The sequence below is a fragment of the Arvicola amphibius genome, chromosome 4 (assembly GCF_903992535.2).
Source record: "Arvicola amphibius chromosome 4, mArvAmp1.2, whole genome shotgun sequence".
NCBI classification, from domain to species: domain Eukaryota; kingdom Metazoa; phylum Chordata; class Mammalia; order Rodentia; family Cricetidae; genus Arvicola; species Arvicola amphibius.
Window position 1 is genome coordinate 60,316,942 of NC_052050.1, and position 220,842 is coordinate 60,537,783.

General features: G+C 48.3%; 6 protein-coding genes, 1 non-coding gene and 1 pseudogene across 7 annotated transcripts; 1 reads left to right on the forward strand and 7 right to left on the reverse strand.

The window, feature by feature from the left end:
* Positions 1-8,443: 8,443 nt before the first annotated feature.
* Positions 8,444-31,043, reverse strand: Alkbh5 (alkB homolog 5, RNA demethylase). Its single transcript, XM_038325582.1, has 4 exons — positions 29,213-31,043; positions 21,626-21,706; positions 13,679-13,834; positions 8,444-12,747 (listed from the first exon to the last, which is right to left on the reverse strand). The coding sequence occupies exons 1-4, from the start codon at positions 29,983-29,985 to the stop codon at positions 12,570-12,572; spliced, it is 1,188 nt and encodes a 395-aa protein (XP_038181510.1). The 5' UTR covers positions 29,986-31,043; the 3' UTR covers positions 8,444-12,569.
* Positions 31,044-36,180: 5,137 nt separating this feature from the next.
* Myo15a (myosin XVA) lies at positions 36,181-91,007 on the reverse strand. The gene is made up of 65 exons (XM_038326982.1): positions 87,441-91,007; positions 85,622-85,704; positions 85,002-85,065; positions 84,454-84,563; positions 84,097-84,171; positions 83,788-83,878; positions 80,658-80,663; positions 80,323-80,426; positions 80,144-80,207; positions 78,624-78,737; positions 78,040-78,201; positions 75,514-75,627; positions 74,926-74,984; positions 74,723-74,846; positions 73,941-74,036; positions 73,532-73,663; positions 72,786-72,911; positions 72,120-72,197; positions 71,292-71,440; positions 71,163-71,208; positions 70,876-71,000; positions 70,213-70,330; positions 69,809-69,984; positions 69,356-69,440; positions 68,772-68,825; positions 68,586-68,675; positions 68,382-68,504; positions 67,867-67,962; positions 66,791-67,026; positions 65,382-65,545; positions 65,109-65,181; positions 64,734-64,925; positions 64,273-64,433; positions 64,084-64,178; positions 63,527-63,647; positions 63,344-63,411; positions 63,174-63,251; positions 62,825-63,005; positions 62,606-62,732; positions 62,267-62,372; positions 62,065-62,137; positions 61,150-61,271; positions 60,899-60,958; positions 60,364-60,439; positions 59,927-60,042; positions 59,723-59,841; positions 58,617-58,758; positions 57,974-58,085; positions 57,809-57,883; positions 57,270-57,448; positions 56,933-57,048; positions 56,651-56,723; positions 56,327-56,399; positions 56,042-56,115; positions 55,777-55,859; positions 51,389-51,519; positions 48,983-49,077; positions 48,690-48,767; positions 47,994-48,090; positions 45,786-45,946; positions 44,905-45,038; positions 42,821-42,954; positions 42,178-42,311; positions 40,387-40,527; positions 36,181-36,943 (listed from the first exon to the last, which is right to left on the reverse strand). The coding sequence occupies exons 1-65, from the start codon at positions 91,005-91,007 to the stop codon at positions 36,842-36,844; spliced, it is 10,533 nt and encodes a 3,510-aa protein (XP_038182910.1). The 3' UTR covers positions 36,181-36,841.
* LOC119813794 lies at positions 52,071-52,174 on the reverse strand. The gene has a single exon (XR_005285252.1). It is a non-coding gene; the product is annotated as a U6 spliceosomal RNA (small nuclear RNA).
* An 11,566-nt stretch (positions 91,008-102,573) lies between the features above and the next one.
* On the reverse strand, positions 102,574-115,393 carry Drg2 (developmentally regulated GTP binding protein 2). The gene is made up of 13 exons (XM_038328685.2): positions 115,248-115,393; positions 113,346-113,506; positions 111,037-111,126; positions 110,436-110,496; positions 109,670-109,760; positions 109,158-109,230; positions 108,973-109,063; positions 108,389-108,486; positions 107,947-108,023; positions 106,861-106,949; positions 106,217-106,275; positions 103,520-103,573; positions 102,574-103,196 (listed from the first exon to the last, which is right to left on the reverse strand). Exons 1-13 carry the CDS (start codon positions 115,309-115,311, stop codon positions 103,110-103,112), a joined length of 1,095 nt encoding a protein of 364 aa, XP_038184613.1. The 5' UTR covers positions 115,312-115,393; the 3' UTR covers positions 102,574-103,109.
* A 12,296-nt stretch (positions 115,394-127,689) lies between these two features.
* On the reverse strand, positions 127,690-154,944 carry Gid4 (GID complex subunit 4 homolog). Its single transcript, XM_038328580.1, has 6 exons — positions 154,408-154,944; positions 147,368-147,427; positions 141,665-141,772; positions 138,443-138,544; positions 136,364-136,494; positions 127,690-130,941 (listed from the first exon to the last, which is right to left on the reverse strand). The coding sequence occupies exons 1-6, from the start codon at positions 154,594-154,596 to the stop codon at positions 130,878-130,880; spliced, it is 654 nt and encodes a 217-aa protein (XP_038184508.1). The 5' UTR covers positions 154,597-154,944; the 3' UTR covers positions 127,690-130,877.
* A 202-nt stretch (positions 154,945-155,146) lies between these two features.
* Positions 155,147-175,366, forward strand: Atpaf2 (ATP synthase mitochondrial F1 complex assembly factor 2). The gene is made up of 8 exons (XM_038326035.1): positions 155,147-155,454; positions 163,390-163,434; positions 163,615-163,760; positions 165,377-165,474; positions 166,897-166,977; positions 168,075-168,187; positions 168,622-168,737; positions 174,861-175,366. The coding sequence occupies exons 1-8, from the start codon at positions 155,295-155,297 to the stop codon at positions 174,996-174,998; spliced, it is 897 nt and encodes a 298-aa protein (XP_038181963.1). The 5' UTR covers positions 155,147-155,294; the 3' UTR covers positions 174,999-175,366.
* A 6,857-nt stretch (positions 175,367-182,223) lies between these two features.
* Positions 182,224-219,005, reverse strand: Drc3 (dynein regulatory complex subunit 3). The gene is made up of 13 exons (XM_038326034.1): positions 218,931-219,005; positions 216,333-216,538; positions 210,723-210,839; positions 208,846-209,012; positions 203,086-203,236; positions 198,349-198,464; positions 197,640-197,752; positions 195,628-195,802; positions 194,111-194,242; positions 191,418-191,488; positions 189,411-189,534; positions 182,715-182,846; positions 182,224-182,406 (listed from the first exon to the last, which is right to left on the reverse strand). Exons 2-13 carry the CDS (start codon positions 216,490-216,492, stop codon positions 182,293-182,295), a joined length of 1,572 nt encoding a protein of 523 aa, XP_038181962.1. The 5' UTR covers positions 216,493-216,538; positions 218,931-219,005; the 3' UTR covers positions 182,224-182,292.
* On the reverse strand, positions 185,072-186,920 carry LOC119813540 (annotated as a pseudogene).
* Positions 219,006-220,842: the final 1,837 nt, after the last annotated feature.

Genomic DNA, 220,842 nt, shown 5'->3' on the forward strand with positions numbered 1-220,842 from the left:
GTCTTGACAGCAAAGGGCCTCTCTTGGTCTCAACAGGTTTAATGGTTTTAAGAGCTCCCTGAGAGAGGCACAGATATCACCCCCGATTCACAGAGGATGAACCCCGGAACAACCAGCACAGACCAAGACCAGACCCCACTGGTCACCAGCCATCACTATCAGTAGAAGCGACTCAGAGGCCATGACTGTTAGTCCTTGTCCTGCCCCAGGCTAGGTTTCCAGCTTTCAGCATCCTCTACCCTCAATGCTGAGGCAAAAGTTTAGCATGGTCCCTGAGTAACCAAACCCCAGGAATTTGACACGCCGTCACAAAAAACAAATAAACAAAAAACCCCGACAACAACAAAAACAACTAGTAACTCCTGTTGTTTGATTGCCAATAAGAATGATTTTTTAAAAATATTCTATTTATCCATTTATTACTTATTTATTTGTGATAGGCTCTCATTGGGTAACCCTGACTGACTGACCTGGAATTTACTACACAGACCAGCCTGGCCTTAAACTCAGAGTGGCCCCTGGAGTGCTGGGATTAGAGACATGTACCGCCACACCTGGCACCACAGCTAGCCTGTCCATTATATAGCCCACGTGTCCTTGATCTCATGGACTTCCTTCCTCAGCCTCCTCACATTCTGCTGTTACAGGGTTTACCACCAGGCCCAGCATCAACGTTCTTTCTTTTTAATTTAAAATGTATTTATTAATGTGTGTGATAGGTTTGTGTGCAAGCTCACGAGTGCCAGAGTGGCTATACTGTGTGGTAGGGGGACAGTTTTAGAGAGGTGGTCATTTCCTTCCACTGTGGGTCCCAGGGCTCAAACCTGGGTTGTTTACACACAGAGCCATCTGCCATCCTTTTTTCTTCCTTCCTTCCTTCCTTCCTTCCTTCCTTCCTTCCTTCCTTCCTTCCTTCCTTTTTTTCTTGTTGTTCCAGGCAGGGTTTCAGTGTAGCCCTGGCTATCCTGTAACTAACTCCCTTTGTAGACCAGGCTGGCCTTGAACTCAGAGATCAGTTTGCTTCTGCCTCCCAAGTGCTGGGTTTGCACCATTTTTTTTTCCTTTTTCTTTTTCGCTCTCTCTTTTTATCTTTTTTTAAATGAGGCAGCATCTCATGTAAACACAAACACAAAGACACATGAATAAAAATAATTATTTTAAAAAGTTGGCTAGCGCCGGGCGGTGGTGGCGCACACCTTTAATCCCAGCACTCGGGAGGCAGAGGCAGGCGGATCTCTGTGAGTTCGAGGCCAGCCTGGTCTACAAGAGCTAGTTCCAGGCCAGGCTCTAAAAAAAAAAGTTGCAGAGAAACCCTGTCTCGAAAAAAAAAAAAGTTGGCTAGCCTACCAAGACTAATATACCTTAAATCTCCCCCATGTTTTAGAACTTTTATGCAAAGGAATTCAACTTTTTAAAGATTTAATTAATTAATTTTCGGGGCTTTTTGAGCCAGGGTTTTTTTTCTCTGTGTGTAGTCCTGGCTGTCTGGGAACTCCCTCTGTAGACCAGGCTGGCCTCGAACTCACAGAGGCCTGCCTGCCTCAACCTCCTGAGTGCTACAATTAAAGGTATGCATTACCACTGCCTAGTTTAAGATTTATCTTTATCTATGTGTATGTTTGTGCGTATGTGTGAGCTGCATGCAGGAATGTGCATGTGCTTGTCACATATATGTGGGCGCCCATTAAAGCCAGAAGACACCCTGGGATCCTTCGGAACTAGAGTTACAGGTATCTGCTACCTGACGTGGGTGCTGGGAACTGAACCCAGGTCTTCGGGATGAGCAAGTAGCCAGTGCTCTTAACCACCGGACCTTCTCTCCAGCTCATGTGTAAACAAAATTTTACCAGGGGGAGGCAATGAAAAGATTCTGATTCCTGGGGCTGGAGAGATGGGATTGGATTCCCAGCACTCACGCGGAAGTTCGCAACCACATGTAACTCCAGTTCCAGGGGATCTGACTGACATCCTCTTTTGGCCTCCATGGGCACAATGTGGTACATAGATAAGCATACAGACAAAACACCTATGCACATAAAAATTAAGAAGAAAAAAATCCATGCTGGGCAGTGATGGCAACACGCCTTTAATCCCAGCATTTGGGAGGCAAAGACAGGCTGGTCTCTGTGAGTTCAAGGCCAGCCTGGTCTACAAAGCAAGTTTCAGGATAGCCAGGGCTGTTTTGTTTGTTTTTGTTTGTTTGTTTGTTTGTGAGAAATCCTGTATAAATTAGGAAGGGAAAAAACCCAACAACAATCAAGAACACAAGAACTCTTGTTTATACAACAGGTGTACTGCATTCCCTCAGCCAGGTAGCCCTGAAAGGTCAACCCCCTTCCCAACTCCCTTCATTTCCTTCCCACAGCTTTCCAGACTAGTTTGTCAAGAGCAGACTGTTAGGAAGGACTGCATTCCCCCTCGCATTAGGGACGAAAGCCAGAGAGGCCATCACAGTACACCCATTTCACAGAGAGCATTTGTATAACACTGAGGCTGTCTTTTAACACACGCTTCTCTGTGTAACCTGCCTGGACTTGTCCTCTTGATCCACTCTCTACCTCCCTATTGCTAGGGTTGTCAGTGCGCGCTGCCGAGCCCTGAGCCCCTTGTCAAATGCAGAACTCGGTGCCTGCCAGGTAAGCAAGCACCCTACCATCTGAACCACATCCCTATCTTAGTCAGGGTCACTGCTGCTGTGATGAAACACCATGACCAAAAAGGAAAGCGTTTATTTCACTCACAGTTCTGTGGAACAGTTTGTCATCAAAAGCTGTGAGGGCAAGAACCTGGAGGCAGGAGCAGAGGGCCATGGAGGAGAGCTGCTTACTCACTTGCTCCTGCATGGCTTGCTCAATCTGCTTTCTTATAGAACCCAGGACCACCAATCCATGGATGGAACCATCCACAATGGACCGGACCTCTCTCATCAATTACTAATAAGAAAATGCCTGGGGGCTGGAGAGATGGCTCAGAGGTTAAGAGCATTGCCTGCTCTTCCAAAGGTCCTGAGTTCAATTCCCAGGAACCACATGGTGGCTCACAACCATCTGTAAAGAGGTCTGGTGCCCTGTTCTGGCCTGCAGGCATACAGACAGAATATTGTATACATAATAAATAAATAAATAAATATTTAAAAAAAAAGAAAGAAAAGAAAATGCCTGGTCCACAAGAGCTAGTTCCAGGACAGGCTCTAGAAACCACAGGGAAACCCTGTCTCGAAAAACCAAAAAAAAAAAAAAAAAAAAAAAAAAATGCCCTACAGCCAGATTTTATGGAGGCATTTTCTCAACTGAGGTTCCCTCCTTTCTGATAACTTTAGCTCGTGTCAACTTTGCATAAAACTAGCCACCACAACCTCCAACACTTATAATAGTTTTTTTTAAAGATTTATTTATCTTTAAAGTTGTGTGTGCGTGTGTGTGTGCGTGTGTGTCAGGGTGGGTATGTGCACATGATGGCAGGTATTGGCAGAACCCAGGGTCTTCAGATCTCCTGGAACTAGAGTTGCAGATAGCTACGAGATTGCCAGTGTGGGTGTTGGGAATTGAACCTGGGTCATCTGGAGAAACAGGGAGTGCTCTTAACTGCTGTACTGTGTCTCTATCCCTGAGGCAGGTGGGGTTCTGCATGTTCTGAAGCAGCGTATATTTTCTTGTTAAGGTGGGTCCTTGCCACATAAGCTGCCAGCCTTAGAACTCGCAGCAATTCTCTTGCCTCTGCCTCCTCCTAAGTGCTGGGATTATAGATGTGAGCAATGCCTCACATCTATATGTGTTGTATTTCTTTCCATTTTATTTTTTGAGATAGGTTTTCATTATGTAGCTTTGGCGGGCCTCAAACAGAATTCTGTCAGCTTCTGCCTCCTGAGTGCTGGAATAAAAGGTGTGAGTTCCCACACCAGGCATGAAGTATCCTTTCCCCATGTGCCATCTCACCAGCCCTCTTTAATAACAGCTAAACTAAATCAAACAAACGACAAAACACACAAACCAGGTGAGATAGTTTGGGGGTACCTGGAAGCCGAGGCAAGAGGATTACTGCAAGTTCAAGACCAGACTGAGCTGCTTAATAAGTTCCAGGCCAGTTTGGACTACAGAGTGACGCTCAGTCGAAAGAAAGAGAGAAAGAGAGAGAGAAAGAGAGAAAGGGGGCTGGAGAGATGGCTCAGTGGTTAAGGGCACTGACTGCTCTTCCAAAGGACCCGGGTTCAATTCCCAGCACCCACATGGCAGCTCACAACTGTCTGGAGATCCAGTTGCAGGGAATCTGACACCTTCACACCAGCGCACATAAAATAAAGTTAAATAAACCATAAAAATATTTTTTAAAAAAAGAAAGAGAAATAAAAAGAGAAAGAGAGAAAGAAAGAAAGAAAGAAAGAAAGAAAGAAAGAAAGAAAGAAAGGAGAAGGGAGGGCTGGGTGCACAGTACGCAGCTCAATTGACAGGATACTTTCCTAGTATTCCAGAGGGCCTGGATTTAATTCCCAGCACTAATGTACTACGTGCTAATAAATGCATGTAATCTCAGCACTCTAGAAGTTTAACAAACAATTCAAAGCCTACAGAGCAGGTTGAAGGTAAGAATACATGCCTACTGTACATGAAGTGCTGGGTGTCATCTCCGGGACCACACGTTGCAAAATAATACACATAATCACCATCTACTGCTCAGGAACTGATCCCACAGAAGTGAGGGCTGCCAAGGTCTGGTGACTAGGGATGTTCCTCAGCTAAGCTAGCATACTCTAATGGAGTTCTCAGGGATAGGCACCTTAGAATATGCATATACTTCAACTTTAGTCCTTGTAGGAACAATATCCCCTCCACTCTAAAGAGAGTAAATGGAACTGAGCAGTGGTGGCGCGTGACTTTAATCCCAGCACTCAGGAGGCAGAGGCAAGCGGATCTCTAAGTTCAAGACCAGCCTGGGCTACAGAGTGAGTTCCATGATATCCAGAGATACACACGGAAACCCTGTCTTCAAAAACAAAAGAAACAAACAAAAAAACAACGAAATAAAACAAAAACAAAGAAGGGAAGACCTAGGATAGAGAAGCAACTTGGTCCAAGGTTACCTTGGTCTAATTCCCTGCAAAGGGAAAAGGAGAGGGTGATTCCTAAGTGGCAAGGAGGAGGTTCCAAGGAGCAGAGAAGGGCAGGGAAAAGGCCTAACAGTTATTTGGCTCGACCTCACAGGGGCTGGCTAACCCACACTTCTTCCAGGTGGTGTCTGGGGGCCTGGCAGGACTAGAATTCCTGCAAGCGATCCAGGAAGGGTGGGGTAGGCTGGTGTGAGAGGACGAGGGGGACACAAGGCTGGGTCAGCAGGAGGGCAGCAGTGAGTACCCCATTCTCCCAGGCATGCAGATAGGAGGGCAGGCCTGATACAGTGGCATACTCCAGCCAGAGGAAGCATGGGAGAGAAAGGCTAGGGTGGGCGCCCCCTCTGTCCTCACTTTACAGAGTGGGGAATCGGGCTCTCAGAAGGACCTTACCAAGGAGGATGGTGAGTTCCAGGCCAGACTGGAATAGATCCTGAGCCTCTGTCTTGAATTTCACCCTCCCCTACAAAGAAAAGGTCAAAGGTAGATAATTCAGTCATCCTTCTCCTCAGGTAGAATTCAGCTTGACATAGGCACTGCCTGGATAGTGACCATTTATTATCATTAGTGCATGCACCTGTAAGCACACGTGTATGCATGTGTGCATTTATGATGCAGGACTGGGGTACCAAAAGACATCTTTGTGGAGTCAGCTCTTTCTTACCTTGCATTTGGGTTCTGGAGCTCCAACTCAGATCAGTGCTCTTAGCTTCTGAGTTGAGCTTTATTTGATTTACGCTGTGAGCAAGCCCTAAGGCCTCGGACTGGGAAGCATCGCATGGGTGGACGGCTTTGAGGCTGTAGGGGCTGGGTGTTGGGTACTGTCACAGGGCTGCTAGGAAGTGGGGATGTATGCTTCACTCCTGTCTGCGATCCAGGTTCTAATCAGGTACTACCCCTGCCGTCTCCCCTCTCAGACCTTCATTTTTTCATTGCAGAACAGAGGGAGAGGGACAGTATTTCCCCCATTTCACACTTACCACTTTTTTAAAATTTTTTTTTTTTTGGTTTTTCGAGACAGGGTTTCTCTGTGGCTTTGGAGCCTGTCCTGGAACTAGCTCTGTAGACCAGGCTGGTCTCGAACTCACAGAGATCCGCCTGTCTCTGCCTCCCAAGTGCTGGGATTAAAGGCGTGCGCCACCATCACCTGGCTTCACACTTACCACTTACTCTATGCAGGCAACTACTCCTTTGAGGCTACACTAATTTTTAGTTTGTTTTTGCTTTTTTTCGAGACAGGGTTTCTGTGTAGTGCTGCAATTAGAGGCACGTGCCGCCACCACTCTGCCTAAGGCTCTGCTCATTGCAGCCAGAGAGGCTGCCACCTGCCCACCACCCAGCTGTAGATTTGACTCTAAGTGTGATATTAGAAGTTGTGGTGAGAATTGAATGGGACAACAAGTTAAGGAGGGAACCTCGCTCACAGTGAAAAAGAGGAAAGGGTAGAACATGGGAGCTGCACAGCGCACTCTGGGAAGCCAGTACTAAGAGGCACCCCCCAGTAACCAAGGAGCCTGGGTCCTGCCAGAGAAAGAGCTGGAGCCGTGCTTCCTGAAGCAGAAGATGCGGTAGGTACACAGCTTCCCTGGGATAGGGGGACCCATGTTGGAGGCATTCTTCACAGCTCTGTCCACAGCTCATGGGACACTTGTTGGCATCTGCTTGTCCCCAGGTTGTATACCATAATACAAGCACTAGCCACAAGGCCCCTGGCTGTGTAGAACAGAAGCAATGGTCAAGCCCAGACAGTTTATATGACCAAGTACCTCTGGGTACTTGGTATTCCTTGGTGCCTGAGGAGCAGCTGGACCTGGGTTTAGATGAGGGAGGACTGGCTGTAAAACACCATCACCTGGACTCTGCTGCCACACTAAGGGCATAGGGAGAACTGCAGCAATGAATGTCTGGTAGAATTCAAACCCAATAGGGCTCCAGGGCTCCAGCACCCACCCACACATTTGGGGTCCTCAGATTGCTGGCCTTACACTTCCTCGGTGCTCGCCAGTGCAGTGGCTTTCCTACTAATTTTGATTGTCTTCACAACAGCCATAGAATCCTCAGTCAGTCCACATTCCATCAAAAGCCTCCAAATGGGAACCCTGCTATGATCTGGAGGTAGTTGCAAAATTCAACTGGCTAAGTATCATGTTTTAGAGGCTGTAGCTCAGTGACAGAGCACTTGCCTAGTGCATACACAGGCTTCCTGCGCCAGTTAAAGCAGCAAAAGAAAACTGGGGACTGAGAATGGGACTTAGTTTTATTGTTTTTTCCTAGCATATTCCCCTTTCTAGATTTGGTCCCCAGCACTGAGAGAGGAGGGAAGAAAAAATTATATAAAATTGAAGTTACAGAGCTGGAGTGATGGCTCAGTGGTTGAGTGTCATAAGGAGGGAGCTATTTGTTTGTTCCTGGTCGCCCAGAACTGAAATAATCACACGGAAACTGTATTATTTAAATCACTGCTTGGCCCATTAGTTCTAGTTTCTTATTGGCTCTTACATATTAATGTAGCACATCTCCATTAATCTGTGCATCACCATGAGGTTGTGGCTTACCAGCAAGGTTTTAGCACGCCTTTCTATGGCTTCTCCTTAACTCCACCTTCCTTTCTCCCAGCATTCAGCTTAGTTTTCCCCACCTAGCTCTGTTCCCCTATAGCTCTGCTATAGGCCCAAAGCAGTTCCTTTATTTATCAATGGTAATCACAACATACAGAGGGAAATCCCACATCAGTTGAAAACACTGTCTGCTCTTCCAGAGGTCCTGAGTTCAGTTCCCAGCAACCACATGGTGGCTCACAACCATCTATAGTGGGATCTGATGATGTCCTCTTCTAGAATAAAGGCATACACGCAGATAGAGCATTCTTTTAAAAACTGAGAAAATTGAAACTACATTAAAAACTAAGACACTAATATTCAAAAGTAAAGATTTTCCATTCACATTTACTATTCTTTCCCCTGGAACCCATGATCCCCTTGCTTCAGTTTCTGAGTGCTGCGATTATAGGTGTACATTAGCTGCACAGTGCTATCTAAGATCTCTTGTTTTGTCTATGTACAGTGTTGGGGATTGAACACATGCTAGGTTAGCAATCTATCCATTTCTCTGTAATACCCAGCAAACAAGTAACTCAAACAGCCTGGTTAAAAACAGAAACCGGGTCTGGGTGGTTCTCAGCACACAGGTAGGACAGTTCACATCTGTTATTTCCAGCTCCAGGGGCTCTAACTACCTCTTCTGGCCTTCTTAGGCACCTGCACCCATGTGCGTAAGTCCTCATTAGACGTGCACAACTAAAAACAACTTCTTTAAAGAACTCAAACAAAACAGGTGAAATTAATTTAAATAATGTATTTTATTCAACTCAGTATGTCCAAAATAGTATTTCAACATGTAATCAATATAAAGTTATCAATTATATATTTTACATTTTTTTTTCATACTAACATACTAACTTCAGTTTCTGGTGTGTATAAAGCATAGCTCATTTGAAACTAGCCACATTTCAAGTGCTCAGAAGGCAGAGTCCAGTAGTTCCAGATTGGACAGCATAGGTCTAAACTTAAGAAAGCAATGAGCTGCTGGGAGCATAGTTAACATTTTACAAGGCCTAGAATTCACAAGGCCCTAGGTTCGATGGCCAGCACTAAAGAAAAAAATGCAAGCAAGCAATGGAGTAAATATTACGATCCAGATTCAATTTTAAAATAGTGCTGAGGCTGAGAAATTTTAATCTAATTGGTACATTTTTTTGAGGGATCAACAGGTCACAAGTTTTGTAACAATTTTTGAAGAAATAGCAGGTGGTAAGCTGCACAGTGGCCCCCAAGGCTGTTAGGTCCTAGCTCTTGGAAGGCATACATTTACTTCCACAAGGAGTTGTGTGGATCAGTGGTAGAGTCCTTGTCTAGCACTGGAGAGGCACTGGGTTCCAATCCCTGGCACTGCCACAAAAAGTGGAGGCCATGTAGCTGTGGATTATGTGGGTGTTCCTGTAACTAATTACAATGCCCAATTAAGACAGGGACAGAAAAACGTGTGCAGTGGCAGGATTGCCAGTTCAAGGCTAGACTGGGCTAGAGACCCTGTCTATACAAATACACACACACACACACACACACACACACACACACACACACTGGGGGAGGCGGTGCAGAGAGGCACTGAGAAGTATGTAGCATACAAAAGAGGCCATGTGACTATGGATCTAGAGAACTTGCTTCTTGACTGGTTAGAGCCATCCCAAGCTGCAAGCAGCAAGAATTGGTTTCCCACCAGAGCCTCAGAGGGAGGATGAACCAGTTTGTTTCTGTTGCTTTGAAATAGGGTCTCACTATGTAGCTTCGGCTGCCCTCATGCTCCCTGTAAAGACCAGAGTGACCTCAAGCTTGCAATATTCCTATGGCTTCTGCTGGGATTATAGACAAGCACCATGCTCAGCCAGCCACTTTGCTTTTTGAGACAAGGTCTTGCTTTTTAGCCCAGGTTGGCATTGAACTTTTAATCCTTCTGCCCCAGCCTCTGCTGGAATTATAAGCATGCACCACCATACCCAGCTAATTCTGTTGCTTTAAGCTCTTAAGTTTGAAGTAATGTTTTAGAAGCCACAGAGAACTAAGACAAACTCATAAAATGCATCTCCTTCACATGGTATCTGAATTACAACCAGAGATAGATCATGAATGAATCCCACACTTCAACAAAATGTCCAAGTGTTCTGTGGGCAACAATAGCTATAGAGATTTACAAGCACACTGTACATGTTATTTACACTTACAGTTAATGGGCTCTACTGCTGTTGTATTTATACATCATAGAACACCTTATATGCACCTAAGCATGTCATATTCAGGTTTCTCTCCTGCACTAGCTTGGCCTATAGGATACTTTATTTTTCTGAACTCTCTAGACCTGTTTCCTCCTCCATGCAACAGGGCTAGAGGAATGGGATGAGTTCCTAGGTGGTTAGGGCTGGAACCAGTTACTGTTGGAGCAAGTATTATCAAACAGGAAGGCTGAGACAGGCAGGGGCTGATGGACCAAAGCTCTTGGCCCAGTGCCATGACTGAACAGGCAAGATTCAAAGTATCAGGTGTGGGACTTGAGAAACCTGCTTAAGGCTATTACTTCATGCAGATGGGGGTACTATCCAAGTACAGACTGAAACCTAGGAGGTCCCTAGGCTGAGTCTCTCCCACCCGTTTGCCCCTAGGGCAAGGTGCCCAAGCATGGAGTGGGACCACTTCTGCAAAATCATGGTTGGGATGACATTTGGTGCTTTCCTCTCAGTTCCACTGTCACCCCAGTCCTGGTCAGTCATTCTATGGGCAGTGAAATGGCTTGACCAAGATTCCACATTGGCAATTTGACCAAAGTGGCTCAGATCACTGGAGCAGAGCTGGGTAGACAGAGATAGCTGGTAACGCCTTGGGATCTACATCACTAGGGATCCCAATAGACTGGAGTCCACTGAGGCCCAGCCTCATCCTCTCCTGTTTTGTCTACCAAGGTTCCGGCTAGGGAGCTCAAGAACCTGGCTACTGAGTATAAGAATTGTCATGTCATCTACCAGAGTAGCTCCATTTGTGGCATCTGCACTAGTCTGCAGCCTCTCTACTGGGCCAGGGAGAGGGTGTAGTTTCTAGAATTCAACAAGGCGTGTCCCTGGTCACCATGGTTTATGAAGACCACCCTCCTTGAAGGGGAGAAGGCAGTGGGTAAGGGCAAGTCTACCTTTAGCCATGAACCAAGAGGGACAATATTAGTAGCCACTGTCAGAGTACTGGAAGGAATAAATTCAATTTCTCCAAATTTAGTTGGAAGGTTAAGAAAATAAATTAAGGGACAAACCAAGGTCAAACTTTCTCTTACCACAGCATCAGACAATTTTTTCAAAATATATTAGATTTGTTTTTTATTGTAGAGCACACACATATTAGGGCAAAGTGCTGCACAAACAACTACAAATCACTTTTTGGGGAAAAGAGCAGTAAAAAAACAAACAACAAAACAAAAACAAAAATAAAACAAAAACACCCCAAAACCACAGAAGACCTGCAACTGCTTCAGTTATGCAGTCTCAACTTGAAGGCTCTCTACACTGGCAAAAGAATTCTGACCCCAAAGAAGGATTTCCTGCTGGCTGGCTGTTCTCCATCTCTGCAGCCATTGAGGCCCGAGGTCAGGCCTCTGTGCGCCTCTGGAGTGGTGGTGGCATGGTTGCTCAGAAGGCCTGTTTTTGGCAGGCTCAGTCCTTGTCTGGCTGCCAAAGGCAGTCTTAATGAACCTGCATCAGCAAAACCCTACAGCTTTCCAGGATCCGAGCAGGCAGAAACTGTCAAAGATTTTAACTTTCTATTATTTTCTATTATTTCAAAGTTCCTTCTTCAGCACCCATGCCCCTGAGGCAGACAAAGTACCAACCCAGTATGCAGGTCTGACTTCTGGCCTTGGATATAAGCTATACGTGGACAAGAGAGGACAGACACACCTTCTTAGATAGATGATATAGGGGAAAAAAGAACCAAGATGTCCAACTGACGAGAAAAGAAAAGGAGAAAGCCAAGAGACTAACGGGAGGGGAAACACCTCAGAACAAAAGAAACAAAGCCCTACCACACACCCCAAGTTCCCATAACCCAAATGCTAGACTGGAAGCAAATCAGTTCCTCTAGCTAGAAACAATTCCTACAAATGACCCACTGCAGCAAGTCTAACTGCCCCATACAACCACACACATATGCCTAAAAGGAGCAACCCAGCAAACAGGTATGCTCTAGGCAAGAGGTCAGGACCCCTGTGCTAGTCTCTTGACCACCTAGGATTGGTGGGCAGAGCAAGCTGGAGGGCATGCAGGAAGCCTGGGGACTCAGAAATGGGATGGCAGGGGCTGGTACTGTTTAAGCCTCATATCCAGCCAACCTGAACAGTGAGGAAAACAGGGTATTTGCATGAGCTTCCAGAACCTGGACAGCAGGTGAGATGTAGGGGCAGCAGGCCCAATGCAGGACCTGTATGGCTCCAAGAGACCTCATCCAAGCATGAGCATCAGTGGAAGAAAAGGGCTGGCAAAAGAATCACCTTTGTTTAAAACACTGCAAAGATTTACATGTAAAGCCCAAACAAGAATTCCTTAACCAAAACATTTTGTGTGTTTAAATAAACCTAGTCTGACACATTTCCACTTGAAGACAGCTGTCCCCACTGTCTCACTGGCTACTCTGGTATGAGTGTTCCCCTACAGAAGCTAACAGCCTTTTTCATCAAGGAGAAAAGCCAAGAACATAAGAACCCAGGTCTTGCGCCAATTCTGTTCTTTAGCCTTAATAGGCAACAAAGCAAGGAAAACGTATATAGGACCAAAATAACAAACAACAAAGAAAAAAAAAAAAAACACTCAAACGAAACAGAAGATGGGGCAGCTACATCAGGATTAGCCAGAGTTCCAGGTGGGCACAGGGCCTCAGTGTCTCCGCATCTTCACCTTGCGGGTGGGGCTGCCTGCTGCCTCTGGGCAATCTTCCGATGACTCATAGGACTTGCGCCAATAGTTCTCAGAGCTAAAGCTACCCCTCCGCCGGTGTGTGGGCAGAAGCACAGACCGCCGGTTTTCTTCTTTGTCCATCTCCAGGATCCGGGGTCTGCAAACAACGAGAACAAGCTGTTACCTGGGAAGTCAGGAGTGGTCTAGTCCTGCCACCATTGTAGGGGATTCAGAAGGACCCCATCCTTGGATTGGGTTACTCTTCTCAGTAGATCTGAATCCAGATGCACTAACAGTATTGGGGCCTGCCCACTAAGCGACAGTGGCCAGTCCTTTTCTTGGGAATGTCTTGGTCACCTTGTAGTGTATGCTTATTTCTGACTTTGGTGCCCAGTAACCTGTCAGGTCTGCTGGGCTGGGCTTTTATTACCTTAGGTTCAAACCCCCTGCAGGGTCCTGCCATGTACCTCTTACTTTCTACTTTCCTGTTTATAATCATCCCTGCAAACCCTGAAACCCCCTCTGTCTCTGAAACCAACATGCTCTTTTATGCCTCAAAACTTCAGCTCTTACTGATCTTCTTTCCTACAACACCCATCACACAGCTTTCTCATCCTTCTGGTGTCTTTTTGTTTTATTTGGTTTTTTTTGAGGCAGACTTTCCTCTGTGTAGCCTTAGCTGTCCTGGAACTTGCTCTGTAGACCAGGTTGGCCTCAAACTCAGAGATCCACTGGCCTTTGCCTCCCGAGTGCTGGGATTAAAGGCATGTGCCACCACTGCCCAGCCCCTTCTGGTGTCATTTTAAACACTACCCTTTCAGAAACCCTCTCCAAGAGATTCCTAGTTCACTTCTAAGTGCCAAGATGCTCTCTTTACACCTAAGTATAAACGTACAAATGAGTGTGCCCAGATGGAACTGAACAAGGCATGTCACGGAACATTTCTCAGAATTTCTGCTGAATCCCTTCTTCTAAGGGGATTACGTACTAAAGGACAAGGCTTTGAAGGAATGGACAACCTCAGGCTCCTAACTAGCCTTGAGGTAGACCATCAGCTGCAGTTAGTCTCTGTTGAGGGTTCTAAGTACCTGTGGGCCGCATCAGGGTCTGCCTTGCGGTGGGACCTTTTGGGTTTCAGCGCAGGGTCTCTGCTGTTTCCTGACAGGCGATCTGAAGCATAGTTGGGTGGCAATGTAGAGCTGCTCAGGGATTTTGTTTCCAAACGCGGTGCATCTAATCTTGTCCTGCAAAGGAAACACACACAGGATCTCAAAAGCTCCTCTGGTAATAAGTCCCATCAGAAAAGATCTATCCCCAGCAAAGACTGGATTGGCCTGTAAACCAGCAATTGGGTCTAGTGACTTCCAGAGAATCTTTCTCACTTTCAGGTCTAGAAGTGGAGAATGGGAATAACTTCTGTTTGGATACCTCCAATGTGTGCTATGCCTGCAGACAGACCTCAGGGCACTCTCTGATGGAGAATCACTGTCAGCCAATGATCTTTAAGGAGTGGGATCAGGTAAGGGCGTGAGAAAAACACCCAAAGTTCGTTCTCTGCGGTTCCTGCACTACACAGCTGAGCTTGGGACTTCTCATTCCTGTTTTGTGAGTTTGCCCCTCATAATAAAGAAAAATATAATAGGTCTATCTTTTAGCTAGCCTAGTTTTTTCTCGACCCTAGATAATTCAACAACTCTCAGCTATAGAAGGCAGCATTGCAGTCAGACTTGCAGTTTCTCTAGTAGCATCTACCCAATCCTCCAGTGGATTGTGGGTACACCAGAACAGATACCCTCATTCCTAGAGAAGAGCTAGAGAAAAGGAGACCCACCCTAGTTTCTCAAAGACACAGGGTCTTCATGAAAGTGGTAGAGCCCTGAAATGGAGAAAAGTCTAGCCTATTCTATACTCCCACCACATTCACTTAGCAGTGGCCCTTTGGGGAATGTTAAACAAGCAGAGACAGAAAGGGCTTCTGTTTATTTAATAACAATACATAATAATATATAACAAATATTAGTATATATTTATGTGATACTATATATCATATATAATAAACAAGTAATATTTATATTTTTATTATGTATATGAATGTGTTGAGGGGGTATCTATCTACAGGTATCCATGGAGACCACAGGAGTTAGATCCCCGCAAGGTATCTAAGGCAGAGAGGAAGTGTTCATTGTGGTAGAGCAGAGTTGCCTGGGGGGTAGCACAATACTGGGAGAGGGGGAAGCAGTCCACATTCACCATGCTCCACAAGTGGTGAGGGTCTCTGTGGGGGCAATAGCTTAGGCATGGTCAAGGCTAGGGAAACCAAGATCTAGCCACTCATACTCTCCAGAGGAAAGGAGCAGAGCACATCTACCACACCCACCCTCTGTTTATCCACATACTAACTAGGGTGGGGTCCCCTGTAAATATCTGGCTCCAATGGTAAAATAAGCCATTGAACTCAGGCTCCTACAACCTGTCATATGTGAATCCCACACCCTATTGCTCTCAGTGGCTTCCTATAGCCATCCAGGTTTGTATCAATCTCCAACTCATTTCTAGTCTGTTCCAGCATAATGGATGCCTCAGAGCTTGTGTTCCCTTTCTTTTTATTATGCAACTGGGGTCTCAGACATGCTAAGCAAGCCTCTATAGCATGGAGCTACATCCCTAGCCCAAAGAGCATCTTTGGCCAAATTACCTCAGACCCTGAGACTGAGACACTTCTGTCCTTGGATGAGGCCCAAACTTTTTGAGCGCGTCATGCACGTCTCGATAAAGACTCTCTCAACTTGCCCCTCCCTGTGAGCATTCAGTGACTAACTTCCCCAAAAGACACACAGATAAAGAGATCACTCAGGAGTGACCTGAGAGGTCAGATGGCTGTCAGATATGGCCACTGGATGCAGACACACAGACACGGTCATGGTAAATTGATTACAGACTGGAAAACAGAAGGGGCACCATTAGAAACAGACCAGAAGAAGCTTGGTGCACGAGGGCTGAGGGATCCACTGGCTCATGAGGCTTGGAGATATAGAGGCAACTTTACAAACAATTGTCACTTTCACAAGAATGTTTGGGGAGTTGCTGCATTATGGTAGCTGCAGGAGCTGGATATTTCCTGACTTCCCAGAATGATAAAGAGCATCACTGAAGACAGCACTTGGAATTACCTTGTGACTTTGCTCTCATTCTAGCATCCTTAGCTGTTATGTTTGTCCTTGAAAGAATATTATATAATTTAATAAAGGGGAAAAAATAGAGATCACTTGGGCCAGGTATAGTTCAGTGGTAAAGCATTAGTCCACTCATAAAACAAATTAAATTTACTAACAATAGTCCTAGCAGTAGTACATAACCCAGAATATAATAACCTTAGCTACCACTTGGCAAATGATTTCTAGCTGTTTCTTCCATAGTATTTCAGAACATTCTTAAGACCTACTTTATCAAAAGTAGCCTATTTATACTGCCATCTCACTTCGACTTCACCTAGTTCAATGGACAGTGCCACCTCAGCAATTCAAGTATTGTAGACAGACCCAGTGCAGCCCTAAAAACCTAGAGGCCACCAAGACCTGAAAAGCCACCCTGCAAGCCATCTCCTGAGGCATTAATGCTGATCTAAGCTCCTCCTTCACTTCTCCATCTGCACCAGTTAGTACCCTACACTTCCTGGCCTTGCAGCCACTGAGTATACCATTTCTGTCTTGCCAGTAGTTTCTAGCTCAGCAGTCAGATACACCAAGCCTTCCTTGATTCTCACACTAAAGTGGATATAATTAATTTTCATTTTTTCCCCCCTGGTGGGCCCTTAAGGGACATATTCTGTCCTTTTCTATCAGTGTGTCCTCTGCTTTCTGCTGTAATGGCATGCAAACATAGAAAAATCTATGGGTGTCTTACGGTGCCTATGTTAGATGCCTATATATAATAAAAACGTGGTAACTAGCCAGAAATATCTGCTCAAAAATCATCTCAATTACCAGGTGGTGGGTCTGGAGCTCGCCTTTAATCCCAGCACTTGGGAGGCAGACGCAGGCGGATCTCTGAGTTCAAAGCCAGCCTGGCCTACAAAGTGAAATCCAGGACAGCCAGGACTGTTACACAGAGAAACCCTGTCTCGAAAAACAGAAACAAAAAATAAAAACAAAAAGAATCATCCCAAGCAACTCACTTCCTGCCTGAACCCCCTTCCAAAGCCATACCTCCTACTTTTATAGTATATGAGCATGTGGCAGCAAGTCAGGGAGGAATACTAGGGGGCACATGAGGAAATCATGCAGATACTGGAACTCAGTCTGCAAACTAGGCTGGTCTTGAACTCAGAGATCCACTTGCCTCTGTTTCCCAAGTGCTGGGATTAAAGGCCTACACCTCCACCACCCAGTGGACTTTGCTTTTTTTGTTTTTTTAAATTTTTTTTTTTTTTAAATTTAGCAGTGGTGGCGCATGCCTTTAATCCCACCACTCGTAAGACAGAGGCAGATGGATCTCTGAGTTCCAGGCCAGCCTGGCCTACAAAAGTGAGTTCCAGGACAGTCGGAGATACACAAAGAAAACTTGTTTCAAAAAACAAAACATTTATTATTATCTGTATGAATATTTTGCCCGCATATAAGTATGCGCCTAAAGAAACTAGAAGACTGAACTGGAATCACAGATGGTTGTAAGCCACTATCTGAGTGCTGAGAACAGAAGCCAGTTCCTCTGGAAGAAAGCCAGTGTTCTTAAATGCTGAGCAATCTCTCAGAGCCCCACACAAAAGATTTGGTTACTTTTTATTATTTATTTTTTTAGTTAGATGTGGTGGCATGCATATTTAATTCCAGAACTTCAGAGGCAGGGGTGAGAGGTTCTCTACACAGAACCAGGTCACAGTTCATTAGGGATGTAGATACTTTAAGGTAGAATAAGATAAAGGGAAGAACCTCAAGAGACAGCTAGGGTGAGTACTTTAGAAAGACATCTAAACTGGGTGTGGCGGAACACACCTTTAATCCTAACACCGCGGAGGCAGAGGCAGGTGGATCTCTGTGAGTCAGAGGTCAACCTGCTCTACAGAGTGAGTTCCAGGACAGTCAGGGCTGTTACACAAGAGAAAGCTTGTCTGGAAAAATACAGACAGACATCTATGCCAATCCTTAGACTACCCTGGGTTGGCTGATGATGTTCACTATCATTGTGCACGTTGTATAGCATATAGTATATACCTTTGATATATGGTAAAAACAGCACTTTGTTTCTGTGAGCTTTCATTACAAAAATATAAGCCTTGTCCAACTATAAGAAAAAACAGGAAAATCCCACTGCAACATTCTTTTGTTTGTTTTTCAAGACAGAATTTTTCTGTGTTAACAGTCTTAGCTGTCCTGGAACTCACTTTGTAGACCAGACTGGCCTCGGACTCAGAGATAAGTCTTGCCTACTTCTGCCTCCCTGGTGCCAGGATTAAAGGCATGCACCATCACACCCAGCTTTGCAACGTTACGTAAAATATCCTGCTAATTAAGTTTGAGAAATTATTATAACTGTGAGGAGTAAAGTAACATGACAACTAGATATAACTCAGGATGCACCTTGGATGAGAACAGCAGACACATGAGAAAATTAAGTAAACCCAAGTGTGATGGCTAATCCCAATCGTCATTTTATTGAGATTTGGAATCACCTGGGAGATGAGCCTTTGGGCATGGAGGCTTATAGAGGAGTATCTTGATTGAGTTGGGAACACCTGCCCATTGTGGGTGGCACCATTCCCTTGGCTGAGATACTGGACTGTATAAAAAAGACAAAAGTGAGCTGAATACAGTCATTCATTGCTCTCTGCTTGCTTATTTTATATGAAATGTGATTAGCTACCTAAATCTACCACTAGGGCTTCCCTATCATGAAGGTCCATATTCTGGAACTGCTAGCAGAAATAAATTCTTTCTCTTTTTAAGTTACAACTGTCAGGAAATTTTATTACAGAAACAGGAAAACTAAGATACTAGGTAAATCTAAAATTATGGATGATGCAGAGATCTCCAATTCCCAGGCATGCTAACAAAGTGCTTTATCACTGGCTACATTTCTAGCCGCAACTGATTTCTTTTCTTTTGTAGTTCGTTTTTTAGAGAAAGGGTCTTGGTATAATGCCAGGCTGGTTTCCAATTCCTACGCTCAAGTGACTTGCCTTAGATTTCCAAGAAGTTGAAACTACAGGCATATGCCATTAAATATAGTATATCTGGTATACAGACAGTACTTACAGATCATCTATCTCTCTGTACTAGGGATTTAACCCAGGGCCTGGATTGCCAGGTAAACACTCTACCTATATCCTAAGCCCAGCATTTTTACTTTTTAGTTTGAGACAGGGTCTCACAAATTTGGCTCAGCTGGCCCTGAATGCTCTTTGTAGCCTAGACAGAGCCTACACTTATAATCTCCCTGCTTCAGCATTGGTCTCTTAACCACAACAAACATCTCACTAAATTTAAGATGTCAACAATAAAGGAAATAAAATACAAGGTACATGGGAATTCTAATGTTCTCACAATGTTCTACAAATCAAAAACTAGGGGGCTGGAGAGATGGCTCAGTGGTTAAGAGCATTGCCTGCTCTTCCAAAGGTCCTGAGTTCGATTCCCAGCAACCACATGGTGGCTCACAACCATCTGTAATGAGGTCTGGTGCCCTCTTCTGGCCTGCAGACATACACACAGACAGAGTATTGTATACATAATAAATAAATAAATATTTAAAAAAAAAAACAAAAACTATCACAAAACCAGAGTGTATAAAGCTAATTGTTTTTCTTTCTTTCTGAGACAGAGCTTCTCTTTGCAGCCCTGGCTGTCCTGGAACTCACTCTGTAGACCAGACTAGCTTAGAATTTAAGAGTGCCTCTGTCTCCCGAGTGCTGAGATTAAAGGCATGCACCACCACTGCCTGGCTGCTAATTGCTTTTCTAGTTCTACGTGTGGCACTGATTTTTAATTTCTAGTGCTGGATAAGCACATAAAAATATAATTCAAGGGCTGGAAAGATGGCTCAGTGGTTAAGAGCATTGCCTGCTCTTCCAAAGGTCCTGAGTTCGATTCCCAGCAACCACATGGTGGCTCACAACCATCTGTAATAAGGTCTGGTTCCCTCTTCTGGCCTGCAGGCATACACACAGATAGAATATTGTATACATAACAAATAAATATTTAAAGATATATAATTCAATAGCTGAAAGTATAATCCAGTATGAAGCTCAACAGTTTCCATTCCGAATGCATATTCTAACTATATATAAGTTCAGTGTCTTGTATAGTCCTTGGGCCTGGTTAAAAGCCAGAGAGTGTTAGATTCCCTGGGACTGGAATCACAGATGGTTGTGAGCAGCCATCTAGGTGTTGGGAATCCAAACCTAGTTTTCTGGAAGCGTTCCTAACAAATGAGCTAACTCTCTAGCCTTTTTGAGACAGAGTCTCTCCAAGGTAGTCCTGGCTATCCTGAAGCTATGTGAACCAGGCTAGTTTTGAACTTACAGAGATCCACCTGCCTCTGCTCCACCACACTTTTTTTTTTTTAAAGAAATGGCTTATTTTTATTTATTTATTAAGATTTATTTATTATGTATACAACATTCTGCCTCCATGTATGCCTGCATGCCAGAAGAGGGCATCAGATCTTATAGATGGTTGTGAGCCACCATGTGGTGGTTGGAAATTGAACTCAGGACCTCTGGAAGAGCAGCCAGTGCACTTAATCTCTGAGTCATCTCTCCAGCCCCCCCTGTAACATTTTTTAAAAAAATAACAAAATATTTAAAATTTAAAAAGACTTCAGGACAAACTACGTCTACCTCATCAAGCATAACCCGAGTCTACACACTAGATGTGCTTTGCTCACCTTGACACTTCAGAGACAGGGGCTGGGGGACCTTAAGAGTTTGAGACCAGCCTGATCGTAGTGAATTACAGGCCAGCCAGGGCAACATTGCATGCATCTAAAACAAAAACAAATCAAAAAACCCAAACAATCTACCCAATACAAAAGCAAGCAAGCAAGCAAGCACAAGCCTCATGTAAGCGAGGGTGGTCGAGAGCTCCTCTCCTACCTCTACTTCATAGGTGTCAACATTTCAAGAGTGCCTCACTATGTTTGACCAACTTTTTTTTTTCTCTCTCTTTTTTTCTTCCCTTTCTCTTATTTATGGCAGGTCTGCCTCCAAGTCCCAATCCTCTCACCTAGTGTCCAGTCACCAGATGCTGGACTACAGTTAGTGAGTTACCACACCCAGCTAGAAGAGGGCAGGTTATTAATGTCTGTAGTAGAGGGGAAACAGCCACAGTTACAAGCCAGCTAAATACTACAGCCTAACCTATTCTTGTCACCTCTCCTCATTCCTAGCTCCTTCTAGAAGTGAAAGCCTAGGCATTTTTAAAGTAGGCTGGTAAGGCACAGTCTAAAAATAATCATGGAAAGCCCACGTGATAAATCAGAATGGGTGTGACTACGTGTGCAAGGGTGTGAGGATTTAGGAAAGTTTTCTCCAAATCTTGTTTCAAAAGCAAGACTATGCCCAAAGGACTAGGGATAACTCAAGATTAAGAGCATGCACTATTTTTGCAGAGAACCTGAGTTTGGTTCTTAGCATCCATGTCTGGTGGTTCACAACTACCTGGAACTCTAGAATCAGGAAATCTGACTCCCTCTTCTGGACTCCAGACATTTACAAACCACGTGCACATCCCCACACACTGATAACACAAACATACAATATATATAATTAAAAATAAATCCTTAAAAGAAAAAAGTGTGCCAATAAATACCAGGAACATTTCTACACTTAATCTTAGCCAAAAGGCCGAGAAGCGATACCAGGAACATTTCTATACATACTGAACTCCCTAAACAGTCTGAGGATGTGAAATAAGAGAATTTGTGTCTTTCTGCTCTCCTAGATTACACAATGGCATGCAAGAAGTAGAGAGGTTAAGGTCCAAGAGGATTCAGACAGGCCTGTAGTTAAGGCAGAGGACGATACACATGAAGGTACTTACTTCCTGAGAATGATGACCGCTCGGCGTTCTTTAATGTCCTGAGGCCGTATGCAGTGAGTGATTTCATCAGCAGCATACCCACTAGAAAGAAACAGAACATGTCACCAGTAAGAGAGTAGACAAGACAACCAAAGTTCACGGGGGACAGGAATAGGACCAAATCTCATGGTTGTCCTCTGCATATTGAGAAGTTTAAGAATCTACATGGAATGAAAATATCATGTTTAAGCTCTAAGAAGTGCCTGCCTAGAAACCATTAAAGGAAAAACCTGGCCCAGAAGATTCACTGGTCACTTAAGACAAAGTCTGAAGCAGGAGTCTCCTAGCATAAACTAGAATCCTTTTCGTTTGCAGCTCTTCAGGCTAGGGTGTAGCTCAGAGGTAAAGCATTTGCTTGGCATATGTGAGGCTCTGGGGGTTTGGTCCCCAGCACTAAAACAAATATAAAAACAAAGGAACCCTGGAGGCACCTGGAGTGAAGGTGAGTCCTTGGTGAAGACAGAAAACTGCCGCTGGACATGTATAAAGAGGAAGCCAGGCAGCCACTGACAGCACAGAAATATAGGGATCTTTCCCACTTGGGAAAAAAACTTTCAAAAGCCTCTGGGGAGATCCAAAATTTTGAAGACAGCTATGTTTGGGATATTTTATGAATTTCCATCATAATGAAATTTCCACTTAACAGCTAACAAATGTGGCTAGATGACTATTCTCAGCTGGCATTCCTCTGATTTGAAGTTCCCGGAATAACTCTGATTATGAGCCCCTCACACATTCTCAATGAGCACCCTAAGAGATAAGATACTCCCACTCCAAGCTACTCCACTGAGCTGCAAAGATCAACACAGCCAAACACCTACCTGCCCAGCCTGATAGAAAAGCTTGCCTTCAAGCTTTCCCCTTTAGATTCCTAGCTGTTCCTGGGCCATATACCTTTTGTTTGTTTTCATTTTTTCAAGACTGTGTGTAGCACTGGCTGTCCTTGAATTCACAGAGATTCCCCTGCCAAGGCCTCCCCACTGCAAATAACTATAGTCCAGACTGGTCCCAAACCCACATCAATACTCCTACCTCAGTCTCTTGAATGTTGAGATTTCAGGTGTGAGCCATGTTATTATCATTGTATATTAATGACTACAGACTGGGCTGCAAGGTAGTTTTACATATTATACATACACAATCTTCTCAAAAAGAGCTAAGTTTAATGGCACATCTCAAAGGTCTGAATCTGTAGTGCCAGCCACATGCAAGGGTTCCTGATGTTTAACAAATATTGTTTGAATTGGCTATTATAAACATGACCAAGGGTCCCGACTTCTTATTTCTAATAGAAAACCACTTCTCTTAAAGCAGCTTGGGAGTAAATCCAGATTGTTTGCCAAAGCTTGACTGCTTCCATGTTCCCTGCCCCATCCTCCAAAGGGCTACAAAACAAACAAGCTATGCCCGGTTCCTGCCCTGAGCCAGGGAGCACTATACAGAACCACACAAGTGACCTTGACATACCAACCCCCTATATATGACCCTATATTTGAGTCTTATTAACACCAGTATTCTAGAATTTCCTGTTATCTGTGATAGCCCACTGTTTTTTCCTCTGGGAGAGGGAACTCTCAAAGAAGTCTTTTTTTCTTTTTGGTTTTTTGAGACCAAACTGAGGTCCACCTGCCTCTGCCTCCCGAGTGCTGGAATTAAAGGTGTGTGCCACTACCGCCTGGCCAGAACCCAAAGTTTTCCTGGTGAACTTAAGCAGAAAACGCCCAGTCAAGACTACAAAAGTGCCTTTTACTACTAAGAACCCTACTTGCTACAGGAGACACTGAAAATCTCACTCTGCCAGACTGAAATGTAATATGCCCTGGGTTCAGTTCTACTCTTGATGTGAAGGGAATTTCAATGGCTGCCTACTCCTGTTTTCACAGGAAAAGAAAAGAGGAATACCTTATGCTATTCAGCTGGTCTGTCTGTCTGGGCTGACTCCACGCCCAGCAACAATGCTTATTATGCCATCCTTAACCATCAACTGAGAAGAACTAGCTCTGTCACTCACTAGTCCATCTATCTCCTCTCTCCTGGTAAAATTTCCCTAAGCCTCTGTCCCAACTGATTTCCTCCATGCTACCCAACCACATTATTCCATGACTCTACTGTATTTGGAACAGAAATTGTGTTTTCCTTCTAAGACAACACTTTGTTCAAAGGTCTTACTCAACTCTGCATGCTGGACAAAAAATGAAATGTGTGTTAATATTCTACACCAAAACAATATCACTTTGAAGCCTCTAACTTTTTTTTTCCAAGACAGTGTTTCTCTATATAGCCTTGGCTATACTGGAACCCACTCTGTAGACCAGGCTAGCCTTGAACTCAGAGATCCACCTGCCGCTGCCTCCCAAGTGCTGGGATTAAAAGTGTGCACCACCACTATCAGCCTGGAGCCTCTATTTTAAGATCATCAAAACATCAAAACATCAACGAGCCTTTCCTTAGAGGACTGCACACAAATGAGTCTGAAAAACCATCACTAAGGAAATGTACAGGACTATGTATGTCTCTTCTGTGGACAGCCTTAGAGATGGAGTTGCTAAGGCTCATTTCCAAGATGGTTATCATTCTCAACTGTTCCATGTCTTGCGTAGGCCAGGGCGGACCAAAAATTAATGAACTGGACAAGGTCACAGCCTAATGCTAACCTTCCTTTGATGGGCAACTTTCCCTAGACAGCCCTCTTGAGTCTGCCTCATCACTGACAGGTTTGCAGGTAAAGGAAGCTGAGGGCTGATGTTGGGGCAGGACTGTGAACTCAAGCCTCCACAAGAAATGGCTTAACTTTAAAGAAGTCTTGGGGCTCTTTGGACATAGACATATCCCAATTATGCACATAACAAAATACTGACAGCAGTTAATCTCTTGAGACATTTTTAACTAAACTTCAAGAACTCAGTCATATTACAGAGATTCAATCTTTTCAGATAATTCTAAAGCGTCACTGGTTTTCTTTTTAGAACAAGAGAAAGAAAGGACCACTAAGTAACTTGTCCACTGCTGGTGTGTGCACACCTCCCAGCATTCACACTCAGGAGTTTCACTGTTATACATAGGTCGTTCAGGGATACATAGTCAAACCCCATCTCAAAAAATTTTTTGCCTATGTTCAAACAGCTAAAATAGCGATGCTGAAACTTCCATCAATTTTGCATAACCTTTTGTTTTTGTTAGCCAAACACGTTAAGTAAATTACAAATGAGAACAGAAAATCTCATCTGCGTTCTTTGGTAACGAGATTTAATTTGTCATGGGGCCTTGCTGGCCTCAAAGAATATGAGAATAAGTACCAGTCCTATGAGACAGGGAGGGTTATAGCGTACTGAGTGTTGCACACTAACTGCTCAGGCTAAAATGGCCAGCCAGTCTGTCCTGAGATTTTTGTGGCCTGTTTATTCTTTGCTTATTCTGAGTTTCCTGTTTGAGACCACAGCTCCCAGCTACTTTCTGCCTTGTCAGGCCTGGCAACACAAAGGGAAACCAATTTCAACAACCAACACAGCCCTTCCAGAGAGTGTATAGCTCTGAAACAGGAAAATTTCAAACAAGGGGCAAGTGAGATGGCTCAGTGGACAATGGTTCTTTCTGCCAAGTCTGATTACCTTAGTGTGATACTGGGGGCCCACAGGAAAGAAACAACTCCAAGTTGTCCTCTGATGCATCATCATAAACACACAATCACACACACAAATGTATATAACGAAAAAGCAATCCGAAAAAAGAGTGGCAGCCCAGGACTTTTCTAAACTATGTTAAGCCACAAAGCTAAATTCTGCTTTCAATCAGCCAAGAGAGGTCAGTTATTAGCCCCAAACTTTCAGGAATGCTTGATTGCTGCCTTCCCCCCACCCCCCGCCAACCAATGCTATTAACCAGAAGAGTCAAAAACTAAGCTCACCAGTACACAATGGATGGCGAGGTGAAGCAGTCAACCTAGACTGGTGGCCATGACCCAAGTCTCTGGAAAGGACTACAAAGCAGTGATTAAACAGTTCACAAGCAGTTAGTTTTCCAGGTGATTATTCTAACTAAAACAATTGGAGTCTGCTTTTAAAAATCACCTTATAAAGTAACGTATATATTGCTTTGCTTTATTTGTGCATGTGTGTGGGTGCACATGCACATAGGAGGCCAGAGGTCAACTTCAGGTGCCATTCCTCAAGCATCATTCACCTTGCTTTTTTTGAGACAGGGTCTCTCACTGGCTAAGGCTAGGTTGGGTGGCTAGGGAGTCCTGTCTCCACTTCTCTGGCTCTGGGATTACAAGTATCACATCTGGCCTTAAAGAAGAAAAAAAAAAGGGGTGGGAAATTTCTAGGGAATCAAACTTAGGTCCTTATGCTTCTAAGCACTAAAAGTTCAGTTCACCAACTGAACTATTTTTTCCAGTTTTGGGGTCTGATTTAACCTGCCCTATTCACTTTACAGAGTCAGGACAAACAATGTGGAATGAACTGACAGGAAGAAAGGTTAACAGATCTCTAGAGAACAGCATAAGAAAGGGACCCCTTCCATGCCCAAACAGGGAAGGTTACCAACAGTCAAAACCTGCCAGTTGGGTTTGGAAAGGAATGTAAAACATTCTGAGGTGGCCTGTGAAGCCTTGCTTTAATAAAAATGCAGGTTTAGACATCGGAGTCAAATGTCTGCCACTAATCAAAATATGTGTTAAACACCAATAAACAATTTTGCCATGGTGCCTTTGCTAAATACAGACAAGCAAAAAGGGAGCATCTTTTTTGCCACCAGCAAGTGAAAGCAGCAACTCCTAGATTGCTAGAATCCATCTACATCTACATTCATCTGTTTTCATCTAACCTGCAGCTTTAACACTCTCATCTCTGCAAAGTGGACCCATCAGGAAACATGGAAAAAGCATTTGATGAGGGGCATTACTAACAAGCAGGTGCTCATTTAACTGCAAACCAAGCCAGCAGAGTATGTGGGCAGGTTCTTGAAGATTTAAATTAGCAGGTGTGTCCAGAACCCTAGAACAATAGTTCTCATGTGGGGATGAAGCTGCCCTGCAACCTTCACCTGCTGGGACACCTGTCAATGTTTGGAGATGATTTTTTATTGTCCTAAAAAGTGTCATTAGTGTCTAGCAGATAAAGGCCAGGGATGCTCCTATCCATTCCCCTCCACTGCACGAACAGCTCTAACCCAGAAAAGAACTTATAAGCTCCATATATCAACAACAGTTGAGAAACTACTGTTATTACCAGGATAACCCCTACCAGAGTGGAACGCCACCTGCCTCACAGCAACAATGCTTACCAATGACTACATTCTAGTGCTGCATTTAAAGCTCTGCTACCATGTGATTCCACCACTCTGGCTAATTTCTAGTCATTCTTTAGTTCCAGCTTCCTCTCTCCCAAGAACTTCCAATATCTCAGTGAGTAAAATGCCCCCTCAACATGCTTCTATAATTATCTTTCTGGATTCTGATGACCCACCTAGTCTAAAGCCTCTACTGAGAATGAACTAAGTGAAGACTAAAGCCATGTTTCAAGATTCACCAATTCCCTAGCACCTTTCCCAAACAGAGCAGGGGCTAGAGTGCCTATCTTGTGTCATGCTATTAGACAACAAACCACCACATTTAACTACAAGACTTCAAACCATCTCTGTTATAGAGCTAAGAAAGCCAGCTCTGAGAAGATACCTACAGGAGCCCAAAGAAAGCTAGCCATAATGGCTCGCTTCTGCAATCCTAGCACTCTGAAAGCAGAGGCAGTAATAGTACTGAGTTGGGAGGCCAGCCTAGGCTACAGGGTGAGACTGTCTCAAAATAAACCCCCAAAGTAAGCTGGATTCAAAGCTTGGGGCAGCACTTTTCAGGACATGGCTGCACCTCCCACACTAACCCTGGGAGCCAAGTCTGAATCCCCAAAGGGTTGGAAGGGACTGTGAAAGCTTTAGGACTTTACTACTGCAAAGTAAAGACAGTTTTCCTGCTGATGCAATCTTGTTAATCACTAACAGACCTGAACATTAAGAATTCTAAGTTTTGCTTTTGAATCTAGTGTGCTGTGTAGGGGGAGTCTCAAAGTGCCTGAGATTTCCCCATCAAGCAGCTAGTCATTGCCAAACTTCTAGACAACCGTAAAGGTGTACGACCATGAGGAAAATACCCCACTATATGACCAAACAGCCTTTGTGTAAAGTCCATTCAGCGCCATGAAACTTCAACAAGGCAGAACCCCCAATCTTCCTTACACAGCAAGCTCCCTGGAAACCCTTTCTTTTGGAAGGTGGGTGGATCTTTTTGAGAAATGTCAAACTTAACCGGTTCTCTTCCCTCAGCATATAAGTGCTGAGCGTAGAGGCACACACTACCAGGCCCAGCTGGAAATCCCTTTTAAAAACATTTAGTCAACACATCCATCTGGAAGCACCATACACATGTGAAACACTTGAAACAGTTGTAATCTAGGCCTCATCTTGGGGATTAACAAAGTGCATTAGCCAGGCTTACCTTTTTTAGGGCTGGAAGGAGACAGCCCCCGAATAAAATTTCACTTCATATAAATCCCAGCAGCGTTCCAGCAGATGATTTACCCTGCTGGCCAGGGCACTGAGCTAATTCTTAGCAGGATCTGGGGCCCCAACTGGCCAAGAGCCTAAGATGTGGTCACCAAATCACAAGGCCAAACACCAGGTCAACAGACCAGCTGTATTTTGTTTTACTGATCCCAGTAACAGCTATGGCATTTCTACAAAATGCTCACAGAGGCCCAAAACTAAGAGAATTTTAAGAGCGCGCTGTACTTTTATTTCTGGCTAAACCACTAAATTGTTCAACCCCAAGAGTCATTTTTTCCCCGAGAATGGTGAAATCTGTCTCCCCTGCCCCCCCCCCAAAAAAAACCCTATCGAAAAGCTTAAGGACTCTGCCTGCATTTTCTTTTAAGGAATCCTCTATACTTTGTTAAACCACAAACAACGGAACAGAGATCACTTTTGGTTAAGCACAGGTTTTCTTTCTTTTTAAGATATGGAAATATCTTAAGTCCAAAACAGAAAGCGATCTGCTTAAAGCCACATGGAAAACACGAAGCCTTGAGTTCTTCTATCTCTAGGCCTCACAAAAACCTGGCCAATGTGCATCTGTAATCCCAGCACTTGGGAGGCGGAGGCAGGAGGAGACATTCAAGATCATCCTTCTTGGTGTAGAAAGTTGAAGGCTATCCTGGACTACCAGAGACCCCCATCTTCAACAACAAAAAAATGCAAAACAGGCACCATATACTTGGAAAACGGAGTTTTACGCTAGCCTTCAGAAAAGCCTCTCAGAATATAGATGAATTCTCAGATAAACTACTGTGACCACTTCAAACCTGCCTGCAGGTACAGAATTCCGTACTGGGCTTATTCCGCTAAGAGTTTTAGACACAAGATTCCTAAGGTCTGCACGAAAAAGGATGAGTCAGAACCACAAAAAGAACCGGCACCCATCAGCTGCGGCTTCCGGGATCCGGCAGGGTAGGCTTAGGCGGCAGGGTGCAGGGCCAGCCCCTCCTCCCAGGTGTGCGTTACCTGAGCACAGTCACGCTCCCCCTGCGCACCGGCAGAGAAAGCACAGGTTCCGACACCCGGATGGGCTTGAACTGGAACTTGCAGCCGAAGCAAAGGGCCGAGTCGCTAAAGAAAGACACGGACACGATCGGGCGCTCAAAGATGTGGATGGGGTCGACGTGGGAGACGATGCAGCCGCCAGGCTGGTAGTCGTTGATGACGGCGCTGTTGACGAAGCCCTCGGGGATGACGCGGTGCTCCACCAGCTTCTGGATCACCAGCTGATGCACCCACTCGGGGATCTCATCGACGTCGCCCGGCGGGTAGAGGCGCTCCTGGCCGGGCCCGCGCTTTTGCAGCTGGGCGCCGTAGGTGTAGCCCTCGCCGAAGAAGTACTTGTTGCGCAGGGGGGCCCGGTCCACGGTGTGCTCGTTGTAAAGGCCCTTCTCGGCGCGGGACACCACCTCGTCGATGCGGGCCTCGATCTTGGAGCACTCGTCCTGGCTGAAGAGACGGATCTGCCGGATCCCGCTCTTCACCTTGCGCGCCTCCTCCTCCTTCTGCAACTGCTGCTCCTCGTAGTCGCTGCGCTCCGGGTCCGAGTCCTCCTGGTACTTCCGTTTGGTGGCCCCGGACACCGGGTACGGCTCGGCGGCGGCGGCAGCAGCTGCGGCAGCGGCCACGGCGGCGGCTGCAGCCGCCGCGGCCTCCCGGCTGCCAGCCTTGTAGTTGTCCCGGGACGTCATGGACTTGAGCTTCTCACGCAGGTCCGTGTAGCCGCTGGCGGCCGCCATGGCCCCCGCAACTCAACTCTAGGGTCCTCCGGGGCGGCCCGGCATGGCTCTAAGGGGACGCGCCGGGGGGGGGGGGCGAGAGGGAAGCGGGGGGTCCCTCAGTGCCAGGCCGCCATGCGTGGCGGGGGGGGGCGTAGAGGAGCCGGGAAGGGGTCGAACCTCAGCAGCGGCCGGTCATGCAGCACAAGCGACAGCGAGGCGTCTTCCTCCTCCACCTTCTCCACGTCCCGAGAAGCAAGGGCGCCGGCAGCGCCTCATGCCGTGGAGAGCGGGCTTCGGCGAAGACTCGGCCAGACTCCGGGTCAGACCCTCAGACGCCCTGCCCGGCCCGCACTTTAAAGCTCTCCTCACGACGTCACCGCCTGCCCGCCCGACCTCCGACAGCGCCGCTCCTTAGCGGGCTTCTCGCGGCGCCTGCGCAATGCCAGCGGCCACGAGACTCCGCGCGCTCTGAGCATGCGCGCCCGTGCAGCCCCGGTCGGCAAAGGTGCCCGCGCAAGCGCACAGGCGGCCCGCTCGCCGTCCGCCGCCCCTCCCCCACCCACCGAAGACTTGGCGAGAAGAGCTCTCGAGCAGCGATTCGCCTTCACGCCGCGCCGCCTCCAGGACCGGAGGACTCCCCCGGCTGCGCTGTGCTCGCGGGGTCAACTCTGCCGCGCTGCCGCGTCACGGCATCGTGCGGATGCCCGCAGACGCCTCAGCTTCCAGCGCACAATCCTCGGGAACCACCACAACCCAGTCCGCCCCGTGACCGCCCCCTTTGGCGCTTCCACTTTCTTAATTGGACTGCCGGCCACGCGTTGGGCAAACACAGACTGGAGTTTCCAGAGTCGGTTGGTAAATCGTGCCTGTCAATCACCGGTCTCCTTGGCTACTGCGTCCATCACTTAATTAGCTTCGGGCAGAAGCTCGAGGACCCCTGAAGGGTGAATAGGTGGCTAAGTAAGTGCCTGACTGGAGTTCTCGGAGGAGGAAATCCCTGTAGACTCCCGTGAAGCTTCGGAAACAGTAGGAAAGTTTTCAGATTGAGGGCTGAAGCGCATCGGACCCAAACTCCGGAGCAAGTCAGGACAGCAACAGAAGCCGGAGGCGCGCACTCGGGGCATCCCACACCCTAGTCCCCGCCGCCATCGCTCCCGGGAGCGGACGTTCCACAAGTCACGTCCCGGGACTGCCCGCCGTGCGCGCAGCCGCGGGCACGCGCGCACGCGCGCACGGGCGTATCTTGTCTGCTGGGGGTGGTTCTATGGGGCCCTGTTTTTAGGAGGCGACGAAAGGGCTCACGTCTCACGGGTGCAGGTTTACCACGGATTAGCTCAAATTGGATATTCACTTCAGACACTTCAAACATTTGAACAGCGGTGTGTAAAGTGTGCCTGCCATCCCAGCACTGTGGAGACAGAGGTTGGAGAATAGCTCACAAATTGGAGCTCAGCCTAGGCTATATAGCGATGCTCTGTCTCAAAAACAACCACAACAAACCCAAGCAACAAGAAAGCCTGAAGCAGAGGGCAAGGGCTGAACAAAGGTGTGGCCATGCTGGAGACCCCTCCAGCAAATAGGTTTCTGCTCCCGACCTCCCCAAGACGATATCCAGCCGCTCTGCTTGGTTCCCAGTGCCCTTTCCACGCTGAGCTGCCGCCTCTTTGGTACTCCGTCAGATTTTCAGACACCCCGTCCCTCCTGGTCTTTGCCCATGCTGTCTGTCACCTGTAATGCCTGTCCATCTACCGTGCCTTTCCTTAGGTTCACCTCTTGTCTGGTGTGTAAAACCAGGAACCAGTATTCACCTCAAAAGGTGTTTGTGAGGATGAACTGGATCAGCAGAAGGATTGCTGATAGAGGGTCCGGACCTCAGTGTCCTAATCTGTATATGGAGGGTGACAGCAGTCTCTGCCGGAAAGTGGGGACAGTGTGGTAACTTGGTAAAGCCTGTGGGGTGGGAAGCCAGGACACTGGGGATCCAAGTCACCCTCCCTCCCAAGCAGCTAGCAAATAAAGGGAAATGGGACAGGCACACTGGGGATTCCCGTAACAGCCGCATGGACCCAAATGATGAAATGAGGGTGGAAGGGCAGCTGCAGGTGGTAAGGAGGTTGAACTATGGGCAAGGGCAGCTGACCTGGACTCTAGTGGAATCCTGCCTGGGCTGCACTTTGTGAACACCTGGTGGGTCTTGCACTTGAGCAATAGGCAGTTTGGCTAGGAGGTCCGAAGCTCTTTAGAAGTCCAGTTCTCTAAGCCTTTGATCTGCCTTTTACAGCTGCATGGTGGGAGCTCTTTACCCCACACCAGAACCACCTAACAAGTGACCCTCCACGGGTGTGGTGGTGCACACTTTTAAACCCAGCAGGAGTGGTGGCACAGAGGCTGATTTCCCGGAATTCAGGGCCAGCCAGTGTTACATAGTGAACTCTGCCTCAGAAAAAGAAGAGGGGACAATGACTCTTCTATAGGTGAACCCTCCAATTCCAGTTAACCATAGTGTTTCCTACTTGACTGTGCTCTTGAGTCAGGCTCAGATCCTGTGGGGAAAAGCCAGCCTGGGTTGAACTTCACAAGCCCAACACTGCCAACACTCCGGCAGCACCTTCTCAATTCTACCGACCTCTTTGGGGGATTCTAAGGACTGAATGAGTTAGTGAGTTAGTGTTTGAAGGGGGCCTGGCACATAGTAAAAAATAATTTGTTTTTTGAGACAAGGTCTTGCTATATAGGTGAGGATGCCTTTGCCTCCTAAACTTACCTTTTTGTATGTGTGTTCATGTGTGCACAGTGCATAAGTGTGTAGGTACATTGCGGGCATGCATACTTAAGGCCAACCTCAGGTGTTATTACTGGAGTGTTGCACACCATGTTTTGAGGCAGGGGCTTGGAACTTGTTAAATCTTGTTAAGTAGACTAGGCTGCTCTGGGAATCCTGTCTCTGCCTCCCCAGCTACAAGATTACAATTGTCCACAAAAAACCAAAAACAAACAAACAAAAAAACCCACTCGATTCTGGGATTGAAGTCAGGTTTATCAACTGAACACTCCTGAAACTCCTAAAATTACCTTTTAAAACAATGTAGGGCAGGAGAGATGCTCAGTAAAATACCTGCCATGTAAAACATGAAGACAGGTTCAGATTCCCTAGCAGCCATGTGAAAAAGCTAGGTAGCACGTGTCTGTAAGCCCAGCAGTGAGGCGTGGATGGGAGGTTTATGGAGACAGCGAAATCCCTGGAGTTCATTAGCCAGATAGCCTACTTGAATTGGTGAGCTCCAGGTTCACAACTTTAACATGGAAAGTAATCAAGGAAGACATAAACCTACAGCCTCAGGCTTCTGGCGTCCACACACACAGGCACCTGTTTTCACATATGCACACAGGAGTGCACGTACACAACAACAACAACAACAGATGTCCAATCCTAACCTCCATTTGTGTCCTATGCTGGGAATATTAATGAACACTTAGAATATCTTTGTTCCAAGCAAAACTCAGAGGGCAGCAACCAGCCAGTAAAGAAGTGGATCTGACTGCAGGCCTCTTTTGGCTCTTCAGTGTGGGCCTTCAACCACCCAGAGAGCACTCCCTTAAGAGTCCTGAGCAGGAGAGAGCTAGAGGCATGTGTCTGCCTGAAATTAGGGCAAGCCCAGTCCCTTGTTCCATAGGGGGAGGAGAGGCAGCAAAGAGGTCATTTTGGTTATTTCAGTGTCCTGAATTATGATGTGCATGGCTGCGCTTGCCTGAGCGCCAAGCCTCCATGAGTTTATTACTTTGATCTTCCATGCTGCCCAGATATCCCTCCTCTATTGTCCCACATTAGGCTGGAACTTTTTCTGTCCTGGGCCTCACCACATCAGCCTGTGCTCAGTCCTAGAACCTTGGCTAGGGGTGTTAAGGGAATGAAGAAGAGACAGGCACATATACACTAAAGCTCAGGTCAGGTGGGATTATGAAGGAATATTTTTGTAATGTTAGCAGGAGAAACAATCTAATCATAAGCCTTTTATAGTTTTAGGATGAACTGACATAATGGACCATATCCTTGCTGTCATTGTGGGTCCAGCACTCAGGAGGTCGGTCCTAATTCCCAGTTACATCTATTCTCATTTTAAGGAACTGTTGTCACACATATGTACTGGTAATCTATGTGACATTAAATCTGTCTAAATTGAATGCCTGTAGCCCACCCCAAATAGTTGAATGAATTTTCTGAACTCCAGGTGGTTAGACCAGTACCCCTGAAAATGAAAGGAGTCAGGTTTGGGAGAATGTGGCCAAGCCACTGGATGAAAAGGTAGTGGCCTGGGGAGATAAGTCCTGTGGCTTTTCCCCTGACTGGACTTATCTGCATGGATATGATTCCCAGACATCTCAGAAATTTTACTCACAGTTTCAGGGTGCTGTCATTCATTCATGGCAGAGGAGTCATGGCAGCAGGAGTTCTAGGATTCTGGCCCCCCACCCCACTCCACAGTGTTCCCCATTAGCTATGGAGCCTGTCCTGGAACTCGCTCTGTAGACCAGGCTGGCCTCGAACTCACAGAAATCCACCTGCCTCTGCCTCCTGAGTGCTGGGATTAAAGGCATGCACCACCACTGCCCGGCTAGCAAGTGACTTGTCAGGTGTTTTTCCACCAGTAACAAAAGAATTAATTACTACAGCTAGACACCAGGGCTAAGGAACCCCAAGCGAGCTACCCAGAGCCATGGTCCTTATGGTAGTGCTGATGTGACTATGCCTTGCATAGTTCTTGCCCTGTTTCTAGAGAAAGTCAGCCTCAGGCAGTAGCATGAAGTGAGAGCCTTAAAGTGAGTACATCAAAGTTCTTTCTTGACCCTCTGCAACATCCTGACTCATCAAGCCATAGTGTCCTGCTGCTTAGACATCCAAAATCTCCCCCAAATAGTCAATCCTCCATCCTCCGAGGTCATGCTGGAGTTTCACAGGCTGTAGACCAAAGACAGCCTTCCCTCAGGTCTCCCAGCTCCTTGCCCCCAGTTGTGAGGGCAGCAGATCCACTACTACTGGAAAGTTCTACCTGGCCCTTGGGATGAAACTCTGTGAATTCCCAAGCTGGGTCCAAGCTACTCTCAAAAGTTTTTCTAGCCGGGTGGTGGTGGCGCACGCCTTTAATCCCAGCACTCGGGAGGCAGAGGCAGGCAGATCTCTGTGAGTTCGAGACCAGCCTGGTCTACAAGAGCTAGCTCCAGGACAGGCTCTAAAGCTGCAGAGAAACCCTGTCTCGAACCCCCCCCCCCAAAAAAGTTTTTCTAATACCAGAGTCACCTGCTACTAGTGACATCATTTTAGGCCCCATGAGTTGGGACCTGTTCTTATCAATTGGCTGGTTCCATTCCTGGGATTGGTCCTGGTTTATAGTTATCCCATATAGTAGTTCCCAGGGCCTGGTGAGGTACTGAATGGCTGAATGAGTCTCAGGCCCTTCCTCTGGTGTCATGGATGCTGATGCCAGGCTAGTCCCAGTTCCCAAGCCTCTGTGTCTTCTACCAATCCCCCATCACCAGCACTTCCCATCCACGCTCATTCATTTTATTTATTTTTAAATTTTATTTTTTTAGATGTATGGGTATTTTGTCTGTACACATGTCTGTACATCATACATGTGCCTGGTACCCATGGACAACAGACCTTGTGGAACTGGAGTTATAGATGGTTGCAAGTTGCCATGTGGGTACTAGGAGTTGAACCCAGGTCCTCTGGAAGAGCAGCCAATGCTTTTAACCACTGAGGATCTCCCCAGCATCTTTTTTTTCTTCCAGACAGGGTCTTGCTATGTAGGCTAGGTTGACTTTGAACTCGAAGTAATCTTCCTGACTCAGCCTCTGGAGTGCTGAGATTACAGGTGTATGCCATCATACCTAGCATTTTTTTAAATTTATCCTTTCATTTATATGGCAAGTATTTTCCAAGGGCCTACTCTACATTAGCCATCAATTTAGGCTAGACCCTCCTGAAAACCCAGCAGGGAACCGTGGTTTCCTCTAGAATGTCGACTCCTCTCCTTCCCTTCTCTTCTTAGCAAGCTTTACTCATACAACCATAATGTGCCGACCGGAGGCTTTTCTCAGTCTTCCTAGCCCCACCGCCTGAGCTGGAACTTCTCTACTGCCCCACTCTTGTGCCATGGGTGGTTCATCCTGTGATGGAAGCTGGGACTGGGGCTACCAAAGGATTGTAGAGTGGAGGCCAAGGGTCCCTTGAAGGGGGGGGGGACAGATGTGTCTGCTGGAAATGCTGTTCACAGCAGCGAGTCTGGCACATCTGTGTCTACCTCCTTTCTCAGACTTGCTTGCCAGCCACTGAGTGATTCCACGGAGGATACTACTGCCAAGAATACTGCTTATTTGCAAAGAAATGACCAAGGGTCACAGGTCCAGGTTGAGGGCACCTGATAAGGTCACATGGAAGGCGGAGGTATGAAGCTGGAACAGATCTGAGTAACAAGCCCCAGAGAAACCAAAGGCGGGCCCCAATACATCTAGACTTCCGGTATGGGGCTTCCCCGGTATGGGGCTTCCCCGGTATGGGGCTTCCCCGTCAAGGGTGGTAGTCAAGGCAGCACCTGTCACCTCCTGGAGGTCCCGTTGTCCTGCTTTCGTCCTCACTGTCCGAAAGCCTAGCTTTTAAAAGTTACTTCTGCTAACTAACCCTTGGCTGCATCAGTGATTCTGTCCCAGCTGTAGACAGGTCCTCTTGGGTTCCTGAGGTTTTTCCTCCTGTCTTCTTTGGTCTTCTCCAAGGTTCTGGCCCTTGTCTGGGGTCACTGGTTCAGACAGGCCCAGCAACTACCCTCAGGCCACAGAGAAAATCTTCTAGTAGGAAGCAGCAAGAAGATAGGCCATGTCAGAGCAGGGTGATCTCACTGGGGGGCAGTGTAAGCCGCTCCTCCCGGGCACTGAGCATGGTCTCCACATGGACAGCCACCACACGACACAGCTCCAGACCCTGGGGGGGCGGGGGGGCGGGCACAGAATAGTCTCTTAACCTCCATCTCCAAAACAGAGATGTAGTTGGAAAAAGAGCAGAGGTCACATGACCTACTTGAGGATCCTTGTCCCCAGTTCCCTCTGAAAGAGCTGGTGGGCCATAGGCCGGAAGGGACAGCAAGCAGGGGACAGTGCATTGGGCATAATCTTTGCTGCTTGTGTTGTGTGACCTAAGGTCAGTTGCTATGCTTCCTTGAGACTCGGTGGCCTTATCGGAAGGGTTTGGGTTTACCAGACCCAGTTCAGCAGGCTTGTGGAGGGCTTAGATGGAATTTTGTTGTTGTTGATGATGATGTTGTTATTTTGAGACAGGGTTTCAATGTGTAGCCTGGACTCTCAGAGATCCTCCTGCTTCTGCTTCCCCAGGGCTAGGATTACAGGGATTATAGGCATATACCACCATGCCCAGCAAGGTTTGGTTTTGTTTTTTTTTTTTTTTTTTTTTTGACAGGTCTCATTGTGTAGCTTTGGCTGGCTTTTGAAAGTTGTAGAGATCTACCTGCCTCCACCTCCCAGTTCTGGGATGAAAGGGCATGCCACCATTCCTGGCCTAAGATTTCTTTTCCCTCTGAATTGGGGTTTTTCTGTGTAGATCAGGTTGGTCTTAAACTTAGAGAACCACCTGCCTCTGCCTTCTGAGTGCTAGGATTAAAGGCGTGCGCCACCACCTACTACCACTTAGAATAGTAAAATTCTAATTAAGTGTTTGTCACAGCACTGCAAGGCTGGCCAACACAGCTCCTTACAATCAATCTTTTTCCTCTTCATAGGCTGCTATGCTTGTGCCCATCTTAGCAGATATGGAAACAGGCTTAAAGGCAGCAGGAGTGCTTCAGAACACCCTTGCACAGCCTGAGACAGCAATGGCACCACACTTGGAAACCACCTCCTCCTGGGAGTCATCCCTAGTTGCCTCTTACATAGATCCTTCCCATTATGGATCATGATTAGGTAGAGGCTTTTTTTTCTTTTTTTTTTCCCCCAGATCTGAAATTGGAGCCAGGTGGTGATGACGCATGCCATTAACCCTAGCACTCAAGGCAGGTAGATCTCTATGAGTTCAAGGTCAGCCTGGTCTACAAAGCGAGTTCCAGGACAGCCAGAGCTGTTACATAGAGACACCCTGTCTCAAACAAAACAAAACAACACCAACAAAACAACAAAATCAGATCTGAGGAACTGGAGTTCTGTGAGAGCCAGTAGAGCAGGGGGTTCAGCCAGGTTTATTAAAGCATGCTGAACAAGATGCTCAATGGCTGTGTGTTGAATGAAGGCATGGATAAAAGACTGTGGCCTTCTATACATACGGGACAGAGATGGTAGCTTCTTTACAGGAGGGGACGGCAAGGAACTGGAGAAGCCAAAAGGCCTTTATTCATGTGTAGCCCATCTACTCACTCTCCCACCCTCCTATTCATATACTTATCAACCCAGCAAGCACACACTAGCATCTACTATGCCCGGCACTGTGCTGTCGTCGTGGTTCAACTAAGATGGATAAGGCCCTGTCCTCATGCAGCTGATGTTCTGGTGGGGAGGCAGGCAACAGGCGAACAAATGCATAAGTGCTATGCAGGGTGTGCTGAGGGCCACTGGGGCAGAGCTGGCGTGCCATTAGGGAGGAGGGACAAGAAAGGCTTTTGCAAAGAGGGGCTTTTATGATGAAACCTAAGTAAAGGGAGGGAGGGAGGAAGCCCTGTGAGGAATCCAGGAAGAGGGAATGTTTCAAGTGGAGAGAATAGCCAGGGCAAAGGACCTGGAGCAGGCAGGAGCAGATGACGTCAGCACAGGGGAGCTGAAAGAGGCAAGGAAAGTGAACTGACTGGGCAGGAAGAGAGAGAGAGAGGAGGCTGCAGTGGTGATAGAGAGCAGATGGATGGAAGGACAGCAGAGTCAAGGAGCCGCGGAGGGAGCCTAGGGCTCCGGCTAGAGCAGGAAAGGGAAGTATGACACGTGCGCTGCCTATTTTATGTCAGCTGGGCACGAATCAGAGTTATATGAAAGGAGGGAACCTCAATTGAGACAATGACTCTATAAGCTCCAGCTGGAAGACATTGTCTTATTTGTGATTGATGCCCTGGGGAGGGCCCAGCCCATTGTGGGTGGTACCATCCCTGGACTGGTGGTCCTGGGTTCTATAGAAAGCAGGCTGGGCAAGCCATGAAAAGCAAGCAAGTAGGCAGTACCCCTCCATGGCCTCTGCATCAGCTCCTGCCTCCAGGTTCCTGCCCTGTTTGAGCTCCTGTCCTGACTTCCTTCTGTGATGGACTAGAATGTGGAAGCGTAAGCCAAATGAACCCTTTCCTCCCCAGCTCGCTTTGGGTGGTGGTGTTTTATCATAGCAATAGAAACCCTAGCCTCCACTGCAGAGATAATTTTGAAAGCCCTGGGGGCAGAGAGGTTGCAGGGAAAGAAATCATGGCTGCCAGAGGAAGGAGAATGGGGGAGGCCGGGCAAAGGGGTGTGGCAGAAGGCCATCCAGGAACCTGGTCCTGCAGCACAGGTTCTCGAGGGCTCTTGCTAGTACAGCCAAAGGCCCAGTCTCATAGGGGAGGTGGTGGGCTAGAAAGGTAAAAAATGAGACCATCCCAAACCTTGTCCCTTTCTCTGCCTCAACCATGCCTCTGTTTCTGTCCTGATGCTAGGGACCATAAGATTTAGCCAGGAGTCTAGTTCCTAGTCTAGATGTCAGCTAGGCTAGAAGTCACAAGGAAACTTATTGTACCTTGATTCCAATCCCAGGCCCCCACAATCCACTTGCTGTGTCTCAGGCCAGGACAACTTCCTTAGATTTCCTGTGCCAAATTGTTCACTCACCAACCTTCTGTTGCTCCCTAGTGACCTCAGAAAGCTTCTGATTAGTATTATTTTTTCTCCTCCTTCTCCTTCTTCTCCTCTTCCTCTTCTTCTTCTTCTTTCTTTTCTAGGCAGGGTCTCTAACCCAGACTGGCCTTTGTAGCTAAGGATGACCTTGAACTCAGGATCTTCCTGTCTCTACCTTCTGAGGTTGCTGGGATTACAGGTATGTACCATGTATCACCACGTCCAGTTTTTGTGCAGCACCAGCGATCAAACCTATGGCTTCATACATGTTACACAAGTACTCTAGCTCCTGAGTTATACCTCCATCTCACAGAGTTCTATTTTAACATTCAAAGAGCTCTGAGGCCTCTATTTCCCTGGTGAATCTTCCTAGTACCCTACCAAATATATCGCTTTTCTGCAAACAACCTGGGTCTTCTCCACAGTGCCTCTTGAACTGTTTCCTGGGAAGGCCTGCACGATAACCACAGCTCTGTTGCCTGAACTGGGCTGTATGCTTCCTGGGGCATAGCCCAGACTAAAGTAGAATGAGAGAGCCAGAGTCTTAGGACAGGCTCTGGCTGGCGGGATTGGACTTACCTGCTCCAGCTGGAGCTGCATGGTACGCTGGGCTCCCACATCCCCCAGTGAGATCTCCACATAAGGGTAGCTGGAATTGGCCGTGGGCTGCTGAGTCCACGTGGACTGGATCTCCTTCAGGGGGATCTTCACAATTAGCTCCTGGGGATGAGGACAGATGGCAAGAAGGGTGAGGACAGTCTCTACTACACCAAACCTTCCCCCTGAAAGTTGTATCAAAAAGCAGAAGGCCCAGCCCTAGTTCCCCATACACTCATTGACTTTGTGACTTGGAGCAATTCACCTGACCACTCTGGATCTCAGTTTCCTCTCCAGGGGAACTGATTCATCACATACTGATGCTTCATGCCTGAGATACAAAGGACAGTGGGGGCTGGGAGTATTTCTGGGAACACCTGTATCCCTTTATCAAAGAGCTTGATTTCTGGTACCCATGCAGAGAAAGGCCGAGTGATGGACAGTCAGTACCTAAAGGAGACACCTTCAACTACTGACCAATGGGGATGCAGAGTGAGGAGTCAAGGCAGCTCCTTACCCCAGGAGAAGAAGACACACCTTTACAAGTGTGTTCTGTGTTGTCTCTCAGTGTCTCCAACCTGTACACCTGCGCCTTCCCCACCCCACTTACTTCTTCCAGTGTCTTCTAGCCTCACCTCTAAGCCCGCTCCTGTCTCCAAACTCACAACCCATGTTTGGTTTTTAAGAGCAGGAACTAAGAAAAGGATGGCAAGTCCAATTCTTTAACGCTATGGGAAGCTCTAATCCCCTGGAACCTGACTATATTTGGAAGTAGCACCTGTAAAGAGGGGGTTAAAGGACCAAGGATAGAATGCTTGCCTAGTATGGGGGTCCCTGGTTCTATCCTCAGTATCACAAGGTAGAAAGATACAAAGTAGGTATATGGTATATGTCTGTAATCCCATGTTGGAAAATTAAGTCTGGAGAATCATTTAAGGCTAGCTAGGCCACAGATTTATACAGCTCCCCTGCCCAAAAGAGGTAAATCAGTTAAAACGAGGCCACTAGGTTTGGCTCCATTCCAGCAAGACTAGTGTCTTTATAAGAAGAGGAAAGTTTGCCAGGTGGTTGTGGCACAGACCTTTAATTCCAGCACTCGGAGGCAGAGGCAGACAAATCTCTGTGAGTTCGAGGCTAGCCTGGTCTACAGAGCAAGTTCCTGGACAGTCAAGGCTACACAGAGAAACCTGTCTTGGAAAACAAAAACAAACAAAGAAACAAAAAGTTTAAACCGGGCGGTGGTGGCGCACGCCTTTAATCCCAGCACTCGGGAGGCAGAGGCAGGCGGATCTCTGTGAGTTCGAGACCAGCCTGGTCTACAAGAGCTAGTTCCAGGACAGGCTCCAAAGCTACAGAGAAACCCTGTCTCGAAAAACCAAAAAAAAAAAAAAAAAGTTTACTGTCTACAAGCCAAGGAGAAACCATAGCTCCCAAGCTGCAGAAATCTTGGAATTTCAACCTCCAGAAAAATGAGAAAATGACCTTTCATTTCATAGGGCTCTCAGACCGTGATGTGCAGCCCTGACAGCATGACATACTAGTCACATGCTCTTGGTGTGTTTTCCTACATGTCCCCTTCACATAGCCCTAGAGCGGGCCAAAATTCCATTATTCCCACTTTCCAAATGAAGGCTTTGTAGGAGAAGGGATTGGCTACAGACCACAGATGGAGATAAATGCCAAGCTGGCAATCTTTGTCCCTAAGTAGGTGGGGATACCAAAGGATAGAAGGGACAGGGCACAGGTAGGCAGGGCCTGGCAGAAGCCACTCACATGGGTCTTGGTGCTGAGAAAGTTGAGGCCATTATGGTTGACAGCGAGGATACAGGGGGCTGGTACTGTGATGTTGCTGCAGCTCTGGATGAAGAAGAAGGAGGAGCCGAACAAGGGAAAGGCACTGAGGAGGCCTGCAGTGTGGAGAGCCTGTTATCAGGACACCTGGGCCAGGACAACGGGACAGCCACTGCCCTGAGCTGCCAGCTGTCTGCAGAAACTGCTCTCTGCTCCACTCTGCCCAAACCTCTCTTCCTCCCCTCCTGGCCTCTCCCTGTACCACACCGTACCACACCTCCGAGTTCCTTCGCCTTTAGCCCTATGCCCAGCATCATTTCCAGCCCAGGTGATACTTTTAGGAAAGTGGCAACAAGTCTTTTCAAAAACTGCTTTTGTGCAAAGAAAATAGCATCTCCTTGGGGCTGGAGAAATGGCTCAGTGGTTCAATTCTCAGCACCCACATGGCACTCACAACTGTCTGCAACTCCAGGATCCAACACCCTCCCAAAGACATACATACAGGCTAAAACACCAATAAAATAAACACAAATAAATTGAAAAAAGAAAATAGTATCTCCAACCTCCCTCTGGCCACCCTCAGTTCAGCTCCCCCGAGGTCTCCAGCCTTCCTCCCAGCTCTCACCCAGGAACTGAGCACGGGCCTGGTGGGGGCTGAGTGCCTGAGTCTGCTGCCGGTGTTGGCTAACCAGGTTGAGCCAGGTGTCACTGGTTGTGGTGTGGTAGAGCTGGCCTGGGATGTACTCTTGAACTTCACGCCTGTGTGCAGAGGGTACAGGGTTTCTGAGCACCCACCCACCTATTGATCCCCACTGTGAAGCAGGTATGATACCAAGCAGAGGTGATTGCCATACTTCCCTGGGATACTAACTGAAGGGGGAGCATGGGAAGGAAATATGGGGTCCTTACTCACAAGTGGGGAAGTTGAGGCTCTGAGAGGTTCCCCAAGGGGTCCAAGGTCATACAGTGACAGAGAAGCAGTGTAAACAAGGTAAGGTGTGAACCCAGACTAGGTTTCTTAGTTCCTGGACCCAAGGAGCTCAAGGCAAAGGGGTGAAAGCACAAAGGTGGGGAGACTTCCAGGTGTGCAAAGCAGGAACCTGTGGGCGGAGTCCCTGGGGCCTTCATGCCCACGTCCCAGTTCCTGCTCTCACCCTCCTGTTGACATGTGCAGGCTGTCTCTGGACAGACGTCCTGCCTCTCGGGCATGTGGAAAATAGCACTAGCAGCCCTGGTCCATCCCACCTGCCCTGGGCTGCAGTTGGGGAAAGGGCTAGGAGAAGTTGAGGCAGCCCCTTCCCCTCTCAGAGTTCCCTGCCCTGATGGGGTAGGAAGCCAGAGGTAAATGTTGGGTTCCTCAACTGTTTTCCAAACTATTATCATTGTTATTATTGATGTGTGTTTGATTGTTGGTTTGGAGACAAGGTATCACTATGTAACTCACTATGTAGACCAACCTGACCTCAAACCCAGAGATTTGTTTGCCTCTCTCCTGCGTGCTGGGATTAAAGACATGTACCATCACACCTGGCTTCAATTCTTTTTTGAGACAAGGTCTCTCACTGAACCTGGTGTTTACTGATTAGCTAGACTGACTAGCCAGCAAGCCCCAGGGATCCTTCTGTCTTTACTTGCTGAGCAATGGGATTGCAGGCACATGATACCATGTATGGCATTCTCTGTGGGTGGTGGGACTCGAACTCTGGTTCTCGTGCTGGTGTGGCAGCACTTTATGGAGCGAGCCATCTCCCAGCCTCTGGAATTACACATTTAAGGGTTTCTTCTTCTTGTTTACAATCATTCCATGAAAAGTTCTTTGAGAATTTGGTGTGTTGGTTCAGGCCTGGAAATCTTAGTACTCAGGAGGTGGAGGCAGTTTAATGTTATCCCCAGCTACCTACTGAGGCCAGCTTAGACCACACACACACACACACACACAATAAATAAATAAATAAATAAAAAAGGAAAAACACTCCCGGCATGTGGTCTTGGGCAGTAGAGGCATGAGATACACATGGTAAAGTGGCTTGCCGTTGTTCATACGGGGCTTCTCAAAGTGCAGTCCAAGGGCTGGGAGGCCACAACCACTGCCACAGTGACGCCAACATGTCATTTGCCCTTCCCCACTCTCATCCTCTCACAAGTGAACTGTGAAGCTTCTCAGAGGCCACCGTGAGATGGTGGCAGACTGACGTCCGATGAACAGTGGTGGTGTCCTCGCTCAGGCACCACGATTAGTTTTCATTACATTCTACATGTGTTAACAGCTGTGCTAGTACTGCCAATGAGTAGGCAAACTCTGTTTTGATCTGTGTTTTGAGATCGGGTTCTCACTACGTTGCCCAGTCTAGCTTCGAGTTCCTGGGTCAAGGAACTCAAATCCTTGATCCTTCTGTTTCATCATCTCCAGGGCTGGGATTAGAGGCATAAGCCACCACACCTAGCTCAGTGAGTGTTTATGTGGCTACATCCTCATGGCTGTGTATAGTTTCTGCCCTACAGGGTATGTGTGTCGTGAAAGTTTCATTAATACTTAAATTTGTTCTAAGCTATTAACAGTATGTCGCAAGAGAAGAAAAGAGCTTCAAGGCCAGAAAAGCATCTTCCAGTCTAGTTGGTACAGAGGGGCAACTGGGGCTTGGCAGTTGTGAGAAAAGAGGGGTCGGGTGGTCTGCTCCCCACCATTGAGACAAGGGGATGGGTGCTCACACACTGGGCAGGTAGAAGTGGTCCTTGGCGCGGTGCTGCAGGGAAGCCAGCTTGGACACCTGCTGCATTTGTTGCTCACTGGGCTGGCTGGCTGGCACACTGCTGAAGAGGCCTTTCAGGTAGTCAGGCAGAACCTACAGGAAGCATTGGCATGAGGGGCTTCCAGACAGGGGCGCTCTCATTCACTGTCCAGGCTGCTGGGTCAGGCAATTGCTTTGACTCCAGTCCTTCCCACTTCTAGTTTATGGCTCATCACTTTCCTGGTTTGTGGGGAATGAGGATAGATGCATATGGGCTCTGAGTGATGAACACTATGAGGGCGTTTCCATGGTAACATGGAGAGAGTGGGCTAAGTAAAACAAAACATAAATAGTAGAGTGTGTGCAAGTGTTCACTAGATACATGTTTCTCAAAATTGAAACCCAAGGCAGACAGCGTGTCAAGCCAGACTTCAGAGTTGCATCTAGAGTTTCTGATCCTGTAGATCTGGGGCAGAATGTTAGTATCAAGCGTCTGCAGGTCCTTGAGTGAGCACAATACCAGGCTATGCAGAGGTAGGTCTCAACACTGTGTGACCCCAAAATGAAGTGGTTGTGGGTTTGAGAAAAGGTCTCTCAATGTAGCCCCAGCTGGCTTGGAGCATGCGCTGTAGACCAGGCTGGCCTCGAACTCCCAGAGATCTGCCTGTCTCTGCCTCCTGAGCACTAGGATTAAAAGCGTGCACCGCCACATCCAACAACGTGGCTGTGTTTTGTATGTGGAATTGCTACAGCTTTGGCACAAGTTCCACAAAAATCTGGGTTGTGGCATGTGTGTTTTGTGACGTGACAGACCCCCCCCCCCATTTTAAAGGGTTCAGAACAACAGAGAGGTCGCCTCACCTGATTGTAGTGCATGGTCACATACAGCTCATTCTCAAACTTTAGTGGCTGATCCCAAAGCACCCGCCGGAACCAGAGTGTGTAGCCACCTTCCACCTGCTCCATTTCTGAGGCCACGTCCAGGATGTAGGCCCTGCTGCTCAGTGGACACACGTGCTGGCCTACGGGGATAAAGAGGCATGGCTGGGAGAAGAGCATCTGTGGTGTGGTCGTGCATGGCACCAACCTGCCAGCTAAGAGAACTGTCACCAGCAAGGATGCACCTTCCTCATCAAGAGAACAAGCATACAAAGCAGGATGTCTGTGCACCAGCAAAGCGCTGGTGATCACAGGGGGATTTGCTCCAATCTGGAAAAATGAGTGATATCTCATTTCTCCCTAGGAATGTTCTGGAATGTCTGCCAGGCTCTGGAAAGGGCCTCAGGTTCTACACTGAGCAATCCCAGCTCCTTTCCGGAGAGGCTGGGACTACAGAGAAGCACAGTAGGCCTTAGTCATGAGACTTTCTGCAGCCCTCCTTCAGGAAAGCCCCCTTGCTGGACATCTGTGGTGGGTAAGGTCGAAGGCCTGAGCTTTAAGCTGGGACAGAGGTGCATACATATGCTTCCTCCTCGTACTGATGTTTCTGCTTCCTTCTCACTTCTTGAGTAAAACTGTACTACGGAGGCTGGTTAGCATGATGAGAAAAAGAGGTCCAGAATCCTAAGGCCAGATTGCCTTGGTTCTGACTTCCACATTGCAACCTTGATCAGGTCTCTGTGGTGTCTGAAAATAGTCCCTCTGGAGAGGGCAATGTCCTAATGCCGAGAACTTGTGACTATGTCACCTTTGTGGCAAAAGGGACATTTCAGAAGTGTTAAGGGTCTTAGATTACTGGATAGGACAAATGCAAGCACGGAAGATCCTAAAAGAGAGGCAAGAGGCTCAAGTCAGAGACGTGGGGAGAGGGGTTGGGGTAGGAGAAAGACATCTGGACTTCAGAGACAGGGAAGGAGTCCCAAGTCAAGAACTGTGGGCAGCCCAGAGAAGCAGGAAAGGGCAGAAATGGCACTGCCCCTGAAGCTTCCAGAGGAAAGCAATCCTGACCATGTTTCTAGTTCAGTGTCTCTGACTCTCAGAACTGTAAGACAATCTATGTTATTGTAGTCACTGGGCTTGTGGTCATTGTTACAGCAGCCACAGGAAACTAACAGAGCTTCTCTTGGCCTCGGTTTCCCCAACTGTAAACAGCAAAGAGGAGAATCTATGCTATAGAGTTAAAAACTTTATAGCATCATGCAGTGTGGTGCACGCCTTTAATCCCAGCACTTGGGAGGCAGAGGCAGGCGGATCTCTGTGAGTTTGAGGCCAGTCTGGTCTACCAAGTGCGTTTCAGTATAGCCGAACTGTTTCACAGAGAAACCCTGTTTCGAAAAACCAAAAAAATGTTATAACATTAGTGTCTGGGGTGGGGGCATTTCTCAGTCATAGACAACTTGCATGAGACTCTGGGTTGATTCCCAGTTTATCCCCCTCAAAAAAACCAAACAAACAACCACGGGTGTTTATACCATTAGATGCTTTGAATCATGTCTACTATATGCTCAATAAATGTTTGCTGTTCCCTGCCATCCCCTCCCCTCTGTCCTAGCTGGACCTGGGGTAGGAAGGCTGAGGCACTCATGAAGGGATAACCAGAGATGGCTGTGACTCCCAGTTGGTGGGAGGCAAAACTAGCCTAAAGTGGGCACGGAGCAAACTGGAGGGCCTTGGGGTTGTATGAGGTTCCCTGTGTACCCAGAGGCCCCCGAAAGACCTTAGGAGGGGCTTACATACTACTCGGAGGGCTGGAGGGTGGGAGCAAGTGCCCCTATGTGGGCTTCAGGAGTCTGGTTTTATGGATGAAACTTTCCCCAAGTGAAAGGGACTAGAGAGCAGCTTTTCTGACTGAGGACGCCCTGAGAGACCAAAGCAGTGTTCAGAGGCTCTCTCCTCCATGAACCCCAATCCAAAGGGAAGACAGACTTGTGCAAAACGTAACAAAGTAGGATAAACAAATGGCTTGGGGAAAGATCTCAGTGCTCACAGAGGTCCTCTCTCGGGGAGGTTAAAGGTTTCAGAGAAAGTGACCTTTGGCCTGGCCACTGGGACGGGGAAAGAAGCCCCGTGGCAAAAGTTGGGGCTGGGCCATGAAGGAGCCTAGAATGTTCAGTCCTCCTGGCTACTCACCACGGCTGGTGACGACAAAAATGACATACTCATCGAAGGCTTCAGGACGCGTCAGGGCCATCTCGGTGCAGAGCCCTTCTATTACATCCAGAGCCACCTGAGAGGCCAGAGAGGAAAAGCTGGTCCCCAGCCACTAACAGAGAGGCACAGAACTCTGTACTCAACCTGACAGAGCACAATTGTGGAACTGGCCCTTGATTTGCCTTTTTACATTCTCTGTGTGACTCTGGGCTATGTGACTCATAGCTTCTTGAAGTCTTGGTTTGCTTAGACTGAGTATCTATACCCACTCAGTATCTATAAGGTACCTATTGCAGGAGCCCCTGCAGAACCAAATTCCAGAGAAACAAGGCCCAATACTTAAAACTGTATAGTTATTTGCATGTGACCCATCATGTATCCTCTTTAGACTTTTGATCTCTGGCTGATGGTACCAGATAGAGTAGACTATTGTTGGACATTGTCATACGGAATTGTTTCGAGAAAGGCAAGAAAAGAATCTGTCCCAATGTGACTTTTCCCAAATATTTCCAACTGCAGATGCTGAACTCACAGTAGTGAAGGAGCAACTAACCTCAAGCCCTATCTCATGGGTCCGGGTGAGAGTCTCGGGACCACTGATGCTCACTTCATCCAACCCAGAGCCTGGCATCCCTACCCTTCCAGCTCCAGCTTGTTAAGATGCTCCTCACTTACAGTGCATGTTTTGATTTTCAGATGGCGTTCAAGACCTCCTGGAAGAAGAAAGAGCTGCCTCTTGGAACTTCGGCCTGCCTAGGGTAGATAAGCAGAAGAAAGTCGAAAGCCTGGACCCTATCACCCCCATGGAGGTCCCCATACCCAGAGGCATGTCTGGGCAGAAGCCATTAGGCACAGGGATTGACAGGAGCCATCCTCACACATCATGTAGCACACGTGACCTAGCAAAGGGTTCTGGGCAGAGCTCGTGGCTCCCACTCATCTTGACCCCAGTCCTGCTGTAGGCTCACCAGCATAGCTCGAAGTTCCATACTACTGGGGAGCTCCAGACGGCCCCCGAAACGCAAGGTCTTCTGCAGGTTCTGTTCACAGGCCTTGGCAATCCCTGTAGAGGCAGAGAGCTGAGGCCATGCTCAAGGTTGGCCAAGGATGGAAAAGGCTTCTCCTACCCAAGCCATGAGCCCCCTGCATTCCTTCAACAAGGAATAGGTCTTGTTGAGGAACATGATCTCAACATGATTCACCAAGATTAAGACCTGAAGTGTAAGAGCAGAATGCAAACCTATGTTTCACGGGATTATAAACTTGCCTTGGCTTTGTATAGACCTGGAGGTATCTATGTTCCTTAGCTGTTGACTAGGTTGCTCATCCTCAACTGGTTCAACAGATGACATGATGGTGCCCTGCCATCTCAACTGGGACTTCATGTCAAGTGCCCTGTCTCACTGTGCATCATAAGACAGATACCCCCACTGTCTGTGCTCCATGCATCGAAGCTAAGCAGTATACTTTCCCTGTCCACGGATGGAGTCAGGAATTCTTGGGCACATTCTTCAGTCATCTCCCATCTAGCCCTTCCTTAGTTATACACATCAGTTAATAATCAGAGGGAGATCAGAGGGGAGGCCTCCCTTATGTCCTCTATGGCTACAATCACTCTAATTGATTAAAGGGCCCTGATCCCTCTACTTTTTGAAGATAGGATCTCAGTGTGTGTACTCATTATTTTTTGTCAACTCGACACACACTAGAGACACCAAGAATAGGAAACCTCAGCTGAAAAAGGGCCCCATCATCCTGGTCTGTGGAGATGTCTATGGGATGTTATGGAATATTTGTTTAACTATATAAAGATGTGTTGCATTTACTTAATTATGTAAAGATGTGTTGCTGTTTTACCTTGCCTGCCTAAGGCACCTGATTGGTCTAATAAAAAGCTGATTGGCCAATAGGGAGGGAGGAGGTATAGGCAGGACTTCTGGGCAGGAAGAGTGAGTAGGGGAAGGAATTTAGGCTCAAAGGAAAAAAAAAGAAAAAGAGATGCTGGGGGCCAGCTAGCCAGACATGGAGAAAGCAGAAAAACAGGACATGCAGAATGAATGAAAGGTAAAAGGCTCTAAGGCAAAGCATAGAGGGATAGAAACAGGTTAAGTTAAAAGAACTAGTGGGACAAGCCTAAGCTAAGGCCAAACATTCATAATTAGCAATAAGTCTCTGTGTTTTTATCTGGGAGCTGGTTGGTGGCCCAAAGGAAATTCCAACGACAATGGGGCATTTTCCTGAGTAACGATTGGTGTGAGAAGGTCTTGCCCACTACAGTTGGTCCCACCCATGGCCAAATGGTCCTGGGAGGTATAAAAAAGGTGACTGAAAGCTAGGCAGTGGTGGCACATGCCTTTAGTCACAGCACTTCAGGAGGCTTAGGCAAGAAGGTCTCTGAGTTCAAGGTCAGCCTGCTCTACAGAGGGAGTTTCAGGACAGTTGGGACTACACGAAGAAATCAAATCTTAAAAAAAAAAAGCCGGGTGGTGTTGGTGTTTGCCTTTAGTCCCAGCACTTGGGAAGTAGAGGCAGGCGGATCTCTGTGAGTTTGAGGTCAGCCTGGGCTACAAGAGCTAGTTCCAGGAAGGCTCCAAAGCTACAGAGAAACCCTGTCTCGAAAAACAAAACAAACAACAATAACAAAAAACATGCCATGGCACTACTTCAGCTTCTATCTCCAGATTCCTACCTTGAGTTCCTGCCCTGGCTTCCCTCCATGGCATGATGGATTGTAAGCTATAAAATGAAACAAACCCATTTGCTCCCCACAGTTGGTTTTGGTCATGGTGTTTTATCATAGCAGCAGAAATGACAGCATGTATGGTATGTATTCCAAGCTGCTCTGGGACCTCTAATTTTCCTGCCTTAGTTTCCTGAGTGCTGAGACACATCACCATGCCTTGGCTATGCCTTAGAGTTGCTATGGAAACAAGGCCAGAAGCAGCCCCTTTCCTATTATGGCGGAAATAAAGCAGAGACTGTGCCACCAACTGCAGACCACTAAAGACCCTGGAGAAGTAAAAACAGGGTCCCTCTTTGGTGTTCTAGGTTCTTGCCTACCTCCTCCATTTCTCCTATATGTCATGCTCTCCATTTCTGGGTCTTGACTTCTGCAAAGTCCACCTGGAAATTCTTTCTGTGCAATCACTACCCAGGGCAATTCCTACTCCAGGAAACCTTCCCCAGACACACCCACATGAGATCAGAGGAACCACTGCACCACCTCCCTTGGGATAGCCATGAAAGTCTGCAGAACCATTTATATCTGTTCATCCTGCCTTGGCACCTGCCAAGGGCCAGGCTCTCTGGTTTGGCCAGCCCGGGGATGAATGTCCTGTCCCTACATGTGGGTGTCCCCACTCACGCCGCCTCACCTTGGAAGGGCAGTCCTGGAGTCCGGCTCACATGTTGGAGGAAGCGAAGGAGGTATGGATAGAAGACCTCAGAGCAGCCGTAGTAGGCAGCCATGATGTACAGCAGCCTCCAGCCTCGCTGACAGCTGTCCCTGGAAACACACAGGGGTCACGTCATAGGTGGCTTAGAGATGAACACAGGATCCAAGACTGGTCAGTTAGAGTTCAGATCCAAACCGGCCAACCCCTGTGACTTGAGCCATTGTGGTTGGTTCGAGAATGAACATGAGACCAGTCGAGGCCAATATTGCTAGATTTGGGGATTTCTCTTGAGAAGCAGATAAATATAGATTTTTCAATGTGGCCACATTTGAGAAGAGGACTAGAGGAGTCCTGGCATGAGGTTTGGGTTTAAATAGAAGGCCAGAGATGCAATCCTGATCAGCTGTCCATCCTTCATGATTGTCTCAGGCCCTGTCTGTCTTGCAAGGCAGCCTGACAAGTTGTTACGACCCTGGCATCTCCTTCTGAGAGGCACCTTTTCCCTCTGGCTGACAGCAAGCTTAGCCTGCTCTTTCTCCAGCCTGAGATTCCTAGAGAAATTCCAGAGTCTTGTCCATTGTTTCAGCAGTCTGATAGATAAAGGGGAGGAATTCCATTCACAGCAGTTATAATCCCCCAGTCTGGTCTTCTTTCTTTCTTTCCAAGTATGGAATGCTTCATAAATTTGAGTGTCATTCTTATGCAGAGGCTATGCTAATTTTCTCTGCATCATTCCAATTTTAGTACACACACACACACACACACACACACACACGTTGCAAAAACAAGCATTCCATTCTTTGTTTTTACATCTCATGTCCATGACTGAAGCAACTATCATAACCAGAATACAAGTAGGAACCAGGGTTAGAAGACATTCAGTCAGTGTTGGGCAGCCGTGTATAAGAATCAATCCTTTCCTCTTTTTAGAGATTGTGTGTGCATGATATGCATGTGTGGGTACGGATATACCACGGAAAGTATATGGAGGCCATGGGACAGTGTGTGGAGTCAGTTCTCTCCTTCCACTTCTGCATGGGCTCTAGGGAATGAACTCAGGTTGTCAGGCTTGCAAACCAAGCAAGCACTTCACGAGTCCTTGGCTCGCTGAGCCATCTTGCTTGCCCCGTCAGGACCATTCCTCAGGCTGGGAAGATGATAGCTGGTAAAGAGCTTGTTCTGCAAGCATCAGAACCTGAGTCTAGATCCCCAGCACCGAGGTAAAGCTGGGCATGGCAGCATGGACCAGCAACCCCAGTGTGGAGCCCTACCCTAGGAATCCGACTCTTGCCCACCTCTGCCACAAACTCCACTTCTGGACCTTTAGTCCTGAGCATCAGGAAATGAAATCCCTTCCCTGCACTCACCCCTAGGGTAATCCCTGCTCCATCCAGGAAGCCTAACCCTGGCCACTATCTGGGGGATGGATGCAGGTAGATGTTCCTGGAGCTTACTGGCTAAAACAGTGAGAACTTGGTTCAGTGTGAGGAACTGTCTCAAGAAAGGATGGAAGAAAGGAAGGAAGGAAGGAAGGAAGAAAAAAGAAAGAGAGAAAGAAAGAAAGAAAGTAAGAAAGAAAGAAAGAGAAAGATGAGAGAGGGAGGAAGGAAGGAAGAGATGAAGAACAATAGAGGAAAAACTAGAGTCGACCTCTGACCTCCATGTATGAATGCACAGGTGAGCACACACACACACACACACACACACACACACACGAGTGAGCGAGCGAGTGAGAGAGAGAGAGAGTCTTGTTATGAAGCCCAGGGTGACCTCAAATATAAGATCCTTCTACTTCAGCTTCTGATGTGCTGGAATTACAGGCAGGGGCCACTGTGCCCAGTGTGGCTTTTTTTCAACCCCCCCAGCCACCCCCATCTGAACAACATTCTCATCTCATTAACCTCCTTGCGGTTTGACCTCAACTATCCCTTATTGTGGGAATGACAGCTCTGTCTCAGTGGTTCTGATCAGATCCCTCATCCAGGGGCATGGCAAATGACAAATGTCAAGGAGTTAGTGCCAATCAGACCCTTTATGGAGAATTTTAAGCAGCTAAGAAGTATAAAAAGGCCGGGCAGTGGTGGCGCACACCCTTACTTCCAGCACTCAGGAGGCAGAAGCAGGTGGATCTCTGTAAGTTTGAGGCCAGCCTGGTCTACAGAGCGAGTTCCAGGATAGCCAGGGCTACACAGGAAAACCCTTGTCTTGAAAAAAAAAGATATAAAAAGAGTAGCTCTTAGGCCAGGTGCAGCTGGAGTCCATTGCCCGTTCTGTGATTATCAGCGCCTCAAGAGGGCTGTGTACGTTTTTTGATTTTATATTCACTCATGCAAGTGTATGCACGCCCTTGTACATATATGAAGGGCAGAGGACAACTTGCAGGAGTCAGTTCTCCCTTCTACCATGTGGGTTCCAGGGATTAAAGCCAGGCTGCCAGGTTTGGGGCAAGCATCTTTGCCATCTGAGTCATCATCTGCCCCCCACTCCTGCTTTGTTTTGAGACAGTCTCAGGTAACCCAGGCTGGCTTTGAACTCAGTCTGTAGCCAAGGACGACCATGAACTCCTGCTCCTTCCACTCATACTCCTGAGCACTGGGACAACCCACAGGCCACCACACCCAGGTTTTTCACAGGTTCTTTTTGTCATAAGTTGTATACTTCAGGGACTGGAGAAATGCCTCCTAGGGTAAAGGCAATTCCACCAAGCGGGGCAACCTGAGATCAATTCTGGGGACCCCCGTGGTGGAAGGGAAACCCAACTTTCATGGGGTTTCCTCTAACCACTGCACATATACTGTTGACGCATGCACTGTCACAGCTACCACCCTACCACGATATGTGCTTGTCTTCCCAAGTTGGACTTCAAGGGTGAAGTTTCTTTAAAATCCAAAATGAAGTTCACTTATTGCTCTGCCTTACCAAATAGAGCTAAAAAGCAACCAAACTGGAAGATCAGAAAAGTCCTGGAATATGGAGATTCCAGGAGTTGTGTGGGACTATCTGATCTTTCCTCTCCTATCCAGGGTCCACTTGCTTGAGTGGCTGACTTGGAAAAATTGCTACTGGAGTCATTATGCTCAGCCGCCCACTCTCAGCAGGCCATCTGAACAAGTAATGGAGAAATCAGAAAAGAGAAATCTTAGTCAGAGTGGCCACATTGGCAAGAGAACCCCCACAAGTGCCTCTTCTTAGATTTGAGAATTCCTGTAGCAAATTGAATCCAGTATGGCTTTTCTAGTGATTTCTGAGCTAAAAACATGTTCCCCAAAGCTGTCACTTTGCTAACTGTGAGAAAGACTATATGGGAATGCTATCGGTCTAGAGGAAAAGTAGGACTAGAGGATAGGGAAGCTTGCCGCGTTCCCAAATATTTGTTATTATTATTCTTTGTGTGTGGGTGTGTGCACATGAAAGCAGGTGCTAGCAGAGGCCAGAAGATAGAGCTGGATCTCCTGGAACTGGAGTCACAGGCATGCCAGCATGAGTGCTGGGAACTAAACTTAATTCCTATGGGAAGGCAGCAAGTATTCTTTTTTGTTTGGTTTTCAAGACAGGGTTTCTCTGTGTAACAGTTCTAGCTGTTCTGGAAGTAGCTATTATAGACCAGGCTGTGATGGAGGAGGGTCATCTGTCTATGTGTTACTTTCATTGGTTAATAAAGAAACTGCCTTGGCCCTTTCATAGGACAGAAAATTAGGTAGGCGGAGTAAACAGAACAGGATGCTGGGAAGAAGGCAATGAGGCAGTCGCCATGATTCTCTGATCCGAGACAGACACAGGTTAAGATCTTTCTCGGTAAGCCAACACCTCATGGTGCTACACAGATTACTAAATATGGGTTAAAGCAAGATGTGAGAATTAGCCAATAAGAGGCTGAAACTAATGGGCCAGGCAGTGTTTTAAAAGAATACAGTTTCCATGTAATTATTTTGGGTAAAGCTAGCCGGCAGCCAGGAGCTGGGCGGCGGGAAGAGGCCTCCCGAGTGCTGGGATTAAAGGTGTGCGCCACCACTGCCCAACAAGCATTCTTAACCTCTTGGCCACATCCCCATCCCTTGCTTTCTAATGGTATCTGGACCCAACTGTGCCTGAAAGCACATCCTGACTAAATTTCAGCTACTTGAACCAGCAGGGTCTCACTTTTGCTCAAACTACCCTGAGCTGGATTTCTGTAACATGCAGCCAAGAATCTAAACTTAAACATTATCGTTGCCTCTTTCATAGAGGAAGAAAGGGCAGAACGGCATGCTCCAGGCCAAGCAATTCCCAAAACATAAAGCGGGGACGAAGATGAGTGAGGCGAGGCTGGGGAGGGAGAAGTTCTGGGATGGGGGAGTGTGGGCACAGTGGGTCCGGAGGTGACTTACTGCTTGGAGCTGGTGTTGTCTGTGATCTGCTTCACAATCTGGCAGTAGCATTCGTCTCGCATGACCTCATGATCTCCGCAAAACTGTAAAAAGGCAGGCCAGATCATTGCCAGGTCAGGAAGTTCTCAGCCCTCCGTGCACCAGCAGGGTGAATTCATTCCTCTCTACACTGCATGAGAGGTTTCCCACTGCACTATAACTGGCAGATAAGGAAACCTAGGCACAGAGCAAGAAGGCAGCAGGAGGCTCATGCTTCAGGACTGACCTTCAGGAGCGTGCAGAGCACATCCAGTTCATTCTGGCCCTTCAGTGGGGCGTCTCCCATGAACCTCATCACAGCTGTAGGGAAGACCCATCCTGCTCAGGACCACCAGGCCCCCGCTGCCCATCCCAAGAGGCCCAAATGTCCATTTCCTCTCTGAGAGGCTGCGGCTGAGACAGCTAGAGGCTTCCGTTTTCTTCCAAGTGTCTCAGATTTGGGGAAAAGAAAACCCAGAACTAGAGAAGAGCAGTAATGAACACAGGTTATACAGTGCTGCATCCCACACACCTAGGAACATGTCAACCGCCATCTTGTTGAGATTGTTGTCACTGAGTTCAATGAGGGATTCCTGGATTGGGGCCTGTGAGGAGACCAAGGGGTTGTGTCACGATGGAGCTGGGACTCGGCAGAACAGAAGAGGACTGCACCGTGCCTTCAGGCTATATTATTACAGGAGGGCCCCCATCACAAAATAGGGACAGACACTGTGCTGCAGGGGCCCTGGCTCTGTATGCTGAGAGCCAGAGGCTTTCAATGGGCACAAGCATTTGCTCTAGGGGACAGAACGGGGATTTCTGCATCACCACAGGAAACTGAGGCACAGTCATGCACCTTAGTGAAGCAAAGCATGTCCTCCAGAGTTTTGGATTCCTGGTCCTCCTTAGGCTTCAGCTTGAGGCCGTCCCTGCAACAGATGGGCACCACTACCCAGTCCTGCCTCCCAGCCTTTGGCCACATCTTTGCCCCTTTCAGTTGTTCTACCGGCAGGAGGGAACCCAGACGCTGAGACTAAGGGGTCTCCGGATCCACCCACCAGAAGTGAGGCTGGGAACCCTACAGACTGAATTCAAGAAAACACGGAGATGGGGAGGAGGAATATGGATCACTACCCACCGGGGACGCCTCCGCGGGTCTCGAAAATACTTCTGGGCAAATTCTAGCAATGTGCTCGATGGGAGCACCACGGCGTCCTCTCCACTGTCAGCGGAACGCGTCCTGACTGGAGGACCCTGCGGGACAGGAGCAGTTGCCAAAGGCCAAATACCCAGCCCGATCCTCCTGTGAATGCTTAGCTCCCAGTCACACGTCTGGACCCTTCAAGCCTGCCCCATTCACCACTTGTGTTGACTCCGCTTCTAAGCCAGACACCGCCCTCCAGGCCAGTCCCTTGCATGGGATTGGCTGCATCCTACAGATGGCCCGCCCTTGAAGTTTCTGCCCTGCCCCTCACCTCTCTCAGGCGCCCCACCTCCCGTGCCGCTGCTGCCGAGGCCACTGCAGCTGCCACCGCTGCAGCCCGGCCCCGGCCCGGCTCAGCCGGGAGCTGCAGGAAGTCTGGCGCGGCGGCGGGCTGCACGAGCTCGGAAGGAAAGCGACCCACGCGCCCGTGGACGGCCCCGAACCGCCAGCCTAGGGACAAGTAGAGAAAAACAGGAAGGTCTTGTCTTGGGACCAATTAAGTCCTTTGAGGAGGCTTGTGCGCCCCCTTGAGCCATTCCTAGTACTATTTTTGTCTTTGGTTTTTTGTGGTACTGTGGATGAATGCCAGGAGCCACAGGAGATAGAGAGTGTAGGCCACAGGCATGGAGACACACCTCAGCCATATGTGCAGGCAAAGGTTAGTTTGAAGAGCTGCTGGCCGGCAATGTCAGGTCACCTTAGGAGACCAAGGGGTCACCAATAGACTCTTATCATGAGTCTGCAGTGTGTTTGGAACCTGGACTAGCACCTGTCTGGTGCTCCAGGTTTGGGGCATTCATAAACTCCTACCAAAGTCAGGGCCCCTCCGCCGCAGCTCTTCCAGGTACACCAATTTCTTGCGGACCACACACCCGGCACTGTAGCCTGCAGAAGGAGCTTGCATCAGCATGTACCAGGGACGCATTTGCTCAGCTGCCCCTCTCTTGGGCACTTCCACCCAGCCATGGAGCTGACCCACTCTAGGTGGTTCCAGTCGCTGCAGGTGGATAATGTCACCCTTGTGGAAGGATAACAGCTCCGGGTCTTCAGACAGGAAGTTCCTCACTGCCACCACGTAGTCCGAATCCTAGAAAACACCAGGAATAGAGAGAGTGCTTTGTACTGCCTCCATTCCGGGGCTTCCCTCTGCTGTTTCTTCCATTCTCCCAAGCCATCAGAGAAGGAACATTCCTTATGTGGCAGGAGGAAGTGTTCCCTAGATGGGTAGAGGGTAAGCCATTGGACAGAATGGGAGCCTGGAATCGCAGAGCACACTCTTGTGCCTTAGCCACTGATCTCTCCCAAAACCGTCCTCTGGATCCCCCTAGAATGGGTGCTGGGCCTGGGATAGATCCTGCCAAAGTGCAGGGGTAAACAGAGGAGGAGGTTCGGAGGACAAGGAATGCAGTTTTGCAGAGACAGGAGGTGCATCCCACACTGCTTAGGGCAGGTGTGAGGAAGATGCTGGGGAGGCAAGAGAGAAGAGGCATGGTGAGGGGAAGACACAGCTCATTGGCAGAGAGGTCTGTGGATGTGTCCTGCGGTGTGCACATGTATATAGTGCATTCGCACTCTCTGGGCGGAAGGGCTGGAGCGGAGCGGCGGGCCACATCCTAACCTTCTTCAACTCCAGAATGAAGTTGTCTACTAGGGTCTTGACCTGACGAGCTCGGGCCGAGAAGAGGATGATCTTCTCATTGGTCAGGTTGAACTCTAGCATGTTCTGTGATGGCATGGTCACAAATAGGATGTCTGCAAAGCTGGGGAGAGAAGGTGGTGTGAGGGTGAACCTTGTAGCCAAAGAGATGCCCCCCTACAGGCTTTTTTGTTCCTGTTTCCCCTCTCTGACCCATCTGTATGTTTTGTGTATTTTAATGCCTGTTGTGCCATAGTCCAGCCTCTCAGTTCATCCACAAAGCTGGACTTGGCCCATACAGTATCTTTGTCTCATCAACTGGCCCAGTTTTTTTCCACCCAGCCAGTGATCAGAGCTCTCTCTTGACCTCATGTTGAAACCAACAAAGGGATTCCAGTGGAGAGTCTGGCCACTCAGCCGGGTCTCGGGGCCAGAGCCATGTTCTCTCCCAGATGTCTGGGGACTAGGCTGATTTTAGCAGTTACCCCCTCTGTAGAGTGAGCTTTGGAGACAGGGCTGGCTAGAGCAGGGTAGTGGGTTCCCAGCTCAACCACTTCCTACGCGTGTGACCAGAGACGATCAGCTTCTCTCTCTGTGCCTCACTTTTCAAATCTTTAACACAGACTTAAGTAAAAGGCTCAGCAGGGTCAGTACATCATAGGTGGCTGGTTGTTTAATTTCATGGGCATTGGTGTTTTGCCTGGATGTATGTCTGTGTGAGGGTGTCAGATCCCCTGAAACTGGAGTTACAGACAGTAGTGAGCTGCCATGTGGGTGCTGAAGATTGAACGTGGGTCCTCTGGAAGAGCAGCCAGTGCTCTTTTTTTTAATTTTTTTTCTTTTCAAATATTTATTTATGTATTATATATACATTATTCTGTCTGTGTGTATGTCTGCAGGCCAGAAGAGGGCACCAGACCCCATTACAGATGACTGTGAGCCACCATGTGGTTGCTGGGAATTGAACTCAGGACCTTTGGAAGAGCAGCCAGTGCTCTTAACCACTGAGCCATCTCCATAGCCCCACATCACAGATGCTTAATAACAGCTCTGTCCAGACAGCCCACTCCCACCTGCTTGCCAATCACCTGTAGGCACACAGGACCCGAAGCTGTCTGCTGGCCTCTCTGCTGCCTTTGTTCATCCTCAGGAGCTTGATGCCCGTGTGGGATACAGCTAGGATCTGCACGCCAGTGCCCACACTGCCCTAGAAAGGATGAGCCTGGTGAGGCCTTCCATCATTATCCCTGGCTGCTCTGGGCAGGCAGGAAGGGGTGAGAAGGGACTCTTACCATTGCTGGGAAGAGGCGGGAGAAGTAGACCTCCCAGCTGTCTCGGGCCATGCTGATCGCAGCCCGCTTCACGCTTTCCGTTACCAGAGGTCGCTGTGTGTCCAGCTGGTTCTGGGCTAAGGGAGGCCGGTTCTGGTCAAGACCCTCTTCCCCTCCTAGCCAGCTCACATCTCAGGGAGTTGGGTGTGAGAGGCTGGTACCAGCAATAAGCTGTCCGACCAATGTCTGTGTGGGGGACTAGAAGCCATGGATAGATGAAAGGGCCATATTGCGTGTTACATGTAGCTGACTCCAAACATGCAGCCTGGTGAGGCTGAATAAGAATGGACATGTGTGGGAGGCAAGAGGGCGGAGCGTGTTCTTAGACGGCTTCTAGGCAAGGGCTGTCCCCAGATCTGGTTGACTGCCCATCAGCAACCTCCCCTTCCCCAAGGTACCAAACAGGGCCTTCATCTGCAGCCGTTCATCCTCAGAGATGCGCAGGCAGGCCTCAGAGAAGGTATCATGAAGGATCTGCCGAAACAAGCGTGCCCCTGCTGGAAGCTGAAGTCTATGGCCTAGGTTCGCCAGAGGGGGTTCCTGTTCTGCAGCACTGGGTCACTTTTGTTATCTGATCCTTCACATGGTCACCTTCTTAATCCTTTTTGCTTTTCCTAGGCCTTGGTTTCCATATGTATCCATAGAGACTGAAATTTGGCCTCTAGGCCCTGTGAACTTAGAGTGACTTGTTTTGTTTTGTTTTGTTTTGTTTTTGTACAGGGCCTTGTATCAAAACTCCTGATCCTCCTTCCTCCACCTTCTGGGTGCTGGGCTTACAGGCATGCACATATGCCCAGAACTGTGATTCATCAGATGCATGTGTAGCCCTGCTAACCTTGTGTATGGAGTGGGGGAAATCAGTAGAGCAGTTCTCAAACCCACGGACCCCAGAAGAAAAGGCCCTGCAGGTGGGAGGAAAGGAGAAGACCTCACCTGCCGGAACAGGAGGTCCAGTTGCACAGGGTGGCTGTAGCTGTCCTTAGGGTAAAACACCTGTTGTGGGTAGGGCCTTAGTTACCCACGGGTTACCCTCTTTTCTGGGCTGGACCCCAGTCCCAAATGCAGCTGCTAGCTGATCCCTACTCTAGCTCTAACCTCACTCCCATCTTTTCATGGTTCCCTTGACCTAGCTTCCTGGATAACCCTGCCCATATTTAGCCCATCCTCTGGCCTGCTCCTGGGACCTCTTTGCGCAGGAAGATCCGCCAGGGGGTGTCCTGGTAGCCATAGAAGTTGGGGTTGACTAGGCGGTGCAGCTGTGTCTGCACAGGATCCTCTGGAGGCTCCAGTGACCGTGAAGGCTGCACTGTGGAGGGCAGGGGCAGAGAGTATAAGGGGGCTTCTTGGGACCCAGCAGGACCAGGAAGGACTTGCTTATGGTGATAGGGAAGTGTCATGAAAGTACAGCAGGGTGATTCAGGAGGACTGGGCAAACCTCTTTGAAGTGACATTTGAGCTGACACCTGATTGATGGGCAAGAAGGAGCCAGACACCCAAAGGCTGTGAGGGAGAACATTCCTCTTGGAGGAGACAGCCAGTGCAAAGGTCTTGAGGTGGGAGCAGGCTTGGTGTCTTAGTTATAGGAACCAAATGTGTCAAGAGGAAGGAGGGGAAAGGGAAGACTGTGGGACTGGGCTGACAGATCGATCTCACAGGCCGGTCAAGATCACAGTGAAGAATTTGGTGTTCATGTTAGGAGCTTTTGTCAGAGATGCGTTGTGAACTGACTCATATTTTATGGTCACTGCCTGATTAGGGCTTCCCTTTTGGGGCAAGAGGGCTGGATTTATAGCTTTGGTTGAATATTTTCAAGCTGTGTGGCCTTGGGAAGCAGCTTAACATCTCTGTGCTTCTGTTTCCCCGCCTTTAACAAGTAGGAACAAATAGCACTGTTTAATGAACTTCGGTAGGATTCAGTGAAGCCAAGGTGGGGCTGGCTGGAAACCAGCAATTTAAGGGGTGATGTTATAATGGCACCAATGTCCACACAGTATGTACATGTTGACTTAGGGGCAGACACAGCTCCCCCAAACACCCCTGTGCTCACAGGCTCCCTCACTCACTTGGACACTTGCACATCTCACCTTTGAGGTCCTCACCTGGAGTGGGCCCCATGCATGGCCTTGGGGCAGTGGTCACCGGCTTCACCAGGGCCACAGCCTCTCTGGATACCTGTCCCACCACAAACAGAGCACTCAGGGGGCAGAAAGCAAACCGTGGAGGGGAGGCATAGGGCCACGCTGTGAGGGCAACTGACTTCTAAGGCTTCAATCCCTCTGGGGTACCCAACCCCCTCCTCACCTGAGTGCTAGGCGCTACTGCCAGGTGAGCCTTCTGTCCCTTCAGGATCAGTAGGGCTTCCTCATGAGGGTCAGGTGGCCTCCTGAACACCTTCCCACCATCCATTCTGGCAGGTGACCGATGGCAGGTTAGACACTAGGTATCCCCTTTCCCATAATCCCCAAGAGAAGGGACCCCTCCCTCCCCAACATCATTACAAACAAGCACCAAAGAGGAGCCAAGGCTGACCAGCACAGTGGAGACCATGGCAGCCTGAGCCTCCCTTTGCCCTGAGCCCATCTTCAATGGTGACGAGCCTGGTATAGGGAAGGTAAGCTGAGGGCTGGTGTCTGGACCCACCTGCGGGCCTCAGGGCGCGCTGCCCAGGGCGGCTGCTTACACTGCTTGATGATGCTTTTGATCTGCTGTGTGGGTTGTGGGAAGTGCTCTGAGTTGAGCGTGGAGTACCGAACCAGTTCCGGGGAGGCTGAAACCGTGAAGGCAGGTGGCCAGGTGAGGCCGTGGGGCCCGGTGGCCCTGGCCTATCTGGGCAGCCTCAGGACTTGGATGGATACTCACTGGATTCTGGAGCAGTCCAATCCTGAGCTAGGATGGGGGCAGCCACAGGCTTGCTAGGGATCTTCGGGGCCTTTGCCACAGAGCATGGGACCAGCGACTGTGGAGTGGGGCGCACGAGCACAGGCTTGGCTGGGGGGCCGGTGCCTACAGTCTTCGGCCGTGCCTCTGGAGCTAGTGGTCTCTGTGGAGAGCGGATCATGAATAAGCCGTCCAGGACATACCTAGGAGCTTACTCCCAGGCGCCCCATCTCCGCCCAGAGTGGACTGACTACAGGGCTCCTGGTCTCAGCCATGAACAGAAAGCCTGGGTAACACACTATTCCTGTTTACCCTGGGCAGCTCGACTCACCTCTGGGGGCTGGGGTCTTGAGGCTGCACTCAGGGGCTGCTGCTGGAGCGCCAAAGCCTGTAGGGTCATCTCCCGGGCCTGGAAAGAAGTGGCCAGGTGACCTGTGTATGCAAGCACGCATGCGAGCACACGCACACACACACCACACGCCATGCCCTATCCCCACTCACCAGTAACACAGCCTGCCTGTGGATGAAGGCTTGCTGCAGAGCCAGTGTAGAGGCATCCAGGCCTGGGACTGAGGGCACAGTGAAAGGGGCAGAGGGCACAGGTGGGCACAGGTGTTGGGGAAGCAGGAGCTCCTCTATGCACCACCGGCCCCTAATCTAGAAGTATATTTAGGAAGTACTGACTGGGCTTGACTTTGGGGTCTGGAGGTCTCCGGGGGGTATCTTCAGAAGCACCACTGCCACTTCCACCCGGCTGGCCCCCACCTTTCATGCGGTAGGCGATGGCTGTCGGCTTCTCCAGGTCCTGGGACAGCAGTGGCTGCCTCACTGCTGTGATCCCCAGGATCCATGGCAACAAGCACCTGACACCAGCCCGAGCTCCCAACCTACCCCCTCCACAGGAATGAATTGTGGGAGCCAGTGTCTATACTAGGGTTTCTGTACTAGGGCAAGGAAGTCTTGTGAGATTTGGAAACAGGTGATCCAGCGATCCATTCTGTGAGGGTGCTTTCTGTCAGATGTGACAGCTGGAGTTCTGATATTTAGCTGTGGGTCCTGCCAGGGCAGCCAGGGGCATCTCCAGCTGCCAGGTAACCTCAAGATTTCCCTGCTCCCAGCGCAGACCCAGACTGGACCCCCTGCCCCAGGGCCCTCGTGTAAGGTTCAGATATCACCCTAAGACGTGGGCTATGTCTGGTACACATACTGAGCCTGCCACCTGCATCCCTCTGCATCCCTACCGCATCCCCACAGGCCAGCACAGGATTGAAGAGGCTGTCCAAGTAGCCATCCAGCTCCCTGGGGGGCACAGTGGTCTCTCTGGTGCTGTCCACAGCTGGTGAGGGTACAAAGGGGCCAAGTTTACTTCTCTGGGTCTCCACACCCTCTGGGTTTTTCCCCCTTTAATGCAATGGCCATTGCTGGTTGACCTTGGCGGGTTGCTGTCCATCTCTGGGCCTCAGTTTCCCCATTTGGACCATCCTCATTGTGGCTGCAGTACCCATCCAAGTCAGGCATTTTGGGCATGTGGTCCTGGGGCTGGGGCCTTGTGGGTGTGTCCTCATCTGAATCCCAGCAGTTCCCAAACACCCTGTGGATGAAAGGGGAGGCACAGGACAGCTGACCCCCAAAGAGATTCCGTGAAACACCTGTGTGTCCTGGGTCAGGGGGCTTCCCCAATTGAGGAGCAGAATTACTAGGCATGACAGTAAACACCTGCAACTCCAGACTCCCGAAGCTAAGGTAGGAGGATGGCTTGAACCCAGAAGCTTGATGTTTGCTTAGTTCAAATGATCAAACATGATAACAACTCCACCCCCAGAGCGCAACCTTTCCCTACAGCTGGTGGGTAGCTGCCCAGGGGAGGCGGTCTGGGCAAGTAACTACGTACCCTTTGGCATCCCCTCTGCCAGCCAATGGCCCTTCTGCACCCACAATGAAGTAGGATTTCTGTCGAGGAAAGTCCCTGAGCAGTTCCAGGTCTGACACCAGATCCAGCACATAGTCATGTCCAGCCAGCTCTGCCCACTGGACTCCATTCTTCATGGCCACTGTCCAGCCCCTCCAACCATCAGCCAGCCCCCTGGTCAGTGTGCAGAGGAATGGAAATAGTGAAACTGTCAGCCATTGCCTGGAGACCCCAGGGTATAAATCAGACCCCAGGCATGGCCAGAGTAGCCTTCTGGATCCCCCAGGGATGGTGCCTTCTGCCCCCTCCCTTTCTCCCAAATCATGGGGTACCAGATGGGGCATTCTAGGAACCAACCTGTGCTTTAGAATGTCTCCAGCAACTGCTTCCCCCGTGCTCCAGGCATGTACCGGACAGGAGAACTGGTCACCTGGCACAGCCAGTTGCTGTACTCAGTTTGGGGTATGTCCAGGCCAGCCTCATTGGCTCCCATGTCCCTATCCCATATCTCAACCCCCACTTCCCTGCACTGCCACATTGGCATGAGCCCCTCCCTGGCTTCAGAACCTTTAGTGACCGCTGCTCACTCCGGAAGAGCAGAGAAGCAGCCTGAGGGATGAGCCTACATACCATTGAAGCAGCTCACATCTAGCGCCATACTGGCCTTCTCCTGAATGGCAGTCCACTCAAGCTGTGTAGGGGGAAAGGTGCGAGCAGTCCCTGAGCCCATGGCCTGCAGGAGGCGATGCTGGCACACAGCCTGGAAGCCATTCTGCCCATAATCAGACACAAACCTGGAGGAGGAATAGGGAGTTGGAGCCTGCTGTAGGCTCAAGCTAACCCTTAGCTCTAAGGTGAAGTGGAAAGGCCTCAGGCTAACTCACAAATAGGATAGGTTGGCGAGCCCATTAACAGGCTCCCATAGCCTAGAGTGCTAAGGCTGGCCTAAGAAACAAATCCCAGGTTAGCCCAGAGTATACAGTCTAGCACAGAAGTCCGAGGATGGGGTAGCAGGTCATTGTTCAGGTGGGGTACATGAGTAAGCACAGACCAGAATCCGGACTCTGGAGGGCTTTACCCTACCCCTTCACTCAGTAGTCTGGGTGACCACCTGCTCTTAGCCTGGCCTCCTAGTTCTCATCTGCGTGAGAAATGGCGGTGAGTGTCCAGCTCAACTCAGAGTCAGTGAGCTGTTCCCACCAGGAGTCAGTGAGCTGTTCCCACCAGCAGGACCTCCTCATGTCCCTACCCATTCCGCCCTGAGAGGAACCAGGGTTGTGCTTTCAGAAAGGCCCCATGCAGACAGCCAGTGACCCTACTCTGCTGCTAGAGCCGCCACAGCCACAGTACTGAGGAATGGCTGCCTTCTGCATGCCAGCCAGGTGAAGGTGCACACAATCTGATGCTCATTGCTCTCCTGCTGGGTGGATCCTGTTCCCACCCCCTACTTACGGCAGAAAAAAGAGGGGTACTGGCCCCTGGTCATGTGGTAGGATTGTGCACTACCCCCCACAGGCCCAGCACCTCACCAGCATCAGGGATACATTGTCAACGTGGTCATGCCAACGTGGCACTGGTACATGCCCGTCTCTGTTCTGCATACATAACATATACTATAGAGTAGTTGCTATCGTCACCCCCGTTTTATAGCAGACAAGCCCAAGGCCTGGAGAGGTTAAGTGACTTGTCCAAAATCACAGAGTTGGTTTGGGATTTCAGTCCAGACTGTCTGAACCCAGCTGTGCTCCTAACCCCTGTCCATCACACAACCTAAGAGATTTAAGAACTTAGAACTCTTTTCCCAATTTCCCACATCCCTGTTTGGCCCCTCCCTGGATTTTGTCAGTCTTCATCCATTGCGACCCAATTCCTCCCCTCTGTAGTAAAGCAAAGCCTGTCTTTCTTCTGGGTCTGGACTCAGTAATGTGATTGCAGCTCTGGCTGCCATTCATGCTGGTCTTTTGGCAACACAGAGGCACCCACTGGCCTGACCTCCGAGCTCCTGCCTCCGGTCACCTATTGCCCCTGGTTGCACTCACTTGAGGAGGAACTTGTCAAGGTGTGAGGAAGGTGCGAAGCCACTGAGGCAGGCAGCTAGCAGCAACCAGCCACGCTTGGCATTGTAGGCGTTGTGATTCCGCCACACCTGGTTGGCCAGCTGGGCTAGGATCTCATCCCGCAGACCCGGCTCCACCAGCCCCTGGTGAACTATGTAGTTCCCCAGGATCATCTCCTGGGTGCCGTGCAGGTGGGGGTCTCCCATGAAACGCAGGATCTAGGACAAAGACAGACTCTCGTGGGTGTCTGCTCACATTCTTGTCACAGTCTCCTGCCCATAAAATGTCCCTCGTATTTTAATATCACCCTACTATTCAGTGTCAAACAAATAGCAGGAAAGTTACAATCCAAAGTACACACTGACGTCCTCCCCTGCTCACAAGCCTCCTGAGGCTCCCATTCATTGCCAGCATCCTTTAGTACTCTTGGCCTCCAGCTGGCTCCACTTGATCTGGAGGGTTCTCTAGCATTCAGACCTGACCACATCGCTCCCAGGAAACACCTTTTAGGGCCCCAGCTCTCTGGTGAAATGGGACCTGGGGGCCTGCAATCTAAGCTTCACTGGCCACTCCCCTTGTCTTGCCATCTCTCCTGTCCTGTCCCAAAAGTTCCTCTTTCCCCTAATAGGCAAACTCTTCTCATCTCTAAAACCACAGGCTTCCTCCTGTGGCTTGCCTGGATGGACCTGAGGCCTCATTTGTGTTCCCAGCCTCTGAACCTCCCTCTGGACATGTTGGTCCTGGACATGTCCTGGGTCAGAACAGGAACCGGCCCTCTCTGTCTGGGGAGTCCTTAGGCAGGACCAGAGAGACTCTGAGGCAGCATTGCCAGGTGAATGAATGGGAGAGCCTCTCAGAAAGAGGCCTGATCTTTACACTGACATACAGCTTCAAGAAGAGGTGTGGGACTCATAAACTGGGCTTGAAGGCCAAGGAGAATTTCCAGGGAGTAAGGGGAAGCTTGTAACCTCCTCTCAGGTAAGGGGGCACGGGCGCTTGTGACCTGGCATTGTGTTGTAGGCTATGCACTTGAAGTTGGACTGGGGCAGATCCCATACTAGCTTAAAGACACTTATGGCTTCTGCATGGTGCTCCACAGGTAGCCGTGTGAGAGGCATCTTCAGGGGCACTGTCAGCATCCCAAAGGAGGGCTCCTGGGGACACAAGGAGGGCATGGGAGGTAACACTGGGACAGAGATGTATCCTTGTCTATCCCACCTCACGTTGGGCAAGAGACCATGGGGTGGGCTCCCCACTCCATTGCCTAGATGAAGAAGCTGAGGCCTGCTGAGGGCAGACTATGACCCACACAGAGCAACTGGGGGAGGCAGAGCAATGCCGCTGGGCCCTTCTTGGAGGACAGGACACGGAGGCAGGTGCTGTGCCACTTCCTAGTCAGGTTCTAGCAACCCTAGGCTGGTTGGTGAGCTATAGAGTTGGAGTCCAAAAGGGTCTCACTTCTGTTAGGGCCCTGGGGCTCCCAATGGGCTCATGCCCATACCTCAGAAGCCTTCAGGGAGGCTGTGTTAGCTCTAAGTTTCAGTGCGCAGGGGTCAGGCTGCCCAGCACTTACCTTGAAGTGGCATCGGATGAACTTGGCCATGGGGTAGTTGTTGATGTCAAGGGGAAGCGTGACACAGGGCTCAGCCTGGAGCCTAGGAGTCCGGACGATGGCTACTCGGGGCACACTGGACTGCTTGAGGCCTGCAGACAGTGGAAGCATGTAGTGATTGCACCCCTCTCCCCAACCCTTCCCTGCTGCTGTTAGAGCTAACACACCTGCTGCTGCTGCTGCTTGCAGGAGCCCGGCCACCTCAGCTGGCACCTCCAGGTGTCTCACTGGCACCACTTCCCGCTTGCCTAGCTCCTGGAGGGATGGGCGAGGGGTAAGGGGACCACCACCACACTTCACCTGCTGGTCTCCCTCCCTGTCCCCTTGCTGCGGCTCGGACCCTGCACCCACCTCCTGCTCACGCAGCCATGCCTCCTGTGCCCGGCGCCTCCGCTCTGCCCTCAGCTGCAGGAGAGCAAATGGTCAGGGCACAGGTGGCAGAGACCATGGCCAGGTAGCCTGGGCAGGCATGAGCAGTAGGGAAGGGCCTGTGGCCTGGAGGCTCCCGGTGGCACTAATGGGACCTCAGGCAAGGGAGGCAAAGGTATAGCCAGAGATGGGAGGGGATACATTGGCAGGACTCCAGGAAGCCTTGTTTCATGGAAGGCCTTGCATGCCTACTGAGCTTTGGGGATGGAATGACATTTATCACTGGCAGTTGGTTCATGTGACAGAGGACAAGACTGTCAGTGAGCTAAGTACCAGATCACACTAAGGAGATTCAAGTCACCCAGTGCCAATCAATCATGCCTGCAGCTCACTATGAGCCCAGTGCTGGCTACATCTCTCCAAACAGCATTTCCTTCCACCCTGCTCCATGCCCAAGGGACATGCCACAGCTACCTGGCTCATGAGGAGGGCATGGCAGGGATTTGCACTGGGGATGGGTTCCTTTTGGGCTAAGTGCCCGCCCCCCAACGCAGGCAGACCTGTACCTTGAGGTAGCGGCGGCGGTTCACGTAAGTGTGCACCAGGGAACGGAATTTCACCAGACTCTGCCTCATCTGCTGGTAGCGTTGTCTGAGGAGTCAAAGATGAAGCCACAGGGTGACAAAGGGTCAGAGATACCTCTGCCACTGCCCATACTTCACTCTGGGATCCTTTGTCTCAAAAGAAAATGAGTTCAGGGTGGGACAGAGACAGCCAAACCCACACAGCAAATCTAGTGGCAGGGCCCAGATTGATCCTCACAGTGGTCATGTACTACCCCACCATGTGTTAGTCCCGGAGCCCCTGATGTGCAGGTAACAGGGAAATCTCTCAGCTGGATCCACAGTCAGAGAGCAGCGACCTGGAGAATCAGGTCATTCTTCCAGCAGAAGCTTCTCTCAGCTTCCATGCCTCTGAGACTGGAGGACCCAAGAGACTTCCACTTCTATGGGCCTCACCTGGCCAGGAAGCCACGGGCCCTGCTCTGCAATAGGATGATCTTCCGCCGCAGGGAGCGGAAGTGCCGCTGGATGAAGAAGCCTCGCAGGTAGCGCTGCAGGGTGAGGGCAGCGCGATGCTGGACTCGCTCCCGCATGCTCTCCAGTAGCTGGTGCAGGTGCTCCTTGAGGAAGAGCTGGGAGTGGGAGGTAGCAATAGACACCCCTATTGAGGAGCCCACAACAGGGGAGAAGACAGGGCTGCCTCCCGCAGCTTGGCTGCGAGTTTAGGGCAGCAAAAGCTAGGGTACCGGAGCACCAGACATCAGAACAGAGCTGAGGTGGATAAACATCCCGTTTCGGCATCTGGATGAGTCTGAGGTACCACTTGGATATCGCTGAATGTGGGACTCTCCAGAGCTCACCTTGCTAACCCCAACACGGTACATGTCTGGAGTGACTGTGCATAGCCGGCTCAGCAATGACACACACATGTCCCCATCTGCTGGCACATTGAGCTTGAGGGTCACCAGGCAGCGGTACCTGGGGGAACAAACTCAGCCTGAGGGCCCGATGTTACCCCATCTCCGTGTCTGGGGAGGGCTGTGGTCCAATAGGGACTTGCTCACAGCACTGTCCCCAAAACCAGCTCAAGTAGTCAGAACTAATACCCTATTTCAGCAGAACAAAACGCTTTACTGACACCTGCTGGAGATTGTCCTGATGGCGACTAAAATCACCCGAGATGGGTTCAACACGTAAGGAAACAATGAAAACAAAGGTTTCTGTCCCCAAGCCTGACAGCCTGAGTTAGTCTCTGGGAAGTTCATCTCTTTCCACATGATGGAAAGAGAGTACTGACTCCTGAAAACTGTCCTGTAACCTCCACACGCACATGGATTCATTTGAGCCACCACCCAGTAAGTGAATACATGCAATTACACACACACACACACACACACACACACACACACCTCAACAATTATATTTCCCATGTTGAATCTAACATGTTTTGTACAGTGTACAGTCTGAACAACAGTGCACGAGGAGAGGAGTCTGAGTGGCTAGGAACTACCCGATGGAAGTACCTGTCGATGAACACCTGGAAGGGCAGTCGCACGGGAAAGCCTTCCTTGCGGATCCGCACAGTCTCCAGAACCCCTGAATAGCGTAACTGCGCCATCATCACGTCTGGCTCAAAGAGACCCGGTTCCTAGAAGGACGCCCAGAAAGCACGTCTGCATTTCATCCACTCGGGTACAAAGGTGGGGGTGCATAGTCCCGCAGTGGGCAGGGAGGGGTCCAGAGAGGCCAAGCCACTTGCCCAGGGTGACACTTCACAGGGAAGAGGACTTGACTTCCCCAGGGGCCTCACCTTCTTATGGTTGGGTTTCAGGCAACGCACGAACAAGGGGTTACACCTGGGCGGAGGTGGGAGAGGTGGTGTGAGACCCCAGAGGGAGCGAGTGGGTGCTCCCCCACTCTGCCCTGCCACCCAACCCACTTCTCCATTTTTTCCACTAGGTCCAGGAGTGACTGCTGAAACTTGGCGGCCACAGTGTGAGCCTTGTAGAGTCGGGTAATGGAGCTGCTCTTGCCCAGGCGTGGAGGGCCAGTCTGTGCAGCATGGCTGGAGAAGAGGTGTGCCACCACCTGGAGGGCCCAAGGTATTGGACAGGGCAAACAGACAGATGCAGCCAGTTGAGGGCAGGACGGGATGGAACAATAGGAGTCAGGTCCCTGAACTGAAAGGGTCTGAAAAACAACTTGACTCCAGCTGTTCCTGCCATCCTAACTTGCATATGGGCTCAACACCTCCTGAAGGACCCAGCTCACAGCATGGCTGCTTTTCCCTTTCTTTTCGGGGAGTGCACAGCACTGGCTGTGAATCTGGCCCTGGTCAGGAGCTTTGGCTGGCTTGACAGAAGAGGAAAAGGGGAGCCCATAGGGGGAGGGGGTGCAGCCAATGCTTCTGTCATTGGTCCACCTGCTGATGAGCAGTAGGGCTGGCCTTCCCAGGAACCCAAATTTGGCCCCTATGCATTCCCCAGAATGTTGGGCCTCAAACATAAGTGGAGAATCCAGAACTTAGTCTCAGTGGTGAACTGGTTATCCCTGAACCAGGTCGGAAGGGTCCTCGTAGGGACTAAGGTGGGGACCATGGCAGGTGACTGAGGCAGGGATGAGTTAAGGAGCAAGACCAGGTCAAGGGGCTTCCCTTTCCTGGACTGGGGAGAGCCTGGGGTAGAGCTAGTGGAGGCTGGATCAGGTGCCACCAGGAACGTGGGCAGGGCCACCGGGGTGGGGCAGGCGAGAGTCCAGGCTGGCTTACCCTCGTGCGGCTGCGCACAAACAAGTCCAGCACATCTTGGCGCACTTGGTCATGGTTTTTGTCCAGGAATTTGTGCACCTAAAAAAGGGAACTGGTGGGTCTGTGGCTGTGGCTGGTCTCACTCACCCCCTCCCGTATGCAGCCAGGATGCATCAGAGGCTTGGTTCCCAGTCCTCTGCACTCCTTCATCCTCTACCGGACTTCCGGACTTCTGTGTGCGTCTCTCCTAGGAGGGAATGGGACCCTCCCCTCTGTCTCCCCATCTGCTCCATCCTGCTCACGCTTTCAGGGGGGTGGGGTAAACCCAGACTGGGCCATACTTCCTTCTACCCATTCTGCAGATGAAGACAATAAGGTCCACATGGAGACAGAAGTGTGAGAATCCATTGTGACTTGGATTATAATGGCCACATGACACCATTACCAGTAACAGGCACTCAGGGTCAAATCTACCCTAAGTCTCACCTCTGCCTCAGAAAACTGGCATTCTTAGCCTTATTTTTCAGGTGAGGAAACAGGCTCAGAGAACTCAAGCAATTTTCCAAGGCCACACAGCTGAGGGGCTACAGTGCCAGAACTAGAATCGTGGCGAGGCCCACACTGTGGTTCTGTCTCCAGCCTGCAGGACGGAGTACCCGAGGTCATGCTGGCTGTCTCCACTCTCACCTGATAGGTGACCTTGCCTGCATAGTGCTTGATGGTGAACTCTGGCAGTGGCATCTTGGGCTTAGAGTAGAGTGGGTTGGCGCCATGGTGGTAGTGGCACTTCTGCAGGAATGTGTGGTCTGTGGCCTGCGAGGGAGGGAGGCGGGGGTAGGGGTCAGGGCTGGACACCTGTTCCTGGCCCGGTGGAGTGCTCTGCTCCCCAGGGCGCTGGAGAAGAATGGCTCGCAGTCTTGGGAGGCTGACTGAGTCCGGGGAGCAAGGCCCACAACTGTGGCTGAATCTGGGGATTTCCAGTTGTCTACCTGCTCTCACTGACATCAAATCCTGAGTTTAACTCAGAGTATGCGGCCCAAACCCAGGTCGCCTCAGGCGGAACTTCCAACCTTAATCAATTCAGGTGACTATAGATCAGCAGTTCTCAACCCGAGGGTCTCGACCTTTGTGTGTGGGGGAGGGGTCGAGTGACCCTTTCACAGGGGTCACCTAAGGCCGTTGGAAAACGCAGCTTATTTACATTATGCTCCGTGACAGTAGCAAAAGTACAGTTGCGATGTAGCAGCGAAAATAATTGTATGGTTGAGGGTCAGCACAGCCTGAGGAACTGGATTAAAGAGTCACGGCATCAGGAAGGTTGTGAACCACTGCTGTAGGTGATGTCCTAACACCACATTTCCTGCCCCAGGCCTCAGGCCTCAGTCCCCGTCCATCCGTCCGGGATTCTATGCACAGGAGCACCTGAGGTTCACCTGTGGGAAGCAGCACTGATCGTCCAGGATGCGCAGGATGCCGTAGGGCTTCAGGGAGATGAGGTTGATGCAGGGCTGGTTGTCAGCAAAGGCGATCTCTCGCCAGTCCATCTTCTCTCGAATGTACTCCTCCTGTGAATAGCGTGGGTTCCACCACCTCCGCCCAGGGCAACACGGACCCTCAGGGCCTCCCTTTCCCTCTTCCTGGGTCAGAAGAGCCTGAGAAAGGTCCCGAGAGAACTCCTCTCTAGGCTCGGCAACCCAGGACCTTCCCCTCCAAAGCACAGGCCTCATGCATGCCGCTCCTGCTTATACTGCCTGGCTCTCCATGTTTCCCGACACTCTTTGTGTCTTCAGGAAGGCCCTTGACCAGCAAGGCCGGACAAGCGGGAGCGTGGGGGCTTCACACCTGTTCCTCCTGGAAGACGATCTTGTTGAACAAGTACTGAAGGTTCTCGTTGGCATAGTTGATGCATAGTTGTTCAAAGCTGTTGAAGCTCAGGTCCTGCCAGGCAGGTAGGAGGCTAGGTCTGCTTCCTCCTTGGTCAGCAACCCATCTGTTCCCATCATGGACCCTGTGTACCTTCTCCAGGTCCAAGCCCAGGCTACTCCCTGCTTTCCATGGCTGTAGTTGCAAAAAGTTGGACCCTGACCACAGACCCTGTAGGAACCTCTGCATGCCAGATGGGACCCATCAAAGAGCCAAAAGCTCAGGGCACTAGGCCTTCTGCCTGGGTTCCAGTCCTGGCTCTGCCATTTTCTGGTTGTTTGTAAAATGGGGATTTTGGCAATACCTGCCTTACATGGCTTTTGGATGGAGTGAGTGGCTTTGTAAACAGTGCCTGGGCACACAACCATGCATTGTAAGTGTCTGTGTGGCTTTTGCTATGGAAGTTTTACTCAGCTTTTCCCCAGCATCGTCACTAAGTATGACAGTCTCCCCCACAGCGACACTGGCTCCCCAGACAAGGTACCCCATGCTCCTGACCTCTACAGATAGTGTTCCTTCACCTAGGGATGTTGCCTTCTTTCAGAAAGTTATCTGTGACCCCTGACTAGCTAAGGCAAGGGCTTAAGGGCTCCCCAGTGCTAGCTACATGTCAGAGGTGTGGTCACATAAGCCTGCTACACACTGTCCCCAGCCAGCCTTGCCAAGTAGCTCTCTAAGGGCAAGGTCCCTCTTAGCGCTACCTCAAAGCCATAGATGTCCAGGATGGCAATGGACAACGTATCATGTTTTGGAGACACCAGAGCGTTGACCCTGGTGATGAGCCAGCCAAACAGCAGTGCATATAAGACCTTGGCAATGGCATCCCTGGAACAGAGAAGGTGAGTGGGCTCAGGGCAGAGGCACTGAGGGTCTGGGATTCGGGCAAGAAGGGGTACAGTCTCACCTGGCATCTACGGCACTCTCCACAGTTAGGGGTGTGAAGATCTTCTCTCGAATTGTCTCCTGGGAAAAACATAACCTTTGAGTGACAGCTGACTGCCAAGTACCTCAGAAAGTTCCTGGAGGGCTGGGGGTCTAGGAGCATGGGAAAGGCACACTGGAGATTTGGGATAATTGGTCTCAAGCTCACTGCTGGCCAAAACAGGCCAAAATGCTTTCTCTGAACCTGGTTGCTCAAGTAGGGAGGGGGCTGCTGGTGTAATGGGGAGACAGGCCTAAGAAGACATCAGTCATGGGATCAGCCTGGAAGAGGAAGGACTGATGGATGCCTTAGAGGAAGCTCTGACCCAGCCAGGTTTGGAGAAGGCTTGCTAGAGGCAAGCATGCCATGTGTGCCCGTGTCCACCCTCCACACTGGCAGGACTGAAAGAAGAGAATCAAGGCTGGGAAAAGCTCATGTGGAGGCCTGAAGTGAGGCTCCACCTCTCCAGATTTGACTCAGAGGTGACAGGGAGAGGGAGAGGGAGAGGGAGAGGGAGCTGCGGTCCCAGAGGAATAGGCCCTTGTCAGGATGCAGGGTCCTCAGACTCACGGTCACTTTGAAGGTAATGGCCTTCTGCAGGCCCTCGGGGGAGACCTGAAGCAGCTCAGCAACAGCCTGGATCTCCCGGGCACTCACAACAGAGGCCACCTCCTGGGCATCAGTCTATGGAAAACACCATGGTAGTAAGCCTGAGCTCAACAGGTTGGGCTGAGTTTAGAGTTCTTCTAAAAACAAGCTGGGTGGAGGTGGTGCTCACATTTAATCCCAACACTTGGGAAGCAGAGGCAGGTGGACCTCTGTGAGTTCGAGGCAAGCCTCATCTACAAGAGCTAGTTCCAGGACAGGCTCCAAAGCTACAGAGAAGCCCTGCCTTGGAAAAACAAAACAAAACAAAAAAACAGAAACAAGCTAGAATGCCAAAGAAAGTCTGGAAAAAAAGAGGAGGAAGTTTTCCGAGGTAGGAGAAACAGACTACAGACATTCATACAGCCTAGTGTGGGGGTGTGGCTCAGGAGTAGAGTATGCCTAGTATGTGTGGGGTCGTAGGTTCCATCCTCAGCACCAAAATATACAAAACAAAACAGATGGGCTGAAAGTACAGTGTGTACAGATAGACAGTGCACATGAGAAGATCTGGAACTCGGGAGGTGGCTCAGTGGATGAAGCACTTGTTGCACACGTGTGAGGACCTGAGTTCAGATGGCAGCACTGAAGGGACTGATCAGTTCCAGGGCTCAGTGGCCAGTCACAAGCTACAGGCTCAGTGACATGGGTATGTGGGGGGGGGACACACATGCGTGCAGGTGCACACAGGGTGGGAGAGAGGATGGAGAGATGCTCGGCAGTTAAGAGAACTTGCTGCTCTTCCAGAGGACCTGAGTTCGGCTGCCAGTAGCACATCAAGCAGCTCCCAGCCGTATGTAACTGCCTCTGAGAGAGACAATACCCTCTTCTGGCCTCTTTGAGCGCTTGCACACACATGACACACACACAGACAGACAGTTTAAAAGACAGGCTTTTTAAATATTTAATTATTTATTATGTATACAATATTCTGTCTGTGTGTATTCCTGCAGGCCATTACAGATGGTTGTGAGCCACCATGTGGTTGCTGGGAATTGAACTCAGGACCTTTGGAAGAATAAGCAATGCTCTTAACCTCTGAGCCATCTCTCCAGCCCCAAAAGACAGACTTCTTGGCACCTGCCTACAGTACCAGAACTTGGAAGGCTGAGGCAAGGAGAACTAAATAGCAAGACCTTGTTTCAGACAAAAAAAAAAACAAAAATCCAAACCTAACAACAACAAAATGCTAAAGTCTAGAATCAGACATCTGGCAATTTTATATACAATAAGTACCTGATTTTCAAATCAGGATAAGGATAATTGCAAAACCATCTGGAAATTAAATAAATTAGATTCTGACCTCATACTTTACTACAATGGATTATTATTTTAAGATTTATTTTTATTTTTTAATTGTATGTATGTGGTGTGTGCACGCACGCGTGCATACATGTTGGTGCAGATACCTACAGAGACCAGAACAAAGGTATCATATCCCAGGGAGATGAAGATACAAATTAGTGTGAACTGCCTGACATGGGTGCTGGGTACCAAACTCAGGTCCGTTACAAGAGCAGTAAATGTTCTTAACTACTTGAGCTATTTTTAAAATGAGCTTTTAAAGTTCATTTTTAAAATTCTTTTGAGCACAGTTTTAAAGTTTTTCGGCCCTGTGTGGTGGTGTATGCCCTTAATCTCAGCACTCACAAAGTAGAGGTGGGCAGATCTCCAAATTTGAGGCCAGTCTGAGCTACAAAGTGAGTTCCAGGACAGCCAGGGCTACACAAAGAAACCCTATCTCTAAAACAACAACAACAAAACCAAAACATTTATTCCTTTGCTGTGTTTTTATGTGTGGGTGCACATACTCTGGCATGCACAGAGGTCAGAGGACAACGCAGGGGCTAGTTCCCTCCTTCCCCAGTGTGAGCCCCAAAGTGCTTTTACCCATGGAGCCATCTTGCCATCTTTTTTTTGAGACAGAGTCTCATGAAGCCCAAGCTACCCTCAAGCTCAATGTGTAGCCTGAGGATGACCTTGAACTTCTGGTCTACCTTCCCCCCTCCACCTACCAGTGTGCAGCACCTCCTGGATTTTATGGGAGGGCATGGATCAAGTTCAGGACTTCTTGTCTACCACACAGCACTGCATCAATCAAGCTACACCCCTAGCCTAGAGAGAGAGGTCATTCTCAAAATGACCCCCCAAAAAATCTACAAAACCTACAATGTATAAGGAAAGATTGATAAACTGCCTAAAAGTAATTTTAAAATGTTCTACATGGCAATACCCCCAAAGAAAAATACCAAATTTATAATAAAATTATAACAGGAAGGATACTTTTCAGCCATCTAAAGATAATTATCTGGCTTTTCTAACGTATATAAAGAATTCTCACATATGAGAAAAGAATATGCCAAGCAGGGGAAAAGGAAATTGTGCGCATTGTGTAACCAGAAAGGAAACTTGCAGGCCTGGGTATGGCCTTGCAGGTTGAGCACCTCTTACCTCATGCTTCTCAAAATAAACATTGCCCAGGTGTAAGATGGAGGCCAGGATGCGGAAGATACTGTCCTGGTCCTCACTGGTGAAGCCGAGCACTTCCATGGCAGCCAGCAGGCGGCGGAAATCATCTGCGTCACTTTTACCAGTGATCTCACAGTTCCCACCCTGGTTGGGGGCAGGGGACGGTCAATGCCCGGTGCTCAAGCTGAGGACCCATCAGGTCCTGCTTTCCAGGAGGTTCTGAGGGGACCCAGGACAGCTCCACAGATCGTGTGAGGAGGCAGCGTTTGTCGCCCCCTCCCCACAGCCAGCATTAATGGAGGATGGACTATAGGCCAGCACCAAGTCAAGCATTCCTCACCCACACCTCTCTAGAGTGGTGCTTTATTGCTCCCATTTCCCAGAAGAGGAAACTGAGTCCCAGAGATGGGGCGCTCAGTACCACCACCTTGGCTACTTCTGTTTTAGGTTCTGAAGAAATGAAAGATCAGATGGGCTCCTCTCTCTACTGAGGCCCGAGGTTCCTGTCCTCACTGCCAGAAGCTGTGGGGTTTTGGGTAGCTGGGTCGCCCTTTGTGCATGCTCACCTGGTTCAGATAGTAGTAGGTCTCAGCCTCCTGCAGGCTGAAGGCCTGCCGCAGTTGGGCTGGGAGGCCGGCCAGCAACTCATAGAAAATATGATAATTTCTCTCGTTTTTGGCCTGCAGGGGAGGCAAGAGGCAAGAGGCAAGGTGGGTACATAAAAGAGTGGTTCCCTCAGTCACTCAGCCAGGCTCAGCTGTGCACATATAAACATGTCCATACACAGGGACCTGCAGGTTGGTTGGCATCTCTGGGGTGAGATCTGAGAACATCTTGGTGTGATGGGGTGCTGGCCTTATTTGGCTTGGAGAAATAGCCCACATTTTTCTCTTATGTAAACCAGCCCTGCACACCTGGAGACATGTATCTCCATGACCCAGATGTGTACACACAGGCCTTCAGATGGTTCACTTGGCCCATTTGGCTGAGGTCTTCTTCTTTTTTAAAAAATATTTATTTGTTTGTTTGTTTGTTTATTATGTATACAATATTCTGTCTGTGTGTCTGCTTGCAGGCCAGAAGAGGGCATCAGATCTCATTACAGATGGTTGTGAGCCACCATGTGGTTGCTGGGAATTGAACTCAGGACCTTTGGAAGAGCAGGCAATGCTCTTAACCGCTGGGCCATCTCTCTAGCCCTGGCTGAGGGCTTCTTAAGCCCCAATCCCATGGGACACCATGGGGACAGATCTCATAGAATTCATCTACTATCTTGAGACATAGTTCCTTAAAAGGTAATATGTTTCAGGGCTGGAGAGACTGCTCAGCAGTTAAGAGAACTGGCTGTCCTTCCAGAGGTCCTGAGTTCAATTCCCAGCAACCACATGGCAGCTCACAACCATCTGTATTGAGATCTGGTGCCCTCTTTTGGCCTGCAGGCATACATGCAGACAGAACACTGTACGCATAATAAGTATTTTTTTTTTAAAGGTAATGTGCCTCACAGATAAGAAGTGAAGCATTTAAGGGTGGGGATGTGAAAGGGTACAAGAAAATGCTCAGAATAAGGTGGCTTTCTGGAGTAAGTGACATGGCAGCCTGACTTGGAGGAAGGATGACTTGGAAGAGGCAAAGCGTTGAGCCACACATGTATCTTTGTATCTGCAGGCTGCTGTTGGTGTAGAAGAAGGGAAGTACATACACACACACACACACACACACACACACACACACAGGCACACACACACAGGCACACACACACACACACACACAGGACCAAGGGACTGCATAGAATAAGGTGGCTTCCTTGAGCAAGGGACATGGCAGCAAGACTTGCAAAGTGTTGGTCCACACATGCATCCTGTGTTCCTGGGGTGGAGAACAGACTGTTGATCTTTTGGGTATGGATGAGTCAACTAGGCTGTTGGGGTAGAAGAAGGGAGGTGACAGATATCAAACACACACACACACACACACACACACACACACACTTCCACATGTATATACATATTTGCTCATGATCCACTACCCCCAGCCTGAGCTGGGCTCTGTGTGTCAATGCCACCCAGGTCTGTGGCCCGCCTACCTGGAACACGATCCTTGACTTCTCCAGCAGGTACTGAGAGGTTATGGCACCAGAGATCACACCCCTAGGGAAGCACAGTCAACTCTTGGGGACTGAGGTGGCCCACTTAGCCTCGGGTGCTGCTGTGGGCCACAAAGGGTTCCACAAGGCCTCTGAGCATCTACCACAGTCATACTCACCCTTCTAGAAAGATTTCCACAAACTTCCCAAAGCGGCTAGAGTTGTCATTCCTGACGGTTTTGGCATTACCAAAGGCCTCCAGGAGAGGTGTTGCCTCCAGGATCTGGACCAGGAAGGCAAGGTTGTGGGAGAGATGGGCACTGGGGTTAGGGCATAACCCAAACATACCAAACAAGGTCCCCGGGAACCCTCCCTTTGGAGGGGTGACCTGAAGCAGTTTCCTTATGGAACCCTAGAGTCTCCTCTCCGTCCCCGAAAGCCCCACCCTCATGCTTGGCTCTACACCCCGAGTTCCCGCTGTAGCACCCATGGTCCATACACACAGTCTGCATACCTTTATCTTCAGGGGTGTTGGTGAAGCCAGAGCAGAAATAAAATGAGAGACGACAAGAGAGGCTCATTAACAAGACCAGCCACCTCTCCCTCCAGGAGGCTGGGAGCCTTAGTCTGTGGAAACACTGGTGGCCTCTTTTAGGTCCCTGTTGCAAGTCCCGTAAGCCTCCATGACCCTAGGTCAAGGGACTGAAGCATGGCTTCAGGATATGGCATGCAGCCAGAGTATTTGCAGCAAGGCTCAGGGAAGCCCCATCTTTTTGTCCACACCCACTTCTGCCATCCCTCTTCCAGGCTCCTCTCTGGCATCCCCTGGCTCTTACCTCTTGGGTTAGAATCAGCACAGTTACCGAGGTGTTCTGTGGGGCTCGTCCCATCCCTGAGGCACCCACCTTACCACAGTCCTGCCTCCCCTCCTCCCATCTGTCCCTCCCGCTTCACCAGGCTCCCCCCATCCAGACCCATCCCCACCTCAGGACATCTGCACCTGCTGATCCTCATTCCTGGAAGAACCTCATGCTTCTCCCTCTTCCTTCATGGAGCCTCCCCAGGCTTCTGTCCCTCAAGGTGCTCAGTGCCTCAACAAATGTATTTTCCTGGCTACTATCTCTGTCCCTATATAAAGTCAGCCCTGTGGGTGAGAAGGTATCCGTCTCCTTGCACACTTGAGTCCCAGTCTCAGTACAGGGCTAACGAATACACAGCAGGCTCTCAAAAATTCTCTCAGTGGATAAAAACAAGGAGTTTAGCAAATCATGAGCAGTCACCCAGGGTGATCATAGCCAACTGTGGCACCCACCTATAAGTACAGACTGTGTGCCAGACATTTTGCCTTGACAATTATTCTGCCTTTTTTTCCCAGCTCTAGGTATAGAATGCAAGACCTCACACATGCCAGGGAAATGCTTTATGCTGAGACATACCCACAGCCTTTCATTTGTTTTTCACTTTGAAACAAAATCTCACTATGTAGCCCAGAAAGGTCTTGGGTGCATGAACCAGCTCTCTCAGCCTCCTCAGTGCCTGAGACAGTGGCGTCTGTACCACCACACCCTAAGTTTTGTTCATGTAAGTATCTAACATCACTGCTGTCTTGCAGACTCAGAAACTGGGATGTAGAGAGGTGCTACAGCATGCCTAGGGGCACTGAGTCCACAAAAGTGGGTCCCTAGAAGTACCTGGTGAACTTACACTAAGTATGCACAGAGCATTGTCCTTGCTTAAACCATGTCCTCAGGAGGAAGTTTTGGGGATATGAAGGGGCCCAGTTCTCCCAGACATGACACCTATAACGTCGTCGGGGTGGTGGCAGTGCTCCTCTGCCCACATTCACACTCAGTCTGGTGCCTGCCGAGCTCCTGATAAGAGCAGCAGAGGGTGGGATTGCCGGCGGCTGCTCAGTAATCAAATTCAGTAGGGCATTGTTCTATACTGTCCCTCAGTTTGGGAGTCCCTGGAAAATCCCAGGGTATGTGTTGCCCCTTCTCTGCTCCTGGTACCCAGCACAAAACAGGAAATAAAGTTAGAAAACCGCGGGGGGGGGGGGGAGGTCCTCATGGCTAGGGTGTATAAACATTTGAGGGAGAAGGGCCCTGCTGTGTGATTGGTTCTAGTACGGATACGTGACCAAAGCTATTGAACGAGACAGACTCCTCTGTAATGAAGGAGCTACCACATCATCATCTTGCTGACCAGGATTCAGCCATACCTTAAACTGACCCTAGACCTGACCCGCCCAGTGTCCCCATGGTGTGTGCCTGACTCAGAATCTCTCAGACCCAGTATGTCACACATCCATCTTCACTTGTCTCCTGCATGTCTCTCACCAAGGAATGTAAATTTATGCCCTGGGGGTCATTTCTCTTCCTAGGCATCAGGTTCTCAATCTGCAAGCGATCACAGACCCCCTTTCAAGGGAGGCCATGAGACTCTCTGAGGGCATTTGGAAGACACCTGGCCCAAGGAGGAATTCATGGAGCCCACTTCTCTGCCCGCCTACCTCAAGGGCTCTCCCAGACACGTAGAAGAAACTGAAAACCTCCTAGAGCAGAGAGGGCAGGAGTCAACCTCCAAGAGGCCCTGCCAAGATGGCCACTAGTTGCAGCATTATAGCCGTTTGCCCGCTGGGAATTCTGAGAGCCCATGGTTCTGGACACTGAGCCTTATCTTCCCTGAGCCCTGGATTCCCATCATCCTTGGGGCAACACCTGATCGGTACCTCTTCTCAGCTATTCCTCTTCATCAGCACTGTCCGTGGTCACTTTTGGTTTAGTCTGGACCATTCAGTCAAGTCCCTGGCTGGCTTTGCCCTGCACCTAAATGCATCCTTGTACACCGAGTGCCACAGTCACGGACACCTGGACCCTCTGATCCAGACTCCACATGGCCATTCTGATGTCCCATGGGCACCCTGGATTGGCTTGCACCTTTGCACAAGATCTTTCCTTGCCCTCCTCACTCTTCTGAGACCTGCCCTGGGGCCTCATTGTGCTTATAGTGATGCTCCCCAGCTCTTTTTCTGCCCTTGCTCCTCCTTTTTCTTTCTCCTCCTCAAAAACTAATACTTACTATTTCCAGCAGACATAATTTACTTAACAGTTACTTATATTTTCCTCTTCTCTACCTCCTGCCTTGGAATGTAACTCCTGCACAGTTGTAAACACTGTCTTAAGATTTTATGTTCTTTGTTGAGCCCAGAAGACAGTAAGGCTTCAGGAAACCTTTACTGAGGGAATGGATGAGCTTCCAAGACTGGTGTCGGGTTGCAGGATTTAGTGTGCTCATGTCTGCTCAGCAAGCCTGAAGTCTGCTATGGCCTCTGCCTCGTGCTATGGCCACACTTGAACCTGTTCAGCATCTGGGTATGAGACTATGGTTGGTCCTGGCCATAACCAGAAAGACACAGTCAAGCTGGAGACACTAGACAGTAAGAATGACTTCCCTGCCTATTCCCTGGAGCCCTGGGGAAGATGGAAGGTTGAGAAGCCCTGCATTGAGCCACCCCTGCTGGCCTATTTGGAATTCAATCTCCCTCCATCAAGGGCACACTCAAGAGCCTGGTATTGCTGGGCTGGGGATCCGAAGCAGACGGCAGACAGGGAGCCACGTGATAGCTTGATAATAGTTCTCACCTGCTGCATGACGTCCCGTCTCTGGTTCATGGCAGCCAAGCAGCGCAGAATCAGCTTCGTGGCCTCAGTCTTTCCAGAACCACTCTCCCCACTGACCGAATACAGGGACAGAGTGTCAGCTCTCCTTTGCCTCTCCACGTCCACTCTAACTCATGAGCCACGTGGTGGCCCAGAGGTACCCAGTGCCCTTCCTGTGGCTCACAGTAGGCTCTCATCTCATTATCTAGAAGTCTGGATGCAAACCCGCTACCCAAGGTGCTTCGATCTGTTCCCCCCCCGACACACACACCTGAGCACAACTTGGCTCACCTGATGATGACACACTGGTTTTGTTTGGCATCAAGCATTTTGGCGAAGGCGAGATTAGCAATTGCAAAGAGGTGTCTGGTGAGACAGGGCACAAGATAGCACTGTCTCCAACAATCAGTTCCCACAGTCCCAAGACTACCAGGGGCTGGGGGATACCAAGCAGCCAGCACTGCCCACCTCTCACCCCCAAATCAGAGCTATAGTGGTGGCCTCTAGAGGAGACCATGCCCTGCCTGGGGAGAGATTGCACTGAGTTGTGGGTCGCCGACTCCCACTGACCCAACTCATGGCTGGAAGGCATCCAGGGGCTCCCCAAGCTCAGAGATGGCAACCCCTCTGCACCCCACAGGTACTCACGGGGGATTCTCTCCTAGGGCACGCCCGCTGTACTGCTGCACCTGCTCTGGCCCGTAAATCGAGAACATTTGGTATGGGTTCACTGACACCAGAATGCTGCCGATATAGGTCTGTTGGTAAACCGGGACCTTAGCACCATGGTTGCCATGGCCACTTGTGGCTCCCTCTTCCTGCTTTGGAGCAAGGAGTCCCTTTCCAATGGGCCACACGTTTGCCTGCCGGGCCTCAGCCTATCCATCCCTCTACGGCCCAAGATGACCCGTGCTCTAGCAGAGTCTGAGACTCCTCACAGGCTGAAGTTACTCATTCACGGTCAGGCCCAGGCTGCAGGCGCTTCTGCCCCATGACAAGGTCAACCTCCACTGTCTAGAGCAGGGAAGCAGGGAGCACATGTACCCTGAAGTCATCAAAACCCTTACAGGTATGCATGACTTTCAGAAGTGGCTCCAGGCCTCCACAGCTCTGGGGTCCCAGGTTCCCTTTCACCCTCTGGCCACCTCCAGTCTAGAATCTAAGCATGTCCTCGGGCTGGCCAGCCCCAGACTTACATAGATGAGGTTTCGTTCAAATCTGGTCTTTAGGTTGGATAGCACAGTGGTCTCTTGGAGGTCTCTGGAAGGACATGAGGTACTGTGAGGGTCCTAGTTCTGGCACAGGCTCCACCACACTTGGCACAGTGTCCTTGTCAGGTAGGTTTGAGATTAAGCCCCTTCTGCCACTGACCAGCTATGAGACTTGGGCAAGATAGTTCATTTTGTTATGCCTCAGTTTCTTCATCTGTCCAATGGGGTGGCAAACATCATACCCACTTGGTGGGACCCTGGCTGAATTGTTCTGGTTGGAGAGCTTTAGGGATTGACAACATCTGCCAGAATTTTCCCAGCAGCTGCCCATACCTATCTTGTGGAAAAGAAACTGAGGCACACGGTGGGGAAATGATAGGTCCATGGCTGCCTAGCTGGTAAATGGTATGGCTGGGATCTGAACCAAGGACCATCTAACTCACAGAGCTCTGACTTGCACACATTTGACTTTTGTGCTACTTCATGACACTATTTGCAAACGGGGAAACTGAGGCTCTGGAGGTGTCCATAGGGGTAGACAGCCCAGCAGTGAGTCCGAGAGCTAAGAATCCAACTAGGACTCCTCCCTCACCCCAGCCACTTACTCCAGCTGTGTCATGTCCTCCACGCCATCTTCCCTGGGCTGCTCACGGGACCACACAGAAGGCAGGTTGCGTATGGAGTGCATCTATGAGAGACGGGGACAACTGGAGGCCTGGGCGGACCCTGGCTTGGATATACCGGGCACCTGCTCCCATGGTCTGAGAGGAACTCAGGCTGAGATCCTGGGGGTCTTCTAGACTCTTTGTCTCGGAGTGCAGTGGCCCCTAAAGACTGTGTACAACCCTTACACACAGGGACGTGAGTCTGTGTGTAAAGTATTTGGGGGGCATGCCTGTGCGGCACAGGTGTCCTGCTCAGGGAGCGACCACACACAGATACATCCACAACCACAAACACAAGTGTTTTGTCCCCTCCCCACCTCTGTCCTCTCAGTGTCCCTACCCTGCTTCCCATAGACCCCCTGTGTTGGCTTGCGTGACAGCTTGATGTCATGACACACGAGCCTCAGGAAAGACAAAGATGGAGGTTGTCCCATGATGGAACCGTCTCCTGCCCAGGGTAAGTGTGGAAATACTGCATGTGGACCTTCTGGAGTGGCGCTGCAGTTCTTGCAGCTCCCGTGCATGTCTGCGGTCTTCCAGCATGCTGTGGCTATGCACAGGCCCATGTGTTTGATTGAGGTACACTCTCATAGAGGTATTCTCAGCATCCACTTGGAATGCACCTATGGGCAGCAGCTAGGGTCCTCGACCTTGAGGATCTTGAGAGTGGGATGTCAGCTTGGGACTGAAGGATCTCCACAGTGCCCATTCATATGTACACATGTATGCACACACTCAAAGGGTGGGCTGAGAGCCCACATCTCCATGGACGCCATGTCTGCTCAGACTTGGCACACACCACCTCTCCTTGCTTGTCCCTGGTATTCACTCATCCACATTCAGGCACGTGGACCTGCAAGGTTCTGTGTCACTGCGAGTATCCACATATGCAACCTTGACCCTTTCCCATCCCAGCTGCACCCTCCCTAGGCAAGGAAAGCGGATACGGGAGGGCCTGCATGCTGCTGGCCCTCACTCTGCTGTTAAGTAGGGCGCTGCAAGTATCAACCCTCCCGCCCTGGCCTCCAGCCCACCCATCTGCTCACGTGCTTGCCAGCGGTCACAGACCCTGAATAATTCAACCACTCACGTATTCCAGAGTGAGGAGGGCCCAGGCATCCTTGCCCCTCACCCCTGGGCACCCTGTGCCCCGCTCCCGCAATGCTGCAGCCCACACAGCCCGGGGCACCCGTCGTCGGGGCCAGGGTCCCCCTAGCAGCCAGGCTGCCCCGGTGGCCATGGCTAGGCCAGCTTGCTGCCTGCCTGTGGGCACGGTCTGCAGAGGTGAAGAAGTACCGCCTATCACTTCTTGCCCCACCCTTCCTGGGTGTCCCAAGGGAGGCTTGAGTGATCACCTACCTCCTCCAAGGGCCACCTAGCATCCAGATCACCTTCCACCATGTATGTGGCAGCCAGTCATGAACTGGGGCTCCCTGAGACAGGCTGCCTGCCTATACCCCACAGACTCCTGGCTTCTGGGACACAGTTTCCCTACTCTGCAATGGGACAATCAGAAAGTAGAATCCTGTGCCTCTACTGTCATCTAGTCCTTTCACCCAGGACCTGCCTATGCTGGGCACTCCTTTGTCCAACCCCCAGATGCCCTGCAAGGTCCAGGCAGTTCTCCCCACCTTCAGAAGGGAGACACAGGTCCATTAGACAGTCACTTGACAGCGCTGCCCATAACTCCACAGGTTACCTCCCGTCCTGGTTCCTAGCCAGAACTCCCAATCCCACCCTCTGACTTGTGCCTCCATACCTTGTTCTGCCAGCTTTGGGGGCCAGTCTTTTTCCAGGGGCCACTGTGAGACAGGAAGTCACCTCTATGGCCCAGAAGGTGGGATTGAAAAGAGTGGGTTTGAACTCGTGGCCAGGGACAGTGAGCATCTGTTGGTGACCAGAGGTGGGACCAGCGTAGGCTACAGGCTTTGGGTGCTGGGCCATGCTCTGGGTCTTGGTCTGGATGCTCTGGAGGCTGCAGGGGAGCAGACCCTTTTCGCTGGAAGGAGTTCAGCCCTCGCACTTGAGGCATGACGATGGCGAACCGCCCAGGCTCAGCCTGGGGCTTCTCACCTGCTTTGAGCAAGGGCCCTGGGGCTCTGGTGGGGGCCAAGGGAGCAGGGGTTCTGGACAACGTCTTCCAGCGGCGCCATAATGGCCACGTAGCCCTTGCCTGCTTATGTGTGACCAGTGGGTATGAGAGGCTAAAGCATAAATCCTTCCTCTCTGAGCAAACATTTTTCATGGGAGGTGTTGGGTTCAGGGTCTCAGGCTCAGCTGGTGGCTGAGGATCCACTGGGGTGATGGCTTCTTCGGGATTCTCTAAGATTGGGCTGGCTGACTCCGTGAGTTGCCCAGGCCCTGGATCATGGTGTTGGCTCAGGAAGATACCAGTTAAATTGGAAGCTTGGTTCTCAGGCTGTGGTTCACATGCAGGGCTCATGTGCTCATGCAAGGTTTCCGGCACGGGAGAAGCCCTGGAAAAGCCTCTAAGACTGCCTACACCTTCTGGCCATGGAGAAGGTGGGCGCTGTGTAGAAGGCATGTCTACATCCCAGCTGGGGGCCAATGGAGGCACTGTCCATGGTGTCTCTGAGTCTTCTGGTTCATGCTGGTTATCTTGGTGCGCCAAAGACCCTGTGGCCCAAGGTACAGCACTGGGTGGCGGGTGGTAGGGTCTATGTACCCATGGCTTCACAGCTCGGGTAGGTGGCTCGCTGAGGCGCCGCCAGGTCCGTGGAAGGCGTGAGGGCAGGTTGAGGGATCGGTGCCGGGGACCGTGGTTCATGAGTGGGGGAGGTGAGGGTGGTCGGGGAGAACCTAAGACTGGTGAGCAGGGTGGGCGTAGGCGCCCAGAAGCTCGGTGCAGCGAGAAGTTCTCCCGAAGTGACTGTGGCCTTCTTGGAGGGGGTGGGAAGGGTGGCTGGAAGGGGCCCCTTCGGAGGGATAATTGAGGAGACAAGGGCCCCAAAGGTGAGTGGTAGCCCTGGCCTGGCAGGCTCCTCAAAGAGGGTTGGGGTGAGGGCAAATTGGGCCTTCTCCTTGACCCTATAAGGGAAGACCTGGGGAAGCCAAAAGCTGCCCCTCGACTGCGGGAAGCTCGGAAAGAGGGCCGGGGTACAGGAAAGGCCAGAAGGTCAGGAGCACCCTCTGGGCTTAAAGGAGGGGGCTCAGCAAAGCCCCACCAGTTTGCCTGGGGTGTAAAGGGCACATGAGCTGGGGCAGCCCAGGGTGGTGGATGCTGGCGGAGGGAGCCATAGGGTGAGCTGTAGGGTGAAGCTAGCCTTGGAGGCCTAGACAGGGTTGGAGAGAAGGGTGGAGCTGGTGGGGGACCAGGGCTCGGAGATGGCCCAGGCACTGGAGGAGAGATGAGGGCACTCCAATGAGTGAGGTTCCGTGGTGTGGGCCTAGGTGAGGGTGGGCCGTGGGAGTTGTTGTTGTTTCGAGCTTGTGGCTGACTCCGTCTCAGTACAATGGGCGTGTTGGGCCGATCAGGGTCCATGCCTGCCAGCTTGTAGCCGAAGCGTTTGTAGGCTGCCTCTTTGACTGCGGGCCGCCCCCCTCGGGCCTTCTGGCTGCTCCTGAGCCGTGGGATGGGCTTCTTTTCTGATAGTGTCTTTTTGAGGAACCGTGCCAGTGAGGTGGCCGGGCGTGGTGTTGGTTGGCCAAACTCAGGGGCAAAGCCTAGGCCTTGGCGGGCACGGAAGGCTGACAGGGCACGCTGCAGGTTTCGCTGGCGAGGCGTGAGGAAGCTCCAGTAAGGGTGGGTGTAGGGCATCGTGGGCACTGGAGGCATCTCCTCCTCTTCTTCCTCCCCCTCTGCATCCCCTAAAGGCAAAGGGATGTCTAGAGAGGGTGGCAGGGGCACCTCTAGCTTCTCCTTCCCAAACAGCTTCACTTGAGGGCGGGGGAAGAGGCGGAACTTCCGGATGAGTGACAGCTTGGATCTGGCAGGCTTATCCATTCCTTGTTGCTCAAAAAACGCGGAGCTGGGAAGGCGGAAGGAGGTTCTCTGCCGTTCTCCACCCACTTCTTCAGGCTCCTCCAGCTCTGCAATGTCATCCATAGGGTGGGCATATGGGTTGTGGGGCGACAATATGGGTGGTGGCACCCAGGGGTACATAAGAGCTGGCTCTTCTGGATATACATAGGGCGCCCCAGGGGGGTAGATGGCCTCAGCCCCACCACCATAGACTCCTTCAGCATAGGGAACCCCATAGGGATCAAAGTAGGGTATGTCATAAGGCGTGTCATATGGAAAGTCACAGGGTGGATACATCATGTGGGGAGGCGCATAGGGATCCAGGTAGTAGCTGTACGGGTAACAGCCATCTTCAAAGCTGTCATGGTAGCTGTAAGGAGATGAATACCCTGATGGGGGTGCATATGGGGGCTCAAAATCATCGTAGCCATAGCCATAGCCATAGCCGGGGTAGAGAGTGTCACCATAGTAGTCAGGATGATAGTAGTTGTACTGATCTCCCGGTGGGTACCCGTAGTCGTCATAGGGTGGCCAGGCTGGGCTATACGCCCCGAACCCAGACAGATAAGGCTCCTGTTCCTCGTAGTGGTGTAGCGACTGCTGGTCGTAGTAGTCGTCGCCCTCACGGTGGTAGTCATAATATTCACCCAGGTCCTGGAAGCCCTCGAGCCCATACAATGACTTGCGGGAGCCTGCGTGCCGGAATGGGGCTTCGTCCTCAAAGGGCAGGAAGCCCACAGGCTCCCCGGAGGAGTAGATGCTGTGGCTGCGGGGGAACCTGCGGAGCCGGCCTCCATGCCGCAGGATCTCAGCACCCGACGGGAAGGGCAGCTTACGCGAGCCCACTCGAGAGCTTGAGCGCTGGAGCCAGGCGTCCAGTGTGGCCTGCTCACTGCCTGACTCCTCTGCCTTCTTGAGGAGGAACTTCTTGGTCAGCCAATTAATAGCTGTGGATGCCTTGCTGAGCGACTGAGCACGAGGCTTCAGACGGCCATAGCCGCGCCGTCCGGGGAAGCGGATCACCATGAACGAGGGCTTCTTTCCCTTCATCGCTCGCTTCTTCTTGCCCACACGCATCTGTGTCATGAGCTTGGATGTGGACTTCAGTACAGTACGGGCCTTCTTCTTGCGTTTGGTCTTTTGAGGGCCAGTGTGGAGGCCCCAGAAGAAGGCTGATGCACTCCGGAACTGACCCTTTTTGGAGATCTTGGGTGTGCGGTCTCGGAAGCCCATGAACAGCCGAGATGTGCCCTTCAGGCTCCGTTTGGGTTTCTCCGGCTCTGGGGCCTTCTTGCCCTTCTTTCCTTTCTTAGCTTTCTTCTCTTCATCTTCCTCTTTCGCCATGATGGTTGCTGTGTCTGATGGGCTTGGGGTAGGTGTCACAAGTTCAGGAACTTGGCGGCACTGCTTGGAGACCAGCTAGGTCTTGCTTGTGACTGGACCTGAGTCTCCTCAGCGTCTGAACAGCTGGGACTGGCTGGGTAGCATGGAGAGGGAGGATCCATAATTCATCCTCTAGACTAGCCTTGGGTTTCACCTTTGAGAGGTGGTGGAAAGTGCCCGGGTGTTGTTTTCTAGTGGGGGTAGACTGGGAGGCCTGTACTGGGGCCTGGCTTTACAGTCACCATGGCAACAACTTGCTGACTCTGTCCAAACCCTTGTGTGTCCAGCTGGCTAAGCTCCAAAGAGAATGGCCATTTAACAGAGGGGGACATAATCTCCAGAGGGGACATCATTTGCTCTAGAGCCCCTGCATGGGCTCAAAGTGGAGAGAGGTCTCCTGAGGCCAGGATAGGATACTCACAACCCACCACATCACCTTGGAGGGGAACTGGAAGTGAGAGGCAGGTGTCCAGGGCTGTGGCCAGTGTAACCGGAGCTGGCCAACTCCGGGGAGCTGAATAATGCATCACGGAGGGGGGTGGCGGGGAGGGCCTCGTTGCAGCCTCATAAAGCAGAGTGTGGGAAGCATCTCTGCAGGGCATGGGGAGGGGCAGGGCACTGAGGAACAAAAATGAAGCATGGCCCAGCTCTCCAACACTGCCATTGACTATGTAGCCTCAGGAAAGCCCCTTGCCCTCTCTGGTGTGACTCCCTTTTCTGTAGAATGTGAGTGACAGGCTATGCCTGCTTCTGTCACCAGGAAGAAGTAAAGACTAACGGAACTGTTGGGTGGTTTAAGAGATCCATGCTATCGGTGACGTGGATCAGGAGGCTCATTCCTGCCCTGGATCTGATCCACAGGGATTCACAAAGTCTGAAGGAGGAGGAAGAAGAGGACGAGGAAGACATGGAGGGTGAATATCGGGTAGCTAGTTAGACTCAGCAGGCTTGGGGACTGTGAGAATGGAATCCCCCACACACCAGTTTTGAACCCTATGTCCTATTTCCCTGAGTCATTTTTAGGAGGTACAATATCACAATTGACCTTATTAGAATCTAAAACGCTATGTAAACGGAGGGGGGAGGCGTCACAACTCCCCTTCCTAGGAGTTAAAGCACTGTATGATAGTCAGCCTTTGTTGAGGCCCATTGAGGGAAAGCTATTTCTCCCTGACAAAACATGACTGGTGCCGGGCATGGCGGTGGGTCCCTCTATGTATCCTGGCTGTCCTGGAACTCTTATGTAGACCAGACTGGCCTTGAACTCACTGCAATCCTCCTGCCTCTGGCTGCTGAGTGCTGGGATGAAATATTTCCTTACTTTTGAGACAAACCTTCTAGCCTAGACTTTGAATTCCCTATGCAGCCCTGAACTCATGATTCTTTTGCATCCACTTCCAGCTAAGTTACATTTCCAGTGCCCAGATTTAAATTATTTATTTATTTATTGACTTAGTTTCTTTGAGGCAAGCCCTCTCTATGTAGACAAGGGTAGCCTCAAACACAAAGATCCACCCACCTCCTCAATGCTGGAATTAAAGGTGTGTGCCAGCATGCCTTGCCCAAAATTTTCTTTTTAAAAAAAATTGACTGTTAGGGAGTTGAAGAGATGGCTCAGAAGTTAAGAGCATTTGTTACTCTTGCAGAGGACCCCAGGTTCTCAGCACCCACAAGGCCACTCACAATCATCCTTAACCGACCTCCTCCTGACCACAGTGGGCACCCGGGTCTCACGTGGTATACACATACATGCAGGCAAAATAACCACCCACATAAAATAAAATAGCATTCTTTATGATCAAAAGAGTTATATCTGCAGCCTGCGTACAGTCTGGTTCCTTGAGAGACTGTCATTGTGTATAAAGTCCTGAGCTGTGACCCTGTCACTGCATAGAATCAGGGATGGTAAATGGGTAGTCTCAGTGAGATGTGGCAGGAGAGCAGAGAGGAGGGGAAACCTAGCATATTAAAGAAACCATGTTAAAGAAGTGGTTCAGCTCACCAGGGGAACTGAGTTCTTTGTACACAAGTCGGGCAACTCACAGCAGCTTGTAACTCAAGTTCTAAGGAGCCGGATGTCCAATTCTGGCCCTTTTAGGCACTCCTACACAAGCATGCTTACACACAGACACATAAAGAAAAATTAAATTTTATTCTGAGTCAGAGTCTCACTGTGTAGCCCTGGTTAGCCTGAACATGTTATGTAGACCAGACTGGCCTTGAACTACAGTAATTCACCTGCCTCTGCAACATCAGAAAATAAACCTTAGCAACAATAACAAACCAGGCTGAAAATTCCTTACTGTCAAGATTGCGCATGCATGGGAACAGTCATGCACCATACAGAGGCCCTAGGGGCAGTATGCCATTGAGTTTTAATCTTCCTGGTCCTGGCCCACTTCCTCTCTTGGGAGTGCTTTCTTTCCTATTAAACTGTCTCTTCACCCATTATTATCCATGTGTCCCGGTCCAATTTGTTAATTTTTTATATGTCTGTGTGATGTGGTGGGGTGGGGAATGGGGGCTGAAGAGATGGTGGTTAAAGACTTACTACTGCCCTATCAGAGCATGGCAGTTCAGATCCCAGAATACACATCTGGCAGCTCACAAACACCGTAACTCCAGCTGCAAGGGAGCCGATGCTCCTCCCTCCTTTCTGGACTTCACGGGCTCCCCTGACCATAAGATAAAGTTAAAAAAATGTTGGGTGTGGTGTGAATGCCTTTAATCTCAACACTTGAGAGGCAGAGGCAGGAGAATCTCTGAGTTTGAGGCCAGGATGGTCTACAGAGAGAGTTCCAGAACAGCCAGGAGTTCAGACCTTGTTTCGAAATAAATTATGTATGTGTGGCATGTGTGTGGAAGTGGAGTCGATTCCCTCCTTCCACTTTTACTTCTTCTTTTTTTTTTTTTTTTTGGTTTTTCGAGACAGGGTTTCTTCTGTAGCTTTTGGAGACTGTCCCGGGACTAGCTCTTGTAGCCCAGGTTGGCCTTGAACTCACAGAGATCCGCCTGCCTCTGCCTCCTGAGTGCTGAGATTAAAGGTGTGCGCCACCACCGCCTGGCTCCTCCTTCCACTTTTATGTGGGTTCCAGGTCATTGGGCTTGGGTAGGAAGGACTTCTTCTTGTTGAGCCATTTTGATGGCTGCTCTCTGTCACGTTTCTTAGGACACAAGAGCCTGAATTATCAGTGGATACCCTCTGGGCCCTGGCACTCACCTATGGCAGTTGGTGAGGCACCAGCCAGAAGGTAAGATTTATCTTTCTTTCCACCTCCCTTCTTTTTTCCCTCCCATGGTTTTTCTTTCTGATATAGGGTCTCATGTAGCCCAGGCTGGCCTTGAATTATATAACCGAGGATGACTTTGAACTTCTGATCCTTTTCTACCTCTTGGTGATAGGAGTACAAGCAAATGTGGCCCCACACCCAGCTCTTGTGCGGTGCTGGGGATCAAACTCAGGACTTCAGTGGAGTCATGTCCCCCACCCAAGGCTTATGGTTTTAGCTCTACTTTTAAAGATTTACTTATTTACTTTAATCTTATATGCAGGTGTTTTGCCTGCATGTGTGTATGCACACCATGTGGGTGTCTGGTGTCTACTGTAGAGGCCAGAAGAGGGCATTAGATCCCCTGGAACTAAAATTACAGACAGTTGTGAGCTGCCATGTGGATTTGGAGAACTGAACTCAGGTCCTCTGAAAGAGCACCCAGTGCTCTTTACTGCAAAACCATCTATTCATCCTGTTCCTAATTTTAAAAAACTTGCGTACTGGGGTGACCAAGGAGGGAGTCACATCCCACCCGACACATGATGAAGTGTGGCTGGAGTTGTGGCAGGAGCATTAGTGGCACTGGATCCAAACTGTTTCTCTTCTCCTTTTCTCGGCATCTTTCTTTTCTTTATAAAGATTTTTTTATATGTATGAATGTTTTGCCAACAGGTATGTCAAATACCATGGTCATGCCAGGAAGGCCAGAAGAGGGCATTATATCCTCTGGAATTAGAGTTACAGATGGTTGTGAGCCACCATGGGGGTTCTGGGACTTGAACCTGGGTCCTCTGTAAAAATAAGTATTCTACACTCTCGAGTCATCTTTCCAGCCCCCTCTTCTGCATCGTATCATGGGTCACAGCGTGTGTATATCATCCTGGCAAACTTTCTTTCTGTTCCTTTCCTTACTGGGGGACATCATCAAGGATCAGAATACGTTTGCTTCTAAAGAAAAACAGGCTACCAAGGTCAAAACAAACAAACAAACAAACAAACACAGGGCCAGGCCTGGTGGCACTTGCTTTTAATTCCACCATTTGGCACTTTGGAAGAAGAGGCAGGGCAGTCTCCATAAACTGGAGGTCAATCTGGTCTATATAGCTAATTCCAGGACAGCCAAGGCGACATAGAAAGACCCTGTTTCAAAAACAAAACAAAACAAAGAAAAATCCTAATGAAGGCTGTCTGGGCTGTTGTTTCTCCTGTTGTTTCTCTCCAAGTGCTGAACAAGCAACGGCTTTCGATCTGCTTTCACTAAAGTTTCCGGTGTTTTCTTTGAAATACAGCTATAGTGTTAAGAAAATATTTTCTTCTAAAGATAAGACAAAAAGAGATCATTAAGTAACTCTGCGGAAGAAGATAAGACAAAAAGAGATCATTAAGTAACTCTGCGGAAGAAACAGAAAGATTCTAAGAGCAGAATGGAAGACACCAAGAAAACAGTGTCTTCCGGAGACAGCAGGAGTGATGTACATTTGATCTCAGAGACCGGGGCAGCATGCACAGCTCCAAGCCAGATGGGGTCCCAGCACTGAGAGGGAGAGCGGACACAGCCTCCTATCTCTAACCAAGCAGCTATTTGCAATTGACAACTACTTGCAAAGAAAACACTGGTTTTCTCCAGTGGAATCTCACTGGGCAGATGAAGTATACTTAAGGGCAGGCCCCATGCCCAGAGGTAGATGGGACACAAAATGAACTCAATAGTGCTTTTGGAGAGTTTTTTCTCATTTTGCTCTGTCTGGGTGGTTTTTTTTTTTATTTTTTATTTTTTTATTTTTTTTTATTTTTTGGTTTTTCGAGACAGGGTTTCTCTGCAGCTTTTAGAGCCTGTCTGGGAGCTAGCTCTTGTAGACCAGGCTGGTCTCGAACTCACAGAGATCCGCCTGCCTCTGCCTCCCGAGTGCTGGGATTAAAGGGTGGTTTTTTTTTTAATCTTACTGGTATTTTGCTTGTATATTATGGTTTCTGACCATGTGATTTTGTGTGTCTGTGTTTCCTGTGCTCTTCTTTTTAATTCTTTTGTTTTCTGAAGGTGAGTGGAGAAGTGGGAAGAGATGGGGAAGGGAACCTGACCAGATATATTCTATGAAAAAATAATTTTCAATAACAACAACAAGAAAATGGAAACCATTAAATAAATAAAAAGACATAAAAAATTATTGGCCGTCTTTAATCCCAGCACTTGAGAAGCAGAGGCAGGGGAATCTCTGTGAGTTTGATGCCAACCTAATCTACATAGCAAGCTCCAGGACAGTCAGATGACAGAGAAGGCATTTTCTCAAGACAAAATAAAACTCCCCAAAATGTTAATTTTGTTTCTAATATTGGAGCTCCATTCTCTGCCTAATTAGTGAACCAGGGTCCTTTACTAAATGAACTTGTATAGTAGCTAATGTTAGTGGGAATGCTAGTTAGTCAAAGGAGCTGTTGTCTCTGCCTACCCATAGCCCAGATACAAGGCATAACACTGGGAGTCCTCACCTAAGTCAGAGGACATTGCTAGACCCATGGCTTCCTGCTCCAGGCGTCGTGTGCAGCTGTCTGGAATACCTAGAAGCTACACTGGCTATGGCAATGATGGTGAACAGCTGGATTTTACTCAAATGCTTCATTGTCAAAAGATCTTCTGATATTTGCCGACAGCTTCTCAAGGTTAAACAGAGGCAATTCCACACAGACTAAAAGAACTCTGAATTATTCCCCAATGTAAGACCGGTCTGCATCTCCCCAGCTTCAAGGACATCTTAAGAACAAGGCCACTTACACCTGTGAACTGACAAGACTGAACTGTTCTCTTTAAACAAAGAAACGTCTGTTTAAAAAGTAGTGTCTTAAAAAGATAAGTCCTATTCATAAACCCCCAGCAGCTATAACTTTATGTGTCGGCTTTCATCGTTTTTCTGTAGGCATTGCTGGTTTAATATGTGCTCAATGACTATGTTACCATACTATTTTGCTTTTAATCTATTGAATTCTTTTTAAATTTGTTTAAAAAGAATTTTATTTATTATGTATACAGTGTTCTGTCTGCATATATGTCTACTCACCAAAGAGGGCACCAGATCTCAGTACAGATGGTTGTGAGCCACCATGTGGTTGCTGGGAATTGAACTCTGAACCTCAGGAAGAATAGTCAGTGCTCTTAACCTCTGAGTCATCTCTCCAGCCCTCTTTTTAAATTTTTTAAATAGTCCTTGGGACTGAAGAGATGGCTCAACCATTAAGAACACTGACTGCTCTTCCAGTGGACCTGGGTTCAATTCCTAGCATCCACATGGTAGCCCACAGCCTTCTGTAACGCCAGTTCTTGGGGATCTGATGCTCTCTCCTGACCTCTGTGGGTGCCAGGCATATAAACAGTGCACAGACATAATCAGTCAGAACACCCGATACAGATAAAATAATAGAATGTCCAAAGGCTCTCATCATCAGGGGCAAGTTACACATGACTGGGGGAGACATGGTCCTTGCTTTCCTGGGCTCTTGTCTTTTCTGGGGTCACTGGTTGGCAGAATTTTGTTATTTGTGTTTAGACCTAGTTTTCTTTTCTTTTTCTTTTCTTTTCTTTTTTTTCTTTCTTTTTTTTTTTTTTGGAGCTGTCCTGGAACTCACTCTGTAGAGCAGGCTGGTCTTGAACTCACAGAGATCCGAGTGCTGGGATTAAAGGTGTACATGTGCCACCACTGCCTGGTTAGATTAGTTTTCTTAACCTTCTTGTGGAATTTGTGTTATCTAGTATACAAGTTCCAGCCTAAACTCCTTGTGATACAGGGATTCCAGCCAATTTCTACTACAGGGACCCAAAGCTTCCCTACAGCTGGATGTCTCAGGGTCCTTCAGGCAGGGACTGTACCCCTCACCAACATGCAGGACCTAAAGCAAACAGGTTGGGGAGACGACTCAGCAGCACTTGTTTTTCTCAGAGAACCTGGATTTACTTCCCAGCACCCACGGGGGTGCTCACAACCATTTGTAACTCCAGTCTCAGGCTCTCTGACACCCTCTTCTAGCCTCTGCAGGCTAGAGATGCACATACATATACACAGGCAAAACATTCATGTATATAAAATTCACACACACACACGCACGCACGCACGCACGCACACCATTATCCTTCAGCACTGCCCAAAAGAGTTCTAGGACCATGGCCCCCAGGGGATGGTTATGGCAGGAAAATAGGGCAAAGCATGAAGTAAAAGAAAAAAAATCCACATTAAGACACCAGCCTGGAAACACTCCCTGTCAAGGCCAACCTGTATCACAAGTGCAGTGAGCATAATACCTTACAAAGGACCTATAGGCTCAGCCTGTGGGGCGCAGGCTCCACTGAGCCTCTGACCCCTCCACCCTGTCTAGCCCACTTCTTCCCTGGCAAGGGCTTTACTGAAGAACCATTTCTTCATCTACCACTCTCCTCATGTCCCCATCCAGACTGTTATAGGACAGGAGAACCTAGAAACCCCAGCAGGCACCCAGTGGACCTCAGTATTCACCTATAACAGGGAGGTGGCCGCAGGAGGACCAGATGTTTAAGGTCATCCTCAGCTACACAGTAAAAATGGGCTGTATGAGACCTTCTCCCTCTGCCTTCCCTTCAAAACACCCACAGCAGTCTAAACTGCTCTCCAAACCTACTGTTGATCCCTCCCTTAAGAGTCAATCCAGCCGGGCAATGATGGCATACAGTTTTAGTCCCAGCTCTCGGGAGGCAGAGACAGGCAGACCTCTGTGAGTTCAAGGCCAGCCTGGTCTGTAGAGTGAATTCCAGGACAGGCTCCTAAACTACAGAGAAACCCTGTCTCGAAAACAAAACAAAACAACAAACAAACAAAGAGTCAATCCAAAGGAGGCTGTCAATCATTGGACAGGAACCCATCCCTCAGGAAAGGTGATCTTCCTGCAGATGTGGGATAATGATTATCTCTTAGTGCATAGATAGCCCAGAAGCCCTTCTGTGATGGGATTGGTGACAGAATTGTTTCAAACTTTTATTTTTTATTTATTGTGTATGCGTGTGGAGGTCAGAAGACAGCTTCAACTAAAGTAGGTTTTCTCCTTCCACCGTGTGGCACCCGAGGATAGAACATAGGCTTTCAGGCTTGGCAACAGACGCTACAGCTGCTGAGCCGTCCTGCTGGCCCCAGATCCTTACTACTAAGGCTGCCTGATAACTTAGGGCTGAAGAGATGGCTCAGTGGTTAAAAGTGCATATTGCTCTTGAGGAGGACCCAGGATCCCAGCCCCCACATGACAGCTCACAGCTGCCTGTAACTCAAGCACCAGGAGGAATGTGACACCTTCGGCTTCTGTGGGCAACTTCACTCATGCACACATAATTAAAAATACATTTCTTTTTGAGACAGGGTTTCTCTGTGTAGCCTTGGTTGTTCTGGAACTTACTCTAGACCAGGCTGTCCTTGAACTCGGATATGACTGCTTCTGTCTCCCCAGTGCTGTAGTGCTGGGATTAGAGACCTGTGCCACCACTGCTTGACTAATTTTTTTTTTTAAGTGTTTAACTTTTGGGGTTGGGGAGATGGCTCAGGGGATAAACGGTTGCTGTGCAAGCATAAGGACCTAAGTTGGGGGATCTTCAGCACCCACATAGAGGCAGGGCACTGTGGCATAGGTCTTCAAACCAAGTTGTAGGGTTCGGGGAGCAGAAACAGGTGAGTCATTCCCACAGCTCGCTGGCCAGTCATTCTAAACGAAACAGTGAGCTCCAGGTTCAGTAAAGGGCCCTGTCTCAAGAAATAAGGTGGAGATAGAAGAAGACTCCAATCAGCCTCTGTAATCCACACACACGGGTGCAAGCAAATGCAAAAATACTGTGTGTACACGCAGATGCACACAGTAGCTTTTTCTTTGGGTACCAGCCAAACTCCTAAGCCTGCTCGACCATCCATTCATGCAGCTGTTTGCAGACTTGCCGCACAGCACACCTGCTTTACTTGTAACTCAAACGGTGACTTTATTTTCCCTCCCAGCACTTGCAGGGTCCCAGCTGCATGCTCTCAAACTCTAGTCAAATGATCCTCAACTTGCTCCCAAGTCTTTTTTCTTTTTGAGACAGGGTTTCTCAGTGTAGCCCTGGCTGTCCTGGAATTTGCTCTGTAGATCAGGCTGACCTTGAACTCAGAGATCTGCCAATGTGCTGGGATTAAAGGCGCATGCCGCCACCTCCTGGCCTGCTTTAAAATATTTTCATTTGTGAGATTGCATACCTGATTCCCTGAGAACAATGAGGGAGGAAAGACAGGAGAGGAGATAGAGGTTGCAGCCAGCTGTGTGGAGCCTGGGGAGATCAAGAAAGCAGGGATTGAATTCCTTTCACAACATATGGCACCAGGAGCTACTTGGTGGAGGCACTGCTGGGTGAGGGAACTGTGCCTGAGAAAGTCACAGAAGGGAGGTGGACAAAAGGGAACATAGCTTGGGCACTTAACCTTCTGGGTGAAGGGACACAGGGTAAAGGACAGTTGGGAGTGCAGCAAACAGGAGCCCTTGGAAGCTAGGAGAGGCCCGAGCAAAGCAGCCCCACTTACTCTGACCTGGGTCTTGGGTCTCTAGGATTTTGAGAGAACTTTCTCAGTGGCATTTTGTCATAGTAACCCTAGCTAAGACGCAAGCTAATCGACTGTGTAGATCCAGGATCTATATCTATCTATCTATCTATCTATCTATCTATCTATCTATCTATCTATCTATCTATCTATCTATCCATCCACCCACCCCCACCCCATCATTTGTGAGCCCTGACCACAGGCTCCTCTACCCTGGAGGGGGGTGCAGGAGGATGCGGGGTATCAGAGAGGTATTTCCATTGGGACTGCAAAGCAAGAGAGACAAGGAGGGAGGCACCAGGGCAGTGAGGGGATACATCATTCCCTAGGAGACCCGATGAGCCGGCTTTCTGTTGAAGGATGGCCAAATGACAGCTAGAGGAAGGGATCAGGGTAGTCGACATTCCCTGGTGACATAGGTCAGTAACCTTGGGGACACGTTGGGGTGAGGGGTCCCATTCAAAAGGCTGTCATGTCACCCTATTCTAGGTGTACATAGGTGGGTATTTCGCTTCCAGAATGGCTAGAGCCACCCAGCCCAGGACAGAGCAGATGGGAACTCCTGACATATAAACATATAGCTGGTCCAGGAATCAAGCCAGAATCAAGTCAGAACTGTCCCCAACCCAGCTTCCTACCTTTCCCACCCACCCTGGAAGAACAGAGCAGGCCTGGACTTGGCTGCTGCCCAGCGAGCTCATGGCCTGAGCATCTTCTCCATGACTGAAGCTTTACCACAGTTGAGTAGGGAACACGTCTTCCCTGATGGATTCCTTCCCTTGAACCCTTAGGGGAAGGAGCCAGAGCAAATAGCCACATCTTTACCTGTCCTGGTGTGCTGCTGTTGCCAAGGAGTCACACGGGCACCATGCCCATCTCACCGAAGACAGTGAAGCTCAGAAGGGTACCCAGCGAGTCAAGGCCAAGGCAGCCCTTCTGCCACCCCTTCTCTACAATGTCAGGGGCCAGTGGCAGAACCCCAAGGGCCCAGAGTCCCTTACCTGGGTCCAGTGGTTGGCTCCCAACCTGCATGCTGTTTATTGGGGGTCCTATGTCTGCCTCCACAGAGCTGGATAGAGGCTCAGGCTGCCACACTGACTGCCTGGGGCCCAATGTATATTTAATGACGTCTATTATTCCTGTTTTGTCTCTGGAAAGCATGAGCAGCTGACATGGGAGCAAGAAACAGCCTGGAGAGCAGCAGGCTGGGCTGTAGGCCGGCTCTACACACTAGTCTGGCTCCAGCCGTCAAGCTTCCTGGACACTGCACAGAAATTCTGCAGTGCACCCTAAAGCCCCACTTCTCAGGCAGCCAAGAGCACTGTACACCATCCACAAAGAGGCACAGGACCTAGCCAGCACCAGTGGACTCTCCATCCTGGCGTATCAGCCACCCCACAGTCGGAGAAGCCTTTTTGCTATTCCAACAGTCTCAAGAGCATCCTAAGGATACTATCTATTCTGACGGCTGAGCAATGGCCTCTAGAGGAGCCAGGGGAACACCTGCAGTCTCTGGGCAGTATTCCTGGGCTGGGGAGAGTCTACCTTCTCCTGGTCTCCCAAGCCCAGGTCAGTCCCTTACAGACCCAAACTACACCCACTTTCCACTCATGGTCAGGTTCACTGCTGCCCCACCCCCACTGGGACGAATGACAGGAATACAAGTTGCCCTGGTCTGGGCAGGAATCACGTCCCATTCTTTTATTTCAGAAAGGAGGGCAGAGATAGGAGCTCAGAAGGAAACAGAGCCAGACTCACAGGTCCCACCCAGGCAGGCAGGGCTGCTCTGGAAGGGTTCCCAGGGGGAGGCACTTTAGGACACTTTGGCTGGGCCCTGGCTTCCACAAGGGAGGACCTGTGGGAGGTTTCAGTCTGAGCCCGCTAAGTGCTAGAGTTGCTGTCACAAGTTTCAGCCCCAGGGACCCAGGAGGGCCTACCCTGAGCCTGGGTCCGCTTGAGGTCTGGCTGGGAGGATGTGGGTAACTAGCTCCTGAGTGCCCAGACGGGCACAGGACATGGACACAGGCTGTAGGCTTCCTAGGAAGCTTAGCACAAGAACAGGCTTATAGAAAATGTCCTCAGCAAAGCCCTGGTCCCCAGCCTCGCCTGTCCAATACTGCTTACTGAAGAAGCTTATGAAACAGCTGACTCAAGAGTCCCATCCTGGGGAGTCCCAGGGGCTCTGAGTCCCCAGGAGCCATGCCGGCAGGCTGGTGGGGTGACTACTTCTTCACAATCTGGATGACGTCCTCATGCTCCATGGTGTGAGTCAGGCCTACCCGCTGCGGGCTGTACTTGGTGCTGGTACCCTGATAGAAGTGTGCAGAGGGCACATGTCAGTCTCGGGATGGCCAAAGAAGCAGGAAGACAGCAGGGTGTCGGGGGGAGGAGGTGAAAGCCAGAGAAAGTAGAGGCTCCTGCAGCTCAGACTCTATGGGTCTGAACAGTGAAGTATCCCACGTAGTCTTGGAGGTGGAGAGACCTACATCCAACTCAGGTCATTCATGGCGTAGGACAGTCAGACATGAGGGTCCCCATGCAGAAGGGCAGGGAGGTTGATAAGGATGCTGTGTTGAGCCTAACCCTGGGGCTGTTGGGTCTACCTTCCCACCCAGCTCCTGCCCAGACTCACCCACACCAAGGCATACTTGAACTGGCTGGCCAATGACCGATGGATGCGGTGGCACTAGGGGACAGAAAAGTCAGGGAGATGAGGCCCTGCAACTGGGCCAGAGCTTGGCTGTACATAAAAGCTGAGGCTTGTGGTGCTTTGACAGCCCAGGCCATGAGTAAAGGCAGACCACAGACCCCACATGCACGAGCCCTTGCTCCACCCCCACCACCCATGCCCAGCTCTAAGTGGGTTTGAAATGGCACTCAGGAACATTTCTGCAGGTAGTAGCCCTCTGTCTGTCTTTCCTGAACAACTAGACAAATGCTCCCTTAGAAAAGGCTTTCAGAACACCCACCGAGCCTTTGCGTCCTAACTGCTTGGTCACTAGCTTTCAAGCCTCCTGACTCCAGCTGTGGCCTACAGCATCTTGTATTCCACATCCGTTCCTCTCCTGAGCCCAGCCTAATCCCTCAGTGCTCCTGGGTGGGATGAAGGCCACAGGAAGACCCTGAGGGGCAGCTGGCAAGGGCCCCAATTATGGACCCCTGGTTGCCATGGCGAGGCAACGGTGGAGCACAGTGGAGATGGCTGTGAGTGGACTATGCAGTGTCACCCCCACATCCCGCGTGCGCAGACGACTTACAGGCCAGCCTCAAGAACATTTCCTGAACAGATATGGTAAGTCAACTGACTGAGGGTGACTGTTAGTAACAGACAAACAACCAATTCCTATCTCCCTATCTCAAGGACAGAGATGAACAATGTGGCCTAGAGGTCAGCTCCGGCCTACAAATGTGTTTTTAAAGCTCAGTTTGTTCTGCTCATCATAAAAAAAAAAAAAAAAAGTCACCAGCAGTCTGAAAGCACAGCCCCATCTCTCCTCATATGACAGAAAACCCTGACAGCCAGTGCTCCCCTCTGTGTTTGTCATGGCACTGCTATGCTGTGTCTGACAGAAAGGACACGTGCAGCAGGCCTGTTTACCAGAGGTTCACCAGAGGCCTTTTTCACAAGAGGGGCACTTTCCTGTAATCCTTTAAGAAAATGCATAGCCAAGGCTTTAATCCCAGCACTCAGGAGGCAGAGGCAGGAGGGCCTCTGAGTTTGAGGCCAGCCTGGTCTACAGAGTGAGTTCCAGGACAGCCAGGGCTATACAGAGAAACCAGAGAAACCCTGTCTCAATTCTCCCTCCTCCCCCAAAAGCAAATGTAGCAGAGAAGGAAAGGGCATTCCTCAGTCTTCTGCTCCAGGGCTCCTAGCCTCTCATACACAAGGCCACCAGTGCGCACCCGCAGGGCCAGGGCAGGTGTATCACAAAGGCCCTAGGGGTCTGCCATTCCCCAGAAGAGGGACTGAGGCACTGGATGAAGAGTTGGGAGTGCCTGCAGGTTTGGCTGGCTCTTCTGGTCTCAGCCAGCACCCAGGCTGTAATCCATGCCTCAGGGTAGGGGCAGGCTTCTTTCTCACAGTGAAGATTTCTCTAGGACAAAGTCCAGGCTCTGAGCAAGGGTCAAAGTTCTCTCCCACCTACTGGCCTTTTCTCCTCACCTTTGCTCCTGCCTCTGGCCCTTTATGTTGTGTTTCCTGAAACACACCACACCCTTCTCTTGCTGGCCTGTTCTTCCTCCCATATATGGTGACATCTGATCACTTTAGACAACCAGCTGGATCCAAAGCAGAGCATGCTCTTCCAGAAGGGCCAGCACCTGTGTCTAGAGCAACTACCCTCACAGCAGGGGGCACTACAGCCACAGCTTAGAAGAGACTGAAGTAAATGCTCTCAACTCTCCTTAGCCTGTGACTGTGGGCCCAGAAGAGGTGACTAGCCTGACGGCGTGTCTAAGTGACACAAGGACCCTGTCGGCTCCGGTTAGACTTGCCAGTCGGAACACTGTATGAGACTGAACACTGGCCTGCCTATCACTGTCTTTCTAAGGGAATGCAGGAATAGCTGCTTCCCTGCCTTCAGAGACCAGGTCCTGAGAAATAACAGGGCTGGAGGGAAACAAAACCTAAGAAAAGAACTCAGGAACATGACTGTGTGGCTGAAGCTATGTAGGGTGGGTGTGTCAGGCAGCAATTCCAATGGGGTAAGGCATCTAAACCCAGAATTCCCCGCCTAGGATGTTCCTTCAAGTCTGTGTTCAGACTCCAGGGCATCTCAGTTCATGCCCTCCAAACTTCTTCCTGAACTACAGGTGAGCATTCCACAGCCCATGACCCACACCCAGCTGCTGAGCTCTGGGGCCAGGAGTCTGACATCTACTAAGCTCATGGCTACCATCTTCGGTGCTAATGTTCAATGAGTACATGCTAGGATAGGGAGCAGTCAGTTACCCTGGGCTCTGGCAGTTGGGGAACAAGGCAGAGTAGCTAGGCCCCAGGAGCCCTTGGGGACATACGGCGGTCACAGGAGGTGGCAACTCTGAACAATGGCTCTGCTACCAAATGGGAGGAAGAAACTGGTTGAAGGGCCTTTCCCAGGCTTAGCTCCATATGCACCGGAGAAACTGGAATATAACAGCATGGGTAAAGGGTGACAGCTCTCCACTGACAACCAAAACACCCTGCAGCATTGGATGGAGAACCTAGCTCAGTGTTCAATAACCAGGTAAGGCAAGGCTAGCCTGCCTTACCTCATCTCCCCCTACCCTGGCTGGAACAAACAGCTCAGAGAGCTCATTATTCTGTCCATTCAGGCAGGCCTCAACTTACCACGTGTTCAACAGAGGCCCCTTTCCGGAGAATGATGGCATCTGTGAAGTCTGGTCTCTCTGTAGGGAGATGGAGGCATGTCAAGCAGTCTTTGCTTGTGCTGGATTGGGCTTCCTTTCCAATGGGGCACCGGCTACAGAGACCTCCTAGCCTTGCTGTTTGCTATCTGGCATACCCTCAGCATGGAAGCTTGTGCTATGCCACTCTGTCACTCATCAGAACCCAGAGAGGAGTCACTGGATAGGCGGAGTGGGTGAATGGGCAGGGAGTGGGTGGATGCTGAAGCCTAGGTGGGAAGCTATAGCTCTTCCCAGCTTACAAGGGCAGGGGTACCACAAACTGCTCAAGGTAACCTGGGCTATATGAGCACGTGTGTACAAGGGATGAAGACAGAGTAAGGGGCCTAATAAAGGGCCTGCTGCTGTGGAGGGAAAGCAAGAGAACAAGAATGCTGTGGCCGGTAGGGACCTGATGCAGCTTCCGGACCAGCTAACCCACAGTTAGCATCTCTGCCACATGGGCCTAGGCCAAGCTCCTCTGCTCTAACAAACTGGCACGAGGACCTCTGGGTGGCACAGCAGGCTGTCAGCCCTGGGAAAGCTGGGGGAGGCTTAGCCATCTCTGAGCTGTCGTTCTCAACTTACGCCCTCTCTTCTTGGTGTAAATGCAGGTGAGAGCCAGGTACTCCCAAAGCATTTCCAGCAGGTAGTCCAGGTTCAGCTTCATGCCACAGCTGCAGGGAAGGCAGTGTCAGGCAGGCAGGGCCTGAGGCTCAGAGGCCACAGTCTCTACTGTTGGAGAGTACTACCAAGGCCAGTGTGGCCCTACCATCATCGCTAGACACAAGCAGCGTATCATGATGGCGGCTGTGCCTCTGGTTACCCAGCATCATGACTAATGGAACTTAGCATCCCCCTGTGGCTCAGCCTGGTTGTGTGTTATAGGGAATCTATGGAATCTGTTGTAGGGATAGAGGCCTGTTGTATTGGGACTGTGGACATGCTCACTTTTCCTTAAAGAGGACAGATAGGCTGCTTAAGGCCCAGGGCTACCCACAGGTATTTCAGAATACAGAAGGGAGAATCCAGGTTTTGGGACAACCAGACCCAGGTGGCCCTGAGTGCTGCACTAAGTACAAGCAGAGGGAGGCGTCCATCTCCCACACCAAGGATGAGTATGTCCTAGGCACTCAAAGTGTCTGGGAGGCAGAGGAGGGATGCTGCCCTTTGCAGTAGCTGCAGGGTCTAGGAGGCAATCCTCAGCTGTCACATACTCGTCAGAACACTTGGTTTGATCGAGGAAGGCAAAGAAGCAGAGGACTTAGTGTAAACCCCATAAGAAGGAGTCCCCAGCAGGGTGGCACTGGGAAGTGAGCCAGTGACTGCTAGCCAGTCACCCTTCCTGCAACCCCTAGGCTTCAAATTCTCCTTTGGGAGGAGATGCTAGGTTATGTGAACTCACACGAGCTAGAGGTCTAGTTCTCTTCCAAGCTGAGGTGGCCAGCAGGCCTATCTCCAGTGGTGAGAACTCTCACAAAGAAGGTGGCACATGCCTGTAGTCCCTGTACTAGGGAGGCAGAGGCAGGAAGATTTCTGAGAGTCTAAGGCCAGCCTGGTCTACACAGAGAGCCCCAGGACAGCCAAGGCTATGCAGAGAGACTGTTTCAAGATAACAAACAAGCAACCAACACTCAGCAAGGAGAGCAGAGGGGCAGGAAGCCACATTCTTACCTGATAACTACACTGTTGGGCTTTCGGGCTAGACGATCTACTTCTTCCATGGAGATCTGGTCGATTTTGTTGTACACCTGAGATTGGATAGTTGGAGTCAGGCTAGGGACATGGCCTCAAATGTTACACCTGCCCATGGGCCTACTCCCCTTAATGTCTCTGGCTAGAGGAGACCCCCTAAAAGGAAGGGCTAGGTGAGCTGGAACCCTGGTTCCAAGCTCTTCATGCCTCTAAGACTCCAGCAGTCACTGAGGCAGGGGAGGTGGGCTGGGGAGAACCCTAGCTCTCAGTTCCTCTCAGCAGACTACTGAGGTGGGTGGGAATAGTGGGCAGTAGCTACCTAGGTCATTGCAGTGTAAGAGATGCACTCAGAGGAAAAGTCACGTGGCCTGGGCCAGGGTGCCCCTTCCTCACAGGCAGCCTGGGCCACCACACCACTTACATATAGGCAGGGCATATACACCCGGTTGCCCACGATCACATCAATGAATTCATCCGGAGAGCAGTCTTCTCGGAAGAGTACTTCAGCGTTGAAGATCTCTGAGTAGCTCAGATTAAGGACAAGCTGTGTATTGGTGTCCCCATGTATCTTTTAGTGAGGAACCAAGCAATAAAATGTAGTGGCCATAGAGACTTGGTCACAATCTGCTTTTGTTCACAGCTCTCATTTCTATTCTCTAAACCACAAAATATGAAACACAAATTAAAAGATGATTTCAGTTTTGGCTGTCAGGCAGTGGAATTGCTCCTCAAGCCCAGGCTACTGTCCTGGAGCACCTGGGAGCACAATGGGAAGATGGTGGTGCCATCCGGCCCCGGCTCGGTCTGACTCACTGGTATCTCTCCCCTCAGGAACCCTGGCCCATGCTCTAGCACCCGCTAACAGGTGCATACAGAGCTCCTGCTTCTTCTCCAACCCAGAGAACCCTTCTCAGGACAGTTTCCCAGAACGTCTTGTCTTTCTTCTGGATGCCACCTGGCCATCTGGACATCCACAAAGAGCCAGGAAACCACTGCCAAGGATACTGTACTCATGCAGGATGAGCTGCACCAGCTTCTCCGAGCACTGTGTCAGTGTGACCGTGGAGTTAAAGGAGATGCCGCCACCTTTCTTGGGCTAAACAAGAGAGAGGCAGGGAAAGCCACTAATGAAGGGGTAGCAGCACCAGCCGTTCCTCCCTTGCTGGGGGCCCTGGGTAGTGTGGGCATACCTTGAAGTAGATGTTGGGCTTGTGCTTGTTCAGGCGAATACCCACAGACTCCAGCTCCTTCTCCAGCAGGGACCTAGGCAAAGTCTGAGCCTTCAAAGACTGTTCCCAAGAAAGCCACATAGCTTCCCCACGGCCCAGGCAGCACTGCCTGCATTGAATGAAGCAAGTTCCCTCCCCTAGCCCCTTCCCTAGCAACCCAACAGCCCAAAGTTATTGTGGAGCTTCTAAAGCGGAGGCTAGACCATGTCTTCGTGGGAGCATGGAGGAGGGTGAGGAGCTCTCAGGGGCCTACTGCTAGGGCAGGCTGGTGTGCCTCTGACAGTAGGGTGGGCAATAACCAAGGTTAGGCTGTGTCCCTTGACCCGAGCCTAAGATCTCCAATCCTAGCTGGACACTACCTAGAGGAGAGGACACCTAGGCCTGATGGTACTAGGTTAGATACAGATCCCCTGAGCCAGAGACACATGGGACCATCACTGACCCTGTGGGTTCCCCTGCCCTGCTGCACAGACCTTTGCACATCTCCCTTGGTGGCATCCAGCATCATGACGACAACATCGGCTGTGCGTGCTACAGCAATCACCTGCCGGCCACGGCCTCGCCCTGGACAGGTAGAGGGAAGGATGCGCCTCAGTAAGGCACAGGCCAAAGGTGGGGCAATGTGACTGTGCAGCCTGAAATACCTTAGACTCCAGTTCCTCAAAGACCCTCTTCGTTTCTGTTACAGTCCACCCTGTGCTATGATTTTCCTGGCACTTGGGGGAGAATCTATGAGCTGTTAATTCATGGAGACTGGCTTTATTTATTTATGTTCTTTGAGACAGGGTTCACTTACATAGCCTAGGCTGGTCTTGAACTCATGATCTTTCTGCTTCAGCCTCCTGAGTGCTAGGAAAACAGGTGTGTACCACCTTAGCCCAGCTAAGACTGGTTCTAGAAGTCACCACCTTAAGTGGAATGACCTTTCTTCCCTTCCTGCAGTAGGCCCAGCCAGGCTTCATGAACACTACTGCATTTGCTCCTTCACATAGCTATGAATTCGGTACCACTATGCCCATTTTAAAGATTAGGAGACTATGGCGTGGCTTACATACATCAACCACTGGACCAAGACCATAAAGTGAATATGGCACCAGCATCTGAACTGCAGTCTGTCCTGTCTGGAAAGTAAGGGTACCAGGACTAGAGGTCCAAATGTGATCTCCACGACTCCCCTTCCATTTCAACACTCAGTGACAGCGCTCCAACCCGCTCCCCACCCGCCTGCTCTGCTCCCACCTTGTGCTGCTCCTTCAATGATTCCAGGAAGGTCCAAGAGCTGGATGTTGGCGCCTTTGTACTAGGAAGCAGAAGAGAAGGGTGAGGCAGGGCTGGGCCACTGTGGTCAGGAGCCTGCCTGGGCTTAGGCACCTACAATGGGCCCACGCTGGTACCAACTGTGGCCAAGTTTGGGCCTCATCACCTCAGCCTGGCATAGACTATCACCTAAGAGCTGCAGCTGCCTGGAAGGGACACTGAGCACACTGCTGAGTAATCAATAAATCATGTGGAGCCACAGGCTCCAACACCTGCTACCCAGGCAAGCACGGCCCGAAGCCTGAAACTTTACAGGGGTGTAAAGAACCAAGCAGGGATCCGAGCCGGATGTGTAGGGGCAGAGAACAGAGGGGCACCAGACAGAGCTGCCATAGACGGGCCAGATCTACTGGGACAAGGTGGAGCTCTAGGCCAGCTGGGCACTTCTCAGTTCCCAAGAAGGACCAGCACTGCGGGGCGTCCCCACATGGGGCAGCTCCCTCAGATGCTCACACAGTGAGCACGTCACAAGTATAAACACAAGCACACCTCTTTTGGGTAGGACCCAGCACACTCCACTTACTTCGATGACTCCAGGGATGCATGTCAGGGTGGTGAACTCGTAAGATGCAGCTTCGCTGGCTGTAGAGGTCATCAGACTCAAGAAGGTGGACTAGGAGAGAAAGAAGGCTACTGCCCTAATGAGTTTTAACTCAGACTCCTAGGCAAGTTCCTGTGGGGCGAGGGGCTGCCCGGACAGACAGAGAAAGCGGCCTTGACCTTAGGCTGGGGACCTGAGTGCAGAGAGCCTGCTCAAAGGAGGAGTGGTCTCTAGACTACAGACGTGGATTGGCACGGGAGTCCACTCTTTGGAAGCCTCACGCCTGTCTTAGGTGAGGGACCCGGTTCCTAAGATTTCCCCTCCTGTACCAGTAGCCTTTCTCTGGCCCTGCTGCCCTACTGAAGCCAGAATTTATAACTTGCTGCTGCTCTGGCGGTGTGATGGGAGTTTCACGTGGAGAGAGAAGCTGGTTCTGACAGCAGTGGCTGCCACCATATCCAACAATGACGCCAGAGGCTAACTTTGGGTACATTCCTGGTCCTAGATCTGATGGGTCACCCTGCAAGGCAGGTGGTATCTGCCACAGGACTCACTAGAGACATGGCTTTCTTTCATAAACACACTAATTACAGAGGGGGAAAACAAAACAAATCACGCCATAGCAAGCACTGCAGGGAACAGTGGCTGTTGCTTAGCCCCCTCTTTGGTGGACTGCTTTGTGATGGTTTCAGGAGCTGCCCCAGCCCCTGGTGCAGACCCGGACTGTGCTTGCAGGTCTGCTTCTGAGCAGCCTCCTGCATCCATCTTTGCTCTGCTCTATCATCTGTATACCAGTAGTCCTGTAAAAAGTAAGTCAGCACCTTGGTCTTGGTTTCTGCAACGATTCTCCCAAAAAAGGAAGAAGGCATCCTTGGAGAAATGGCAGCTCCTAGGCTAGGGCGGGAAGTAGATCAGAGCAGACAGGCCCTGGAGCCAGTCAGGGCTGGAGGAACACAACTATGGGAGCATGCTGAAGCAGGCGAACAGTCCAAAGCTAGGACTTCATGCAAAACACCTAAGCAGCACTTCACCCAAATGTCAAGAGCATCAAATTGGGCTGGGGCTATGGCAGGTGGCTGCTATCTCCAGCACTGAAGGGGATTTAAAAACAAAAAAGGACAAGGACCAGGGAATTAGCTGAATCAGTATAGCGAGGCAAACCTAAATATGATCCCCAGCACCCATGTAAAGAAGCCAGGTGTGGTCCTATAATCTCGGCACTCGGGGTTGGGTAGGGGATGGAGGTGGGGGATTCCCTGAGGTTGGGTCAGGAAGCCTAGCCTACCTGACTAGGTCCAGACTAGTGAAAGGTCCTGTCTTAAAAAACATGGTGGAAAACCCAAGAAATGACACCTGATGTTGTCCTAACCTCCACAGGTACACACATACATATGTGCACAAACACCCTCATGTACATGTACCAATGCACACATCAACATGTGTAAGATAAAACTAAAAATCAGGACCAGATACAGTGGGCACAACTTTAATTCCAGCACTCAGGCAGCAAAGGCAAGCGGATCTCTGTGAGTTGGAGGCCAGTGTGGTCTACAAGAGCTAGTTTCAGGTCAGGCAGAGCTACATAGTAAGACCCTGTCTCAAAACAACATGGAAACAAAGAGTCAAAATCAAAGCATGCTGAAGCTGCCTAGAGTTAGGGAGACATGACAAGTGAATGAGATGCGGGAATCCAGGTTGGTAGGGAGAAATCAGCAGCTCTGAATCAAAGTCTGCAAGCAATGACAGCAGCTTGACATCGATACAAGAGTTGTAACAAGGGTGCTGTCCTTATGTAACAATGTTACCAATAAAGAAACCTGCTGTATGGACTCTGTAACAAAAAGTCCAAGATCATTCTAGTATTAAAAACATATTGGCTGGTGAAACAGCGCAAAAGATTAAAAAGTACCTGCCACCAAGCCTAACAATCCAAGTTCTACTCTAAGGACCCTGTCTCCTGACCTCCAAGGAGGCACGTGCCCTCCCCCACCTCCAATAAATCTTAAAATGTATTAAAACCTTATTTTACCCTAGCAATGGTGCTTATTTCCTCTTACTCCCACATAAAATGTAAGTCAATATGGACACTACATTAAACTAAGTCACTTTCCAGAAGGAACTTTCTAGAAAACCCCACAGTGACTCCATCACTGTCATTTATGTCATTGGCTGAGTTGCTAAGAAGCAAGAGAGGCCTCTGAGTCAGGGTGACAGTGAGGGGAGGGGAGGATGGCCATGCAGGTGGGTGACCTCTACTGTTCTCCCCAAGGTCCATGTGGACCATCACTGACCTTACCCACAGAGGGAAAGCCAATCAGTGCCACGCGGGCGTCACCTGACTTCATGACATCAAAGCCCTCTCCTTTAGATGAGGCTGATTTGGATGGTTCCAGGAGCTGGGCCCGATACTTGGCCAGTTTTGCTTTCAGCAGGCCCAGGTGGTACTCGGTGGCTGGAGGATGTAAAGCAGGACAGAAGTAAGAGTCAGGGTCATCACCTGATGGGTTGGATGTGGACCCACATGGGGCCACGTGCTAACTGAGAACATCAAGATCCAGACAGCAGTCACCTGAAGACCAGACAAGCCACCCTCTGCTTCAAAGGCCCCCTTTGCACCTTAATCCTCACTGGGACCTGAGCACTCATGACAGTGGGTGAAGATCACGGGTGGGCAGCACTAACAGTACCTGGGGCAAAAAAGAGATAACGACGCTGTTTTCTGCTCACTTTGATGCTTTAGTCTTTACTGGCAGCTGCCCTACAGCATATGAGCCAATTCTGAACAGCCAGGAAATTCCTGGGTCCTTCATGACTGGTCACATCCCAAAGATGTCCAGAGACAACCTCGGTAAAGTCTGAAGGTCTCAGACCTGCCCTGCTTACCTAGGGACACAGGGCATTGTCTGTGGTGCTAGAATTCCGTGGATGCACCACTGTGTGCAGGAAGGGGACACTGTGGCACACACAAATTCACCATGCTGAGCTGCACTTCTGAGAGAATCCAGGAGGCCACACAACCTTCTTGCATTAGAGTGTCCTTCTCTGGACACCGAAGCAGAGGTATGGGTATCCCGTGCTTTGTTCTGACTTCCTGCACCCTGACAGCACCCAGCATTCTCAAAGGGAAAGACATATTTTTTCACTATAAATGGCTTGCCTTTTCTTCCTCCTTTAGAGTATTAGGAGTACCATACTGTTTTCAGATTCTGGGGGAAAATGGGTCACATTATTAAGAAGGAATTCTATTTCAGGGGCTACAAAACCCTCAGGATTAAGGGGATATGGCTGAGGCTGAGAATGGAGATCTCACCTGTCCTGCCCACCTTCTTCCACCCTTCTATGACCATCTACTGCTCCCCAATATATTACAGAATTGAACAAACTGACCTCATCCTTGCCTCAGTCTCAATGAGATCAATTACACCCTGCCATTACTGGCTAGAAAAGTCACTTAGTCTTGTGCATCAGTTTATTATCAGCAAAATAGGAATGATAGCATCACTAACTCCTTTATCATTTTTCTGCAAGACTCAGAAAAGCACCCGAGAACACTGCCTGGCAATCCCACCTCCTCTCTTCACTGATCTCCAACCCTTACAGTTTGAGGTTCAGAATTGATGCTTCCTTAATGCTGTCTATTTGGGAAGGTTTACTTTAAATAGTAAGGGCTCACTCTGAGGCAAGGGTTTGCACATGTGAATTACAAGAGAGCAGGAGTTATCCCCATCTACAGATGAGGACATCGGGTCTCCAAAAGATGACATGACTTTACAAGGTTTCATAGCAAGTACGTGCTGGACAAACTGTCTGGTCCCTATTTCCTCGACACTAAGTTGGGGCCGCCTGCCTGTCTACCGGGGCAAGCTGTTTTGTGAGAGGTCTTCTTGCCCTTCTCAGCAGGAAGGCCCAGCAGCTAGAAGCCTAGGGCAAAATTCCCGGCATTGCCTTTCTGGGTCACGGGCTTAGTGTGTGCGCTGAGATTTCCCTACTCAATCACCGAGTCCAGCACTGATCAGAACTGTCAAGAACCTGAAACCATACCGCGGCGGCATGGGCCCACTCCGGCCTCATGCACGCCTGGGCACTTTTCTGGCGATTCTCCGGCCTCCGAAGCAGCTCCAGCTGCTCCCTCATTTTACAGACAAGAAAAACGAGGAGGGTAGAAAGGGAGACCCCTCCGATCCCGCCCTCACCCTTGTTCTTCTGCGTCCGAGCGATCTCCTTCTCGATCTCCGAGATTTTCTCCAAGATCCCCATAGTTGCTGCTTCGGCAGAGATCCACGCTACCTACAGCTTACAGCGCTGGGAACTCAGGTCTGACGCCGGAGGCAAAGCAGTCAGAACCAGGAAGCGCACCGAGAACGGAGTCCTCCTGAGCGCCTGGTGCTGCGAGATTCGGAGTCCGGGCAGACCACGTGGTGAGCAGATACCATTCGTTCCTCCCTCGCTGAAGTTGGATGCTCCAGGACGCAGCCGCGTCTAGATTTTGGTCCACTAGGGCAGGACCCACAAGAACGAGTGTGCAAAGCAGAGAGGGAATCTTGAGGTAGTGAATCGTGAAGTGGGACTTTTTTTTTTTTTTTTTTTTTTTTTTACTCTTTGATAGTGACAGAAAAGGGGCTGGGCAGAAAGTCTTTATGGCTCCCATTTTGTAAAGGCGTTGAAAGAGGGTTGGGCCCTCTAGCCTCCCCGGGAAGCCTGTACTCCAAACACTCTTGAGACCAGGGCAGGAAGATTGCTGTTAGTTTGAGGCCAGCTGGGTTGCATAGCTATTATCAGTCTCGGATAGTAAAAAAAAGCAAGTAAACAAAAAATAAAAATGGGGCTAGAGAGATGGTTCAGTTATTAAGTGCATTTATTGCCAATCTTGGTTTGTAGTAGGGTGTGTGTGTGTGTGTGTGTGTGTGTGTGTGTGGTGTTAGTTTTATTTAATGTGTGTTTTGCCTGCATGTATGGATGTACACCATGCAGATCCCCTGGAATTATAGTTACAGATGACAGTGAGCAACCATGTGGGTTCTGGAAAGAACTGGTCCTCTTCAAGAGCAAAGTTCATGGGCTCACCATTCTCACTTGCATTGCATTTTCCAAATCGAAATTGCAAATTATGCAAAGTTTTCAACTCAGGGTGCACACGCTGTAAACTCCGAGTCTGTTGACCCTCAGAGTAATGTAGTCGATGTGTATGATGCTTCTGCCATAGATTTAAGTATGTACCATATTTAAGTACCATAGATTTGTATGATGTTTTCGGTGGTATCGAAAGGTAATGGAGCATTTTGAAAGCTGGGTTGGTCCATGCAGATGAGGAGACCTGAGGAGCCCAGGCCCAAGTCTTCAAGTCCCTTCTGCCTCAAATTTCCTTTTTTTAAAAATTAACATACAAAACAACAGGTTACGTTATAACATTTTAAAAGATTTATTTTCTGTGTTAGAGTGTTTTGCCTGCACATACATGTGTACCATATCATGCCTGATGCCTGCAGAGGTTGGAAGAGGGCATCAGATTGCCTGGACCTGGGGGGATGGTTGTGAGCCACCATATGAGTCCTGAGTCCAACTTGGGTCCCCTGCAAGTGCAAGAGCTCTTAGCCACTGAGCCATTCATTGCTCCAGCCCCCTAACATTTCCACTCATATAGCTGTGTCTTCCTCCTCTTTTCTTCCCTTCCTTCCAACTACTTCCTGATACGGCTGCTGGGATCTCTTACCACCACCTTGTGCCCACAGAAGTAAGCGTGCTTTGACCTTACAGTTGGGGAAAACGGCTCGTCCAGCAGTGCTACCATCTTCTCTGCTGTCTGCTTTCACGATGATCCCATGGCCCCTTAGGGTTTTGTTTCATTTTGTTTTGGCTGTTTTGTCTGTTTGCTGGGCCTACCTCAAGGTCAAAAGAGAAGCAGCTAGCCTTCCTTTTGAAGATCTGAGTCCTTCAAAGCCCAGCCTAGAATTCCAGCTAGAATTCCTGTTATTCCTATAGCTTGTGGATCTGTAGAAGTGGGGTTGGTTTGCATAGGGAGAGGTCACTACTTCTCTATGTAGATGTTTGACTTGTCCATCAAAAGATACTGTCAGCAAGGTGAAAAGCACTGGAGAACACTGCAGAGCTGATAGAGTTAACAACAAAACAACCCATTAAAAGCTGGACAAAGAAAAAATAATAATAAATAAATAAATAAATAAAGCTGGACAAAGGAGAGACATAGGTGCTGGGAACTGAAGCCAAGGCTTGTGTGGATGTTATCAACCAAGTCTCACCCCAGTCTCACATAAAATATATTTCACTTAGCAAAAGCCTCTTAACATGTGAGTTTTCAGAAGCAACTCCCATCTCCAAATGAAAAACAAACCAAGGGCCCACTTCTGGGTTACTTCCAGCTCAGGGACACCCGCTTCATGCTTGTCCCCTCTGTGACAGAGCCACACACTGCTGTCATCTTTGACACACTGACTGCTCTTTGCCATTACCCTTCTGTTGTTCTAATAGGGTCAGAAGCAGTCAGTGGTCTTTGATTTCCTAGAATCAGCTTCTGCCTGCCCCTCCCCCATCCGCTCCCCAGGTCACTTTTACCGATTCTTCCTCCCAATCCACAAATTTCTAATGCCAGGGAGTCTTGGAGCTTAATTCCCAGTCACCCGCAATTCCTTAGTGATCTTGTCCTGTCTCAGAGGTTTCGGTGTCCCATATGGGTACCGACAGACACCACAGTTTGCTCCTATCCAGGTATTTTTTTTCTGGTGAGTTTCTTTGCACTGCACACATCTGCCAACACCTGAAAGTTTGGAGTTTCTTATGTCCACAGAAGAACACCTGTTCTTGACTGCAGGCCTATTCCAGCCACGATTTTGTATGTGTCTGTACGCTGAGGCCGGAGGACAACCTCAGATGTTCCTCAGGCAGCATTCACCTTGTGTGAGACAAGAGTCTGAATGGATTGGAGCTTGTCACGTAGGTTAGGCTGGCTGACCAGCAAGCTCCAGAGATCTGCTCATCTCTCCTCCCCAGCACTGGGACTATATAAGCATGTGCCACCATATCTTTTTTTAGACCCCAGGCTGGCCTCAAACTTAGAGATCTGCCTGCCTTTGCCTTCAGGGTACCAGTACCATAATTAAAGAAGGCATGTGCCACCACACCTATAATTTCTTTGTCTGTTTGTTAACATGGGCTCTAGGGGTGAAACTGATGTTTTCAAGACAAGTTACTTTTGTTTTCTTTTTTTGGGGGGTGGTTCTGAGACAGGGTTCCTCCATGTAGCCCTAGCCATCCTGGAACTCACTCTGTAAACCAGGCTGGCCTCAAACTCACAGAGATCCAGCTGCTTCTGATTCCAGAGTGCTGGGGTTAAAGGTGTGTGGCACCATTGTCCTGCATGCTACTTCTTCAACCATCTCCTCAGTCCTTAGCTATGACTTTTGCTCCCCAAAGATTATTTCCATTTTCTGTCATGTCCCCAGATAATCCCCTTTCCCAGCCCCTTTGTAGTTAATGGGGCTGAACTGCGTGAAACAATGTCACCTCCTCGTTACTGGATCACCTGATCCTGTGCCTGCCCAGGAATGTGCCGACTGAATATGGCTGCAGATGTCTGCCCAGTCCTTGCTGGGTGATAGAGTAAGGCCCCAGCCCATTTTGGACTAAGAGGACTTATAAATAAACTTGGTTAGGTGGAGCCACTAAGAGTCACGGGTCCATCTACCCCACAGCAGATAACTGTTGTTAGAAGACAAGAAACTTCTCTATGGGGGCCTGGAGAGATGGCTCCGAGGTTAGGAGCACTGGCTGCTCTTCTAGAGAGCCTGGATCCAGTTCTTAGCACCCATATGATGGCTTGCAACCATCTATAACTTCAATCTTAGGGGCTCTGATCCCTTCTTCTGGCTTCTGTGGGTACCAGGCATGCATGCGGTACACATACACACATGCAGGTAAATCACCTATAACACGAAATAATTTTTTTATTTTTCTTTTCTTTAAGATTTATATCTATCATGTATACAGTGTTCTGCCTGCACGTGTGCCTGAAGATCAGAAGAGGGCACCAGATCTCATTACAGATGGTTGTGAGCCACCATGTGGGTTCTGGGAATTGAACTCAGGACCTCTGGAAGAGTAGCCAGTGATCTTAACTGCTGAGCCATAAAATAATTTTTTAAAATCCATAAAATAATTTTTAAAAACACCCTTCTCTATGACATTGACTTGTTTATGCTGCCACTGTCACCCTCACAAGCTAAAATCTTATGAGGTTACCACAGTAACAACTACCTCCTCCCTGTTTCCAGGCCACGAACCTTGGGCTCACTTTTGGCTGCTTCTGCGGCTATGCTGTACTCAGTGGGCCAGCAAACCCTTTCAGCTCTGTCTTCCAAGCAAAGTGATGTGCACAGTGCAATCCACCATCTTACTGTTCCCTCCAGCACATCTCCCTGGGCTTCAGCAGCCTCCTGGTGGGTCTCTGCAGCCTCCTGGTGGGTCTCAGCAGCCTCCTGGTGGGTCTCAGCAGCCTCCTGGTGGGTCTCAGCAGCCTCCTGGTGGGTCTCTGCAGCCTCCTGGTGGGTCTCAGCAGCCTCCTGGTGGGTCTTTGCTGTCCTCTGGCCTTCCTATAGTCTGTCTCCAGCACCCTGGTGGGTCTCTGCTGTTCTCCAGCCTTCCTATAGTCTGTCTCCAGCCTCCTGGTGGGTCTCAGCAGCCTCCTGGTGGGTCTCAGCAGCCTCCTGGTGGGTCTTTGCTGTCCTCTGGCCTTCCTATAGTCTGTCTCCAGCCCCCTGGTGGGTCTCTGCAGCCTCCTGGTGGGTCTCTGCTGTCCTCCGGCCTTCCTATAGTCTGTCTGTCTCCCACTGAGCAACCAGCAGGATCCCCTGCTCCAAGCCTCCTCTAATGTCTCCCATCGTCCAGTAGAAGCCACGTCAGTCCTATTGTGTATTAAGTTAACTCGATTCGGAGAAATAACCAGGCCAGCTTAAAGATAAACAATTATATTTTTACTTATTATAAGGGGAAACTCACGCCACAAGAATGGGAAGTCCAAGTTTCGCTGTGTCCCGCGGGAATCACCCAGAGAGTGAGCATCTGGTCCATTCCAGTTTTTCTTCCTGGACTCCAGGTAGCCACGCCTTAACTAGGTTCCACTTATTTTTTTTTTAAAAAAATATTTATTATGTATAAAATATTCTGTTGTGTGTATGCCTGCAGGCCAAAGAGGGCACCAGACTTCATTACAGATAGTTGTGACCCACCATGTGGTTGCTGGGAATTGAACTCAGGACCTTTGGAAGAGCAGGTAATGCTCTTAACCTCTGAGCCATCTCTCCAGCCCCTAGGTTCCACTTCTTAAAGATGATTGGTTAATAAAGCTTCCCCCATCACTACTGTAGCCACAGGCAAGATCCTTGGGACCTGACATGTAAACACCTACACTTTGAACAGATGTCACCTCTGCCCTTACCTCTACTACTTCCTTCCCCTGGCTTCTGTCTCAGGCAGGACCTTTGCCCTGACTATTACTCCTCCCCGTCCTCCACAGGGTTTCGCTGTAGCTTTTGGAACCTGTCCTGCCTGTCTTGGAACTAGCTCTTGCAGACCACGCTGGCCTCAGACTCACAGAGATCCACCTGCATCTGCCTTCTGATTAAAGGCATGCACCACCACCACCTGGCACCTGACCATTACTCTCCTGCCTCATGACCTCTGCGTGGGTTGTTTATTCTGGAATGCTCATGCCATATATCAGCCTGGCTTGGTCTCTTTGTTCAAGGTTTTTATTCAAAGATCATTCAGACATCATGTCCTTAATAAGGCTCGGACTGACCATATCCTTAACAAATGCATCCACACCCTGCTCCAGCTGGTACCGCCACTGTTCTCTGCCCTGCCTTTTCCTGTCTTCTGCTGTTTCTCACTATCTCCCCCACATGATAGACCTCCATTATTATGGCTCCTGTTCTGTATGTGTTCTGCAGACCAGACGCATTCATGTAGTCCCTGTTCTGCTGAGTCACTGGTGCAGTCCGAACGCAATACAGTGTTCATGTGTTCAGGAGCTGGAATGGAAAGACTCTGCTCCTTCTGCTAGAGCTTCCACTTCTGATGAGTGGATGCTTTCTGACTTTAGTCACACACAGGACAAGGACCCCAGGCTGGTGGTGCCCAGTGCTATCCTTCCGTCCTTTCTTCTTTTTTCTTTCTTTCTTTTAAAAGATTTATCTATTTATTTTGTATACAGTGTTTTCTGCCTCTATGTATGCTTGCACACCAGAAGAGGACACCAGATCTCTTTATAGATGACTGTGAGCCACCATGTGGTTGCTGGGAATTGAACTCAGGACCTCTGGAAGAGCAGTCCTCTTAACTGCTGAGTCATCTCTCCAGCCCCCAGTGCTACTTTTTTTTTTCTGTGCTAGGGATGAATGTGTTTACATATGAGTGTATGGGTCTGCAGGTGTGTGCGTGCGTGTATGTGTGTGTGTAAGGGATAAATGTTTTTGGTTATCTTTTATTTTGTGGTGGAGTGTGATGTGTGGAGGTCAAAGAACAACTTTGGGAGTCAGTTCTCCCCTTTTATCATGAAGGTTCTGGAGATCCAACTCAGATGGTCAGGCTTGGCACAAGCACCTTTACTCACTTATTAATCTCCTTGGCTCTCTGCCTTATCTTTTGAGAAAACGTCTCATTGAAACTGGAGCTTGCTGTGCTAGGCAGTGGTGGCACAGGCCTTTACTACCAGCATGGGAAGGCAGAGGTAGGTGGATCTCTGAGTTTGAGGTCAGCCCAGTCCACAGAGTGAGTGAGTTTCAGGAGAGCCAGGGCTAAACAGAGAAACCCTGTCTCAAGAAAACAAAGAAAGAGGAGAAAGAGGAGGAAGAGGAACAAAAGGAGGAGGAGGAGGACGACGATGACAGTGACTGGCTGGTCAGCAAGCCCCAGGGATCCTCATGTCTCCTTCTATGCAGTGCTGGGATTATAGGGCCATGCTGGTTTTATGTGGGTGCTGGGGATCTGAACTCAGGTCATCATCACACTCCTGTGCCAAGCACTTTACTAACAGAGCCATCTATCTCCCTTGTCCCCTGGGCCCCAGTGCTATTCTGAGGTTTCACTGCCAAAAGCTTGTATGGTTTCCACCCACAAATCTGCATTTAGTACTCTAACATCCTATGCCCTAGAGCAGTGGTTCTCAACATGGTTCTTCACACTGTGGGGACCCCAACCATAAAATTATTTTCATTGCTTTCTTTTTTTTTTTTAAGATTTATTTATTTATTATGTACACAGTGTTCAGCCTCCATGTATGCCTGCAGGCAAGAAGTGGGCACCAGACCTCATTACAGATGGTTGTGAGCCACCATGTGGTTGCTGGGAATTGAACTCAGCTCCTCCGGAAGAGCAGTCAGTGCTCTTAACCTCTGCCATCTCTCCAGCCCCTCATTGCTATTTCATAACTATAATTTTCCTAGTTATGAGTCCTAATGTAAATATGATATGCAGGATGTCTGGTAGAAGATCCCAGTGAAAGGGTCATTTGACCCCCAGAGGCCAAGACCCACAGGTTGAGAACCATTGCCCTTGTGCCTTTATTTTTTTTTTTTTTTTTAATATTTATTTATTTATTTATTTATTTATTTATTTGTTTATTTATTTATTATGTATACAATATTCTGTCTGTGTGTATGCCTGCAGGCCAGAAGAGGGCACCAGAGCCCATTACAGATGGTTGTGAGCCACCATGTGGTTGCTGGGAATTGAACTCAGGACCTTTGGAAGAGCAGGCAATGCTCTTAACCTCTGAGCCATCTCTCCAGCCCGCCCTTGTGCCTTTATGTTCAATGGGACTCGTACCATCATTTGAAAACTTGGTTGCACGCCAGAGTTATGGTGGGAGCTTCAGGAACAGCAACGGGTTGCATTCAGCCCAACATAGGGCTGTTGGACTAGAGATTTTAAGTTGAGAAGACAAGGTCTCACTATGATAACTAAGCTGGTTTGGAACCTGTAGGCTCATGATCCTTCTGCCTTAGCACCCCAACAGCTAGGGCTATGGGTACACACTACTGCACACAGTTTCTATAGGATTTAAAATGAACTCCAGGGTGGAATGCAGCCAGGTTTGAGCAGTGTTGCTTCATCATGCCAGCTCGAGCAGCTGTGGAGAGATGAAGCCAGCCAGCCAGCAGAGACAGCAGAAGGGAAAATGGCAACAATTAACTTGAATTTAGCAGATACTTTTCTACGAATGAGAAGCTTTTTATGTTTTCCTGTTATGTACAAATAAGGGAGTTTCAACCTTGAGATGTTTTTGAAGAAAATGTGGACAGAGCTGCACAAGAGCACTCAGTTCCAGACTCTGCTTCTGGCATCAAGACCAGTTGCCTTTTGAATTTTTATTTTGTTTTTAACTATATTATTTTATGTGCATGGGTATTCTGCCTGCATGTATTTTTGTGCACCACATGTGTGCCTGGTACCTTCAGAAGAGGGTGTTTGTAACTCCAGTTCCAGATCAAAAATAGGGCCGGGCGGTGGTGGCGCACGTCTTTAATCCCAGCACTCGGGAGGCAGAAGCAGGTGGATCTCTGAGTTCGAGGCCAGCCTGGTCTACAAGAACTAGTTCCAGGACAGGCTCTAGAAACTACAGGGAAATCCTGTCTTGAAAAACCAAAAAAAGAAAAAAAATAGGAAAAAAAATCAACCTTTTTCTACTAATCTGTGTATTGCCATGAGGCTGTGATTTAGTAGTAAGGTTCTTGTATCTTTCTCCTTCAGCAGCTACATGGCATCTGCCTGGCTATACCTTATTACTCCAGGAATTCAGTTTAGTTTTCCTGCCTACCTATGTTCTGCCCTGCCACAGGCTAAAGCAGCTTCTTTATTAACTGATGGTAATAAAACATATTCACAGCATACGGAGAGAATCCCACATCACTCCTTATGACAGGCATGCATATGGTATACATACATACATACATACATAAAAATAATTTTTTAAACAAAATCGAGATATAGGTTGGAGAGACATAGGCTCAGTGATTAAGAGTCCTTGCTGTCCTTCTAGACGGCCTGAGTTTGGTTCCTAGTGCCCACATTGGGAGCTCACAACTGTCTGTAATGCCAGCTTCAGGGGCACTAATGCCGTGTTCTGGCCTCCATGGGCACCCATATGCATGTGTGCATGCACATACACATAAAAATAATTTTTTTAAATTGAGATACTAGAAAGGTGCTGTGGAGCATGTCTGTAATCTTAGCACTTGGGTGAGGACAGCTTGTCTACACCACAGTGAAACCCTGTCCCCAACCCTCCTACTCCCAAAACTGAGATACTTAGTGGTATAGGAGTGCACACATCTATAGTCCCTGCTACTCAGGAGGCTGAACCCAGGAGTTTTGAGACCAGCCTGAGCAACTGGAGAGAACCTTACAAAACCAAACAATTGCACTATCAGAGGATTCTGCTAGCTGTCCCCCACTGTTGTCTTTTCCTTCAGGGAAAGGGGTCTGCTGCATTCTGTGCGACCTTCATATCTAGCATGGTGCACTTTACACAGCAACTGGAGGGAAATAGTTTCTTTTTAAACTTATTATGTAGTGTTCTGTTTGCATGTATGCCTGCAGGCCAGAAGAGGGCACCAGATCTCATTTTAGATGGTTGTGAGCCACCATGTGGTTGCTGGGAATTGAACTCAGGAGCTTTGGAAGAGCAGGCAGTGCTCTTAACCTCTGAGCCATTTCTTCAGCCTGGGGGAATATTTTCTAACTGTAAAGATGTGTATGTGTGTGTGTGTGTGTGTGTGTGTGTGTAGAGAGAGAGAGACAGAGAGGGTTTCTCTTCTCTGTGTAGCCCTGGATGTCCTGGAACTCACTCTGTAGACCAGGCTGGTCTCAGACTCAGAGATCTGTCTGCCTCTACCTCTGGAGTACTGGGATTAAAGGTATGTGCCACCACTGCCTGGTTTAAGATGGGAATCTTGCTTTGTGGCCCACAGTGACCATCAATGTAAATCTCCTTGGCATTCCAGTTTAAAATTTAGATCTGAACATTTGAGATTGTTTCCTAGAATCGTGAATGTTCTGGCCACAGCCTAATGAGGTAATACTGAGTGTCCTGAGTTATGGACTCAGGCATGGTATAGAAATAGAAATCGAGGTGCAGAGCCTGCTGCCAACACCCAGCTTTAGCGCACTGATGCATGTCTTCCAGCGGCTTTAAGACTATGTAGTTCCCTCAGTAATGTGAGCAGCCTGAAGGCAACAACTGACTCTATTAGCGATCCTAACACCAATAACATCAGATTGGCTCATCTGCATGCTGTCTCAGTACTGACATGACAAGAAAAGGCTTCCAGATTTCTTTTTTTCTTTTTTGGTTTTTCGAGACAGGGTTTCACTGTAGTTTTAGAGCCTGTCCTGGAACTAGCTCTTGTAGATCAGGCTGGCTTCCAATTCACAGAGATCCATCTGCCTCTGCCTCCTGAGTGCTGGGATTAAAGGTGTGCGCCATTTCTAAGGTAGTGCAGAGACTAATAAAATGGAGAGAAGACAGAGGATAAGAGTAGCTGGCTGAAAGCTGTCAGAGGATCTTAGTCTACTCTACTGTAAAAAAGTGATTTTTTTTTTTGCAAGCTGGGCAAAGCCTTCTCCCCCTCCTCTCTCTCTCTCTCTCTCTCCATCCTTTCTATCTATCTATGGTTTTTTGAGACAGGGTTTCCCAGTAGCTAAGGAGACAGTCCTGGAACTAAGTCTCTAGACTGATGTGGGATGCCCTTCTGTATATGTGTTGCTTTTATTGGTTGATGAATAAAGCTGTTTGGGCCAATGGCTTATCAGAGTAAAGCTAGGCGAAGTCAGAACAGAGCTATATATAGAGAGAAGGCAGAGTAAAAGAGATGCCACGGAGCTGCTGAAAGAGACAGACGCCCAGAGCCTTTACCAGTAAGCCACAGCCTTGTGGCAAGATGCAGATTAATAGAAAGGGGCTAATTTCAGATGTAAGAGGTAGCTAGGAATACACTTAAGCTATCAATCAAGCAGTGTTGTAATTAATGTAGTTTCTGTGTGATTATTCAGGTCTGGGCAGCCAGGAACGAAAGAGCAGTCTCCTCCTACAGTAGACCAGGCTGGCCTCCCGAGTGCTTGGATTAAAGGCATGCACCACCACCTGGCTAAGAAACAAGTAGCTTTGGATTCTGTCGTGAGGGAGGAGGACTGCAGCATCTAAGTGGACTCCCAGACGGCAACACCTACGAGGCATCACCCATCCAGCACAGGTTAATGAGTGAGTTATTCCTGGGAATAAGAGGAGAGCCACCCTTTAAGTTTACTGGGGAGAATTTAAATGGCAGGGGCATTTGGAAATTGTGTGGGGGTTTGAAGAGACAGCTCAGCAGTTAAAAGCATTTGTCTTAAGCCAGGGGTGGTGGTGCACAGCTTTAGTTCCAGCACTCCGGAGGCAGATGCAGGTGGATCTCTGAGAGTTTGAAGCCAGCTTAGTGTACAAATTGAGTTCCAGGACAGCCAGGGCTGTTACACAGAGAAACCCTGTCTCAAAAAACAAAAACCAAACAAACAAAAACCCCCAAACAACCAAACACCCCAAAAGACTTGTTTTTGCAGAGGACCTAGGTTTGATGGCTAGCCACATGGCCTCTCATAACCACCTGTAACTCCAGTTTGAGGGGACTCCAACACCTCTTCTGGTGTCTGTAAGCAGTAGGCACCTTTGGTATACATACATAAAAATAGACAAAACACATACATATCAACAAATCTGAATTAAAATCCTAGTAGAGAAACTAAGGCAAGAATTTATAGGACACACCAGATTGAGGAAAGGGTGTCATCTATCTCTCACCTGAACCCCAGTGATGGTCACCTGTGATGGCATGACCCGTATCAATGCACAAGAACGGAGACTCCCCAACCTGACTCAGTATGCCTGCTGATGATCACTGCAGTATACTGCCTGCCCATCCACCTGAGCTGACCTACTGTTTCCTGCTCTGGACGTGGTTTGGCCTCTCACCTCACAGAACTCAGTGGCAGCTCCTCGTTGTACTGATCGGTACCTTATCAGTATGCTCTTTCAGCTTACTTCTGCAGGAGCTCAAGTTCTCTTCATTCTGCAGCCCATGTATACAAATATAGATATATCTACTATGGGATGTGAGCTTATCTTAGTACTTAGTGAGTGGAATAAACGGGGGCTGGAGAGATGGCTCAGTGGTTAAGAGCATTGCCTACTCTTCCAAAGGTCCTGAGTTCAATTCCTGGCAACCACATGGTGGCTCACAACCATCTGTAAATGAGGTCTGCTGCCCTTTTCTGGCCTACAGACATACACACAGACAGAATATTGTATACATAATTAAATAAATATTTTTTAAAAAAGAGTGGAATAAAGAACCTGCATTTGCCTGGGTCAGCAACCGAGGTTGGAGGATCTATGACAAATTACTGTCATGAAAACCACTAAACCTTGTGAATTTATTATCATCCAGCGAATCCTGACACCGTGAAGATACATGCGTTCATCTATGCGCATGGCATAGCACACGCATGACAGTGGCGTGCCTCTGTAGTTACAGGGCCACAACGGGACTGGTTTCTTCTAATGGAACCGTTTGACTTAGAAATTGGACACACACTGCTTAAATACCTTTATTATTTTTTTAAAAATTATTTAGACATTGATAGCTCTGCAAAATACTTCTCCCATTGCAAATCTTCTAACCCTTTCCACAGGTCTTCCATAAAGAAACAAAATATTCATACTTTGCGCCCATTCAAATCTAATTTTTAAAAAACATTTAAGATTCAAAATCAAGTATTTTTCCTTCCCAGAACTTGTTAGTAATTTTAAACCACAATGTAACATACTTAATGGCATTTCTTTTTAAAAATTAGCTTATCAGTGACTATTTTATGAGGAAAAAAGATCCATTCAAGGCCTTAAAGAGAATATAAATCCCCTGCTTCTGAAAGCAGACGACACTGAGAAACAAACTGGAGTCAGACTTCACACTGCTAACAGAGCCAGCATACGACTGACTTCCTACTTAACGTCAGGAAGGGTCTCCTTCCTTCTGGACTGCTGCTGAAATGCTGGACAATCTGCAAAGGGATGGGTGGCTAGAGGATGAAGCAGGGCATGGAGGGCCATGGCTGGCCACAACAGTGGAGCCTTCTGAGTGGAGGGTGAGACCAGCCAGACCTCTAGTTCCTGCCTGGGGCTGGCTTGCTGGAGTAGACGACAGTAGGAAATCTGCAGTCTGCACTTACTTCTCAGCGTTAGATACAAGTGTAAGTCAAAGATATTGCACACAGTACCAGAGGCATTTAAACCACCAAGATAGCTTGGGAAAGAGTTACAGATGGAGACAAGTGCCCAGAGGTCCTTAAGGAACAGAAAAGGAAAAATCATTGTCCATCAGGTAGGAGTTACTAAGTGAAACACACTTATTCCTGCCCAATGCTCAGGGGCAGACTTCTAAGCAGCAAGTCTTCAAGAGGGTTTGAAGGCTGCCAAAGGCATCCTTCCCTCATTTTCTAAGTACAACTGGAACACTTCCCTAGCTAAAAGAGAGAAAGGAGCAGGGCATGGTGGCTCACACCTTTAACTCTAGTACTCCAAGCTCCAAGCAGTCAGGTGGATCTCTGTGAGTTCAAAGCCAGCCTGGTCTACAGAGTGAGTTCCAGGGCAGCCAGAGTTACAATGAGAACCTGACTCCAAAGAGAACAAAAGAAAAAAAGGGTTTGTGTGTGGGGTGTCCCTATGCTACACTCTGGCCTGCCCAGTTTTCAAAAGAAACTGTTCATTGATGCACTACTTGAGCTGTACACAAGCCCCAGGTTCAGGCTGACTCCACCTATTGCTGAATGATACTTGCATGGCACACACAGGGTTGGCTGTCACGGAAGAAAGGGCAGGCAGAGGAGTTGAGTGCTGCAGGGGTAGTCAGCATGGTCCTCACCCTCCTTCATTCTCAGTGTTGGCCTTCAGCGCAGCTGCAGCGATGGTGTCCCTTGGGTGTAAGCCAGGTTGTTCTCAAGAGAGCCAGTCACTGAATGCTCAGTTGAATTTTGAGGTCTTTTGTTTGGATATGAAGTCTAGGTTCACCTGAGACCGACCCTAACTCCTGGGCTCAGGCTTTTGCGTAGCTGGCCTACAGATGCATCACTGCGCCCAGCTTGCTGCTTTTCAAGGGTAAGGAACAATGTGATTCAGTATTAGCAATGGATGGAAATAATTTTTCTACCTAAGTCTTGGGATTTATTTTTATGGTTTCTGGGCCCTGATTTTACTGAATGGGTAAGTTGTACATTGTTTGCAGTCTTAGGACTACAGATATCACAAGTACCTGCTGGTTCCTTTCCCCACTTCTGCTCTTTTAAGGCTCCCTGAACAGTCAGTACTAGTAACACACAGCACAGAATAAGGATAGTCAACCTGCTACCCTTGGTGCTCCTCTTCCCAGCCCTGGGAATGGAAGCTAGGTCCTCATATATGACAAGCTAGTGCTCTATCGGCTGCACTCCCGGCCCTGACGCTGTATTTATTTTAAAGCTTTTTCCTCTTGTGTTTGAACCTGTAAACCACCAGAATTCCCCAAAACCCTGACCATATCTGTGAACTACAACTGATGCCAACTTATAAGCTTTTTTAAAACATTTAGAAAAACCAAACCAAACCAAACCAAAACGCTCTCCTCCCCCACACTTTGGCACATGAGCCTCGAGTTATTTGAGCGCATTTACCTTTCCTGCCCACCCCATCTCAACATTTCAGTCATCCTTTCCGGAGAATGGAGACCCTTCTGCCTCTGGAAAAGGTTGTCATGACACACTGATGTTTTAAGTAGCAAAAGGAGGAGGCACAAATGCTCAACTGGCCCCAGAAACAGTTCTTGTGTTTAGCACTGTAATTTATGCAATGCTGAGAAACTTTTGTACCAGATGACTTGTTTTAAAACTGCTGGTTGATTAAATATACATATAGACATAGATATAAAAATCACTAAGTCAACATTTGCTGTTTTCAATGTGAAAACGATAAAATGTAATTCGGAATAATTGTGCATTTGCCATAGGGTCCTTGTTAAAGGTACCATAAAAATAATAATTTTGTAATAAAAAACTCTTTTATTTTAGTATTGCCCTCAAGTTCAGAAGTTTGGAGCAAGTATACTAAGAAAGCAGTTTGGGAATCTACTCCCACCAGGGATCTGGAAGCCTTAAATTTAGTGATCCCCGAAAGCAGGCCCAGGAAACCCGACAGCCATGTGCAAGTCTTGCACTGTTAGCAGTACAGCCCCACAAAACATCCCAACTGGACTCAAACACTGATGAGGCCCACCAGGGTCCCCTCCTCATCTCACTGCTGGTAGATGCTGGGCTCTGCCTTTCCTTGGGCTACCAAACAAGCAACTGGGGAAGGAGTACGGCCTGGGTGGGGACCACTGAGCACCAAGGCTGAGGCGACCCAGGAGCTGACCTTCCACTCAGCTAGAGGCAGGCCGAGGAGAGATGGCATTTCTGTGATGAAGAAGTTAGCTGTGCAGGAAGGAAGTGCATTTAAGGTTGCTCAGAAACAGATGGTGAACACAATGCCGCGGAGAGGAAAGAGGGTAGGAGGTGGACAGCTCCCTCTGCCTGCCTGCAGGTCGGCCATGTGCCTTGGGTCCTGTAGGTTGGCAATCATGCTTTCTGATGAAGTCTGCTCGTGAAGAAGCAGGAACACACCTTTCCTGGTTCTGGCAGGTACATAATTCCCTTGGCAAAGCTCTTTGTTGCCAAGTTCAGTTTTATTTAGATGCTGTTCTGAACCACTGTCACCGGAACTCATAGATGGGTGCACTGTGTTCAGGAACATGGGTCAGGTTGAGGGACTGATACCTGCAATAGGGGAGAGACAGGAGAGAAGTGTTTTCTTGGGTATCCTGAACAGAGAAGGCTGGAGAATTCCACCTAGAGCCCCTGACAATTATACTCAGACTGAGGTGCTAAATAAACCATTTTCAGTTATGTATATAAATGTAGGGGCTCACTGAGCAGTGGTAGCGCAGGCCTTTAATCCCAGCACTCAGGAAGCAGAGGCAGGAGGATCTCTGTTTTAGGCCATCCTGGCCTATAAAGAGAGTTTCAGGACAGTCTGAGCTATTACACAGAGAAACCTTGTTTCAACCCCCCCCACCCCGGGAAAAAAAATGTAAGGTCTCACTATGTAGCTCTAGTTGGCCTGAAACTCCCCATATATATCAGGCTGACTCACAGTGATTCATCTGCTTCTGCCTCATGAGTGCTGGGATTAAACACATTAAACATATCTCATTTTGTTATATTTTTGTTTTCTTTTTATTGTGTGTGTGTGTATACATCATGTGTATGCCTGGTGCCTGTAGAGACTAGAAGATGGCATAAGATCCCCTGGAACTGGAATTAAAGATGGTTATGACCCACCATATGGTGCTGGGAATCGAACCAAAGTCATCTGGAAGAGCAACAAGTTCTCTTAACTGTTGGGCCATCTCTCTAGGCCCCCATTTTGTTATTTATTTATTTATTTTTTTTGAGACAGGGTTTCCCTGTAGTTTCTAGAGCCTGTCCTGGAACTAGCTCTTGTAGACCAGGCTGGCCTCGAAGTCAGAGATCCTCCTGCCTCTGCCTCCTGAGTGCTGGGATTAAAGGCGTGCGCTACCACCGCCGCGCTTGTTATATTTTTAAAATGAGGTCTCACTATTCAACCCAGCAATCCACCTGCCTCAGCCTCCAAGTAGTTATGAATGCAGGTGCACACCATGTCTGCGGTGTTAACTCATCTTACAAAGTCGAGCTGCACCTATCTGGTTTGTTCCCTCTGTTCCTTTTGTGCTGTTCCACCAGCACCATGCAAAAGAACTGTTTTTAGGTAATCTGCTCTAATCATGAAACAACTGTAACACAGCGCACAAAAATAGGACCCTAAAGCAGGCGTGGTGACACAAGCCTTTCATCCCAGCATGAGAGAGTGAAAGCAGGTAGATCTCTATGAGTTCCATCCCAGCCAGGGACACAGAGTGAGAACCTGTCTGAGATAACAACAGAACCCTGAGTCAGGCCTGGAGGTGCAGGTCTGTAATCCTAGCTACCAGGGAGCCTGAGGCAGGAGAATCACAAGCTCCTGGTCACCTCAATTCATGACCACCACAGTAAACTATGTCTACAAACACACATACACACACACAAACAAATAACAAATGTAGCTCAGAACCTAGGTACACAAAACAGATGACAAAAACTAAAAAACAAGAACCAGGAACCCAAGCCGGGCGGTGGTGGCACACACCTTTAATCCCAGCATTCGGGAGGCAGAGGCAGGCGGATCTCTGAGTTCGAGGCCAGCCTGGTCTACAAGAGCTAGTTCCAGGACAGGCTCTAGAAACTACAGGGAAACCCTGTCTCGAAAAAAAAAAAAAAAAAAAAAAAAAAAAAAAAAAAGAACCAGGAACCCAATAAGCTCTAAGGAGAGATGAAGCTTACCACTTCTCTCTGACTTGTAATTCTGTATTTGTTTAAAGAATACCAATATGTGATGTCGTCAGAATACGACTATTCTAATTCTCATAGTACCCAAAGAGAAACTGGAGAGAAGAACCTCAAAGCTCACCATGAGTAGCTCCCCACTCCCCACTGCTTCTCACTTCCTGAACGGCGGCTATAAGGTGGGATTGCCACAGGGCCTGGAGATGTCTGTCTCTTCCATCAGTAGGAATCTCAGAGGATCAGGAAAGAGGTGGACAGTCCCCATGTAGGGACAGGTCCCAGGTCCATTTTAATTAATGTCTGAAGCTTAGCTCTTCCTTACTTGCTTCACATAACAGCAAAGAACAGCGAGAGGATAGCTTATTTTTAATACATATTTTAAAATATGGGTTGAGGATGTAGCTTAGTAGTGGAGAGTTGGCCTAGCATGCATGGGGCCCAGGGTTACACCCAAGCACTAGAAGAAAAGAGAAAAGAAAATCAAGCAAGGACTATGAGTCTAGTGAGATGGCTCTGTGGCAATGGTGCTTGCCAAGTAGGCCTCAACAGTGAGTGTGAACCTACATAGAGGTGAAAATAGAGAACCAAGTCCACAAAGCTGTCGTCTGTCCTCCACGTGAGCACCATGATACATGTACTCACATAAACATCATATACATACACATCATGTGCACACACACAAAAATATTTTTTTTTCAGAAAGTCTCACAAGGACTGGAAAGATGGCCCAGCAGATAAGAGCATTGGGGTTTGGTTCCCAGTACCCACAAGACAGCTCACAACCAGTCCCAGGAGAGCCAATGTTCTTTTCTTGCTTCCATGGACACCAGACATGCAAGTGCCATACAGATACACATGCAGGCAAAACATTAGGCACACAAAAAAAAAATATTTTAATTAAAAAAGGAGTAAGATGGCTCACTGTATGAACCTGGTGCCGAGACTGAAACCTGAGTTTGGAAGCCATGTGACAGAAGGAAAAAGCCATCACCTTCTGTTGTGGCATACATGCTAACACACAATGAGTACACCTACCATTCCACACCACACAAATAAATAAATGAGGTGCTGGAAAGATGGCTCAGTGGTTCCAAACATATATGGCTGTTCCAGAGGACCTAAGTTCTACTTCCAGCATCCACGCTGGGCTGCTGTCAACAGCCTGTAAGTCTGGTTCTAGGGGATCCAGCCTTTTGGCCTTTTGCAGAACATCTTCACTCATATTCAAAGATGCACGAACAATAAAAATAAAACAAATCTTTAAAGAAATGACACACACCCCAAAAGGACTATGTCCTAGTTCTCAGGAACATGCAGCATTACATGACAATGCTGACATGTGCTGGGGGAACGGCGTGAGCAAACTGAAGCGCTCAAGTCTTGCTGGTAGAATGTCAAATGGCACCGCCACTGTAGGAAGTTGGCAGTTCTTTAGAATGGTAAACGGACTTAGCATCCAATCAGCACTTTTACTTGTATGTATATGCCCAAATTAGAAGAAAACAGGAACTCATAAACTCAAACACCTACATTCATAGCAGTATGACTTTGATCAGCCAAAGATGAAAGCAACCCAAGAGTCCCTTCACTGACAGAAGGATGGACATTTGTTTAAATGATGCACAGATATGCAACGTAGAATTTAGTAATAAATAAAAGCTCTAGCCTAATAATAGTGGTTGTGCTGGATGGTTTTTATGTCAACTTGGCACAAACTAGACTCATCTGAGAGGAAGGAACCTCAACTGGAAAAAGGTCTCTATGTGATCTGGCTGAAGGCAAGCCTTGTTGGGTGCTTTCCTCATTAGTGATTAATGTAGAAGGGCCTAGTCCATTGTATGTGGTGCCATACCTGGACTAATGGTTCTGGGTTATATAAAAAAGCAGGCTGAGCAAGCCAGTAGGTATACTCTTCCATGGCCTCTATATCAGTTCCTGCCTGCACACTCCTGCCCTGACTGCCTCTGATGATGAACTGTGATATGGAAGCATAAGTGAAACAAACCCTTTCCTGCCAAAACTGCTTTTGGTTACAGTCATCATAGCAACAGAAACCCTCATTAAGATGTGATGCATACTTCTAACTCAGTACCTAGGAGGCAGATTCTAGGTGTAAGCTAGTGAAACCCTATCTCAGACAAAGAAACCTTCCTATGTATGCAGTGATAGGAGTGACTCCTCAAAGCATGTTGCTAAGGAGAATGCCAGATACAAAGGTCAGACATTACAGGATTATGAAAAGTTTTTAAAGCTCACCCCAAAACAGAATTACTGAAAGTCACCAACAAAGAATTTGAATTGATCTAGGCTAGGGTTACTCAGCAAGAAATTGTGTTCTTTTTTTTTTTTTTTTTTTTTTGTTTTTTTGAGACAGGTTTTCTCTGTAGCTTTACAGTCTGGAACTAGCTCTTTAGACCAGGCTGGCCTCAAACTCAGAGATCCTCCTGCCTCTGCCTCTCAGGTGCTGGGATTAAAGGTGTGCCACCACTGCCCAGCTTCCATTTTATTTTTTAATCTTTTTTGTTTTATGAGACAGGATTTCTCTATATAACAGCACTGGAACTCACTCTGTAGATCAGGCTGGCCTCAAACTCACAGAAATTTGCCTGCCTCTGCTTCCCAAGTGAAAAGGCGTGTGCTACTATTGCCCCATTTTATTTTATTTAACTTTTTATTATTGATGTGTGTGAGCCTGTGTGAATTTATGTGTACTACATTATGTGCAGGTACTTGGAAGAAAAGGTATTAGGTCACCTGGAACTAGAGTTACAGGCAGTTGTAAGCTGTCATGTAAGAGCTGGGATCTAAACCTGGGTCCTTTGGAAGAGCATGAAGTACTCCGAACTGCTGAGCCATCTCTTCAGCCCACAGTGTTCTGCTTTCAGAGAAATAATGCGCTTCCTGGTATGGCTAACCCTCACAGTACAGCAAGAAGGCATGAGAGTACCCTAAAAGATGGCAAAAGTTAGCACTTGAGGTGGCCCTTCTGATTACAGCACTGGAGGGACATAAGGCAGGGAGGTGAATTTTCATGGCCTCTTGCTCGTCAGGCCAAGATCAAGTGCACAATAGGCAGTGCCAGCTGGTAATTGCGAAGGTCACACTGTCTAAAAGAGATGACATTAGAATTACTGCTAAATTTGTGAGGAATAAATATAAAACAATCAGGATTATTTTAAGTGTTCCTGAAAATGCAAGACTGCCTGCAAGTATAGACTGGGTGCTGCTTAGTAATAGAACACTTACCTAGCATGTACAAGGTCCTAGGTTCCAACGCACGTAAGATTACCATGTAAGATTATGTCTTTAGAGTCTGTCTCTCAAATACACACACATTTAGAAATAAGACTAGAGAGATGGCTTAGCGGTTAAGAGAACTTGTCGGTTTTACAGAAGATTCAGGTTTGGTTCTCAGCACCCGCAATGGCTCACAACCATCCCTAACTCCAGTTCCTGAGGATCCGATGCCCTCTTCTGACCTCTGTAGGCACCAGGTACACATGTGGTATACATATATGTATGCAGGAAATACATTCGTACACATTAAATAAAAAGTTTAACTTTTTAACAGTATTTAGAAATGTTATTTTTTTTCCACAATATCCACTTTCATTTCACTACTTCACTCAATAGGTCAGAAAGAATCCCTGTTCTGTGTGAGATCATCTTAATGACCTCGGTACAAAGAGTACACAGAATATGGAATTTGGACAGAGGGAGAGAGAGAATCTCTTTTAGATGTTACAGCTGGAGTTGAGGGCAACTTTTGCTGCATCGCCAGCCTTGGGGTCCTTACCATTCTGAACTCCGATGGTAGTAGTAGCCCTCTATGGAGGCTGCTGACTTCTGAAAGCAGATGTAATAGAAGCCAGCAAAGGAAGCACCGCTGATGTCTTTGATTGTGTGGTCCGGGACAAGGAACTGCTCCTGCACACAGACATGGGAGCAGTCAATACCGTTCCTTTTAGCAAGACAGCAGAGGATAATGACTGTTAGAAGAAAGGTCTCTGCTGGTTTTGGGGTGGTGCTCATATGTTACTACAGTGTCCTACCTACCTCACTGTGCCCACAGGATCAGCCACTCAGAGGAGGGATCATCACTGGAGATCAAACAGACCAATGAAAACTACTTTTCTGCCTACCTACCTCTTGGAGACCACTTGACAGAATAACCTGGAAATACATTTCAGTCTGGTTTCCAGGAACTGCACTGGGTTCTGACTGCCTCTAATAACGAGTCACATTTATTGCAGTCTGTGCTCATTCTGAGGTGAGAGTCCCTGTGATACCTCACCAAAGCTCTGCCCTGGTCAAAGTCACAAGAACAGCACCACCTGTGCCAGACACACCACAAAGACAGGCAATCTGCTACCTGTGAAAGGCTGTTATTCCCTGGGAGATGGGGTCAGAAGCCCCAGGGTCTCAGGTAAACCAAAATTCAACGGGAGTGACTCTAAGAGAAATTGTTGGAAGACAACTCTAACAAACTGTTTTAATTCTTTCCAGTGCTAGGATGAAACCCAGGACTTTGAGTACACTAGACAAATGTTCTAGCACAAACTATACTCCCAAACCTTTCCCAGCTTTTTTTAAATGGATACTCTTTTCTGTCTTATTCAACCTTCAAAGTTCATTTTAAAGTTTAATTTAGGGCTGAATTCTAGCTCAGTGGTAGAACACTTGCCTAGTATCTGCAAAGTTTGCTGAGGGAAAAAATTAATCTAAACATCAATCCTAGCGCTTTAAAGAGTTAGTTGGCATGTTTCCAACTGTACAGCAGGCTGGGGAGGGAGGCTTAGTATGTGTAGTGTGGGTAGAGAGATAAGCTCAGTACGTGCAGGATAGCAGAGTAGGCTGGATGGATCAACAAGACACTGGGTGGCAGAAGGGGCTAGAAAGGGAAGTTCACTGTGTGCTCGCCTGTGATTGTCTAGTGAGGAAATGCTATCCCACTTTCTAATGGATCAGCCACACAAAGCACAGACAGCAAGCGACCACTTTAGATGTCTGGTCTTTATGAAATCTATGTGTCCTATTCAAGTAGCTTTCTTTACTTTATATGCATTGGTGTTTTGCCTGCCTGTATGTCTCTGTGAGGGTGTCGGATCCCTGGCACTACAGTTGCAGACAGCTATGAGCTGCCATATGGGTGCTGGGAATTGAACTCTCCTAGGCCTCTGGAAGGGCAGCCACTGCTCTTAACTGCTGAGCCATCTCTTCAGCCCCCTCAAGTAGCTTTCTTTTTCCTCACAGACCAGGCAATAGGGATTTGAGGTGGACAGGTGTTCCTAAAGTTCTTTCAAAACTTGTTTCATGCTTTGCATTCCTGTGGCTCTAGACAGTATACTGCCCTAGCAGAGAAGCATAGGACTCTCAAGCCAAAGGCCAATCCACTGAAGGACTAGAGGGAGCCAAGGGCCAGGGAGGGAAGAACTTGTGCTTCATTCCTGGCTTCTCATTTCCTGAGAACTGGGTAGAGGATGTGGCTGGAGAGCAAGTCACTCTGATGGCATTTAGCTCGTGGAGGGATAGGATGCAGTGATGACTAAGTTCGAGGAAAGTTGCCTTGACTCCCCAGAACACGGGGATGACTCATCCTGGAGGTTCACAGGGTTCTTGTGCAGAACGAAAGGAAGAGGACACTGGGTCAAGGGTGCCTACTGGAACGAATATGCCCACTGCCCACTAAACAGCATAACCAGCTTACTAAGGTATGCTCTGCAGCCACCACAGCACTGCTGTCTACAAGGGTGTAGGGACCTTGCCATGAAGACACATGTGATAAGGGAAGGCATAATCTGTTAGAGGAGTATGTGTGGGTACTCTAGGACCTGGCATGTGGGAGTTTAGGGAGATGGCCTGGGCAGAACCTTACCTTCCACCTCATGAAGACATAATCCCCATTTTTCAGTTCTTCATAATCAAAGTCATCTGAATTAAATGATTTTGCATACTGATAAAAAGCCAGAAACTTGCCCTAAAAACAAAACAAAAGAGTCTCAGTGATCCATTAACTGAGGAAAGGTGAGGTGCCTGAGGACATGACACCTGAAAAGGACAAGTAAGTGGACAAGGCACTACTAGATTGTGTGCCCAGTGAGCACAGCAAGAGGGAAAAGTCAAAGGTGGGAATGGGCACAGTTCTAGAACACCCTACTATCAGATGGATTAGTGAGATTTCAGCAAAGCAATAGAGTAGCGCTGGGCATGGTTACCTTAATCCCCAAACTCAGGAAGCAGGCAGATATCTGTGAATTTGAGGCCTGCCTGGTCTAAATAGTGAGTTCCAGGACAGTCAGGGCTACATAATAAGACTCTGTCTCAAAAACAAAAACAAAAACAAAGAAAGAAAATACAGAAGGGCAAGGAGAGTCATGGTGAGTCCCAGCACTGAGGAGGTTGGAGAATCAAGAATTCTAGGTTATTTTCAGCTATACAGGGAGGTTAAAGCCCATGTAGGCTACATAAGACCATTCTAAAAAACAAAAATAGTGTTGGACATGGTGGAGTACACTTTTAATCCCAGGACTAGGGAGGCAGTCTACAGGTTCTCTGAGTTTGAGGTCAGCCTGATCTACATAGCAAGTTCCAGACCAGTCAGGGCTGCATACAGAGATCATGTCTCACCCAAACAAAAGACAAACTCACAAATAGGCCCGAGGAGATGGCTCAATTAGTAAAGGCCAGGGATGGTGGTGGGCACCTACAATGCTAGAGCTGATCGCAGCTTAGTGAGACTCTGCCTCCAAACTGTACAGAACTATAGAGGAAGATATCTGGTGTTGACTTCTGGCGGTGTGTGCATGCACACCCTCCAACACACGTACGCAGACACTGGCTTGTTTTGTGTTTTTTTTTTTTTTTTAGTGTGTACATCATAAAAAATAAGCTGAAAAACAAAGAACAGGACTGGAGAGTTTGCTCAGTGGTTAAGGGCACTTGTTGCTGGTTCCCAGCACTCACACACATACATGTAGGCAAAATATTCATACAGATAAAATAATAAATCTAAAAACCAAACAAAAACAAAGAACAAAGAGTCAGTCTGAGCCACATCAGAGAAGTGGGTATGGGAAAGCCAGTGCTTGTGTTATAACATCGGGTTTGTGCCAGCTACTCAGGAAGCAACTGAAAAGGGGCAATATATGTATATGTTGTCATCTCTTGGTACCTGCAGAGGATGGATTCCAGAATCCTGTACAGATACCAAAATCCCGAGACACTCAAGTCCCTCAGATAACATGCCTTGATCTGTATGTGGCCTGTATACATTATCCTTCTATACATTTTCAATTGTCTCTAGGAAGATGGGATGCAGTGGGGATGCTTATAGACAGTTGTACTATACTGTGCAGAAAAAAGTGAAAATAAAACAGCTTGTGTGTGCTGAGTAGAGACACACTTTTTTCTTTTCTTAGTTTTTTGAGGCAGGGTCTCTCTGTGTAGCCCTGGCTATCCTGGAACTCACTCTGTAGACCAGGCTGGCCTCCACTCACAGAGATCTCCAACGGCTTCTGCCTCCCAAGTACTGGGATTAAAGGTATGCGCCACCACCAATTGGATTTTTTTTTTCTTTTTAAAAGGGTTTTTTAAAGTATAGCCCTGTCTGGTCTGGAACTCACTACATAAACCAGGCTAGCCTCAAACACACATGAGTCTGCCTGCTTCTGCCTCCGGAGTGTTGAAATTAAAGGCATATACCACCATGCCTGGCAATATTTTTTTTTTAAGTTTTATTTTATGTGCATGGGTGTTTTACTTACATATATATATAGGTATGTGCACCATGTGTGTGCCAAGGAGGTCAGAAGAGGATAGGCAGGCCCTAGAACTGGAGTTACAGACAGTTGCAAGTTGTCACATGAGTGCTGGGAACAAAATCTGAATCTTTTGGAAGAATAGTATGTGCCCTTAACTACTAAGCCATCTCCTCAGTTTGAGGCAGAGTATTTCTTACTAACATTTTCTTGTACTATGCAGGAGAATTAATGAGTTGCTGTCCACAAACAGTTTCAACCTACAGTCATTTGAATACACAAAGTGCAAACTCATGGATACAAAAAGACCCAAAAGAGGGTCAAGACAGAGTATCTGTCTTAGTGCTATTCATTGCTATTACAGATTTTTTTCTTTCTAGCTTGTTTTTTCAAAGCACTATAATATAGCTTGATATGCTAAGTCATAAATGTTGTCATGAAGAGGTGAAACGTATGGAATCCTGACCGCAATGCCAGCTGTAAGTGTTGCTAACAGGTAAATCTGGGGAGGCAAGAGCACATCTAACTCTGGACTGCAGCAGGGAAGTAGTAGCATGGGCAGTTTACGCACACTGTGAACTCAAGGTAAACAAAGCAAGACCGCATCTCAGAAACAAAACCATCTGGGCATGGTGACACACATTAGTTATTGCAGCTCTTGGGAGGCTGAGCAAGAGGATCACCAAAATTTTCAAGCGAGTCTGGGTTACAGAGGAAGATACTACCTCAAAACAAGCAAACACCCCTCCCACAATAGCTGGCTAAGCCAAGGCTAGCGTGGTAGGATGAGAAGCAAATTTCTGAAGCTATAAGATGAGTAAAGATCCAAAAATAAACCAGGGAAAAGACCCAGGGCAATGACTCTAAGCTGTTCTGCCATGTTCATCATTGGGAATAGCACACGTGACTGCTAAGGACAGGGAGTTTCTCAAGAGTGTCTGAATGGATGTAGGTTAGGTCTATTAGGATGAACAGAAAGAAGCAATGCACTCTGCCCTCGCTGGGCTCGTGAACAACATCCCCATTGCAGGCCATCCAGAACATGAGAGGCAACTGCTACCCATTTCATGGGGTTTCACCATACAGAGGTGACTAGAAAGGAACAGTAGATAAAACTTGACAGAATAGGGGCACTGCCCAGGTCCTAACAGTCACACAGAGCAGTGCACAGACCTGAAGGACTGTTCTCATCACCTGGTATTTATGAGAAGGATTAGCAGACCTGGGGCAACTGTGGCTTGGGTTCTAATTAACTCCTGCTGGGCCCCAGGGCCCCAGGTCTAGGCCTGCCATTCTCTGGATGTCTTCTGCTGCCCAGGGCAGAGCACAACCTTACTCACCCAGTGTTTCCGATCGACATCTTCATCTGCATCCCACTTGCGAGTTAAGAAAGGGTGCTTTTTGCTTATTATTTCTCCTTCAAAGAAAGTTGTAAGGGTCGGATATTCCTACAGCAAAAGCAAATATCCAAGTAAGACATTGAATGTGAATTTCTGGTTGTTTTTGTTTGTAGTATGCGGGATCTAAACCCAGGGGTCCCTGCCTCCCACTAAGCTACAAACCCAGACCCTGATTGAACATATACTTTGGTCCTACTGATGGGACCTAAGACCTCAGGCCACCCGACGTGCTCTCTTGTCTCCTGCCTGTTTCACCTTTCAGAGATAACCAATCTTACTATACCCCCCCCCCCCCCCCCCCCCTCCCCCCCCCCCTCAACAGGGTTTCTTTGTGTAGCTCTGGCTGTCCTGGAACTCAATCTGTAGATCAGGCTGGCCTCGAACTCAGAGATCCACCCGCCTCCTGAGTGCTGGGATTAGCCACCACAGCCTGGCTCCCATTCCATTTCTTAACAGTGAGCTTTAAAATACACAAATCTAACATTCTTCAAAACCTCAAACTCCTACACTAACAATACTGAGCTGGGTTTCTAATACAGATATGTATGTACACAACCTGAAGAAATAAGATGGGAGAGTTTCCTAAATGGAAATCTAATCCATGTTAAAAAACTACACTAATCCATCTTTGGGAAGGACTATATAAACCAGGAAATCCAAAGGATATTTTGTTTAAAAGGGAATGATTCTATGCTGAGTTCTTAAACACTTTAGGCAGCATGTGCAGGTAACTATAATACACTCCCCCAAATATAGTAAATGACAATGAATTGGATCCATCAGTCAGAAGTTACAAAAAAGAATCATTTCTTGGGGAAGGCACAGGAATACTGAACATTTGAATATAGAGTGAAGTTTAGAATAATTTAGAAATACATGCCGGGCGATGGTGGCGTACGCCTTTAATCCCAGCACTTGGGAGGTAGAGGCAGGTGGATCTTTGTGAGTTCGAGGCCTGCCTGGTCTACAGAGCTAGTTCCAGGATAGGCTCCAAAGCTACAGAGGAAACCCTGTCTCAAACAACAACAACAACAACAACAACAACAACAACAACAACAAAATACCAAACAAACATAAACATAAACACACACACACACACACACACACACCAGAAACACACCACCAGAAGGAAGGTTATTGGAAAGAGGGGTCAGCACCTTTAATCCCAGCACTTGGGAGGCAGAGGCAGGTGAATCTCAGAGTTTGAGACTAGACTGGTCTACAGAGCGAGTTCCAGGACAGCCAGGACTGTTACACAGAGAAACCCTGTCTAGAAAAACAAAAGAAGAGAAAGAGGAGACAGGGAGGGAGACCAAACAGGCGCAGGTCAACTAGTATGTCAATTAAGAGTAAACAGGATAGAAAGATGGCTCAGAGATTAAGAACACTGGCTGCTTTTCCAAAGGTCCTGAGTTTAATTCCCAGCAACCACATGGTAGCTCACAACTCTCTACAGTGGGAGTCTGATGCCCTCTTCTGGCATGCAAGCATACATGCAGATAAAACACTGATACATTAAAAAGAAAACAAAAAAAAAGAGTAGCCAGGTGGCGGTCGTGCACACCTTTAATCCCAGCACTCAGGAGGCAGAGGCAGATGGATCTCTGAGTTCGAGGCCAGCCTGGTCTACAAGCAAGTTCCAGGACAGGCTCCAAAACAACACACTGAAACGTGTCTTGAACATCCACCCCCCCCCCCCCAAAAAAAAAGTGAACGGACACTCTTGCTCTTAGTCTTAGGAATTTGGCTAGTGTGGTCTGTATTTCTGCTTCCAACCTCAGCCTGACCTTCCAAATCCAACTAAGGGTCAGAACAAGGCTTTACCACCATCTCCCCTTCAAAACTGGGCTCCCAGATACCCTCCATACTGTTGGGATTTTTGGGAACGGTCCCTCTCCCTGCTGATGGCTATCTCAGAAATGCAAAGATAGCACAATTTATATCTATTCTTTACAAATCTGATGCTTCAGTTCAAACAACGCCCAAACAGTAAAGCTGTGCTTTGTTAGTGAATGTGTAGCAAATAACCTCAAATTTAACTTTTAACACTTCACATTACATACACAAAAAGTCAACTATTAACTAAACAAACCACTTAGGTAGTTTAATCCAAATAAACTATATAGTTGACATTTTATTATTTTATTTTTGACACAGTGTCTTCCTGTGTAGCCTGGTTGTCCTAGAACTTGCAATGGAGATCAGGCTGGCCTGGAACTCTAGAGATTCACCTGCCTCTGCCTCTCAGATACATTTGATACTTTAGCAATTATGAGAAAGCATAAAGAACAATAAATACAGAAACAAAACTCTATCAGCTTGTTACAGTTCTCTACACCAGTCTAATTACAATATACTAGGATCATAATTTGATAAGGTATCAGTTGCACAGCTCTGTGACTATACCAAAAGCTCATCATGTATTACAGGCTTTTTCCAGGTGTGCAACCCTAGTGCTCAGGAGTCTAAGGCAGAAGGATCATGAGTTCGAGGCTAGTCTGAGCTATAGTAATGAGATCTAAATACAATAGGGCTACGGTGTAATGTCGGCTTCAAATACCAGAGAAATTTGCATTTTAAAAGGATGAAATGTGAGCCAGGTGTAGTGGTAGCACAGTGGCACGTGCCTTCAATCCCAGCACACAGGAGGCAGGGGCAAGTGAATCTTTATGAGTTCAAGGCCAATCTGATCTACATAAGTGAGGTCCAGGACAGCCAGAGCTGCATAGTGAGACCTTTCAAAATAAAACAAAACAAAGAGATGAAATACATGATGTGTTAAGTCTGTTTATAAAGCTATTAACGTGGTATTAGAGAATACGAAGCATCCTGTGGCCTGCTGAGGCCTTAAGCACCATATGCTACTTTTTACTAAATGGCCCACACAAGAATGGCACACCTCCGTGCTGTACTCTGGAAGGACACGGGCCCCTAAGGCCTTTCTGCCTACAGATCTGAGATTGCTAGGAAAGATGAATCCCTGTGAGCTGGTCCAAGTGCAAGGCCATGCCGGCACCCTCCCTCAGGGAAGAGCTTCCCTTACTAGGAAAACCTGCTCTGGGAAGAACTCTTAGCTGTCAGCGCTTTTGTGTACCGTTCCCAGATTTCTGAGCTACTTCAATTTCTTAGCAGTTTCCTACAAACCAACTGATTGGCTTTGAGGGTCTTTGTTAAAATATCCTACAATATTACATATTTTGTTAGTTTTTTTTTTTTTTTTTTTGGTTTTTCGAGACAGGGTTTCTCTGTGGCTTTGGAGCCTGTCCTGGAACTAGCTCTTGTAGACCAGGCTGGTCTCGAACTCACAGAGATCCGCCTGCCTCTGCCTCCCGAGTGCTGGGATTAAAGGCGTGCGCCACCACCGCCCGGCTTGTTAGTTTTTTATGTTAAAGAGATATGCTCTGTACTCCATGAACCGATGCACTGCCTACCTTATTAATTGAGCACATCCTGCTGCACCACATGTTTTCTCCCAGGACAAGTCAGAGGTTTTTTTTTTTGGGGGGAGGAGCTTTGTTTTGCTATCACTTCTGTCCTCTGATTGGATATGTTTCTAGAGATGGGGAAGATAGCTTCTAGCACAGACAAGCAGACGAAGCTCTGTGGGACATCCACGCTGTCCACATCTGGGCCGCAATGCTATCTACAGCTTGCCTTAACATGTGCCCACTGGGTGAGCTGTCTTGACAGAGCAGAGCAGTAGCTTTTTACTCCTTTAAGCCATAGCTGAAAGGAAGAGGCTTGAGAAATTAAAGGTCACAAATTCAGGAAAGGGCTGAGTGAGGTTTGCAGGCTCTGTTCAGCCCCGCCCCATCCTGCTGGTCAATCAGAACTATATGAAGCAATAAAAGCCATGAACAATGGGGCTATGCCTACACTTCTGGCAGGGAACTAACTCAGTGGCCAGTTAGGCATTCTTCTTCTTCCCATTTAGCCACGAATGGAAAAGATCTATCTTCTAAATCTCAGGAGTCTAGAGGACAGAAAGAATGCTCTACTTTTACTCACTAGGCTGAAAACTAGACTCTTGTTTTTCACTGTTCCAATGAACCACCAGATTCATCCATCCATCCATCCATCCATCCATCCATCCATCCATCCATCCATCCATCCAGTTTTCTGAAATAGGGTTTCTCCATGTAACCCTGGCTGTCCTAGAACTCATTCTGTAGACTAGACTGGTCTCAAATAGAGAGAGATCTGTCTGCCTCTCCCTCCCAGTGCTGGGATTAAGCTGGGATTAAAGGCATGCACCACTTCAAAAACTTTACTTTTGTATAATTAATTGATGACAACCTCAAAGACTGTTAAAGTTATGATCAGGGTGGATGCTGTATTATTATTTTCTATATGCACATGCATGCGCACATATGCCACACGCGTGCAATTGTCTATGGGGCCCAGAAAAGGGTGTAGGGAGCCCCTGGAGCTGGAGACAGCAGTGTGAGCTGTCTGATGTGGGTCCTGGGAGGCAGGCCTCGTTATCTGCAAGAGCAGTAAATACTCTTAACTGCTGAACTATCCCTCTGGCTCTCTTTCCTTATTTTTCCAAGACTTCTGTGAGAGTGTGTACACACATTTATATAGGTTTGTGTGTTTATAGGCTGAAAGAGGGCATCAGCCATCCTCTTCTACCACTTCCTACATAGTCCTTTGAGGCAGAATCTCTTCCTGAACCTGGAGTTGATGTGTTCTTGGCTAGCCTGGAAATGAGTAAGCTCCAGTGATGATTCGGTCTCTGCTTAAGTTAGAGATGGGTTTATAAAAGTACACTGGGGAGATGACTCAGTGGTTAAGTAACTCAGACTGCTCTTCCAGAGGTTCTAAGTTCAATTCCCTCCACCCACAGGGTGGCTCACAATCATCTATAATTGTGTCTATAACTGTAATTCTATGGGACCTGATACCTGTACATGGTGTGCAGATGTACATGTAGACAAAACACCCATATATGTAAAATAAATATACCTTTAAAAAGGTACCCCGGATACAGCTTATTATATGGGTGTTGTGATCTGAAATCTGGTTAGCAAGCACTTTTGGCTGCTGAGCCATCTCTCCAGTCCATATAAGTTTTCTTAAAAAGAATTAAGACTGCTAGGCATGACGGGGCATAGCTGTAATCTTAGCACTCCAGGGGCTGAGACAGTGTAACTCAAGTTTGAGGCCAACCTGGGCTATTCTGTCTCAAGAAACAATCATAAAAAATGACTAATCAAGCTGGACGATAGTGGTGCACACTTTTAATCCCAGCACTAGGGAGGCAGAGGTAGGTGGATCTCTGTGAGTTCAAGGCCAGCCTGGTCAACAGAGCAAGTTCTAGGACAAGCACCAAAGCTACAGAAAAATGCTGTCTTGAAAAACAAAAATAAACAAAAAGACTAATCAATCATGCTGTAATCAGTAAAGGGTGTGGGTGCAGCTCAGCTGAGTGTATGCTAAGCCCCTTCATTTCATCCGAGTTCCATACCCAGGACCAAAGTGGAAAACTGTGACTGTATACATTTGCAAATGAACAGACAAAACTACAGTATTATGATCCTCATAGTCAAAGCATTTCAACGTGGGACTGCTGTTCTGAACTATGTAAGCTACGAAGCAAGCCACTACTTTCCCGCTCTAGAGCTGGCAATAAGCACTTACCTCTGTAAGGCCTTTAATCTTCAGGTACCCACAAAGGTAAGAGTTACCTGTGTCCACGTGCTGTAAAAAAAGAATACAGTGTTATAAATGAACTGAACGGTTATAAATGAAAGCACCCTGCGGTGCTTCAAAAATCCTTCAAGGCCAGAGCAGGGAGGCCTAGTGGTCAGCTTGTGCCTGGCACAATCCAAGCCTCAGGTGCCTTTGGTACCTTCAAATCTGACTGATAAAAAAAAAAATATATATATATATATATCTCAGGGGCTAGAGAAATGGCTCAGTTGTTAAGAGCACTTGCTGTTCTTCCAGAGGATCCAAGCTGAGTTGCCAGCATCCACATCAGGTGGCTCACGACCATCAGTACCTCCAGTTCTAGGGCAGCCATCACCTTTTAGCCTCCATTGGCACCTGCATTCATGTGTACATACCCACAGGCAGAATACATAAGCAATATTAAAAATAAATCTTAAAAATATCTCAGGTTTCTCTCACTTACTTTGGCCATATATTTCAAGAGTGATGTGTTTTCGGGAGCAGCCAGCCCGCTCGCTCACTTCCTGTACACTTCTCATGCACCTGCACTCTTTGCGCACTGGGACACACAGGGCCCTCTCCACCTACATACCCAGTCATCTCTAACGCTAAATGTCTACTTCCCTGCTAGTCAGTCACTGGCTTGGGAGACCTATTCCTGTTGTTATTGACCCTAAGCATCATCTTGAATTATTCCCTTACAAAATGAGCAAGCAGTACATTTGGGAATACCATCTTAGAAAGAGTTAGAAGGAATAAATTTTAATTATGAACCAAAATGCCACCCAACATATTGCGAATGCCAGCTTGGTCTATTTCATAAACAGAATTGTTTTTTCAATACAGGGTTTCTCTGTGTAACAGCTCTAGCTGTCCTGGAACTTACTCTGTAGATCAGGCTGGCCTCAAACTCAGAGATCCACCTACCTCTGCTTCCGGAGTGCTGGGATTGAAGGTGTGCACCACCATTGCCCAGCTTGACTCAGTTTCTTTCTTTCTAAGATGGTATCATCATAGTTCTGGGTTGCTACCCTCCAATTCACAGAAATTCATCTGCCTCTGCCTCCCAAGTGCTGGAATTAAAGGTGTGTGCCATTATACCTGACTTGGACTTGTATTTCTTCTTATGTGTGTGAATGTTTTGCCCACATGTACGTCTCTACACCATATGCATGCCTGATGTCTGTGGAGGCCAGCAAAAGCTGTTGGATCCCCTGGAACTGGCGTTACAGACAGTTGTGAGCTGCCATGTGGGTGTTGAGACTCAAACCTGGGTTGTCTGGAGGAGCAGCAGTGCTTTTAACTGCTGAGCCATCTCTGTAGTCCCTGGACTTGTGTTTCTTAATACAGTCAGGAGACCAAGACAACGGGAAGGGGCACAGGAGATTTTAAGGCTTAGCAGCCATAGGCCATTGGTTGCCCAGACTCTGCCAGATGCCTACTCAACAATTTTTTTTTTTTTAAATCATGCTAGCAGGGATGGCACCTACCTTGTTCATAAGACCTGGCCATTATTAGTGGGTCTAAAGCATGAAGGGATCCCATCACCTGTGAGCCATTGGTGTAGAGGTGAGTGACTCAGTTCTGGCCAATAAGAATAGAAGTCTTCTGAGTGTTTAGGAAGGAGTATTAGCATTTGAATGGTCATATGAGGAACAAGTGTCTCTTCCTTTCCCTCATGCTGGGAACAATGACAAGCAGCGTTTGGTCTAAGGACAGCTACCAAGAGACCAGAAAGAGAAACAGAGCAGGAAATGCTAAGGATGGCAGCCCAGAAAGAGACAGAACCAACCCAGCACAGGCCCTGGAGTCAAGTAGTAACATCAGACAGTAGGTGAGACGGGGTCTCACAAAGCTCAGGCTGGCCTCAAACTCTATGCAGTAGAGGAAGACATTAATTTCTGATCCTCCTGAATGCTGGATTACATGTGTGCACCATCATGCTTGGTTGGTGTGGTGCTTGTCATGAAACAGGGCTTTCTGCATATTAGGCAAGCATTTTATCAGCTGAGATGCATCCCCAGCACTGTGCATACTATTTAGAAATGCAGTCTAGATGCTTGGAGCTGGAAACATACCAACTTGTAAATCTCACCCCAATCCACACACAATTGTCCCAAATGGGCAGAGTTTCAGAGTTCATGACTTAAAGTGACTCTAATTATGATAAACTCTGAAATTGCCTATTAACTTTTGAATTAAAGAAAAACAAAGTACAGAGGTACTGGGAGGTACATGGAGTAAGGTCTCACTTTAAAAAAACTATAAGTTTTGTGGCAGTTATTTAAAAAAAGATTTATTTTTTAATTATATCTATGTGTCTATATGTGCGTATGTGCACATGAGAAAGGCCAGATGTGTCACAGACTCCTGCAGTTGTAACTACAAGAAGTTGTGAGCTGCATGACAGGAGTATTGGGAATTGAACTTGGGTCCTCTACAAGAGCAGGATGAGCTCTTAACTACTGAGCCATCTTTCTCCAGTCCCACCTATCAGCTTTGGGGATTTACTTCCATCTCTAACACAAATCAAATATTAAGGCAGTCCTTAAGAACTGTAATGAACCTAGTCAGCCAGACGATGTCAGCACCAAAGCAATGAGGTACCAATGAAGTTGAATGGGCTGTCATATCTTGGTACTGGCATCAAAAGTAATCCATGAGAAACTAAAGTATTTCAGCATCTTCACTTGCTGGTCTTAGCACTGGAATTAGATATCACACCTGGTTCACACTCACATGGTTCAGCAAAAGAGAACAGAAAAAAAAGAAAAGATTTTATTAATGAAATGAATACTCTGAGCCTGAGGCCTTAAATCTCACTTTTGTGGTTCTTATAGAACTCAACAGTTTTGTGGTTTTCGGTGCTAAAGGCTATCAAATGGAAGGAATACTTGCTAGTAAGATTAAAAATTGAACTGTAAATTGCTTCACATCCGCATGCTCAACAATCAGAATTTCTATTTGGCCTCTACTCAACTACATCTTTCCCATTCTGCCCAAACTGATTTTAACGATGATGGGTGAACTAAAATTACCCGACCGGCACACATTCTCACCAACCTAGGGACCAGCGTTTCAATGTGAAAGGTAACAAGGCAAATGTTTAGCAAAGAGGCCTCTGAGTACAAGTATGTCAAACAGCTGCTCTTCTTAAGGACTCCTTTCAGAGACCTGAGCTTCACACTACTGGTGACTTACGGGATGGCATAGAGGGAAACAGTTACAGTAAGAGCTGGGGGAAGGATCGTGTTAGAACCCTGCATATATTTTCAGGAACTGCTATACTAGAGTTTATTTTATTTCAAAATAAAAGATGTTCCAGGGCAGCAGTTTTCACCTGTAGGGTGCAACCCCACAGTGGTCGCATACCAGATAGCCTAGATACTAGACATTTATATTATGATTCATAACAGTAGTACAATTACAAAGTAGCAACAAAAACAATTTTGTGGTTGGGGGTCACAGCGTAAGAACTGTATTAAAGGGTAACAGCATTAGGAAGGTTGAGAACCACAGCTCAGTTGGCTATGCAAGTATGAGAGTCTGAAGTAGGATTCCTACTATATATTAAGAGCCAGGTGAGGTGGGGCACAGCTGTAATCCCAGTGCTGGGGAGGCGGAGACAAGCCAAATCCCTGGAATTCCCTAGCAGTTAGTCTAGCCAATCAGTGAGAGTTCCTCAAAAAATAAGGTGGAAAGCAATAGAGGAAGGCACCTGATATAGACCTCTAAGGTTCAGGTACATAAGCACACATGCATACATGCACTCACAGACATGTGTACATACCTCACTTTGCTAAAAGGACAGTAAAAGATATACATCTTTTGGAACATTTATAGTAAGACTGTGAGATATCATTGCACATCCACTGGGACAACTATCATCAAAGGAATTTGTAAAGATGTGAAGTTGGAACCCACACATGCTGCCAGTGGAAATGTAAAACAGTGTAACCACTTTAAAAGCCATGGGTTGTCTGCTAAAATATTAACCCTAGAGATACTATAATCCCAGCAATTCTACCTCTAGGTATCTTTATCTACTCAAGGAAAATGAAAACACATGTGCACATAAAAACTTCTACACAGCTGGCTTGGTGGTACAAACTTATATACTCTCAGTACTTGGGACAGCTAAAATGGGAAGGTCACTTAAAGTTAGGGGTTCAAAGCTAACCTAGGCAATATAGAGATCCACACCTCAAACAAGAAACCTGTATATGAATGCTCACAAGAGCATTAGTTATAATAGCCCCAAAGTAGAAAGAATCTAAAAGTCTATCAACTGACCAATGACTAAAACATAGGCAATGTTTTACAATAGGCAGCAACGGAAAGTACTGAAGTACTGACATATGCTGATACAGATGAGCCCTGAATACGTTGTTAAAGACGCCAGTCATGAAAGGAAAAACTGTGGGACTCTATACATGTTCATAATAGGTAAAAGGTGAATCAAGATTTTTGTTTGACTGTTTCTGAGAAAGGGTCTCATTCTGTAGATGAGGCTAATAGCATCCTCTAGCCTCAGATTCTGAGTTTAAGAATTATAGGTGAATACTACCAAACTTGGTCTCAGAGATAAATCTGAAGAAGAAAGAAAAAGATTAGCCCAGGATTGTTGTGTGTTTGTGTGTGTGCGCGCACACATGTGTTTTGTGATGGCTAGGGGGTATGAAGTTTCTTTTGGGAGCAATAAAATATGTTCTAAAATCAGGTGATAGTTGCACAACTGCAAATATCCTAGAAGCCATTAAGTATACACCCTGAATGGGTAAACAGTATGGTATGTGGATTATACCTCAAGAAAAGTACTTAAGAACAACAAGCAGGTATACTTTTAATTGATCTGACTTCAGAGTCCATGCCTTTAACTACCACATTATTCTGCTTCCTAAAAATATTATAAACTAAACTAAACAAACAAGAAAAGCAGGAAAGAGGTTGAATTATGAAAACAAGTGTTCTCAGAAGGCTGAGACTAAGAAACTAGCCTTGGCAGGAGATTAGGTAATATAACAATCCCCATGCCTCCACCTGATCATCGTGACTAACGAGCTCACTGATCTAGATGTGGGGAGCATTCCCTGGAATGACCACCAGCTGCCCCGCCAGTAGCTATTCGACCTAAGGATTTGGGCTACCTGACACCTATTAACCATGTCCCAGACTCAATCACTATTTCTATTGGTTCACAGGGCCCTGGCAGCTACAAGGTAGGGAACACCACACACATAACAGGAGCAGACATTCCTCTGACACACAGTTGCTCTGCCCCAGCTGTTACCTATTATATCAGAAACCAGCAAGTGGGCATTAATTCAGGACCATTCCAAACATGAGTCACGAAGGGATCTCAGTTCCAGAATTTTATGATTAGTTGAATGAATTAAAAACAAAAAAGTCTGACTTTTCCATACTATATTATCACATTTTAAAGAGGAAAAAATTATCACAGTAGGTAATGAGGATTGAAATAGCTCAGCCAGTTTTCCAATTACAATAAATATACTTCATGACCGAACTCTATGGGACAAATTGCATTTAATAAGAGGACACTTTTCCCAGTCAAAAATGTGAGAAAACTATTCCCACAAGAGGTAGGAAGGAAAGCGCTTATGGGTGTGCTACAGTTAGGAGACACTCTCATGCCTTTGGAGTGGGAAGTCTACTTGCTCAAAAGAAACCAAGACAGGAAATGAGAAGGGTGCTCATCTCTCTGGGACCCCGAGGCAGCATGCACCTCTGAACCTCTACAAGGGCTTTCAAGGAACACGATTTGGGGAACAGCCTAGGAGGTGGCATTAAGAAAATGCACACAAGATGGGAGGGGGGAATGGGTCTTCAGGCAGGCAGTTTAATACCCAGAAAGAACACAATTGTGGGGAGAGGAGATAAAATATCCACCTCCACCGTCTCCTTTGGCTGGGAAAAGCTTTAAGGGAGAGGGAAGAAGGATTTGGGCTGGGAAGGAAAGGCCCAGAGTAGATGAAGCTGAAGTTTCAAAGTTGTTCAGGGACTGGCAGTCGACAGCCAGTACTCAGATATCCAGGTCAAATAGGGGGAGGCAAGTGGACACAAAACAAAACTGGGTTAGATTTCCCAGTACTTGGGCATCTGAGGCAGGGAGGAAACTCTGGAGCTGTGTTGATAAAAATCAGCCACACTGAAGCCAGCTAGACCAAGGTGCGAGGTCTGGGGAGAGGCCAGGGGGACTGCCAGGGAAGGGAAGTGGCCACAGAGCAGGGTAGGTTGAGAGACTGGGGCAGGAAGCCTAGCATGGGGGCGGTTGACTGATTAGGCTATGAACTGACTGAGGCAGGGTTTTGGTACTGGAAGGCCTCAGGAGGCACAGTCCTAACACTAAGTGGTGCAGCTGGAGATAGCTAGGTGTGAGTACCTGGTCTTCGGGGAGCCAAGGGCCGAGGAATGCAGTGGGGTGTCTCAGTCAATGAAGGGAGGTTGTCCACCCCGCCCCCGCCTCCCCGAGGGCGGTGGGCTGGTTGAATTCTCTAAAGGAACAAGGTCCCTGGCTCTGAGGATGGAGTAGTGGTCGGGGGACAACCTTCATTCTGGGAGAATCTGACAGTGGTCGCCACCGGAAGGGTACTGAGTTTGGGGAAGGATCCGACAGGGACTGGTGGGAGGGCCGGCTCGGTGTAGGGAAGACAGGACTTGAGAAGAACCGACCCAGGTTAAAGGACAGCTAGTCATAGGGGTGCTTCCGGATCCCAAGCGGGCGGGTCAAAGGCTCCCAAGTGTGGGACAGTCTTCGGGGTCTGTCGGAAGCTGGCCGCTACAGGCTCTGGGTCTAGGGGTGGGTTAGGGCTAGGGTTCGAGAGTGTGACATCAGCTGGGTAGGTCCCGGTGGGAGGCGCCGGGTGCAGGAGGCCCCGGCAGCGAGGGCCTGGTTGGCGGCTGAAGGCTCGAGGAGCCCAGGGCAGGCCCGGCCCGTGAGCGCCGCGAGGAGGCCCTCGGGCCCGGCCTGGCCCCCCGGCGCTCACCTGCAGCACCACCTCTACGTCGTACGAGTTCCCCTTGCTCTTCTGGTGGCCGCGGAACTTGGAGCCGCTGTAGAGCAGGCTGGTGGCCACGCCGGGCTGCTGGGTGTTGATGGGCGGCGGCGGGATGAGTGAGGCCGCGGATGTGGCTGAGGCACCCGCCGGCGGGGGACACTCGGTGCGGACCGGCATCGCGGGGTCCCCCGGAGCCAGGGCTGGGGGAGGGGGAAGGAACCGCCGCTGCCGCGCGGGAGTCGAGGCTGCGGGGAGGGCGGACCCGGGCGCGCACGCGCGGGGGAGGGGCTCGGGGAACCACCCGCCCGCTGCCGGCCGACCGAGGGCTCGTGTCGCCACCCGGACCCGAGACCTGCTAGGAGAGCCTCCCTGTCCTGAGCTGCGCCCCCTTCCCACTTGCCCTTGCGTGCACACACACACGCGCTCACACACACACTCACACACGCACACACACACTCACACATACAAACACACACGCACATACACACACACAAACACACATACACACTGCTGCTTCCAATTGGCGCGGGCGCGCCGGAGAGGCGGGAGCAAACTCAAGCGGCGCTTCCGCTTATTGGCGGGCGGAGAGAGCACGTGGCGCCGTTCACGAACGACCCTCTGGGACTTGTAGTTTTTCCTCCCCGCAGCGCGGCATGGAGGGGGCGGGGCGAGCACGCTTGTGATGCTGATTGACGGGGGCGGGGAGGGGTGCGTAGGGGGCGTGCGGTGGCGACGGCGCGCTGTAGGTGTCATGAGGAAGATGGCGGTGTGCAGAGGAGGCTGAGGGCTTTGAGCCCGTGGTGAGAGGTTTCCGTACAGTTGCAGCGAAGGATTTGGGGATCCCTTCGCCTTATTCTTGTTCTCTGTCTTGACGTATGCGTTCACCCAGGCCCCTGGGCATGATGTGGCGGATCTGCCCCCGGCTGAGGGACCGGGGACGTGGTCTCTTGAGCCGGTCTTCTAGTGACCCCACTGCCTCAGTGTGGCCAAGGCCAGCTCCGCGGCCTCCGGCCAGGGCCTACGTACCACCAACAGGTGAGGCCCGGACATGCGTTACCTTTTGGTTAGGTGCCAAATCTGGCCCGCGAGGTGGAGGATTTCTGCCGTGCAGTGCGGGCTGACTGAGGCAGGGTTCAGGCCCATGAGGATATTTAGAGCAATGGAGTTGTTTCATGTTGGAAAATGACATCCAGACCAGTGCAGGGATGACCTTAGAGGACAGCGAGATCTTGGGCTCTTGTGGTTTTCTCAATTTTCTTTTTGTTTGTTTTTCGAGACAGGGTTTCTCTGTGTAGTCCGAGTCATGGAACTCTCTCTGTAGACCACACTGGCCTCGAACTCAGAGATCCTCCTGCCTCTGCCTCTGTGCTGGGATTGAAGGCGTGCGGGTGTCTTCTTTGATTTCCAAGGTCACAGAGCAGACTGGTTGAAGTCTGTGGAAGGCAAAGCCCGGCCTGACTGCCTTGTGTCCCCAGCACCCAGCATAAGAGTTGGCCCAGAACAGGCGGGCCTTGAGTCCTCCACCCCACACACTTTCCTTGAGGGTTCACAGGCCCTCTGCCCTAGTGCAGTGCTACAGCCCCTGCATTCTCTGAAGCCTCCTTTCTCGAAGGACGAGTTCAGGCCGTGGGTCTTTCACCTACTGAGGACTGTAATAAGCATGAAAGAAGTTATTTCATTGCTTCTGGGGAGAGATTTTTACAAGTGAGCTTCACTCCAGTGGATGAAAAGTAGTGGCGGTCTGCTTTCCTCCGCTTAGTTGTTTTGTGTTGAGGGCTTGTGGTCTCACCTGAGGGACAGGCACCGGTACAGTACGCAGGGTACACTCTGCTTACTAAACAGTAGTTTTTCTTTTTTTAATATTTATTTATTATGTATACAATATTCTGTCTGTGTGTATGTCTGCAGGCCAGAAGAGGGCACCAGACTCTTTACAGATGGTTGTGAGCCTCCATGTGGTTGCCGGGAATTGAACTCAGGACCTTTGGAAGAGCAGGCAATGCTCTTAACCACTGAGCTATCTAAACAGTAGTTTTAGTGCACAGCGATACAGAGGCTCTGAGGAAACACAAAGAATTCCATTCTGTCTTGAGCATGTCCGAGGTCTTGATCCAAAGGGGAGTTAAACTGGGAAGGGTTCGCTGAAGAAAAGAAATAAAGGAACATGTCCAGAGGTGACAGCAGGGTGTTAAGAGATCTTGCTGCAACACTGCCCACATTAAGAAACAGAATCCCGCCGGGCAGCGGTGGCTCACGCCTTTAATCCCAGCACGCGGGAGGCAGAGGCAGGCGGATCTCTGTGAGTTCGAGACCAGCCTGGTCTACAAGAGCTAGTTCCAGGACAGGCTCCAAAAGCTACAGAGAAACCCTGTCTCGAAAAACAAAAACAAACAAACAAAAAAGAAAAGAAACAGAATCCCATAGGCAGTTTGGCACTGGGTTTCGAGTACAAACCTGGGGTCAGTTGTTGCTAGACTTCTGAGGTACTGTGGTCTCAGGCATGTGTGATGTTGCTTTCTTTAGTGATCTGAGGCATAAGATTGCCTTTAAGGATTCCTTAGGCCTCAAATCCCATAGTTTTTCATTTTACTTAGAGAGAGTGTGTGTGTGTGTGTGTGTGCGCGTGTATGTGTGTGTGTGTGCGTTATGTGTGTGTGTGTGTGCACTCACACTTGCCCTGCACATGGAGGTTAGAAGACAGCCAGTGGGACTGGTTTCCTCCTTGTTGGTTTCAGGGATTGAACGGGCATGGCTGGGTTTAGTGGCAAGCAACCTTTACGTGGTGAGCCATTTCAGTGGTTCAAAGTCCATAATTTTATATAAATGGGGAAGAAGATTGGATGCAACAGAGAGCCGAGTTTTTACTTACCAAGCCCCAAAACAATGGCCTGGAAGTCTAACAGGAAGAGACAGTAAAGAGGAAGGAGGAAGTCGAGTGTGGTGTCGCATAGTGTACTAACTGCTTGGGAGACTGAGCTAGGAGTACCACTTGAATCCAGGAGTTTGAGGTCAGCCTGGGCTACAATAGCAAGACCTCATGCAGGGGTAGCAGGGAGGAAGAAGAGGAGGAGAACAAGGCTTGACATATATACCTCTCTCACTGTGCCTCATTCACTCATTTATTCAGACATTCTTATTTTCTTTCACATCTGACTACCTACTCTGTACTAGATAATTCTAAGAGCCTACTCACAAGTCTGTAACACAAAAAAAGAGATGGCTGATCAAGTGCCTCCATAATGGAAAGCAAAAGGCATCCCCTCATTAAATTAACCCTTTGCCTAGCTAGTGAACCCCTGAGTGTGTTCCTTCGCTTATGTGGTGCCTCCCTAGGGCAGATATGTTCTGCTCTCCTCGTCCTCACCAACTGTGAGATTTTTGTGTAGCTTTGAAGTAGTGTAAATTATACCCCATTGGATCCTTCTTGGTGAAGACTTCGGTTGCCAAGCCAACTGGACTCTTAGGAGCAGCCACCCCATGGAAGTTTGTCTGGAGAGGAGGGGCTTTTGAAGGGCTAACTGAGAGGGCTTGGAGGAGGAGGTGGTGTCATGCAGAGAGATGTTTGCTTGTGAGGCTGTTTGCCATCCTGCTACTCTGTTAACTGCCCAGACAGGAAGGTGTTTTGGAGAAGCAGCATATGAGTCTGAACACACATTCCTAATATATATATATATATATATATATATATATATATATATATATGGCCAAGCAGTATTGTAATTAATATAACATATTTCTGGCTAACTTTTATATCTTAAATTAACCCATTTCTATTAATCTGTGTTGGCATGAAGCTGTGGCTTACTGGTAAGGGCCCAGTGGGTATCTTTCTCCTTTGGCTGTTACATGGCATCTCTGACTCCACCTACTCTCTCTGTATCTCTGTTTGGATTTCCTGCCTGGCTTTGCTCTGCTAAGCCATTGGCTGAAGCAGCTTCTTTATTACCCAATGGTAATAAAATATATTCATAGCATACAGAAGGGAATCCCACATCAGTTGACCTCTGCTCCAGATGAAGAACAATTTTAAAGTAGTACATTTATTTACTTGACTGCAAGAATTTGTTGTGTATGTATGTATTTGGGCACACGTGTGTCACTATGTACACGTGGAGGTTAAGAGAACAGCTTTTGAGAGATGTTTCTCTTCTTCCACCTTTACATGGGTTTGGGGATTGAACTCAGTCAGACTTGCATATAAGTATCTTTGACTGAGCCATCTCTCTGGCCCTGCATAATTTTTAATTCCGCCACTTGGGAAGCAGAGGCAGGTCGATCTCTGTGCGTTCTAGGACAGCCTGGTCTACAGTTCCATGACAACCAGGACTACACAGAGAAACCCTGTCTCTCAAAACAAAACAACAAAAACCAAAAAGATATAATCCATTTAGGGGCTAGAGATATGGTTCAGAGATTAAGAGCATGTGTCGCTCTTGCAGAGGGCCTGGGTTCAGTTCCCAGAACCCACATGGTGGCTCACAACGATCTGTAACTCTAGCTCCTACATGGCAGCTCACAACCATTTGTAACTCCAGAACCTACATGGCAGCTCATATCCATCTGTAATTCCAGTCCATGGGATCAAATGGCATCTTCTGACCTTGGGTACCAAGCATGCACATTGTGGACAAATTATACACACACACACACACACACACACACACACACGCACGCACGCACGCACGCACGCATGCACGCAGGCAAAATACCTAAACACATTTTTTTTAAAAAGGCAGTCAGTACCCTTTAGTGCCTTGCCATCTCTCCAGCCCTAGGCAACCACTACTTTCTTCCTTTAAAGATTGCCCTGTTTTGGACATTTCATACAAATAGACTGTGGGGTTTAGGGCTGGCCTCTTTTACATAGTATGCTGTTCTTAAGTGTTATCTATGTTGTATCATATACCCATATTCCAGTCTTTTTATATATTACATTTTCCTTGTCCTTTTATAGACGTATAAGTTGCTTATATCCTGGTTGTTATGAATAATGCTGATGCAGACATGTGCAAGTTTGTGTGTGGACTTTGGTCTTATTTTTTTTCTGGCTATATTTCCTAAGCTTAATATTGCTGGGTCAAATGGAAATAACTTTTTGTTTGTTTGTTTGTTTTTTGAGACAGGGTTTCTCTGTAGCTTTGGTGCCTGTCCTGGAACTAGCTCTTGTAGACCAGGCTGGCCTCAAACTCACAGAGATCCACCTGCCTCTGCCTCTGCCTCCTGGGTGCTGAGACTAAAGACATGCGCCAGCACCACCCAGCAGAAAACTAACTTTTTAAGGAGTAGAAATATTGTTTTTTTTAAATTTTTTTATTATGTATACAATATTCTGTGTGTATGCCTGCCGACCAGAAGAGGGCACCAGACCTCATTACAGATGGTTGTGAGCCACCATGTGGTTGCTGGGAATTGAACTCAGGACCTTTGGAAGAGCAGGCAATGCTCTTGACCGCTGAGCCATCTCTCCAGCCCCATATTATTGTTTTTTTTTTTTAAATTTATTTATTATGTATACAACATTCTGCCTCGATGTATGCCCGCATGCCAGAGGAGGGCGCCAGATCTCAGTACAGATGCTTGTGAGCCACCATGTGGTTGCTGGGAATTGAACTCAGGACCTCCTGAAGAACAGCCAGTGCTCTTAACCTCTGAGCCATCTCTCCAGCCCATATTATTGTTTTTTTTTAAGGTGGATGAATCATTTTAAATTTCTAGTAGTACATGAAGTTTCTAATTTCTTTATATTATCTGATTTTTTTTTTTGAGACAAGGTTTCTCTGTAACTTTGGTGCCTGTCCCAGAACTAGCTCTTGTAGATCAGGCTGAGCCTCAAACTCACAGAGATCCACCTGCCTCTGCCTCCTGAGTGCTGGGATTAAGGGTGTGCGCCACCACTGCCCGGCCTGATTTTTTATTAGCATAAAGGGTGTGATGTGGTATTTCATTTTGGATTTGTTGTTGTTATATTAATTATTGAGATGGTCTTTCTGTGTAGTCCTGGATGACCTAGATGTAGATCAGGTTAACCTCAAACTTTCTGCCTTTGCCTCCTAAATGCTGGGATTAAAGGCATACATCACCACACCCAGCCTTGTTTTGGAGGCTTTTCTTTATATGTTTATATATAAATTTTGAAATATGAAAAGCATTGGTTAGAGCTGCCTCTGGATTACAGGGGGTTACGTATTTTGAATTTAGCTTTAAGGTTCAAGACCTTAAAGACCCACCAGATGGCGCTGTTTTAAAAGGTAAAGGTGTGATTGCATGACTAGCACGGTTTCTTGGTGTGCCCTGGGAACTGTAGTCCTGTGGCTTTCGGTTTTCTAGGAAAAAAAAAAAAAAAAGGCCAGCTCCAAAATTGTGACTGGTAGAATAACCACACACTAGGGAGGAGGGATTTAAAAAGGATGTGGCTCTGAAAACCACTTGTTTCTTTATATGGATTTAAGCGACTTTACAGGAGAGATATCTTTTAGTAGGTTCCTAATTTCCTGTTCAGTACTTTTTTTCCTATGAGCATTTTTTTTTCCTGTCCAGAACTGTTTCTATGAGCATTTTTTAAATTTATTTTTATTTTATGTGCATTGGTGTTTTGCCATGGGTGTCAGATCCCTAGAACTAGAGTTGCAGACAGTTGTGAACTGCCATATGGGAATCGAACCCAGTTCCCCGGGAAGAGCAGTCAGTGTTCTTAACCACTGAGCCATCTCTTCAGCCCACTATGAGACGTTTTTCTCTGCTGTTTTTCTCTTGTTTTCTTATGCCTGCCTCTTTGGGTTGTTTTTTTTTTTTGTTGTTGTTGTTGGTTTTTTTGTTTGTTTGTATGTATATGTATATGTGTGGATGTATATGCTAGGTATACATGTGGAGGACAAATAACATCTTTGTGGAGTCAATTTTCTCCTTCAGCCTTTATGTGGGCATTGAATTTGGGCCATTGGGTTTACATAAGCACCTCTACCTGCTGAGCCATCTTGCTGACCTTCTTGTTGTTTTGACACAGGATTGCTGAATAAGTTATGCTGAATAGCCAGCAAGCTGCAGGGATCCTCCTGTCTCCACTTCTGCAGCACTGGGATTACAAGCATGCACCATATTCTCTGGCCTTTTCTGTGGGTACTGGGGATTCAGCTTGGGTCCTCATACTTAAGCAGCAAGTCCCTCATCAACTGGACTTCATATGAGCCATTTCTAATCCTGAAAATTCTGTACATCCCTTCCCAAACAAATCAGTTAATGAGATTTAGTAGCTGCTGCTCTGTGGCTCACATATGAACTAACTGCTCAGAGGTCCTTTTGCAGCCCATGATGAGATGGGGATTCCTCAGTCTGGGCTCCCATTGTCCCACATGTTCTTACTATCACTGAAGTCACGTGGTCATTTTACTCTCAGTAGACAGAACCCTGAAGGCACATCTCATCCCCACGACTAGTTGCTGGATGTGAGCAGTATTCCCTGCAGTAGAAAGACTGATGTTTGCCCTGTGCCAGACTGTAAGCAAAGAGTTCTGTCAAAAGCCCACCACCTTTGAATCTGAGGCCATTGTCTCTTGGGTTCTTTTTGCCTTCTACTTGACTTTAACCTTTATCCTATTTGGAGCAATTTTGACTTGATGCTCTCTCTTGTCGTCCTACTACCCAGACTTTTTAAATTCTTATTCAGATAATAGAGGTAGCCCTGGCCAGCAGAGCTTGCCAGATGGGGGTTACAGGAAACACAGCTGCCCTGGTAGCTTTAGCTTTGGAGGAGTCAGTCCTTCACAGCCGGTTTCTGTCCTTTCTCAGGCCTGTCTCAGGCAGTGTGCTCATGACTTCTGTCTGGCCAGGTTTTTATGTGTTGTCCAGTCTAGGCACCAGAAAGCACGATGGATGTAGTATAGAACTTCTATCAGAGATAGGAAAAGAGGCCTGTGACCAACTCACCAGGGTGGCAGGGAAAGTAGGGAAATTTCAGAGCTCCACCGTAGCAGAAACTTGCCTATTTTGGTGTAGAACATGTGCTAGAATTACTGTTACAGTTTTGCATGATATGGTCAATTGTGTCATATCATCTCAGAGGCCAGATCTGATCATTTTTAAATTTATTTATTCTTTCAAAATTTTGTACATTCATACATACAGATATTGTCTTAGTGTTCTATTGCTATGAAGAGACATCATGACCAAAGCAACTCTTATAAAAGAAAGTATTTATTTGGTGGCATGCTTACAGTTTTAGAGGGTTAGCCCATTATCATCATGGTGGGGAACATGGTGACAGGCATGGTGCTGGAGAAGTAGCTGAGAGCTACATCTTGATCCATAGGCAACCTGGTTAACTAGGTAAATGAGTTAGAGAGGATAGGAAATGTTCTCAGTAGCTGTCTTTTCTTTTTTTCATTCAAGACAGGATTTCACTGTTTAGCTGTGGCTATCCTGGAACTTGCTCTATAAACTAGACTGACTGTGGATTTATAGAGATCTGCCTGTCTCTGCCCCCAAGTGATGGAATTAAAGGCATGTACCACCATGCCTGTCTTACTTTATTTTCTACTGTACATCGCATGTGTACACATGTGTACATAAGTGCACACATTGGCTTCCTTCCTCAGAGGATCTACCTGAAAGCAGTCTCTGGTTTTAGTCCAGTTCACACACCAACTTTACATTCATGCTTTGCTGCTAAAGCAGGTGTCTGAAATTCTCAGGTCACAGTGTGAGGTTCCAGGGGCCCTTGGTCAGTCGTCTCCTAGCCTGAATGCTAGAACAGGCGTGAGCAGCGAGTCCTGCTCTCCCCTGGTCCCTGCAGACTGGTTGCTCCCCTATTCCAGGCTTTAGTCAGAAACTATTGATTATACTGCACACTAGGGCAGACCTTGAATGATGATATGAAAATCAAGCCAATCAATCAGCATTAACAATAATGATACGAGTTGGTATTGCTTCTGGATCCCTGCTATTTTAAATTGTCTCTGAAAATCTGTCTTACAGAAAGGAAGAGGTTTTATCAGAATGTCAGCATCTCACAAGGTGAAGGTGAGTGTCTAAAAATTGGATGGCCTTCTTTTTGTGACTGGTTGGGTACATTTTGTCTCCAGCCAGTTCAGTGGTGGCAGCTTTGTCTGATGTTTTTGCATACACCAGTTTGGTTGCTAAAATAAAGGAATGGGGCATTTGAATCCAGTTCCTGAGAATTTTTTTATTTGTTCTTTTAAGGTGGCTTTGAGATCAACCTGGACCACAGAAAGCTGAAAACTCCCCAAGCCAAGCTATTTACCGTCCCCAGTGAGGCTCTGGCCATTGCCGTGGCCACTGAATGGGACTCCCAGCAGGATACCATCAAGTTCTACACCATGCACCTGGTAACAAACAAACTTGTAGAAGCAGACTTTGATCATACTTACTTCTACTTGATGCTCACCAAGACTTCTTGGCAACACTGTAGATGTCCTTCCCTATTATGATGAGGCTCTGGGGTAGGCTCTGTCTGCCTGGCTGCAGTTACACGCAGAGTCACTGAACAGACCCAGCTCTTTCCCTGCCTGGCCTGGCCACTGACTCCCAGTGTCACTCCATCCCTGTTTGCATTTCTGTCGTTTGGTTGGTTTTGGTTTTTTGAGACAGGGCCTCACGTCTTAGGTAGGTCTTGAACTTGATTTGTATCTGCAAATGACCTTGAATTTCTGCCTGTACTGCCTGAGTGCTGAGATTACAGGCATGTTGTCTGCATACCCTGTATATGCAGTGTGGGGATTGAACCCAGGGTTTTATGCTAGGTCAATATGCCATGATTCAGCACATCACTTGTCTTTATTGTTTTCTATTTTTGAGACAGGGTCTTTTTATGCTGCCCTGACTGTCCTGGAACTTGTTATGTAGACCAGTCTGGCCTCCAACTCACAGGGATCTTCTTGCCTCTGCCTCCCAAGTACTGGGATTAAAGACGTGTGCTGCCGTAACAAAGCCCAACCTTTATTTTTTGTTACAGCAGCTAGTTGCTTGTTTTATTACCACTTGGTCTATAATGGCCCATTTTGTGTTTACATGTTTATTGCATGTAACAGAAGAACAGTGGCCATGTCTTTGTTACTCAGTGGTTCCAGCAGGAAGTATAGATGGAGCTCAGTAAACAGTGGTAGGGTGTGGGAGCCAGCCAGATGAGTGAGGAAAGGAGGATGCTCCACAGACTCAGGAAGTCCTTCCTCTGCAGCCTACTTGGCCTTACATGGTGGCCACCCTTTTTTAGCCCCATGATGCCCACCTGTACTACCTACCTGTGGAGCCATGGTTGACCAGATGATACTGTGCATGGTGCCCTTGGAGCCCTTAGGTGGTTCTAGGGAAGGCACCAGCCGGTTCTGGGGTTAGATGTTCTCATCCTGGTCACTTCTGTGTTCCACTTTGATGTGCAGACCCAGTTGGGCCTGTCAGCAGCGTAGTCTACTTCTTCACTGTCTAGTGTGATCAGGTTGACGAGGCCACACACTGATGTGTAGAAATCTTGGGAGCCTCTTACTGATGAGGTAATACTAGGAAAATATCTTGATCCCAGTTTGATTTGCTGTTTTATCCTCTGACGTGTCAAATAAGCTGGTAAAGCTTCTCAGTCAGCTTGCATTCCAGCCTTCGTTATTGTATTTGAGTTATGAATTTCACCTCTGTGGGCCTCAGTTTCCACCTCTCTGAAATGAGTAGAATAGTGGCATCTGCCCCCAAAGTATTGTTGTGCAGATTAACCTGGTAGTCACAAACATGAAAATGCATAAATAAAGCCCCTGAAACTTTGAAGAAGTTCACTAATCCAGGACCACTGTGAGAGGCCAGTGAATCCCATGAACACAGTGGAGTTTGAACATGGAGCCTGGCTTTCGGATCCATTCAGCAGATAGGCTGCTGCTGTGGCTGTAATGGTGGCTCCGTTGGTGTCTCTGGGGTACTGTCACATGTGGGTGACAGCATTTTCTGCCTTTTCATTCAGACCACATTGTGCAACACATCCTTGGACAACCCAACCCAACGAAACAAGGATCAGCTGATCCGGGCAGCTGTAAAGTTCCTGGACACTGATACCATCTGGTAAGTGTCATTAGATGAACACTCCTCTTGGGTGGTGTGAGCCTCTTAGTCTGTTTTGCCTCGTTTGTCCAGAGCATATCAGTGGAAGAAAATGCAAGGCCTTTGCCATTGCAGGCAGGTAGCCCACTTGACAAGCCTGAATCCTAGGAAGAGGATTCTCAGTCTGCCCTAGCACAGGGTACTCCTTGCATTGAGCTGAGTTGGCATGGGAACATATGCCATTTTCAGGCTCCAGACAGAATCCATTGGCCAACTCCCTGCAGGGCATCTGGCCCTGATGTCTGGCCCTCAGCATGTTCATGTATTAGCATCTGAGTTCTGAATTCTCCCCTTGTGTCTATATTCTTTTCTTGTTGGTCAGTGGTGTTGAATGGCTGAGCATTACTGTGCCTGCTGGTCCCATTACTCATAAGCTGTGAATCACCCCAGGGATGACTTGGGGTGTTAGCATAGATGCTCTGGAAGTAGGTGGGCTTTAGGATCACTGAGAGCTTGCAGTGGGAAAACCTACTCTGTTTTTGCTATAACACAGTGGCTTGCAGGAGACAGAGCTCATTCAGCTTTCCTTTGGCAAAGGTGGCTTTTTGAAAACTATGCAGGGTTCTAACAAGCAAGCACAGGCAGTGGTTGGAACTCTCTCCAGGTACCAAGTTCTACCTGCCTCCTCTCTTCAGGTCCAGGATTGGATAGGAGGAGAGGCCTCCTACTCTGCTCTCAGCAGCCCAGCTTTTCTGCATACCCATGCCCCCTCTGCTTCCCTCTGCTTACATGGCTTACATGAAAGCTTTCTGTGGTGCCCTAGAGTTCCCATCCGTGAGGTTTTGAAGCTCAGCTCCCATCACTTCTGTCTCTTTATCAAAATGAGTTGTACCATCTGGCTCTGTAGTGAGCCACTTGGGTAAAAATATCCATTCTAGGAAGTGGCTAGGCTCCCAAAGCATCAGCAGGCTTCTGGTCCTTGGCCAGGAGCAGGGGTCTTGGTGGAGCAGTCACTGAACTTCTAGCATAGCACTTGTGTCCAGTGGGTATGGATCCCAATATTACTGTAGATCTGTCTTTGAGTCGCACTAAAATGGTTGCAAATTTGGACCTGTCAAGTATTTGGGAGCCAGAGGATAGTGGATTACAACTCAAGCTACACCAGAATTCCCCAGAGGGCATGTGGAAACAGACGGCCAGGCCCCACCCCAGAGGTTTTGCTTGTCATCAGTGTCCTGGTAATGAGCTTTCCAAGTGAGGCTAGAGCTGATGCTGCTGGCCCCAAGGCTGCACTCTGAGAACCACTGCTCTACGGGACAAGACTTGGGGTGCGGGGTTGGTGGCAGAAAGTTTTTGCTGTTGCCCTTTGCATTTTTCTTTTCTGTCCCTCAATGAAGGAATTGTACTTTTTTATTAATGAAGGTGGTTTTTACAATGAATTAGCTACAGGGTGGAAGAGCCGGAGACATTAGTGGAACTTCAAAAGAACGAATGGGATCCAATCATAGAATGGGCTGAGAAAAGGTAAGATGTGCAGCCCCACATGGAGGATTGAGTAGGCCTGGTATTGTGTTGGGTGCTGGGGGCAGGGCCACACAGCACACCTGAAATCTGTTTTCCAGAGTCAGAACTCTCCTGAGCTTGAGCTCCCTCAAGTGTTGAGAAGTAGGGATTACCTTGGAAAACATTCCTCAAATTCATTTTGGCCATCATACCCTGAATACCTGCTACTGTAGTGTACCATGACAAATGTAGGGACAGCTTTGTGTCTCCAAGAAACACCAAAGGCCCCAGAATTCTATCTCCAAGCAAGTCTCTGAGTGTTGGTTTTCTTGATTTGAAATGGGCTAATCCTGCCTGCCTGCCAGTCAGGCTGGTGCTTAGCATTTTATTTGGCAGAGGTAACAACTCAAATTTTGTTTTTTGTTTTTTAAATCTTCTTCATTATTACTTCACTGGTAAGTAAAACTCACAGTATACAAGATACACATGAGCAAAAGTCAGGAGCGTCCTTCGATGCTGTGAGGACTGCCTTGTGGGTGTGGCTTCTAGGGATTGGTGATACACAACAGTTTCCTTAACAGAAGACTCTTGTGAGTATAGAGTTAAGCAGATATTGATAAGGTGGCAAAATAAATTCAGTGTCAATTCCTTCCAGTGACTGTGAAAGGGATGGCTTCCAAGGCCCTGTCTTGTCTGCAGGGTTTGCAACAAATGCCTGGATGGCTTTTCTTCTGTCATAACAATTTTCACATAAATTATCACTGCTACACATCTCCTGAGTGTTCACCATGATCCATCCTGAGGGGGCTATTTTATTTATTATTTGGTTTTGTTCTTTGAGCGAGGATCTCATGTAGTCCAGTCTAGCCTCAAACCCACTATGTAGGCACCACTGCCCTTCTGCTCCTGATCCTCCTGCCTCTGCTTTCTGAGTGCAGTGATTACAGCTGTGCTCCTCCATGCACCACCATCTTGGGACTTTAAAGGAAAAGCATTATATACCATATCTAGGGTTTTTTTAAATTTTATATTTATTTTTTGCTTCTAGTCAAAAGCTGGACTGTTCTTGAGAGGCAAAGTGCAAAAGACATGCTGATGCTGATGCCTTTTTCCTTTAGATACGGCGTGGAGATCGGCTCCTCCACCAGCATAATGGGACCCAGCATTCCTACCCAGACCCGAGAGGCTCTCACCAGCCACTTGTCCTCTTACAACATGTGGGCCCTACAAGGTACAAGTCGGGCTTCTGTGGGCCTTGAGGGTTGGGCACATTTTGGCACATCCTTGCTGAGTGCTCTGAGCATGGAGGCTGGGTAGCTCTGATGCCCAGCCCTTTTACTTAGTACTCCAAGGTCACACACCCCCTACAGGAAAATTCTCAACTTTGTTTAGTTTATCATTAGTTTGGACCCATATACCTATCTATAAACCAATCACTGAGTATGGCCTGGGTCATACTCTAATTGACCAGCTTCAGATCATATGGCTATCCAGGAAAAGACAGGTGGGTCACCCCAAGAAAAGGAATAGTATTCTGGCAGAAAAGTGTGCCAAACCTCATGTGGGTCCTGGGATAGTGCACCCTCCCCCCATTCCACGAGGGCACAGAAACTGACAGGCAGTGGGTTGTAGGTACTGACGTGGCTTGTGTCTCCCACCCCTCAGGGATTGAGTTTATAGTGGCCCAGCTCAAGTCCATGTTGCTGACCTTGGGCCTGATTGACCGGCACCTGACTGTGGAGCAGGCTGTGCTTCTGTCACGCCTGGAGGAGGAGTACCAGGTAAGGTTCTGCTCTCAAGTCCCACCTCACCCTTGTGATTCAGACTCACTGAGCTTTGTTACTTTGTATATATGAAAAATCAAACTAAGGAACAATAAAGGTATATGTTGCTGGGGCTAAGTGGTGTGGCTCAGTGGTAGAGCTGTAGTGATGGAGCTGCGGGCAGGCCTGCTTTTCGTCCTGCCCCGCTCCAGACTGCCTGCTAGCTTATGCCCTGAAATAACAACACACAAACTATATTCATTTAAACACTGCCTGGCCCATGAGTTTCAGCCTCTTATTCACATCTTGACTAACCCATATCGAATAATCTGTGTAACACCACAAAGTGGTGTCTTACTGTGAAAGATTCAGCATGTCTGACCTGATGGCTAGCTTCATGGCATCTGTCCCAGAGAGGAGAGGCAGGGCAATTGTCTAAGCCATCTACCTCACTTCCTTCTTCCTGTTCTGTCTACTCCACCCACCTATGTTCTAACCTATCAGGCCAAGCAGCTTTCTTTATTAATTAACTAATGAAATCAACAGATTGATAGAAGACCCGCCTCCATCATTTCCCCTTTTTCTGTTTAAACAAAAAGGAAAGGCTTTAACTTTAACAAAACAGTTATCATGCAAGAATTACAGTTACAATATTTATATCTACTTTATCTTTTATCATAACTAAGGAAAACTATAACTATTCTTCTTCAACTCCATCAAAGACTCCAGAAGTACACAATATTACCTAAGTAAACAAGAAATATGCAATTTCCAAACTCTAGACATGATAGAGACATCTCGCTGCCTGGACAGTCACCCAAAGTTCTTTTGTATTGTTGGGGCATCTATCTTCAGCCTACTGGCCCATAGTTTTCAGCAGACATTTCCATGAAGCAGGAAATTTCAAAGACAGTTCAGTCACTTTCTGCTATGTTCTGCAGAATGTCTCGCAGACTCTTTTATAAATCAGGAACCCCGAAAGATCATCTCACCTTTAGGGCAGTTCAGCAGTCCTCTTTCGGTGGATTCTTTTTTTTTTTTTTTTTAGATTTAATTTATTTATTATGTATACAACATTCTGCCTCGATGTATGCCCGCACGCCAGAGGGGGGCGCCAGATCTCAGTACAGATGGTTGTCAGCCACCATGTGGTTGCTGGGAATTGAACTCAGGTCCTCTGGAAGAGCAGCCAGTGCTCTTAACCTCTGAGCCATCTCTCCAGCCCTCGGTGGGTTCTTTGTGTCCAGTTCATGCATCAGTCCAGGCAAAAGCAGTTTCTTGCCCAAATGGCTAACCAACTCCATAAGGAGCCTCTTCGATGCCCATCTTCCTCTTGAAGTAGATTGGTGCTGCCAGGAGCAGACATGTCTCATTGTCATGAAAAGTCCTAAGTTATTAAAAACATCTTAAATGCATGTTCTGTAGTCTTTGAAAGATATGAAGAATGTCTAACTGAAATATATCTCTATATATCTAGAAAATCTAACTAACATGACTACAAGTTTGACTATTATTGATGACTATCCATTAACAACCTATATACGTTATATTTTTAAATGAACTACACAATCACAATACCTTAATCAGTATCAGAAATACATATACATATAACAAAATTGACCTTAAATTTATATCAATAGAGTAAAATTTATACCAATGTAAATTATTCATATCTATATCATTTCCCCTTTAAATGTAAAAGAACATTTATAAACAATATTTGGGAACACGGGCGCAGTTATTTCTCTTCAAACTGCTTCCTGCTGTATGGGAGCGCTGTTAATCAAATCTTTCATGGTGTAACCTGTGTGCCAGCTTCATCTCAGTTGGCAGTTGAGTGAAGTAATTTCTTGAGGGTGTTCACAGCAACCTTTCAGGAGGGTGTGATCTATCATACCATATTGGGATAGAAGCAATCCACAAGGTCTCATTTTCTGTAAAAACAAAAAAGAATCTCTTTTCCAAAGTATCATATTCTTAGATCCAAATTCTGAAGTCAAGGTATTTTCAAAATATCTATCTTGGATTAGTTCAGCAGCATTTATAAACAAATATCTTTTAGCAGCTATTGCTCCTTCCTCAGCATTCAGACAATTCAAAGAGAACATAATAGCATATAGTATCAAGATTCTCTGTGTATTTTCCATCTTTGTGCAGCTTTATTTTAACCTCTATTTTGTTTATTTTTACTTTTATTTTTTGAAACAGGTTCTCTATATATCTTTGTCCTGGAATAACTCTGTTGACCAGGCTGTCCTTGAACTCACAGAGATCCACTGTCTCTGCTTCCTAAGTGCTGGGATTAAAAGTGTGTGCTACAACACCTTGAACTCACAGAAAGCTGTCTATCTCTGCCTCCCAGGCATTGGGATTAAAGGTGTGTACCACCACACCTTGAAGTCACAGAGCTCAATCCACCTCTGCCTCCCAAGTGTTGGGATTAAAGGTGTGTACCACCACACCCAACTACTTCCTTTTTTTACTTTTAAGAACTTTAACATTTAGCCTGCATATATTTTTAACACATTGTAAACCATTTAGAGGTTTTCTTCGACTTTGAATCTTTCTTTTACTGTATATCTCTCTTTTTGTGACCACAAGAGTCTTTAATTTACGAAACAATATCAGTAGGACTAAAGCCCTGACTTAGTCGGCTAGATCCAGCCCATGCCTTAGCTTTCTAGCCTCATGGCGGAGGTACCGGTTGTAGCCATGTTTATTGCCACAACTCTGTGGCGTTTCAAGGTCCCTGCCAGCAAGCAAGCTGCAGCATTCTGCTCACAGACCACACTCTGTCGGACTGCCTGCCTGAGTCAGAGTTTGCCTGGCAGGACAGCCCAGAAAGCCGGCATTTTAAAACAGCACAACTTTTTTCCTGCTACAGCTGAAAACCGAAAAACATGCAGTCAGCTTTTCATCAACACCGTTTAAGTGTTTTGTGGCAGGACCTCTTAATGAGCTGCAGGGTTGTGCAGCTAAAGCTGAGTCAGGAAGCCTCTCTTAGATGAGAGCACTTACTTGCTTCTAGCAAGCAGAGCAGACCCGAGAAATTGCTGCGACCAAGAAAACATGCTTTACTCTATTCTTTCCCAAGCTTTCTCAAGCTTTCTGTGGATTCAGTTATCCACGTGGGTGCCATTCTGTAGTGATGGAGCTGCGGGCAGGCCTGCTTTTCGTCCTGCCCTGCTCCAGGCCGCCTGCTAGCTTATGCCCTGAAATAACACACAAACTATATTCATTTAAACACTGCCTGGCCCATTAGTTTCAGCCTCTTATTCACATCTTGACTAACCCATATTGAATAATCTGTGTAACACCACAAAGTGGTGTCTTACTGTGAAAGATTCAGCATGTCTGACCTGGTGGCTGGCTTCATGGCATCTGTCCCAGAGAGGAGAGGCAGGGCAATTGTCTAAGCCATCTACCTCACTTCCTTCTTCCTGTTCTGTCTACTCCACCCACCTATATTCTAACCTATCAAGCCAAGCAGTTTTCTTTATTAATTAACTAATGAAATCAACAGATTGATAGAAGACCTGCCTCCATCAGTAGAGCACTAGCCTAGTATGCTCTGGGCCCTAGGTCCCATCAGCAGCACCACACGCCTATGCCTGTGCATTGGAAAGGGTCAGAACTGCTCAGCACTCTCCTTGCCCCCAGGTCCTCTTCAGCAGCTTGATTGGGTAGGAGTTGTTTTTACCCTCATCTTACATAAGAATAAATTGGGGTACTAGATTGCACTTCTGGAGAATTCCACCAGGGTCTGCGTCCATATCTGGGTGACTGGGGCTAAGGCCTCCTCAGGCTCATGGGCAGAAAAGGTATTTGGCCCTCATCTGCCCTGCATTTGTGCTCCTAAGTCAGTAGGAGTTCACATCCTGATGTTTCTCCTGGCTGGCAGAGGAGCAGAGGAGTAGCTGCCGCCACATATACATTTAATTTAGACGGCAGAAAAACTAAGGTTTTCCCATGTTGTTTGCATTTCTGTTTTGGGTTTTCAGTTTTTGCTTTGTTTGCTGAGAGGGGGGTCTTATGTAGTCCAAACTAGCCTTGAGCTCCTTGTGTGTCTGAGCCTTACTGTGAACTTCTGATCCTCCTGCCTCTGTCTCCCAAGTGCTGCTTCACAATGGCTAGCTTGCTTCTTCTTCCTCCTCTTCTTCCTCCTCCTCCTCCTCCATGCTTTTTCAGACGGGTCTTGCTATACAGTTGATTTCATTCGTTAATAAAGAAACTGCCTTGGCCCATTTAATAGGCTAGCCCTTAGGTGGGTGGAATAGACAGAACAGGAAGAAGGAAGTAAGGTAGATGGAAGTGAGGTAGATGGCTCAGACAATTGCCCCACCTCTCGTCTCTGGGACAGATGCCATGAAGCCACCCACCAGGTCAGACGTGCTAAATCTTTCCCTGTAAGACACCACTTTGTGGTGTTACACAGATTATTCGATATGAGTTAGTCAAGATGTGAATAAGAGGCTGAAACTAATGGGCCTGGCAGTGTTTAAATGAATACAGTTTGTGTGTTGTTATTTCTGGGGCTAAACTAGCCAGGCGGTCGGGAGCCGGGCGGGAATGCAGACCGCTGCTCCCATCACTACATACAGTCTTGATTAGTCTGAAACTAACTATGTAGACTAGCCTGCCCTGGGACATATGACCTATGACATATGAAGATGCTCTTTTCTTTCTTCCTGAGTGCTGAGATCACAGTTGTGTGCCTCTGTCCCTGGATTTTGTTGCATTATTTTATTTTAATTCTCTCTCTCTCTCTCTCTCTCTCTCTCTCTCTCTCTCTCTCTCTCTCTCTCTCTTTCTTCTCTCCCTTTATGTTGAGACAGGGTCTCTTGCTCAACCCAGGGTTCACCAATTTGGCTACTGTAGTTAGCCAGTTGCTTTAGAGAATCCCTGTCTCTGCCTCGGGAGAGTTAGGATTATAGGTGGGTTGCCACACCCACATGGCTTGGCTTTTATATGGGTGCTGGGATCTGAACTCAGATTTTTCACCCTGTGCAGGAAGTGCTGAGCCATCTTCCCAGCCTCTTGTTTGCATCTTTAACACTGAGAACTTAGTGTTCTTTGTGGTCCTGTGGATGTTGCTATTACTCCAACCTCAGAAGGTTAATGTTATTAGGAGTTGGCTCCTACATGATTGAAAACCTTTTTTTTTGGAATATTTAATCTTCTGCTTGGAAAGATGCCAATGGCAACTATTTCTATACAGCAGAAGAGAGCCATCCATTGATGTCACCCATTCCATGGGAAGGGCTGATGTCAGCTGTTTGGATCATAAGGTTGGTACAAGACCAGGAAATCTGGCTGCAGGCTTGGACTCTGCTTTTGGCTACGGGACCCAAGCCAGGCTACCTTCTGAACTTTGGATTTGATCTCACATAAAATGAGGGATGACCTGAAGTGAAGGTGAAAATTATCTCAGATGATTTATTTCAGTTGTGCAAACCAAGACCAGGCAGCCAGTAATGCAGGTAGCTGTGTGACCTGAAAGAGTTTGTATTCCTGGGTGATCTGGCCAGGCCTGCTGGACTCCTGCAGGGAGAGGCCAGCAGAATGGGTTTGGAGACACTCATGTCTGGACAGCCACAGTGTGCCTAGAGCTCCTCCCTCTTGTTAAGAGTTCTGAGAGGGTCTACAGCTGGCTTCCAGTGTGCTGCACAGAGTCACTGCTGTTCTGCTGCCCTTAGGGGTCTGAGCCCAGTGGCCTGTGGCCTGTCTTCATTTATTTACTGCACTCCATGGTAGTGCTTACAGCCCTGAAGGACAGTGAGATACAGGATGGCAGTTTGCAGGCTGCTTTATGCTGTCTTCCTCATCTTATGTGGGAGATAAAAGGTCACATGGGTAAGGCTCCATTAGAGGGGACACAGTGGCATTCCAGTGCTTGCCCATTTAGCAGTGGGCAGCCCCTATCTGGTCTACACTCCTCCCAGACTATCTAAGCCCCAGACCTCAGAGGAGCCTGCTCCACCTTCCTGGATGTTATTACTAGATGACCCACATGGATCTTAATGTGTTTGGTAGGAACATGGCTCATGGCTCACGACCCTTAGGCCAGTGATGGGAATGGAATGTGATTCAGGTCACCGGTCAAGGCTACTCACCAAGAAGTTTGCTTTTCCCTCTCTTTAGATCCAGAAGTGGGGCAACATTGAGTGGGCCCACGATTACGAACTCCAGGAGCTGCGGGCTCGCACGGCTGCTGGTACCCTTTTTGTCCACCTCTGCTCAGAAAGCTCTACGGTCAAACACAAGCTCCTACAGGAGTAAGGCCTACAGGAGTTGCAAACGCTGGCTGAAAGGAACTGCACAGACACAGATTCTCTGATCTGGGCTTCCTGATGTTGGACCTTTGAACCCAGTGAAGCTCTGTTGGCCTGTACCTTTGGGGCAATCTCAGTGTATATCTGTGGGGTACCCGGTGTGTGCCTGGGTCTTCCTTGGCCTTTGTGGCTTGGCCTTATCCAGAAGCACTCTGTGATGCCCTGGAGACACAGTATGCTTGTCTTGAGGTCAGACAGCTTCCCAACCAAGAGCCATTGGCCTGGCCTGTAGTGAGGGAGGCATAGAGACTTTTTTTTGACCCTTATTTTATTAAATATTTTTTCATCCTGGAAATATATCAAACGTCATCTTCATCTGAGTCTCCTCATTCTTGTTTTATCTAAGCTTTGTCACCATTTTTATATCTGCTATCAATGGCTGGGGACCTCATGGCAGGCGGGGTGGGGGCAGGAAAGAAGCACATTGCCACACAACCCTTTTTCATCTGCAGCCTCAGCCTGAAGGACTTTTTTCCCCCTGGCTTTTCATCGGATAATCTTTTGAAAGTAAGTCTTTGGTCTTTGCTATTGGTTACTGTTTGTTCTTTCTTTTTTTTTATAAAAAAAATGATTTACTGTTAAAAATGTAAGTTCTTTCTGGGATGAACGCAAAGGTTCATAGTTGCCCTGTCCTGGTTACTTACATGCAGTGCTATGATCAGGATCTGGGGTGTTCTCCTGTTGTGGAATTATATAACCTGGGTATGTCAGGCCAGCTGTAACACCCACACAGGATCGGGCTCACTATATCCCTCATGGAAGATGGGAGAGTTCATCTACTAAGTAGTTAATGGTTGCTGGAGCAAGAAGGCAACTCTGCTACAAGTAACCCCCGGATTCTCATTGGTTCTCCAGGCTAGACTGGGTGGAATTGCTTCTTTGGTTTGTCATCTGGAGTGAGGAGCAGACTCCTCAGAAAGTCATATATACTTGGTGCCCGAATAAAGACATGACCAAACCAAATATGAGGCTGGGAGGAGCATTTGCAGCTAAGGCTGAAGCATCTGAGGGTGGAGATCAGTCCCTGTGTGGCAGCCCTCCCCTGTAGATGGTTTATAGTAGTTCTTGCTATAGTTGCAGTTTGTGGCCCCCGCTCTGAGGCTGAGACATCTGGAGGTGGAGGCTCCTTGTGGTGGGGTGATTCCAGGATGGCCAGGGGATTACAGTGGCATTCCTCCTTCATGAATGGGGTCTGAGGGTAAGGGGAACCGGGGATGCCCTCAAATGGCTGAAGGACTCAAGAACATATTGCAGTCGCTGAAAGTAGTACCTATATGAAGGACTCCTAAGCAGGCTGTGATAGCAGTCACTTGTTTTTACTGTGAGCCGACGGCCCAAAAGAACTTGTGCCTACGTAAGGAAGAACTTAGAGTGGGAAAGTGCCAGCCAATACTGTCTTCTGCATCAGCTTCAGGAAAGTAGAAAAGGGAAGGCTGAGAATGAAGCAGAAATGATAGAAGATACCTTCAGATCCAATCCGTATAAAGGAGGGGGGAAAAATCCGTGATTTAGCATGTTGATGGGGCCTTCATAGTCCAGTGCAGGGAACTGTTATCGTCAGGGAGTACTCTAACTGTTTTAAGCCAGAAAAGCATTATACCTGGACTGGAGCAGATATTATAAGTATACTGGAAACAATGAAAGCAGTGAGCTACCCAAAGGTTAGATTTTGAGGACACTTTATGCCAGATTAAGGACTTTGGAATGTGTCTGTGTGTATGTGTGTGTGTGTGTGTGTGTGTGTGTGTGTGTATGTATGTATGTATGTATGTATATGTGTGTGTATACCAAATTTTTATTGGATTTAAACTCAAATAATGAAAACTAATAAAAGGCAAAGGCATCAAGTTCAAAATAGAAATTAAACTTGATGGAAATAGTTAAATGTGTAGAAATGCACAAAAGCATAATACCCTGACACATTCAGAAGCATCCCTAATCAGGAGATGAGATACTTCTGGAAGTAAATTTTAACAGTAATTCCTAAAAGAACATAACGAGGATTTTAAATTTTCTTATAAACTGTTGGGTTTTGTGCTTTGTGGTTGGTTTTTTGTTTGTTTGTTTGTTTGTTTTTTGTTTGCTTGTTTGTTTGTTTTTTCTTTGAGACATGGTTTCTCTGTGTAGCCCTGGCTATTCTAGAACTCACTCCATAGATCAGGCTGGCCTTAAACTCACAGAGATCCTCTTGCCTCTGCCTCCTGGGTGCTGGGATTAAAGCGGTGTGCCACCACTGCCCAGCTGTTTGTTTTTTAAGATAGTGTCTCACTTTATAGACCAGGCTAGTCTGGAACTATGTAGCTCAGGCTGGTTTCAAAGCTATATCATATATGTATATGTGTGTGCATGCATGTATGTATGTATGTATGTATGTGGATGGATAGATAGATAGAAAGATAGATAGATAGATAGATAGATAAATAGATAGATAGATAGAGTGTTGGGATTACAGGTATGTGCTACCATACCTAGCAGTACTGTCTTTGAACTGCTTGAATTGGGGAAATTTTTTTAATTTAATTTTATGTGTATGTATATTTTGCCTGCATGTATATCTGTGCACCATGTACATGCAGTGCATATGGAGGCCAGAAGAGGGCATTGGATCCCCTGGAACTGGAGTTAGAGACAGTTGTGAGCTTCCATATTGGTGTTGGGAATTGAACCATGGTCCTCTGAAAGAGCAGCCAGTGCTCTTAACCACTGAGCCATCTCTCTAGTTCTGGGGAAAACTTTTAAACAACTAAGTGTCTTACAGCCTGGCTTATGAGGCTGTGAGGTGGGACACATGGGTTGAGTGTGAGTGCTTTAGAAACAAAAACTGAATAATAGAACTGCTCATCCTTCCTTTAGACCAAGGTTGCTTAACCTAAGGCAACACAAGGGAGTCAGTCCCCATGAGAATCAGGAGCTAGAGGACAGCAGAGGAAGGACAGACAGCTGCTGCTGAGGAGGCTAGGTGTGAGAGAGGTGGGTTGACACTTAGTCCCTCGTATCCGAGGGCTGTGTGTGCAGGAGTTAAGGGAGCAGTTAATTCAGCCGGGGTCTCTGGTGTGGGATTTGGGCTTTGTTGACCCCCTATAGTGCAATATGAGGTAGGAGGGTGTCTGGCAGAACTATGGACTGGGCTATAAATCAGGCATTGAGGGGAGAAAGAAAGAAAAGCAAAGGGGCCTGTCTGACTCAGTCAGTGCAAACATGGCAAGTGTGACGGCTGTTCCTGGTTGTCAGCTTGACTATATCTGGATTTAATGAGGCCCAAATGACTGGGCACATCTGTGGTTTTTTTCATTTGGTGGGGGGTGTTTTGAGACATTATTTCTCTGTGTAGCCTTTGCTGTCCTGGAACTCACTCACTAGACCAGGCTGGCCTCAAAGTAACAGAGATCTACCTGCCTCTGCCTCCCGAGTGCTGAGATTAAAGGCATGTGCCACCATTGACCAGCGAGGGATTTTTTTTCTTAATTAAATCATTTGTGACCCACTTCTGATCCTGATCTTTGAGATGAGAAGATCCAGCTTTAGTCTGGGCCACATCGTCTGCTGGCAGCCTATATAAAGGACAGAAGAAGGAAGCTCTTTCTGCACTGTAATTAGAGCCTTCTTCACAATTCCAGCAAACACTGAAGACCAGGTGAGACATCAGCCTCATGTACTGAACAACTACTCGATTCTTAGACCTTCCAAATGGCCCTCATCTGCCCTGCATTTGTGTTCCTAAGTCAGTAGGCGCTCGCATCGTGATGTTTCTCCTGGCTAGCAGAGGAGTAGCTGCCGCTCACATAAAAATTTAATTTAGAGGGCAGAAAAACTAAGGTTTTCCTATGTTTGCATTTTTGTTTTTGGTTTCAGTTTTTGCTTTGTTTGTTGGTGGGGGGGGGGGTCCTCATGTAGTCCAGATGGTAGGCAGCCATTGTTGGATTAGCTGGAACACAACTTGTAAACCATTCTAATAAATCCCCTTTCTCTTTCTCTCTTACATATCTAGAGAGCTCTGAATAATACAGCAAGCTTCCTGTTAAGGTAGAGTTTTAAGTAAAAACTGCCAAGTCAGAACTCACACGCCTCTAAAAGACATTGAAGCTTGAGGTACAGCTCTCAGCAGACCTGGCCAAGCAGCATAGACATCAAAGGTTAAGATTGTCTCCCTCTCCCAACCCCCCAGAGTAAGCTGTATACATTCTTTTCCTACAAGAAAGTATATTGGGTATGGAGATAATTTGCCCTGGCCTTGAGTAGCCAGGTGTGGCTAAGGGGAGGGAGAAGCCATGGGTGTGCTTGCTAAAAGTTGACTGGACAGCTGAATTAAGAAGCTGGTATTATAGAAGAGCATGGCCCGCTCCCACCTGGCCCTCTGAGCTCACTAGTATGGGGAGATGTGTTGAGCCCAGGATGAGGAGATATGAGACTTAGGAGAATATCTGGATGGCAGAGAGCTACCTAACTTGGTACCTCCCACCATACCGCTTTATAACCTTGCTCCTTTGAGGGAATTGTGTAAACAGTGGGGCCCTTTCATGTTCTTTTGGACCATTAACATGTTTTAGTGTCCATGGCTGCTGAATCCCTGGTCAGGTTGGAACTTGTTTGGAACAGATGCTGGTGGGCCTTCAGAGAACCTGCCCACTCTATAAAAAGAATCCATCATGTAATGTTAATTTCTGAACCATTTTCAGACTTAGAAATGTATCTGAAGGACATGCACACGTACTCAGAGGAGCAAGGATGGGAATCAACCCATACAAGGGCCAGGGGTCCGACAACAGCTGTGAACATCTTTGAGAATTTTGTGATTAGGTAAGACACAGGTGCCACCTGACAAGGTGATTGAAACAGCCTGTGTCTACAAAAACAGGAATGTCGGGGCTGGAGAGATGGCTCAGAGGTTAAGAGCATTGCCTGCTCTTCTAAAGGTCCTGAGTTCAATTCCCAGCTGCCACATGGTGGCTCACAACCATCTGTAATGGGGTCTGGTGCCCTCTTCTGGCCTGTAGGCATAAACACAGACAGAATATTGTATACATAATATAAATAAATAAATAAATATTTAAAAACAGGAATGTCACCAGGCATGGCACATGCCTTTAATCCCAGCACTTGGGAGACAGAGGCAAACAGATCTCTGAGGCTAGCCTGGTCTATAGAGTGAGCTCCAGGGCAGCCAGAGAGAGCTACTACATAGTGAGATGTCTCAAAAAGAAAAGAAAAGAAAAGAAAAAACAAACAAAAAACCATGAGTGTCAACTCAGAAGGCACCTGCATGAGTAGGAAAAGGCACACCCAGAAGACATAATAAGGTTGTGAATGAAAGTTTCAGTGCCAGGGTGGGCTTCCTCCCTGAGTTGCTGGTGGGGAGGTTCCTTAGGTACACACGCAGTACACACAGTTCTGACTGCTGTTGGTTGCAGGCCGGAACCAGAACTGGCTGAGCTGGTAGGTTGGAGAGCACTGTGCAGGCTGCCAGGGGAGAGTTCTTACCAATGATCCTGCTCAGCTGTGCACCTCACGTGTTGTGCTATCAGCATGCTGTGCACAATTCAGCCATGCAATAATGGCATGATATATGAGTATGAACAAAATATATGTGTCCCAAGATCTGTGGCAAAGGAGGTCAGGTTTTAGTGGAGAAGCTATTGCTGTCTTGTTAAATGAATATGCTTTACTGTCAGATTGTGTGTGCCCCCTCCACCTGCTCTTGCTTTCTATCCATCTGGCCTCACCCCACCCCCCCTTTTTTGAGAGATGTCTCCTTTCTCTACCTTAGGCTCGTCTTAAATTCACTATGTGGCTGAATGTGTGGGATTACAGGTGTATGCCCCAGTCTGATTTTCAGATTGGATTCTAGTATCTGTGCTTCTGTGGCTGGCCTTCATTAACAGTGCTTTTCGTATTAAAGAGTGGTGATTGTTGATGAAACTACTGGGAACAAGTGAGTATTAAGGTGTAGCAGCTAGTGCGCAGCCCTGAGTGGAAGAAAATGACCGTCCATCTCTAGCAGTCATGCTCACCAGGGTACAGGGAGCACTGCAGAAGAGGCAATGGAAAGAATGCCAGAGCCAGGGAAGGGGTAGAGTTGTGAAAATCTGTCAGTTAGGTGTGGCATGGCCATTGCCGTCTGGAAATCAGAGCAGCTGTAATTACCCGCATGAGGCCATCACAAGATTGGCCCGATAATACTCGCTCATGGGAGGAGGAGAGAGCCCAAAAGGCTCGTGTCCTCCCTAGGGATATGTAGTATCTGCCATTTCTAGGGGGAGGGCAAGACTGCCTGCAAATTGCCTGTGTTCTGTAAGTCATCCCAATTAAGCCCATTGGTTATTATGAAGAACTTGGATGGAACTGTTTCTTTGGTATGTTGTTCTTACCTGAGATAAGCAGAAATGACCTCCCCATGAGTAGTCGCTACTATCCCTAAAAGCCCATGTGTCAAAGATCAGTGCCCCTGGGTCTTGTGATTAGGTGGCAAAACCTAATGGGAGGTCTTAGGTCAGTGAGGATGTGACATCAAAGGGGGTTCTTGAGACCCTGTCCTTCCTCTTCTCTCTTTGGCTATGAGGTAGGTGGTTTCATACTGTGTGCCTGCCATGATGATGCCAACTGATCATGAACTGAACTATGCAACTAAGATCTAAAATAAAGCTTCTCTCTATAAGTTGACTGTGTATGGTGTTTGTTACAGTGATGGGAAGCTAACACATACATCTTTCCTCTCATCTTCCAATGGGAGTCCTGAGCGTCCTCTCCACTTGGCCACCTCCACAGTCTTAGCAGCAGGCTCTGCTTCCTGTTGCCGTGCCTAGTGGGAGGATGATGTGCCTGCCTGGAGAACCAGGCTGAGCCCCTGACTGAAGGGAGCTGTGGCCTCTGCCTTCAGGGGCAGCCTAGGTTGTTGTAGCTCAGTGCTGCAGTAGGAGCATCAGCCTCTCACGTCTCTGGTCCTCAGCACCCGGAGTAGGGAAAGGTGCAGCCAAGTGAAGAGTGCTAGTGCATGCATGGGGTTAGGACTCTGCCAACACCACACTTCCCTCCGACTGCCGGCCACCCCCAGAGACGTCTGTGTAGGTGGCTCAGGATCTGCTCATACATGATCACTGCCGCGGTCTCCTGCTAAGAAAATACTAACACCAGACCTTTTTTTTTTTAAATTGAGAATTATTACTAAGGGTGTTGGGGTAGGTGTGAACTAAGGAATTCCCATAACTCTCAGGGGCTGGGTTCATCAGGGGATCTCTGGCTGACACCTAGTCTATAATGTCACCACATTCCAGGTTGTCCAGCTCGCTCTGCATGTGGTCGATGTACTGATTGATCTCCTTCACTCGCTTGCGGTTCCTCATGATCTCATCTTTGTGAATCTGGGGAATGGAAGGAAAGCCAGGTGTTCTATGACAGCTGACATCATTTACTGTGGCCCGAGAGAGGGAAGGAAGATGTTCGCCTCAGAGCCCCACCCACAACGTGCACTGCTGGTGTCTCTGAAGCAGGAGTTACAGACACAATGAAGTATATGGGTTCAAGAGTGTGACTGGGCCATATTGTCTTCATTGCAGAATTCTACAATCCTTAATTCTTTTCTGTACTTTGTTTCTGATGGAAAATAGCACACCCTCATAGCTAGAGAACTTGAGCCAGCCTGATGGGTGGCTTGGCATTCGTTACTCACCTTGTCTAATAGATGTGCACACCAAGAGTTGATTCCAGTCACCAGCTCGTCTTCTCGGTTGTCAATCTTCAGGAGGTGAATGTCATGCGATGCCCCGACAGCATTAACAATTGTGTCTTTGTCAACAAAGAGCTGGAAAGTGAGAAGGTCTAAATGAGATCGTGTGTGTCATTATGCCCTGAGCACAGAGTGAGGGAGCTGCATAGAAAATAGGTCTCTGGGAGTCCCCAGGCTGTGTGGCCACATCTAATGGGGAGCCCATATTGTATCAGTCACTTTGTGCCAGCTCATCCCTGGGCAACAGCCTGCTCCTCAACCTGAGCCATGACAGGTGTCATGCTGCGGTCCCCATCAAGAGCATGTTTTCTCCAGGGAGCTGGCAGGTGGCTAGCCAAGGCAGCCTCGCTAGGCATATCGGTTCTCACAAAGCCGCTTTCTAGGTAGTCCTACACCTCCGATAGTCAGGTCTGGCTGGGTCTCCAGGCTGTTCCAACCATGGGCCCTGTAAACTGATAGGTGTCCACCTCCTGTTTGTCTCTGCTATTTTCATTTCAACAGAATCGAGCTTTGCATTCCACTGGGGCCTGCTTTGTCTTGGATTGTTCCTGACATTGTTTGGTCCTTACAGAAAGCTGGTACAACTATTTACCATCTAGTGAGGCTGGCTGGCTCAGATGAAGACTCGGGCTGAGATGGGGAATGCATCCCAGTCATTCCCAGGGACAGGGGAAGCTTGGTGAAGCTCTGAGGAAGCACTGCCCCACTCTGAGCCCAAGGTACCAGTAAACACAAGAATAGCAAAGGTTCTGGGTATCCTCTGTTAAGAAACTGCAGATAGCACATACACAGGGGAACACGGCTTATCTGAGGTGCGTGGGGCTTCAGGTTTTGCAGGGTTTGGCTTTGGAATATCTGCATAGTCTTTATAACACCCCTGCAACCAGAAAATCTGAAATCGCAGATGCACCAACATCTGCTTGGATTTTTGGGTCAGAGATACACAACAGTACTTTGCTTCATTTGCTAGAGTATCAGCCTAATATGCTCAAAAATATGTATGTCTGATCTTGAAATTTTAATGTTTCTGCAAAAGGAAGTATTCTTTGATTAAATACTTGGGGGGATCCAACACCTCTTAGCTCCCAAAGGAAGATTCAGGACTTTCAAAGTGTCCTGAATGCTATACAAAGTTGTGTGGAAAACAACCTACTTGGTTTTCTCCCTCCTGCCTTCTCTCTCAGCTTACTGTGCACACACTCCATTTCAGAACAGTGTCTGTGGGGACGCTGGCTCACCACAGAATCCCATGTGAGGGAAGCCAGCTTAGCTGATGTGGAACAATGGATCAGCAGCACAGTAACACCACAGGAATAACGGGAAGTCATTCAGTTCCTTCCCTACTCAGGCAGCAGGCTAGGCTCTGAGCAGATCAAAAGATGAACACCTACCTGTGCACGCTGAGGACTCAGGAGTAAGGAACCTAGTAATAGCCTTCTTTTGTTTTTGTACCTTTATTTTAAAAGTATAGTTGAACAAGAACAAAGATATTATGAATTTTCCCATAAATTTTGCTCCCTCCCCCCCACCAAGACAGCTTTTCTCTGTAACTTTGGAGCCTGTCCTGGAACTTACTCTGTAGACCAGGCAGGCCTCAAACTATCTGCCTGTCTCTTCCTCCCGAGTGAAACTTTGCTTTATTATTACAGTGTTACATTGTACATAACATTCCATTATACATAAATTAAGACTTTATATAACTGAACATTATTTAAGCTTCAGATAGCTCATGAAAGAAAAACTCTCGTCAAGATTATCACTTTACAAGGTTCTGACCTTAAACCCTGGCTAGAAAGTTTCACTGAAACCATTCTTTGTTAAAAGAAGAACGCCATGTGTGAGGGATGAGAACACATCCAGGTAGACTAATGAATAAAACACTGTTACTAAATGGACCACAATCAAGGTCAAGTCATTTAAACAAGCAGATTCATTCTGTTCATATTGTGTCAACCACAGCTGGGCCCTCAATGAAATGAAAGTTTCCTACAACTTTAGGTTTCACTTGCAAACAATTCAAAACACATTTTGTAAAGATGATTTGCTTGTTCCAGGTTATAGGTTACACCTGAGGTCATAGCCCATCAGGGAGAAGCAAGCACAGACACTGCACATTTGTGCACACCTACACATGCTCCAGCTTGCCTTCAAAGACTTGAGTGTCAACCGGCACTAAGTAGAGCAGCACTTACGTCCCAACTAGTGCCCAGGTTGCAATAGGAATTAAAGAACAAGGAAGATAAAACACCCAGTTTCAGGTTCTGAAATGTCTCTCAGACACTTCATATCCAGCTTGGAGGTCAGTTCACTGGGTTCTCCATGCAGCAGACCCCATCTTTAATTGCTGACTGTCTTGCCACAGCCCTAGGGAGTCTTGAAATAAGAGTCTTGGCTTTCCTGTCCTGGGCTGACATATATCCTTCATGGTGTGGCTCCACAGAAATTCCACTAGGAGTGTGTGCAGGACTGGAGAACTGTCACTTCATGGTGCACTCACACCCAACCTTCACTTTTGAGGGACAATGAACTGACAAACTTGTTTTGCATAGTGTCCAATGCAGTTCAGGAAAGCATCTTCAGCTTGTAAAGCTGTGAACATTCTCCAGCCAATGCGGTGCATACAAGATGCTCGCCACTCCTGAGGTACTCACAGTTGTGGAGTAGGGGTCACGAGATCTAGTATTTTCAGTTCAGCAGCCACATCCAGAAAGAGCAACCAGCCCATCTCTCCCTGGATGTTTCAAGGCCAAGCCTCCTTTGGAGACAAAAGCAGCAACATTCCCTTCGTGAGCCACAAGCACAGCACCTACTGTGTCCCAAATGCCCAAATCATTTTCCTTCCTTCCTTCCTTCCTTCCTTCCTTCCTTCCTTCCTTCCTCCCTCCCTCCCTCCCTCCCTCCCTTTCTTCCTTCTCTTTTCTTTTTTTTTCCTCCTTTGAGATGGTTTCTCTGTGTAGCCCTGACTGTCCTGGAACTCAATCTGTAGACTAGGCTGGCTTAGAACTCACAGTGCCTCTGTCTTCTGAGTGCTGGATTAAGGCATCTCCATCACTGCCCAGCTACCTCTTGGTCCTGTAAGTGCAGCTAAATTGAATCTGTGGTCACAGTGTTAGGATGGCAAGAGGATATCCCATGATCCACTGCCCATCCATAGGCTCCTTCTCTAACTAAAAAGCAGGGAGGAATTCTGCCTGCAGAGAACTTACCCTTCTGCTCTTCACACAAGAGTCTGTTTGCAACTGAGTCCGAATTCCTGAATCCATTCAGTGCTCGAACTGCTCCAAAATATCAGGATTTTTCACCCATTATGCAAGCGCCACACTAACTTCTTCACAGAATTTAAGATTAGACCCCTGTCCCTGCATTTCTACCAGAGCACTGTCACTGTACCTGTGGCTTTGCAATGGCCTCTGATGAGTTCACTTGCATTCATGTTTATATTCTTTGACTTCAGATTGAGAACAAGGACCTGGACCTGCATGCGCCAGCACAAAGTCCCTTCCTCCGCGAAGCTTTGCTTCTAACTCCTTGACGCCTGAGATGAGCTGGAAGGGGTCCCGCAGAACCCATTCCCCTTTCTGTGGTCATTCTCCAATATTATCTAAGAAGTATCCTTCCATCCAAAAGAAACTGCGGAAGCACGCGCTGCCCTGGACTCCAGAAAGAGGCATGGCTGCAGCATCAACTCTAGTCTTCCTTCAAGCAGCTTTTGGGAACGTGCAGCTCCTTCCATGGAGCAGAACTGAGCACCGACCCAGCTCCTGCATGGACGTCCAGAGTTCCTAAGAGTGCAGGTGACATCCCTCCTTTCTGTTGGCGCTGAGGTTCTCTCTCCAGCTCAGATGGAGTCTTGAATTTTCTGCCCAGGTTGGAGGACACAATTGCGGGAAAGCTGGGTCAGGATGGTGGCATGGCCAACAGCATTTGGCTTCAGAGGGGTGCTTTGGAAACACCCTAAGCCGTGTGGCTTTGGAATCATGATCTGTGCAATGACCTCAGGGTAGCAGAAGCCAGATTGCTTTCATCCTCAGCCCTCTTCCTCTTCTGGACCATTCTTGCTGTAGGCCCAGTAAACATTTTGTCGCGTCAAGGTGCCTGGGTCCGAATCACAGCTCCACTGCTGTAATCTCTGGGCTTCACTTTCCCCATCCGCATGGAAACACAGCGGTGCCTACTTTCCAAGTCTACCTGGAGACTGAAGGGGCTGTTTTGTGCCCAGCTCTTGTGAGGCTGGCTCTCAGAGACTGCAGTAGGTGCCAGCTATTGGTGTGCTCAGACTTTCTCATGGCCAATGTTTTTCTCCGCAGAAAGCAGGCCATTTTATTGCTTCTGCAAAAGGCAGCTGGGTTTCTGGGGATTTCTTGTCTCTGACTGTAAATAAGAAGAAGGAGCTTTCACTGGCTCTCCCCCAGGTTTTTTGTTTTGTTTTGTTTTTGGAGTCACGGTTTCTCTGTGTGGCCCTGGCAGTCCTGGAACTCAGAGATCCACCTGCCTCTACCTCCTGAGTACTGAAATTAAAGGTGTGCGCCACCACTGCCCAGCTTACCATGAAGCTTTGAAGGCAGTAATCTATTCTAGTCTTGCTAGTGAGTCTAAGGATCCCTTTAGCAGAGAGACAGAGCCCCTTAGCTTTCTACCCCCAAAATGCCTGTCAGCTGTGGGTGCAGCGACAACTACGGTTGCAGGCTCAGCGCTGTCTGTCAGACTAGAGTCAAAATCAGACCCTTGCCCTCACTGCTTGTGCCATTCTCACCAGGCACCTAGGAGCCTGCCTTGCTCAGCGTTCTCGTTCACAACCCCGAGTGATAACGCTGCTTCCTTTGGTGAGGAATGAGGTCACGTGAGGTCAACAGGTTGGGTGGTGGTAATCCTCTAATGAAGAAACTTGGTTGCCAGACACTACCGTGCTAGACAGGGCCACCTGGATGAGAGGGCACGCTGACCTGCCTCTCTGCCTCTGGAGCCCATGTTTTCCTGTGTGCTAGAGTCACTAGGGAGTGATGGTGGTCACTGCTGTCACAGGCCCAGGAACTCGACCCGCCCCGTGAGTACTCTCAGAGGAGACGTGCTTCTCGGTTAGGGTAGAGTAGCGTTTTCCTGTCTGGTCAACAATGGGCTCTGTAAGTGGCTTGTGGAGAGGAGGTTAGTGTGACTGTGGCCCTGCACCCTGCTATCCTAGCCTCAGAACAGAGGCTACGGGGCCAAGGCTGCTGGCCTTCTGTCTGCACAGCTCAGCCCAGCTCCTGATAAGGCAGATTTAGTAAATACATGTTTTCATCCACTCAGCTCCAGAGTCATTCCCGCTGCCATGCTGGATGCTCCTGCCGGCACAGGCAGTCCATGGTGAGGAGACGACATCTCTGGTCTCCTTCACAAGCTTAGATGAAGTGTGAAGAGTTGTAGGAGCAAATCGACATGAACCTAAGTTTAAAACTGTGACCGGACGGATGGGGTGTGGAGGAGGGCCGGCAGTGTAAGAGGTACCCGGGGAGAGCCTCTCAGGAGAGCTAGGACTTGAGCTGAGATCTAAATGCCAAGGGCAAGAAAGGCACATAGAGACTGAAGTGAGCATGTCTGCCAGACAGAATGTGTACTGGCCGGGTTTATGTCAACCTGATACAAGCTAGAGTTATCAGAGAGGAGGTAGCCTCACTTGAGAAAAGGCCTCCATAAGATTTAGCTGTAAGGCATTTTCTTAATTAGTGATCAATGGGGAAGGGCCCAGCCCACTGTGGGTGGTGCCACCTCTGGACTCAGGTGGTCCTGGCTTCTATAAAGAAGGAGGCTGAGCAAGCTATGAGGAGTAAGCCAGTCAGCGGCACTCCTCCATGGCCTCTGCATCAATTACTCCTCCAGGCTCCTGCCCTGCTGGAGTCCCTGCCCTGACTTCACTGAGTACAAGGTTATAACCCGCGGGCTGTACGATGAAATAAAGCCTTCCCTCCCCAAGTTGCCTTGGTCATGGAGTTTCATCACAGCAGTAGAAGCCCTAATAAGACAGGATGTCAGCTGAAAGGGGCAACCCTGACAGACGGGAGTACCCTGGAGGCTGGTCACTAAGCATCAGAACCTGGGGTGGGGCTCCAAGGGAAGCAGGCCTAGCCTGGAGTATCTGAGACCTATGGGAATGAACTCTAAGACATGGCAAGCTGGGAGGGGTGAGGACTGTGTAGTCTGGGTTTCCAGTGGCTCTACCTGCCTGCAGATGGAGAACAGTTTATAAGGGGCAGGCAGGGTAACTGGAACATGGCCTGGCAATAGCATAGTGCTCAAGAGCAGCTGAGGAACTCAGCAGGGCCTGGACAAAAGCAGGCCCCTGAGGGGCAGTATTGGACCTGTGCCTATTCATCCTTGCCTGGAGCCCTTTCCTAAGCCATCTACGTGCTGCTGCTGGAGCTCAGGCTGGACTCAGAGGTGTAGACTCAATGATGGATCCCCAGTATTCCTCATGCTGGACCAGACATGAGGCTTGGGGCTGTACTAGTGTTGCACTTCTAACCCTAACCCAGCAAAGCAGGCTACTGTCTCCTTCAGGTGAAGACACAGAGGCTCCAGGAGCTGGTCACGCTTAGGCGAGCCACAAGTTGGCTGCACCTCCGCTATTTACTTTCTGGCCCCAGTCCTTCCTCCCTTACTCACCGCCCGCACATCATCTGGCAAGTCCTCATCCATCTCGCCCTTGAGGATCTTCTCCAGGGTGTTGATGGCGATCTCCAGGAGCTTCTCGTGGTGATGGTTCTCCAAGTCCCGGCACTGAGCCATCCTGCAGTCGTGAGTTAAAGCCAGGGGCAGAGCAGGCCAGATGTCTCCCACCGGTGGCTGAGCCTCTGCTAAACAAGGCCATGCCATCTCCACTAGAGAGACCAGTTTCTAAGGTGTGGTTTTCCACCTTCCTAATGCTGCCGCGAGCCTTTACTACAGTTCCTCATGCTGTGGTGACCCCACCCATAAGATTATTTTGTTGCTATAACGTAACTGTAGTTTGCTACTGTTGTGAGCCATATATATGCAGGATAGCTGATAAGTTACCGCTGCTCTAATTTAAGGGTTCAAGATCTGCTTTGAGCTACTAAGAGGCATCATAGCCTTCGAGCTGTCACCCACACGCATCAAAGCCCAGGGCCATCCTCAGGTCGCCATGTTATTCCTGTCCTTACACTGGGTCATTACTGTCCCTTGGTGGCAGCTCACCTCAGTCCTCACTCTCATCAACTTCTCCACCCCCATGGCTTCCCAACACTGCAGCAGGCCTCACTGCTCTCCCATGTCCTCTTACCCCTTCTCCAACACCAACTGGAATAGGAGGAAGGGGTTTAAGTAGCCAGTTCCTAGCTTAGAGTTCCCTGGAGCGTCCATTCTCTGACATGGCCAGAAGTCCTCATCTGGAAACTTGTTTTCTCAGATTCCTCCTCAGGGTCATGGAACATGCTGCTTCTGCTGCCTGGAATCTATCTCCTTTCACCTGGTTCCTGTGGCCACCTGCAGGTCTTTGTGTGTGTGTGTGTGTGTGTGTGTGTGTGTGTGTGTTTATGGAGACTGATGACCCTGTACTCTGCATAACACTTGGTACCTCGATGACTGCATGCTGGACTCTGAGCCCAAGGATGACAGAACCTGAGTTCATTCTGGGGTGAACTTAGCACTTTGTCCCTATTAAGGGCTGATAATGTTTCATATGTTGGTTTCTAACCTTAATAAGTAGCCTGTCAAACTCCCCTATAATTTGTCCTGTCTTCAGAGTGGGTAGTGCCTTATCCCAGAGTGGTTTTCTGCAAAAAAAAGTCAGTCAGGAATTCTGGGGTGTCTGTGTGCCCATGAGCATCACCCACTTGGGAACATATGCAAGACTATTGTGCAGAAGCCCCTCTGGCATCCAGAACGGCACTCTAGCAAGGCCACCACTGCTGAGTGCTGGGAGGCACTTCAGGTGCTATGGAATATGTCTGTGGTCACCAAATCTGCATCCTATGCTAGGAAGGACCTCTTTCCTGGTGAAAATTGGTACAATTTACATTCTTCTACTTTCAAAAATGTTCAAAAATGGAGAGCCGAGAACTAGGGCCCTGTAGGGGTATAAACACCTTTTTGGGATGAGGACTTAGGTCTTTCTGCAAATCTATGGGGTTAAGTATTTTGGGTAAGAACTGAAGTATGATCTAAAGCATTCACTTTACTCTATAGCCACCATTTATTAACACACTGTTAATCTCTACTTTCCTTCGCTTCTTTTCAGTGCTGGGCATTGAACCCAGGGCCTCACTCCTGTTAAGCAAGTTCTCCACCGAGCTGTTCCTTGATCTCCTCTTACTTTCTGGGTTTTTTTTTTTTTTTTTTTTTTTTTTTTTTTTGGTTTTTCGAGACAGGGTTTCTCTGTAGCTTTGGAGCCTGTCCTGGAACTAGCTCTTGTAGACCAGGCTGGTCTCGAACTCACAGAGATCTGCCTGCCTCTGCCTCCCGAGTGCTGGGATTAAAGGCGTGCGCCACCACCACCCGGCTCCTCTTACTTTCTGAAGAGGCTTCATCCACCTTTGCTTTTTGTTAAGAACCTAAGCCCATCTGCCCTAGCTGCTCTAGAGGTCAAGACAACCCCAGAAGCCCATGGTGCCTTCCCATGGGGTGTGGTAGGGCTCATCACAGAAAGGATATAGACTTTGGACATTTTCAATAAACAGTCCCACCAAGTCAGTGATGTTTCTTTCAAATATGTTTATAGTCTCCTAGAAATGATACAGAAGATAGTCAACATGTGTATCGACATCCTTTACACCACCTCAAATCACAGACCCTTCACGGCAAAGCCCACCCCCCTTGACTTCCTAGGGCAGCCAATGGCTAAGGATTGACCCCTCCTTCCCAGAGCTCTGCTGCTCTGCAGTGTCAGCTCACTACCCTCTTGAATGCTCGTGCTGTCGATGTTTTAAAAGGTTTACTTATTGTATGTACATGAGTGCTCTGTCTGCATGCATGTCTGTGCACAGTGTACACGCCTGGTGCCTGCAGAAGTCAGGAGTGGGCATTGTGTCCCCTAGACCTGGAGTTACAAACAGTTGAGAGCTGTCATGTGGGGTCTGTTATCCTAATCCAGGTCCTCTGCATGAGCAACAAGTGCTTTTAACCAGTAGCTCTCATCAGCTACTGCCTCTGGGATTTACATTTTTTAAAGATTTATTTAATGTACACTGGTGTTATGCCTGTATATATTCTGTGTGAGGGTGTCGGACCCCCTGGAACTGGAATTAGAGACAGTTGTGAGCTGATATGTAGGTGCTGGGAATTGAACCTGGGTCCTCTGGAGGAGCAACCAGTGCTCTTAATCACTGAGTCATCTCTCCAGCCCCAGGATTTAATTTTTTTATATTACGTGTGTATGTGTATGTGTGTGTGTGTGTGTGTGTGTGTGTGAACACGTGGAGATCAGAGGACATTTTTTGGAATCAGTTCTTTCCTTCCACCATGTGGGTCTCAGGGCTCAAACTGAGGTCACCAGGATTGGCGGTAAGCACCTTTACCCACTAAGCAAGATAATCCTGCAGCTCTGACACTAGGCCTTTTTCCTATGTAGCTGCCTCTGCCAGGAGCACATATACTGATTCCCCCCTCCCTAAATGGACTCCTTCCTTTCAGGCCTCTCAGCAGGATCTGTCCATCATCTTCACAAAAGCAGCAGAGGGTGATCTCAAGAGCCAGCTCTACTCCAGGGACATCATTTAATCTCTCTGGGCCTCTTCATACATGAGACAGGGTTTCTGTGTAGTATCATGGCAGTTAGTGGTTAGTGTAGTTAAATTAGCTACATCACCCAATGATTTACCAACTATCTGGCAAAGCCAGGATGCCAGGACCCTGGATAGATGCTGATGTTACCCTAGGCTGTTACCTGTTATCTGATGGTTAGCTGCTGTTCCCAGTACTTAGCAGAGCACTTGTGGCCTAAGCAGATCTCAATGTTGTTGAGAAAGTGATAGACGAATGTGACTATGAAACCGGCTCCCCTGGAAGACCCTTCCCATTGCCTCCCACAGACCTCTAGCACAGCAAGGGCATTCACAGGAGCCCAAGGCCAGTCTGCAGGCTGTGAAAATGAGCCCATTATCACATGCGTGTGAGCACCATTTTGGTGAATAAAAGGTCATTAGAAAGCACAAACAATTGCCTTCCGGCCTTAGGTGGCTGGTGACATGGGCAGGATGAGAACATGGACCTGGGGGATGTTTGCATCCTGAAAACAGTCTCCCTGCTTGAGAGGACTGGGAGCCAGCAGCAGCCCTCCCCTGTGGCGCTGCCCAGGCAGTGCTTGAGCAGAGCAATTCCCGGAGGGAAATGAGCGGCTGCTGTGCTGGGCGACAGCGAATCCATCCTGTGTAGGAAGTGTCACTTGATGTGTGAGGAATTGATTAGGCACTGTCTCTTGGCCCAGCCATGGCAACATCTGATGAGGTCCAATTCATCACACCACTTCCAACTCCCAGCCCGGCTGCCTGCAAACACGCAAGTCACCCTGGCTGCAAATGCATCTAAGACAGCCGTGCTTTTCATTTCCCATCACCAGTGCCAAGTGACAGGCTTCTTGTGTTGCCAACCCCCAAGACAGCAAGCGCAGCCTGCAACACTGATGAGCCTTTGTTTGGTTCCCGAGTGGAGGTCCACCTTGTTTCATACGCCCCCGAACTTCCCCTTGGGCCAAATAAGCAATCTGCACACTATTGGGACTCTGGGCTCTTCTAGGATGGGGGAGAGGAGATTTTCAGAGAAACAAGTTCACCTCTCATTCTCCAAAAGAATCATTTTCTAGGCAGCAAAGATAGCAGTGTGTGCCTTCCTTTTCTTTTCTTTATTTGGCGATTACTGAGGATGGAACCTAGGGCCTTGTCTGTGCCAAGCAAGCAAGCAAGCAAGCAAGCAAGCAAGCAAGCAAGCAAGCAAGCAAGCAAGCAAGCACTGAGCTACACTTTTAGCCTCTGCCTGTAATGTATTTTAATAGTTCTGGAAGAAAGTGGTGTGTGCGTGCACGTGTGTGCATGCGCATGCATATGCGACATGCACGTGCTCATTTTTATATGCGATGATGTGCTCGTGTGTGGGGAGTGTGAATGTTGGGTGGTGGCAAAGGACAACCTCAGGCACCATTTGCCTGTTTTCCTCTCACTGACCCGAACTCATGTTTGCTAAACTATTGGCCAGGAAGCCCTAGAGACCCACCTGTCTCTACCTGCCCAGTCTTCTCCTGTGTGTCCACTGGGTTACACTGGACATACAGGGGAAGAGCCTGTGGAGGGCATGCTTGTAAGGCTCTGCAGCTGCATGCTGAGGCTCCTGCATCTACGCCAGTCTGGTTCTACCTCCAGTTGCTCCACCAGCTGCATCTCCAGCGTCATGAGTATGTTGAACAGCTCGTTGATGTCATCGCTGCACTCTATCAGCTTCTTCTCTATGTTGGGCAGTTCACTCTCTTCTCGGATGGCATTCACATTCTACAAACAAAACCCCTGAGTTTTAGGATTCAGTAGGTAAACACTTTACTTAGTAGTAAGTGACAGTGTGATTTTATAGGTAAAAACTTGGAGTCTGGGGGTTGAAGTGCCCAAGTTCAATAATTAGCTCACAATCTGCTAGCTCTGTGACCTTGGGGAAGCTACCTGCTGCTCTGACTTATTGCATGTGAAGGCACCTGAAAATGCAGTGCCAAAAGAGCATTATTCAGACCTACCCCATCTCCTCAAAGGTAGAAGATGAAATTCTTTGCCTATGCCAGGAGAAGGGGAAGACATTCTTATCATCAGAGATGGGAGCCAGGGCTGAAAAATATCTGCGCAAATAATGCTTTTAAAACTAACTCATGCTGGGCATGGTGGCATATGCCTTTAATTCCAGCACTTGGGAGTCAGAGGCAGGTGGATCTCTGTGAGTTCAAGGCCAGTCTAGTCTACAAAGTGTGTGTGTGTGTGTGTGTGTATGTGTGTGTGTTATATCATATGCTGGGGGTGTATTGTGCTCAGTAGACTGCCTGACTACACAAACAAACACTCTACACAACAAAAGCACCAATGACAAATGTCAAGCTACACAGCAAACCAAGAAAAATACTCTCAAGGTCCTTCAAGGCTTCAGGGCTACTAGCTCAATCTATAAAGAGCCATAATAAAGTAATACCTTACCATAGAGGGGAGGAAAGAGAAAAGGGCAGAATGGCTGTAAACAAGACAAGAAAAATCAAGATGAGCTAAAGTGAGAGGCTTGTGAGGAGCAGGCAGGCTGTGGATGAATGGACTTAGTGGGTGCAGAGGGGCATACTCTGTTAAAATCCCAAGGCACCCTGACTTAATCCCTGCCTGTGCTGCTGGCAGAGGGGCCCCAGGTCTTTCTCTGGAAGTGAGCCTTTCCAGAGCTCCAGGACAGCCCTGACCACTCAGTCACTCAGGTGAGGAAGGGCCCAGTGCCTTACAAGGTGGGAACTGACAAGTACAGGGACCATGTGTATCAGAACCCTAGCATGCCAGACCTAGGCAGAGTGAGGCTTGGAAAATAAATGCCTACTGAACGAATGAACGAATGAACGAATGAACAGAAGAGAGCATGGGTGTTACCGCCGTCATCAGCAGACGAGTGGTACAGATAATCCCATGGCTAACACTAATGATGATGATTTCGGGGTGACCCTGAATCCTTGGGGTATCTGATGTGAGGGAGGACCCCTGTGCTGGTTCAGTGGAGCTGTGTGTGGTGCCCTTTGATGACATTGTGATCCCTGGCACGTGGACAGAGACTAGGGGCCTCAGGGAGCGCTGGAGGGCACGGACATTGCAGCTCCTCCACATGAGGTGAGTCCTGGCACCTGGCACAGGAGAAGGGGACTTACCAGCAGATGCCTTTCCTCAAACTTGGCAACCTTGAGCTTGCCCTGGTCCTGGTTCTCCTTGATGGCCTCCTGTATGCACTCGTTGAAAGTATCTAACTCTGCCTTTCTCTTCTCTTGCTGCTTCAGGCCATACTCGAAAATGTTCAGGCAGATGATGACAAATTTGTCCTTGTAGGTAAGTGGCTGTTAAGGAAGCTTGGGACTCAAGAACAGGCTACTAGGGTTGTGACAAAAATGTTGACAGTTCCTTGCAGAGCATGAAACGCTGAATACTATGGAGGCCACAGGTGGTCCTCCTGACAGAAGGGGAAACAGAGGAGCCAGCGATCTGGGGCTTGCAATCTGGAGCAGAATGTGATGGTTGTGGCATCTCTACCTGCACCTAAGGAACTCAGGAACAGGGCCAAAGGATTTAGAAGAGACTTCCAGAGGACTGGGGTCCAGTGAGAGCTAGAAGCCTGGCCAGGAGATGAGCTGGAGCCCTTTTCTTCTTTTTCTTTTTTAAAAATCTCTGGTTAAATTAAAATCTTTTTTTTTTTTTTTTTTTTTTTTAAAGAAATCTTCTGAGAAGGGCCTGTTCTGTGGCTCTTCTGAGCTGAGAGAGGAACCAAGTGGTCCAGGTGTAAGCCATAGCTCTAATGGTGCTTCTGGGACCCACCCTAGCAAGTTACCTCTCTGGGCCTCAGTGTCCTTCCCTTACCGAAGCTAAGGGTATGGAGGAAGCCACCACAAAGAGTCCTTTGGAGGCTGGGCATGGTAGCACACACCTTTAATCCCAGGATTTGGTAGGGGGTGGGGTGGGGGCAGAGGCAGGGAATCTCTGTGAGTGAGTTCTAAGACAGCTAGGGCTACAATAGTGAGACCTTGTCACAAAACAAAACAAACAAACCAAAAAAGTCCTTGGCAGAGTCCTGGGGCTCAGGCAGGCAACCCCATAGGGTCTTTGGGATGCTGTGTTCAGGAGATGGGATGCCTTTCCACAAATCTCACAGCTTCATGGTGTTTAAGCATAAGTCCCTGAGGAAGAGGGGTGGCCAACATGGTTGAAGCACCATCTTCCCCAATTTACTCTCTTCACAGAGTTTGGGTTCTGGGTAGACCCACCGAGAAAGGTGTCAGATTCAATGCAGCCACCGATGTCTAGACTCTGCCTTTAGGATCTCACCAAAGCTGGCCAGAGGAGCTGGGAGGGCCATGGATGGAGGGTCTCACATAGAAGTCATCACAGGGTCAGCCAGCCTTGTACTCGCCCACACTCAAGCCAGGGAAAGGACAACTGCAGGCACCATGATATGTGACAGTGCGGTCGCTTCTCATTCCTGGGGAATCCTGACCGCTCCCAAATCTCAATTCTAGTTTCACATCTTATTCCCAAATGACACTTCCTTTATTAGAGATCCATCCCTGTAAGTTTTCTGGAGGCTGACATCAGTGTTGGTGGCCCACAGACCTATCTGGGACCAGCTGTCTCAACTCAGAACCCTCTGCTTCAGAAAGCCCCTTGTCCTAGAGGTGCCCTCCATCTCCCTCTTACCACTGAAGCCCATGGTTTGGCTCTCAGGACCACTGCCACTATATATGACAAGTGGCATCCTCGGGCTCTGACCAGCTAGGGACAAATGCAAGCTCTTAGGCCACACAGATGAGTGATCCTGTACAAACTGCTTACCCTGGAGATGTGCTTAGGGGGGTGTGGCTCAAGAGCAGTAACGTAGCCAGTGGAGACTCCCCTGGCGTAGAACACTCCCTACTCCTACCTCAGAAAACCCAGCTTCCCAGGCATGGCAGACCCAGCCAGCAGCTATCACACAATGTGCCTGCAGAAATCTGGACAGCGCTGCCCCACAAAACTCACCTGGTGTAGCTGGAATAGCCTTTTGCATACATGTAGCCAGCAGAGATTTAACAACCAGGGTCTCACATGAACTTGCAAATGAACTTGCCCAAGGCAAACTGGCGGAACTTGGACCAGGCCTGCACCCGAAGAGGCAGCAGTGACCCCAAAAGGATATGTCTCAAGGAGCTCACCAACACCAGGCAGGTAGGACAGCTTGTTGCCCTCCACATCCTCGGAATACATGCTGTCAAACAGGAAGGAGCCATCCAAGTGCTCGATGAACGCCATCTGTGAATTCAAATACCCAGACATGGTGACCCAGAGCCAGGCTCCTGGGAGGGTGGAGGCAGCCAAGGATTCCTGTGGGGGACATGGCACCTGAGCTGCAGCCCTCCCTCCCAGGAAGCCAAGTGTGTGGCGGTGTTCCAGGCACAGGGAGGATGTGCACAGAGGTGCAGCAGATAGAGCCGCAGGCTGGTTCCAAGAAGTGGCCTACCGCTCTACTGAGGTTCATAGCGGGCTGGGGCTGGTCGTCGGGGAGCCAGCAAGGCACAGCCACAAAGTCAGAGCCCCAGCGCTGAAAACCAAACTGTGACTACGTGGGATGGGAAACAGCTTGATGGCCTTCAGTAAAGGAGTCACTGGAACCAAGTGTTTTTAGGACAGTCTCTATGGGCTTGGGGTGGGGGATGGGGACTGGGCTGAGCTGCCTCTGGACATGGTAATAGGGGCCCTGCAAGGCAGGGAGTATGTGTCGGGTCCTGTGGCTGCAGTATGCCTTACAAGTTTTGGGGTTCTGAGGGTCCCTGTGGATCTTTGCTTAATGTGACCAGCACTCTCATGGTACTTCTGTGTCCAGGGCAGGTCAGCTGTCTGTGTGGTACCTTGTGCTCCGCCAGCTTTTCCTGCTGGGCCTTCTCAGCCTCCAGCCGGGCCTGCATCTGTGCCTCCCGGTGCTTCAGCTCATCAATGCTATATTGATGCTTTATCTTCGCCATCTCTTTCTGACCCAGGAACAGAAAAGGCACTGTTACCAAAGGATATCTGGTCCCTCCGGCCACACATCCTTAGGCCTCATGAGCATGGCCAGTGTGTTGGAGGGTATCTTTCATAAAAGCTGGGAAAGGCACGGGGCCTTGGAGATGAGAATGCCTAATTCTTTCCAGGCAACCTAAGATTAGGGGAAATCACAGAACTGGGGGTGCTCCAAGAGCCTGCCCTGAAGCAGCCTGCCGTGCCCCTGGCCCCTTCCTGAGTTCTATGGTACCAGCATGAGATTAGGCATCGGGGTTAGAGGGGAGTTCCATTGCCTGCTTGATAGGGTTCTGCTCTTATGAACTTTTACTCATTATTTATTTGAATCATGGCAGGCCACGCAGGCCACGTGTGCTACTGCCCTTGCTGGGAACTTCTAAGTATCCAGGAGACAATGCCTGCACACAGGCCCTGTTAAGGCAGATGTAGGGCTGCCCTGCGATCTTTTTCCAGTGCTAGGAGTATAATGCCAGACCTCACATATGCTAGGGTGAGTGCTAGATTTTGGAATTACACCCCTAGCCTCTGTCCTGTGCTTTTGAAAGGGCATCATACACCCAAGCTTTTGAGACCATGATGTGTTTCAAATTAGCACCTAAATCTCGGTTTCTTAAGCTAAGGGTTGCTATTCCGATATTAGATAGAGTAACTGAATGTGGAGGTCACACAAAACATACACACACACACACACACACACACACACACGATTGGCAACAATCAAAGTTTTATGAACTTAAAATGACCAAAATTTAATTTAAAATCAAGCGTATAATGGGCCCCAGATGCTTCTGGCCTTGTTAAACCATGCTGCATTAGATGACCTCACTATAGTCTCACTTCAGAGTAGAAAACATGGACACCCTGTGCACACATGGCTGTCACTTGCCATGCTACCTGACCCCCAACCTGACCCCGGACTTGAGACAGTGTTTTCTCTACAAGGCCTGCTGTTACAGAAACATAACTGTTTAACCGTAGAATATAATGACTTTTAATATTTTCCTACCATCATTCTTTGGGCTGTAGGTACCATCATCATCATCATTATTATTTTCAATTGTATTATGTGAGACCGTTTGGTTTTTAAAATCCTATTTGAGTTGCTGACAAGTTTCATTAAATGAATTTTGACTTGTGATTAGGACAGAGTTCCCAAAACTTTCTTTTAAGATTTTATTATTATTGTGTATGTATGGTGTGGATGTGTGTGTAGGAGCATGAGCTAAGGGGCAAATGTAGGTCAGGGGACAATCTTGTGGAGTTACTTCTTTTTCCAGACTTTCGTAGGTTCTGGGGCTTGAGCTCAAGTTTCTAGGCTTACAGTGCAAGCACCTTTAACCCACTGAACCATCTGCTGGCCCCTCAACAATTTCTGAAATGGCCATAAATGTAATTCTGCTATTTTGTTCTATGTATTTATCCAAAGCAGTTCTTATCATTGAGAATTAGAAAATCAAAATATTAATCAACTCTTAAAACCATTAAAGAGTCTCTGCATCTTGCAGTTTATATAGCTAGTCAAGATTTAAAGTTTGTTTAAGACAGGGTCTCTCTGTGTAGCTTTGGCTGGCTAGACAGGACCAGGCTGACCTCAAACTCACAGAAATCCACTTGCTTCTGCCTCCTGAGTGCTGGGATTAAAGGCATGCGCCACCACACCTGACCTTAATTTTTTTTTAGATTTCATTTATTGTGTGTATGAATATTTTGCCTGCATGCACGGATGTGCACCATATGAGGTAAAAAAAAGGATGTCTGATCCCCTGGAACTGGAAGGGATTCAGTTATAGATGGCTATGCGCCTCCATCTGTATGCTGGAACTGAACCTAGGTCCTCTGCAAGAGCAGCAAGTGCTCTTAACTGCTGAGCCATTTCTCCAGTTGTTTAATTTAAAAATTTTGAGATTTATTCCTTTTTATTTTATGTGCACGGATGCACTGTCAACATGTATGTCTGTGAGCCATATGCATGCAGTGGTGTGAAGGTCAGAAAAGGATGTTGGAGCCCCTGAACTGGTTACAGAGGGTTGTCAGTCACTGTGTAGGGGCTGAGAAACAAACCTGGATTCTCTAGAAGAGCAGTCAGTGCTCTTAACTGCTGAGCAATCTCTCTAGATTCACCAAGATTTAATTTTTATGTAAAAATAAGCAACCACCTTCATCTCATTAGTACGCAAATGTGCTTTTGTCTAGTGTGTGTGTGTTGCAGGATGGGTGCACACATGAGCTTATGGGGGGGCAGAGTTTTTGTTACTCAGGAGCCATCCATCTTGTCTTTGAGACAGGGCCTCTCCCTGCTATGGAGCTTGTCCAGTGGGCTAGACTGGCTGAGTTCTAGCATACTCCTGTCTCTGCTTCTCCAGCACTGGGATTTTCAATTTTTTTACCTTTTTTTGGGGGGGGGGCATATTTTGAGACAAGATTTTACTGTACAGCCCTGGCTATCATGGAACTCACTCTGTAGACCAGGCGGGCCTCAAACTCATAGACATTCTCCTGCCCCTGCCTTCCAGTGCTGGGATTAAAGGCGTGTACCACTACTGCCCAGTGATTTCATTTATTTTTATTTTATGTGTATGAGTGTTTTTGCCTCAGTGATGTCAGTGCAACACTGTACCACATGCATGCAGTCACACAGAGGTCAGAAGAGGGCGTTGGATTCCCCTAGGGCTGTAGTTACAGGTGATTGTGAAGCACTAGGTGGGTCCTGGGAATTGAACCCGGGTCCTCTGGAAAAGCCGCCAGTGCTCTTAACCACTGAGTCATCTCTCTAGTCCCTCACACTTGGTTTTTAATATGGTTTTTGGAAATCAAACGTGTGGCAAGCACTTTGCTAACCAAGCTATCACCTTTAATAGGTGGTAACATTCTATATGTACCAAAGAATTGTTTCAAAATAAACTTGCTTATGATTTATTATCAATAAATGTTTGATTTGCATATGTATTTACCTACATATGTTAAGTTTTTTTCAGGCAAAAAGGGTCTACAAGAAGAAAACTTTAGGAACCTCACTCTGAGATGAGACCAAGGCTTAAAGGGGGTGCTTGCTTGCTTGGTTTTCAGTTTTTTGAGACAGTTAGAATAGCTGAAGATGAGCCCAAACTATTGATCCTCCTGCCTCAATTTCCCAACTCCTGCGGTTAGAGGAGTGTGCCATCTTGTCCATTGAATTTAAGAATCTCAGAATTGGCTGGGCAGTAGTGGTGCACACCTTTAATCCCAGCACTCGGGAGGCAAAGGCAGGCAGATCTCTGTGAGTTTGAGGCCAGCCTGCTACATAGAGCAAGTTCCAGGACAGCCAGAGTTACACAGAGAAACCCTGTTTTGAAACACCCCCCCCCCACACACACACACTTTCAGAATTGGAGCTGGAGAGATGGCTTAGTGGTTAAGAGCACTGGCTTCAAAGGATCCATGTTCAATTCCCAGCACCCACACGACAGCTCATGCCTGTCTGTAACTCTCCAGCACCAAGGCTTCTGACACCCTCACACAGACATACATGCAGGTAATACACCAATGCACATAAAATAAAAAATAACTTTAAAAAAATCTCTGAAATAAAAATCTCAGAGCCAGCCATTGTATCCTTGTTATCTTAGCACTTGGGAAACTGAGGCAGAAGGATCAGGAGTTCAAGGTTATTCTTGGCTATATAGTGAATTCAAGGTCAGCCTGGACTGCAGGAGACTGTGATCTCAAAAATACAAATAAAACCAAAGAACAAGATACTCAGGTTCACACTGTCACAGAGAAGTCTGTGGGGGTGGGAAGAAGCGCTCTAACTCCTCTTATTTCTGTGAACAGAACAAGACTTGACTTTGGTGCCAGCTTGTTCCTCAGAGTTTGGCTCTCTGTGTAGGCTGTAGAGGATCAGGGTAGACACTGGGGCTAGCCCTCTCCTCTGTTCAGATAGCCTTTCCTGGGTACCCCCTGAATTCAGCATGGCAAATACAGGTTCTTCTTTCTCAGAAGAGGTGCACAACTTCCTATGGGAAGAACCCGGCAGGTCAGCAGCCTTTGGGTTTCCAGGCACCTGATACAGAAAGACTTTGTATTCTTTCTACTAAAGGCCTCACACACTGAACCATATGCACAGAGGGAGCAGCAGGAGAAACACTCATTTATGGCAAGAGAGAGGGCACAGAGGCAGGCAGTAGAGAGAGGGAAATCTCTCTCTCTCTCTCTCTCTCTCTCTCTCTCTCTCTCTCTCTCTCACACACACACACACACACACAAACACACACACACACAATAGCTGGGCTAGAATGGGGCTGAAAGACCAGCTTCTTGGAGCCAACTCCTCGACTGACCCTAACTGACTTGGAGACTGTGGGTGAATTGTTTCACCTTCCTTTACTGTCCTTAAAGTCTTCACCTGGAAAACAGACCACAGCTGCCCGGTAGCCCTGGGGTGAAATGTAAAAGGGGCCTGGGCCTGCAGGAAGCCACTGCTGGAATAGATGCGCACAGGTGGGGAGAGGACTCAGCCAGGAATCATCTTCTCTTAACCATGGATGGGGAGATGTCCTCACTGTCTCTCTAAAGACTGTATAGCAGAACCAGGAAAAGAGCCTGGACACTTGCCACCTGCTCATCAATGTGCCGGAAGTCCAGGTACACCAGGTCAGGAAGATAGGCATAGATGAACATCTTGTACTCCTCTAACTCGGCAATGGGGTTCCCAGCGAGGCTGAGTGTTCGCAGGCATGGGAACCGGCGCAGGTAGATGACCTGAGGAGTGGGGAACAGAGGTCTGCCACGGAACTGGAGTAACACAAGACAGTTCCTCCCCGCTACACCCTTCCTGAGTCTACAGCCTGCCCAGGACGCCTTCCACACAGATGGGTGACGGCTTGTGGCTACTGAGTCAGACTTCAGTCCTGAGACCAGCCACAAGTTTTCAGAATGGAACAAGGACAGCTCAAATCCTAGCTGAGTGACTTTTGGCAAATGATCCGTCTAGTGTGTGAGCCTTGAGTCCCTCCTCTATACAATGGGCAGAATGATGGAGTGTGTCATCAGAAGGCAAATGACAGGAACTATGAGAAGCAGTCAACAAGGTGCACAACAGTCACTGAATGAGTGATCACTTACCAAAGGGTGATGTTTTGGACAGTAAAACCACATGGAGGTCCTAAGTCTCCTACGCTAAGTGGAGCTGGATTTCTGGCTCACCTTTCATTCACTGGACAACAGCTAGAAGAGCATTCCCCTGGGTGCTGCTTATCCTTCCTCTGCTTTGGTTTTAGTAAAATGGGGAGATCGACCATTTGGCTTGTGCTTGCATGACAGCAACATTGAAACACTGTGCACCAGGCGGTAAGGTTTCTCACGGCCTCTGCATCAGCTCCTGCCTCCAGACTCCTGCCTTGAGTTCCTGCCCCGTCTTCCTTCGATGACAGACTGCGATGTGGATGTGTGAACAAATAAACCCTCTTCTTCCCAAGTTGCTTTTGGTCATGGTGTTTTGTCACAGCAATAGAAACCTTCAGACCCAGCCATGGAAAAGCAGGGGGAGCACCTTCAGAGAAGCCAAAGGCCCTGAGGCAGCAGAGAGTTTGGCATAGCCACCAACAAGACTTAGCTGAGGTGGCTGCAGAGTAGTGGGGAGGGGACAGGTAGGACGTAAGATACGTGGGGAGACAATAGCAGAGGCTGCTTCCTGGAAGACCACGTAGGCTTTCGGCAAGAATTTAGATGGGTTCTAAGAACTACGGAAGCTACTGGAGTCTTGTTTATGGAGGAAGGCAGTATCTGGTTTAATTGGTTTAATTGATAAAAGAGTTTTCAAGTCAGAGCCCTTTTACATCTTTTAGCCAAAGAGAGAAAAAGCTGCTGACAAATGTGTAGTAGTAGGTAAGGGTGAGCAGGCAGCCCCTTCTGGCAGGGGGGGTGGGGGCTGTAAACAGTTCTGGTTGGCATGAGCAGGCAGCCCCTTCTGGGGTAGGTGGCTGTAAACAGTTCTGGTTCACTAGAGAAGTTTGGCAAAGAGGCACGATGCCCTCTGATCTAGCAGCCCGACTCCAGGAGTTTACCTTACAGACGGACTGGATTGGTGCAGATGTAGAGGACCCTGTTCTGCTACATCACAGACACACACTACGTCCTGCATGCAATGGCACCAGTTGGAAACAACCTTGACTGCCACCCTAGAGAACCAGGGCCACAGGATGAGTGACGCAGTGGAGGGGTGGATCCGCCTGCTATGTTGGCAACCATGCTGTGTTGACTGCAGGAGGAGCGGTCAGTTGAAGGAGGTGCCTGGAGGACAGCTGGACAAACGTGACAGCCACACATATGCTTGAACATACAGGATGCCCGGAGGCTCACTCATGGAACTCAGAAGCAGCTCAGGAGTGGGGAAGAGGAAGTAGAACTGAGGCTTCTGGTGCTCTGAGTTAGGATTACTTATCTGCGTTTTTAACGCAATCAGCAGGTACTAAAAATAAGCTCAACAAATAAATAAATCACAAAACAGTGTGTAGTTAGCTGTCAGATGAATAGGAAAGACCTAAGACAAAGAAGCCAGTTGCCCGGGTCAAGCCACAGAAAGGAATATTGCCTGGTTAGGTGAAGGAGGTACCAGGTCTCTAAGGCCTTTAGGCCATAGAACACCTGGCCTAGATAGCTTAGGTATCTTGCGTGTTCTTTTCCAGGGTGAACTGTTTTTCTCTTCCTTTAGAGGTAAGCTATAAGTACATTTAGAATATTGACAAAAAGCTTGGTACCCAGTACACCACTGGAGAGAGCAATGAGGTTTCACCCTGCCCAGCTGCTGCAGGGAAGCATGGAACACTAAAGCCTCTGGCTGAGAGTGGGGCATTCTGGGTTTTTGTTTGCTTGTTTTTGTTTATTCGAGACAGGGTTTCTCTGTAGCTTTGGAGCCTATGCTGGAACTAGCTCTTTTAGACCAGGCTGGCCCCGAACTCACAGAGATCCGCCTGCCTCTGCCTCCCAAGTGCTGGGATTAAAGGCGTGCACCACCACCGCCCAGCAAGTGGGGCATTCCGATGCAGCCTCCATAACCTCTCCATCTTCTTTTGTCTAGGTCTGGGGAAGACCTCAGCTCCATTAAAGTTTCCAGTGCTTTAAAGATGATGATTCACACTGAGATCCCAGGTGCAAGATACACTAAGGCAGAGATTGAAGCTAAATGTTCAACACCAAGGTTTGAGGCTGGAAGTCTTGGATCAGTGGTATCGCATGGGCCTTGCATGCACAAGTCCCTGGATTAAATCCCTAGCAGTACTAAAACACAAATAAATTTTTAAAAAGAAAGAAGAAAGAAAGGAAGGAGGGAAGGAAGGAAGGAAGGAAGGAAGGAAGGAAGGAAGGAAGAAAGAAAGAAAGAAAGAAAACAAAAGGGCTTTTTGGGATTAATCCAGAACCTGGAAATTCCTGCGTGCTTATCATTTTTGTATGTACTATGTGCTGGGTCCTGCATTAGGAATATAGTACCGCAACATGACTCAGTCTTCACAACAACCCTGTGGTCTACTATTAATCACATTTATAGATGTGTGAATGGACACAGAGAATTCTAAGTCACTAGTTCAATGTCAGACAGCTGGTAAGTGGCAGCTAACACTGGCTGACTCCACTAGCCACACCTTCCAGGCCTTCCTTGGTCACCCTGCTGGGCAGGGCTAGGGCTCCCCATCTCACAGAGAAGGGAGGGGACTGGATAACTGGGGCTCGAGTTTGGGAAGGGCTCTGGTGAGTTTGATTGCGCTGACCTGTTGTACCCAGCAAACCTCTGAAACTAAACATCCTCAGGGGTTTGGCCCTTACCAGGCAGACTTCAATACTAATGACAAATCAATGCTTGATTTACTCCGCTGTTCACTTGAGCCACCCAGCTGGCTATGCTCACACATGACATGGTCTGAGGGTAGGGTACAGAGCCTGCAATAGCCTAGAGACCCAAGAAACACTGACAGTGGAGAAGAGACTTCTCCCTCTCTCTGCCCTGCCATATACAAACAAGGACTCCATAAGGACAAACAGCCAGAAAAAAAAAAATGGCAAGGATGGCCGAGCCCAAGTCCTGTTGATAAGCCCTTCCTCCGCTCTGCCTCTAACCATGCACCAAGTGCCCTGTTTGTGGCAGATATTTTGCTTACTTCTGACTCCAGCTGGGACAGACTTCTCCCGGCAGCACTCCCCTTTGCTGGCTCCTGTGTCAGCAAGGTCTCCATGGCCTCAGAGGCCCACCTCCATGGACTGACCCTAGCTGCTTGGGGACAGAATTGAAGACCAGTCCTCAGACAGGCTCCAGCAATTAAGGAGTCCTGCTGGGAAGGCATTCTAGACATTCCTGAAGCCCACTAGAATCAAGTCCCTATCACTGGTAGCAGTAATCTCTGCAACAGTCAATGCTAACTGTCCCTTTCCCCACCAGTCCACGCTAGCTTCCAGAAGTCTCCTCCCAGGCAAACCACCTGCACTCAAGTCCCTGCCTGAGTTTTGCTTCCAGCCAGCTGGAGCCCAGCTCTTCTTTCAGGCGCTACCCTTTTAGGTGGTACTATGCTCGATTAACCATTCACATGACCCCCTCAAGTCTACCCTGGCAGTGGTGGATGTCCTTCTGCCCTGGACATGCCTCATGCTGATACTCCTCTCCATGCTGCTGTCTGCAACAAGACCTCAGCTCCCAGGCTGCCTGCACACCCTTGACTCCCATGCAGGCTCTCCCAGGTGCCTCGCTAGCTGCGGCTCACTCACCTTTTCCTTCGTTGGCTAGATGGCTAGATGGAAGGCTTTCTCTCTCTCTAGAGGGGAGGAGAGAGAGAGAGGAAGATCTAGAGCCTTCTCCTCTCCTCTCCCACTCGCTACCCCACCCCTCTCTCTCTCCCTCTCTCTCTCTCTCTCTCTCTCTCTCTCTCTCTCTCTCTCTCTCTCTCTCTCTCTCTCTCTCCAGGGTCTCACTATCTAATCCTGGCTGTCCTGGAATTGTCTCTGCCTGAGCGTGCTAGGATCTAGGGCATGCACCACCACACCCTGACACCCTGCTTCTCATATCTTTGAAGGAACTGGAATCAGGTTGACTTTCATCTCTGACTTTGGCAGAGATCAGCCACAACAGGCCTCTATGTGTTAAAAACCAGCTCCAAAGCTGAGTGCTCACTTGTAATCCAGCATTCAGGTGGCAGAGGCTGGAAGGACATGACTTTAAGGCTTACAGTGGGGTACACAGACAAGAGAGGGGGGAGGAGGGGAGGAGGAGAAGGAGGAAGAGGAAGAGAGAACAACCTCTCCTAGCACCTACTACTTTTATCGTCTCACGTAGAGTTTAAGCTGGTGGGCTACTGTCACCTCTATTTGACAGGTAAAACTAAGCAGTGGAAGGCTTGCACCTCACGGGGGCTTAGATTTACATGCCTGACATGCAAAGGAAAGACTATGCTGCCTCTCCGGTTTGGCTTTGATGAACAGCCAAGACACCAAGTTAAGTGTGGGCAGTAACTCATTGCATTGGCTCACTCTCTCTGTTCATGTGTATGGTTGGGACTAAAGCCAGGCCAACTGATTGATATATGCGGAAATGGAGTGTTGAAAGGTATCAGACAGCTGGGCGGTGGTGGCGCACGCCTTTAATCCCAACACTCAGCGGCAGAGGCAGGCGGATATCTGCGAGTTTGAGGTTAGCATGGTCTACAAGAGCTAGTTCCAGGACAGGCTCCAAAACTACAGAGAAACTCTGTCTCGAAAAAAAAAAGAGAAAGTTATCAGATAGCCGTGGACTGATGTCTAAGCTGGAGAAGCGTTGGGGTCACCTCTGACATAGCACTCGGTAGTTACCAGTCTCGGCTGTATCTCCCTACTGGGAGCCCACTGTGATGTTTACTGGGGGCAGTCTACCTCTCAACAGTGTCAGCTGTCATATAGACACATCTTAGTACCTAGATTGCTCTCCTACCATCCACAGGGATAGCTTCATTGTTACTTGAGACACTAACTTCCTGTCACTTCTGTCTAGATTAAATGGGTACAACTGGTTAACCCCAAAAGGACCATACATTGCCACTTCTGTCTCCCTAAGCACAGAAGCAATGCCCCACATCCAGTATGTACTTCACATCAGTAAAGGTTTGTCACCTAAGGATGAGACTCAGCAAGAATAGGACTAAAGCTGAGGCCACACAACTTGGTACCCAGAGAAAGTTTTGTCAGGTTAAGCATGGTCTTTCCATGTTTTCAAATCCCTTGCGGAATAATTTGGATGTTTTATCTTTTTAGGAAAAGGGTGTACTGTGTCTACCACCACACACCTTTGCTCTGGCGCAGCCCACGACCCTGTGGTCTTGCATTTGTGGTATGGGTCCCAGCCTGGTACTCACATTCATTAGGTTGCTAATCTGGTTGTTGCCCAGCGACAGCACTTGCAGCTTCACCAGGGCATCGAGAGAGTCCATCTTGGAGATCCGGTTGTTGGACAAGCTGAGGTCCTCCAAGTTGACCAGGGTATCTAGCCCCTCAATGGCCTCGATGTTGTTGAAGGACAAATCTGGAAAGGAGGACTCTGAGGGTTAGAGGAGGGATGGTCCTGAAGCAAAACCACCAGGCTGCTTAGAGCTCTTGGAGTGACATAGAGCCGAGGCGCCAGCTCTCCTCAGGGACTCCAGGAGTGTTGGCTGTACTGTGGGCTGCAGCCTTCTGCCTATCATCTCCCCAGTTCTTCCAGCTCCCCTCTGACGGGGAAGACTTCTCAGTCTTGTCAGTTCTGGAATGAGAACACCCAGTAGCGGGTCTAAAGCGGTGTAGTTGGGGGCAGAGCTGGGAGATGGCCTTTCCTTTGTATTGGTGAACATTCTAGCAAGGCTGCTTCTCATGTGCTTGGTATTTCCATCTGCCCCATGTTGGCATGCATGTCCTCTGACACCTGCAGGTGGGGGTATGGAGTCTTTCTCTTTGATCAGTCAGGAAGTAGAAGCTTTGGGTCAGGAGGGTAGTGTGGTTAGTATACAAATCTTCCTCTGGGTAAACGGGTAAGCAGGTGCTCTTGTAGGATCCATGGCTTTACTCCAAGAGGCAGGTAGGCCTGCTGGCTCCTGGTATCGGGCATTGCCCAGAACCTGGGCTGGTGTGAGCACCTGTCCCACTGTTGAGGTACTGATTTCACCTCCTATAGAGATGGGTGACTCCTAGCCATGCAGATGGACCCCACAGACCAGGAACCCGAGCTAATGAGAACTAGGGTAGAGCAAAGGGTGCCTGAACAGGAGACTTGGACCCCACAGTCAAAAGACTCGGTTCTGTCTGCTTCTACCACCTGCAGCACACAACTCTGCCTGGCTAGTCAGCCTCTTGGAGCTGCAGGGGCTGCATCTGTGAAGTGGCCCCTTAAGCCCACCAGTGGGGTTACTGTGGCTTGCAGTGTCAGCACAAAGACAGCTGAGAGTGTTTTGCAGGCTGAGAGCTGTATTCATGGCCCCTGGAAGCCTGACAAGATGGAGGAACATGTGCCTTGGGCTGAGACAGGCAGGAGTGGGATTAGCCTAGCTCCGCTGCTGCTTGCCCATGCTCTTCTGAGCCTTACCTCCGTTGCCATTGGATTGGATAATAACAGCCATTAAGCACCTCCCAGGACCACTGTGGGGGCTAAGTCAGATGTTTCTAAGGGGCTTTCAGCTTGTCCTCTTTTGTCTTTTAGAAGCTCTCCTGCCTCTCACTAGATGGGGAGGCATCTAAGTGGTCAAGCCCCAGTGACCTTGACAGTGAAGCCAAAAGTTCTAGAACCAAATAGAGATTTACAAGGGAACCTGTGACCCTCATTTAACTTGTTGTCACCTTGGTTTATTAATTGTAATGATGGGGATGGTGCATGGATCAAGTTAAGTCATATGAAGCGTAAGCAGGCCACAATCAGCACACGGCTATGTTCTGTGCTCATTATTATGGCCAGCTGTTCACCTGTACCAATGTGAATGCCAGTCCAGGGCTGCCTCAGTGCCCACCAACCTGAGAGGATGGCAGGTGGGATGGAGTAATCTGCCCGGTATGTAGCAGCCCGTCTTTGACAGGCTATGCCCAGCATAAGCCCCAGGCTTTGAACAGACTGTCACTTTCTTGCTCCTAACAGACAGGGCATTTCTGCTGCGCCTGGGCTAACAACTGGCTGGCAGCCGAGTGTCACTGCGATTGTTCTGTGGGGAGGCGATGGATGTCCTTGGCAGTGGGCCGCCATTAACAAAGGCAGAGCAGAGCCAGGCCTTACCCAGCCAGACCAGGTGCGTGAGGTTTTCCAGGCCCTCGATTCTCTCGATGATGTTGTTGTTCAGCTGCAGCTTCTGCAGGTTCTCAAACTGCCAGAGGTTATCTATGCGGAGGATGTCTGAAACAAGCAGAGAGCCCAGGTTTGACTAAGGCTGGGGCTTCCTGCCAGGGCCCTGGCAGACTGAAATGTACTCAGATGGTGTCCACAGATGTCCACAGCTCTCTGCCTTCCGTAGAGTGCCCCTGGGGAGGAGCATGTGAGTGTAGGACCAGCACTGTCACCAGGGCCACTGAGGAGGATCAGAGAGGTCTGATGTGACAGGTGTCTGTGTGGAGGTGGGCTGGGCCTGCTCAGGGCAGGAGACCCACACTGCCCCAAGGACTGGGCTGGGGTTCCTGAGGAAACAGATCTACCTTGGAACACAGGTTACAAGCAGGGGCTGGCACGGTGGGAGGGTCACTTAATTGCTTTTACTTCTGAAAGGCCATTTTGTAACATTTATTGGAATATTTACCATCTGTGCCCTTTGACCTGCAATTTCCTTTCCCTTCCCTTCCATTCTTCCTTTCCCTCCCCTCCCCTCCCCTCCCTTCCCCTCCCCACCCCTCCCCTCCCTTCCCCTCCCCTCCTTTCCTTTCTTACTTCCTTTTTCTTTTTTCTTGGGTCAGGGTCTCACTATATAATACTGACTGTCCTGGAACTCACTATGTAGAATAGGTTGGCTTCAGCCTTCACAGAGGTTTGCCTGCCTCTGCCTCCCAAGTGCTGGGATTAAAGGCTTGCATCACCATGCTAGTTAGACCAGCAAATTAAAAAAAAAAAATCCATCTCCAAACACCTCATAGAATATCTATAGGTGTGAGAGCATAAAACAGCAGCTGCTGGGATGATCACTCATACACCAGAAAGCAGGGCCCAGACAGCCTGGCAGCAAAGAGGCCCTGCAATACAGTTAGAGGGCTCACCCTGGCCATGTTGCCATTCCTTCCCTGGCAGGTCACAACAGCCAAAGCTTGACTTTTATCACTGGAAGCAAGAAGCATTCTGAATAGTATAAAGAAGCCCATATTGAGTATGTAAGGCTTAGAGGTCAGCAGAACAAATCCAGCGCTTCCCAGCTTTCCTCGTAAGCCACACAGTCCTGCTGCTGTGTGCAAATATAGCGTAAAGAACTCTATTTGTTTTTATGCCTTTTCCAAAACTGAAAAAACAACCCTGCCTTTATTTTTATTTTAAATGTATATGCGTTTTGCCTGCATGTATGTATATATACCTTGTGTGTGCTATGTGCAATGCCCTTTAAAGGTCAGGAGAGGGTGTCAAATCCCCTAGAACGGGAGTTACAGACAGTTGTGAGCCACCACTGAGTGCTAGTAATTGAACCCAGGTCCTCTAGAAAAACAGTCAGAGCTCTTAACTGCTGAGCTATTGCCCTAGCCTTCTGTATTAGACACAGAGAGGAACAGAAATAAATAAATAAATATGTCTCTAAATGTGTGTGCATGCATGTGCACTCATATACATACAATATATACACACAAAGTTTATATATCCAAATGCCTACTCAGGGTACTTTTTATATATGACCTAGAGATAGAACACTGGCTCTTAGCATGTATGTGTGTATGTATATATATGTGTGTGTGTGTATATACATACATACATATATGTATACACACACATGATTTATTAGAATGGCTTACAGGCTGTGGTCCAGCTAGTCCAACAATGGCTGTCACACTCAGGAGGCAGAGGCAGGTGGAGCTCTGTGAGTTGGAAGCCTGATCTACATAACCAGTTCAGCCAGGGCTACAAGTGAGACCTGTCTCAAAATAAGAAAAAGAAAGAAAGAAAGAAAGAAAGAAAGAAAGAAAGAAAGAAAGAAAGAAAGGATGGAACAGTAGGTAAAGTGCTTGCTGCGGGATCTGATGACCTGAGTTCAGTTTTAGAAGCCACAGTGGAAAGAGAAGGTCTAAGAATCCAATAGTTGTTCAGTTCATAAGGCTGGATGCCTCAGTTGGTCTTCAGTATATGCTGGAATCCTGAAGAAGTGGGTTCTAATGCCAGTGAAGGAATAGACTTGCCAGCAGAGTAAGGGCAAGCAGGCAAAAAAAAAAAAAAAAAAAAAAAAGAGCTTCCTTGTCCTTATATAGGCTACCAGCTGATGGTGTGGCCCAGACTAAAAGATCTGGATTAGTACATGCCTTTAATCCCAGCATTCAGGAGGCAGAGGCAGGCAGATCTCTGTGAGTTCAAGGCCAGCCTGGTCTACAGAGTGAGTTCCAGGTCAACCAGAGCTACACTGAGAAACCCTGTCTTGAAAACCAAACCAAACCAAACCAAACAAACAAAAACAAAAAAATATCATTTCCCACTTGAAATAATTTAATTAAGAAAAAATTCCCTCACAGGTGTGCCCAGCCATTTGGGTTCTAATTAATTCCAGAGGTTGTAAAGTTGACAACCAAGAATAGCCATCACGCCCTGTTATTCCAAAACTTTAGTCTAGACTATACTCATTTAAAGACATGAAATGATCTAGGTGTGAAGGCAGTTTTCAAAGGACTATTAAGAGCCTGGCATGGGGTGCACACTTGTATCAGACTGCAAGTCTAGCCTGGGGTATGCAGTAAGATCCAGCTGGGACTAGTGCTAGAGACTTATAATCCTAACTACTCAGGAGGCTAAGCCAGGAGGCTAACAAGTTTAATGTCAGCCAGCTCAGTGAGAGCCTGTTTCAAAATGAAAAAAAGAGAGAGAACTTGGGGCAGGTATGGTGGTGGAGAAACAACTTGGTGGTTAAGAGCCCTTGTTTGGTCTTGCAGAGGACCCAGGTTTGGTTCCTGGCTCCCACATGTGGTTTATAGTCAGTCATCTGTAACTTTAGTCCCAGGGGATCCAACACCACCTTCTGACCTCTGCAGGCACCAGGCAAAAGGTGGTACAAGTCTGGAGACATAACTCAGGGGTAGAACACCTGGGTAGCATGTCCAAAGCCCCAGCTTCAATCTCCAATACAAAACAAAATTCTAGTGACAGCTCACATTTATCCAAGAGATGGGGTCTGTTGCTGAGGTTCTGAGATTCGGTGTGTGTGGCTACTCTGACCCTTCACAGGTCTTGGGGGACACAGGATCCTCTGATTTATCCATTGCTTTCCCGTTGTGGCTGGAGTGGTTCCTTCTATTTCCTCCATGTCCTCAGGGACAGGTGGTATAAGAATCTGTTGTTTAGGTCTCTGTTTGCTACCAGATTTCCCAAACTAATTCTGATTATGTTTCTACATATTTCTGGAAGTGGTACTCAGTTCAGCCCAAAGCTCTTATCCACCTCCTATTTCTAGTCTGGATTTTCCTGGCACCTACTGTGGCCCTGCTGTCTGACAGGCTGAAACCCGGCCCTGACTCACCCTTTGCTAGGGTGGCTTCCAGCCAGGACACTTTAGGTAGGTGGCTATGACGCACCTGTACCTGGCTTGCCCTTAGGCAACAGCAGGTGACATGGAAAGGCCCAAATACCCCAGTGAACAAGGGTATATCTGACCGCTCCAGATGAACCTCCCACCCAGAAGCTGGTTCCACTTCTGTGACCACCACCTCAGCAAGGCCATCAGCACCACAGTAATAGCCATCTCACTGGATTCCGGTTTTCCGCGGCCCCTGCATGGAACCAGCAGGGGTTTATGAGAACTTAAGTCCCACTCTATCCTGTTTCTACTCAATATACTTGGCAATCCTAACTCATTATAAAAGCCAAATACATTTCATTGTCCAAGGCAAGCACCTGCTGATGATATAACCTCCCTGGCCTGTTGCACACTGGCTTCCTCAGCAGGTCTTCTCAGGCTGGCTCTGGCCTACCTCTTGGCCTTCCACTGGCTGTTCTCTCTCTCTCTCTCTCTCTCTCTCTCTCTCTCTCTCTCTCTCTCTCTCTCTCTCACACACACACACACACACACACACACACACATGCCATCAGATCTCCATACGGTTCCTTTCCTCATCTTCTTAAGTATTTATTCAACTCTCACCTTGGCAAGGCTCTGGCCACTGTAGAAAACACTGCACCCAACTCTGATTTCCCTTTTCTCCTTTCTTTGCTTTCTTTCCCCCACAACACATACTGCCTGTAATGATCTAATTTCCTTGTCTTCTTTGTCTCCCTCACACCAACTCCACAAAGGTAAGGTTCTTTGTTTTTTGGACTGTGCTAAATCTGGGTGCCTGGAACAGCATCTGGCATCTCTTCAGCACTTGCTCAGCACTGGCAGAATGCCCATTAGGCGGGGAGGGGGAGGGGGGGATAGAAAGTAGCTGCTCCTCATTCACTCCTCCCAGGGAAGCTGCTGCTCTGGGACATCCCTGGAGGCCACACCCAGGGGTCCTATGGACTTATTCAAGGCCAGGTCTGCTTGCTCATGGCTGTTCCAGGATTTGGCAAGTGACCCTGTGTCTTTGATGTTGACCAAATGCCTAGACAGCTGTGGCCTAAGACGTCAGGTCACTTTCTGGGTCCTTACCTACTCAGAAAACAGAGGGCTCAGGATCCTTGGCCACCTCCTCCTTTCTCCTGCTCCTCTTTTTGGCAGTATTGGGATTGAGTCTCATGAATCATAAGCCTCCTACCACTGAACAATTTTTTTAGTTCATATATATATATATATATATATATATATATATTTCTTTACTTTTATTTTATATATATGGGGTTTGGCCCGTACATATGTCTGTGTACTACATGTATATAATGCCTGTGGAGGCCAGAAGGCATTAGATCCTTGGGACTGGAGTTACAGATGACTGAGCTGCCATGTGGGTGCTGGGAATTGAACCTAGATCCTCTGGAATAGCAGCCAGTGCTCTAAACCACAGAACCAGCCACCCCCTGCTCAGTCCTTATATTTTTGAGACAGGGGCTCACGGTGTAGCCCAATCTGGTCTTGAACTGGAGGTCTTACTGCCTCTGCCTCCCGAGTTCTGAGATGTGTACCAAGCTAAGCTCCCTCCTCCCTCTCACTCCATCTGTCCTGGCTTGCTGGGTCACACTCACTGGCTTTCCAGCATGACCCAGGCACTGTGGACATGTTGTCTCACTTAGACAAGGAGCTACTTCCTGTTTCACAGATAGGGACACTGAGACAGTAAGTGCCCTGTCACTCCCAAGGTGCCTCCCTGCTTCAGGGCTTTCTACTTCCTTTCTCTCTGGACACCCTACCCATTCCCCCAAGCACTCCCTCCAGAAATGTGGGGTCTCTTTGGTTCGGTCCACAAGGGATCCCTCCATTCCAAGGACTTCATTCCATATGAAGGACTCCATTTCAAGTCAGTGTGGAGTCAGACGATAGAGAAAACATGGTCCCTGGGGGCTCACTTAAATTTGGAGCAGGCCAATCCTAACTTATTTTTTCTGTTCTTATTCAGAATCAGGAGTATTGTGGACAAATTATGGAGCTTCTGGATAAATTTGATGCAGCATGCATACTCCCATCCCTGTGCCTGGTGGGTTCCAATACCCCATGCACTGATCCCTGACTCTAAAATCTAGGGATTTGAAACAGGGCAGAGAAAGTTAGCTGCCCCAGGCTACACTCCTGGTACCCAGGACACTTACTTTGGAAGTCCAGCTGCAGGGATAGGACATCTTTGAAGAGGATGCCCTCCTGCTTGGCTAGCTGCCCAGCCTCCTCCTGGGGGCCTTGCTCCCCAACAGCTGCCTTGAGCATGTCATCGTCCATCACCTTCGGGTCCATCGAGTCATACGGCCGGCTCATCTTCCCTGAGAAATTGGGTTCCTCCTTCACAGACTTTTCGTTTGCTCTGAGAACAGAATTGGGCAGTGTATGTCGTGGTGTTATGGCCCGCTAGGAGGCTACAAGCTGCCTGCTCCTGCCCCTTGCCTGCTGTACCTTGGGGCAAACACATTGCAGGAAGGCTGCCCCAAGCCTTCCTAGCAGCCACCTGCAGGGGCTCACTTCTTGACTTTACAACCACAGTGGGGTTTCCACCTGGGCCCACAGGGCTGGTACCCCATGGGTCTCCTTAGCCTGTAGTTCCCAGGTTTCCTGTGGCTAATCTCTGACCTTCTCTCTTTACCTGGTACAAGTCGCTGACAATGATCACGGGAAGCGCCAGCCCGCAGTGGCCCTTCTGGGAGTACCGCAACCCCAGGCAGACAGCCATGCATGGAGGAGTCACTGACTCAAGGTGGCCATTCCTGTTCTTCCTTGAGAAATGGGAACTTTGGGGTCTCAGGATGAGGGTGATCAATGAGCTGACTGCTCATGTAGGGAGGAACTATGTAGCTAGCGCTCGCCAGGCACATGGGTAGGTAGACAGCACGAAGAGGATAAGGATAGACATACACACAGCAGGTGTTTACTTGCTGGTTCCCTAAGTCCAGACCCAGAACATGTTAGTGGATTTCTCACATTAATTTCTCTGTTACTTAAGCTAGATCAGGTTCAGTTGCTAATGGCCCAAAGGGACCTTCAGAGGCCCAGGGACGGTGATGGCAGAGTCTGTATATTGGGTTAATTGTACTTGACTGCTCTGCTTGGCAGGGTAGAATCACAGCCCTGGAGGGCTAGCTGCTCAGACCCCACTGTGATTATTTCCAACCCCAGAAAAGTGGGGCTGTATGCTCCTGCCCATCCACTGCAATTCTGCCTTCTGAACATTCTGGGAGTCCACCCTCCCCTCTGCTTCCACTTGCTTCTCACCTCCCTTCTTAACTTCTACCTTTGGTCCCGGGTCTCCCTGAACCTCTGGTCATTCCCATCTCGATTTCAGGTGTGGCTTCCCTCTGCCTTCTATTCCATGGTGCCAGTGCAGTTCCTGCGATTGCTCCACCAGGAACCCTGACCACCTGTCTTCCTTCTAAGATGGCCTCCCTCTTTCTTTGTTGTCATCCATGTGAATGCAGAATATATAAGTATTCACTTTCTAGTTTTTCACTATCCCTGAGCAAAGATTCTGATGTCAATAACTCTAGTGTGCCTGGCCCTTCCATTCCCCAACCCCATGTTGTGAAGTCTGAATTAAAACATTCCTTCCTGGAGGGAGAGTGACTCACAAGACTCAGGAAGCTCACAAAGTTACAATACCAAGTCGCTACTAAAGAGTTTATATAAGGCCATGCAGGTGGTGCATGCCTTAGGCAGGAGGATCTCTTTAAGTATGAGGCCAGCCTTGGCCTATGTAGTGAGTTCTAGGACAGCCAAGGCTATGTAGAAGGACCCTGTTTTAAAACAAAACAAAACAAAACAACACCCCAAACAAACAACAACAACAACAGAGTTCATATATAAGTTCTGAGGAAGGAAAGACAGTCTTTGATAGAGGCGCTTGCAATTTAGGCTTAGAGCTCCAGGATGCAACTGTCCTGATTTGTCACCCACGCTGGGATTGGCTTTTTAGCGATGCAGCTGCCTTTGAGTCACTCCTGCAAGCAATTGCCACGAGCTGGCTCACCAAGCTATGCTTGATGGGATGGTTTCTTTGGTCTGCCATTGGTATCCTATCTGGGATGACTAGATCTGGATATCTCCCAGGGTCCTTGCTTGTTCTCCATCTGTGTCCCCAACCCTTCAAAACTTCAGCCTTGTTTCCCTACTCTCTCCGGCTGACTCTTCCTCCTCAGGTGACTGACTGACTGTCCTCCCAGGACAATTCTTGTGCTCATCAGCTTCCTAATCTTCCTAAATAATTTTCCTTAAAGTTTCTCGTAATTTACTACCAACCTCCAAATTTACTTCTGGGGAAATTTTAATGTGTTTCATTTGCCAGATGTTATCTGAAAAGTATTTGGAGCTTTTTAAAAAAAGGTGTTGTACTTTGGGAAATGACTCAATTCTGGTGTTGAAACTTTGACCTCCATTTCATCAAAGTCCATTAGGTGTGACCGGCTGGCCAAGCTAGCTCCCAGTCAAGCTCCGCAGGTTCTAGGCGGTGTAGGACTGGTGTTGTCCATGATCATCGTTCACGCCCAGGGCAGGGATTTGGTTCTGACTGTGTGTCTTTTGGAAAATAATAACTTCACCAGCTCCCACCTTTGTCTTTTTCCAGTTAGGCAGATAATCCCTTCTTCCCCCATTTTTGTAAGAGCTTGTGCCTGGTCTACACATTCATACTGAATAACTACTACAAGCTATGAATAGCTCAGACAGGTCTTCTGTTTCAGACATGAATAGTCATACCAATATTTACTTACAAACAATGACAAATTAGGGCGGGCAGTGGTGGTGCACGCCTTTAATCCCAGCACTCGGGATGCAGAGGCAGGGGGATCTCTGTGAGTTTGAGGCCAACCTGGTCTACTGAGTGAGTTTCAGGCCAGTCTCCAAAGCAAGAGAAACCTGTCTTGAAAAAATCAAAAAAAAAAAAAAAGAATGACAAGTTAGTAGGTGTGGGGAACTATGAAAGCACTCAGTAGGGACACTTGGCCTGGCCAGGGAAGACACAGCTTGAGGATGAAAAGAAAAGACCTTTCCGCCCACCCCCAGCAGGAAAGCAGAAGTGAGGCCTGCATTGCATTTCTATCCTATGATGCTGGGAAGCTCCTACAGTTTACAAGGCAGAGATGGATCAGATTTTACTTTACTTTTAGAAAGCCCATTACTAATGGGTTTTCTGCCCACCCCCATAATAAGTTTCTCTGCCAATGCAGTAAACCAGATTAAGTTGAACTGAAAAAGTATAACAACAGGTATTGGGCAAAGCAACTCCTCCTGGGCAGGTTCTCGGATCCCAAAGATGGAGGCCAGAGAAGCTGCACACCCAAGACAGGTAGGAAAGTTTTATAGGCTGTAGGAGTGATGATGTTTCTACCACAAGATGGGTTTTTGCCCAAGTATGGTCAAAAGCTGAGTGGTTAGGTGGGGATTTGGTCAGCAGGCAACTTCAGGGAAGGAAGTTGCAGTAGCCATTAAGAATGAGGGAACTGGGCTTTTTGGCATCTTTCCTTTTTTCAGAGACTGTCTGAGTGGCAGGGTTTGGAGAGAAAGGTGGGGAGAAGGCGAGGGAATGGGGCTTCCAGGACAATGCAGGGGTGAGCCAGAGGCTCCAGCCAAACAATTATAACTGCTGTGACAAGAATTACAAAGGGAAGTGAGTCTAGCTAGGAGTGGCATACGCCTTTAAACTCAGCACTCGGGAGGCAGATGCAGGTGGATCTCTATGAGTTTGGGCCAGCCTGGTCTACATAGTGTGTTCCAGGCCAGCTAGAGTTATCACAGAGAGACCCTGTCTCAAAAAAGAAAGAAAGAGAGAGAGGGAGGGAGGGAGGAATTATGGGGTCTGGGATATCTCTAGGAACTTAGTTTATATGTGGGACTAATCACTCCCAGTTTGAGACAGAATCTACTTTGGTAGGTTGTGCCCAAGCTAAGTGATTGGTTGACCCAATAATAGTGTTAGAGAGTGGGGTGGGGGAAAGTTTAATAGAAAAATAAATTGTCCTTCAGAACTTTGCTAGGAGAGTTAAAGGGTCATGCCCACAGACAGCCAGGAGCCCCGGAGTGGGAGAGCACCAGAGGAGATGACGTCATGGTCTAGGCAGCCATGAGGAGCCCTGAAGGGAAAAACAAACCTTTCCTTTCCATTAGCTTCCTCAGACCCAGAGAACAAAGGACGTTTCTGACTCATACTGTTCTTTTTTTGGGTGTGTGTGTTTGTTAGTTCTGTACCATGCAATCTGGCCTGACCTAGTCTGGAAAACCTAGACAAGAGAGCATAGTTCCAACTGAAGTCTGTCTCAGCCCAGGTGTGGGGGAGCTGGGCTTGCTCACAGCTGATGTGTGTGTGTGGGAGAGATCTTTGTGAGAGCTACAAGATCCAAGCAGCTCTCTATAACCAACCTTGAGAAAGGATACTGAAGGGGTGTGACCTGATTGCCGGGGGTGACAGCAACAGCTATGAATAACTCAGACAGGAGGTCCTTCTATTTCAGACTTGAATTAAATAAATTGTCCCAATATTTACTTACAAACAATGATGAGCAAGTGGGTTTGCAGAACTATGAAAGCACATAGTAGGGATCTTTGTAACATTAAGGCTTTTCTAGATCGACCAACATGCAGATTTATCAAAAGGCATGACTTCTAGTCTATAGTAGAGCCAATTTT

Coding starts and splice junctions, on each gene's coding strand:
- Alkbh5 (XM_038325582.1), bottom strand. CDS start 29,985: ATGGCGGCCGCCAGCGGCTACACGGACCTGCGTGAGAAGCTCAAGTCC. Junction 21,707..29,212: donor GGGAGCGTGACTGTGCTCAG/GTAACGCACACC, acceptor GTTTCTTTCTAG/TGGGTATGCTGCTGATGAAA. Junction 12,748..13,678: donor GACCCTGATGCGGCCCACAG/GTACTTAGAACC, acceptor CGTTGTTTGCAG/ACCCCGGATCCTGGAGATGG.
- Myo15a (XM_038326982.1), bottom strand. CDS start 91,007: ATGGCGAAAGAGGAAGATGAAGAGAAGAAAGCTAAGAAAGGAAAGAAG. Junction 84,172..84,453: donor GCCCTAGGAGAGAATCCCCC/GTGAGTACCTGT, acceptor CTGTCTCACCAG/ACACCTCTTTGCAATTGCTA. Junction 58,086..58,616: donor TCATTCTGGAGTTGAAGAAG/GTTAGGATGTGG, acceptor GGTGTTTTCTAG/GATTCGGACTACGTGGTGGC.
- Drg2 (XM_038328685.2), bottom strand. CDS start 115,311: ATGGGGATCTTGGAGAAAATCTCGGAGATCGAGAAGGAGATCGCTCGG. Junction 109,231..109,669: donor ACCAAGGGAGATGTGCAAAG/GTCTGTGCAGCA, acceptor GACTTTGCCTAG/GTCCCTGCTGGAGAAGGAGC. Junction 103,197..103,519: donor TCAAGTATGCCTTGGTGTGG/GTGAGTCTGGGC, acceptor CACTTCTATCAG/GGTACCAGCACCAAGTACAG.
- Gid4 (XM_038328580.1), bottom strand. CDS start 154,596: ATGCCGGTCCGCACCGAGTGTCCCCCGCCGGCGGGTGCCTCAGCCACA. Junction 138,545..141,664: donor ATGTCGATCGGAAACACTGG/GTGAGTAAGGTT, acceptor TTTTGTTTTTAG/GGCAAGTTTCTGGCTTTTTA. Junction 136,495..138,442: donor ATGTCTTCATGAGGTGGAAG/GTAAGGTTCTGC, acceptor GTCTGTGTGCAG/GAGCAGTTCCTTGTCCCGGA.
- Atpaf2 (XM_038326035.1), top strand. CDS start 155,295: ATGCGTTCACCCAGGCCCCTGGGCATGATGTGGCGGATCTGCCCCCGG. Junction 166,978..168,074: donor ATAGAATGGGCTGAGAAAAG/GTAAGATGTGCA, acceptor TTTTTCCTTTAG/ATACGGCGTGGAGATCGGCT. Junction 168,738..174,860: donor GCCTGGAGGAGGAGTACCAG/GTAAGGTTCTGC, acceptor CCCTCTCTTTAG/ATCCAGAAGTGGGGCAACAT.
- Drc3 (XM_038326034.1), bottom strand. CDS start 216,492: ATGAGCCGGCCGTATGACTCGATGGACCCGAAGGTGATGGACGATGAC. Junction 191,489..194,110: donor AGCTGGTGGAGCAACTGGAG/GTAGAACCAGAC, acceptor TATCATTTCTAG/GAGACTATAAACATATTTGA. Junction 182,847..189,410: donor TGCCAGATGATGTGCGGGCG/GTGAGTAAGGGA, acceptor CTCACTTTCCAG/CTCTTTGTTGACAAAGACAC.